This window comes from Conger conger, chromosome 9 (genome assembly GCF_963514075.1).
Source record: "Conger conger chromosome 9, fConCon1.1, whole genome shotgun sequence".
In the NCBI taxonomy this organism is placed as follows: Eukaryota; Metazoa; Chordata; class Actinopteri; order Anguilliformes; family Congridae; genus Conger; species Conger conger.
In genome coordinates, this window is record NC_083768.1 from 20801848 (window position 1) to 21090205 (window position 288358).

At 42.9% G+C, this 288358-nt stretch overlaps 1 protein-coding gene across 1 annotated transcript; it reads right to left on the bottom strand.

Moving 5' to 3' along the window:
• Positions 1-16068: 16068 nt before the first annotated feature.
• adgrb2 (adhesion G protein-coupled receptor B2) lies at positions 16069-215017 on the bottom strand. Its single transcript, XM_061255343.1, has 32 exons — positions 214249-215017; positions 158349-158429; positions 156671-156856; positions 147831-147998; positions 137333-137497; positions 135786-135950; positions 134059-134160; positions 133322-133428; positions 130298-130492; positions 129557-129625; positions 127493-127601; positions 126351-126497; positions 117404-117482; positions 112499-112601; positions 105089-105132; positions 78121-78247; positions 65997-66100; positions 63473-63575; positions 60867-61017; positions 57283-57352; positions 56683-56749; positions 52590-52675; positions 49541-49639; positions 47384-47555; positions 43325-43417; positions 38769-38808; positions 38175-38189; positions 35922-36628; positions 32614-32649; positions 31342-31455; positions 21699-21752; positions 16069-19836 (listed from the first exon to the last, which is right to left on the bottom strand). The coding sequence occupies exons 1-32, from the start codon at positions 215006-215008 to the stop codon at positions 19660-19662; spliced, it is 4695 nt and encodes a 1564-aa protein (XP_061111327.1). The 5' UTR covers positions 215009-215017; the 3' UTR covers positions 16069-19659.
• Between the last annotated feature and the right edge of the window lie 73341 nt (positions 215018-288358).

Below are 288358 nucleotides of genomic sequence, written 5' to 3' on the forward strand. Positions count from 1 at the left end.
GTTAGTGTTAATTTCCTGTGTTTTCAGGTTTTCGGCAAATGCAAACATTTCACTTAAAACTGTTCTTTTGAGATTAATAGTTATGGAGGTAGGAAGGACTCTCTCTGCATATACCTAGTTCATTTTAATTGCATTGGTCAGGTAGGAGGGTGGAACATTCCAGTTCTAACCGATATTGATTTGCTTCTCTTTCGTTCATTTTCTGCAGCCCATACCACTCTTTCTGTGATGCGGGTTAATAGAAAAATACTGCAGAAATGTGCAAAAGCTGCTTCCACTATGAAATGACATCTCTCTCTCCATTTCAAATGAGCTTTCTTGACACGACACACACATCAGCATAGTATTGCTGAAGTGAATTTTTAAAGGTACAATAGGTAAGATTTTTGTTAAAACATTGGTACAAGACCATTGCAAATCCCTTCCTATCACCCTCTGCCTGTGTTTATAGGCCTAAAATTGGGGTTTCAAAATATACAGTTGGTGGCCTGACACTGTACAACTGTAGAATAATTCAAGTTCATTGGTTTAAAATAGGTTGTAATTGCCACAGCAAATGTCGTTTCAACATCAGAGAACAGGGAGGGATAAACACTGTTGTGGTTTGAAGGGATTTGTTGCTGCTATTTCTCTCTTGACCGTTAGAAGTCTGAAATTACCTATTGTACCTTTAAGTAAAACAACAATAGCAGCAGCAACTACACAAGCAATAACTCTCTCTCTCCCTCTCTAACACTCTCCCATCTCTCTCTCTCATAATGAACTGCTCTCCGTTCTATCTTCAACATTCTCATCTTTTTCTCTCTGTCCTTTCACTTCCCCAGTCCCTGACCCATGGTGTAGAGTAATAAACTGATTAAAGGTTTCCCCTTGTCCACAGTGGCCTCTCCAGCCCCCGCGTGATGAATGACCCATGTCAGGAATCAAATCAATGGGACGCTCATTGTTTTAATTTAACTTGGAGGCACTGACACTGATTTCCAGAGCCTGAGAAGAAGGATCGCTTTGGCCTTTTGCTATTTGTTTTTACTTTCCATCTCTGTTTCTGATGTTCATAAACTCTCAGTGGGAATGGTTAGCACATATGAGATGTACTGCACAGAGTGCTAGGCCAGGTTCATACTTGGGGAAGGTCTAATCCATTAGCTCCTGTGCATGAAGTGGGTCTGATGCTATGATATAGATAGAAGAGAGGGGGTTTCAACCTTAGCTCACGCCTTCTATTTTAGCATAATTAATAATTTTATGTGAGTGCTACTATTCTGCTCTCTACATTCTCCAGCTGATATGATATTAATGTCAATCATAAATTCTGTGATTCTTCACTGGCTCTAGAACCCACCTTGTTTCTGATGGGAAAATCATGACTGCAATAAAATTCAGAGAAGGCTACAAAGAACAAAAAGAAGGAGCAAAGCAAAATGCAATATATCATTATTACCCAATCACCATAAAACCAATGTGTTAAAGAATGATCACCTCTGCCAGTTCCATTTAAAGCCCATAGCCTGAAAGGAACTTTCTCAAGAACTTGCTCAGAGTTCACATCGTGGTTACAAACATAAAATGCAGTCTAGGAGCACAATATCAGGGCTGGTGTCAGATCCTCTCTAACAAATCAGAGCACTGTATGTCACTTATGTAAAGTGCAGTCTGATGGCAGATCATATTGAAATGCATTTATATGGTTGTTGGACTCTTGGAACCCCTGTGAGGTTCCATTAGTCAGGAGATGGTTGGAGAAAAGTGTCTTGAGAGAACTAACAGCCCAAGGACATGAAGCTGAGAGGTTAAGACAGGAGAGATTGTAGGGTGACCCCCTCCCTCACATATGCACAGGCACGCACATACATCTTTTGCTGCTTTCTGCAGGCTGCTAACTGATCACTGCTGTTTCAAGCTGTCAGAAGAGATCTTGCTTGCATAGAGCCAACAGTGACATTTCTGTAGAACAAAGAGAGAGATAAAGACAGAGAGGATCATGCACCCCATTCCTTTAATTTATCGCTCCCCTTATCATTGAACTTGACTGAAGGCAGGAATTGCATATTTGCTCATGAACATATGGCAACTTATGGCAACTACTGGAGTACTTAATGAAAACATGTTGTCTAGGTTGATGTTGTAGGGGAAATGTTTCTACTAAAATAGAGAGGGTAGATCATTGAAACGTGTCTGTCTCAACAGTCTTCACGTGGGGCATTGATTATGTAGGGGGTATACACACCTCTGCAGGGCAACATTTCATGTAGGAGATATGGTTAAACCATCCTTCTACAAATGGTGGCATAATTTAAGAAGGACATCTGTTCAAAGAGTAGAAAGAAACTAAAATGGAGGGTGGTTTGAAGCAAACAAAGAATAACTGTGTGGTAATCGGTGTATCTCAATATCTGTGTTATGGCCACGTATAAATTAAGATAGATCACATGCAAGATATTTTTTGTTTATAATGTATATTAATAACTAACGCAGCTCAGAAACAATGAAAGTGGAAAGTGAAAGCTTTTTTTCTCACTGAAAAGATTTTCTGTTTTTGACTGGATACAAATTATTATAGCTGTGTCTGGTACACTTAGAAAAACAATAAAGTCACAGCACTGGATAAATCACACTTCAAATTTGAGGACAATATCACAAAAAATGAGTGTTGTGCATTTTTCTAATCTATGTCAAGGCAGTTTTCCAAAAATGATATTTTGAGACTCCTAAAGGACACATGGAAGCTAAATGATATGTCTGATGACTTGTAAAATACCAAATTCTGCTTACTTTTTATCCTGAAAAAAAGTGTTTGTCACCCTCCCCTACTTCTCTGTCCCAAATTCTCTCTCCTTCCAGTAATCTTCAGACAGCAAGAGGTCAAGAAGATCATAAAAAAATAAGTGCATTAATAACAATAATACCATCTTATATACTAATATATTGATTGACGTCCATTGATTTAAGTTTTTGTCCAATATCCAACAACTCAAACACATTCCATAATTTCACATGCAATTAATTATTCATAAGAATACTGAATAATAATACAATATTTTGAGAATGTATTTAGATGGGATCATGTCATTGAAAATGCCCTCGATTGTGTTGTCAACAGTGAGTTCACTGTCTTCCTCAGAAATATTTTCTCATACGAGAGATTCATTGGAACTCAGTCCACTATTTAGATATATGCATCGTAAAATATATTTTTTGTGGTAAAACATCAACATTTTTTAATAACAAGCCTAACAAATTATACACCATTAATTCATTAGCTAAAATGCTTTTTAGTCGTCACTTGAATAACATGCCCATTGTTGGTTCTTTGGTGAGTTGAAGTTATACTGAATTTTCTTACATACGGACAGGGGTAACTAATTTTCTCTGCAACTGTGTTGGAAAAACTGATCAGACATGGATGTACTCATCGTGTTTGAGAGAGCCTATACAAAAAGTTGATAGTAGCAATTCTATGTATAAGTACTTTTGTATAAGCATACAATGGCGAAATGGATAACAATGATAATTCCTCCACAGAAATTTGAAGTAAACATTCTATCAATCTATGTCCAAGTTTCATTTGTAGAATGAGAACACTCAACTTGACTGGATACTTATCATGAAAAGGACACTGACATTACCTAATTTTTGTAGCATGTGGATTCCCGTAATGAAGTGAAGGTGAGGTCCCGCCATACTTGTTTTACCATGCACATGTTACTAAATAAGGAACTGTTGTTGCAAAAGCATCTTAAAAAAGGTTATAAAGATCGAACCGTATGTTTTAAATGGTATATGATTTTACCATAGTTTTTGAAAATAGCACCCTGAAAAAATGAATGAATGTAAAAAAATCTGGGTCAGTGAGACTTAAGGGGTTAAGCCTGTTTGGATTTCACAATCAATTTATTTCTCTATTAACATGCTCATACATTTAGTACTAAAACATATACACTCATCGAACACTTCATTAGGAACATTTTTACTTTATTACACCTCCTTATTCATGCGATTATCTAATCAGTCAATTGTGTGGCAGTAGTGCAATGCATACAGATCTAAGTGACTTTGACCATGGAATGATTGTTGGTGGCAGACAAGGTGGTTTCAGTATCTTAGAAACTGCTGATAAACTAGTCTCTAGAGTTTGCAAATGATAGTGCCAAAAAAAATCCAGTGAGCAGCAGTTCTGCAGACAGAAACACCTTGTTAATGAGAGATGTTAGAGAAAAATGACCAGACTGGTCATAGCTGACAGGAACGTGACAGTAACGCAAATTACCACACATTACAACAGTGGTATGCAGAAGAGCACCTCTGAACACACAACACATCAAAACTCTAAGTGGATAGGCTACAGCAGTAGAAGACTAAGAAAATAAGTCTAATAGTCCCAATATCGTGCTCAGTGATATTGTATATGTTTAATAGAAGGAGAAGTAATAGCTGAATGTTCAAAAATATTAAAAGAAACATAAAATGCGATATGTGTATATGAATTAGTTCTATTATGAATGATTGACACTGTAGGCCTATCTCTCTCCCCTTTCCCAGTAAATATCCACATAGTTTAAAACTCAAAAACTAATGTTTCTACTTAGAGGAATGTAATGTATTTTTTATAAGATTAAACTAACATTCATTTAATGGTGAAGGTTCCCACACCCCCTTAGTTTACTTAGTGCTGGCATGCCCTATTCAATTTATTGCCAGTGTGTTAGTTCTTGCCAGGTTGTTTTAACACCTCACCATTTTAATCTCTCTCTCTCCCTCCCTCTCCTTGTTTCAGCCTCAGGTGTGTCCTAAAGTGGAGAGAACTGGATGAGTCAGGACTAATTTTGTTGATAAAAGATTAAGCAGACAGGCCATTGACCCTAAATTGATTATACATATATAAATACTGTGCAGCGTCCATTTAGTTGTTTCAAAGAACAGAACCACTACAAAATCGGCTGAGGGTGACTTAGATACTTTTCTCCCTGGCACAGGTGACTAATGCCTCAGATTTTGTAGACCATGCACTTATTTTGGGAGTGGGGGTGGGGTGCCAGCCATCTCCATATGTGATAAGTATAGGAAGTATACAAATGGACAAAAATGTAAAAGAGACCATTGATGAATTTACTGGGTGTGGACCATCCTGTACGGTTGAACCTTTTCCATTCCTACGGTCCCTGAAGTCATAAAATGAGCGTAATTGTGTGGGCTTTCATTTTGTCATCCATCCATCCATCCATCATCTTAACCCGCTTATCCTGAACAGGGTCACAGGGGGGCTGGAGCCTATCCCAGCATACATTGGGCGAAAGGCAGGAATACACCCTGGACAGGTCGCCAGTCCATCGCAGGGCACACACACCATTCACTCACACACTCATACCTACGGGCAATTTAGACTCTCCAATCAGCCTGACCTGCATGTCTTTGGACTGTGGGAGGAAACCGGAGTACCCGGAGGAAACCCACGCAGACACGAGGAGAACATGCAAACTCCACACAGAGAGGCCCCCGGCCGACGGGGATTCGAACCCAGGACCTCCTTGCTGTGAGGCGGCAGTGCTAACCACTGCACCATCCGTGCCGCCCATTTTGTCATTATTTGTTTTATTTTTGTTATTAATTTATAGCTATAGCCATACTCTGTATTTTTCCTAAGAACCGGCCTCATTTCATCTGAACATGATGTGACTGTTGTAATTCATTGCATTTCTAATCCTATTAGTATGAATCACCAGTAATATACATGTAATGGCACTGCAACCAAGTACAATTAATGTGTTGTACAGACTATTATTTTCATACATTATAATTCCATTGAATTCTTCTGCTTTTTGATAAAACATTCCCGTTCAGCATCAGATCGACAATGCAACAACTGCCCTCTACCGGGTTGCATTGCCAGCTGTGACCAACAGGTGGCGGTGTGTAAACATGCCTTTGACTGAATCTTTGGATGTACATTGTTGAATGGAGACTCAAGAGATTAACTAAGCCAGAAGAAAAAAAAAATCACATCTTGCCATTAGGAAAAAATGTCATTTTCTTAGCCAGAGGTATTTGTCAAAATCATCTTGAGCTTTTCTTGCAGAGTCGTTTTAGTATTATTTGTGTCCATGCGCATGCACATCTCTCTCTCTCTCTCTCTCTCTCTCTCTCTCTCTCTCTCTCTCTCTCTCTCTCACTGATGTGTGTGCACGTGTTTGTCTCTGTGTTGTACATGCCAGTGTGTAAGCTTCTCCCTGCGTATGCTTTCTCTTTGTATGTGTGTGTGTTTATACATCATTTTGTATATTTATGTTTATACATTGTCCTCCCATTTCAAGGGACCAAAAATAATTGGACAGCTGTTACTAATTAGTCAAGTGTATTCAATTGCTTGCTTGGTGCTAGTAAAAGAAAGTGTACAGTATTAAGTCTTGTTTTGAGGATTGTGATTTGATTTTGAGTCTGAATTTGGCAATTATCTGCATGAGGACCAGTGTTGTGCCAATGACAGTCAAGGAAGCCGTTATGAGGCTGAGGAACGATCAGAAAAACAGTTAGAGATGTAGGCAAAAATAAAGGCCTACAAAAATAGGCTTACCAAAATCAACTGTTTGGAACCTCATTAAAACATTAGGCGAACAACATTAGGACACCCATCCAAACATACATACAGTACCAACAGGTCAAAACCAATCCGCAAGTGCAGTTATTTCCACAGCATGCTTTCCTCATTATTACTATATTTACATTGTAAGACTGTTTACACTTTAAATGACATATTTGTGTTTAAATGTAACAATCAGAAGTAGATCAAGCTGTCTTGTATAGTATGTTTGCATGAAGGAAGAAATGGGACAACACTGTTGAACTCCACACATCCTGCAGTCTTTTTCACAACAGAATGATGTTTATGTCCTCCAAGACTCACCATATTTTTCCCTCGGCTCCCTGTGGTGCAAAGATTACAGAGCCATTGAATATTGCATTCACCACCTGACATTAATACGACACAATTGTACTGCAGAGGATCCATCGCTCCTTCTCCTAAAGCTCCTTTTTTAATAATAATAATAATAATTTGCTATTTAGCTGATGCTTTTATCCAAAGCGACTCACATTTATGCCATACCACATGTGTCAGGGCTTGTGGCCGAATTCCAAAACCCCGGATAAGCTGTTGTCTCACCGTCTTGCAATTTGGAGATGCTCCCTGAGTTCAGTCATGCAGAGTGTCCCCAATCTGAACCGATTCTCCAAGCCTCACAGGTAATTAGATATCTGCCCGGAGGTTGTTCCTGTCATACCACTCCTTGTCCTCCCCAACCCCACCCAGCTCCCAGCTCTCCTGCCATCCTCCCCTGTCCCCCTAACCCCAATCTCTGACACCACTCCGCTGCTGTTAAATCTCAATAAAACTTTCAGGAGGAGGGTATCTGTGGTAGGTGTGGAGACATGGCGATACCACACTCTTCAATTTATTCTCTTCACCCGTAGGTCTGCGGACACTGAGAGGAGCGGTAACAGGATTTAAGGGCTTGCAACAGATAGAATTAGGTACAGCTCTTTTGGAATATCCTGCGCCTGCATGCAAGAGATCCGGGGACTGTACAGTTTCATTGGAAAGCTTGAAACTGAGTGGTGATTCTCACCCTCAATATTTTAAAAAATGTATCTGCAGCTCTGCAGAAAGTGGAGGTGACATTAAAGGCTCAAAGTAATGGAAGTAAGAATCAAGAAAGAAAGGGAGACAGAAAGAGAGAGAATTATGGAAATCTAACATGGAGGGGATTTCCATATATGGTATATATGGATAAAATACGGAATGCCGTATATGTCCATTTTACATCCCCATATATGAAGGAAATTAAACATCGGAACATTTTCACATATGGCCGTATATGTCTGGCATATATTACACATATAAGCAAGCCATTGAAAAAATATATAATTGTGAGATGTCTATATCTGTCATATGTTACTCATCTATAACACATACGTACATGGATGTCGCATATATGAATTACTATATACACACAGTGAGGACTTTATCAGGTAAACCTATACACCAGCCTGTTAATGCAAATATTTAATCAGCCAATCATATGGCAGCAACTAAATGCATAAAAGCATGTCGACATGGTCTAGAGGTTCAGCAGTTTTTCAGAACAAATGGGGGAATGGGGAAGAAATGTGATATAAGTGACTTTGAACGGGGAATGATTGTTGATGATGCCAGACAGGGTGGTATGAGTATCTCTAGAGTTTGTAGAGAATCGTGCAAACAACAAAAAAACATCCAGTAAGTAGCAGTTCTGCGGGCAGAAAAAGGTGTTGTTAATGAGAGAAGTCAGAAGAGAAGGGCCAAACTGACAGGAAGGTAACAGTAACGAAAATAAACATGCATTACAACAGTGGTATGCAGAAGAGCATCTCTGAACACACCAATGCATCAAACCTCTAAGTGGATAGGCAACAGCAGCAGAAGACCAATACGTCAAAAAAAGAAGTCTAATTAGAGCCTAATATAGTGCTCAGAGAGTGTATCTGAAATATATAAAGGGTAAAGAAAGTATTGAAATTAAAAGAAAGATATATATCTTTCTGAAATCTGAATTTGAAAGGGAAGGAAAGAGAAAGAAATTGATTGAGAAAAAACTTTTTTTTTTCCATATCCATTCTTAAACTACTTCCCACTTTGGCTTCTGTTTTAATGGATAAAAATGAAATCTGGCCATATAATACAATAAATCATCAGGGGTCTACAATATTTGGAACTGTTTTGTGTGTACGTGTCAACTGTCACATTTATTCTCAGGGTAACACCAGAGGCCTCTGTGCATCTGAGTGACCCTCAGTGTGAATAGAGACCACCTGAGGGATGGAATGTGATCGTATATCAATGAGGGCAAGCCAGAGGTGAAGGGTCAAAGGTCATGATAGCACCACTACCCCAGGGGACAGATGCATGAGTTAGTGAGACAGGTGAGAGTGAAATACAATCACCAGTGACTAGACAGGAAGGCTGGGCCCAGGGTGTACTGCGAATGAGCATCTAACATTACCATTAATCAACAGCGTTACTGGCCAGACATACACATTCATATACATTTTTGCACACATACACATACATACACAAACCCTAGGGCAGTACAGCAGAGACATTACAGAGACACCCTTCTTAGAATGGCCCTGTCTGCAAATCTGTGAAGCTAAAAACAACATGATTGTGCAACAGTGCTAAAATAATTCAAGTGGCCCATTCCTGAATCACTTGAGGCAAGCCCTTAAGGCATGGTCATCACCATTCAAAATAAACTCACCAGAAATGCTACTAATTATGATCCGAACAGCCCCATGGGCTTTGTGATAAACTGAAAAAAGGCCCCTGTGCCTGGGGCATAGAGAGAGGGAAGGAGTGGGAGGTGTGGAGAGAGAGATGGAGAGATAGGGAGGGGTGGAGAGGCAGAAGAGAGGACAAATGGTCAGGGCGGCAGTAAGTCTTAAAAGGAAGCAGTCAAAAGCACAATTTCAGCTTTTGATTTTACATCACAAAGTGTCCTTGGTTATGTATTTTTTTTGGTCCATCATCGGGATATATTAGACAGTCAGCAAAATGTTGGTTCTCGTAGTCGATGTGTTGGATGCAAGAGAAATAGGCAGGTGTAAAGACCTGAACGACTTTGACAAAGGCTAAATTGTTATGGCCAGACAAATGGGTGGGGTCTGAAACGCCAAGGCTTGTGGAGTGCTCCCAGTCAGCAGTGGGTGAGTACTGACTGGCAGTAGTCTGAGGACAAACCATGAACCGGTGACAGGGTGTTGGGCACCCAAGGCTCATTGAAATGTGACAATTATCCTGTCTGGTCTGAATCGACAGAAGGGCTACAGTGGCACAATTCACAGAAAATGTAAATGATGGTTACGGGAGGAATGTGTAACAACACACAGTGCATCGCACCCTGCTGCTATGGGGCTGTGTACCCGCAGACTGATCAGAGTGCCCGTGCTGACTCCTGTCCACCGTCAAAAATGCCTACAATGGGCGTGCGAGCGTCAGAACTGCACCTTGGAGTAATGGAAGAAGGTTGCCTTGTGCGATGAGTCCCGTTTTCTTTTACATCATGTGGACTGCCAGGTACGTGTTTGCCGTTTACCTGGGGAAGAGATAGCACCAGGATGCACTGTGGGAAGAATAGCCGGTGGAGGGAGGGTGATGCTCTGGGAAATATTCTGCTCGGAAAACCTGGGTCCAGGCATTCATGTGGACATAATTTTGACATTTCAATCCGATTGAGCGTCTGTGGGATGTGCTGGAACAACAAGTCTGATCCGCGGTGACTCCACCTTGCAACTTACAGGACTTAAAGGATCTGCTGCTAACGTGCCAGATACCACAGGGCACCTTCAGAGGTCTTGTAGAGTCCATGCCTCGGTGGGTCAGACCAACAGCATATTAGGCAAAAGTGAAACCGGGTGGAACTGGGTAAACTTCCAGGAACAGGTTGCTGTGAATGTGGGTTGGTTCATTGTAAGTTCTTAACAACTGAAATAATGGTAACAGCACCTTATATGAACAGTGGTCTCCCTGGAATAAACAGTCTCTGCCCGTATCATGTGCCTGTGGTATCAGGGCCACTGTGACCAACAGATGAAACTGTCCCCTCATTATGAGACATCCTCACTGCATTAAGAATAGAGACCAACAGAAACGAAGCAGTCAATAAATCTGAGCTGAAGACGAGATAGATAATGCTGTTTATGCATTCCACCTGCAGTCTGAAGATCCCCTTCACTCTGAGCGCAGAGAGAGAGAAGGAAAGCCATATGCATCGATCGGCTCGCACACTGAGAGGCAGAGAGGCACACATTAAAATGAACAGACATGGCACATTATCAAGGGGTAATTGCAATGCAACAGCTCACTGGCTGACACAAGGCTGTGTATGTGCAAGCATGTGTGCGTGTGTGTCTGTGAGTGAGAAAGAAAGAGAGAAAATGTTAATGGGTTTTCTTTAATACTGTATGCTTTGGCGATGCAAAATGCATTTTGTCAAGCCGATAAACAAATTTAATTGAATAGAGAGAGACAGCGACCCTCAATACACCCTTTTTAACATACTAAGGGAGATAAAATTATGCCTTACACGTCGTAATTCATATGAAGATGTGCTGTATTTATTTTTTATGTTTACTCAATGGGATAGGTATTGCAGTGGTATACATGTTGGATGTTGGGCCTAAAAATGTAATGTCCAAAATGGAAAATGCTTTAATATTCTCTTGGAAACTCAATAACATTGACCAGCCCCTGCCACTTTCTTTGATTCTCTAATCTGTTGAATCTGGCAGATAGCATTTCTTTACACAAAGAGTGCAACAGGCTTCCTTGCCAACATGTTCTGAATTGTTTCGGTTTGAAGAAACAAAGGCCTCCTGCCCCGCCCTGCTCTGCCACGGATCCACAGCAGCAGGCACCTGCAATGCTGGCGAGCCCCAATCTTCACCCGGTTGGGGGGCTGACAGGCTGTCTCGTTCCTGCTGAACCAAACCAATTGAGGCATTAGTTTAGGCCCAAGCCTTTCCAGCGCACGTACCATTGGCTGAGTCATTTTCCACCCCCCCTGCTCTGGGCTACACAGGTGCGCCAGCTATCCTCATACTGCACCTTCACAGGGCTGTGAAGGTCGGCCTTCCAGTGGTATCAGAGCGTGAGAAGACAGACCTTACTAGACCCATAGGCCAGGATCTATCCCTGTGTCTAAGGGTCATTATTGGAGCCTCACAGTACTGTATCATAGAAACTAGTACAGCAGGCAACAGTCTTGTTGAGCTGAAGTAGAGGGAGGGAGAGATATGAAGGAAACGTATGTGGTTGTAAATACATTTGGTGCATTGGCACCATTTTGATGGATGTAAAGTGGGAAAAGGCCAAAAACATATTGTTTTAGTGGTGGGTGCATCTTTGTCTGGGGGGGGGGGTACTCAAGGGACCCAGGCTTGATACAAAAAGGTAATGCTGTTAAGTTGTGACTGGAATGCTGCTGTTGAGCTACAGTAACTGTTTCCTGTATTGCTCCAGTAAAATAATATCTGTATAAAGGGAAATAGTTTAAATGCATGGGATTTGTGTCACCTTGAACCTGGTCATGGCATAAATCATGCAATAACAAACTGGCACATGGGATTTTTATTTAATACATTACAGTACATGTCACTAATGCATCATAGCTGAAGTCATTAATGCTAAACATTAAAACGGACCACAGATATTGAAACATGCAATTCATCATTACAATGCCTTTTAATTGCCTTTTGTTTGAATTGCGGAGGTGAAGAACCATTAGAGGTCTTTTGGATTTCCTTTGAAGCTTATTGACTTATTTGCACCCAATTTACTTATTTTTACCTCTGAAGCAACCTGATTTGGAAGTTTTCAAAAAAACGAATGGCACTATAATTGTTAAATGTGATCCAACAGAGGTAATTTCCAGGCATTAATCATATATTTTATCTATATTGTTTGGGAATAAGATGAAGACAGTATTTGTGAAGTATTTTGACGCAATATACTGCATATATGCATATACTGGAAAGTCGCAGAGTGACCCAATTCCCACAAATTACATCCTAAATTTCACCCATTGCGACCGTTTACTAAATCCGACATAGATATTGTGACTTTATAGTGACTTATGTCTGAAAAGCAGTCGCAGTCCTTTAGTGTGTTTTTTCAAACACACTGATGATATAATCATCAATTGCGAAAATATTTCAGAACTTGTCAGAGCATGGCCAGCTGTTTTCCCGCCTGGAAAAAATAACTTGTTTTGATGGAGCACTTATAAAAAATTTACCACAAACCATTCCATTAATTTCACTTTGCACTAAATAAGGATCCAAAGGAAAGAAAATGAGAAACATGCTTTGCAGAGTGTTCATTTATTTATTTACTGGCATGTGAAACCGCTGTTTTTGCCTGCTCATGAATTATTAAGAGAAAAACAGATTCTTTGAGCTGAGAAAACTGGCAGTTTTTTCCCTTTATATAAATTCAAAATGGCCACCCCGTGTGGTGGAAGCTTTGACTACTATGAAATATTGAGTAGCATTGTTTGTTTATGCAGCTAAATCACTGGAAAAATTGAGAGTCTAGATAGTGTTATTAGTGCACATCTCAGTCTCCAAAATATGATGTTCTCAGCACCAGCTGAAAATATTTTGGCTGAACTGGATGGTCACTATGGCTGAATCCTACCGAGAGTCCAGTTTCAGTGAGCACAAACTCCTGAAGGACAGCCAGTACACTACAGAAGATCTTAACTAATCAGGTTTAATTCTCTGCCTGGCGGAAATGCACACATGCAAAATCTCAACCTCAGTATGAATTTGTATGTATTCACTCAAGTAACAAGTTCCCATTTTTGTGCATGCTAAGAATGGCTCATGGGTTTTCTTTTTCTTTCCCTGCCATCAAAACCATTTTCCCTGGTGAAAGCTTCTTGTGCATACTGAAATTAGTCTGTTCTGTCCTCGGGATTGCATTACATTTTGAGCTACATGAAATAGCAGCCTCTTGAAAATACTAAGTCCCAAACCACTGTGTCTTTTCATCGTAGTCCATCCACAGGGTAGCCAACAGCATCTAGTTAACTCCAAGATAAAATTCTGAGACATAAAAGACATGAAAATAAATCATTTTCATATGCACTAAAATTGATATTTTAAAGAAACTTTTGGACTATTAGCATATAGACAACATCAATGAAAGGTAATTTTAAGCACATTTCCTTCAATTCTGAGTATATATTTGTATTTAAAGCATTCATTTTTTAGGCTGTAACATATGACCGTATATTTCACAAGGGTACCATTTCCCATTTTTCACTTCAATATTGCCCTTGTAGACAAACATGATATGGATGGAATTTGTTTACTAGCAATGGATTTCAATTCTGTCATATGACTGAGCTGTTAAGAGTGTAATTTATCAGCTCTTTTATCGTTATTCTAAGTGTCAATGATGTAGAATTTAAAACTTGCTAATTCAGTCACTCAGCACCAATAAAACACAACCGTTGCAGTACAAATAAGGTCTGAAACCATTTTCTATGATTACAAAAGAAACGACATGCAGTAAAATGTTCTCGGGAACCTTTGTTGCATCTCCTGGGTTTTGCATAAACGCAGCGCGTCATGTAAACTAATTTTTGCCGCTCGGATCGACAGAGGTCAAACTCTTCTAACTGAAGGGAACAACACTTTGGGCTTAAATTATGCTAAATTGGATGGTAAAAAAGGCAAAACCTCCTGAAATACACCTCGAGGAATTACAAGGTAGTTGGATATGCATACAGAAAGGCTCATTGTGAATGCTTCCGCGTGCATTATCAGACAGATGTCCGGGAGGCACTGCAGTACATCTCATTACAACTCCTCCCCCTGGGACCTATCCCCCGCAAGCTCTCTCTTCCCACAGCCAATCGGAGCACTCGGTGTGCTGGTGCTAATGTAGGTTCTTATCAGGTCTCCCGATATCCGTGCCGCTAAACAGCTTGATGTGTATGTGCCCCAATCATTGCAGGGCAATGCCCCACAGTCCAATATATCGGAGGCCATTATCAGGGTCAAGAGAGCTCGCAAATTTCCTGGGGTCATGTGATGCTGGAATCCCAAGGCATCCGTGTTATGCAATAGCAGTGGGACCCGCTTAAGTGTTATCGTGTCACAGAACCGACCCCCTCAATGAGCACTGTTAGGGAGGACTATGCTTGCTTCATAGGTGCCCAGGACATAAAATGGCAGCCTATTATCATTGATGTAGAATTTAAAGCTTGGTAATTTAGTCACTCAGCACCAATAAAACATAACCTCTGGAGTACAAATAGGTCTGAATTACACAAGAAACGATTGCTAATCAATAAATTCATTAATCAGGCTATTACTAATGACATGAGCGACAGGTTCCTATAGCTGCCATGGCAGCTCCAGCTCAACTCACCATTGCAGCAGCAGTCAGAAGCGGGTATATTTGGTACACAAGCCAGCCGCGCCAACAACCGCATTGTGCCTGCGGTGGGACTTCAGCCGACAATGCCGAAAGACCGCGGTGAACCATTACCCCTGTAGGGGGTGCTGTTTCTTTGTACGCAGTCCGTCACCTAGAAACCATCAACATCCATCAGTCCATGTCCCCCGCCAGCCTTCTCTCCTCATACCTTCCATCACTTCCATTACCCACAGACCACTTCCAGTACAGTGTAGAAGTACAGCCTGCGGGAACAAAGCTTCTGAGCATGCCCTGGAAACATCGCACCTACATTAGCCTGATGTGTTTTCAGTGTTTACCGTCCCTTAGGCCCAATGACATTTCTTTTATCTTATCCCCAGCACTGCTGCACTTTGGCCCAGTGAGACCAATGCCTCTCACACAGACCGATATTGTCTCAGAATTACCCTGCTGCCCTTGGGAACCTGGGCTGGTTACTGAAGGATGTGGCACTAATAGATGGTGTCTCTCAAGGTTTACTCTGTAATCGGCCTGTAGTCCGCAATGCAACAAGGCAAGCTACATTGCAAATAGATTCAGATGCATGCCAAACTCTCTTGCTTTTCAGTGTTGACACATTTTTTTGCATTCAAATTGTTAATTAGAAGTATGGTGGTGATCAGTAACTGAATGTATGGTATGGGGCACAGAACAAATACAAAATACATTTATTTTGAGTAATTAGGCCAATATAGTTTTTAATGTAGGTTGGTTGACCCGTCTTGAGGTAAAACCAATGTCCCAATAGACTCTTTCCATTTCTCTTTTTATATAGCTATAGTGGTAAAAAATATATATTTAAAAACCTCTACAATAACGACAATAACTAAAATAAAAATTAATAAGGCAACATGAATAGATGTTGTGCCTGCATTTCCCAGAAGGCATTAACATGGGGTATTGATGCAGCTTTCTTTTGTCTTTTCATTGTAAAACCTCTTTCCAAAATCAGTTGACAAAACAAATTAATTTGAAGACGAAAAAGCTATCACTCATTGGTAAGATGAAGAAAATGTATTCAAAAATAACCAAAGAACCACAGGAGACAGACATTTGACTTGGTTTGAAAATGTATTTTCATATAAAAACACTATATGAAAACAGTAGAGCACTACTTTGTACAATCTTGTGTATAAAAACGCGAGATGGGTAAAATAGGATTTTTTTTTAAGGAACAAGCAGTCTTTTACACCCATTGGAAAGAGGTGGATAGTGGTGGGGACAGACCTAAAGTTTCAAACAAGACAGTTGGGTGGTTGAAAAAGTTGGGAACATCTTAAAATGAAATAGATTTTGTATTCCACAGTCTGCTATAGCCCAGTGGGTTTGGTCACATTTGCATCAAACCAAAACTCTTTATGCGTTTTTCGGAAATACACAGATCATCTCGACTTTCAACACTTGATGCGTTTACAACAAGAATCATGTTGACATGATTAAGTATTCTCTCTGGCAATTGTCCAATTGTTATATTTTGAAAGCATATTCAATAAAAACATAACTAAGGCTTCCTACAGGCTTCCCACAGGTTTCATACATTGTGGAAATGAGAAATCTGATTCAAACAACTTTATTCGAAGGGTACAAAATCGTGTTCTGTTGCCATGGTTTCTGTGTCCCGGTTTCCGAGTTGGGGTGACACCGGCATGCAAAGGTGAACTGCAGCAGAGTTCTTATTGGTCACTTGGTGCAGCGGTTAAGTCTTGGCTGTGATTTCACCCAAGGAGTCGTCTTGCATACAGTAGATGTGAGATACCTGTCCCTGGCTGGCATCACACTGCCCGACAGGCTTGCTATCCGGCGAGGAGAGACATGGACAGCGTCACTCCCCTTTTCACTGCCGCCTCTAAGCGACAGCACCATTGAGAAGTGCAACATAGGCTAAACTTAACATTGCCGTTCAGTCAGCAACACGCACAGTCAATGACACACACTGGGGTAGGGGGTAAAAGAAAGAAATAGAACGGAGGAAAATTAAAAACATACCACCAGCAAGCAATAATTGGGCAGAACAGGCACTGTGACACCACGGCAAGTTTAGTGGGGGGAAAAAAGAACAAAAGTGCCCTCAGAGATACACTTACCTTTCTCTCTGGCTCTACTCACCAGCCAACCTCCCCACCTGCCCTTTTTACCCTGACAAGCTAACGTAAACTCACACGAGGAAGCGGCCTCTTTTACCAGAAGTTAACGTCCGTTCAATGGTAGTTTTTCTCCTGAGGACTGTGGTTTATGATTGCAGTTGCTTACACTAAAATACTTGGTTTGATGTGAATTGGACCAATAATTATAGAGAAAACAACAAATAACCTCACAACATCCCTGTGTTTGGAAGACCGTATTAGCTCACGATGGTCCAAACACTGCCATATAACACTGCCATATAAGCCTGCCCAGTTTGTAGTCTCTTTAGCAACAGCTTCCCCACCACAATGTCACAGAGGAGCACTATTACCATCTATTACTATCACTGTATGCTGAAATGGATCGCATATATCACTCGTACCACATTTTTATGAAAACGGAAGGAATTATACTTTACACACACACAAAAACCAAAGCTGGAAGAATTGGAAGTAATTTTTTAGTTATTCATCATGAAAGTTACAGTGTTCGGGAAATGGTGAGCTAACTTGGTGTTCGGAACATGGTGAGTTTACGTCACGGCAGACAGCCCCGATTTGGCCTTTCTCTCAAAACGCCACTTACAAAGGAGATAACTGAGCTTGGGCGTCATGTGTGAAAACTCTGTGGTTCTGAGGCACGGTTCTACCTCTCTGCACATCGTTCTGAAAAGAAGCGTTAAAGCAACGCGCGGTGCCAGTCAGAACAGCAGGACACATTTTTTTAATGCCTGACAGACGCTGCCCTTTAAAACTAGGGTTCCAACTGCATCCATTACTCGGTGTGCTCCAATTCAGAACATCGCATTGCACTTGAGCTGGAAATGCAAATCAGACGTCTAATAGAATAATCCCACATCGAGGACGGCCTGTCCCATTCACGACGATAGTAAGACTGTGTTTCTATGAAGTGCGTGTGCATTTCTATTAAGGCGTCGTGTTTATAGAGCCGTGGACCAGTAAAGGTTTCACAGTTGAATTTCAACGATGACATCACAGCCGCAACTTAAGCGCCGGGCTGCGACGGCTCCAATAAACATCAAGACGCGTAAATAGGTTATGGAGGGTGTGAGGTTTAAAACTGCAGACAACGCAAGTCACCCTAGATAAGGGCATCTGCGAAGCAAATTAATAATGCAATGTAATGCAATTCCCACAACTGCCAAGTGTTCCCTTTGGGCAGTACTGTGGCAGTCCCTCTTCCCTGGGTCATAAATAGAGAGTGCAGCACACACAGCCTCCCACATCATTTATTCCATTCCCGTACAATGCCACATCCTGCCGGTGACACGTCAGAGGAGACAGGAGGCATTACATGGACGGATAGAGCATTTTTGATCGGCCGTAATCCCCAAACCTGAGGACGTATCTATTTTTAGTCTCAGGGCTCTGGATTGTTTGCGCAAAGACCAGAGATTGTGACACTGGCCATTCAATGCACACAAAACCCGGTGGACTTCTGTGAACAGTGCTTAGGAGGGGCTATTATTTGCACCAGCTTGTTTTGCTTGGAGATGATGTGGCTGGTTGCTCTTAGGGGCGATCGAAACACGTTTGAAAAACTGCGCATTGCCGGTGTGGGTGGCCGGTCCTATCTCACAATCTGTTGTGGACGTCCATATTGATAGAGGGCTTAAATTTAACAATGGTACAAGGCCTTAAGAATGCTTCACGCACTGAATTTTATCAAGAAACAAATATGTATTTTGAGGAAACTGTGATTCGGATTAACCATATGCATCACACATAGCTTGCGACAAATTCCTGTATTGTGTGTGGGCAGTATTGTAAACCGTATTTTTAAATGTAGCATACACGGACAACAAATATTCACAAGCTAGACCCTTGAAGAAGTAACTGTTACAAACCAGTCAAAATTAATTTCACAACATATGGACCATGACAGAAAACTGGGGTTTCGAGTTAAAAGCATTTTCTCCTTTAAAAAAATTAAAATAAAATAAAAAACCCAAAGAACAAAAAAATAAAATGAAACGCGCACGCACAAATTCCAGGACATTATCAGAGTGGACCAATATTCTCAATGACAGAAAAAGCAGTGGACGTGTTTATTAATGAGTTACCCATAAACCCTTCTCAGCATCGTTTTCATTTGTTGAGGAAACAGCTGAAATCATCCGACAAGCGAAAGGACGGGAAAATAAATCTAAAGGGCTTAATTGTGTGCGGTAATCAGTGAGAAATATATATATATTTTTTTTTTTATAAAAGAATGGTGCAGAAATACTCCTTTTTTTATATCATCAAACAGCTGAAAGAGAAACCGTTCTGGAGAAAAAAATCAAGACATTTCAGAAAGATTCTTTTTTTAAAAAATCCCCCCCCACCCCACACTCCACCTCTGTTCCTTTTAAAGTGTCTGTGTGAAAATAGAACAGTACAGTCCTTTTCTTTGTCCTCTCTGCAGAATGCAGTATGAGTACTTACACACGTGTACGTGTGAATGAGCCAGTGTGCGTGTGTGTGTGCGTGTGTGTGTGTGAGCGCGGGTGTGTGGGCTCAGACTTCGGTCTGGAAGTCTCCCTCGGAGGTGTCTGGAGTGTTAGCGGAGGAGGTGTCCCAGTTCTTGTTGTGCAGTTCCAGTTTGTCCTTCTGCTCGCCTGGGCCGGTCGAGGGGTCAGGGGTCATGGTCTTGAAGCTGTCCCAGGAGTGCTGGTCGTCTGGGGTGGACTTGTCCTGCCGGATGGGAACACACGCACAGGGGTCAGAATGTTACATGTTTTAAACAGCCACTGCCCTGCATATGGGATCGTTTGAACTGTCCTGAGAGCAGGGCTGTGCCCTGAATGGCTAGAGACACTATAAAACACCAGCTCTCTCCCTCCAGTCCAAAACCTCAAGCACTTATTTAAAATTCAGATTGTGAAGCGGGATTTGATGCTAAGTGCAATAGTACCTACACTGCGTGAACAATGAATTGACTTTCTTTTCGCAGAACACTGCTTTACATTGTACTTAATTTCACGGAATCTAAATTCAGCTTAAGTGCTTTTTTGGCCAGACAAAACACTGACACTATCTTGCATGGAATCTAATTGGTTTGTCACACTCAAATTACCTGGACGGGCAAAGCCAAGCAACAATCCACCTGTGAGCGATATTCCTGCAATGATTTTTTTATTGCTGACAGTGAGCAGGTAACTGCTTTAGTTTAAAGTAAGAACAAAATGCTTTCTATACATCAAGCATTGTTGTTGCTTCTCATCATGCTAATCTGATCTAAATCATTAAAATGGATGCGATGTTGTTACTGTTCCAAGGGGTACATTTTCAGACTTCAAATCATCAACTAAAAAAGCATCAAAACACAAAGGTATAATATACCTGGTAGGACCAAGCTGCTTTTGTAACCCTGATCAAGGTATTTAACTTCAGTTGTTCTAGTACAGTACATACACAACAAATACACAGTCATACACACACTTTTCAGAATATTCAGAATATATACATTTCCTACAGTTTAACAGAACATAATGCACTCTATTAGAAGAGTCTGAGGTTATCTCGTATTATTTCGCCTTTTCTCAAGACCAGTTTACCATCCACAGTAACCACGTCTAAACAAAGCCGCTTATTGTGAAACATGAATTTCAGAAACATGTAATATAATAATGAATTCACCCCTGGAGAATCCATCATCACTCGCACCCCCTCCCTTATCGAACGCAAGATGTATGGACCTGCGCATCGCAGTAAATTAGAAAATATCAATTACTCTGCCAATCTCTCATACTGTTGCAGACAGCGAAGCGCTGATTACTTATCTCTGGGACGGAGATTGAAAAACACCTCGCGCGGCAGACAGCCGTGCCGGCTGACGAGGCTTCCGCACTGACGGCACGCAGCTTTTGTTTTAAAGCCGCCGTCTTTTTATATTCGGCGGGGCTGTCACCGACATCCCCCCAGGCGCCGCGCGACTTTATCACTGTCACGTTATCACTGAGATTGGCCGCGTTTCGTGAAGCCGGCTGCGGGTCTTTTTACGTTTCATGGGGCATGAATCCATTGAATCATTGCTTCATGAATCAACAGTTCTGCTCTGAAACTGCACATGCGAACGTGCTTCTGGAATTGACACGCTGTGGGGCGATGGTAAATCATATATACGCGCGTCCTTGCTGTTGAACTTGCGGTTGAGATAAAAAAAAGTTTTGTATTTCAGACTTTGGCTCTTACCAGCGTAAACACTGCGACTAGGCAAACAGTAGATTTAAATCTTCAACAGCACACACAAAAACCATTGGGTTCTTTTGTGTCTTCGACCACTAGGGGGCGATACACGACTGATTGTCATTCAGTGTGCATTGCAGGCAGACAGTTGGCAAAATTAATACAAAAACCACAATCTGGGAGCCAATTTGCATGCTAAATGCCACAGAAGGAACATTTTGTAATGCAGAAGTGTTGGTAATGCAAGAGCAGGGTCCAGCTTTAATCCTGGGAGAGAATGCTAACGCGATAGCGCTGCCTCGTTTCTCCCCTCTCTCTCTCCCTCTCTCCCTCTCCCTCTCTGTCACTGTCACTTCTTTTCTACTTACACTCGAAGAGTTCTTTTCACCTCCGGCAGACGAAATGCTCCATCGCTTTTCCCTCTGTTGCGATAAAAAGGAGGAGAGAGAAAGGCGGGAATCTCAGTCACTGATGGATCTGCCGGGAAACGGATGCCGTTTGCCTCCACAGGTGACTGTGCCGTTTCCACACCCTGACATGTCATCCTCTAATGAGAGATCTCAATATGTCCCACTGGCACAAACACACACGCCCGCACATCTCCAAATTCACACTGACGCACACCTTAATAATGCACGAATCCACTCACATGCGCACGCGCGCACTCACACACACACACGCACACACATGCACACGCCCGCACATCTCCAAATTCACACTGACGTGCACCTTAATAATGCACAAATCCACTCGCACGCACGCACGCACACACACTCTCTCCCTCTCTCACACACACACACACGCACACACACACACACACAGTACTAGGCGCCCTAGTAATCAAGCCCTGGCCGCCCAACACAACTGCACATCCAGAGAGGTGAAGGGTTGTGGAATGAGAGGACACAGTCCCCATAGACTCCCCCACTGCTCAACCCTCCACCACACAGCTCCATTAGGAGGCTGAGCTGTTCTGCTCCACTGCAGAACGTAGAGCTACCCTCAGCCTGCCCGCTCTAAGAGCCCCTGTCCAGCTGGATTGGGGAGGGGGAGGGGGGGAGGGTGCTCACAGTGGAAAATACAGGTATGGCCTGTGCACTCTAACAAAAAAAGTTTGATTGCCTGTGCTTTCAATACCCCCAACCTGATTACTGAATTCCGCGGTATACTTAATATTTTTCTTTCACTCACTCTTTCTCCTTTCCCTCCTTTCTGCTTTACTCCCTTCCACCCCCTCCCTCACCTGTTCCCGTCAAAATACCCCCTTGCATCAATCACAAAAACATCCATGAGCCCCAGAACCAGCCAATCACGGGACTGATATCTAATCAATATCGCCACAATGCAAAACGTCTTGTCCCTCTGAATCAGACTCCCAATGTCTGTGAGAGTGTGTGGTAGTCACTGTGGTTTTGGGGAGGGGGGTTAGCACTTTTACTGAGGTTGTAAGTCGCTCGGTTACTGAATGACAATGAGTACTGTTCTCTCATCAGCGGCTGGGGGTGGATGGGCGGATGCGTGGTGCTGTTGGTGAATGTCGTTTTTTGGTTGTCTGCAGAGAGTAGAGGTCTGGTAAGGCTGAGGCCATGTAGCACTACTTTGGAAGCCACACATCTGCCTCAGGTCTGTCTTAATCACAAGTCATTTTCCACACTACACCTAAACTAATAGGGCTTCATGGTTGCATTGGATGGGATTGGTCTTCGCAGATGCCCCAATCAGGAAAAGGAGGAGGTGGGGTCATTAGTGACAACAGCTTGAAATGCCAAAGCACTCCACAGATTTAGCGCAGTGGTTAGCGTGGTACAGTAGGTTGGGGACTTGGGTTTGAGGCTCACCAGATCCTTCCAGTAACTCTTTATTTCACTCACTTCACTCAATTTATTTTTAAAATAACAAGCTGCTTGGCATAAAAAGCAATGAGGGATTATTCAATCAAATATTTAGTTCAGTCCAGGAGAAGGGGGTCTAGGGGAAGGCAATTTTAATTGATCATTTTTTCCCCCCATTTTTGGTCATTCATTTTAATTCCAGCAATGTCCCTAGTCTAATGTAAAAAAAATTTGTACAAACATAAAATATTTACTTCTTGACAGAAGGCCTGGCTCAGCTCCCACTGCAAATGACCTCACCTCCTGCTTTTTCTGATTGGGTGCCTGATAGAACCAATCACACCGAATGCTTCCCTCTGAAGACAATCCAATAAATAAAACTCCTACATGCAATAAAATGCTGCAGTAGTATTCAATCCTGCAAGCTGCATACAGTACATCACTACTAAGTACAAAGTTGGCCAGTCTGCTTCTGTCTGCATATGATAGGCATTATATGCTGCATTCTGTTTCTTTTCTGCATGAACCACTTGGTAAATGGGGGCTGTGCATTCGCAGTGAACGCCTGACCAATAGGACCATATGAATGTGCTGGGGGAACTGCACTTCCCGTTGTGTTGCTCATTGAGGTGGGGGTGGTGAGGGTGCAGGGGAAAGCACAGCTCCTACATCACTACCATCCGGAAAGGTCAGAGGCAAATGGTCAAAGATAAATACACTACCACTAGGCCACACTACCAGCATGTCACAGTTAGGGCGGGGAAATTTAGGAGCAACAATAGAGGCTAGATATTATGTGCTCTATATCATCAGCTTAGCTCTAATTCTACAGGATTAGCTGGATAAGTGCTAGAGCAATATCCTCTAATGTCAAATTTCATAGCGCTTTATATTTTTTGGGGGAGGGGGGGTTGGGGGGATTGTAGCTTTTACCTTTTCCATGTTTGTTGCCCTTGGGTCGGCTGACTGCCTGGCTACAGTCAAACTATGACAGAAAACATGCAATTTGAACCAAACCATCCACTGAGAACACAAAGAAATAAAGTGAGCAGTGCACATTGAAACACATTCACACAAGCCTGAACAAGAACATAAATGCTCTAAGACACCAAACTGCACACCACAAGCAAGTGAGCATACTTCAGAGATTGGCCTGGACCTTTGGAAGTACAGGACGGCTGCCAGTGGGTTATTAGGTCTGAAGGGACCGGCATGTACTGCATACATTTCCTTATATTCCTCATTTGAGCATGATAAGCACATCACAGGTATACTGCCTGATCAGTAGATCACTACAGCACCTCGTATGTCTTCGATAGTCCATTTAAACATAAATGAAACACTGGTATCCATTAAAATGCGTCATTGTTTTCCGTTAAACCCAATCAGTGCACAGGAAATAAAAAAGTGAATGGTTGGTAGTTTTAAATTTAAAACAAACGGGCGAGGTATTAAAGATAATTAAACGGACGAGGCCGGGCCCTTGGTAAACAGCCTCTCTGTGGGTGTGACCTCTCCCTTTCTCTTAATTGAGCAAAAGACATTAAATTAGCCCTGTGTTTTGGGTCTGCTGCGCCAGCTGACATCTCTCTCATTAGACCCTTGGCGGCCCTGGATTTAGCCAGCACAACAAAAGCCAGAGCGTTTAGTTTACTGTGCAATTTAAAAACAAGGAAATAAGCCCATCCTATGAAGGACGCGGATATAATTAAAAAGCTTGTAATGAGACTAATTCATTATGCACTTAAAGGCTAAATGCTGCCTTCCTCAAAGAAGAAAAAACAAAAATCTAAAAAAAAACGTAAAACAAAATGTGATACATACACTCGCTGAGCACTTTATTAGGTAGAGCTGCACACCAGCGTGTTAGCGCAACTATTTAATCAGCCAATCATGTTGCAGCAACTGGATGCATAAAAGCATGCAGACATGGTCAAGAGGTTCAGTTGTTTTTCAAATGTCAGAATCTGGAAGAAATGTGATCTAAGTGGCTTTGACCGTGGAATGATTGTTTGTGCCACACAGGGTGGCTTGAGTATCTGAGAAACTGCTGATCTCTAGGGATATTCACACACCGCAGTCTCAAGTGTTTTTAAGAGAATGATGCGAAAAGAAAAAAACATCCGCAGTAATGCGTTGTTAATGAAAGAGGTCGGAGGAGAAGGGCCCGACTGGTTGAAGCTGACAGGAGGGTGACAGTAACACAAATAACCACACATTACAACAGTGGTATGCAGGATCTCGGAAATACACAACGTTTCAAACCTCTAAGTGGATAGGCTTCTGTAGCAGAAGACTTAATATGTCTAATAAATACCTAATAAAGTGCTCACTGAGTGGAGATACAGATGTGAATATATATCAGGTGATTAGCTTTAAAAAAACAAAAGAAAAGGTTGACCTTGTGTTCTGTTCTATCAATGTGCGACACCAAACTGTCCGATTAGTGTACATCCTCCTTGAAAGCGTGTTTGGCTAGCTGCTGCTTGTTTTCAGTCAGCCAATCAGCTGAGCTGAGCAGTCGTTCCGCAGAGAGAGCACATATCCTGTGCAGTTTTCACAGGCAGACTGCAGGTCCCCGACTAACCAGATGAATTACACCTGCGTAATTAGGTAAGCACAACCCTGCTCGCCTAAACTCCCCCTAACCTGCCTGTGATTGGTCATACTACTGCCAATATTATGCACCACTCATAAGTAGCCCTGGCACCGCCAAGGATTTCATACCCGTTACATGACACGGTGCTTTAGTAGGACAAGCCAACAGCCCCCCAGGTGACATTACTGTTCTATTACACAATTGGATTTGCCTTTCTTTCAGTGCTTTAGCACTTTCAGAGCGAAGGCTAATGTAGCATTATACAGTAGATTAACATATGCTAGTGCGAGTTTACACACATTAGCTAATAGTTTTTTTTTGTTCGACACTTGCAATGAAACGAAAAAGGAAATTAAGTGCCCTGTGCGTGTTATGCTATCTCAGCACTTATTTTTGGCTCAATATTTTACACTGCCCTGTTACTTGAAATGATGCCCCTTTTCCTGCAACCCTAATGGTGTGCATTATGTTGTGCCATGATGACTTTATACTGTATGTCACTCTGAATAAGTATCTCAAAGTAGTGAGCAAAATTAACAATCACAGTTGAATCAAGGCCTTTCATCAGCTCTCCAGCATATCAGATTATTGACTACTGCCTCTCAGTACCTGCAATTATTTTCTTACTCTTTAGCATTCTTTAGCTTTGCAGCAGCCAGTGTGTGGGGACTGAATTTGGTCGTCCCCAACAGCTCACTCTCACAGTGTACCAGCAAACGTACAGCAATGCTTTCACCGGTCTCTCAACCCAAAACCGCAGAAGGTTTGCATGCATTCTATGCTGCAAAGCGCTAGCGCCTGGATTTGGGTGTTAGGGCTGAGCTAGAACAAATTCAAAAGCCAGTTTCTTCCTGCTGTGTGCATCTGTGGCATCTCAATTACTGTGAAAGCCCCAGAGCACAGGGTGTGTCGCTTCACCCTCAGTGACTGCATTCAAGGTCTCTACCATACATAGTGACATACAGCACCATCATCATTACAGAGGTTAAGTGCTTTCCAGACTGTTTCAACCCCACCACTTGCCAATGCACAGCCTACTTAGCGTGTCAAATATGTGTGTATGACCATTTCACCTTAAACGCGGCAGGTCAGCCTGATGAAAGGAGAGCTGAGAGGAAAGGGAGAGACAGAATGGAGGGATGAGGGAAGAAAAAAGAGATTAGAGGAAGGCTAAGACAGAGATGGAGCGAAAGTGATATATAGGAAGAAAGAGGGGTCGAGAGGGAAAGAGAGAGTGAGAGATTGGAACTGTGAGAGATGGATTATGTCTGAACTGGTCTGATCTCTGGGAATTTCAGGCACCCCTAAAACCCACTGTTTTCATCAGGCAGCAAATTGAGCAAAATCTGAGTCAAATGGGATAAAAGAAACGAAGGCGGGAAGAAGGTCGCTTGGCAAAATTGCAACTGATTTCTTTCCGAGATGCACTCATCTGCTCAATGGCCAACACAGTGGATGAACTCCACGCTCTGGAATTGGTCCAATTCTCTTTTAACTTGTTCATTTGTTTTTGACTTATATCTTGTGGAATGCAGCTCCCCTACTTTTGTCCAATTGCAAGCTGTCCCCACCCACGCAGATGTACTTGTGATTGGTCCATTTCAGTGCCTCTCATCACGTGTAGAGTGTTGATTGGCTATAAGATCATTTAAAGCCAATGGGCATCCCTACATTCCTGTATAGAACAAGTATGATAGTGAATGGAGCCATGCCTTCTATTCAATGGCACTCAATAAATACAGACAGGCACTGACACCAATTGTAGACCAGAATCCCACTGCCCCTCTGCGTAGGCGTTGACGGCACATCATGCAAGAGAGACTTGCTTTCATGCTCACTGGCTTGGTAGGACTCCAGTAACACAAGGCACACTCCACATTTGACAAAAAATAAACAAAAAAACAAAACAGCACGCCACCAGGCAACAGCATACCCTTTATATACAATACATTCTATACATTTATGAGAGGTTGACCGCAGGTTTATGGGGTGTTTAGCATGCTTACGCTGGCTCTCTTTGTAAACGAAGTTCATTTTCTGCGTTAAAACGGGCTTGGTTTGTCTTGGTGGCGGAGGAGGTGGGACCTGTATGGGGCGAATATCGAGCCACAGAGATGTCTTTCACAGGCTGAATGTTTAGAGGGTTTATTAGTCTATTTATTTCTGTGTGTGTTTGTGTGTGTTGTGAGGGGGTCTGGATTGGGGGTTGAGGGGGGCTTAGGTCGTGGATGGGGGAGATGGATATTTAAAGGGAAAGGGTCTTTTAATCTCTGGTAGAAAGACATTTATGTATGATTCCACAGAGGGCTACACAAACTCTGACCTGGGGGCATCTTCCATTGTGCATTGGGTTTCATTAGTAATGGTGACAAGAAGATGTGCAACCAAGTGCTTCTATGATTCTTGTATCTTTTTTGGTTTTTGAATCAGAATTTAGGACTGTAAGCTGGTAATTAGAAGGACATTGAGTTTCAAAGATTCCAAAGTGAATGGGCTCCAAACAGATACAGCTTTTACATTTTGCATTTTTTAACAGCATCTTTGCATAAAACTTCACACAAGTATTTAGTGATAACTAACTCATTTAAAAAAAATTTCAGTTAGAACCTTCCAATTCTCAGCTCACGACTTGTGGTCTCTCTCTTTGCTTCTTGCAAATCAAGCCTTTGAGAGGAATTACCACGCATCAAACATCAGTATTCATTTTCTTGGAACAGACTGTAACTTGGAAAAACATATTTACATACACTCACACAACCCGAAAAACAATCAAATTTTCAGTCCGAATGAAAACCACTACGCACAGCGGCACGGCGGCATTTCCGAGCTTGTGTAGCACTGCTTCAATGTTTGAGGTAGCCGGGCTACCTGAAGATGGGTCAGACTGAGAAAAACACATTAATGCTGAGGCTCTTCAACTCTGCTCCTACAGACTGCGTTTCATTACTGCCTGCAGAATGATGTTTCATGATCCCCGTCAAGGGTAGAGCCATGGTATTATGTGCTTTCAAGGGCTGACTTGTTTGGACCAGTAAAGAGACTACTCTCTACATCAAATCCAGTGATTAGTTCACACCAGTGAGTCACTGATAACATACAGCCTCTTTTGGTTCAGGTTGCCTCTCTCCCATCACTGGATTTTAGCATTTTTTATGAGGAGACCGAAGGTTGGCCTGTGGTCTTCCCACACTTGATACTGTGGCCCAGTGATGAGAGCCCTTTCTAAAGATAGGGATTTGAATCTGTACGTAAACATAAATTATGTATGCGCTGAAGCTTTCTTTGTGGTCAGTTATCCATTTGCAATTAGAAACCAGCACACAGCCTTATTTCATCTTCAGAACAGAACTGCAGCGCCTCAGCCCTGTTAACTTTTAAATGTGAGACCTGAAAATGGAAATTAAACCATTAATGGCCGTCGAGATCATAAATTCAGTTACCACAGTAATAACGAGTGATTAATGGTTTGTTTGTTTCCCAAATTTAATTTTCAGGTTTATAAACATTATAACCAGGGTTACTGGAGTGTTGCTGTAATGCTATAGCAGTATATTTAAAGCAAGGGAGCATGACTGTTATAAATGCGGTGCAGGCTACTGAATAGATTAACTTTGTGTGAAGCGTGTAATGCACATATCATCAGGATGATAATTTCTGCAGCACAATCTCAACTTTCTCCAAACTTATTCATTAGGGATTCCCCCAGACTTACTTTACTTGACAAACGATCTACTATTCATTATGAATTCATATTTCATATATCAGGTATTGAAACATTGTGCGGAACAAAACACATCCCAAAAGACTTACTGATCTACATATACTTAATGAGTACCGTGTAAAAGTAACATCAAGGGCCACAAAGAGGTTGCTGTGAATTTTAAAATCTCACAGAAATCCGTAACAATAAAAACATCTTCATAAAATACAGCTCTGGTACTTGTTCGCCTTTCAGATCCGACATTTCATCAGTTTTACAGAGGACCAGAAATCTGATTCTGAATCAAATCCTTCCACTGATTCCTTTTGACGTGAGCATTATTATTCTGTTCCAAATAAGCATATACAGTTTCTATTCTCCCAAAGCATGCTTTTATTACATTGTATATGGATATGTTTTTCTGCTCATAAACATTATGAAATGTGTCACTAATATAAACTAATATAGACTTTAGTTTCGCCTAATGGATGATTTGTCACTTGTCATGTTGACAACTTCCCTACTGGTAAACATGGGCGTATGTTATCTAGGCCATTTAAAAGGAGAACATTATTACATTAACAGAAGCAAGCAGATTAGGAAGAGAGAGAAAATGTAGGCGCTCAAGATGAAGTGAATAATTAGTTTAACCTATAAACTGTGAAATGTCATAAGATACAGGTACATTTGAATTACACAGTGGAAAGAAATCTACCGCAGACAGCAGTCAGCGTTCTGAATCTTAATGACATAAAATACCAGAGGGGGCCTCGTCGTCTTCTACTTATAGACTTGCATAGATAATAGTTGTCCCTTAACAGTAGGCACATTCAAAATGTCTGTTGCCGCACAACATGCTTGTGTAGCGTGGTGCTTCCAGTGATGCTAAACCCATTAAGGTTGACTGGCAATGATGAGGGTACAGTCCATGATTTTGACTTCCTGCAGGGCATGGTCACATAAGGAAAATAGCAAATGGCCGCACACACGTATGCCTGCATCGGCCAGACAGTCAGCTTCCCCTTCAACTCATCCACTTAGACTCATTTAAACCGCTAGCTCTTGGCTTTGAGGGAACGAGCGTGGGTTAACCTACAAATGTAAATACAGCCCCATCTCTGAGTCAAAGGCTGGTGGACATACTAACACTTCTGCCACTATTTCCCAGTTTTTCAAGTGATATAAGCCCATGTCTGTTAAAGCAGCACCAAGACAGTGTTTGTTCAATGCTATGAATTGTTTGGGCAGTCAGTTACAAAATTCAAGCTGCTGCAAACATCAATTTTATTCGCCAAACACCTAAAAGCGTAACAATAAGCTTATAATAAAATGCTTTACAGTTCAGAAATGCACACGTGAAGTGAAGTTGTAACACAAATCTGTGAATGGAGGGGAAAACAGTGAGCATGAATTGAATGTGTGTACGTGCCAATTACAGGAATATAAAATGGACAAAAACAATCAGTATATACTTCCTTAATACACAGGGTCACACTACTTACACAAACTGCAAAACCTCAGTTTGAACAATTATAATAAGTATGGTGCCAACACTAATATCAGGCAAAATATAATAGATTAGATCATGATCCTGGGTTTAGTTCATCTCAGATTTTTACAGGATATGGACCATGGACGTGGTATTCATGAAACGCGGTGGTGAGAAATTGCAGGACATTGGCATAATCTCCAGTAGCACAACGTATGTTAATTGTCAGTCCAATCCACACCTAGACAAATGCTGAAATGGAGCAAACCATCATCTTCAAATTCTGAGGGGTGTGGCTGAACACAGAGGGTGGGGTGTGGGTGATGGAAGCTATTTGGGTCTGGCTAACAGAGGCCTGCAGAGGCCTTGCTCCCCCACAACAGAAGCTTACCTTGAAGGCGGACAAAGCAGGGTCCCTGTTATACCTGTCTATGGTGTGGAACTTGGTGGAGTGGTTCAACTCGTGGTAAAGCTCCGAGTGCCTTTTGCGAGTGTGCATCACTTTCTGGAAGGAGGGATAGAAATAAAAGAATAAAAGGGAGCAAAAGGAGGAGTGCTCCAGGGACGATGTTCTGAGCGTGTGCTAGTGTATATGTTTTTTGCGAGGGGTGGGTTTAGTAATATCGAGCTGCTCTGTTTTCGTTGTGCAGCTTTCTGGAGCTGACCTCGACAATCCGTGAAGAGAATGAAAATCAGAGCCTGGCTCTGTGCTGGCTCCACAGTCAGCAATGTTCTGATAGAAGTGACGCTTAGTCATCGCGACTCCACTTTAATTGGGGGTGGTTTGACTCAGCCTGGTGTCTTAATTGACAGGACTGCTTGTCATGCAAGAATGATGAGGGCTGTGCTTCGACCTGGTCAAGTATCACTCTGCATACAGACGCCAATTAAACCAACCTTGCAAGGGGGGGTTTTAGTTTGTGTGTCTGTCAGCAATAGGCAAAATGTGGCAATTATTGGGGCTTTGGGTTGTTTTCCACCCCTGTCTGGCTTTGCTTGTCGAGCAGATTTTTGGCAAGTTGATGTGAGGCTGATTCTTTACGGACAAAGTCATGTGGAGTGATTGGACTGGACTGGAGGTCAAAGATCACAGCATTGATGCCTGTTAGTCATTCAAGCGAAACAGACATACCTTCTGAGATGGCGCCTCCGAAATTGGAACACAGATCTCCAGCCAATACAGGATTCAGGTGTCCTTCGTTTCAATTCAGATTTAAATAACACTTATTCCTGTTTCAAGGCCCTGTAAATGTTTGAAGGGTTCTGGGAATGGTGTGAACAAGACCGGGCCTCAAAGCTGCATTGGACTGGAGATTTGTTGGATCTTCAGGCTGGGTCATTCCATGAGATCCTTGTCCCTGGCCCTACTCATTCACAATGCCGTCAGACAATCAGCATCCATGGCATTCTAAACTATGCATGGATTTTGGGAGGGGAGGGGAAGGGAACTAAGCCTAAGTCAAAAAGCAAAATTCTGGACAAAGTCTGAAAAGGGGAGGGGGTGGTCGCCACAATGTCGTAGGCTCCCACAGTGAATCTTTAAGCCCCGCCCCCCTTGACCAGGAGCAGACAGCAACACAGACAGCAGGCTCAGCACAGAGGCATATATCTGGAGGGCAGGAAGGGGATGGGGGCGGGAGGGGTTGGGGGGGTGGATTCTTACCTCAAAGTCCAGCTCAGAGTACCGTACTCTTTTCCTCTAGAGGGAGAGAAGACATTATCAATGTCAGCAGTTCACCATTCACTGACATAATACACGTCTACGCCTCTACGCAACTGACCGACTCAGGGGGGCAAGCCCAAATATCTGCAGGTAGAACTGCCTGACCAGGCCTGACCAGGCCTTGACCTTCCCTGACCATGGATGAGTGGAGTGGGAGGGACCGGTCTAATGACCACACACAACCACTGCAGGACACACATAGCACACATTGGTTGAATGTTGTGACTTCCACATCTTCACAGTTCCCCTGGCTTTCCATGAATTTACCCAATACTTATGTTGGTGCTGTCAGAACAAAGTTATGATAGCTCAATATAAACATTTCTACAATGTTTTGCGCAAATACTATGGAAGTTTTGATGGTATTCATGATTCATACTACACGTAAGGTACAACAATGTTGAGTATTACGCTCTACTGAAGTTCCAATTTTCCAAAACGGCTTTCTGATTGAGACAAGATCTCACTAGATTTCTCCTTCACGCTCATTGAAAAGTAAACATACAGTAATTGTTCCACTCCACTTTTCTTACTTACTTTGGAAAGTCAGGTATCATAATTTGGCAATTTTTTCCCCATATAAAATTCAAATCAATAACAAAAATATCGTTTAAAAAATAAAAAACACGATTCAATGTAATGTCACTCAAATCTGCGTGTTCTGCCAAGTGAATTTACCTGTGTGGGCAAAAGCTAAACATAAACAAAGGCAAAGTCCTGCAGAAGAATTCATTTTGGCGGCATCGCCGCAAGGGATATGCCCAAGCCACCACTGCTCCAGTTCAGTTCACTGCAGGTTAATAGTTCTGTTTCAAACAACATGAAGCTTATGAGTCCCCTATTTGTGAATGTGGAGAGAAGTGCGTCTGAATACGATTGTGTTCAGCAGGTCTGTACCGTGTAAGGAGAGGCAGAGTGTTTATGAAGTGACTGACACTCGTACGCTCGCTCAATCAGTCCCCCGAGATGTCTGTGAGCTTCATCATGGCAACTCCCTAGCGACAGGATCTATGGGAATTTCTCTTCTTACCTTCAATTTTCATCTTCTGACAATAATGTACTTTACTGCATCTCTCTTTCTCTCTCTGTCTCATACACTCTCTCACACACGCATACATGCGCACACACATACATACACAAAATAAAAACAAATAAAACAAATATATTTCCACACACATAGGTATGCCCAGACATATACTGCAGATTAGGGTAGGCAATCCTGGATTTGGAGTGCTATAAATGTCTCTGGTTTTGTTCTACTCAGACTAGCTTGATTGCACACTTTGCTTAATTAGTCAGAGGCTGAGCTTGAATGATGAAAGCTTAATTCAGAGCTTGTCTGAATGCCAGGGTGAACGAGACCTTTTAAAATCCCATCTCAATATGTGAGTGGATCTTTTTACTCACACTGGAACACAGGAGAAAACATCAACATAAAACAAAAAGGACATGTAATAGTCTGGCAGACTTGGAATTTGGGACTATCAAATAAGCAGATTTTACGAGCCAACCAATCAGTGATGTTCCCTGATCTGCCCTATGGTGGCCAAGCAGAGCTTGTTTGCTTTTAGAAGTGATAAATAGAATAGATTGTAAAGTCTATGAGTGGTCTCCTCTGCACAGGAGGAAAGAGGAGGGGTCTTCGTCATTAAAAAGACTATAGGCAGTAACCCTGGAGCAAGCTGGCAGAGGTAATCATTAATGTCCCCCCCCCCCTGTAAGCCGTGCACCTGGTACGTCCCTGGACCCATCATCCTAGCCCACAGGCATGCTGGGAAAAATAAGCTAAACACTACTCAATCGCCCAGCTCACCCCTCAATACCCCCTGTAGCACATTGAACTCCTCACCTCCATGAAGGAGACCGGCCTGTACCCACCCTGTCTTACAGGATCCCCCCCCCCTCCCCTCCACTTCCCCATCTACATTTTCCAGGACAGGAGAAATAGTGTGTCCTAGATTAGCACGCTCACACCTCTGCCTTACGGGAAGCTCATTTTTAAAAGCATCTACATGGAAATCAGCTCACAGCGCCGAACAGCCAAGCCGTTGAGTGCGCGAGCGGAGTTGATTGTCTCTGCCCCTTAAGCTCAATGTCATGCAGGCTCGGAGCTACACAACAGCGGCTGTGCTCTTACCAGCATAGTCTCCTGGCAGCCTCAGCGTGTGACCAGAAAACTTATTTCTCATTGGCCGTGGCTGCCTCCCTTTGTAGCTGGGGTGCTGTACTTTGGTGACGTATGACTATATACAGTATACACTGTACATGTCTGCTGCCTTTCTCCTAATCAGCATTGTAACTATGAGAGCTGTTGTTGGAGAGAGAGAGGGAGAGGGAATGAGGGGGAGAGAGCGGCCATCTTAGCCATGTGCGTCCTTTAAACGAGACGTTTCAGACTGAAACGCCGCTGGTGCGCTAATGAAAGCGGAAACTCCTTCCCACACAGTGGCATTTGTCTGGCACACTGCGGGCAGCCCTTTCCCTTTGGGTGTGTAGTGTAATTACAGAGACGGTCACGCTGCACCGCGCTTTATATTGCAGGCGTTAAGACACGCCGGACCTTCAGTGGAGCCCTGGTGTGCCGGAAGGCCTTGAGTGGTAGTTCTGCTGCGACTGACAAAGCGGAGAGATTCGCCACGTCTTCTCCAATAACACGGGAGTGAGCAGTCAAACTGCCTTCAGTAATTACACTGAAACCTGGCTGCTGCAGGGTGAAACAGAGTTGTATACGCCTGTGTCTTAATATAGGGGCTGCAAAGTTATCTGCATTTACCTGATTTCTATTTACTCATCTCACCTTTCTCTTTATTAAATCCTCCAAAAATATATAAATTGTTACTTTAGTGCGCCATATAGTACCATGCTGTTATATTCTCGACTACTGTTTTGCCTTTTTATTTTCTTCTAGACAGCCTTGTTCTATTGTTTGTTTTTGTTATTCATGGCAAGCTTTCTATCGGTTGACCAAGGGGTCATTCAAAGCAAGCGCAAAGCAATTCCTCAGTATTTGCTGTAAAATCCTGGTAGCTGATCAAAACATAGCTTGAGCTGGTCAAACCATATCAAGCCGGGAGCTGGAGCTGGTCTGTACTTCTCAACCAGCTACCAGCTGTTTCAATACCTAGCTTGAGCTGAGGGTATTTTTCAACAGTGTTTTACAGTGCTGCTTCTGTGTGGGAGAGGCTGATACAGCCACTGGGTCTCGCATTGTACCCAGGTGGGCAGGCTTTGAGCCCCTCTGTACTTACTTCCAGTGAGCCCACAGACAGGGTGGTGCTGGTGCTGGTGCTGCCCAGGTTCCGGGGCAGAGTGCGGGTCCGCTCCACCGTCCCCGAGGCCAGGATCTGCCGGACCGAGGGCCGCTGCTTGAACTGCAGCGAGTGACCGTGGCCGTGACCGTGACCGTGGCCGAGCGCGGGCAGCTGCTTGAGCGTGCCGTAGGAGCGGTTCATGTTGGCGCCGATGTGGTCGACCGCCGAAAAGTCGGGGTAGGCCTCGCTCTCGGCCGTGTGCAGCGCGAGGGGGGAGGGCGGCGGGGGGAAGAGCGGGTCCTCCACGCTGATGTTCAGGGGTTTGTCCTCGTCCTGGGAGGCCGGGGGCTTGAGGCTGCTGGTCCGCCGGGGCAGGACCATGTAGTCCCCCTCGCCCCCTCCTCCCCCGCCCCCGGCCCAGCCCAGCCCGCTCTCGGTGCACAGGTACACCGGCGCCCCCCGCTGGTGCTGCTGCTCCACGTTCACCTCCTTCTTCAGGGGCTGCTCCCCCAGCTCGTTCAGCCCGCCCAGCGGAGGCACCTGCACCAGCAGGTTGGGCGGGGGGATGTTGCCAGGCAGGCTGCTGAAGTTCAGGCCCTCCTGGTGCGACGTCAGCTTGGGGTCGTCCTCGTCGTCCAGGGAGATCCGGGACAGGGTGCCCGTGATGGTGGCCGGGTTGCAGGTGTTCACCTCCTTAAAGATGACTGGGTCACGACAGGGAGGAGGAGAAAAGACACGGAGGACAAGGGGTGTTCCAGAGGGATGGAGGACAGGATGGAGGGAGAGGAGGAAGAGAGGATAATGGGAGGACAGATGGGGGAAGGAAGTAGAGGGAATGAAACAAGCAGGGCAGAGAAGGAAAGATGAAGCAGGTGAGAAAATGGGAGGATGTTGCAATGGTAGAAATGGAGGAGAATATAGAAACCGCAAGCACATACAAGGATGTAGTAAAAGATGGAGGGGTGGTGGAAAAGACAAGAATGAGAACGAGAGGAAGAGAGGTGGCAAACAGACATATATAAGAAGGAGGGTGTCGAAAATGTGTGGTGAGGAAGCAGAGGGGTTGTTCGAGGTAATTCACACAAGATCAGTCAGCGTTACATACAGCTCTCTTTCTGGAAACTTCATTGCTATACTGTGTGTCCTTCCTTTCTGTTAGCTTCCATTTACCACAGTATTTCCGATGCATAAGCATGAGAAAATGCATTGGTGCAGTGTGATTTTATTCAATGAAGACTTCAGACTCCTTGTTCGTGAGTGAATGAGCCTTAAGCAACACTGTTCAACAGTATCTCTTTGTTGAATAATGTATAATTATTTGAATCAAATTATGCAAAGCTCATGAAGATAAAGGCACAGGTACAGGTCTTAAAATGTTTATCTCTCACTTAAGCAGCTAACTTGACAGCTTAAATAATTATTACTGTCTGGACTGATTTGAGTCCTGAAACTAACCCCAGGCAGTATAATGATATTTAAGGCATAAAACATAGTATTTCTAGAATTAATATGCGATATTAAATAAACCCAACTAGGTTATTAAATGAACACAGTTATTGGCATAAATATTTCTGAAACTATAAGAAAAGTACTATGTTGCTGTTGCTATTCAAAACATTGAATATCACTATGTGATGTAAACAACCACAATTTTAGAGACAACTCTGTAAACACTGTCTGCCTGGTGCCCATTTGGTACTGTACATCCAAACAAACAGTTTATTTGAATTTTGTATCAGAAAACTGAACTAAAATAGTTTCAGGAGATAGAATAAATAATTCCATAACTCTTTTAACGTGTGATAACGTTTCAGAAAATGCACACAATATGAATTTAGCATTTTACACTGCAGCGCAGGAGTGCTACCACTAATTGGAGGACTGGTGTATCTCCCTCTGTTGACAAAGAGTAACCTGTGTGTGGCTGACACATTATTAGGAGAATATAATGCAGAGGTAACCTAAGGATGCCTGCTTGACCGAAACAACCCATTCCTGGCACGATGAAGGCGACTTATTCCCACCATTGAGGAGCCCTGGATGATAGCATCCATGTTTTGGGCTCAGTTGAAAGAAGCCCTTAGAAGCCAGTATGACCATAAATGAACATAAATGGAGAAATGGTGAACGGCTGAATTTTCACTACCTGTTCAACAAGAACAACATTACTTCTAAAAAATAGAAAAAAAAGAAGAAAAAAGCAAGACACAGTGACAGGAAGATATGACGTTGCCAAGGCAACTGACTTACATGGATGTCCTCTCTCTGAAAGTGTGCAGAAAATAGCAATGGTGCAGTGTTAATTTGCTCTTACACATTCTATATTCTATGAAATTATTACATTTGATTACATGCTCTGAGCATCCTCCTCGGAAAAAGAGCACGTCACAGAAATTGTTTTGGATGAAGTCAAAATTAAAGCTGAAAGCTGCTGTTATGAACTGCACATTGGAATCATATGTGAATTGCGGAATTGGTGACAGTACTAGAAAAGTAAGCAGTTGTGACAATCTTGCCGACACAGTTAAAAGTCCCTGCAAGTTCAATTATTATCCCTGATCTTTTTTTCCATTGGGAATTGATGCTTGCTCTCTCTCTCTCAAATTCAAATTCAAAGTGCTTGATTGGTATGACAAAACTAGCATTTGTATTGCCAAAGCATTTACAAAAAATAATAACAATAACACTGTAATATGATTGAATATAAAAATAATAACAGGATAATATATATATATCTATATGTATATATATATATATATATAATCCTGTTATTATTATATATATAGTCTCTCTCCCTCCATTTCTTGATTAAAACAATGCCAATAAGTCATGAAATAACTGTACCTGTTTGACACGCTAGGTCCACATCTTTTTCAAAGTCTGTCTGTATGGAGACAGGGAACACAGGAGGCTGGGTTAGAGTGGACATAGCAGCGGGGACATCTGCTGCCGGTAGCCTGGCCCTCAGTGCCCACCTGAAGGCAGTGCCAGCCTCTGCAGTGGGCTCTCATTTACCACTGAAGGGCACTGGAGCCTTGCACAGTCTGTTCAGCTCCTCCACGTCATTCAGAGAGGATTCAGACGATGGAGAGGAACTGTGTGTGTGTATGTGTGTGTGTGTGTGTGTGTGCATGTGTGTGCACATGTGCGTGTGTGTGCATGTGTGGGTGTGTATGTGTGGGTGTGGGTGTGTGCGTGTGTGTGCACGTGTGTGTGTACATATGTGTGTGTATATGTGTGTGTGTGTGTGTGTGTGTATGTGTATGCGTGTGAGTGTGCACTTGTTTGTGTGTGCGTGCGTTGTGTGTGTGTGTATATGTGTGTGTGTGTGTGTGTGTGTGTGTACATGTGGCATGTGTAGTCAAGAAAGAGAAAGAGAGAGAGAGGGATAGAGATTTGTTTTTTTATGTCCCCCATTATTTAAACATCACAAAAGGTATAGGAATAAATAACCAATGACCTTCAAACAGCAATATTTGTGAAATAAATTGAGGGCCAAACCCTCCCAAAATTATTTAAAAGTACCAAATGTAACACCCAAGAAAACGATTTGGTAGCAATGAAAGCATCAAAAATCAGGCCTCTTTTAAGACAATGATAAGACCGGTAATACTATAAATAAGTAAAAACAGAGAAAAAGACAGAGATAGAGAGAGAGGTACTGCGTGCAGGACTGACTTTGTAAAAAAATCATCCATGTTCAGAGAAAAGCAATGTAGAGAAAAATTAGGCCAATAATGACTATTAATTAAAATCCAAAAAAGGGCAGTTCAAGTTCGGATTCACTTCAATAAAAGTGACCCCCCCGCTCCTATCACAACAAGGCCCTGAAATACCAAGAGATGAGCCCAGAGGAGCCCCCTCAGCCAGCTAGTCTTGAGACTTAGTTCATTAACCCTCCCTAACACAAAGCAGCCTCAAGACAGCACTAGACAATTAATTAGAGTCGACCAAATTATAGCACACAATTAATTAGAGTCAACCAAATTATGGGAAAGCATAAACAAAATTACATCACCTATTGGGACACGTAAACAAGAGAGAGCGAGAAAAAGAGAGAGAGTGTGGAAAAGTATATTTGGGTAAACATGATTCTGTATTCTGTGTATGTGTGTGTGTGTGTGTGTGTGTGTGTGTGAGTCCTTGTGCGTGCTTGAGCAGGCAAGTGCATTCATTAAGTATTATTACGAACAACACAACACAGAACAACTGAGTGAAGGAACGAGCAACTGAACGACGACACGGGAGGGAGAGTGAAAATGAAGCTTTATCTGGAATGGGCAGATCGATGGCAGACGAGCACCCCTCGAACGAGCACAAACAGACAAACAGACACGAAACAACCCCGTAGCCGAGCACCATTTGCGCTGGATTGATGGGTACATGCAGTACTGTACACGAAAAGCAGGGCATCATAAGGCAGCCCCAGGACTGTCAGATAAAGACTGTGATTAGCATGGACAGTAAGAGAGGAAACATGGCCGTCAGCAGGAGGGGCTCAGGGGGATGGATGGACAGGGAAGAGCCCGCTTGCTCAACATGGTGACAGTGCAATACCTTCACCGGGCAGGGCCTTTGATGAGCTGCTGTTGTTTTTTATTTCCCAGCTCGGCAATAAGAATGCTTAATTGCAGGCTGGGTACGCTCAAATTATCTGCAGCTAGACTTAACGAGGTCGCCGTTTCTACTTAAGGCCATGAGAATCCGCAAGGATGGACATTTGTGAAATCCTAGAAACAGCCAGTGCTGTACCCATTGTCCTGGGGGCAGCTGTGGGGAATTTTGCTTACCGGAACTGGGGTGGCATAGACTGGCAATATTCGTTGCATATAAAAAAAATGCATACAATGATAATGACCGATGCGTGGGTGAGTGGGTAAATGTGATGCTCTGTGTATGTTGCACAATATGTGTTTAGTCTATTAGTCTACTTTACTGTATGTGTATCTGTGTTTTTGGACGCACTTGAAAACAAGATGATTAATCTCAAGGGGCTATCCTTCAATACATTTTTTTTTCAAACAGCTGGGTCATGATAGTCTTATCTAGCTTACTGTATATGGTAAAATTAAATGAAGCTTACAATAAAAAAGAAATAACAAAACAAACAAACAATATCTAGTGCAGAGACAGTGGTGACCCTCCACTAAATTCCAGCTATGGCAGTTTGATACACCTGGTCAAGCTGGTTATAAGCTGGGGTAGCTGGGTATGAGCTGGTCAACCAACCTGGCCAAGCTGCTAATAAAGCTGGTCTAGCTGGGTATGAGCTAGTCAACCAGCTAATGCTGGTAGCTTATCTGAGCACCTTGTTTGAGCTGTTTCTTGCATCTTATAGCAGAGAAATGGTCAACGTGATCGGGAGTAGAGACATGTGTTCAGCTTAGCTGAGCTCTCCTGGGAACGTAGCATAAGTGACAGCCAACGACACATGACCAACAGTTCCCTGTGAGAATCCCCTCACCGCAACACCCATCCCCTATGGGGCTCAACTTCACCCCCAATCCTCACAGTACCCCATGGGACCCGACACACCCTACACCATCCCAAACTTCTCCAGAAACCAGAAACGACTGCATACCTCCCTGAGAATCACACCCTCCCAGGGTCTCTCAATATCCCCCACTTCCTGCACACTCTGCAAAATGTCCGCTCGGAATAACACTGGGATACAGTTCAAAAGCTGCAGCGGAGATATGAGCCAGATGAAAAACTGTAGCACGCTGAGCAATGAATCTCAAGGGCCTGCCACATAAATATCGCCCCCACCCAAACAAAACAAAGAGCTGAAGACTACAGGGATCTGTTTGAGGTTTGTTATTAACATTGGGATGTTCGCTGTTACCTTCTTCTGCTATACAACAGATTAAACCACCATTTTAAGCCAAGATAAATGCAATACTGTCTCTCCTCTGATATGGGGCTTTAAAGTTATAAAACCTGATATCTTACCACCATTTCAGAATAGAGCCTTTTCTAAGCTCAGCAAACACAGGTCAAAGTCTATAGTGTGTAGGTCGCACTGTGTCTCGTGCCACAATTTGCGTGAGTTAAATGCTTGAAAAAGCTGCTCTTTCTTCTCCAGAATGCAAAGACCACACTAGGTTTAAAATCTCTACGGCCATTTCTGTGCTTCTGTTTCTATCACTTAAAAAAAACAAAAAACAAAATAGAGCTAACAGTGATGGGAGCAAAAGTTACATTGATTTCTGCTCAGAACAGTCACTGCTGACAACTGATCCAAGTGAGGCGTTAGAATTAAAGCGCCATTACGTTCACCTTGCGTCCAAATTGCCAGACATGACAGGAAGAGACAGATAAGCACTAATTTAGCAGATTGCTCACTCTGCTAGACCCACTGGCTTGTGGTTGTTTGGCGCCATGGTCGGGTGACCCGCCGGTGGGTATCTAATTGCCCCACACGGCTGGCTGTGGATGTTGACATGAGGATATTTCTGCCAGGAAATAAACGCACAGAGGAGCAAAAAAACAAAACAAATAATGATGCACAGTGATAAAACCAAAGGGAAAATATAAGATTGAGGCAGGGAGATACCGAGTCTTTCTGCACCCGTAACATGAAGAGCTTTCACATTCTGTCAATGCCATTAGCTGGGTCCACACAAGTCACTGCTTTACTGAGAACTGAACTTGGAACTTATACTGTTTTATGTAACATAGTGTAACTAAGCAACCCTTAGTCTAATGTTGAAGTACATAGCAAAACTGTCAAACCCTCAGTCATGTTAAACTCTCAGTACTCTCAAACTGTCAAACCTTAATGCAGTGGTACTGAATGTAACTAAAACTAGTCTAATGATGTAACATGCTCAATGACTAACTTACACTGTAATAGTGTATGTAAGAGGATCACTGTAATTAGAACTGAGTAAACCTGTATTATATAAGAGAGTTAGTTAATGTTGAAATGTGTTACACTATAGGCCTTGGGGTGAGACAGAGTCACATTAATTATAGTGCTGATCAGAGCACTGATGCAGTGGTAATAGTCAAACAGGGCCGGGCAGGAGTATAAGAGACCTGTTATGTTAGTGGTGGGTTGGGGGCAGAGACAGACGAGGTGTGTGACCTCCCCGCAATGGTGCGACATTAGCTCAGGTGATAAGAGCGGTTATCTGGCAGTTGGAGAGCCGCCAGTTTGATCCCCCACCCCGGGTGTGTCGAAGTGTCCCTGAGCACTTGTCCCTGCTCCTGAGCTTGTTGGTTGGTGCCTGGTGGCAGCCTTTTGCCAATGGTGTGTGAATGGGAGACATTAATTCTAAAGGGCTTTGGATTGAAAAGTATGTGAATGCAGTCCATTTTTAACACTGGATATTACCAGTCATAGCTGCCTGCCATAGGATGAAGGGGAGAATGCAGTGAGATGTAATGCTATTCACCATGATCTGCACCTGGCCATTCTTGCAGGAGTCCGGAGAGTTCTCGCTGTCGTCTTTGCAGACACCCATCCGGCATCTCACTGCATCTTGGACCTGAGAGAGAGAGAGTATCCCCTTTACCCACAGTACTCTGTGACCATCTGGCATTACAATGTGGCCATATGTTCATTTGGCCTCTGGTTTATCACTGTACTGCTGGTATAAATATAGACAAACAAACCCCCTCCACAGTTCACTCACCAATGTATACCAGAGCCCTCCCACGCCCCCAAATTACATTAAGCAAAGATATGACTGTCAATGACATTAACCTGTATTGTAACTACAGTGATGTTTTTAAGATGCAGGTATTTTCAATTAACATATTATACCATTTCATTTATAGAAGTAGCTATCTTTAACCGTCAGTAAATACTGTAAATACTGAGCAGAGAAAGAGAACGAGAGAGAGAGAAAGAGAGAGATTACTTTGTTTTAATAATCTCCATCAGACCAGCTGCACAGATATCAGGCTCAGGAGAATTGTATTCATGGCTCTCATTTTGATTGCGTAGCCGTCATACAAGGGTGGCGATATGAGATTTTTAATAAAACAATGATATGAGTTTAAACTCTGGAGTGACATGCGTGCTGAACCTGCACTGTCTCTCCTCGTCTCTGTTTTCATTACAATGGTGCGCGAGGCATTTCCCACCTGCTAGTGTTGCCACAGCTCGTATATTAGAGAGTGTGACTGTAGCCTGTCAACTGTAATTAAAGCCGTCTCCCTTGCCACTGAACCCTCAGCTACACGCAACTCAAACATGTACCGACATTGAAAGACAAATAAAGCTGAAGACGCCAAGACAGGCTTCCCAAATATATTATACATGTTTTTTAAAGACCTGTGCATTAAAACTATGTGATTTTATTTTAACAGTTGCACAATACATAATATTTAAAGAGTATTACATCTGTGGTATTAAGTCAATTTTCTCAGTTGAAATGTTGTGATTTTTTTATTTTACCACTTAAACAGGGCGGCCTGTAGCGTAGTGGTTAAGGTAAATGACTGGCATACACAAAGTCGGTGGTTCTAATCCCGGTGTAGCCACAATCAGATCTGCACAGCCGTTGGGCCCTTAAGCAAGGCCCTTAACCTGCATTGCACCAGGGGTGGATTGTATCCTGCTTAGTCTAATCAACTGTATGTCGCTCTGGATAAGAGTGTCTGCCAAATGGCAATAATGTAATGTAATGTAATGAAACTTTTTCCACTGCCTATTGCAAGTAGATTCAGTGTTGGCTATTTGGAGACCAAGTTTAATCAGCTATCAATATGACAACTCCATTTTAGTGGATCAGTTTTGCGATGTTTATGGAGCTGCAGAGGAAGTGAATATCCATACAGAACAGACACGGTGCGTCAGACCGCCAATGTGTGTGCTTAGAAATGACGCACTTTACATCAAAAGGGAAGTGCGTTATTTCCCTAGTCATGCACTCCAAGTACACATATTTATCTTGAAGCTTAATGAACACTTCAAATCCAATTTCACAAGGTCTTTAAATCTTGAAGCTCATCTTTCAAAAGAAATACTTCTCTTTCAACACGGTAATTTTGGTTGGCTAGAACATGCATTTGCTGTGATTACATATTTTTAAAACTAATCTTCCGCAACCATTTGGAAAGACTGATAAAAAATGTGTTCAATCTAGCAACAATGGCTATGCTATGGGAGCATTTCACTCAAAGCTGTTTATTTAAACACTTAAGTGAATTTAATTCACACAGGTATAGGACTGTACTTTCCACTATGAAGCATCATGCATAACAATGCTGAAATAAGGCATGGCTTTCTTGATATGCTAAAGCCATTGGGGATTACATCGAGTCCTTTGGAAGGATTTCCATATATTTACTAAAACAATTCAGGGATGTATTTTATTCTGATCCCTGGTGATATTGATTTAATATAGATGGCTTAGCATGGTTTAAGCATTTTTCCATCCTGTATTATTTTCATGGGATGTGAAAGTTAGTCCACTGTGCACATGGTGGAGAATGCGAGCAATGCACTTCTGGGTTATGGGTAAGCCAGAGGTAAGGAGTACTGCAACTCTGAATAATATACATCAGTTCCTATGAAAAGACTCCTTATTAAAAATTCACCTTGCATGTTGTGATTACCAGTTTCCAAGTATGTTAAAATGGATTGTCACAGGCAGCAAGGCTTGCTGGATTTGCAGTTTGTATTAAAAAAAACCCCAGAAAGAATAGTAGAAGCCTTAATCTATGAGGCAATAAACTCTGCTTTAAAAGCACACTGAGCCCTTTGGAAATATTAACACACCACTGCGTTCACTATTGGCTGGAGGTCCTTCAGGGTTCGCCCCACTGTTGCAACGGCAACATTAAATATAAATGATAAAATATCAAATTTCATCAAATAAATAAAACAAAAGTAGATATGTATAACCACATTTGTGGACTGGAGAACATTTCAGTTCTTCCTACTTAAAAGTAGTCTGCTTGTTTACAGTTGTTCACACTTGCAAGCAACAAATACAAAGTTTGCATTGTGAAAAATACAGTGTAAACAGTGTGCATATCTGGGTTGTTACTAGCTATGTGTACTTTATATTATGCTACTTATTTTCCTTCCCAGAATGTAGTTTTTATCCACTGAATTTAAAAGCTATTAAAAGAACAAGATATTCTGCAACTCCCAAGTGTAAACAGCAAGCTATTACTTTTCATGAGCAGACTGAAAATGTGTCTCTCATTTAAATTTTAACAAGTTAGCTGCTTTTCTCAAAGGATACATAGAGAGACCATACAGGCATACAAGCTAACCACCAAATGTAGACATATAGTAGTATCTACTAAAGCTGACTGAGTACCTGATTGACACATATTTTTTGTGTCCCAAGACACTGCATTTACTGCCTGAGGTGGCAGTCAACATCAAGCTGTTGAAGTTAAACTAGACAGAAATGAGCAAGCAGTGATACGCCAATGATAGCGAGCTTGCTAAGTAACAAAGACAACATTATCTGCACCATTACAGAACTGAAGAAATGTGTGAGGCCTCTGCCTCAAGCTGGTTTGATTCATTTTTACTGAAACATAATTACAGGATATTGAAGTTTAACCCCATCCACGCTGCCCCCTTTTGGTTGAGTCGTCAACGACCCAAATTATTGTTGCATTCATATTTCTTAGATAATAAAAACTGTGACGTAATAAAACCGCAAGATGGTGATGCCCGGTTGTCTTTACTTTAAGTCTTCAACCATGTGTGTGCAGAAAATAGTTTTTGAGATAATTTACACTTTTATAGGACTTGCCTTCTAGGGGGCCAAAGTGGAAAGGGTTAATCTAAGGTGGACGTGGATCAGTGGAATTTCACACATTTTTACTTGCGTAGTTCAGGCACTGCGTAGCGAGAAATTCAGTTTCCTTGGTGATTTCACACTGCTTTTCCAACATGAAAAATTTAATAAATAAAAAATGAAATAGTTGCGTGTCCTTTTTAAAGTTAGTTTGCCTTCAGCAGAGGGCCCAGCCAAGATCCTGTGGGGCTGGACCTTCCGTGCACTTTAAATCACAGAAACGTCTAGAAAGAAAAATTAAAATGGTTCAGCCAAATCCAGGGTTAGCGCTCAGATGGAGCAGCGCCCTGCAGGAAATTAGCCCTGCCAGAGCCAGGGCAGTGTGGGATATGCCCCTGCCTTAAAAGGCACCTTGGCTGTTTCTTCAGCAGAATAAAACCCATGGAAAGTAATGGTGGACATACCGCACAGCCTTTAAAATGCATCCTTTCACGTCGGGGTGTGAATGGTATGTCCGCGCGCTTTCCCTCGGGTGTATTTGAAAATTATTGTCAACTTTTCACTGGGCAAATCCAAAATAAATTCCACATTTCAATTACGAGACACACTTGTAAAATGATAACTCCAGGGATAAACTGCCAGTACGGTAATAGCCGGTGAGCTACCTGAGACGCCCTTTAAATGAAAGTATGCGCTGTGAAAAGAAAAGTAGAATATTTTATAGAATATTGCCACGGCGCTCACCTCCCGCCGCATGATGCAGTGCACGGTGATGATGACGAAGCCCTGGACCGAGTCGAAGACGGCAAAGAGCACCTGGAAAAGCGTGGAGCGGCGGTCCGTGATGGCCAGCACGGCCGACATCCAGGTGAGAGCCAGCAGGGGGAGCACCACGCAGGAGCTCCACAGCGACGCCCTGGGCAAACAGCACAGCCAACTTCAGCCGCTCTCTTACGCTGAGGACTCTGGGAGTGCTTTACAGAGGGCTACAGCACTGCATGCTAAGCCTTAAAGTGACAGTGCTGACTTTAATATTCGGCGAGAGTTAGGGCAGTGCTAATATACAGGTGTAAGCATCCAGTCCTGGAGGGACACGGCGTCTGCTGGTCTTCAGTGTGTTTGAAGGCCTTCATTAACTGCTGATTGGAAGGGAACCACAGACTAAGCATACCCTCCAGGACTTGACGTTGACACTCCTGCATTAATGCAATGACAGTTAAAATGACTCCCATGCCCCCAATGACATGACATACATTTAAACCACCTCTCTCTTTCTCTCTCGCTCTCTCTCTCTCACACACACACACACACAGGCACTGATGCATACGCACACAAACGCACACCGCTCAAAGCATATTTGGCTAGGTTCTGATGCCTCAGAAAGCCACTGGAATCTTTCAAAGGGCTTGCGCATTAACATGGGCTCTAGAGTCCAGGGACACTGGCAGTATATTAAATGAATGCAGCAAACAAAAATGGCATTTAAATTCACACTGCCAAAGCCAATAGCACAAACTTTACAGTGTGTGGTATTTCAAACACAGAGGATGTGTCTGCAATACACATTGCTCTGCTTGGCTATAGAACATGTCTTATGTGGCTCTAGAGAGTGTGTGTAAAAGAAGCAGCCCTGTGCCCAGAATACAGGAGGACATCTTGGGTGGGGAGGGGGTGGCTGGCTCACACCAATTTACTGTGTTCACGGTGCACTGAACTCCTATTGCAGGTGTTAATATGCCTGATTGACAGGGGACTGACAGGCAGGAGACCTGTTCATTACCAGAGGCAGTGGGTGGTTGCCGGGAGACAAGGAACTGTGCCTCGCTACTGTACTGGAAATGACAGTGTCACAACCAAACACAGTCAAACGTGAGAGAGGGAGAGAAAGACGGAGAGGTATAGGTAGAGGTAGAGAAAGAGAGAAAGGAAGTAGAGGGCAAGGTAGAGAGTGGCAGTGAAAGAAAAAAGGAAACTTCAAGGCAGTTCATGTTTTCATTCCATTTTCACATCTAAAAACACTGCCCACCAGGGACTTCAAGACAGACTTAAGTTTTTCCACCAAACAAAAGAACAAGAGGTTACCATACGGGCTTGCCCTCATTCTTTTTCTCTTCAAAGAGCCAGCCCTCCTGAACATCCCAGCTCATAACTATGTATTGCTTTTGTCTCAAGTATGGATCTGCATATGCAGTGGGTGTGTATTTGTGTGTCCTTATGTGTGTATGTGTGCTTTTGTGTGTGTGCGTTTGTGAGTGTGTGTGTGGAAGGGGGTAAACTTCAGGAATTTTCTTTTATCCTTAGGAATTGAGAGGGCAGAACACTCAGATGACTGAAATGTCCTCACAAATCCATGTGAAATAAGAAACAGATCACATTTTGACACTTTTGGGTTTTTCAGTGAGTTTGTAAAGCAGTGGAAAAAGTTGCTTTGGAGGGAGTTTGCAGAGAGCGGGTGAGGGGGGGAGGGAGGGCTGGTCCCTCTGAAGAGTCCCTGTTCCTTACGGTAGGGCGAGGCGTGAGTGGAGGCGAGAGAGAGGGAGAGAGAGAGAGAGAGCGACAGAGCAAGCGAGGGAGAGATAGAGCGAGGGAGAGAGATAGAGTGGGAGAGAGAGTGAGGGAGGGAGACAGAGAGTGAGAGGGAGCGAGAGAGAGAGCGAGGGAGGGATATATATATAGAGAGATAGAGAGAGAAAGGTAGAGAGATATAGAGAGGAAGCGAGGGAGAGAGATAGAGAGTGGAAGGGAGCGAGGGGGAGAGAGAGGGAGAGAGAGAGAAGGAGAGAGAGTGAGGGGGAGAGAGCGAGCGAGGGAGAGAGAGAAAGGGAGATAGAGAGAGCGAGTGAGGGAGAGAGATAGAGAGAGAGCGAGCGAGGGAGAGTGAGGACATGGAATGAGACTAACATGGCGCTGCTGGCGGTGGAGCTGGACAGAGCGGTGCGTGAGATCACCCCACACTTGGAGCATTTGAGGAGCAGTCTGCTGCGCGGCTCCAGCGCCTGACTTCAGGATGGAACAAACCAAATACACACGGGAGGGGGGGGGGGGTGTCAACACATACCAAACAATGCAAGGAGAGGGGGAGAACAAAGTATGCACAGAAACACATACGTACACGTGTCCACAAAAATATAGAAACATACACACACACACACACATACACCCAAACACACGCACACACACACACACACACACACACACACACAAGCACACACACACCGACACACACGTGTAAAGATTCAAACATAAATAACAAATAAAACAACAACAGAGGGCGCAGAACAGATTAAAATCAACAAAGACAATTGAAAGAGAGGGAGAGGGACATCGAAAAGGAAAGGAAAAAAGAAAGAAAGAAAAATTTAAGGAAAACCCAAAGCAGCCATATGGACAACAGCAACAGCAGAGACGGCAGCAGCATGAGGGAATGAGAGATGAGCACGTCAGTAAAACCAAAAACCAGACAGAGAGAGGGGAGCTGCAAGGCCTAACCACGCATTGTCTGCGGCCTGGCTGACACTGCGGAAAAAAACTCCCATGCGGACAGGAGGCGGTACACAGGTGAAATTCTCGGCGACTGCCAAATATTGTCACACGCCCGCGAACACCTGTCAGCAAAGACACGGGGCTTTGCGGTGTTACAGTCTGTCTAGACAGTCTGTTCTCACTCCTGGCTGTTAACAACTCTCAGCTCAAACACGCGGGCGCTTCGAGGTTTCTGAGATATTTCGGTAATAGCAGTTCTATGTAATTGCATCTATCTAGGCGAGCGTATAATAGTGCTGGCTTTCCAAATAAGCGAGAATGAATGCACGGTACTGAGAGAACATGTGGGAGGTTAGCATGTACGGTGCTGTGTCAAGTACTGCTTCAGTACCTCGTTGACTTACTGTTCTTTTCTGGGGGCAAATATACAGCTGCCAAATTTTGTTAAAGGATTAGCAACATTCGGGATAATCTGCACAGTAATACCAGTCAGAATAGAAACCGCCTGGCTGGCTCATTAAAGGAGATTGTCAAATATGAACCGATCTACCTGCTAATTAATGACCATCGAGGGTGAGAGAGCAGCAAAGCAGTTTCTTGGCGGTTGCCTCCGAAACCACACCTTTGCCAGGCTGCGGGTTATAACACTGCGGACCCCAGAGATAAATTCATAAATAAATAAAATATGCTACAGCGAGAACTACTCCTTGCCTGTTATTCCTGGGAACGACTTTTTAGTACGGCTCCTAATTCCGGCTCATTTAATTAAAACGTCCATCACATGCAGTTATGACTTATAACATACCCGGGAGTGCGACTGGAGCCATTTAGCACGGGCCTAAATTAATCGGAGGTGGCGCAATATGGAATATTAGCATGTTTCACACCTCATTTAATGTCAAGGTCTGCTGCGTGATGTTTCATGAATAAATACATAAGCAGTGAGGACGACTTTCTTATTAACATGATAAGTATGGGCTGTCTGTTGCACGGTACCCCTGAGTGACTCCTAAGGCTTTATCAATAATTAGGCTATAATCCTTCTGGAAAAAACTGCTTTGGTCTACTTTGGATCGCACAATACCACATTATTTCAGAGGCCTCTAAGCATAAGCATATTTATTTGCTGCAAGAAATATTGGGCAGTTAACCTTTGCAGCTCCCCGATACAGTGACTACATTCCACATACCGAATTACCAACAATAGGGCAAAAAAGAGGGGGAAAAACAAGAAATCAATTCCCAGGAAATTAAAACATAGATCTTGTCTGGCGGATCAGTGTACCCAGGCGTTTGATTATCATAGATCACTGATTTAGAGCAAATGTAATTACGGGGGACAAGCTAAAATCATACTTTGTTATTGGATTCATGTCACCACTGCTATCTATCATCTGAGGCACTGACCCTAAGAAAATGTAAGATAGTTTGTTTTCAGCGGCAGTGAGTGATCTATATGACATTTATTTTTTATCGGAATAATAACAATGAATGCAAATGTGATGGGAATAATAATAATAGCGCCATGATCTCACAGCCATGAAGATGTAGGTCAGAGAAGTTAAAGAAGAAAAAAAAGGCCAGATTAAATTGCATTTGCTCAAGTGCTCGATGGAGAATACAGTTAGTATTGCTTGTTCAGGCCTCTAAATCTTTAACACTGTTTGCTAGAGGTATCCATAAAGTAGGACTGCTGGGAGTTCCAAGTTTTTTGAATTTTTTGACAAATTCAGTTGAACAGTTGTAGGACAGTTTTATGCTAAAATTGAGCAATGCAACCGGGTAAACAGTCCGCTTTAGGCCTTCATATTCAATAACGCGTGATTGTGTTTGAAGGGTACTAGAGTACATAATGGTTTCAGATAGTTTTGAGGATTACTAGGAACTACTGAACTAATATTTCAGGATCTCTAATAGCACCACATAAATAGCAAAAACCTTGAAGCTTTACCAGGTCCTGGGTACGTCATTAGAAGAGCTAAAGGAGCCCAGGCAGATCAAAGCGATGTTGCACACATTTATTGACCAGATCAATGTAAAGTGGGTGCTAGCTAGGCCTCCCCTCAAAGAATTTCCGCAGTAATGATCCTTCAGTACGAGGACTGTTTCCAGTTCCAGGTAAGCACGCTGGCGGATCGATAAACGTTATTAACTCTGTCATAACAGCTCAGGACCAGTCAAGGAAGGATGTGTCACTTTGGGTCAAGTGCATCAGTTCTGTTTATTCCAGGTGGCTGGGCTCGGACGATTGATATGCTTACCCTGTGGCCGGGTTTTTCATCTATGTAAAAATTACGTGTATGGTGTGCAAATCAGTCACAATGCCTGAAGAGAGTTTGGATGAACCTGTCACATTTTTGTACATGTCAGGTGGAGATGAATCATCGCTGTGATCATGAGGGCGTTGATTTTGCGGTTCACTGACACGTATCTATGAGGGGGCACTTTTTCGGCCCGTTCCACCTACCCGGCTCTCTGCTTTTTCGACTTGTCGGAGATCCCGTCTCTTGACATCAGCTTATTGAATACCACGATTCCAATCAGCATGTTCACCTGGATGAGGGATGATGGAAATAAACACTTGTCATTTACTGCAGTCGTACAGGGGGCGTTGGGAATGAGTGGTCAGAAGCAGTTCTGGGCTCTCCACCAAATTTCTGCGTGTTTGAATACTGTCACTACTCTTAACCTCCTGAGGTTAAACTTTGGCTTCGAAGAGCTCTATATAATATTTCACGTAAAGGACATTAAATGAAAATTTAAAACAATATACATTTTGAAAATATTTTCACTGACTGCAACATGCTTGTCATCCAAGACACATTCCAAAAACTAAAAAACTTTATTTGACTTTTTTCCCCTGGTTCTCAGGAGGTTAACACCATCATCCCCAGAAATGTTGACATTTTCAGTAATAATGCATACAAATCCCACCTGCGCATGCACACACTGAAGGATCTGCTGGAAACCATCCAAGGAAAAAGTGTAGCGCTAATGTTGAATAACATTGAATTATTTCCAAAATAAGTTGGTGGTGGTAACACTACAGTAAGGTTACATGAATTGGCATTAACTGAGAAGTTAATATTTACAGCTTTGTGTATGTATTTGTTCACCATTAATTCATGTTAACGACATTAGTTAATGCCAATTCAAAATGGAAAGAATAAAATAGTAAATGTAGCGCAATTGTTAATTTTTATCCTATGGTTTGCTAATGTATGTTGTGAAGGTTGCAACGACTGTCATTGGAACTAATAAATCAGTCACTGTAGTAAACAAATACTGTAAATTAACTCATGAGAAGTACATTTCCTGCCTAATTAATGTATTTGCACATCAATTAATTAATGTTAGCTACTATATTAGTTAATGGCAATTCATGTACCTTTATTTAAAAGTGTGACCTGGCATGTTTACTTATTACAAATACCAATTAATAGTAGCAAATTGCATGCCATACCTACTGTAATTTCAGATAAAGACATTCAGATTCCACACTTTCCTACTGTAGCTGTGTTTGTTTGCCAGTAGCTAGTGAGTTGGAAACAATTTGAGTAACTGAATTTAAACAGCTATGCATAAGAATTTGTCATTTATGATATGCCTTCCTTTTCTCTGCTTGGCATTGGCCCCTTAAGTTCTGAAAAACAAAAGTCTTCTGCAACAGCTTACTGCATAACAAGTGCTTTCAGACCTCAGCCATATGTTAGAATAAAAAGCTTAAAGGGAAACACAGCCTCCATGTTGGATTCAAGACAGTAATTCGAGCTCAGCTTGCATACGTGAGTTTTTAGGTGATGCTGTGTGTGATATGTACTCATTTTACTCGGGTACGTGGCCTCGGGTTTGGCCAGAGGTTTTGGATATATGGTACACAAGTTTGTGGCAGCCATGTTTTCTCATAGAAGCAAATGTATGTAAACCCTCAGTGGATACTGCTCTCATCAGTAATTAGAGTCAGGGCCTTTCAGATAAACACAAGCAAGTCACAAGCAAAATGGGTGGCACTCTGTCCTGAAACACACCACTCATATTTGCAAAGCTGTCACATGATTCCCCTGTGACCTGCTGGTGCACTTCTTTGTTCCACAAGTGCACCTGCTTTCCCTGGCATCGGGTCGACCAGGGGGATGTTCTACATGGGTGACCCTGCGCGTGAACCAAACAGCCTTACTGACTGGGGTATTTACTTATGTACCTGGCAGGGTCAGTGTACAATTTTCCACATGGTAGTCAGTTAGGATAATAGGTAGGTTTTTGAAAATAAGACAGAAATTGGCAGTTCAACTGTTCCCACTTTGAATTTAAATGGTTGAACTATGAGACTGGAGAGAGAGAGAGAGAGAGAGAGAGAGAGAGACACCCAGATGAAAGGTACAGTGTGTTACCTGTTCAACTTCTACATATAATTACAGTTAATAATTACTGTCTATTTCATGCCAATTTAGGAGATTCAATCGAATCAAACTGAATTGAACTGAGAGACAGCTAGAGACCAAGAGAGAGTGTGATTGCATATGAGAAGCATTGTCCTTAGTCCCCCTAAGCCACATGGGAACTGCGTCCAGGGTATACAGCCGTCAGCAATAGAGTATTCCCGAGAGAGAACAACACTCTCAGTCCCTGGCGATAAGACGTGGTCTCAAGACTCCGGGCACACTTACAACACTGTACAATTTCAGTTCAGTACCTCAATGCCACAACACAGCACTAGTAATAGTTATTGACTGAGGACTTAAACCCAAATAAATACGAAGCGTGATCAACCAAATCAAAATGGGGGGCATGGCATCTTCCACTGACCCGCTAATCTGTTTGACTGAAGCCTTGTGTGCTGTATTTACAGATGTATAATATCTGTAAATGTGAATAGCTTGGTGTTTTGTTATGTTATGCACAATGCTTTGAAGTAATATATTTTGTATATTTTGACTGTGAATGTAAATATACTTATGAATATCTTAAGTGTAAGATATGAGATTCGTGGTATTATGTGATTTTCATTATGTATACAGTATGTATGAGATGTTTGGACACACCTTGCCTAATAAATAAAAGCTGAGAATCTGCACTTTTACCATATATGAGTTGTATGATTACAAACAGTGGAAATAAAACATTAATCAATAAAGCCAGAAAAGGGCAAGGTGTGTCTAAAGCTTTGACTGGTAATATATGTGCATATGAAATGGTTGTCTTCTTGCTCTGTTCAGACACAGCCCAGGCTGAAGACAATCGGTTACAATTCAACTTTCTTGCCGTGGGCGAGATTAATTAATTTCCCATTAATTAGATTACGAGTGCTGCGTGTGCCTCCAGATGCCCTGAGCTCATTACTGACTTTGTGTGCTTGTGTGTGTGTGTGTGTGTGTGTGCATGCATGTGTGTGCCTGTGTGTGTGTGCATACATGCATGTCTGATGTGCATGTGTTTGTATGTGCGTGTGCCTGTGTGCATGCATGTGTGGTGTGCCTGTGTGTGTGTGTGTGGGTGTCTGTGTGTGCGTGTGTGTGCATGCATGTGTTTGCCTGTGTGTGTGTGTGTGCGCGCATGCATGCTTGTCTGATGTGTGTGTATGTGTACATGCATGTGTGTGTGTGTGCATGCATGTCTGACGTGCATGTGTGAGTATGTGTATGTGCCTGTGTGCACGCATGTGTGGTGTGTCTGTGGGTGTGTGTGTGTGTGTGTGTTTGTGTATGTGTGCGTGTGCATGTGTGCATAAGTATAAAATGTAGTTTTACCTCAACTTGGACCTGGAGATTGGTCTGTATATTTGTCTGCCTGTTCATGTTATAATGTAGCATCACACACACACACACACACACACACATGTGTGCATACACAGACACACACACACACACACACACATGTGCGCACACACATACACACACACATGTGCACACACACATACACACACACACACACACACACCCAGACTGTACTGTATATCAGTCTTATTTACAGGTAGCTGCCAACATTAATTGCATCTCTGTCTATAGAGAAAAAAAAATGGTCTTGAAGAAGCATAAACACCATTACCAACAGCAGCATCATTTATATTCAACATAAATTATTAATTTTGAAACCTTATACTTGCACATGTAATAAATTATTCTGTTCCATTTGTTGAACAACATGACCTGGAAAATGTACAGTGTATAAGAGATTTATTATGATACGACTTGGTCGGTGGTTGTCCATCAAACAGCTCACCATGGAGAACAGAGCACTAATTACCCTGGAGAAAAGAAAACCAGGGCCAGGGTTCACCATCCATGGTCTAGAGCAGGGGTGTCCAATCTTATCCAGAAAGGGCTGGTGTGGGTGCAAATGTTTGTATTAGGCCAGCACTAAGACATCTCAATCTACTTATCACGGTCTTGATTGAAGATCACAATTAATTAATTTGTTCAATCAGGTGTAATAGCACTGGGATACAGTAAAAACACAGTGGCCGTTTTTGGATACGATTGACACCTGTGGTCTAGATGCACAACTTTCAGAAACAGACAGCAATATTGACCAATGGGGAGTGGATTTGGAGTGGGACTCACCAGTACGATAACAGCTGCCGGGCCGACGAAGGCGTAGAGCAAGCCCCCTTCCAGGGACAGCCAGCAGCTGGGGACAGAACGGAGAGTACTGAGTCTGATAGCGATCAAACGCACAGAGATACAGATCTATTCCTCAACAGTTCCCAAAGGGTCAGGCATTAACACGATTAATGAGCTTGTTTACACAGACCCTGCTTGCAAGTGATATGTTCACAGTAATATCCAGCAACCGGGCGTGTGTGTGTGTCTGTGGTGATGAGTTGAGGTCTCGGTCTTTAAAGCCGCAAGAAAGTCAAACAGCTCATAAATAAAGATAAAAGCATTTTGTTCTCGGGTCCAAGTCTCCGAGTCGTACCTGAATTACCGTTTAATCTAATACAACTGATGCACAATCCTGTGGAATCAGTAGCATCTACGGGTACAACGGTAATGGTTTCAGCCACAACAGGCTGGCAGGGGGCTGATAAACTCAGAGGATGTGTTATTGGTTGTTCTCAGAGAATACCTCCCCCCCGCCCCGAACACACATACACACACACACACACAGACAAAACCCCACATATATGCTATAAGGTCACCGGGTGGGAGGAAGAGACTCACTAGCTTGCCGTGCCGTAGCCCCTGGCCCTGGTGAACCCCACTGACACCGCAACCACGAGAGCTGGGAGGCCTGTGTACACCGGGGGCGAGAGAGAGAGAGAGAGAGAGAGAGAGAGAGGGAGGGAGAGAGGGAGGGAGAGGGAGAGGGAGAGAGGGAGGGAGGAAGAGAGAGGGAGGGAGGGAGGGAGAGAGAGATAGAGGGAGGGGGGAGGGGAGGGAAGGGAAGGGAAGGAGAGAGAGATTGACAGAGAGAGTGAGAGAGGAAAAAATGGAGGCTTGCATTCCTTTCATTTCTACTACCTCTTCAAGGCCAGAGCCGGCCACAAAGGAAGCCCCGGCGCCCATCCCCAATGTAAATACAGATCCCTCAAACAGACTAAAAAAGCCATTATGTATAAATCCACCCCATTACTGCTATTATGAACAGTGATGGGAAAATGCAGATCTCTAAGATTCCGTGCTGAGGTGGTCGTAAAATAAAGGTAAAAAAAACATGGCTGCAGACAGAAGACAGAACTTATTGTTCCATTTTCTAGGCTCTGCTGAACTTCCTTATCAATCTATAAATGAATTCAACCCCCCTCGCCCTCTCCCCATTGAAAAACAGCCTGAGGCAGGAGAGAGAAATAAAAGTCGATAGCATTCACATGACTGATTATGCAGGCCTTCAGACAGAAAGTGCAATCACATAAAATCACTGTGCATGTCATTATTTTCAATGGGAGAGGGAGAGCACAAAGGCTGTAGCCTAAGTCACACGGCACCTGATGTCGCACCGGGCGTGCTAGAATTTGGATTATTTGAACCTCTACGGTCGTGCCAGGTGACACAGGTGCATTTGACAAATCTCCGCTGAACAGACAGCGTCATTATTTCTCATTTTTGACAAAATGGTGGATAATTTACCTGTTGAGAAATCAGAAAGGAAGTCCTTGGGGCACCGCCTGCTCTATAGGGCTGCTCTCTGACTGCTAAACCAATCATAAGCTTGGCTGGTGTGGCATAAAACATTGCAAAATGCATTGTGCGTTTTCATTGTGGTGAGTTTCACTTTCTGTCACCATACGGTAAACTATTAGACATACAATGGCTTCAGCATTCACAACACAATTCTCTATTTTTAAAGAATAAAATTGCACCAATTTTGCCAATCAATCTGCAATCAATAATACATAATGACAAAGTGAAAAAATGTTTTTAGACATTTTTGCAAATGTATTACAAATCAAAGACTTAAATCTCAAATGTACTCTAATTTAAGTACTCAGACCCTTTGCTGTGGAAATTGTGGTAAGGTGCATTCTCTTTGCTTCAATTATCCTTGAGATGTGTCTAGAACATGATTGGAGTCCATCTGTGGCCAATTGATTTGATAGGACATGGTTTAGAAAGGCACACACCTGTGTGTATATGGTCCCACAATTCACACTGCATGTCAGGACAAAAAACAAGCCATGAAGTCCAAGGAACTCTCATGATAAAATTGTGGCAAGGCATAGATCGGTGCAAGGGTCAAGAAACATTTCTAAAGCTTTGAGTGTCCCCAGGTGCACAGTGGCTTCAATAATTGTGAAATGGAAGAAGTAACCAGGGCAATCAGGGCCTTGGTCAGGGAGGTGACCAAGAACCCAACGGTCACGCAAACAGAGCTTTGAAAGTCCTCTGCAGGGATGGGAGAACCTGTCGGAAAGACGATCTCAGCAGCACTACATCAATCAGGCTTTTATGGTACAGTGGCTAAACAGAAGCCACTCTTGAGAAAAAGGCATATGACAGCCCGCTTGGTATTTGCCAGACAGCATTTAATGGACTCTGAGAGCATGAGCAAAGATTATCTGGTCTGATCAGAAATAAAACTTAACTCTTTGGGCAGAACTCAAAGCACTATGTCTGGTGAACACCAGGCACTGCTCATCACCTGGCTAATACCATCCATATGGTGAAGCACGGGGGTGCTTCTCAGCAGCAGGGACATTATATCCATTCAAAATTAAATCTACAACACAACACAGGGGCAGCCTGTAGCGTAGTGGTTAAGGTAAATGACTGGAACACCCAAGGTCGGTGGTTCTAATCCTGGTGTAGCCACAATAAGATCTGCATAGCTGCTAGGCCCTTAACCCTGCATTGCTCCAGGGGAGGATTGTCTCCTGCTTAGTCAAATCAACTGTACGTCACTCTGGATAAGAGTGTCTGCCAAATGCCAATAATGTAATGTACAGTGTGAAAAAATGAAGGGGTCTGAATACTTTCTGAATGTCAATTTCTTTGGACAGTGTTGTAAATAAGAATCTGTTCTCGATCACCTTTACCTTGTTAAATAAACTGTAGATTCATATCTGGAGTAAAGCAGAGTGGCACTCTCTCATGTCTATGGTACGGTAGGGCTCCACACTGGAGTCAAAGACTTAATGTGACTGGGGCTGGACCCAATAGCTGCTCACATGAGGGTTTATGAGGGGGGTCACTTAGTTATGTGTTAATTAGGCACATCAATTACACTTGCTCAGTCTGTGTGCAATGTGGGCACTTAATGAGCTTTCCCGTGAAATATTCATGTAATTAACAATGCACTGATTAACTCAGCAAATTAAATGCAATTAGAAAAAAAACTTGCATTAATGAAAGAGGAGGGAGGGGAGAAACTTGTGAGAAATGACAAGAATCAAACAGGAAAGCTAGATGCTTTTTCAGATTGGTACACGCCTCAGGGGTGTATTCCCCACTAGCGGACGCGTGTGTGTGTGCGTGTGTGCTTGCGTGTGTGCCTTTTAAACTTTTTCCAATTAAGATCTGAATCTAGAAGCATTACGTTATTGATTCTGTGCATTTTTAAAAAGCTATGCGGCTGCTACATCCATTACCATGTATTTCCATAGACAATTGAAAAGCCTGAATGCAGTCACGTTTTTTCTTTACAACAGCCAATTAATTTCACTAAACCTCAGACATAGAGCAGCGGTTTTATTTGTCGTACTGTTCTTCCGAGGGTATTTTTGGCTTAGCAGATCTGATTGCTGGATCGATAAGGCTTTGAATGGAGTGAACACACTGATTGCCCTAGCATCTCCCTGATCCTTCCGTGTCACAAACATCATCTGCATTTCCATCGCCCCGATGAAACCTGTCTTACAAACCAATTTCAGCATGTAGCACAAAAACACGGGTGTGATTCTGTGAGTGTCACTGTGCCACAATGAGCTGTCTGCTGGGGTTGAAACTTGATGCTTGCTACTGTGATCTATTCAATCAATACAGGTTCATTTACTTTGCTGACTTATGTCATCTGTTTGAGAAGATAGATCAATGCTTACAGTGTTTAGCATTGCAGTCCTTTCCCATTTCGGTAAAGTAAGACAGTGTGTGTGTGTGTGTTTGTGTGTGTATCTACATGTGTGGGCACTGTGATGCTTACTAGTATGTATGGTGGCTTGTGTGTGTATATGTGACATATATACAGGTCTGTATACAAGTATATGAGACACATACAGGTGCACACGTGTGTGCATATTTACACGTACCTGCATACACGTGTGATCAGGAGTGTGCAGGCGTGTGAGAAGTATGCGGGGAAAGTGTCTTACCCCAGCCCAGGCACAGGAAACGTTTGCGAATGAGGCGTGATCTCATCTTGCCGATTACGGCCAGGTAAGACTGCCAAGCCTCGGTTAGCACCCAGCAGAAAGAGGCAAGGAAAAAGAAGTGCAGGAAGGCAGCAGTCATAGTGCAGAGAGCCTAGTGACAGAGAGAGAGAGAGGGGGGAGGGAGGGGAGGGAGAGAGAGGGGGGAGAAAGAGAGAGAGGGTTAGAGAGAGAGAGGGGAGGGAGAGAGGGTTAGCTCAGTCAGCCAGAGACACAGAGACATCAACTCTGTTTTTCCTACTTTATGGAAACAATGAGGAATTCATTTTGATATAAACACTGCATATTTAAATATGCCCATTTGAAGAATCAAGTGATAAAGCCAATAATTTGTGGTATTGGCAGCCTGGCATGTAACAATATGGACAGAGGGTCACCTAGGGTGTCTTGCATGCATTAACCACCATTGTTGGCACTATCCTTTTTGGCACCAACATTATTACTACACTGTTGCTTTTACAATTCAACATTTTTATCTTAGTTTCATCCTATTGTTTGCATCTTCATTTGCTCTGCTTTGCCAGTTTGCTTGCCAGTGCCACCGGATAAAATTAGAATTCCAACTTTATTTCGAGAGAGCAAGAAAAGCATGCAGAGAAGTAGCATTAAGAGAGAGGCAGCGTTGGTGTTTGAGAGTGTGTGAGAACCAGCTCATAGGGAGAGGGTGCTGGGTTCAGCGGATGATACAGCACAGTCAACACAGGGCAAACACACAGCAGCTGGCAGCTGACAGGCTTATAACAGCTTCATTTTTTAATGGCTGACATTCTGCACACCACTTACTGACTTTCTAAACACGCGCTTTAAAATGGATTCGGAAAGAGCGGGATAGGTAGCCAAATGAGAGGCGGCGTACTGATATGAAGCTCATAATGTGCGCCCTTGGCAGGAGCCCACGCTAAATGGCTGGCCCGGACTGCCCCCTGCAGACCCGTGTCATCAGCAGCATGTTCAGGTGGGTCACGTGCGCCGGTGCTCTCACGCAAACTACGGGGCATTCAGAGAAAGAGACAGTTTGCATGCAGGAGCGGCGCCCAGCCAGAAGAACGGAGGAGCTCCGGTCTGTTAATTATTAATGCCTGGTCTGAGCCGCGGCCAAGTCGTATTACCATCGCCATGGTGATGCGCCGCCGGTACCGCCGGCTCAGCAAAGAGCACGGAAAAGGCGGTTGCGCACGCTCGAGAGATCGAGCGAGGAGAGGTTCGTCGAGCGCACACAATGTCTTTCCTGGAAAATGGCTCTGTCCCAAGAAGAGGACAAAGCCCCCGGAAATAGACCTGGTCTTGAAGGATCTCCCTGGTTGGGCCTGCAGGAGGCAGTGCAAAGCTAAGGCTAAGGCCCAGGCCTGCGGGGACTGTGCCATTCCAGGCTAACACCGGCTGCCTGGGAATGTCACGAGTGTCCGACGTCGTGCTTTCTCTACTGTCAGCAGCTGTTTTCTTAAGGGCTCATGTATCGAGTTTTACTGCATATTTTTGCATGAGATTAGCCTGTGGGACAGCATTATCGTTCCTTTTCCAGGTTACTGTCAAAAGAAAAACCTCGCAGTGGAAGCCAAATGTTTAGAAAAAATTGTTTACTCTCGGTGCATATGAAAGGTATAACCAGGCCTGTAATTGGTCAGTAGCCCCTAACCATCTGTCACAATGCAGGGGAACTAGGGATAATGGCCTGCCAATGACAACTGCCCATGGGCCAGGAGTGAAGCTATCATAGGCCAGTAGTTCTCAATCCTGGTCCTGGGGGACCCATGTGTATGCTGGTTTTTGTTGCAGCCAATCTCTTGCTCAGTTAAGGTTGCTGAACATGTGTTTAATTTCTTTTCATCGTCGTATTAACACAATATAGGTTTGGCTTGCAATCAATTGCTTTCTATTCAAATTTTTCATTATCTAACAAATGGTTAGGTTTAGTGGTCATGTGTCCACACTCTATGGATTTGCCTTGGTCTTTAATTAGATCAATTAAAAATGTGCCTCTCTAGGCAATTGTTCACAATATAGCACAATGAGAATACGGGGACGATGGGATTCTTCATGACATGCACAGCTATTTCTGATATAATGTGACTTAAGAGGGTGAAATTTCACTCAAAACACAAAAATAAGAAAAAAAATGACAGCTTGCCAGCATACACAGGGGTCCCCCAGGAGTGAGTTTGAGAACCACTGTCCAGGGCTGTTAAAGCTCACTCCAGGCATCACTCTGGCTCAACAGTGCAATACAATATTCTATCTTTATTTGATACAACTGGAAAATGAAAAGGCAGTTTCAAACAATTCCCAGCTTGTTAGCAAATAAACTTAAACCCAGAACAAACGTCATCTTCTTCTTTTTCAATAGAAACTTTTGGTTTTGAAATATGGACCTGGTGAGGCTAGCGGTTTATTTTTGGAAATATAATGTAAAACCTGGCTAGATTTCCCAGGACCCCTCCATAAGTTCCTTTTGAAATGGTTAAGTGAAGCGTGTGATTTGGACATGAGCACACGGTCCCTGCAGGAGGAAAATGGAGGATCTGCAGTGTGTCCGCTCCTCAGCCTCTCACCTTGCTGAGTGTCTGTGACTGTCCCACAAGGATGAGCACATTGGAGGCCAGGATAGAGAGGCAGAAGTTCACCAGGATTATGGACCTCTCAGAGCGAATATACCTGGAATAGGGAGAGATTATATCATTATTATCTGTATTATTATTACTACTATATTATTATTACTAATACTTCTACTACTACTACTACTACTACTACTAATAACAATAACAATAACAATAATAATAATAATAAAAGTAGTAGTAGTAGTTGTAGTCGTAGTAGTACTATTGTGTGGTGGCTGCAATATCACTGTTTGCTTTCATGTTAATGTTGTGTTAATTGTGTATTCATGAACAGAAATGTTCAAACACATTTCTCTTTTCCGACATTTGGCGAAATGCTTATATTTACTTAAAGTGTGTTTGCATTTAAATGTGAAAGAGAGGCTTAAGCAGAGACACGCGCGGTGGGCCAAGCGGTAGCTGCAGAGGGAGATGATGTAAGGTTAGTGCAGAGTTAAATAGGGCCTCGGGGAGGGGCTGATGGGTAATGCTAACTAGGACATTGTACAGATGCGTTTGCCTCGCCCTTCATTCAGCGCTCGTGCTGACAGGCTGAGCTGACAAAGTCAGCGAGGTCATTGGCCACAAATCTGCCCAGCTAATGCCTAGACCCGGAGGCAATATATGATTTATCAATAATACATTAAACAAGGCTGAATAGAATGCCTCTTAATTTTGTGCTTGGCCAACATATATAACTCCTTTATAAATGGTTTATAACGATGTACTTAACCATTAATAACAGTTTGAAATAAAAATAAGAACTGGCAGAAGCACAAATGTAATGTACTGTACTATAATGGGATGGATCTAGCCATCAGTCATTGTGCTTGAAGTGTAATCAACCCGAACCCCCTTCAATCGACACTGACTTTCTCCTGCAGATCAATCGCTTCTTTCCCTGCAGTTGCTCTAAGTACTGGGAGGTGAACTACTTTCTCTCCAGATTGATAGACCTCTGATGGTGTGCCAGGTCCAAATGCCTATGGAGAGCTCTGCCCCGCAGAATGTACGGTCTTTGCGCTGTGTCCAGATGTGTGGCATGTACCTTTGCCAACACAAACACACACATGCATATGCACACACGCACACGCACACACACACACACACACATACATACACACATGCATATGCACACACGCACGCACACACACACATACACACACACATGCATATGCACACACGCACGCACGCACACACGCAAACACGCATACTCACATAGACAAAACACACACTACACACATGTACATTTACACTCACACACATGCACATATACACATGCATGCACACATACACAAATACTCGCACGTGCACACAGCACACGCAAAAACAGAGCAAAAAAAAAAAAGCAAGCATGTATGTAAACGCTCACATACACACAAACACGCACACACACAAAAACGGACACATGTACGTATGCACACACACACACATGCACACACACATACACACACACACACACACACACACACACACCGCCATCTGCCATGGAGTGCCCCGACCCACAGATGCGCCTGGGGGTTGGATCAGAGCTGGTGTTGTCACACTGGAAGTAATCCCACTCGTCAGAGAGAGCAATCCGCCATCGCTCATTTATTCACAATTAGAGATAATTGCAAGATTGGCGCTGTGAACGTGTTTCCCATGCCAACACTCTCTTTTTGAAAATCTCCTGGAAAATTTTGGAAAATGCTACTGTTCTTTATTTATTTACTTATGTGTTTCTTTTTATACTTCCCATTCCTCCCGATGTGGAATGCCCGGTCGTATTGGACACGAGGATATACCCCACTCTGAAGCAATTCTGAGCAGCGCTGCGTATCAGACAGCAGTCTGCTCACGGAGCTCACGGTCGGGGGGAAGGTACACCATGCGTGGCTCAACGTGTGGCCGTGCGGGTGTCCCACTAATTACTAGAGCCACTAGAGAGCGACGAGACGTTCCTTTTCTGGTTTAAAGTAAAGCATTCATCACACCTTATCTGAAGGCTCCCATTCTTAGCCACTTATGAATGCTTATGTAGTGCATATGTCAATAACTGACAAGAATCTTGTCTCAGTTCAGTTGGTATGTCGTGGTAATGTCACTTGCTACATCAATGTTGACATAACACACCATATGCCTATTTGTGCTCATGAATGCCTATTTAGTGCCTATGAATGTGCTATGTAGCGGTTATGAAGGAGTTATATACCTCAAGTCGGAGCCTCCAAATAGAGCGATAACAAGTATTCTCCCTGTGAAAGCGGAGAGGCTGTTCTCCAATGTCTCTGACACTTCCTGTGTGACACCCTGTGATGGAGCACTTAGGCAGAAGCAGTCCAGCCGCTCCACGTGGGTCCAGACTGGGGCAGCGAGAGACAGATGTGGCCGAGCGGAAGGGATGGGCAGGATGGAGATGGAGAACGAAGGGTGTGATAGCTGGAGAGAGGGAGAGATGGAAAGGGCGGACGACACATGGTTGTGGGGCAGGACGTACCTCCAGAAGGCAGCGTAGACGAGCAGCAGGATGAACAGAGCTGTACAGGACACCCCACAGCCCACCATGAGGGGCACCGACGGCATGCTGGAGGGGCCCATGTCCTAGAGAGAGAGAGAGAGAGAGAGAGAGAGAGAGAGAGAAAGAGACAGACAGAGAGAGACAGAGAGATGGAGGGAGGGAGGGAGACAGAGACATACAGAGAGAGAGAGAAAGAGAGAAAGAGCGAGGGAGGGAAGGAGAGAGAGGTAGAGAGAGAGGGAGGGAGAGAGAGGCAGGGAGGGAGGGAGAGAGAAAGGGAGGGAGAGAGTGAGGGAGTCATTATCACGGTGTGTGCATTGTGGTTATTCGTACAATGTTGTTTGTATTCCATGTTGTATGTATTCATATTCCCATTACTGTTTCTGTGTGTACACTTTCACAATGCCCATGAATGCATTTTTTTTCAAGAAGCATTTTGGAAGGGGGGGGGGGGGGGGTAATATAGTGTTATATTACACTATAACAAAACATCACAAGGAACAGGAAATCGTCAAACCCCCCAACTCCATAAAACACAAGGAGAGAGAAAAATAGGGACAGAAAGAGAATCAGAGAGAAATAGAAGGATAGATAGAAATAAATAAAAATCCGATGTAAAAAAGGTACTCCCCATATAATTCTTACGAGCCATTAAAGCGCAGATTAATTTCTCTTAAACACATCCAATAAACCACAACAATCACATTACATTTCAACGCTGAGCAGACGCTCTGCTCTGCGAGGCGACCGACGCAGATTACATTCAGCATACAACTCATTTATACATCTGGATATTTTTACTGAAGCAATTCAGGTTAAGTACGTCGCTCGAGGGGACTGCCGCAGAGCCACAGCTGCAAACCGAAGCCACAACCTCGGTTACGAGCACAGCTCCCTAACCGGTGGGCTACGGCACTGCCCTCGCCGACTACTAATGTTGGTAAGCATTATACAGTACATGCTAATTAGGGCAGCCATGGTTACTCAGCACACACAGTCCCTGCTTCCCCTGGCAAAACAGCACTCCTTTAAAATCAATTAGTGCGCTTATGACGTTACTGTAGAAAGAACTGTCCATGCTGAGGCCTCTCTGTCTCTGCTTATTGAGAAAGCAAATGCTTATCCAGGACACACTGCTCCCCTGTTGAGATGCAGAACCAGACGAGTTGTGCCTTATAAAGGATCCCCTTTTTGGCAGTGTTGTGGATTCGCTTGCCTCCAGCAAAAGGCGGGAGGAGTTTTCTGGGTTGCTGTGGGAGGCAGGGATCCTCATTTGAGCCCCAAACAAAGCAGCGTCACCCCACCGCACCGAGCACCCTGGAATCTGTATGGTCCTCCGCTCTCTCTATTTCTTCTGTCCTGCCATGACTCTTATTTCCTCCTTTCTTCCTTACTGGAGCCTTGCTCCATTTGTCATACACATCAGCCCCCACCCCTGCCCAGTCTCCTGCCCTACCTTACAGAGGTAATCCACATTCTTCCATGGAGCAAAAACATATGCAGTTTTAGGATAGAAATGCAGTTACAGATGGCAACCCCCCAATACTTGCTGCGGATATGAACTTGGCTACTTCATACAAACGAAATGCCATGAAATTAAATGTTTGCAGAGAAAACAAAGCTCTGCATTGATTTCAGCTACCGCAGTGCGCGCATCCCTACTGGCCGAACTAGCTGAGATGTTTCAATTCGAAGATCCCTTGAAATTGGTATAAAATACCACATGGGTGGCTACACTGGCTGCGTCCCATCTCCTCCTCTGTTTGGGCATATGAACATACCATCTTCTCTCTGTTCTTTTCTTTTTTTTTTTCAAGTGCCATATAAACTAAAAGGACTTTTAAATAATCAATGTCCTTCTGTAGGAGTTTCTGCACCTTGCCTGGAGCCAATTTTCTTTATTCTTTTTTGAAATGCACAATATGCATAGCAGAATATATCTATAAATTAAGCATTGAAAGTGACACAAAACAAAAGTTTGTTGCCGAGTTTACGCACATTTGTATGTGGTACTGTGTTCAGCTGCAGTTCGATTTCGAGTTTGAGTTCAACTTGATGTATTCACTTTAGAAAGAGCAGGGCAACACGGCATTCTGGGTAAATACCACATATCTAATATATTTTACATGGATTTCTCAACAGAGTTCTCTTTCTTAATGAGATTTGAGTGTGGTTTAATTGAGGGATCCAGTACTTAAATAGTCATAATTTTAGTTAATTAGACTGGCAGTCACACGATAACCTCTGTTTAAAGAGAACAGCAGTAGCCCCTGGGTTTATGGGTGAGCTGGGGTGAACGTACATAACCGGGCATGAGGAGATGGCTGCTTCTCTTTGTTTTCGGCGTGTTTGTTTGAACACAGTTAATGTGAAACTAGCACCTGTGCCTCGTGGCACTCGGGATTAACGAAACCGTAATCTTCTGCATCGATATCACCGGCACCCGTAACTCCCCTTAAATTTAATCAAGGGCTTTTTGTTCGGTGCTAAGACAGAATTGTGAATTAGGGAGATTCATCTCAGAGCAACCCTTTGAAAGCTTCACCCCACCGAAATGGATGAATTTATCCTGCCTCATGGCCCAGAGCCGGTTAAACAAACAAGTGTGTAACAAATCTGACGGCACCCGCAGTAGCAGCCCGTTTTCCCGCTGCGTGCTTCACCGCACGCTTCCAGTCCAGCCTGCCTCTCCACCCAGCTGGCCCTCCCCACACACAGTCCCACCACTTTTCGGCTCCCCTGATCGATGGGGCTGAGAGCGAGGGTTTTTGGGGCCATACCGCCCCGGGGGACCTTGTGTTCGTTCAGCCGGGACCTCCTATGGCGGCCGGGCAGAGAGGATGCACTTGACGGACGCTGGTTTCGGGAAGAGAAGTGGAAAAAAACAGAAGGAAAGCAGGCCGCAGGCCCCTCGAGTCAGAGCTTTATTTTTGCTCGCAGAATCATCTTATCAGTGGAGAGCCGCTGATCCAGAATGAATGAATCGCTACATCACGCCGATGATACCGGGGTTAATGATACGCTAAGACTATTCCCCAATCTTTTCACCACATTACATTGATTATTTCTTACGATACATTGCCTCTTCCTCCTTATTTTTTACCCATTATTTAATTACACAGCTGCGTATTTATGGAAACAGTTCTGTGCTCAAGGGTATAAAAGGATTTCTCTACCTGAGAAATAAACCTGCAAGCTGGTTATAAATCCACTTACTTTACCGCTGTGCCCTGCTGCCTCCCACAGTCTGCCAATGACTGACTGAGCTGGGAAGCTTGATTGGCAAGCCGTGAAGGAGCGACAGACACAAGCCACGTTTTTCCCCTTTCCTGTAAGATGAAATACCCTCTGACTCCCTCCCTCCGGAGGTAAAGCATTGTGCTGTCTTTGTCCTTCGCAGTTGTAGCGGGGAAGACATTTTCTTTGGACACTGACATCGCTTGAAGTCTAGCCTGTGGTTGATACAAGCCTACAACCTGGTCATGGTACAGTGCGTCCCTGTCACTACGGAACAAAAGCCGGTTTTGAGTGGGAAACGATGGCGCCAGATAGAAAGAGAGAGAGAGAAACAGAGAACAGGGGGTAAGAGGATATGAAAAATTAAGGGAAGGAGGAATATAAGGCCAAACAAAACCCCACTTCAATCAGCGGGCAGAAATGGAGGTCCTTTTTCATCAAGTGCATGCTGGTGGGGAGCGGGAGGGGCAGTCGCTTTTCTGTGTTCTGATCTCCTATTCAAAACCACTCCATCAAATGTATCTGTGCAAGCAGGCTGCCAAGAGGCTGACCACTGTGGAATATTAATAATCAAAATTAATAAAAACGGGAAAAAGAAAAGAACACACAAAAGAGGGATGGAGCCAGGCTTTGAGCTGCAGCATTTACCGGTGAGAAAGAGAGTGTGAGGGGGTACACGGCTCATATCATAAGGGAGGTTTGGGGAAATTTGCGCTATAAACCACAAACACTGCCACAGGTAGCTGTACTGGGCGAGCCAAGAGCATAACTGGATGAATCATGTACCTGCAGGAAGCACACAGGCACACTGGGACATTGTGCCTCTGTATGGATCCACAGATCTCGGGCATCGAATATAACAATATGTACGGCGCTCTTTATTTTTTTGGAAAATTGTCTCATGGGTAGAAAGAGTATTCTTCCTGAAGAACATTTACATCCTACGCAAAAAAACAAAAGGCAAAGAGGGGGAATGAAAAGGCATTTGCTAGCGAAACACTGTGGGGGACTCTGGCTTTTAACCCTGGCCAGGTGTGTTTTACTTCGGGTGGATCATCAGCAGTTACTTGGATATGTTGGCTGCCAGGGCACAATTGCTGTATGCCAGTTGCTTTGGTACCATTTCTTCTGTGCATAATTTTCAACAGCCTTCACCCCATGTTACTGTATTGCTATACACACAGAAGTATTTCTCGGAACAAGTTCTCTTAATGCTCTCCTATGGGATGCAGGCTAAACAGTGTTCTGTTTCTGTTCAAACAGGCTGAGGCGTCATAGTGATGAGGAATACAGTATGTCATTCCTTGGATTTATATAATGCAATTCTCACCAGTCGGCAACTGAAAGCACTTTACAGTGATGAAGGGGAAACTCGCTTCAACCACCACCAATGTGTAGCACCCACGTGGGTGATGCAACGGCAGCCATTTTGCGCCAGAATGCTCACCACACACCAGGTGAGTAGGAGAGGGAGATAACAATTTTTTTGCCAATTAAATCAGGGGATGATTAGGTGGCAGGTTTGGAATTTAGTTAGGACATCGGGATGTGACTACAGACTTTTCTCCGCCACTTTTATTGAGACAGTATACAACATGGCAGCTCCTACACCGAGATGCACACAACGCCTTTCAACCAAATCCAGCTTTGGCATCACAGGGGGGTGGGGGGCTTGGGGTGGGGGGCGCTTACATTTCATTTTTGATGGATGACAGCGAACATTTTGGAATATGGCAGGCGAACAGCTACCCATGGGCCATCAAGTGTCAGAAACGTGGAACAGGTTGGTGCTGAGACAGTGCAGTGAGCACACTGTGCTGTGCTACATCTTTCCATACCTAAAATTTTGCATAACTTTCTCTGCAGCAAAACTAATTTGGCACATAATACTACGGATGCGGTCTTCTCATAAAGCAGGACTTCTTGCTGTGCTCGCTCATTCATTCCTCACCCACTTGGAATATGTTGTAACAACTGCTTCTGGATGTGCACTAAAATGTTTTCTCTTAATTGGCTCCAACTGTTCCTTGCCTATGTGTGGCTGGCAGATTTGGCACGACGAGTCAGTAATCACGTAGTCGTCCCATATTCGGCATGTTTCTTTGGATTTTCTTTTGCAGAGTGGTCTCTGAACACGCCGGTGCGTATGGCTCAGACTCACCAGTGGACAAGCTTGAATCACCTTGCAGTTTCCCCAAACCTCTCGGTTGTTAAATATATTTGCAGGAAGCGCGCCAGAGCCAAAATGAGGGAGAGTGAGCCCCGGTTGGATTTCAGCTCGTTCCAATTCAAGCCCCCGGTCCTTGTCCCCCAAACACCGAGGTGTTCCCTAAATAGGCACAGCAGATGTGGGAAGCAGGTCTCCTGAAGAAGAACAGTGAATAATCTGAAGGGCAAATCACAGGCTATATATTTCCTCAGCCCACATAGGAAACATAACCTACTTATTCCAAAAGCGTACTTAAACAGTCATTCTGCTGCACACAACAAAATCATCTCGTCAGAACCACAATTTGCCTCAAAGGAGAAAAGGAAATGGCTTCCGTATTAGCAATATGTGTTTAGCTGGCGGCTGAATTGGAGAAGAAGTGCTACATCAAGTAAACAGTTACTACTTTATAACGCCATATCTTTTGGAGCTCAACGAGTACATTTGTCATTTGGTCTGGCTGACGATCCAGCTGTACAGTTCTGGTTTTGATCGTATCACAAAGTAAATGACGAGTGTACTACATCTAAGTTCTTATCCCAGTGCTATAACATTTTATTCACAGCATACTTTTATGTGCCAACTTACAGAAACATTAGTGACTGCTTAATATAGGAACGGTGTAAAGTACATTTTTGCAGCCCATTGTTTTTTAAAAATTCATGCCTATTCCCCCAAACTTGGAATAGCTAATCGTATTTAATAGTGCTCATGCAGACTCCATACGTGCTCTCTCTGACACGTTCAAGTTATTGACCGCAAGGTGTTGTTCCCGTTGCATCAAAACACCGGCCATCCATTCACATAGTATATAATCCTTTACCATAGCAGCCACATTACAACAGCATCATGAACTCAAGGAACATCATAAACACTAAAGAACTGCGGTAGACAAAGACATTGATGCCGCATCCATCACACTCCATAATGAAACATGGCCGTACGGTTAATAAGATCGACCACTGTCACTGAATAACGAATTTAATCGCCCCAGTTCATCTGAGAGAGGCCATTTCAGATGTTGGAAGAGGACAGGAAGGACCAGGACACTGTCCCCGTTAGTGAAATCTCTCTGGTCATTAATATTTACTGCTCTGGTTCTGATTAAAGCTTGAGCTCACATCGATCAGGGACGCCCGCGTCGATGCTCAGAAGGTGGTCGCCAGACTTTCATTAGCGCTGTCGCATCCCTGTGAAGGCCTCGCCCCTCCCTCAGAAAGAAATGCCATTCAGATAAACCCCCCGCTCGGCCCGTCGCTGTTTCCCTCTGTGTGTCAGATCGATCCCCCCTGCTTGATTTCGGATTTTCGGGCCCGTCTGTAATTTATGTCGAAGGGGGGACGAGGGGGAGCTTCCCGGCCGTGGCGCGCGGCAACGTCTTTAATTGCATTTTTCGGATCAATAAGGCGGAGTAAATCCTCCAAGAGAAAGAGGGATGAAACGGGCGGATAATGGCCGCGGATCTCGGCGGGGTGGGGGGTGGGGAAAGCAGACAGCGGTTGCATGATAGAGTGGCGGACGGAGGAAAAGGGAGTGGGGCAGAATGAAAAACCGCTGGGGCTGTGACGGGCTGCGAGATGAAACATCTGCGGTGTCCCCCAGGGCTCCGTCCCCGGATTAACGGACAATGCAGATCCTGAGATACCCTCCCCTCTGAAAGGGCACTGCCACCGGGCTTTTTAACACGCAAAATGGTGCTGTCTCTGAACCATGCTACTACGCCTTTGTGTGTTTCTGTGGCTCTTCATAGATGATACTCAGATTGATATATATTTACATGCCTGTGCTGGAATAGGTCATACTGTTGCACCACAAATGCATTTGTTTGAGCCAGCACATATGAATATGGTCACTAGAAGCACCAGTGCGGTCATCAAGTTTAGTACTTCATAAAGCCTTCAGAATCCTGCAGCTGGCCATCAGGCCACAGCCACTCGTTCCAGAGTACTGCTGCCAACTTGGGCTTTCACCCACCTAAAGTCACACCTGCTACTCCAGCTTTGATCACCCATGGCTGGCGTCTGCTCCGATTCAAATCACTAACACAGACATAGCAAGCTGCTAATGGCGCTGCCCCTTCCTGTTTTCAGCCAATGATTACCCCATTCACACCAATCAGACATCTCCGTTCAGCATCCCGGGGGAAAGGGTTAGCTGCGGTAACCTTACAGCAAATTCACGACAATGCAATTACCGCCGTGACAGAGGCAAAGCTGCAGGTGCTAAACAGCGGTGGGAGGTGACTCCACGTTAGCGCACAAAGATGGCTGCTGCCAACTCACTGCCGGCACAAAGTCTCTCGCTCGGGCCGTGTCTGTGACCGGCGGCAGGAAATAGACAGGATTAGAGTACGGTACACGGCGGGGTGTAATGACAGCAGTGGCTTATACTTCACCCTGCTATTAAACATGGAGGTTAATCCCCCGCTGCTGCCCCCGCCCTCCTGCCCTGGGATAAGCTGTGAGCGGTGGGCTGGCGAATCGGCCGCCTACACCGAGTCAAACACGCCGTCTGCTCCCCTCAGGGCCAGATGTTACCCCCTGCTGTCTGCTATGAGGCAGAGCCATCAGGCTGCCATTTTGTGAATGAGAGCTCTAAGCTCGAAGGCAAAGGAGTACCGGGTCTTTCAGCTCTTTACGCGATATGGGCTGGGGATAGAACCAACAACCTTCTGCACCCTGTGGAAAAACTACAGATCAAGCTATGTTTTGAAACAGCTGGTAGCTGGTTAACCAGTTCAGACCAGCTCCCGGCTCGGCATGGTTTACCAGGTTGACCAGTTTAGACCAGCATCCAGTTTGACATGGATTTAACCAGCTCAAACTATGTTTTGACCAGCTACCAGCTCAGACAAGCTACCAGCACTAGCTGGTTGACAAGCTCATACCCAACTAGACCAGCTTATAACAAGCTTGACTAGCTGAATTTTCAAGCTGGTCAAGCCAGCATAGCTGGATTTCACAACGGGGGGAGTCAAGGAAACAGAACTAGTGAAGGAACAGAGTGTCTTCATGACAGAAAAGCTATCTCAAACTATGATTAATCTGTAACTGGTTATCAGTGAGTCATTCACACCCATTTTGAGGATCAAGTAGCCGTAGCCCTCTCATTGCTAATGGAAACCCCCTGCGGTAACTGGAGGTATGGCTGAGTTCTGCTTCCATGCATTACTCCATCGAGCCCTTATCATCTAGCATCGGTGAATAACCGCCTCAGCAAGCGATACCACAGCCGCCTCGTCGCGCTCAGAATTTAATCCACATCCGACCTGCCGTCTCGCATAGCGCCGAAAACGAAACACCGATAAAACAGGAGGCGGCGCATGCTCGCAGAGACTCGCTACTAATGTTCGCCGAGCTCGGCCGTTAATAGAAAGATCTGCTGTGGGCTTCCATAATTCTCGGTCTTCATACCTCGACGACTGCATCTCTGATCAGAAGGACGGAAATGAATGCAGCCCACTCCGCTGGAGTTTGCTCTATAAGTGGCCGCTAACTTTTAGCGGCGCTTCTGCAGAATAAGTAATGCAGAAGCTGCTAATGAGGAGGCACCGACCTGCATCCAGCCAGCCATGGCTAATGGCTAATGGGAGAAATATTACAGGCTGCTAATGGCCGTGTTTACTGCACATCTCCAAATGCCATCAGCCAGTTTTTTCAGCGACGCCCTACATCATCGGCAGCGCGTCGGGAATATCGATGCACTTTCACACAGCCATTTCGGTAAGTGGCTTTAAGGCCACTCGTGTGCGTGTGCGTCCTGTATTCAGTAATCTGTCCTTAACTTTACCTTCCATGTACAGTAAATGCAAGTGTCAGGCTTTTCCTTCATAAAAGTTTTAATAATTTCTGTAGCCGCATGATCTATGAATGGAAAAAATTCTTATTTGTACCCAACATTGTGCGTGATAGAGACAGAATATGAGAAAGTGTATGAGTGTGCTTGTGTGTGTGTGTGTGTGTGTGTGTGAGAGAGAGAGAGAGGGAGCAAGGGTGTTCAGACACACTATTATTCTCAGACTGTCTGGTGGAATTTATTTTTAAGTGTGCTGAACTTTGGTGAGATAGTCCTACTTTCAGAAAGCGACCTCATTTACAGTATGAATCAAGAAATAAATAAATAAATGTGTTGTGCGTGTTTTGAAGGTGATTGCAGTTTCCACAGTGATAGCCCTGAATATTTTTTTATATTATATCATTACATTATAACAGTTTTGACTGAGCTATTGAACTAAATAAGAGCCAACAGCAGCCATGAATGGAATCAATCTAATGACCTAGAGAGCATGCCATCTAATGACTTCAAGATTAATAATAGGACCAGGCTTATGGTACCAAATCAGCAAGGTAATGGCCAGGAAGTAAGTAAAATAAATAAATAAATGCATTTTGGTGTGGCAAGAGAATGAAACTGCACATGGAACTATTTGAAAATGTCACTATTTGAATCTGGTAAGGTATCCAGGATTCTCTGTGTTTTGAAGATTGATTGTCCCATTGATGTCAGAAACACAATTTAACCTGTGTAATTTCAAACATCCATTCTTGCCATCCTCCTTCTCTGTCTAGATATATTTTATTTTATTTTTTACTTAGTTTTTCCATTTGGGGGATGGACTTTTATTTTTATGCACGTGGGGCATTCATGGGCATTGTGGTTTTCATTCTGCTAGTGTCCTTCCAATTTTTATATTCTTTTATGTTTTATGGTAACAATAATAATTGTATGTCTCTCTCTCTCTCTCCATATTTCATTTAGTCTCTCAATTAAATTTAAATCAATAATGCTTTATTGGCATGACTATATATAACAATATTGCCAAACCAATTCACAATTAAACAATTTACAATAAAAGACATGATTAATACAGTATCTCTCTCTCTCTCTCTCTCTCTCTCTCTCTCTCTCTCTCTCTCTCTCTCTCTCTCTCTCTCTCTCTCTCTCTCTCTCTCTCTCTCTCTCTCTCTCTCTCTCTCTCTCTCTCTCTCTCTCTCTCTCTCTCTCTCTCTCTCTCTCTCTCTCTCTCTCTCTCTCTCTCTCTCTCTCTCTCTCTCTGACAGCAGCACTCAGGTTTCAGGTCCGGTGTAAACAGCACCACCAGGTGCCAGCTGTGACCAGGCCAGGACCTCTGATTGGCTGTAGGTAACAGCTCCCCGCCCCATACTGCTCATTTCTCAGGGCCATTTTCCATCTCCCAGCATCCCGCTCACCCGACATGCATATCAATCACCCTAATGGGGGAGCTTTCAGGAAGAGAGGGAAAACTGGGTCATGATAACTCCATTGGTGACTTGTGAAGGAGGAGGAGGAGGAGGGCTGTTTATGCGGGAGTGCTTGTGTGTGCACCGTCAAAGAGCAGTCCTACCAACGAGTGATCACGGGTCAGGTCCTCACTCCCCATTACCAGAGAAGAAAGGGGAGTTCAGTACAATAAGCAGCATTAACTAGGAAGGATAAAAGCCATGCCACTTACATTAGGAACTATTTATAGTGACAGAAGAAGTGCGTTGACGCGCACACACTCACACACACACACACACACACACACACACTAAATTGGCTGATAAATGAATGTGGATAAGTCGCTTTTGTCTGAATGAAAAATTACCCAAGCATTAATGCATTGCGTGCAGGAACACACACGTGGAACATAATGGCGTGATTCACATTTTTTTTTTTCAGGAGCTGCCTTGAATAACTGAAACAACCATGCGTTTGGATAAGTACCTCTGAATCTACCTGAAACATTGAGCGTTGTTTCTGCATAGTTTCTTCCTGATGGGAATTTCAAGAATGACCGATCGTAACATTTTTACAGTAACTGCACATGAATTCACATAACACCTCTTCTTAAAAAAAAAACGAGTAACCTTCTAAGCATCCTTCCGTTCATCATCCCAGCAATGGCAGGGGGGCATTGGGTCTTTCCCTCACTCTCCGAGAGATGTGCCCTGGGTCTCACCCCCTGGGGGATGCCTAATTTGGCCTCATTCAGAGCTGGCTGCTCTCTGCCTGTACAGGACCCCTCTCACACACCGCGGGTCCACACCCACCCCAGGGGCTACACTCTCTACCCAAGCAACTGCCTCATCCATCATGGTAAAGTAACGCAAACAACCTGCTTCAGTAACACAGTACCCCGATACACACACACACACACACACACACACTAGCTCAGTCACACACACATTCTCACACTCACACACACACACACACACACACACACACGCACACACACTAGCTCAGTCACACACACATTCTCACACTCACACACACACACACACACACATGCACGCACGCACACAGACACACACACGCATGCACACAAACACACGCACGGGCATACAGACATACACACACATGCAAGTACATGCAAACTTACACATGGACACACAAACATACATACACACACACAGGCACATACACACACTAGTTTCGCAGCAGAGTCAGTAAACTCAACTTATTGCTTACTATTGCACAAGTCTAACTCTCCTCTGTCACTGCTTGAATCCGGAGAGAAGAAGCAACGATTTCAGTTGTACAGTTCTGCCAGATTGAAAAACAATTACAGCACAAGCTGAAGACTCCTGCCATCCCGGTCCAGCATGGTTCTCCCCACATGCTCGCAGGCTAAGATGAAAAGAGGGCAGGACTCACCTGGTCTTTAGGTTGCTGCGCTAACACTGCGAAGGTGGATATCTTGCTGCAGAGACATTTGGTGTGGACTGCCGGAGATGGGAGTGTTTGGCAGCCCTCTGTGTCCCAGTTTTCTGTGCCAGCTTCTCTGGTGGAGGACACACAGATACGCGCACACACACACATACACACACACACACAGGGAGACACGCAGTCAATCAATACCACACACACACAGACCCACATATTGGTTGGAGGAAAAAATGAGAGGGAAGAGGGGGAGAGGGGGAGAGGGAGAGAAAGAGACAGGGAGAGATAGAGAGAGAGAAAGAGTATTTAGAAATTCACTCGTGGCTTATGTGAAAGGACATGAAACCTCAGCTCTCAGTATTGACTGCATCGTGCTGTGGCGGCCAAACAGGCATTAGCACAGCCAAGCTGACCTTACGACTGCCTTTTTCTTTCTTCTTCCCCCCCTTTCTTTCTTTCTTTCTTTCTTTCTTTCCATGTCTCCAAGCACCACCTTCACCCGCTCACCCCTTCTCCACCATTTTGCATCTGACATGCTTCTCCTCTCTCTCCACCCCACACACTCACATCTTTGCGGTCGCTCTGCGCGACACACGCACACACACTCTCACCGCCTCGCACTCTTCCCTTCTCACTCTCCCATTGGCTCGTCCCCGACTTGCCTCCGTCTCAATAATGGGCTCGCGGTGTCATTCCCACAGTGCCCCGGCGAAAAGGTTTTGACGTTAGGAGCAATCGATGCAAACGTTCAGAGCCACTAATTGACCCAATTAAAAGTTCCATCAGCGAGTGTGCGCAGCATGAGCAAGGGCAAACCTGAACTGTGGCAAGCAACAACATAAGACTAATCACGGGGCAATTACAATCAGCGGCCCCGGCAAGTCTCATCACAATCGACAGGAGGAGTAAGGTCGTAGGAAACACGCACATATCACGCCAGAGAGTCTTTAACACTGCCACACTTAGCTATAAACACATTCATTGAGACTCACGCGATGCTACAGGAAACTACTGACCAACCAATGCTCAAATTTGTATTTATTAAGTTCAACATTTTATTTCGTTTATTTAGTTCTCGCCACAATTACCCTACAGAATTTGAGGGCAACATTGACCTTTTATGAGAATCGAAACAAAGGACTATTTTAGAATCAAACCAGCACTGGTTCACTAATCAGCTCCCTTGTGAGTCCCAGCTACATCCCCAGACCGTCCTCCATTTTAGTCTCAGTGGTACTTATTTATTCATGTGCTTATTTACATGCTTTATCCTCCCTTTTATATTGTTATTTTCTTCTAAATTGGAATAACCCGCCATCGTTTCTCGAGGTCTGTAAAGTCATTGGTGATCATGCATGTCCTCCGAAACGTGTGTGGCCAGCCGCCATTTTGAAGTTGCGCCTGATCGACCAGAGCGGTAGCACGTCCGCAAGCACCCTGCCGCATATTGGCGCAAGCAGGGTTTGATTTTGGGCTGCGTTGCACATCGCTACATTGAAAATCGGTTACAACCGGATAACCCTCAGTGGAACTAATTTATAAACATGCAGCATCTCTCTTTAGTTAAAACACCCCCCGCCACCTCCCTTCTCTCTATGAAAAATAGCTCTCCACCATTCAGCCTTCATCTCATCCTCTCTCATCTGTCATACTCACCCCCTCTCTTTCCCTTTCTCTCTTGTAATTTGGCTTGGGGGACATTTAAACACTCTATATTATTTAGACACTAGAGAAAAATAAAATAACCACAAAGACAAATAAATATGTAATCAATTCTGATAAATTCACAGATACTGATGTTATATATGCAGACCTTGGTCAAATATGTAATTCTTTTGGATTTAGTTATGTTATATTATGTTATGTTAAGATGACCATAAAACGGGATTTGCACTTTTTAAGAATATTCCATAGCTTCCAATACACCAGACAAGCTCAGTAAAGCGTAGACAAGTATTTGAATCCAAAGCAATTACATATTTGAGCCAGGTCTGGATATATGTATATTTTACATAACATTGAATCATAAAAATTTTTATCTTGTAGTACCCGTGTAATGAACATGGCACTGTAAAGGACTACGAGGTACCTCTGTTAATGTTACTAATTTTCTTTTTCCTCTCAACGTCCCTTTACAATCTCAGGGGCTGTTCCCTTAAAGCCATTCATTATCCCGCAGTTAACAAGGGGTGGAGAGAAGAGAGAAGGAGACAATCTGCACTAATTGCATTTCCCTTCCCCTGCAAGGCAAGGTTCTGAGTCCTCGGAGGGTCAGTTTGAGCTGACAGAAACTCACCTGCTGATCTGTCCATAACCGGTGGGGTTTTAAACTGTGTTTCCCACAGTCCGTGACCACAACACAACACTAGGCAGATACGAGAATGGCTCTCCTCCCAGACACAGTTGGGCCGTTTATGTTAATTGCCTGATTCAGTAGCATTAACCATTATTACGCCATTTAACTTAATTGCTTAGCAGATTTCAAGGCTTGTAACACTATCTCCCACATAGATTAATACAACTGGTCAGAACAACCGCGAATGTCATGTTACAATGTTCAGTCACTCTTGATAAGAGTTGTCTGTTTATTGCACAATGATAATTTTGAAATATAAACTTATTAAATTACGAGAAAACTTTTTTCAGGGGGTTTAAACACACAGTTTCAGGGCTTAATGCATTCATTCCAGAGCTGCAGTTAAAGGACTACTTTGCCGATCATATCCCAAGAATATGAAATAAAGTTGTTTTAACAGTATGATTAACTCTGGGGATTGCTTATGGTTGGTCACTTGGTATGAACAGGAACTGCCTTTTCCTGATTAAAGTGCTGTTGGGGTTAAATGCAGCACAGGAAGATCATTTATTGAAAAAGTATTTAAGAATTTTGTCCCATTCATTAATTTCTATTTATTGATGTTTCATCAATTGCATTTTATTGTGTTAAAAATTCCAGCAGGACATAGTAAGCTCCATGTGTTCATTACAAATTTAGCCAAATTTAGCACATTTAAGGCTTAAATCTGCCATGGCATAAAACGCAAAGCTTTCATTGCCACACATTTCTCAATTTGGATTTAATTGCTAGGCTTTCATTTATTTCCAGTTACTTTGCTAATGGCAGTTTTGGAGTTGTATAAAATTGCACCCTAGATTATATCAATAATCGTATGTCCTGTAAATGGTCAGACATCAGCCCTCCATGGGTACCAGATACTTTGGTTGCATGTTTTCACAATTATAGCTTTAGCTGTCAAAATGTTTTGAATGATTTGTAATCTTAAAATAAATCCTAGATGAATCCACAAAAAGCTTAGTGTTCTGTTTTATTTCTACAAAGTTAATTTGGCAGGAAAAAAAAAGCATCTTGAGGGTGTCCTAACAGTAAATTACATATCAACATTACAGTAATTGCCTGCCCTGGGTCATTGATTTATGGCTTTATGTTTTAATGCTGTATAAAAATGAGGCGAGCTACTTGTATCAGTGAAGGGGTAGAAAGTTTATTACTATGCAGCGCCACAAGGCACGACAGACTGCTGGAGCCGGAATGAATGCTTGAGCCAGAACAAAGCGACTTTCACCCAGCGTGGTACAGTGACCTACGTGGCAATGTGGACCGTTCCGTCTTCTTCAAAAAGCAGTTAGATGAAGCAAGATGAAGTAAACAGTAAAATGACCAGTGTTGACCAATTCAACTCTAGCAGAGTACATATGAGTCCAATAGAGAATGTTGAGTATCCATTCTGTAAGAGTTGATTTAACACTGAACAGTTTACTGCGTACATGTATGTGTGATATCTGATAAAATGTTAAGCTCCTTAACCATCATTCAGTACAGCCAAATACAGGAGGTCACAAAAACCGTGTGCAATATGCTAACACAATGACATTTTAATGGGAACTTATACGGTTAACAGTTTAAGTAGTTCTTCCTCTAAAAAACAAACATAACTTACCCTTTTCATTATAACATAACTGTTATGCATACCATATGCCGAAAGCAAAAATATCAAATAACTTAATGATTCTTCCTTTGATTATGCTATATTCTATTAAATGTATAAAAACAGTGAAGTTTGTAAAGTTGAATAAATGCAAACATTCTTTGCAAGGGGTAGGCTTTAAATAACTCCCACGTCCATTCGGAAACCACAACTTTCTGGTTACATATTTTCCATTTCTTGAATTCTCAGTCTTTATCACTGTTTGATTTTTTTTTTTGAAGTCGACTGAATATGACCTTATACTGGCTCAGTGTATTTAAGTGAGTCTTCCTTTGATCACACTCTTCCAATGGCATGAAAAGCCTCTTGAGTTGAGTACAAAGAGAGGGTTTGTGAGGATCATAACTAAAACGGCATATTAAACCATATCTACGTTTTATTTTTCGCAATTAGCCATTAAATACACTGCCTCTTATAAAATTCAGACAGTACTAAGGTGAGGTGTCCTAGCACTTATACCGTACTGTATGTACTTTTGTACACTTTAGATCCCAGAATTTCCACTCACAGGGTATCACTACTGCTTTTACACCACCATTATCTGTAGAAAATGAAGTTTAACTAACTACAACAGAATGGTATTTTCTTCTCCCCATTTGAGCATTCTGCCACGTTGTGAAACAAATCCGTTGCGTGGCCCCCTGGGGGCTGGAGACCGTAATAGCGCCGTTACCACGCTGATCTTACACGCGGGAGGACAAAAGCCATTCATTTGAATGCTGATTAACAAGCTACTGGAATCAATCTTTTGAGACCTCACTTCCGAGCGCGGTTCCCTGCCAAAAAAATAACTAAAAACGACAAGGAATTATCTGGAAACAGAGGCAAAGCCAACGGTATGAGAGCTCTCAGAGGCACAATCCACCATTCCTTCTTCATGCAGACTCAATCCAAATAAATCTTACGGGTCAGCAGAACTAGAGAGCACAGGTCTCCAAGGGGAGCCAGCCTGTGCCCTAAGAGGGGCAGAGTTCAGTACATCAATTGGCCTCAGATACATCCTGCACTTGAGTTGCTATGGAGCAGGCACCAGGAGGTCAGCTGCAAATGGCTCCAGCATCAGCTAAGTATAGGAGGAAATAACCTGTCTGTTATCCATGGTGGGAAAGAGCATATTCCAAATAGATAGGAGCACTCCTTTGGGTGAGATACTGTAACTGAAAGATGAGTTAAAGAGGGTGATTAATGAGCTCCCGTCTGCTTTCTGTTCCACACATACAACTATTTCTACACATTTCTGAGCACATTCACACACACTCACACTCACACACACGCACACAATCACATGCTATCACCAACACACATGAAAACATGCTCGCTCACGCACACACACACTCCTGCACGCACTCACACACACATAGACACAGATGGGCGCGCACACACACACACACACACACTTTTCCCCAGATACACTAACAACCTGCTATTCCAGCATACAGTACAGACATGCATCCTGCCTTGGCTTACTCACACAAACCTCTGAACCTCTCTCCTTTAGTACTGAACACACAGGAAACGTCAAAGGCTTGTTCATGTAGACATGAAAGAGACACCCTTGGTTCTTGGAGAAAAAAAAGGATTCAGAAATCTGAGAGAACCCAGCACAAGTGTGGGTCTCAGATGATCCGGTCTGTGAGCGTGTAACTGTGTTCAGACTCTGTGGAGCACCACTCTGAGAACACGGCCTGCAACCAGGAAGCTTCAGCTTTTAACATCCAAGAGGGAGCGCAATGAACTGCTTCAGTAAATACCCAACTGTGCAAAAGCATGATGTGTAAAATAAAAGCCATCTGTGAAACGTTGCCATGGGACCCGACAGGCTAAGAGAACATGTGCACATAACGACCAATGAGAACCGTTTAGTACGTTTGTTATTTACCATTCCTGCTCGATACGGCGAGGCCCATTAAAATGGCTGCCCGGGTGTGGTCTGGCTGACCCGTCCCACACTGGATAATAACACCCAGGCTCTGGAGTGTGCTGGGCTCTGAAATGCCTCCCCCGTAAAGCACACCGATGTTCAGCTAATACCGAACGGCTGATACATGTGCAGCTGAGGACGGATAGCAGGCCCAGGGTTGCAGAAAGAACCTCGGGGTCCAATAATCTCGCGGAGAGATGAATAAATCTTTGATAGAGTTACATCAGTGCCAGGCAGAGCAGGTTTAGACATTCCCAAAGCACGGGTACACAAGCAGACTGATTAATCGAACACAGATCACGCATCTAGGCATATTATTCAAGCGCGGCACGCTCACAAAGGCCGATTTATCAAAGGAAATGACAACATGGAGGCAGAGCGTTCAATCACAATCACAGTTTACACACCGGCTGATTCATCTGCGGGGATAATGCTGCAGGGTCATGCACACAGGTGAACAAACAAACACGTAAACATACACACATGCACACACACACGCGCGCACACACACACACATGAACACACACACATGCATGCACATCCACAAACATGCATATACACATACACATGCACTCACCCACATGCATGCACATACACACATACACACATGCATACAAACACATGCACACACATGCATTCACATACACATACACACATGCACACACACATACGCATGTACATACACAAACATGCACACATACACATGCAATTACACACCTTCAAATTAACATACTCTCATTCACACACAAAAGTACACTCACATACATAGACTCACAGAGCATGATTAACACTGTTTGAGTATACATTATGGTAAGCTTATGCCAGTGATAGACAATCAGATGCACATAATCAAACTACTCATTCAGTACAGTGATGTATGTTCAGAAGTCAAATGTTGAGGTGTACAGTTAATCTCACATACAGAATGCACTTCCATTGATCTATAGCTCCCCTCCTGAGTACTTTCTAACTTCCAACAGAGGTGTCTGCACACACACACACACACACACGCACACAACATGGTTTTATCTCGACAGTGGAAATCTATACAGCTTAGCAAAAGCCTTGGTGTGTATCGCGCTCACCACATTGCTCACACAGTGAAAATCATCAGCAGAAATGCAAGTTAAAAGCCCTCCATTTGTTTTTTTTAAGTCTATCTGCAAACCGATAATAGGAGAGGATGGCAGAGAGCACAATTCATTGACTCTGGCCTCCCTCTGCATATACTATATTATTTCTTTCTGCTGTAAATACTAGAAGTTGTGACTCCTGGGTGGCAATCCAGTTGAAACACCAGTCGTGACAGAGTTAACTCCTCAACATACCAGTGCTAACCATGGCCAAAAGACTAATGCCATGGACAACTGTGCCTCACCCAAAGCCGACACAGCTTAGTCTCATGCAGGCCTGCGTCAACCTTTTATGGCCAACGTGTGGTCATGTGACACAATAGCAGCCGGTGGATTGCAGAGCAAAAAGGAAGGCACAGCTGGTAACGCATACTGAAGTCCGTAAGTATTTGGACAGTGACACAATTTTAAAGGGCTGTAATTCCTACACGGTTCCTTGCATATGGATGCATATACTATCAAATTAAGGCTTTATTTACAAGGCATTTAGACCCATATGGAGCGAACCGTGTAGGAATTACAGCCCTTTAAAATCTTGTCACCATCCAAATGGCTACCGGCCTCGTTGTACGCTAAATATTTTTTGCCTGCGCTCGCTCTTGTTGACAGAGGACGCTGAGGGGATGCACAAACACGACCTGGCGTCCGTTCTGTGAAAAGTTAAACAAAAAAAATAAACGGAAAACAGAGGATAAAACATTTTATTTATGTTCACACGCCGTCGCGCCTGGTCGGTTGATGCCTCCCTGGCGGTGCTGAACAACGCGGATGATTCAGCCCCCCATCGAGAGGCCGAAGCCGATTAAACGCTGTCCTTCTGACCGCCGCACCTGTGTGTGAACCGCCACGGTCCGTCCCCCGGAGGAGCTCCGTAACAAAGGTATAAATCAACAACCGCGCCCTTAGTCCCAGCACACCTGCTTTCCGTGGAAGCAATTAACTTTCAATCTGGTTAAAGCAACGGCTCTGGGCGCTAAATACGGCCGCACGCTTTCCAGAGGAAGGGAACAGTGGCACCCAAAGGAAGTGAGAGAGGGAGGAGACGACAGATCGGAAGCCAAGTGCTCCATAAAATAAAGAGGGGCCACAGCTCAGGAGGTAAGAAAGGTCGTCGGGCAGTCGGAAGGTAGCCGGTTTGATCCCCCACCCGAGGTGGGCTGAAGTGTACCTGAGCAAGACACCCAACACCCAATTACTCCCAATGAGCTGGTTGGTGACCTGCCGTGTGTGTGTGTGTTTGTGTGTGTGTGTGTGTGCATGAATAAGAGGCATTCATTGTAAAGCGCTTTGGATAAAAGCCTTATATTAAAATGCTTCAGCCTGTCTATGCGTGTGTCTTTCCTTTCGTTTTTTTCCCCCCAGAAAACTGAAAGCAGAAACACATGGATTGCCGCCCATAGTTCCGTGCCCAGTTGTGCAAGGGGGGGGGGTTTGACGGGATTTAGCCGATGGCTAAATCAGAGATTGACACAAATCACCTGGAGGCTCAGATGTCACGTGCAGAATGCAGAAAGGGAAACGCTCCATGCCTTCCGTGTGTGGTTTCCATGGCACCCCCCGGGCGGGGGTGTCACTCACTCACTGAGCGTGCCCAGACTTCCAAATCCCTCCACTGATACAAACTCTTGCCTGTATTCTGCATATGTCCAGTTGCATACCAACAGTTCAGTACCCTGGGTTTTTTTTGGGTTACCATTAGAGTACTATATAACAATAAATGTAATTTATCGATCGGTATCCTTACTCATTCTGCTGCATTGGTCGCTTACTGTTCCACTGAAGGAGAGCATAGAATCTATATCCTCTCACACTTGCTGTAGTGACATTATACTGCAAGCTCCTTTACGTGATTAACTATGGCTGTTTCAGAGGATGTGCCTCGGATGCAACCTATGCATTCCTGCACCCGAGTGTCTGAACATAATGCAGTTCTGATACGCTGCACAGACAACCCTCTCAGAGTGGCTCTTACACGGAAACGCAGGCTTGTGGGTAATTCGTACACCGGTGTTCAATGCATGCTGCTTAGCACCTCAAACCCAATGCAGCCTGGAGATAATTCTTAGCAGATAATTCACTCCTAATTTCAACCTCCAATGAATGGTGAGTAGCAATTCAATATCAAGCTATTCAAATACAAGTTATGGAAAGGAAACAAAGGTTTGTATTTTCGCTGCGCAGAACAAAGGCTGACCTCCCATTTTTAAAAGCCTCAAATCAACAGGATCTTGAGAAGTTCCTGCTCAACCACGGCAGCACTTAAAACGGTTTGCTTTTGACCCTCACAGACATACATTCAGTAACTATCTGAACTCACTGAACTGCCACTGTTCTGACAGCTTTCCTTGGTAGTATGGAGGATTGGGATGGAGAGAGAGGTTTGAAAGTTTGTACTCACCGCTACACCCGACAAAGCCCGACCCAAGCCAGGGGAGTGCAGAGGGAGAACAGAGACCCGTCCCGGAGGTTCTCAGAGGAAACGAGGCATTCCCCCTCGACCCCTCCGCCCCCCCGCTGCATCTACGCCCCTGCCCCCTCCGACCACTTCCACTCCCAACATCCCAGCAAGGACGTTACTTCTGCTTCAGGTGATACCAGCTATGGACTAAGGATAGCTTAGCTTTATGAAGAACTCTCCCCTCACAATGCATACAGTAGAGAAGATACCGCATTGTGGCGACTAGGATAGCACATGGAATGAGGGATAACAGAGAGGGATTGCGAGAGAGAGAGATATCACTACACAGCACGCTCTAGAGGATAATACCTCATGAGGATGCTTTTGCAACAGGAGGGATTCCGCATTATCCCAATTCAGCTCATTCAGCCCAACTTAAGATGCTTACAGCTTAATGTCTCTCTTCATTAAAAGGGCTTGGGAGAGGGGCTGACATGGTTTGCCAGTTAACATGGAAATGTGAAACGACAACACCAGGACGCTGAAAAACCAGCCACATATCGACAGAAATAAACGCTGCATTGCTCCAGGAATATTCTAGAGAGTTATTGAAATAATAACCATCTTCAGCAGGTTTTTATTACAACTCTCTTCAGTGACTTAGAGGTGGAATTCCTCATTTCCTGTTTCAATGACTTTTGCCCTCATTTTTCAATGACAAATGAGAAGTGGCATATTCTCTTTGAACTGACAATTTTCAATTCAGACCTTTGCTCCTAAGCTTCTTCAAAACTCAACTTAAATCCAACAGAAGCCATCTACTGTTGCCATGGGAATGATTAACAGATGATAATATGATAGCCCTGGCTGTTAGAAGGTATAAGGTTTTATCAGGTCAGATGACTCACTTATGTGAAATCTGGTGCAGACATTTGGGATGAATGCTTTATGGTGGTTAAGTGGCTCCTTGTTAGCATGCCACCTAGTACATATCTCTAAAAATGTATCAACACCACCCTCCCCCCCATTGTACTACCGCTGAGTCATTGCTCAGTCTGTATCTATTTTAATTAAAACCCGGCGTTGAAATATATAGCTATTTTAATTAAACCCTGGCATGGATCCCACATGTGCTCCGTGCGGGAAGAAAGCCCAGGATTTCCTGATACGATTACAATCCCTAAATGGAGCGCACAGAAATAGCCTTGGAAAATAAGGAATCAGAAAGCGATTGCACAGAAGTGGAGCAGTCAGACAGGGGAGAAGTCAGAAAATGAGTGGTCAAAAAAAGAAAAAGAAATTGAAAGGGAGCAATCAGAAAGCAAGCAGTCGACGAGTGAAGAAATTGACTGGTCATAAATAGAGTGGTCAGAGAGAGTGGCCAGAAGACAAGCGCTAGCCAGCAGTAAACTGCAAAAATGAGATCTCACTGGGTATTATAAACTTCTATTGATACTATAACTCTTGCTGTTCTAGTCGTAAAGGGGAATTCCGCCGTAAAATGAACTTTTACTTGTTGAAGAGTAGCTGTCCTCCGGATTAAAACGAGCTCTCAGCCAGCTCTCTACCTGAAGCGAGATATTGTCCCAGCCAGTTGTGCATGCTCCAGCTACCTGCTTTAGAAAGACTACAATGGCTGGATAGGCTTCCATATGCTTCAATGAACTGCTTCATGTGACGTGTTGTCCGACCACATCAGACAGTGTTACTGCACACACTTTTCTGAAGTTGCTAAACTTCCTCAGAACGGACTGTGAATACAAATTGCTAGGCCAAATGTATTTCTTCAAAAATGAGGATGGGTAGAGGTGTACGTCATTGGGATGTGTACCCCTACCAAAATTGATACTTTCATTGTAATGCTTCTGTACAGAGACAGCCTCGGCCAGCCACACAGACACAATAAATCAGTTAAACTTCTGTCTGTAAAATGAGCTAAAGGAAAATCCCGCTCAGGATCAGTTGTATTGTTATCAAGATAATATTGTACTTAATTTAATATTTCATAGCTTGTTTAAAGAGATCTTTATTGGCAGACAATTTGACCTTTATTTGAATGATTCTGTCCAGTGCGTTCGAGTGTGACTCTGTGAGCATAGGAGAGCGAGGGAGAAACATGGCCGCCTCTCTCTCACAGGCTTATGGGGTAGCACTCACTGCTCCGCGGGATGATCAGGGATTAGTAGAGAAATCACAGACATCCCCCCCGCCCACGTCTGAAACCTCCCGGAGAGGGGGAAACCATTAACTAAGACCCTGGTGACTTCAGGCAGAACATTTCCACATCCCTGCTTCAGGGCCCAACCCCCTCGCCCTATGCCAGAGTGCAGTGATCCGAGAGAGAGAGAGAGAGAGAGAGAGAAACCACGGTCAAGTACAAAAACACTGTAGCTCATTTCAAGTCTGCACTTAGATACTACCATCCCAAATGGACATATGTAAAATCCTTAATATCTCACCATCCACTGTGTCAAGACGTCTGTCCATCAGGAGAGTGAAAACAGAAGTTTGATAACAGGATAAACTCTAGACGACCTTCCCTTATGCACTTGAACTATGCTGTAATCTCTTGCACTGCTGGACAAAGATGGAGAGGTGGTTGGGCCAGAGGCAGCTGTGTATCTAGAGTTTCTGTGGTAGGAGGGTCACAGAGTCCCCACCCTTGGAGAATGAGAGGTTGTGTAAAATGCATAAAAACGTGTGTATGACTATATATTTTTGGGTTCAACATTTTATTTATCATCAAAAATATGGGGGTACACAAAATATTAAATTATCTAAGTGCTTGATTGAGTACAGTACTTGTACGATTGTATAACTATGTGTTTTCTCCTCAATTTGGTAAAGGGTTTCACAAAATGAAATGAAATGATTCACCAACCTCTGTCCAGGACTTTGTTTCATGGGACAATCTGACCAAAGTTAATACAGAGATGTGGGGTAATGCCATAATGAGACTTCCACAATTGAGATTTTTGATGGATTCATCTCTATCTCTGAAGCTCCTCAGATCACATCACTTGCTCACCCCTATTATGAGCATGCTGTTATCGAGAGTGAAGGTGTACAACTTAGAGACAAGCTTCAATATCACAAGCTAAATATCCTACACAGACATTGCAGTTTCAAACCCAGGCAATTTAATCAAGCTGAGGTTCTTTGGGTCACTGCTGCTTAAGATGCACCAGGTTCCAACAGGCAACTGATCACCATCTGCTCTGGGCTAGCTCTCCTGTAGTACAGCGTGAAAACATTAACTGTTTATTGGAGTGAACTGGGGATAGCTGGCACAGTAATGCATTCATAATAAGGCACAATTATCATTATCAGGTCATTAACAATATAGTTACCTTACCAAAAACTATTTTTTAAATGCTACTTCATTGTACCTTCATTTTAATTATATGGGGAAGAAACCTAAGGAAAACTAATATTTGAAAATTACACTCTGGGAAGACATTTGTTTGGACATGCTAAGCCCATACCAGGTCAATTCTCCTTATGGGAATTCTGTAAATTGATTGATATTGTACGCATGTCCAACCATGTATTCCAGTGTGGTGTTCCCCATCACCATATCCCAGGAATGACAGCAATATGGCTTAATTTGCAGAGAGGGAACCTATTGGAGTCTTTATTAAATCTTGAACAGAGACAGTGGATTGTAGGAAGCAGATGGCAGGCACATATGGGCAAAGTAAAATAAATAAATAAAATAAACTGTAAATAAAAAAATCCCGGTCATCATCAAATGTCAAAGCATCTACGTGTACGGGTATTTTTAAATTTATGGAGGGGAGGGGCATAGAATATCTGTGCAATGACACATTTTGCAATTTGAAATGGAGCTTGTACTCCATACACCACACGCGCACACACACACACACACACACTCTTGCGTGATCCCTCTCTCACTGTCTCTCCCCCTCCCTATCACACACACACACACGCAAAATGCAATGCAGTGTAATGCTCAAAATAATGACTGGATCCTGCCATCTTGCTATCATACCAATATGCAAGTGACTTCCGCTAAATTACTTTAGTAAGAGTCCAGCTGTGTAAATTGGTTTCAGAATGTGATTGTGCATCTTTATGTTGTCCGATCACTGCTGCGCTTTAAAATTATAATGGTGTTTACTGAAATGGATACAGTTAGGCTGCACATTGTCTGCTAGTGAGGGAATGTTTACCAATTATTTATAATGCTTTAATTTCACTCTTAAAAATTCATTGACCATCCATAGACAATCAGTCAACTGTGACCAGTGCTTTTCACATGTCAATCGACCTGGATAACACATAAATAAGTGCATCAAAACAAGCTTCAGTTCTCAGATGTTTCCCTCATGTAGAATTAAATAACATACCCATTCATTGTGTATAGTGCTGGTTTCTTCTCATTGGATGAAAGCACTAACAAAGAAACTCCCTTAATTTAACACTGCTCAAGGAATATGGCTCGAGTCAGGGCAGGAGTGGGCTTCCACCTCTCGCTAAGGGATTATTTTACACAGAAAACAACACTACATTCACACTCCATTACATCATCATAGGGAATGGAATAAAGAAAAGAAATCACAGGTCTTTTCCTCTCGGTGGAAATGCAGGGCTGGGCAGAAATAATGCTCAAGTGTTTCCGTCTCCTGCATTCTGGGAGGAAGTCTTGAGGGAGATCATACAGGCTATTTAATCTATTTGTAACCCAGAGAGAGGGATGAAATGGGGCTCCAATTCAGGGAGGATGGAGAGAAATATATAGAGCATGGTGTACATAGCTAGTATTTGCTTGCTGATGTCTTGATGGCTTACATTTTGTTCGCCTAACATTTGACAGCCTGAAAGCCTGTGTCTGGTGAGAGAGAGAGAGAAACACAGAGAAAGAGAGAGAGAGGGGTGGGGGTTGGTAACATTCAGATGAAATGGAGAAATGGAAATAGGAAGAGCCAGGAGGAAAAACAACACTTACAGAACAGAACAGACTGTTTATGAGTTCAGGCCCTCCGTGACAACATAGACATAAGTTCAAGTTCCAAATTGAAAACCCCAATGCAACAGATTCACAGGCAAAGTTGGGCTTATTAAGTCCAGGCATGGATGTAAACTCGAAAATGAAATGGAGTGACAGTGTAGTTCCATAAAGTTTGGTTCCATAAAGTAACAATGGACATTTTACTAGAATGTGTTTCTCAAATAATAGTGAAGAATCAATCAAAGTATGTAAAGATATATAGGACGAAGGCTGCAATGGATAGTTTTCTACATGGTGAGAGAACTTGAAGAGTTTCAAGGTAAATCGCTGTGGCAAATGAAATATGTATGCAATTCTAGTAGTTCTGCAGATGTAAAAGGCTTAGTGAAATAACACAGTCAAATTGTAGCTAGGAATACAGCAGCACATACAGTACCATTTATTTGGAGTGTTATAGGCAGTGAATTATCATATGTCAAAGCATCCAGGAATAATCTACAATCAAATACACAGGGTTTGTAGCCATGACAACAAACCAACTGAACACTACTGATCTACATGGGTATATGCTGTTTGTCTGGTAGCAAAAATTGAAGGGTAAGGGGCGAGATAAGTGATATTTGTGGGTTGGGGTAAAACAATATTTGTCGTTCATTCCAAAAGAAGATAGCTCAGTTAGCTGCTTGGCATTTGCAAGGTCATACTCGTGGGGGAGGTCATAACTTTTGGATGGGGGAGGTCAATGGTAGGATGGTTGTTCAGAGAGGCCACTGTTTGTATTTGCTTCTGAATTTGTTGATACAGCAAAATTATGTTTTTAATGGAAGTTGGTGTGGTTTGAACCAGAAGTGAGGATACAATCCTGATGTTATTTTCTTTTTTTGTCATTGACAATCCTATTTTTTCATATTAAAGCATTAAAATAATTGTTCTACAACTACCTATTATAATAATGAAGTATAACAACAGACTAGCATGTTATACAAAAACAAAATTGGACTATTCATGGAGTAAAACAATTTTATTAGGTATTATTAGGTATTATTCTGATTGTTTCAGTGCGACTGGTGCAATGGTTTCATTTCTGCAACAGCAAACCTTGGACATCATAACCAACCAGGAACCAAGGAGAAACTGTGCGGAGCTCTGCCCCAGTGAAAGCCATGTGCCTCAACCCCCCTGATCAAATCTTGTTTCCTGGGGAGGCCTGGCTCCAAATTCCAAATGGTTATAAAACGCAAGATGGTTCATTGGTTCATTGCAGAACCATTTGTGTGGTCAACATCAAAGGCCTGATTTTGGATTTAAGGAGACCAAACCAAGCAATCGGGGAGGATGCAATCAGACTCCCATGCACACCGTGCACGTCTCTTCTATGTACAGGGTGTCTGTAGCCAGACCCCCGTATGTAGCTTTTATTACCAGGTATGACTTTAAAGACTCCGTAATTTGGTTTCCTTTGTAATACTTTTATATATATTTTACTTGGGACGAGAGTGTAATTATGCATGTAACCTGCCTGGTAAAATAAATAGTTAAAACTTGATCTGTGTGGTTTCGCTTACTGAACACTCACTGTTACACAGGGAATGCTTGGTTACCCCCTCGAGTTGGTCTAGGGAGGATGTAAATTTACGCTTAATGTATCACGGCGTATAGCACCCGTAGACCTCTGATGGTAAATCACTCGCCTCCGCGTGGTAATTAATTCATGTCGAGAACAGCCGTAGCTTGTTGGTCTTCTTGGGTCCTTAGGCTGTAAACAGATATACCCAAAAGTAGCTATTCCTGCGACCTCTGGAATGACTGCAGATATCTAGTCAGCTCGTGAGACGTGCACATAACGCGCGATGTGACATGCGGCGGTACCAGCAGAGGATTGTTCAGGGAGCCTGTTACGGTACAGGATTCCTGTAGCGATCAAGTCCAAATTATAGACAAGACATCCACCAAATGTGGATAACTAATCTAAATTATTATTTTAAATGGAGTCAGATAAACAAAGGCCCCATTGTGGAGATTCTTGATCCGGACCAGTAAAGAGCGGAAGGCAGAGTGGTACTACTGTCTTTGTATCGTGGTTTATTTATTGGCTGATCTAGACTCTCCGCATAGGGGCCACTAATATTTAACCCTACTGATATTCTTTCAGAAACACCAGAAGGACAAGCATGCTGATACCTTCGGCCCTGGCTAAATTCCGTCGTTGGGTTAGCGCGGGGTTTTACAATATTAAACAGTCTTTTTAGAGACTCTTTTGTTGTCTTTTTCTCCATGGCAGAGAACATTCTGCTGTGATGGACTGACAGTAAAGCGTTGTATCCTTTGGAAATTGGTTTGCAACAATGTAATGTAAATTGTAATAAGGCTTTATCCAAAATAGACCAGAACTCTCCAAATAGAAATTAATTATAGGCTAAATTAATGTCATTAGTCAAAATGTGATATTCACGTAGCAATACACAGTGTGTCCAGCGAGTGATAAGCCAACCTCAAAACTGGCTCATGAGCACAAATTAATGCTGCCTCCTCCCATCTGAAGCAATTTTAAAAAAGCAAATTAAGCAAATTATGATATTTTTAGTAGACTCTGCACCAGTTTCACAGACACAGATTAAGCCTAGTCCTAGACTAAATGTAAAAACAAATTGAGATTCTCCATCTAAAACACAATTTAGTCCAGGACTAAGCTGAATCTAAAACCGGCCCTCTATGTGTGTTTCCCTCATGATCACAGCTACATGGATAAGATTCCGAAAACAAACATTTGTATAAAACACATTATTTGCGCTTAGCCGAATATCGTATTGGATTCAGGAACACCCCGATCCAGGCTTTGGATAAGACAGCAGTGTCTTGATAGCAATCACAGACATGATGAATGGGGAGTATAGGCTGGATTTACATGTGCCTGACTGGAAAGATAAAAACTTGTATGACCCCTTTAAGAAAATGCATTATGCAGTTTGTCAGACGTAACCAGAAGACACACCATACAGAAAGCTAATGCTGGTCAAGTGCCAAAACACAGATCAGGTTCCTCAGTAAATCAACATTTAATGTATCTTTATACAACTAATCTGTGTTAAAAAGGAATGCTGATATTATTAGCAAATAATATGCAAATATGATATTATGCATATTTGTGCAGTTGATTGTGTCCTATTCATTAACGATGTTGGCGGATGGCATGCCATATCGAGATAAGCTTAGCGCGCAATCGATCTGTCATTAGCCATGAGAAACACAAGGTTTGCGCAGGATTGACAGTTTCAATGCAAGAGGTGGTTTTACTCATAGAAATAGGATAAATACATTATTATTGTCGTTTCTCGGGAAGAACAGAGATTTCTTTAAGTCTATAGCCTAATATTTGGGGAACAGAATGTAAGTTCTGTTCAACTGTTGATATGCGTGTATCGTTGCTATGTACATCATGTTGAAAAGAGGTAATAACGTGTACCCTGTGTGCATTTCTCAGAGGCCGCTGCCATTGGATTTCACTTGACAATGTTATGTAACTCAAACAGAGATTAATTTTTTTGCCAATTTATTTCGAAAGCTTCTTCAGGTTGAGAGTTTTGAGATAGTCACTTCCTGTTCTCATACAAATACTGGCCAGTAGGGGAGAGCAGGTGTAAGGGTAATTTTCTTAATTGATTCTTAATTGACAATGTGCGTTAACATGAAGACAATCACGTGGTTAAAACCTTTTATTTTTAATCCTTACTACTATGAGACCACTTTCTGAATTAAGTGCTTACTAGGAGTCTGTCTCTGTCTCTCTCTCCCAGCAGACAGACAGCCTTTGACCTTAATGTCTCTGCTTAAACTCAAGTATAGCTATCGTTGTTTTTACTGGGATCTGTTTCATCAGACGATGCTCACCTGTGAAATGTTAAAAAGGGCATTTTTCCCTAACACAGGTCAAAATGTAAAATGGACTTTTCAGGAGGTTTGTCTCTAATGAATGACGGGAGATCTCAATAAATATTTGGGGAGATATTGGCAAAAGTATTTTTCGGTGTGTGTGTGCCAAGGAATTAAAATGCATGTAATGGTAAACAGTCTTTTAGTGACTAAGACATTGCACAGTTTTGATGTAGCAAACTAGGTTTCTGGGATTGCTAGCAGTCAAAAGTGCAGACACCACCCAAGCGGGTTAAACCGAACAGGGGTGTATGCTGCCAGTGATAGAAAGAAGCAATGTGTTGCTACCTACAGTACACTTTACCACCAATGACAGCAGGCGTAAGCGAGAATGTAATAGACTCCATTATGAGATTTCTTAAGGCTACACATATGAAAGAGGGGTAAAGCAAAGATTTCCCGAACAGGAAATCAATACAGTAAAGAATAGGAAAAACTATTGAATGCTGAAGAAGAAGGACCTAGATTTATTAGGCTTAAACTGTACAAGGCAAATAAACAGCTGTAGGAGCAATTACTGACTGTGGGCCTGCATCAGGTGATGTAGAACAGCTTATATTGCGTATTTTAACTGTTTTGGATTGAATCTATTCAACTCCACCAGATTTTCGTAAATAGCCGATATGTACCTCGATTTAACATCAATGAGAAATAGCTTAGCCTATCTTTACATGGTGTCATCGACTGAGAACTGGAGACTAATGTAGGCTACAGTCTTGTAGTCTTAATGTACAGATTTTCACTGATATAGGTAAGCTATAAAAACATATAAATTAATCAATTAATACATTAAAGACTGTGTTTCTGTCCTATACCATCAAATTGTATTGAATTACATGACTTTGTGTGAACATTTAAAGCTATTAAAACTGTAAGGCGGAAACGATTAAAATCTGGCATTAAAAGCTGGCTTCTTCTGGTACGGTGGCAATATGTGGCTGTAAAGTAATTTAACCCCAGGAGCATACACCGTTAGCCCCCATCTTCTCTGCACCCATACGGGCGGGAGACTGTGGGGGAAAACCTCATGCATTGTTCCCAAAACAGCTGTCTTACTGAACCCCCTGCAAATCCCCCTCCTATCAGGGTGCAACATCCTTTACGGCACAGGAAGGTTTCAGGAAGCACGGCCTGTTGGGCCCAGACATTATTCTCTTGGACCCCCTTCCTTACTCCCTCCCTCTCACATCTCCCTCATTCCTCAGTTTCCCTGAAAGTATGCATAAAGCATCGGATGTTTCATGACAAATTCAGTTTAGATAATATTCATATTTAGTATTATTCTGATTGTTTCAGTGCGACTGGTGCAATGGTTTCATTTCTGCAACAGCAAACCTTGGATATCATAACCAACCAGGAACCAAGGAGAAACTGTGTGGAGCTCTGCTCCAGTGAAAGCCATGTGCCTCAACCCCCCTGATCAAATCTCGTTTCCTGGGGAGGCCTGGCTCCAAATTCCAAATGGTTATAAAACGCCAGATGGTTCATTGGTTCATTGCGGACCCATTTGAGTGGTCAACATCAAAGGCCTGATTTTGGATTTAAGGAGACCAAACCAAGCAATCGGGGAGGATGCAATCAGACTCCCGTGCACACCGTGCACGTCTCTTCTATGTACTTCTGTAGCCAGACCCCCGTATGTAGATTTTATTACCAGGTATGACTTTTAAGATTCCATAATTTGGTTTCCCTTGTAATACTTTTATGCATATTTTATTTGGAACAAGAGTGTAATTATGCAATAAATAAAAACCTGAACGTTTTCTTAAATGAAAAAGTACATTGCTTTTAAGCATGCTACTGCATGCTGTGAGTTTAACCTTGAACCTCCCCCATGCTTGTTCTCTCAAAAAAGCCTCACAGTCGTCATGGGTGAAGCTACCATGTCCATTTAAGACTTCAGAAGGAACTCAAGTGAGGTCTCACACACAAATATGAAATAACGCAAGGGAAGGGATGGAGGGAGAGAGAGAGAGCGAGAGAGAGAAAGACGCAACACTCTTGCTCAATATGTCCACCAAAAGAAAAAAGACAGAATGTTTGCTCTTATTTTGCAGATTTTCAAAAGGCATTGAACACCACAATATTATATTATTAAATTATACAATCAGGTTTATGGGGTAAAATGGATGACATTATGACATTATTAATTAAAAGAAAATGGATCTCAAAAGAACAGAATGCTCCACTGAAGGGTGCTGTAGGCTGCAGGGCTACTTTGGTTAGTATTTACAACAATGAGCTTGCGGTGCTTCTGGAAGAATCTACAGATCCTGGCCTCACCCTAAAGATCTATGAAGTCAAGTGTCTACTCTGTGCCGATGGCCCGGTGCTGCTGTCACCCACAGAGGGTTGCATCAGCACCTGGATCTGCTGAGGCAATACTGCCAGAACTGGGCCCTGACAGGAAATTCAGCAAAAACAAAAAGTGTCATCTTCCAAGAGAAAGCCAGATGTCAGGAAACCATACTTTGTTTGACTATAGGAAACACTGCCCTAGAGCATTCTCTATCTTACGACTACATAGGACTGAGAATTAGTGCCTCGGGAAACTTTTATTCAGCAGTGAATGCATTAAAATAAAAACCAGGAAGAGCAATTAAAAGACTAAATACACATTTTAATTTCAATTTAAATTCCAATAAAAATTTGGTCCGGGATTTTTGAAAGTGTGATCCTGCCTATTATGCTACACTCAGTGAGCAATGTATTTTAGAAATTATTTGTGTTGCTGACACCTTCCTGTCAGCTTTGACCAGTCTGATGCTTCTCTACTGACCTCCCTCGTTAACAAGGTGTTTTAGCTGCTCATTGGATGTTTGTCGCACCATTCTCTACAAAATCTAGAGACTGTTGTGCATGAAAATCCCAGGAGATCAGCAGTTTCTGAGACATTCAAACCACCTTTTCTGGCACCAACAATCATTCCATGGTCAAAGTCACGTAGATCACATTTCTTCCCTCCTTCCAACAGCAGAATCTCTTGACCATGTCGGCAAGCTTTTATGCATTTAGTTGCTGCCACACGACTGGCTGATACAATATGTATAGCAGGTCTACTTAATAAAGTGCTCAGTCAGTGTATATGGGTGAGAGATATAGGGTCCACCCAGTAAACTGATATATTGAAAATTCAAAGGAAAACACCAATAGAAGAAAGTAGGGCAGAATTAGGCCAATCCAAAATCATACCAGTTTCCATAAATTGTACCAGTTCAACCCCTACAATTTTGGCTACATCTCCATTCAAGTCCACATAGCTCTCTCCAGTTCGAGGCACCAAAAAAAACCCCTGTCAGCTGGTCTTGAAATAAGCACACTGGTTTTGTAAGGAGCAATTTTGACTTTTCTCCTCAACTCCTTTGACTCCTCATCCTGGAACTAATAATTATATTGAATGCAGGCTGGTGGAGTTGTAAATACCACAGGCTGTAAATGACACCTGGGAAAGACAACATAACTATACAGGCTCATGACCCTTTTACCCTTACTGGCCTGGAGGAAGAAAACTGTGGACATAGAATAAACAGATGGCCAGGACATGGGCTATTCTCATGTCTTAAAAATCTCCCAATGGCATTTCTGGGTCAGACGGCAACCTGCATAAACTACAACTATAAAACCTGCATACACTGTGGACTGAAAGAAAACATTATATGCATTTGCATGTAAATAACTGGGTATGATATGATAAATGTGGTGGACTGTGAATAACATCAAATGAAATGCAGGAGATGCTGTATGTTATACATAGACAAGTGCACTGAGTGGTTATGAGATGGTAAAAGTGGTTAGGATCATAAGTATGTATGGAGGGGAAAGTAGATTTATAAATATGCATGCCTTCATAAGTTTCTGGATTACACAGGCACCACCATATAGGACCACATAGGGAATGATAGTTACAATCATAAGATCACACACTCATATAAAGTGTCTTATTACTGCCACTAGGTGATGGGGGAGTTTATTCTTCCATATTTTTCTTTCTGAAGGTGAAAAAAAAGGAAACTGGGTGTGGAAAGCTTGCTCAGGATTGCATTTAAGGGAAGTCTGAGAAACGGTTCTCCTGGTAACATAGTCAGTTCCGTACGGAATCATTTAGTTATGGACAGTGTTCGTTAAGCAAGCAATCTTGTGTTTCGCTATGGGTATTAAGTGTGTTCATATTTACTCTTACTGACTTAACTGGTGATTAGGTTATTAATAAGCCATTATTTCAACTTATGCCAATGCTTCTTGATAACCCAACTCTGTCCACAGTACCATGACCCATCACAGCCCATTTGAACAGAAACCCACTAGAACTGCTGCATATGGTCTGAGGTTCAATGTCCCAGGCACTGTGGTACAGCATGCATGCTTTGGTCTTGGGATTTGAACCCCCGGCTCATTTAGAGCTCAGTGCAAGTTCCGAGACCCCTGAGTGCTGTCCAAGTCCACCGACCACTGAGTACCAAGTCAGATAACAGATGTCCCAAAACCTCTGAGTTTCCTTTAGAAGAATGTAGAAGTGATTTAACCTCTGAGTACAGAGACAGATGCATAACCATAGACCTTGCAGCAACAGAAGCGTAAGTCTGATGACCACTGGTATTGCGTTTCACGGCAGGAACAAGGCTCAAGTCCCCTGAGAGTGCAGACACAGGCTGCAACAAGTCTGGAATGGACCACATGTGGAGCCCATGGCAAGACCTCTGGGATTGCTGGAAAAGGTAAGTCACAGGATTTGTTTGTGTTCTGTTCATACATACAGTATGTTCATTCTATATTAGCTGTGTTTTATCATGCTTTGGCAACATGTTGTGCCAATAAATCCCACTTGAATTTAATTGAAATTGAATTGAGAGGGAAAGGGAGAGGGAAAGAGGGAGAGAGAGAGAGAGAGAGAGAGAGATGTATAAAGAGCAATGCAAAAAAATGGTTGGCATTCAGATGAAAGAGAAGAAACAGATTTGCAATTTGTTTCAGAGGAAGGTCAAGATGTAGATATAAATAAGTTAAGAATAGTCTAAAAGCAAACCAATTAAAATACACACAGGCAGAAATGTACTGTTAAAGAGTTACTGGCAATGGTCTTGCTTGTGCAGATATTGTGTAGAGATAATAAGGGACAAAAGCAAATTGAAGAAAGACAGTGCATACAGCTACCGCCCTGTGGGTTAGAACCCCTCACAGTGAGGGAAACAATACATGAGACTAGACTCATATACTGTTCACCTCAAAATGCTCTTATGCAGGCTCCACGGGTTTATAAAATCTCTGTGTTTGTGCATGTGCATCTGTCTATGTGTGTGCACGTGTGTGTGCATCTGACTATGTGTGTACATATGTGTGTGTGTGTGTGTGTGTGTGCATATGTGTGTGTGTGTGTGCGCATGTGTGTGTGCATGTGTTTGTGTGTCTGTGTGCATGCGTGCATGTGCGCATCAGACTATGTGTGTGCATTTGTGTGTGTGTGAGTGCATGTGCGTGCGTGTGTGTGTGTGTGTGTGTGTGTGCAAGTGTGTGTGTGCGTGCGTGCATGTGTGTGTGCGTGAGTGTGCGTGTCCATCTACCTGTCTGTGTCTATGCACAATACATGCTCAGGTCAGCCCATGGCCACGGCATTTGAGAAAGCATTAGAGGTGACAGCACGTTGGTTAAGCTGGCATTTCTGTCTTCTTTCATCAACAGTACTTTATTGCTGCCTTGATCAATACACGGCTTAATAACTCAAACTACAAGAAACAGCAAGCCCACAGCAAACAAGCAGCTTGGAAGGCACTGTACAAAGAGCTGACCACTTATAAAATCCCAATTGGCATGTGGATGTAATTAGAACCACCCTGGATTGTAATAATGTTCTCTTCTCTTTGTAGAAAAGATTACAGAGCCCCGAGCAACAGTAAGCAAATACTATCACCTAACCCATATGGGCATTCCTCTAATTACCCATGATGTTCTGCCCTCAGACAGTGATTACAGAATTGTTGTTCTAGAGCATTTATCAATAATCCCTTTTTATGTTATGTCTATTTAGATTTTCTAAACTTGAAGTCACACAGGATAAATTCATCTCATCACCATTGCAGTCAGTCACAATAGCAAAATAAATGTAGATGGGGAATGTTAACTGTTCGAACATTTTGATCAGATTCACAAAACAGAGAGAAAGCGAGAGGAAGGGACAGGAGATGGAGGTGAAAGGTCATACTGGTTCAGCGGGTGAGCTCCCAGCTACCAGCACTGGCCTATGATCACAAACTCACATTCCTACCATTTCTGACCCCATCTTGCCAGGTCGTGTTTTATGCTTACCAATTATTTCAGCGAATGAGATTCAGAATGTGAGAGCTGAATGTCAGAAACTCGTCATATGAGCCTTTAAAGCCACACTACTCAACTATTCACCTGGAGGCTGCAGTGTCTGCAGGTATTTGCTCCAACCATGCACTACACCATCTGATTTAACTAATTATCTCTCTTCCTGAACCAAGCAGGTAAAATAATTTGTGAATTCAGGTGGTGTAGTGCACGGTTGGAGCAAATACCTGCAATGCATAGAGTACAAATGCGCAGAACCGACAGACTGAAAATAGTCCCCATCTTAATGAACAATTTGCTCCATATTGAAGTAAAATTAGTAAAAACTAAACTCTGAAAATGGAATTCTGTCTTCCTGAGCTGTATTTAATGACTTTGACAAACAACCAGAAATGAATGGCTTCATGGATGCGCATTAAACGTGGCAGGAAAATGTAATGAGAGTTGGACAGAAACATTAATACACAGATGATAAAAAAGCAGATTTGCCTAAATGAACAAGCCAAGTAAAAACGCAAGTAGTCCCTAGATTGAATTCCCCCATGTGTTCCAATTAATATTCCAAAGTCGACCAGTTGCCTTCATGCAGAGAGTGCGTCAGATCCTGGGAGAGTCGCAGCACCCTGCCAGTTTTTAAAAGTACAGCCACGGCTCTGGTTCATGTGTCCAACCAGCTTAGTGTAAAGAGGCAGAACAGCGTGGCAGAATAAATTATAAAAGCAATAGCTTGTATTGTTTGCTATAATTAAGCCTACAGAAGCACAACAACTACTGTGTGAGTTAGTGTGTGCGGACACCAATTAAGTTCAGCAGAGGTCGGTTGACACAGTGTGTTGAAAAAAATAAAGTAAATGAAAGTGTTGCAACATACAAAGGAGAAAAAACAGCTCAGGCAACTGGAATATCAATTACCGGATTTACACAATGCCTGATATTAATGCATGGAGTTTCAATACATACTGCAGAGAAGGACATTCATAAGGTAAATATTTATTACAGTTTTTCTGCTGCATCTCCAGTTTTAGCCACAGAAAAATAACCCTGTGAAAAAAAGGTATTGGAAAGCATTTCTGTTATATGAACTGATACCAGGTTTTGTGAAATACGTACATTTACGCAAGGGCTGAGCTATTTTGCCCTAGTTTTTACTTCGTTTGCCGATGAATCTAATTCTTTCATATCTAACAGCATTCTAATCATCCTTTCACATCCGGCGTTTTAATTATTCCGAATTTAATTTGGTCTGAGTGGTAATCTGTTATTCCATTAATTGACTCTGTGGGTTTTAAATAGGTTTTCGGTCTGAGTAATTAAAGGCTGTTATTTTCATTCAAATCGCGGTTTTGCTTGTGGTGGTTGTGATATGCACGGCTGGGTCTGGCACAGAAGAGAGCCCCACACTGGTCTGCACAATGTTGGGGAATGGTGCTGCACTCTGCTCTCTTTCTGACCCATAATTCAGTTCATCCAAATGCATTCCCTTCTGGAGGATGGGGCCACTTACACTCATTCCACACACCATCAGCACATCACACCACCAGCACAGAATCAGACCTCAGAACTGGGTCTCTCTCTCTCTCTCTCTCTCTCTCTCTCACTTCCTCTCTCCCTCTCCCTCCATACATCCCTCTCTCCCTCCCACTCTCTATCTCTCACTCCATCTCCTGCAATGTCTCCCTCTCTCTCAGTCCCTCTCTCCCTCTCCCTCTACCTCTCTTCCCCAAGCCTCACTCTGTTGAACGCTACAATCTCTCCCCCATATGCTGCTTCACTCTCTCTCCTTCCTGCCCTTCTCTCTAAAAATGTGCACACAGAAAATCAGCCTACCCGCCCACCCTCACGCCCGGGTGATCAATGGCTTAGGATGCCATTGGTCCAATCAGGCATCTCTATCAGGTATAGAGATGCCATGCACCTCCAGTACCACAGGGCACATTAGCCACCTGGGCTCCACAAGAAATGGAAGCCCAGCCATCCCAACACCTGTGCTTAGCATCACAGCACTATGCAGCCCTGAGCCAATGTCCAATTATCAAATGTACTTGCAACAAACATGTAGAAAACAGAAAAACAGAAATACAACACAGATCAACATAATTTTGACATGCACTGTGTACAAGTGTGTGCACATATGATGTGGTATGTGTGTGTTCCTTGTGTCTGTTTGCATGTGTGTGTGTGTGTGTGTGTGTGTGTGTATGAGAGTGTGTGTGAGTGTGTATTTGCATATGTGCGTGTGTATTAGGGTGCGATTGTACCATCGTTATGCACGGTGGGTGCATTCAGACTTACGGGTTTCCATAATCCCAGACGACACAGTGGGGGTCTGACGTGCCCTGTGGAAGAAAGGAGAAACAGTTACAGCCCGGAGAGCAGTGGAGAGAGGGAGAGAGGGAAACAGAGGCAGAGTGTGGCAGAGAACTGTCGTTGTTTGTCATCTCTAGACGTTTCTCCCTGGGGCTGTTGCGGCGAGTTCTTAATTCGGAAACCGAGCTAATTACTCAGGTAATGTCCCCACGGGGTAGTGTGTTGCCAGCCTCCACCGTACGCAGGGCGGGGGAAGGGCCCTCTTCCCCTACCCTCCCAGCATGCATCAGGCTCATCTCCGCTTTCCCCAAGGGGCGAAACACTGACAAAAACCAGGCCTAACGTCTGTCACTGAAGTATACGCTAATGTTCTATAGCTTGAGCTGTATATACTGACACTATACGACTAACTGGGGGCCTGTTAGTTTGCCTAATGTTGCTATTGTATTTTTATTGCACAATTAGTTCAATATTTATTTCACTGATGGATATTTTATTTGTAATTATGCCGGTAATGTGCTGTACATTACCTTGCATAAGTGCAATAATAATAATAATAATAATAATAATAATAATGATAATAATAATAATGATGATGATGATGATGATGATGATGTCACTCTTATAGGTCATTACGGAAGTTAACAACATGATAGCCGAGGAGACTCCCTGCTGGTTGATTTATTATTGATTCATTCCTAACAAATCATTGATTCACTCACTCCAAAGCCCATTCTGCCCATCAAACAGGCAAGTCACTATTGTCACACTGGGGCAGGACTCGCCGGTTTGTACTCTATCGATTAACCAGAGGATTGACAGGTGCAAATGACTCATCCAGGCCGATCGAGAAAGCCAATGGTCTGTGATGTGGTGTGTTGTGGTTAAGGGCCTGGTTTTCAACCAAAAGCTTGCAGGTTACAGCCTCAGGTGATTTTTATTTTTTAGCACTCTGGTAAGGTAGGTCACTGAATACAATTAAACAACAAATATGATTCCCGCAGATATTGCTACTACGGTAACTCATAATAATTATTATAGTCATAATAATTGAAACAATGATAGCACTGCGCAGCGGAAATTCACTGAACTCACAGCAGTTCATGTGAATTATGCGTACCATCGTTACTGCATTATAATGCCCCATTATCCAGGCCTCAGTTTCCCCTTAATTAATAAGCCGTGGAATACATGTCATCATGGGGTATATGCGCGCGTGCGAGCGTGTGTGTATGTGTGTGCGTGAGCGTATATGTGCGTGTGTGCATGCGCTTGTGTGTGCGTACGTGTGAAAGGCGGAATAAGAAAAAAGAAGAAAGGGGAGTTCAGTGGAGAGATAGAGGACCCACAGGGTCTGGGAGGAGGGATGGAGGTGGGCTTAAAGAGGGAACGAGCCAGTGGTGGCACACTTTCAGATATAAAAAAGGCAGAGAACACACACATCTTTCTATGCACAAACTAACCTGAACACACACACAAATCCTTGTCTGAACATCCACACGCAACTTTTATCACAAGTACTTATGGATACTACACCTACATCAGGTCTGCGAGTCAACAATTGAGTAAACTGCTTTAAAATGTGCTGCATAAATAGGCAGGTGTGGAGAAATTGTTTGCTGAATGAAAATGGCTGTTTTGCATTCTCAGTCAGCGGTGGTCTAACACTCAATTGCTGCATTAACAGAGAAATAAAGAGACAGAGGACAAAGCGTAGTACCGTGCGGCTCCCTGTTAGAGCCCCCACCCGGTCGGCTCTGTAAATGAAGGAAATACCCCCCCTGGTGGTGGTCTATGGACAAGCAACACATTTGGTTTCATACTGACATGACAAGTGATTTACATACAGTGGACAGATGGGCAATCATTGTATGTGCGAGAATGTGCTTATCAATCAACACATCAGCCCGGGTCGCAATTACCTTCCCTTATACATTGACAAATCTGTTCACTCTTAGTCCTCTGTCAATCCAGCATATGGCAAACAGTGACATATTTCACTGTCATTGAATTTGATGGCAAATCACATGTTATCTCACACTGCCAGATGACAAATTGCCAATGTTGAGGTTTAGCTCAATCTGCCCTGGTGGGCGAGGGACGGGTTTCAAGATGAGGGGTCATTCAGAATTCAGATTTGGGGTAAACAGCGGGATGCGGGATGAAGGTATAAAAAGCACATACGCAGCGCAAGTCCTCAACTCAAGAGGCAGCCATGCACGGACAGTGACACCTGATCCCACCTCCATGCAAAGAGTCACACTGCAGTGACACTGTTTGTTACCCTCAAGACAGCCCGGCCAACATTAACCATATCCTCAGTTTAGTACAAAGGTGCGGCACTCTGTAACACCGTTGGCAATAAATTTGCTGAATAAATACGACAGCAAAAATGAAACCGCGCATCGTTTGATCTCTCTGCAGGAGATGAATTATCCTTCCCTGGTACCCTCTGTTTCCAAGTGGGGCCCAGTATGACTGTTTCAGCTGGAATGATGATAGAAAAATTATGTGCAAAGAGCTTCCAAAAATCTGCCAGAAGTAATGATTACATGTGGAGTGACGATGCGCAGTCAGGAAAGGAAAGGAAAGGTGGAAATCTTGCCTTTGTGAAAAGGGCCATTGTCACAAGTCATACTTCCAGCAAATCTGTCTGAGAGTTAAGTAGTGCGGCTGCATTGTGACTCATTTTACTGCGTCTAAGGATAGCATCTCCACATTGTGACTGCTGCTCGGTCCCAACACGACTTGGCTTTTGAACCCTACGATAACATACAGTATATGTGATATATGGTATTGTTGTAGCTATACATCAGAAATAGTGGATAGTGTAATGAGTAATATCATCACTCTCTGCTTCCTAAAGATTATGAATATATGATTTCTAGCTGACACATCCTTCTTTCTACATTTTCACAATAATTGTTTTGTAATGCGTGAAGTGCCTTGTCAACAACTATGCAGCCCAGACGAATAACTACATAAGTAAGCAATACAACTGTGACATTGATGTACATGGGATATTTTACCCAATTCATTGTAAGGCATTCAGTAGAGCATAGATAACATTGTATATGGATCATGTATTCATCAATCTAATGGATGTGCTCGGTAAGGACACTAAATGCATATTTAATACATTTATATTGCAATTAATTACAACATTTGTAATATTAATGTGCTAATACAGAATATAAAGTGCAGTAATTCTATATTTTGCCGATTAATTTGACTGTTCAATCGAGGCCCTTGTTCAAGGAAGCTTGTGTAAATGGCTTTCATGTTAAGTCCCCATAAAAGTGCGAGATAATTCACTGGTCGATAATTGCTGGTAGCAGGGTGTGTATGAACAGGAAACGTAAATCTAATTGTGTGAATGTGTCTCTTGGTATGCCTGGAGAAGGAAAGGAATAGGGGAAAATTACAGTAAGACCTGGAGGAAACCAAATCTTTGGTATAAGTGTCTATGGGCCAGTTTTTCAGACACAGATTAAGCCTAGTCCTAGACTCATTTCAATGTTCGATGGAGATTCACCATAAAAACTCAATTTAGCCCAGGACTAAGCTTAATCTTTGTGGCCCTATGTGTCGCAATTTTCCCTTCACAATTCACATACCAACTCGGTAGTGTTTTTTTTCATCATGCTTGAAATATTGCCAGAGACCTTGAACCTGGTACTGCGGTTACTGTTTATTACATAACAAATGCTGAATGCTAAACAGAGATACATACACTGACCAAGCACTTTATTAGGAACATTTTTACTTTATTACACCTACTTATTCATGCGATTATCTAATCAGCCAATTGTGTGGCAGCAGTGCAATGCATACAATCATGCAGATACGGGTCACGCGCTTCATTTATTGTTCACATCAACCATCAGAATTAACGATTAAGGTGCACATTGAGTTAAAACAATTGCTTTTTCGATACAAGGAAAGTAGTTGCATTTCAGGCGGACTGACAGAAAGGAAGGCAGTGCACATGCTTGGGAAATGCATGCAGTTGTATGTATTAAAGTGCATATTTTTCAGTTACACAAGCATCCAAAAACACAGCTTGTGACTGTACTGCATATACACTCAGTGATATTTAACACAACTGCATGTGGCAGCAACTAAATACATAATACAAATACAAAATACATAAAATACATAAAAGAGTTTGCAAAGAATGGTGCAAAAAGCAAAAAAAGAAATCCAGTGAGCAGTAGTTCTGCAGACAGAAACACATGTTAATGAGAGACGTCAGAGGAGAATGGCCAGACTGGTCAAAGCTGACAGGAAGGTGACAGTAACGCAAATAACCACACATTACACCAGTGGTATGCAGAAGAGCACCTCTGAACACACAATGCATCATAACTTTAAGTGGATAGGCTACAGCAGTAGAAGTCTAAAAAATAAGTCTAATAAATAGCTAATAAAGTGCTCACTGAGTGTATAAAGATAGTGCTTGCTAGTCCCTATAACATTCTTTTCAGTGGGCCAGTGTCATTTTACTTTAAATATCTTAACTTTTATGAACTGAAATGTGTTCTTGGTAGCTTGAAGCGAGGCCTCACCCAAACTTTTTTTCTGCTTGAAGAGCGTACTTAATTCGTCAAATACATTCAAAATGACTTCCTGTCATATTCTAAAGCCTAGAAGAAACCAGAAATTATTATTTTAGAGGATTTCCATGCTTAAGTACTACTTCCCACACTAGGAATTTTGATAACAACAAGCCTGGAGCCATTTGCCCTCAGGCTAATCACTTGAGTGGATAAAGTATCTGCATCTACATCTCAAGACATGGCATTCATTTTCACCGTCTGCCGTCAATCATGATGGAAGGGCAATCACTGCGCTCACAGCGACTACCTCAAAACAGGCTGTTTGTACTCTGACATGGATCACAATGGCTGTCAGCGTTCGGCAGACATGACTGACACAGCGAGGGGAACGCGATTGCCCACCCAGCTGACACGTCGCATTATGGCGACGTTCTGATACCTGATAAGCGTGGCACTCCAGTGTTTCAGAAGCGTTTCAGAAATGTCACGTTGTAGCAGTCTATCGCTAAACCAAGCGGAATGGCAAATACTGGATGTTAACACTCACACTTGACTGTGTTGGGCTACGTGGGGTAAGGCAGTGACTCATAACCCCATATTAGCAGGTTCCTGCTGAGGCAACACAGTTTTACCCTTGAGTGAGGTATGTAACTTGAGGGAAGTTGTTTGAGGAAACATCAAACCACATAAATAGATAAAATGCTAATCGTGAGCTACACAACTCACACTGGAAAAGGGCTTCTGCTTAGTAAATAATTTATGGGATATAAAAGGGAAGATTTACAATTTACAAGAACAAATCTCACATGAGATATCTCAAATGATACTGCACATCTGAAGAAAAAAAGAAAGAAATCTGTGCCAGTCTGTTTTTGCAGGGTTTTTTTTTCTTCTTCTTCTCAGATAGAGAAGGTGTCACGTGAGGAGTTTGCCCCACCTAGGTGCCACTTTCTGACCTGCGCCCTGGCATACCTCACCATGGGACTGGGGTGGGGTAGGGGGGAGCAGGTACAGGCGGTCCTAACCAGCTGTCGAAACACGGAGGGCGTTCTGGGCTCTAGAGGCACCCCTCAACATCTGTCGCCACGGTGATGCACTGGCATCTGGTCACCGGCTTGCCAGCCAAGGTTGCGACCCCACAGCTGGCAGACTGCAATTACCCATGGACCCCTGCTGCAATGGAATGACCCCCCCCCCCCACACCTATATTAGAGATTGGGGGTGTCTGCAGCATGTATAAATAAAGCATACATGCTGATGTGAGCTGCATTCCCTATGCTATGCACACCGCTGGTTCTTTACGTCTCTCTTTAACACTCAAGGTTGGTGGGACACATCAATATGCCAGTGAGGTGGGTGCCTGTGTGTGTAAAAGGCGAGGAAGCCATTCAGGAGATGTAAAACAACACTTTCGCACTCCTCATTCTCCACCCCTGTCCTGGCTTCATTAAAGGTCATGTCACATCTACCTCAGGAACCAACCATAAATTATGAGTTTTGTTAGTGACCTTGTTAGTGACCCATTGCAATTCCATGTCCATCTGTCTGCCCATCCATCCATCCATCCATCATTTACAGGATCTATTTACCCATTCAGGGCAAGAGAGCCAAGAAACCTATGTCTGAGGTCAAGCATTTTACCAGAATTTTCCAGTTTGAACTAAAGCTTGTCGACTTCTGCCAGCACAGAAATGATTACACACAAATAACTGCACTCCGAAATCTCTAACAAAGTAGAAGAGAGATGAATCAAAGCTGAAGCACCTTTGTTGGGAAATGTGGGCGGCCTGTAGTGTAGTGGTTAAGGTAAATGACTAGGACACGCAAGGTCGGTGGTTCTAATCCCGGTGTAGCCACAATAAGATCCGCACAGCCATTGGGCCTTTGAGCAAGGCCCTTAACCCTGCATTGCTAATCAACTGTACGTCGCTCTGGATAAGAGCGTCCGCCAAATGCCAATAATGTAATGTTATGAGAGGGAGAGAGAGAGTGAGAGAGAAGGAAAGAGTAATAGATGGGATTAGGATAGAGGCGAGAGAACAGGACAGAGAGAAAACAGACACAGGGTGGAGAGATGGAGGTATCACAAAGGCAGGGGCTAAAGAGGAAGGACGAAGGTGATCTTGAAGAATGCCGAGAGGACTTCCCGGGAACAGGCGTGCGCTAGATTTACTCGTTACCGCCGGATATTTAATTTCTGGAAATGACAGCGGTGGCAGGCAAACGGCCGAGATTTGGGGGTGGAGGGAAACGAGGACTCGGACTGCCCGAGATTCTCTCTCTCCGCTGTATCCATCATCCCCTCAATAAATCCCGTCTCTTCCCATTAGACTGCAGGGTCCTAATGGCCTGGCAGAGTGAATCTCCCAATCGCTGTGCAATTCCACACTCATTTTCTTAGCCTGGCAATTGATCACGGTAATTGTTTCAGGGGCTACAGCTAATTGTATTTGTGACTCTTTGATATGGCCATAATTTTAAAGAAAAGTTTTAATTACAACTGACCCTGAGTCTGTGAAGGGACATACCAGTTATTTCAGTCCATGCTGTTCAGTAGTCTCTGTGTGGTCCAGATCTATGTAGGCTAACGTGCTATTCCCACGCTAGCAGCGGCATGGGAATATACAGTACACACAAATTGTGCTGTGTCTGGATCCTCTCCATGGTTGTAGCCTGCTTGTGTTCTCGTGGGTATACTCGCATTAACCTTGTTTTACCTGGCTCAAGCTGAATGTGTGTCACATGGGGATATTGTTAGAAGTCTAGGTGGTGTGTGAGAGAGAGAGAGAGAGAGCAGGGGGAGAGAGAGAGGGAAGGACGAGAGAGAGAGACTCACATTCAGAAGAGGGTACAGCTCCACCACCACCATGGGCTCAGAGAGCTTGGGTAGGGGCCGCACCGTCACCGTCAGGATCTTGGAGCTGATGACCAGTGGACTTCTGAGGAGGGAGGACAGACAACAGGGAGTCAGTGGCCCGCACTCTCATTCTCTGTGTGTGGCTGGGGGCAGGTGGTGCTGGGGCAAACCATTCCGGTTGAAACCGGGTTATGACAACAAGCTTCGCCCCAGATGTGGAGTGCTTCATTTAGCGTTCTCTCATAATTAACAGGACATAATTCCAAACTGCACAGCAAACAAATACGCAACATAGAAATCCCATAAATATTCAACAACAGAGGCTGCAATCAAGCTTGTTCAAGTGCAGTGACCTGAATAAGAGACCCAGGGTGGAAACAACATATGGAGACCAAGAGATGGCATAGAAGCAAGCAAAATGCTACTGTATTGCAGCTTTTGAGCTCTGATTAGACTGACACATTTATTCAGATTGGTCTACAGACAAAAGCGGCTATCACATGCCCTTAAGTTGAACAGCTAATTAGCTGTTTTTGTATGCAAGGCATGAACCCCCCTAGGACCAGTTATAAAAGAGAAAATAAGGCAATGAACAAACACAAAAACGGTACGCTTTTTCTGTTTGTTACAATGTTTGTTACTAGAGAATCCCCTGGTCATCTTAAGGGGTCCGAGAACCGACTTATTCTACAAATGACCATTACTGTCCTGCTTTGAAATGTTCTCCAGTATCTCTGTGATACTTCCAACATCACATCTCATGGAAGAGTCAGCAAGGAATTATGGGAAGTATTGAAATGGCTGGGGGGTTCTGTGATCTTGGATTGTATACATTATAAACATCTCAGGGGAAGTAGTGTCTTAAATTGGAGTATTATGCTGGATTATGGCTGTGTGTACAAACAGCAGGGGCCTGCCAATTTTAATTGCTTAGATGTGTGGTCATGGAACATCATGACCAAATACAGCTTATATTGTACATGAACCGATTGATGGAGAGGAGTAATAATGGCACACTGGCTTAGCACAGCAGATCTGATACATACTGAATATACTTTATTTTTCTGAAACACCACATTCATAATCAAACAATTAACATGTGGATAAAGTGTAGTTTCTTATATTGTATTACATTTATTATTTGAGTAAACTAATACATGCAATAAAATGTTTTAGACATACGTAGTCCCCAAATTCAGGCACCAGAACGTTTGGGACATAATAATGTTATGTAATGAAAGTAGCCATGCTTTGTATTTCATCATATGTCCTATGCAAGCAATGACTGTGATGATGACCCATAGACATCAGCAGGGGCTGAATATCTTCTCAGGTGATGCTTTGTGCCATCTTCAGCTTCAGCTTGTTTCGGGGGCTAGTTGCTTTAGGTTCTCTCTTCAGCATGAGCATGTTCAATTACATTCAGATCGGGTGAACGACTTAATAATTCACCAAATCTGAATTATTAATTTAATAATTTTCTAGTTTTTGGCTTTGAAAAACTATCCTGCTTTAGCAGTATGTTTGGGATCCTTGGGCCTCATTTATCAAACCTGAGCTGAACAAAACTGACCGCAAATCCTCGGGGAATGCAGCTACACAAGTAATGTGGAATTCATCAAAGTTTTTGGATGTAAGTTTTTTAATAGGATCCAAAAAACACTTCACGAGTGGTCTGCGGAAATGAAAGCGCACGGTTGCGTTTATTATTCCATTAATTAATATTTTATTTTGATTTAGAGTGGCAAAATGATCTTAATAAGCCAATTGAATATTATAATTAGTCATATAATGTAAAAATGCAACAGGATTCAACATTAAAATGGGTGATGTTTCATTCTGATTAAACATTAATGAATGAAGTTTGCTATGAATAGGGTGGACAAGTCCAACTTAGACCTTTGTTTCTATGGCTGGCTATTACATTTACATGCATTTCTTCATTAGAAGATTTGGACATGTTGTAGCCTAGTTTAGAAAGAGCGCATCCTTAAAGGCCGATTTCTTTGGTGAGGCTCACGAGTCTGTTCCGACCATAGACCTTATAAAAATTATTCTGACTGCCCAGACACCTCCTTCTGAGTCTGTGCAGTGAAGCCTTCACTGAGGGAAGGAAAGTACCACCTTTTTTTCCTCCCGTTTAATGTCAAATCATTTTCTTTTTACCTGTTGCATAGTGCATGGAACTTGAGGAAGGGTTTACCACAGCTAGGCTAAATCTTGCCAGGCTTTAGTCTTCCCCAGCTCCATAACACTGCTTACAGTATGAAATAAAATGTGTTTTTTGGCTTGTACTTCCATTAACGGAACTTCAATCTCCATTTCAGACAAGATTTTTTCTTTAGTCTTTTTCAGCTATCTCTTTAAATAGCCATAATTCCAAGCTCCTTATATGGTATTTTAGGGGCGTGAATTTATGGTGATCACAGATTTATTGAACACACTTTTGGTGTATGATTACTTTGTATTTATAAACGTACACACATGGATACGGGGGGAAAAAGCTGTGTCTACGTGTGTTTGATTAATCCGGCTGAATTTGTTAGTTCAGTTCTGATCACACATAAAGGATTTCTGAAAATATTGATAAATGAGGCCAAAAGTCTTGTTGTAGGATGAAGCACCATCTCATGAGTTTGGAAGCATGTGGCTGAACTTTAGCTGAGAAGATGCTTCTGTACTGTGCTGTTGCTGCCAGGAGTTACATAATCAATTAAGTGAGCTTCGCTCTTTAACATATCTCTTTTAGTCTTGCCTAGTTTTCTTGCTTCCTAGCTTCGCTCTTCCCATCACTCAGACAAGTGATTTCAGCTTTTCACAAGACCTTTTTCCAGAAGCCTGCAGGCTCTTTTAGGTACTTCTGAGCAAATTGTAACCTGGCCATCACATTTTGGCAGATGGCTAGTGGTTTGCATCTTGCAATGTAGCCTTTTCTGTTCTGTTTGTGCAGACAGTAATTACTGACACATGATCCACTCCGGCCTCCTCAAAAGTGTTTCTGATTTGCCAAACAGGTGTTTTTCTTCACTATGACGAGGTCTTCCTAGGCCCAAAAGTCAATTTGCAATTACTGAGCTAACAACGGCTCTCTTTATTCTTAATGATGTTCCATCCAAACAGTATATCTTGGTAAGCCTATTGTTTGTTTGTTTTATTTCTGTCTCATGATAGCTTCATTGACTTTCATTCATTGTCAACTCATGTTGCCAAACACCAAAAACTCTAAAGGCAACCAAAAACCGACAACCATGACTAGATACTGAAAACACTCTTAAACCTGCACTATTCAACACACCAAACTTCTTCTAGTTCTTATATGATGTTTTTACTGTGTCTTGTAAGGTGTCCTTGAGTGCTCTGAAAGGCGCCCACAAATAAAATCTATTATTATTATTATTAAACTGGGAGGGGGGGTGCTATGTCTAAAATGTTGTGTAATTTCTACTTGGAGAAACCAAATATAGAAATACCCAACAAATCACATTTTCAAAAAAGCTTAGCTGTTAAGTACCCCACACCTCTACCCCAGAGCTCTAACTTGACACTGCTGTTTCATGTGCCAGAAATATATGTCAGCCAATTGTCACAAGGGACATTTCAATCATACTCAAATCGAGCATCGTGTCTGCTTTTCATTTTGTCCTTCTATTTTCAGCAATTACATCGGGTTTGCATGCAGGTGTTGTCAGGAGGCTAAAGGGTACATATATAACTGTCAGAAACTGGAGGCACAAACCATCTTTTATAAATCAGCACTGTACAATCTAGTCATTGTGTAGTACTGCATCTGTACCTAGTATTTATTGTTCTAATCGCAAATCATCCTGTAAAGCAATTAGCTGTGTATGAATTTTCACATTCGTTTTAATGTTTAATGTGAAAATCCCTATGCTGTGATCCCTAGGAGTTGATGAGTGTGAATGCAGAAGGCTAATGAACAACACTAGATAGCTAATAAGCTAGGACCCCACTATGTTGACATTTCAATAATTCAGCCGTGCCTCACACTGAACAAACAATGTTAAACAACTTTAGCTTGCTACCTTTTGTGCTGTATTGCATATAATGGGTTTTCCAGTTGCTACATTCACACATTCTATGTGATGGAAAGCCATATTTTTTACATGAAACTAGCTGCCACAGCACATAGCAAGGTGCCCACCAGCGGCAATCTTGCAAAGCGGCAATGTCTCAGACCCACCGATGTTGAACATCTCATCAAAATCGAACAGTGCATTTACATACACATTGCATACCCTCGGCCTGTGGAAATCCAGGAGATGATGTACAGTGTTGCAAACGTGGGTGAGCACACATCGCATTGATCAATACATGTATAAAGGGGCATACAGGTCAGTGTCACTACACTTTCTCACAGGGGAACAGTATTTACAGCTTCTAATAAAATCCATGAAGAGAACAAGGATGACACATTGCTACCGGCTATGTTCTAAAATTAGCAAAGCGGTTACAGTATAGTATTATGTCCTTAAAAGATACACGTGTAGCTTAAGGCATACACTTCCTCTTCAAATCCAATTTCCTACCCCTGGTTGGGGTTACAGCCCCCAGGTAAGGTATGTCTGTACAATTACTTCAAGGCATTTTCAAATTGAAGCAGAATTAAAATACATATTTTATGAATCCAAGATTACCATGAAATTCAAAGTAGCCAGTACTGTGCAGTTTTATGGGAACCAGTCGAAGAGACAACTGTATTTTGGATGACTGGTGTATGCAGGATTGTCCGAAGATTGGAGCTTCAAGTACAGCAATTGTACTGAAGCCTGCACAGACAGACGGACTGACAGACAGGCATGCACACACACACACACACACACACACACACACACACACACACACACACACACACATTTGACTTACTCAGGCGCAGGCAGAATGAACCCCAGGGTTCGGTAAAGGATCGTTCCAATCACAAAGTAGGTGGTGTCATCCGATGATTCTGAGCAAAGGGCAGAAAAACAAAGGCATTATAATTACTCCCGTCTGGAAAGCGTTGCACACCAGCTGTGTTATAGAGCACATTACAAGTGCACCGCTTGTAGTCGGATAGAGATACGCAACCTTGCGCTGGCCCGCTCCTGCAAAGCCCAGAACGTTGGAGCAACGTTTGACACAACATTGGCCATGACAGAGAGGTTTCTGGCCCGCACTGGCTAGTTTATCGCGTCCTGCGTGACTCATTCTTTCCGCTCTCCGGCTTGGATGACAACAACTTCCTCCTGGCGGACCTCGTCGCCAAAGCTGTTCGCCCCCCCCTCCCCTCTAAATTATCCAGATTGGTCTTGTCCCTGCCAACCGACTCCCGTGCCACCCCTGTCCTTAGCCCAATCCATTCTATGCGCATTGGCACACAGGCCGGCGTACGATGCAGCCCCAACTGCACAGCTGCTCCGTATCTACAGGCTTCCCCAAACTCTCCTCCTGCTTCTACTCTCTCTCTGTGACTGGTCACCTGTCTGTCCGTCCTCTCTGGTGGCCCCAGAAGACCTTCTGGCCAAATGGACGCTCGAGTGAGGTCCTCGAAAGCACAGCAGTGCCTTTGCGAACTTGCGACTCTCTGTCCTCTTCTGAAGATGACCCCTTTTGAAACTAGACCTGCGTGTCTCTGTACTTCAGTCTGACCTGGAATGGCACAGAGAAGGCTCAGATCATATATTGCACTTTATCAGCACTTGTCTGAAGTGACCACTAGACGGAGAAGGAATGAATTGTATTATTGGGAGAACAGAAAGGAAAACAGTAGTTCAGACTTATTCCACACAGTAGGAGATTCGCTAGATATGACTTTCTTGAAGTCAACTGTAAATTGCCCATTTTTTATTATCTATTTTCTTTTAGCTCAAATGCGGTATTTTTCATGAAACCTTTTTAGGATATTTTACTTCAGTAATTAAGAACGGAGATAAAAATGAAAGGGATTTCAAATTAATCGTGCTGAACACAACGAGGGAAAAAAGAGACGCGACGACAAAGCCAAAAAAGCAACAAGCATTCCACATTTCAGATAACGAGATAACGTGGAATTCAATTGTAGACAGAACCAAACCTTTGGGTGCAATACCATTACCAACAGTCGAGGCAGCAGAAAGACGAGACGATTCCAGAACGTGAAAGGGGGGGGGGAACAGGTCTAGCCATGTTAGTGCAGCTAGAACAGAATCACAAATGGTGACAGCATCGCTCGCAGGGCGATGGCTATCGCACAACAAGGTCACGGACCGCTGCGGGCGGGGCAGGTGACGGGAGTGGATGGCACAGAAACACTCAGCCGGTAACATTTCATCATCCGGTTTGCAGTCAGCTGGAAAAGCGAAAACTATTTCCACAAATATCCTCCTGCGGTCCGATTAGTTGATGTCTCTACTCCGCTGTGGCGACTGCACCTGACATAGCCAGTGCGCTTCAGCCCAGGGGTTTCCCGAATAGGGGTATGTGGGTAATTACGAGGAGACATGTGAATTACTTTGCTGTGGCAGATCTAACTTGAGTTGAACTCATCTTAACTCTTCTGAGAGTGTCCACCATCCATAATAGATTGTATTGTTTTACCACTAATGTACCCATTTAATGTAGAGGCAATTATTTTGTTCCAGGAAGCAGTGAGTGGCTTCGTGTAGCTGGGTGAAGTCGGTGGATAAGTGAAGCAAAATTGGCAAATGGATGACAGCTTAAAGTTGGGTACGGCAAACAAGTTGCACCGATGAAATTAATCTAAAAGAGATTACAAGCAAGTAGGCAGCTGCTACCAAAGCATCAAGCACTGATTGTAATGTGAGCTGCAAAGCCAGTAATAATTGCTTTAGATGATATGGTTTTGAATATAGTTACTGTAAGTGTTGCCAGGATACAGCGGAGAGAGGCCGCGGCAAACGTGGCCCTACCATCTTGAAACGCAGGACTGTGTCTTTCTGACTATGAGTCTACAATGGCAGATTACAATAGGCTTTGTTTTGGAGAATCCTAAACTTTCTCTTTCATAACGGGTTAGGGGCTGTCATCGGCACAACCACTGCAGCTACCTGCGTCTACACTGCACGGCGAGTGCATCGCAAGCTGCAGGTTTCCCTGCGTATGTGCTGTTTGCACAGTGCTCACACCAGTGTGTAGTGCACCTGCTGGTTTCACATGGGGGAAGGGGTAAAAGGCATGTGTCCATTAGCCTGCTCTGGCTTGATCTGAATCCATAAAGCAGAGTCACCTCTATGACCTGCATTCAATCAACATTTTCTGTGATTATTAGTCAAAGTTTCAAGATTTTTTTTTGTCTTCAGTTTGGTTCAACGATCACTAAAATTGATGAACCAAAAACTGTTTCCAATAAAAGGTTTAACTCTTGCACTTGCATTTAAATGAAAGTTAAGGACAAACATTGATTAAATGAAGGCCTATACAGTATAGCCATGTGAAGGGGTGGGAGGGAGGGAGGGAGGGAGAGGGGGAGAGAGAGGGAGAGAGAGTAATTAAAGTTGGAGTGAAATTCAGGGCAGACATCCAAAGTCAGCATGATAAAGATTTCTGCAATGGGGGATGCGAATATGGATCTGGTCTTGCTTATTCAGTTGGCACATTTTAGTCACAATGTTTTTTATGATATCACATTTGCCATTTCATTTGCAGCATTGTTTTGGCAGTAATGCATATTGTAAAGTCAATAAAGTCAATAAAGAACAATCCTTTTTTGGATGAGAGACAGGAGACAGTGATGGAGACAGAGATAGTGTGAGTAAGTGAAAGAGTGAGAGCAAGAGAGCATTAAAGAAAGACAGAGATACGTACATGTTATATATAGCTAAATGCATCATAGTTACATAGTTTTAATATCATTACTGTATTTTTATTCATATGTAAGCTTTGGCAATTAGTACATGAGTATTTCCAGCCAATAAAGCAGTTTGAATTTGAGAGAGGGAGAGCAGTCTAAAGGGAAAGGTATAAAAGAGATTCAAGGGCAGGGGGAATGCGAGGCTCTGTTTGGAAGCAGAGATATGAGGGCGCAGGGGAGAGTCCCCATGGAGGGAGCGGCTGGCAGAGACGTAGCGGCGGGCCACCCTGGCACTGCCTCCGCCCGCTGGCTTACTCCAGGGCCTGCAGCCACTGCCTCCCTCCGTCTCTCCATCACTCTCTTTTTACTGTTAGAGCTGTGTTGGGTCTCTCTTCTGCTCTTTATTGCTCCTTCTTTCATAATGTTTTCTCTGACAACACCAGCCTCTTTTTCCCTCTATTTTTCTCATCCCTATCGTACCTTCTCTCTCTCTCTTACACACACACTAGCTCTCTCCCTGTCTCTCACACAAATATATATCCCCGCTCTCTCTCTCTCTCACACACACACACATACACACAATCTCTCTCACACACACACAATCTCTCTCTCACACACACACACACACACAATCTCTCTCTCGCTCTTACAAACACTCACAAAATATATCTCCCCTCTCTCGCTCTCACATACACACAGAACATATGTCCCCTCTCTCTCTCTCTCTCTCACTCTCACACACACACACACACAAAATCTATCTTTATCACTCATCCACACACACAAAATCTCCTACACACACATGGAAACTCCCTTTCCCTCTCTCTCTCACACACACACACGAAATGTCTATCTCTCTCCCTCTCCCTCTCTCACACAAACACACTCTCTCTCTTCGTGCACACCAGTATATCACCCCTTTCTCTATCTCTCCCTTCCGCTCCACCGGTTCCCACAGGGAAGAATGTCCTTGCATAAATGTCAGCCTGCCTCGGAGGGGGTCTACTCCGCACAGCCGGGAGGAGGAGCAGGACTAACCCTGAGGACTAAGAGCAGGGTACATCCCCGCCCGCTCGCCGGTGATGACTAAACCTCCTCTCTGACAATGATTACCGCTGGCACTGAGACGACAACCCAACATGTCTGCCATGGAGTTACTCATAAAATGGGAGGGGGGGGTGGAGGGGCAGATGCTGTTCCCCTTCAAACCCCGATGTGCAGGCATTCCTCTCGACTGCCATGTAAATGCCAGCGCAGTTGCATTATGGATAAGGCTAGTGAAAAGTTTAAACCCCGAGACTGAGGAAATAATGGCAGAGATTGTAGAAACTGAATGGCTGTCCAAGACCTGCTCATTAGGGGACACGCGTTGAATAGGCTGGGTGGGTCCAAATTAATACCCTCGGCACGGCTGTCTCCAACAGCCTTTAAACAATTGAAGCGATTGCTGGGTAACTAAATTGCATAATGTATGGCCTGTCTGTTCCAATCTAACGTAATGCATTGGACTGATGTATGTCTAATAGGTTGTGACAAGATTTTTGTATATTCATCATGGAAAGGTGAAGGTTACTTGAAGTCAACTGTGTAAAACAATGGGCAGGAAAGCTAATCAAGGAAAGCTGGTCTAAGCCAATCACAGCTCAGGGCAGTCACTAAGGTCTATAATGATATGAGTCTAACTTTATTTGAGATAGCATCACACGTTACTAAAGGAGGAACGCAAGAAACAGGCTTATCTCCAAGTCTCTTGCTTGAATGTACTGTGTATCACTGTGATGTTATGGACACTGTAATTTACACATCAAATGGTGCATTTACAATACAGTGGCCACTAGAGGCTTTCCATCACCACATTCACTGTCGGCATTAAAACCATAGCTTAAAGCTATTAGTATCATAGAATACATTTGTTTTCATCATATAACAAAACTTATTACTGGTGCTGTTTTTTAATATTCATTCTGGGTGATATAAATAAGTTAATTCTGGGTTTAGTCAACAACAAAAACATGCACTGTACAGCATAGAAATCCAAAGTGGGTTTAAGGGTAAATGTACTTTTCTGAAATCACTTGGTAAATAAGTCTTTATTCACAGACCAGAGTGATGAGCCAATCAGATAGCCGTCAGTTAGAGAGAAGTGCAGAATGTGGGGTAAATGAAGCAGAAAAACTGATAAAAAAAAACCTCACACTGCATCTCTGGGACCAACTAAATTCTGAATAGAACCTGACCTTCTCCCTTTCCAATTCTCTTCCTGTCAGTCTCACAAAGGGGACGGAGGGCAGGGAAGGGGAGGCAGAGTGAGATAGAGAGAGGGCGAGAGAGAGAGAGAGACAGACAGGGTGATTGAGCGAGAACACTGGATCCTATAACCCTTTCTTACATGTCTGGCCTAAGACAGGAGGGCACTGTCATCTCCTATTACAACTGCATAGGGAGGCACAGACACACAGGAAGTCAGCTTTTTAATTTCCTGCGAGGTAGAGTGGCAGCCTATTAACAGACGAGTACTGCTGATGGGACTGGATTTGCTACAGAGTGACAAGTCAATACCTGCCCTCTCATGCTCTCATTGATCATGCCATCTCCGAGGCTCTCAGTGCATTACAGTAGAATAATGGGGCCTCTGCAGTACTCATAATGAGTGGTGACTCACATGAGAAAGTTCTAGAACAAATGGTCTCAGATTCTGATGATTTGTTTAGCACTTTGATTTATTGGTTCTGCACTCTCTCTCTCTCCCACTCCCTCCCTCCCTTCATCTATTCATTGTCCTTTCCCCCATTTTCCAACAAAGGTGTTTCAGCTGTGAATCATCTCTGTTCTCCTTTGTTAGAAATTTTGGAGTGCAGCTCTTTGTGGTCTAATGGGATCATTTCAGAGCTGTTTATAATATTAGGTAGAAGTCTACACAGATTTTGTTCAAACTGGAAAGGTTCAGGTTAAAGTGTTAGGCTCCAGATATAGGTCTGTTGACTCTGTCCTGAGTGGGCAGATAGAGACAGAATAAGTGTAATGAGAAATACAGGCATATATAAGACATTTTTGAAATATCTGTTTCCTAGCTTACTGATAACACTTGCAGTCCATCAGAGTGCAGGATGAGGTTAATCACAGCACCGTCCTAAGAGGCTTCAGGGACGGACAGACTGCCTCACTTCCGTCCAAACGCAAAGGACCATCTTCACACAACCGTCTTAACCTATCCGTCTCCCAGCACTGCCCGTTCCTGTAAGCTACCACCTTTGTCTCCTTCCCAATGAAATCCATTTCTTGTTTGAAATTACTCTTCTGTTACAGGTGCAGGAGTTTTTAAGTTATGGACAGTTGAGCAAGACAGCAGCACAGCAATTAAATAGTAAAACAGATGACAATGGAACCAATTAGACTACTAAAAATCTTCTACATTTGCTTTGTGTTCTTTTTATTTCGTTGTTCTCTCTCGCTTTCTTTCCCTCTCTCTCTGTCTCTCTCTTCCCAGCTTCTGGGTGTCTCTGCCAGCTGTCAGTACCTCCATCAAATGGCTGCCTGGTGAAGAAAATCGATCTGAGCTCTCAGGGTTCTTGGAAAGGGAGAAAGAGAACCACTGTGAGGACTGCAAATTACAATTACGGCCCACGGACAGCCTCCACCTCTCCCCTCCCGAATCCTTTCATTCCCTTCTTTACTTTTTTATTTCCTGCCCTGGCTGAGCAAAATGAGTATCAATTTGATAAAAACAGGAAGTGCAGGGTTTCTCCACACACTGGCTTTGTCTGTGAATGCCAGACTGGGCTTTGTAGCCAGAACCATGGAACAAAGTCCGTGTGAGCCTGGACATACAATCCTCACCCATTACTGACCTGCAGGAGATGGAACTGAAACTTTACCAGACAGCCTGCAGTCTCCAATAAATATCATTACGAAGACATCCAACACCCCAATTTAACACATACAGTGTAGAGAAACAGATACTGTAACATGCATACACATACAGTGGGGTCTAATAGTCAGAGACCACGAGTGAAAATGCTTCAATTCTAACTCAAATTTCTTTTCTAATTTTATACAGCAGTTTTTATTACTGAATTCTTGCCTTTTGTCAGTCTTGAAGTGCCACCATAACTGTTCAATTGGGTTGAGGTCAGGTGACTGTAGATTGTGCAGCACTCCTTGCTCTTCTTTGGTGTAGCAAAGCCTTTAAGTAATTTTTCAAAATCCTAAAACTGTTTATTGACAGGATTGACATGAAGAAATCCCTGATATTCAATATTGGACTCAACTTTTGGACCCCACTGTATATTCAGTGCGCATACAAACAGTAAAAGGTGGTCAAGCAAGGCCTTACTATCCATTAAAGAAAAACCCTGCACCCCTATTAACTGCCACAACATAAAATTAGAAGGAGAGAGTCATCTAAGGTTATCCCTTAGCTTCTAGCCATACGAGAGCCGGCACTCCTGTAGCATCTAGAATGAGGGAGATTATGATGTTGATATTTCCAAGAAAAGATGAAGACATTTTCAGTTTCGTGTACACAAGCTTCAGATCTACCATACTGGTATTCAGAGTGGTTTGGATGACTGAGGCTTGTGTGCAAGTAAACCTCAAACATTCCAAAAGGGAGCTGCTGTCCCATATTCCCAAGATATCATTTATCAATGAGATGATCCTCATCGGTTCACATGCCTGTAGTCCCAGTCATGCTAATTCAAGCTAAACTAATCCAGGTTAAGCTCTTTCTGGAGAAACACCTCTAAACCATGGATTTCACCATCAGCAAAATGTGCACCGTCGCGGAAACCGCGGACCAGAAAGCTGAATGTCAACAATTAAATTCATGCAATATCCAAGCTGGTACAGTAACAATGTTATAATATACTACCAACAACAGCAATAATGATGTATCTGCAACAACAGCAATAATCACGATAATAATCACCATATCTATTACAATAAAAAGACTCTCCATTTGCTCTGTGGCTAAGCATCAGCGGAGACAGATCAATGGTGCATCGAGCAGGCTGAACATACAGACGCGAGCGCCTGGCTCTTTCTGCAGGCCTCAGCAACATCAGAGGAGTGCAGACACTCCAGACGGGAGGAGGAGGAGGAGAAGGAGGAGGAGGAGGAGGAGGTGAGCTCTCGATGAAAGGAAAGGGAGAGAAAATGATAGAGACAGTGGTCACGCCGACGTTAAGTGCACAGTCGTGTCGGTCGGCGGCTGACAGTGATGCAGCGAGATTCGCGGAGACGATAACAACTCGGGAAATTTCACTGTCAGCTGTCGTAAATATTCCTCGTAAAGGTCTTTCAGGTTTAAGTCACAGTGCACTGCGTTGTACACTGAGACAGTTTGTAAGCCAAACGGAGACGAAGGATGCCCAAACTGATGCCGAGATTGCTCAATACTGAATTTGAGGCAAGCCTTTTTCAACCTGGTGGCTCCTACTGGGTTGAACGTCCATGGAAAAAACTTGACAATCCAAATCAGACCAGGGAGATGAGGTGTGATGTCATCTGCTCAGTATTCAAATGAAGATATCAGGATATTCCAGGATCAGGAACTTCCAACCGATAAAAACTCTGAATGGGCCGACCATGAAAATAACTAAAGCCTTGTATTCATCTATTCAATCAACACTTGGCTCTAAAACACAACAGTTCATCTTTTTCTTCACAAATGCAGAAGAGGTGCCAGTGATCACACATCTTGCCAAATTCTGTCCCAGAAGAAAAATAAACACCTCGCCTTTAATTGCAAAATGGCTGTGATTGTTATCCAAAGTTAAGGACAAACATCGATTGAATCCCATCCTAAAACATCGTGGGCCAGTGTCACAGACACAGATTAAGCCTAGTCCAAGACTAAATGCAGTTTTGAATGGAGATTGTCCACAGAAAACTCAATTTAGTCCAGGACTAAGCTCAATCTGGTCCCATGTATGTCGTGCTCAGCTGAAGCTGTTGCAGAAGAGGTGGTGAAAGAGCCCTGTAATACAGACTGCTGTACGAGACAGCTGACTGCAGCCCGCAGCTCTGGCCATAACCCAGACTGACCTTCGGAGGACAGGGTGAAGACCTCCTTAGGGATGAAGAGCTTGTCCTCGGACGACCGCGCCCAGTCCTTCATGCCCCTCCGCCCCTTCATGGGGAAGTTGATGTCACTGGAGACCGCCGAAACGGGCTCACGCTGGATAGTGACAACTGGAGAAAGAGGAGGGGAAGAGTGAGAGAAAGAGAGAGAGAGGGGGAGAGAGAGAGAGAGGGGGAAGGAGAAAGAGAGGGGGAGAGAGAGGGGGAGGGAAGGAGAGAGGGAGAGAGAGGAAGAGTGAGGGAGGGGGAGAGAGAGAGAGGGGGGAGAGAGAGATAGAGGGAGAGAGAGGGGGGAGGGAGAGTGAGGGAGAGAAAGAGAGAGAGAGAGGGAGAGAGGGGGGAGGGGGAGAGAGTGAGGGAGGGAGGGAGAAAGAGAGAGGGAGAGAGAGGGGGGAGGGAGAGAGAGAGTGAGTGAGGGTAGAAGAGAGAGGGGGAGAGAGGGAGGGAGAGAGATGGACAGCATTCAAATGAAAGTTGAAAAAAGCATGCACACTCGTTCATTAACACAAATGGTAAATGGTTGGCATTTATATAGCACCTTTATCCAAAGCGCTGTATGAATTCATACACACACTCACACACCGACGGCCATTGGCTGCCATGCAAGGCACCGACCAGCTTGTCAGGAGCCTTTGGGGGTTAGGTGTATTGTTCAGGGACACTTCGACATAGCCCGGGCGGGGGATCGAACCGGCAACCCTCCGACTGCCAGACGACTGCTCTTACTGCCTGAGCCATGTCGCCCCTACCCCGTAACACAAGGCCTCCCACACTCGCATCATACTGAACAATTCAGATGGCACATAAGCATAATTAATTTAATCATGCAATCTCGCGTTCTCTCCCTCACATGCTCAGACAAGCATCTACCAGGCTAGCCACAAACACACATAAACACACACTCACGTCCACACAAACACGCCACCCACACACACACAAATGCGCAACCATACAATAGACAAATTCATAAGGTGTTTGTTTTGCCGCTGGGCTCAGAAAGGCCCCAAACAGCGGCAGTGTTTGTGAGAGTGTGGGAAACGACGGTGGTTGAGGTGTTGGGCTATGGGATATGGAGAGCTGGAGAGGTGTGGGGTTTCGACACTCACTGAGGTTGTTGGTGAAGAAGAGAGAATTCTGGAAGGCCTTCTGAGCCTCCCCGATGAGATGGATGAAGTCTTCCACCACACGCATCAGCAACATAGACCCGGGAGAGACCTGAGACAGAGAGAAAGAGTTAAACTGACATACATACACGCCCGCACAGAGGCAAATGTACACACACACATGCACACAAATACACACACACACACACGGACACATACACACAAAGAAGTAAAATCCTGCCAATAATTTCCAATTTACATTTTACAGGGCCATACTTTAGCTTGTTTTGTACTATTTTACACTTACACTACTTTAAGTGTCTACAATAGTAATGAATGACATTGTGATCCTCATGGTCATGCAGTTCTCTACCTTTTTATTCATCATCATAAGTTACTTTTGCCTTATTTATGTTTTCAAAATGATCAGGCTACAAGATAACATCAACTGTCGGCATCACTCCTTTGTCTCATCGGAATCATTTTCATGCACTACTCCACCTTTATCATAACCGTCATTACCATAATTATGATAATTATCACTGTTGTCATTTATGCCAGACATGCCTATACACTCCAATCAAGTGCATAAATGAATATCTAATTGCCTTGGCAGTCTTTCTCAGGGACAGGCTAGAATGTTCTAGCAATTCACACTGACAAAATATCTCATCATGGATCTGTTAACCTTGACTGCCATTCTGCAAACAAGAAGCAAAAAGGACAGATACCTGTGCTGGCTGACCATCGTAACGCTAACCTGAATTTACCTTCTCCGACCGTGCCAATATTACTCATATTTACTGTAAATCACATCAAGCCATCGGGCCAGATTAGTGATCAGAGGTCCAGATGGTATACAGCAAACTTCTGTGACACAGGGGTAAGAAAGGTGGTGGGGCAGGCTGTTGCTAAGTCAAAGTAAGAAGCGTCATGTACTCCAGAGCACAGACATGAATACACAGACACACACATTCAAGCACAGACATGCACGCACCCACGCCCATGCACGCAGATGTGCACACAGACACACACACACATGCAGACACACACACGCGCGCACATCCACACATGTATACAATATCTCTCACCTCTGTCTGACAAGCACATTTAAGCTATTTGAAACATCTCTCCTTCAAGCAAGTTTACATGCAGACGGAACATCATTTCTCTAACGGACATTTTCTTCTCCCTCCTTTATTCTATAAAAGATTTTCTTCTAAGAGGGTAATTATTCAGATAATGAGAACAATTAATCAAATCTGAAGCCCAGTACCCCGTAAATGCTAAAGTTCGTCTGGCTGGCACCTAAAAGCCAGGGAGGAAAAAAAAAACACTGCAGAGATTGGAACAATAAACCCTTGGCATCCAGGTCACCATGCTACCCAGCTACCCTTGAAACAGGAACTCTCAGCAGAGGTGAGAGAGGCCCAATTTGCTCCGCTAAGATGGCGATTACAGCCTCAGCTGCAAGGTTAGGGTCCTAATTACAGGGTCATCACAAATCCACTGTTGGCTCGTACGCAGCGACAGACTGTTATGTTTTGAACACAGTAATGGAAGTAATCAAAGGCTGCTTAAAGAGGAAAGATGTCACATGGAAAGCAAGTTGGGTGTCTGGCTTTCATCCAAGTCATATATCTGGTAAGAAATCATCCATGAACAGGCTGATGCCGTTTTTACCCATTGCCCCATTTATGTGCACGATCGGAGGATTCACGGGAGGTTTTAAACTGACTGCTGCGTTGCCGTGGCAACGACATCACAAAGCTGCAGGTGTTTCTGGCTGTGGAGTGAATGATCCTGTTTTAAATATAACGTGTGAGCTGGTCTGATCACTCCCCCTGACTGAATCTGCTCCTTCGTTTGTCGCAGAAAATAATGGCAGTTACAGGCTTATAGGGGACCTGGGAAGACCCTTTATCACAGCCAAGTCCTCTACCCTATGCTGTGCCTGGACTCCATTCACCCCAATTACACTCTCTCACTCTTTCTATCGTACACACACAGGCACACACACACACGCACACGCAGACTCACGTGCGCACAGCAGGAAGACTTCCCTACCTGGTGAGCATCTTCCCACTTCTCACGGTTTTCCATGTCCAACATAAAGCTAACTACCTGGAAGAATTTCTGCACGGGGGGAGGAGAAAGAGGGAATAATGTTAATGAATGAGTAGAGCGAGAATGAGTAGGCGACAGTGGGAGCCGAGGAAGAGCACAGGAGGAAGCAGAGCAGAAGGGGAAGGTAAAAGAGACAACATGAAATGAAACAGTGGAGGAAACGGAGGGGAAAATAAACAAGCCGATTAAACACGGAAAGTCAAGTGAAAGAATTAAATACGAGTTTAGCTCATTTCTTAAAACAAAATGGCAGCCTTACAGGAGGTGGGATAATGGAGGCCGGGGTGAATAATTTACCTCCGGCGCATTGTTTTATCTGGTAATGAAAGCAAATGAGTCAGTCAGGCATGACCGAGCTAGGCTCAGCGTCACAGCCCCTGTCACACCGCCGTCCTTCGGAGGGAAGCTCCGGTGTCACTGCGCTCAGCGCTGCCAGGAGGCATAGGTCATTTCCCTCTCTGAGTTAAGAGACTGACAGTATGAACCCTCTGTAATCACACCGCAGGATGAGTTTGACCTCAACAGACCCTGGACACACAGACACAGTGACACCGGGCTTAGGGGAATGAGCCCAGGCCTGGGTGTGTGTGTGTGTGTGAGTGTGTGTATGTGTGTGTGTCTTTGTGTGCATGTGTGTGTCTGTATGTGCATGTATATGCGCGTGTGCGTGCGTCTGCTGACCTGCACGTCGTCGGGAGCTGGAATGTAGGTTGCTCGCTTGAAGGTGTCCGTCACATTTCGGAGAATCTCCACAGAGAATAAGAGGTCGCCGCTGTAATAGCTTTTCCGGGACATTAACTCGTGAAGACTCCTCACGATCTGAGACATGCCCTCCCCTGCTAGGGTCCTCTGACCCTTCGCAAGATGCTCTCGGAGCTGTAGAGGGGAGAGAGCCGAGCAGAGCGCAACCCCGGTTACACTGGGAGAGACAACCCTGGAGACACCAGCTGTGTGGCACCACTGGGTGAGACTATCCTGGAGAAACCAGCAGGGCCACACCACTGGGAGAGACTATCCTGGAGAATCCAGCAGGGTCACACCACTGGGAGAGACTATCCTGGAGAATCCAGCAGGGTCACACTACTGGGAGAGACTATCCTGGAGAATCCAGCAGGGTCACACCACTGGGAGAGACTATCCTGGAGAAACCAGCAGGGTCACACCACTGGGAGAGACTATCCTGGAGAAACCAGGAGGGTCACACCACTGGGAGAGACTGTACTGGAGAAACCAGCAGGGTCACACCACTGGGAGAGACTATCCTAGAGAATCCAGCAGGGTCACACCACTGGGAGAGACTACCCTGGAGAAACCAGCAGGGTCACACCACTGGGAGAGACTGTACTGGAGAAACCAGCAGGGTCACACCACTGGGAGAGACTATCCTAGAGAATTCAGCAGGGTCACACCACTGGGAGAGACTATCCTGGAGAGACCAGCAGGGTCACACCACTGGGAGAGACTGCACTGGAGAAACCAGCAGGGTCACACCACTGGGAGAGACTATCCTGGAGATACCAGCAGGGTCACACCACTGGGAGAGACTGGACAGGAGAAACCAACAGGGTCACACCACTGGGAGAGACTGTACTGGAGAAACCAGCAGGGTCACATCACTGGGAGAGGCTGTACTGGAGAAACCGACAGGGTCACACCACTGGGAGAGACTATCCTGGAGATACCAGCAGGGTCACACCACTGGGAGAGACTGTACTGGAGAAACCAGCAGGGTCACACCACTGGGAGAGACCAGACAGTCCTCCTGGAGGAACCAGCTGTGTGACACCACTGGGAGAAACTATCCTGGAAAAACCAGCTGGGTGACAAATTGTGAGCACCCTTTGTGATTGGTACATACAAATAATTTCCCTGGGTCTGTTATCAAATAGTTATTTTTCACTTCCTGCTGACAACTTCTCAAAGATAATCTCATATTCCAGTTATACTTGTATAATACACAACCAGGCATGGGCTGATATGGTATGATGAGCTTATTGCACACCTATTCTAACATTAGAATATTCAGAACATTAGTACACATTGTATGTTAACATATAGAACATAACTGAATTGAGGTATACCACGAAACTAGAAACTGGCACATGCCTATACACAACACTTCTGTTTCCATGCAAATAATGTGCCACACTCATGCCTTTGCAGTGATTACAATGGCTTTAAAAATGTATATATTTTTTTATGTTTTATATTTAGTTTAGATCCCAACCCACTCATTTACCCCCCTGAGTGACACCAGTAATTGGGTGGACACAGAGACAATGCATCACCAAAGAGACTGCACACAGGACGCAGCGTTACATAAAAAAAATGACAGGGGTAGAAATTGTAATGTAAAGTATATCTCGTCCGCCATCTCATCATCGACTATTTTTAGGGTATCTTTGGAACAAGTTCGCCGAGTTCTCTGTCAGTCAGGCAGTCTCCCAATGGACCGCCCGGGGTTATCGCAGTTTTCGCTCAGACTCAGCCTACGCCTTCGCTAAGGACGCTTCCCTCGTTCCCTCGAGCAGAGATGCGGCTGCTCGACACGTCATGGCGAGCGTCGTCTTGCCCGCCTGCCCGGTCCGCAAAACGTGCCTCTTCCGGCTGTCCAATCTCAACACCATTCAAATGAAATATCGGGCAATTCTGAGGCAGCGTGCAGCAAGCCTGAGATTAAATTTCTTAAAATATTTTGTGCGAGACAAAAGAGGAGCTGAGTCATCTCTGGGGGCTTGCGGAAGGGGGGGGGGCGGTGACGGACAGCTGAACCGAGGGGTGATTAATTCGATGTTGGGAGAGTATCTGTGATGGTGAAAGCACCCTCGCTCCGGCTCCTCACTCTCAACCCCCTCGGCCATCCCACGGGGCCCCGTGACATCTCCACAGGCTTCTCTGCCCCAAAGGCAAACAGGAAGTCAGGGCCCCCAGCGGGAGGATACTGTATAAAAATAGCCAGTGTGTCGAGACAAGGAGTCGCCATCCCGTTGACGGGGGATTGAGGTGGACATGCTGTAAGATATTTCTGTGAAAATTATTTTTACTTTACAGCTATTTAGCTGATACTTTTATCCAAAGCAACTCACAGTTGATAAGAATAAGCAGGGGGAAATCCCCCCCTGGAGCAATGTGGGGTTAAGGGCCTTGCTCAAGGGCCCAACTGATCTTATTGTGGCTACACTGGGGCTTGAACCACCAACCTTCCAGGTCAAAGTCAACCAACTTAGTTGGTAGGCTAGAGGCAGCCACCGTGTTGATCAGACAAAGCAGGGGATAACCCCCCTAGAGCAATGTGGGGTTAAGGGCCTTGCCTGAGGCCCCAACCATTCTTACTGTGGCTACACTGGGAAGTGAACCATCAACCTTCCAGGGCCTAGTCAACCAGGCTATAGGCAGCCCCTTTGTTTAAAAGTGAAAGCATTCCGTACGGGCGTCTGGGGAGGAGGCTCAGACTCTGGTCTGATGAAGGCTTTGTGTACGGCTGACTCTGTCGCTTGATCCATTGATTCAAAAATGTTTTCCACAGTCAGTTCTACAACCGACAAATTCCCCAGCCAACGACTTTGCAGAATGAATGCAGTTACAAGAAGAACGATGACGCAAGGGCAAGTGCTCTTTGCACAAAGGCAGCCGTTTCCCTCCATTGTAAGCATGAAAGTGTCGCACGGTGTACGATGCAAGAGCATAAGCAGAACTGGCACTTACTGATAGATGTAAATATCTGAAGTCAGTTGAGATGCATCGGGCGAAGCTCGGAGGACCCCAGTAAGCAACTCCTTTAGAGTCCAGCAAACAACGACGACTAGCAGATCCTGTGCAAATAGAAAAAGACATAAATGCAGGGTCGCAGACAGACACTATCACAAAAAAGAAGACCATGAACCGCTGACTGACAAAGAAGGTTAAATGGTCAGTTCAGCAGATTTGCAGAGAAAAGCAGTACATAGCTGACAAACAGTACTGCACATAGGACAATACATAATATAATAGCATACTACAGTACTCACATAATGTTTAAAATGCACACAGAAATTAATCTGAACCTACGAGGCCAACAGCACTGAAACCCTGCACTCGAACCTCCTTGCAGAAGCACGCTGAAACACCTTCTACACGGCTGTACTTTAAGAACATATATTACTGTCACAAGTTGACCTTATTCTACGTGTAGTCCTGCGGTTTACTTCAAAGGAATCATTTATTAGCCGTTTCTGCTTTTATTACTTATAAATCAACGCCTGCCCTGGGTGTGTTCCTGCAATCATTTCTAGATATACGACTGTGGCATTTCTGAAAGAGTAAACTAAAAAATACAACATAAATCTTTTAAAGGCTCAGCACGGCGTTGCTTCAGTCTCAATTGCTGTCAAAGTGGAAAATAGAGGTAATTTTTTATTAATTTTGGGACACAATATGAGCATGAGGAGTGGGTGGAGACTGACCAGTTGCATTTGATGGACACTTGTTGTAGACGGTTTCTCCGGCCGAAGCTCTTTTCCAGGTCATGGAGGCGAGCTGCTCGTCGCGACAAAGTTCATGGGGCGCTGAGGGGTGAAAAAGATACACACGGTCCTTTTCAAAGCCCGCCGCTGCCCAAAACATTCATACTCACAGCCATGCATGTTGTGCTCTTGTTCTCTCTGTCGGGAGATGTAACTGTTCTTCCCCATTCCCCAAATGCTCGCACGCGCACCCCATCTTACTCCCTCCCTCTCTCCTGCCCGTTTTCTCTGTTCGTGTCACATACCCGCACGCAAATACAAAGTCTTTATTTCGCCAAAGTTTGTCATATGCTCGGTGCACAGCGGGGACAAAAACATAAAACAAAAATACTCTAACCGCTCACCAACACACACCCACTACCTTCTTACTCACTCTCCAAATAAACACTTTATTTCTCTTCTTCCTCTCTCTCCATCTCTCTCAAACAGCCATGTTTAGTGCCCCCCCCCCCCAGCTCATAGGCAATTTCAGAACGTGCTCCCTCTCTTGTTCATTCTCTCTCTCTCTCTCACACTCCCGCTCTCTTTCTCTCTGAGAGTGGGAGAGATGCATTGTACCGATACACAGAGAGAGAGAGGTGGGGCAGGAGAGGGAAAGGGAGACGTGTAAAGCAGCTTCTCTTTCATCTAAATATATGTTCCAACCAAATTATTAGACAGATCTTTGTCTTTAATATCAGAGCACAAAGCTATCAAAGACCGATGCTGTATACCAGCTCTGCGGCAGAGGCTGACATTTATTTAATCTATTGCCTCCCAAAGCAACAGTCAAAGGTACGCTTATTAAAATCTGCTGCCTACTGCAGTGCCTGACACCCTGACAAATCGCACACAGCAGCACTTTGAAAAAAATCCCCCTCAGCCAGTGAGAATCTTCCTATGGAGGAGGAGGAGGAGGAGGAGAAGGAGAGAGAGAAGGCGAGCGTGTAGATGAGAGCAGAGTTGGGGATGTGAATACACCTGCGGTCGGGAGAGGTAACAGGTGAGAGATGATGAGAGGTTATTACTGAGCTGATGGCTGATTTGAGCCTGAGGGAGATGGGTAAATGATGTGGGTGGGGGTATAGATAGGGGGAGGGAGGGGGTGATGAGAACGTGGGCTACATGTGGATGATGTCGATAATACTATAGGCTGCCAGAGCCCCAGTTTTAAAAGTGTGCAGCGAAGGCGCATGATGCAAATAATCCCATGCGTATGTTACACCAAATTATTTAAACAATGCACATGTGGTTCACTTGAGCATGCAATCTGTCTTTCTGTCGGATACACAGACATGCATGCCAGCCTTCACAGTATAGAAAAATGGAAAGACACACATGCACGCACACACGCACATACACAAACATGAACATACACACACACACATACAAAAACACGCACACACACCTGCACACACATACCCACACACACTCATGTGCATGCACACACACACACACGCATGCGCGCGCACTCACACACACATGCACACACACTTGTGTGCATGCACACACACACACATACCCACACTCGTGTGCATGCACACACACATATACACCCACACACAAACACACGCACGCACACACATATGCACGCACACGCACACGCACACACACATCCACATCCATATACATACCCACACTCATTCATGCGCATGCACAAACACACACACACACCCACACACACTCACCTGGGCACTTCTTGTCATTGCAGGCGCGCACCTCCTCTCCGGAACCATCGCAGGGGTACCCCTGCACTCCGGTGGCCTGGCACATTCGGACCCTGCGCTGCCACCCCGAATCGCACGTCTTAGAGCACTGGTTCCAGTGGTTCCAGGGGCCCCACTTCCCATCGCCTGGAGAGAGGGAAACACGAGGAAAAGAAAAGAGAAGAGGTGAGCAAAAGAGGAATGAGAGGAGGAAAACAGGTGATGGTGAGTAGCGTGATGGGTATTGATTGAACCAGAGGAGAGGGGAATGGAAGAGCGAGGGTATTGGGCAAACATGGTGTGAAAGAACGGAAATAACAAATGAGTAAGTAGGAACAAAGGCAAAAGGAAAATAGTGAGAACTCACAGAGCAGAACTCACATGCCTGGCTGAAAAAGCTGGAAAATGCATTAATAAAGATTTTCTCAACAGCTAACTGATCACTAATTAACAAAAGGTCATGTTTCTTTTCAGGAACATTGTGGTTCATCACATGAATGCAGAGTGAAACCACTCAAGTCACATGATATGCCAACGTTTTCCTCATAGCTTTGTGGACATCAGTACAGACATCAGTGTTGATGTGATACAATGCTTTTGAATAACCATACTTTCGAATACCATAAGCGCATTAAATCTATGCAGGAACTCATCCATGCCTTTTAAAATCCGGACTCAGACACAGAAATACATGTGCACACACACACACACACACACACACACAGTATTCACATTTGCACACAAAATAACAATTCCAATTTCACACTGCTGCACTAGAATACTCTCAAGCTACGCTCTAATCAGACAATCCTCACCATGATTTTATAGTTTCACATTAATTTTGCATCCCATCTATTATAGAGCCATAGTTAATTCAAGCACATATTTTGACTCACTGAACAGGGCAGAAATGGCTATATCTTCTTGCCTGCAAGGACTCTTCTAGAGGTTCTAAATTGATCCTTTAGCATAAAGAGCACGATAAGCGTCAGCCTCCCTGGATCCAAACCCCTATCAGCTGAAGGGTAAATGTGCCGGTATCTAAGCGCCCAGCTCTGTGAATGTGTTTTAATGGGTTATGCTTCAATGACCAGCTGTCAGGAATGAGCAGTCACAGGTCCAATTAAGCCCAGAGGAGAACTGCACCGTGTCCAAAGTTTGTGTTGAAATATACAAAACAGGCTGCCTTCAAAAATCTCACCGCACCACTTCAAGCAACATCAAATAGCACATGCAAAACTGTGAAATATGCTATGAACCAGCAAAACGCACTGTGGGTGTGTGTTTGCGCAAATGTGCCTGGGTGTGCCCGCATGTATGTGTGTGTGTGCGCGCGCACAAGTGTGCCTGTATGTTTGCGTGTGCGCGTGTGTGTGCGTGTGTGCGTATGAGGAAGTAGGATGGCTTTCAAAATGCACATCACATTCACATATAGTCATTACTAATACACTTAAAATACTATGTTTCAACATGGCTTGTTTGGTATGTGTGAGAGCGTGGCAGGGCTGGACCCGGGTTCTGCTGCTTACCGCTGCAGTCCTGGGTCTCGCATTCGCGTGTCTCTGAGTGAGACCCCTTACACTCTGCCCAGCCGTGGACCGATACACTGCACCGCCGCTGACGCTCCTGCGTCCCCCTGGAGCACGTCACCGAACACGGAGACCAAGCGGACCAGTCCAGCCACTGCCCCTCCACTGAGAGACAGGGAGAGGAGGAGGGAGTGAAAGAGAGCAAAACGGAGAAGAGACAGAGATAATTAGCCAGAGAGAAAACGGGGGGAAGGTGAGGTAGAGGCTAAGTGGAGATAGGGAGGTAAAGAAGGAGACCCGCATGCTTGCGCTCACACACACGCACACACACACACGTATATGCGTACGCACGCGCGAACCTTCACCTACCATTAGCGCCAGGTGACATTCGTGGGGGCGTCGGCGGCGCCAGTAATCAGCTGGAGCGTCTTTATTAAAGGTCGCGTTCGCGTGAAAATGAGTCTGACAGCGACGTGGCGTGTCAGGTGCTCGTCGCCGTGCCCGTTGCCGCGGGCCTAATGAGACCACCGGAGTGATTGATTGAGGCTGATAAACGGGACGGGGTCCTGAGAACCGGTGGGGCGGGGGCACCTCAGAAGGAACAGAGCTATCCTCTTTCTGGCCTCCCCACATACCGAAGCCACTCCACCGAAAAGCCACTGATAATGTACCCTGCTGAAAAAAACTAGATTTTGAAACGCCTGGTAGCTGGTTGACCAGTTCATACGAGCTCCCAGCTTCATATGGCTTAGCTGGTTGACCAGGTCATACCTAGCTATACCAGAATATGACCAGCTCAATTTTAAATCTGGCATGAAAAGGCCAGAGCAGGGTAGAGCACTGCGGTTAGGTTATTACTCTCCAAGTCTAAGACATATCATATGTGGCAGGACAGGTGCTAACGCTAGATTAGCATCGGACGGCTGCTGTGGCTTTTATGTCACTGCATGGACACTGCAGTCTTCTATATATTCTCCAGCCAGCGTGCAGACACCATTATCCCAGCACTGAATTCCGCCCAGGCCAGAATGGTCTGTGTGGAACTAACGAGGGCCCGACAGAGTTTGATAAACCAAGGGAGATTACGAGGATTTGTTTTTTTGCCCCTGCGATACCGCGCATCAAAAACACAGCCAGGGAGCGAATCAAAGCTGCGTAAACTACAAAACTTCATGCTCCCATGTGTGTGACGTGTCAGCTCCATCTCGGGGAAGTGAGTACATGAGCATTTTCATTATAATTCATCTATAATTCCTTTTTTTAATGTCAACCGTTATTTTTCATCCTGGTTTGCCGCTGCTAATCGTGCCTCTAGAGTAACCCGTAGCACATGCTAGGAGCACCGCAGCTGAAGCATACAATTTGATGCACTCGTTTCAGATACAACAATTTTTTCCCCCCAATACTACAGGCCACACATTGGTACAGCACAGCCAGTTATGATTACAAGAGAGGGACATCATTCATAGGTGTCAACTGGTAGCCTGTGGATCATGTTGAATTGCTGGACTGAGCTAATTTCGCAGAGACCAGAGCAACCACGGACAATTTAAAGCTAACGTTGAATCCCTGGCAAGATGAAGGCTGTTGTGTTAATTGGGTAAGGCAGGATCGCCAACTTTGGTTAGCTGGCTGGACTGAGATTGCAACTGTGGACCGGGGGAAGGGGGCGGATTCTGGGAAGCCCTGTAATTGGGCAAAAAGCTTTGGGTGGAGATACAGTGAGATCACATTGAAAATCTGGGACTTATTTTTCATGTAATCATGGAAATAAACAGAAAGGTTGAGGATTTTGAACATTTCAAAACAAATAAAAGTTACTTCAAAGCTATGCAAGAACTGACAAAGCCAAGCATTCAGTAACATAACAGGATGCTCTTTGGAACATTGTCAAATAGTGCTGGGATAACATGGATCATCAGGATTTGCGCCAATTTCTGGAGGCCATGCCAGCTCAAGTGCATGTTGCCATTAAATCAAAAGGGGAAATATCAAATACTAAGAAATTCATGTATTTTTTTCACAGATATTTTCACAATTTTTCACTGAAATTGTTATGCTCATAATATAATTTGTCATTAGAAAATGTGTTGTAAATTACCAAAAAATGCAAAATATAAGCATTTTCACAAGTGGTCTCAGACTTTTGGACCTCACTGTACTTACTGACCTGTCTGACAATCACTTTGTTCTTTCTTGCTTAACCACGATGTAACCGATTGGTGCAATGTAGGTAGCCAATCAACAGTAATGTTGTATGATGATGTATGACCCAATCACAGCTTGTCATGCTGAAAAATATTAACTTTGTCCAGTAAACTAATAGATCATTGAAACGGGGAGTGGCTTTGTTTATAGTAGTCTTTTTATTTGGGATGAGATGTGTTTGGATTTGTCAGACGTGGGTTGAGAGCATGAGACATAGCCTGAAAGTCCAAAGCCTGAAATTTGGCATCTTTGGGCTAAGGAAGTAACATGGTCATGTGATGTGTAGGCTGCAGTCTATTCTTTTGGCAAGCTCAATAGCACTCTGACCATTCTATTCTCCAAAAGAATATCAGTAACTATGGATAGATATGGAGCAATATTTTCATTATAGGATCAAGACACTGGTTGACTGTTCAATGGACATCAAAAAGTAATTAAAACCCAGACAACACAGCCTGACTTAGCAGTATGGTTATCATCTCATGATTACCTGTTTCTTTTAAATCTCCAAAGGCTTTTGTGAGAAGAAATTCTTGTGGAGCGTATCGGCTTCTGAAATACTCTGACACAGTTTGCTGTTTACAAGAGTGTGTGGGTTGAGGGTCATAAGCCTGTTTGTGTCTGAGCCCCCAGCACACACCACCCCCTCACCCAGGGTTCGACACTCCACAGTGCCCAATAGACCACTAATGAAAAGCCTGCAGTTACCTGGCAGCTCGTGTTAAACATGCCAATAAAAAGGTTTATGAGCAGACCTTAGTTCATTAGCTAAATAACATACCAGGGGATAACAAAACACACAAAAAAACTCAGAAGCAAACATATGAAATAGGCTTTTGAATCTGTAAGTGTTTCTGGCTTCTACACTCTAGAAGCCTGAAAAAGAGCCAATCTCTGCATGAATCCCATAGAGACCAGTTTGTATTGTTGTAACCACCTGGGCAGAAGCAGTACTTTTGGGCATTGGCAAATGTTTTTTCTCCCTCTCTCTCCCGCTCCCTGAAAGTGGAGAATCAGCCTTCGGAATGGGTCCTCCTGGGCCCTTATCAGCCGGTTCTGATGGGCTGGGGTATTCATTAGAGCCTTGCAAAGGTTCATAACAGGCCAAATCAGTATTCTGCCGGATAAGCAGAACCGCAAACCACCATGCATCCATCATGGATCCCTGACCTGGTTTTTAAACTCTCAATAAAATAGACTTTTGCTTCCTGTTGCTTGCGAAGAGGAAGTACAGGCTCGAACATCCTGTTTGAGGTAGGTCGAGATCCAGTTGTGAGAATTTTGAGTTTCATCAGACCCATAATCATTCTGGCTAGCATTGTTGTTATTTATGCTTTGCTTGTAATACTTTCTGGTGGTCTCTTCAAAGTTGAGGCCATCTGAAAATGCATGCAAGAGAAATGAATCAAAGCAGACATTTAATTTTATAGGGGAAAAAATAAAAGGGAAACTTTGGGAATACCCTCAGTACATCTGAACTCATCAATAAAGTAAAGCAAGAAAGAACGCCTTCTTGGCACAGCACAAGCATCATTTACAAAATATGGCAGCCAATATTCCAAATGTGATTCAGGAGGAGGCAAACGTATGACCCTGCCATGATGCCACTGTGTGCGATATATGAAATGTCCGTCTTACTTATTGCATTGTGCGCTCACTGTATCAGCCACATGAAGCTTATGCTGTAAATACTATCATTAACCACCATTAGAAGACATATGGGGCTGTGATTATAAAGAGCCTTGCATACAAGTTATTTGAACAGGAAGTTTCTAATGGTCTGATAATTGACATTGCACTTTTTATGTGATGCTCGTAAGACAGGATTTTATAAGTGTCCTAATGTCCTAAGATTGTCCTAAAATCTTCGGATCTGAGTACTTTTATTCAATGGGGTGGCAGAGGGGATAAGTTGCAATGCGTCTTCAATATCAACAGGCTTTGGTGCATCTGTAGGACTTATGTGAAAGTAGAGTGGGTGAATTTCACTTCTATTCAAACCCATGGATGGGCCCCAAATCTGGAACGGTATGTGCTGTCAGGAACCCTGAAGAATGCACATGATTGGCTGCAATGTTGCTCAGGAAGGGAGGGGCTTTAACCAAACAGGAAGTCAGTGACTCATCCATTGGCCAATCAGGCATCCACAGCCAGCACAATCTGCAAATGTGTCCTCCCCCTTCCAGTATATACAGTACAGCTTATATTTGTAAGCTTAACTGGTGGATGAGAGTAGAAGAAAAAAAAACAGCTCACAAGGGATATCTGGGATCTCCTGAAGAAAAGAGGGAATACACAAAGAAGTGAGCAATCCACGTTGAGAGCAGAGCAATTATCACTGAGTAACATACATGAAACATATGGAAAATGTAAATGGGGAAATATGATTTAAGTAGTGGCTAAATAAAGCTTCTCTAATTATTTCATGAAGACGAGGTTATCGACTGTAACAGAAGCAGCTCTATTCTGCTGACTGGCTAAGTCCTAGATTCCAGAGGCGCCATCTGAGAGTTAGTCTCTTCCTCATGTGTGTCCCGTTGACCTTAGCTGTGCTTGTCACACTGGACACCCACAGCTGATGAGAAGCAGGGCTGAAATCTCCAGCTTCCGGGCAAGAGTCCAACTGGCAGATGACATTTCTTTATCTGGCAGGAATATGACAAAAATGTAACCCTTTTTATATTTGTCAGCATGGATGTACATGGCAGGCTCTTAAAAATTTGCGTGACAGGCTGGCCAAATAAATAAATATTCATTGGCAATAACTTGTTTAGAAAAGGCCAGGTTTTATGCATTTTTTAAGGGACATACCATAGCCCTTCATTGAGTGTGTGTGTGTTTGTGTGTATGCATACTGTATGAGTGTGTAGCAGCTGCTGTATAGATTCTGTTGAAGCGTGATTCAACCCAGCTGACTTCTTAATATGAAGTAATAAACCCTGTCGTCTATTTTGAAATAAATTGCACGCATGCATGCACACACACACACACATACACAGACACACATACACACGCAATGAAATACAGGAGCGATATCACAAAGTACAAAAGCTATCTCAAAAGCATAGCAAAACAACTGTTTTCCCCGCTTGGGAAATAGGCCATCATGCACCATACATATTTCTACATGATTTACATTCAGTAGATAGATAGTAGTCATTTCATCATATCTATGATATATATGCAATTGTGTATTATTACACACTATAACACAATTACCCTCAGCCTAACCATTGAAGCTAAAATAACAGTAACAATGCAGTCAATAGAGTACAGTCTATGCATTGTATTCAGGCTTGATTGCACAATAACCTGCAGTACAATACCAGTGCATTGCAAATTCTACCCATGCCATGTATTGTGTGACATATAACAACTACATAAAATTAAGATAAAAATCATTTTAAAGCAATACATACATTAAATGCATATACACTCAGTGAGCAATTTATTAGGTAGACCATCTTGTTAATACAAATATTACATTTTTGTCATTTACTGCCAAATATGTGGCAGTAAATGCATAAAAGCATGCAGGTGGTCATGAGGTTCAGTTGTTGTTCAGACCAAATATCAGAATGGAGAAGATCTAAGTGATCAGGGTGGTTTCAGTATCTCAGAAACTGCTGATATCCTGGGATTTTCACACACAACAGTCTCTAGCATTTGCAAAACATCCAGTGAGCAGCAGTTAATGAAGAGAAGCCAGAGGAGAAGGACCAGACTGGTTAAAGCTAACATTGCGCTGAACAATGTCAAACCTGGATAGGCTACTGCAGAAGAAAGACTTAATGAGTCTAAAGAAATAAGTGTAATAAATACCTAATAGTGCACTTGTAAGTCGCTTTGGATTAAAAGCGTCTGCCAAATGACTAAAATGTAAATGTAAAAATGCTCACTGAGTGTATGTATTTGCAGTGGCATTTGGCGTTTTATGTACTGTGGTGTAAACATGCTGGGCAGTTGGAATGCATCATGTGTTTTGTTTTCTTGTCAGTTTGTATGGGTCAGTGAAACTATGTTTAAAGACTTTGGGTGTGGAGGGTTGAAGGCAGCATGCTGAAATAGTTTTTGTACTGTATCTCACCCCCCGCCTTCACTAAAGTCATTCAGAGTTGCTTTTGGACCAACAAAAAATTCTGCACACATCTGCGAAAAGCACTCATGAGGATAGCCGACAAGAGGAAAACACGGTCATTTAACACAAACGGAAAAGTACAACGGCTGCAGAGTGACACATCTGGGTCATGTGATTCTCACATTGGGGAAACAAAGCAAGAGCGAATCGGAATCTAAACCTGCGTTACAGGAAAACACACAAATTCTGCTGCGCTCAGATATAAACACACCACAGAGGCACAAAAGACATGACCACACAGACACAACCACAGACAGAAGCTACATCTCAGAGGCATGTATGTATACGCACGTGCACACACACATACGTTAGCACAGACAAAAGTACACACTAAAGAAAATGCATGACCCTGTGCAAGACCCATCTGCCATACACAATCTGGAGAGCAGGGCCTGACCAAGTTAAAGGTTTGGACAAACTGCTTTGTTCCCCTCTACCTATCTGTTCACCTAACCCTTCAGCTTCTTAGTCTCCACTTGGTACTTCCCACTCTGAGTAAAGTACCCAGCATGCACCATCTGTAAAATACGCCATCAGCTGGCAGATACATGCCAGGAGGCAGGCAGTCAGTTTCTGCTGAATAGAAAATAAAATGCAGCACCGCTGACAGTGTAACACTTCTGCAAATGTTGCTCTGACTCCAGATTGTCAGGTTCCTCCACCACGTGGTTCTACCCTTTTGGTGCACCACATTCCAACAGAGATGTGTAACGCATGTCAAGCAGAACACTGCAACCATCAAATGTTTCTATATTCTGTGCCTGGAAGGAAAACCTGAAAAGGAGTGAGAGAGATACCGAGTGAGAGAGAGGTAGAGAGAGGGAGAGAGAGAGGGGATCCCTATAGATGTCCTATTGATTGCCTCCTCTGGAAAATCCCCAGACAACTACACCACAGTTTTCCCTGCAGATTCTATCCCCTTTAGGCATCGCAGTCAATCATAATCTGGCCGTGTTCTTCCCGCACCTCAAAAGCTCTCCCGAGTGTGACAGTTCGGCCGCAGACCGGGGCGCCGATGAGCTTCGGCGGGCCGGAGGGCGCTCACCGGCTGACTGACGCCCTCGCTGAACTGAGGGCAGATAGCAGACGGACACGCTCGGTTTGAGGCGGGGGAGGGAGGGGCGCATTCGCAGAGCCAAGGACTTCTCCCTACCTGCTGCCCCGGTGCCACCGAAGAGCAATTATGTTGTGAGATACTGCTGCAATGACTAAAAATAGTACGTTAAGAAAAATGATTAACAATGGCCGCAGAGGTCATTGTGTTTGGTGTAGAAAGGTGACATTTTGAAAGAGTATCCTAAAGGCATGCAAGTGCATGTATAAAGTATAACTTTTACAAACATTTCTGTTTATTGTGTCTTAAATGTAACTTGCCAAATTGCTAATATTGCTAAATTGGTAAGGACAATGGGTTCCTTCTTCGGTTGTTCTTAACTCTTTCTACTCTTTCCATAGTCTGTGTGATCTGCTACCTGGCAGATCCTCAATTTATCACAATTATAATGATTTCCAATTATGACTATATGTTTTTTTTTTTTTACAGTTATAGCATTAATATTCAGTAGCACAACTAGCCTCAACTATTGCAGTAAGTCTCCGATGACCAGTGCAAGTGTTCCATTTCATTTATGTTGTTTTATTAATATTTCTTTGCGATACAGCGCACTATGACTAACTTTACAATAGTATTAAAATGTTTAATGACACAACATAAAGGAATGCTAATTTAGCAGTAGTTCCATTACTGGTTTTATTATTATTACAGCAATGTGTCTCTAACACTAGAAGGTATTTTGCATTTTGTTTTTCCCTCAAATGCAATTTCAAAAACATGTTTTTTTTGCTGCCAGTACAAATCAAAGGGAAACAATGAGGGGGAAAAATAAACGATAATTAGCCAAACTAAATGCCGATTTTAATCAGTGTCAAGCCATGATGTGCCATCATCTCTCCCCCATTCATTTCACAATAACCTCTTTTCACCAACACATCAGGCAGGTCCTTTGCAGGTCCTTTGTCATGACAAAGCAATGAGTTATTATTTTCCACATAAAACCAGTGGTTCCAATATTAAGTGGATTCAAAGTGTCTACACCTGCTATGGTGCAGTTCTAACACAGTAGTCTGGAGTCCATGACACGGGGTCTTCTTAAGTGGAGAGCAGATTAGACGAGACTTATCATTCCGGTATGAGGTTCTTTGGGACTCTCTCTTATTTTTTCACCCTCCATTCTCAACCATTCCGTCTAAAAATACATATAATGATAGCTGAACAGCAGAGCAAGAAAACCTCACTCTCAAATGTTTTCCCTGCCAGGAGTCATATAATCAAAATCTGCTTTGTGTTATCTGCAAGGTGAGCGCATCTTACCCTCTTTCATTCCATCTCTCTCTTCCCTTCCATCTTAACCTCTCTTTTTCTTTTTGGCTCCTTATCTTTTGAAGCAGCCAATGGCAGAGGCCAGGCCCACTTTCCCTGGGGTCTAATGCTATGCCAGCACATCGCTGCAAATCAGTCACGATGTTCGTGCGATGTGGAGAGATTTTCATTTTTGATGAGGTCCGATGCAACTCAACATCGGGCAGGCAGTCAAGGCAAGTTTTTTTTAGCTAACTCATGAAGTGCTTTTCATTTTGTAGTTTTGTATTATTTAATTATTCACCCCCCCCCAGCCTTTTTTTTAAACACCACTTTTGTACAAAATATTAATTATTTCTGGAGCCAAGATGATGAGTCATTGATGTGGGTCTGTGATTAATTATTAAACGCATATACCAGGGAGATGGAGATAAGATAAGCCCCTGAGCAGGCAGAGCAAGAGACCAAGGGAAGGGTAGTTACAAGCAGTTAGAGCCATAGATACGGTCAATAAACACAGAAATAAAAGAGTACACACACACACACACACACACACACAGACACACACAGTTGAGCCCAGGTCACAGTATAGTAAATACAGAGGCACTGAAGAAAACCCTTAAGAATAGAGCCTCTATTCACCACCTGGCCTATACAGTCTCTCAACAGGCATGTTCCCTAGCCTTTCTGCTGCACTGCCAATGTCAAGTGACAAGGCCTCCCCAGCTGGAATCTAGCATTTACAAAATCAATAAGCGCGATCAATGCGAAACAAACTTTAACAAGGCTTCAAGGTTCCCTGCTTTTCCACTGCGGCACTAGATTTCATTTCCTTGCCATTCTATAAAACAATGCACAGCGCATCCGTCATTACTAAAAAGAGTTTAATGAGAATTTGTCGGCTGCCACTAAAGACCAGGCAGGTGATGTTATAATTGAGCTGCTTGAAGTACAATGGACCATCTGCTCAACAGAAACATCTCAACAACAGCGGGGAAACGGGAATAACCAATATTTCCACATCCATGCCCAACAAAGTATATAATTATTTTCCCTTTTCGTTTGCCTGTAGGGAGGCTTACAGTATCCCCAAAATAAAATGAAACCATACACTTTATTAAGTGAAGAACTGATTCCACAGCAGTCTGGGTAATATGGCCATTTTTGTGTACACCTCAACTGGGTTAAATTCTTTCTCTTCATTCATCCACAACGTGATTCCAAGCTGTAAGATTTCACGAGGCTGAATTACGTTTCATTCACGTGTCGGTTTTAAACGCTCAGAGCCGGGGCAAGTTCTGGTTGAAGCGGCAGATTTGAACATTTTGGGGATAGTTTAATTATTTTTTGACTGTATGGCAGTGCTGCGCTTTGGCAGGGTGTAATCACAGTCCATCAAGCCTGCTGTTGCACACTTTCCAAGCTGTTCATCTGCACCGCAAGTAAAAATAACAGTGATTCGCAGTCCTGCCTTTAACAGAATGACAGCCTATTAACGCTTTTCAAGAGGTAGAGTGTTCCAATTGATAAAAAGATTGAAACGGGGCAGATAAATGATTTATTGTGCGTCCTAGTGGGGTAATAACTAAACCCGGCAATGCGAGAAATGCCAAAATATCACTGAATAGAGAAAGAAAAATGATATCTCCAATCTAAATTGAGTAAAAAATAACAAAGGGCGCGGGGCAGACAGAAAGAGGCTCAGGAGCGGAAGACAGACTGACAGAGACGGCGAGTGAAAGAGAGTGAAAAGGAGGGAGCGTGACCGTGGGAAAGCGAGAGATGGTACTAACCGGGGCAGACTGCGATATTGCAGAGTTTGGACAGCACCTCTGGGCCAGAGCAGGCCTCGCTCCCGCGCTGAGACGGTGCGCAGCTCCGGGTCCGGGTTCGAGAGCCCCTGCCGCACGTGGCTGAGCACAGGCTCCACGGAGACCACTCCTCCCACTGCCCATCATGCACTGCAAACAATATCACAGCACAGAGAGCCAATGGGGATGAGGTGTGATGGGGTGGGAGGGGGAAGGGGCCGGGCCATGCACACGCATTACCTCCATTCACTTCTACTGCACTAATCACAATACTGACAGTAACTGGAGGCAATACACGGCCAGGGTGGGGATCACAGTTGCAGTGGTGCCAGGTATAGTCATAATGGCCTCCATCTCCATCCATATGCTACAACAGTGCAGTATATGGACCAAGTGTGAAGGGGTTGTTTATAACCACTCCTTGTGCCACTTCCAAATGTGCATAGCCCCCATCTTCAATAGACTGGCCCCGCCCGTTATGTCCCCGACCCTTATCTGAGATGTTAATGGCATGGTTTCTACTTGAACTGGAAGGAAATAATGCATGATGATTGATTGATTATGCTGGGAGCTGGTCATATTGGCAGACCATTAATTGCTGAAATCAATTTTCACAGTAAATATTTGGAATAACGCAGCCCCAAATGGATGAGATATCACTGTGTTTCCACTCCTCTCAGCTGTGAGTCGACGGGATGGCTGCACAGTGAACACGATACTAAAAATGCATGGTCGGAGATGCACTGAGAGAGAAGAATGCAGGTAACTCTGTTAGCTGTGGAAAGCTCTGAATGTCCGTGTCAAAAATCTACCATTTTCTGCTTTTTGGAATCAAACTTATGCATTAATATACTGTGCATCCTGTTCACCTGGGAATTCAAAAATATACATTATTCAGCTTGAGTTTTAAGAAGCTAGAAAGAAAGAAAACTTCATGGACTTTTCTCTTGGCTGTTGCCTACACTGTCTTTCAGGACGCATGCAGCACGTCCATTTAGCAAGTACCGGCCAAACAAAACACCGTACGCCAAGACTTCAGGCAGACGCACAGGCTTTTAACATCAGCTATGGCAAAGAGTGTTCCCTCTGTACTGCGTCGATGAATGATCAAGAGGTGGTGGAGAAATGGAGCCTGGGGAGAGAGCTTTTTTGTTCTTTTCTGCTCCTCTCTCCGGGGCTGGCTGAGATGACACTAATGGTTGGAGGCGCTGTGATATGGTCGTGGGAGATGAAGAGCGGCTCCAGGAGGAGTCTCGAGGAGCCTGAAAGACGCGGTGGGAGCGCTAAAGCACGGCGCAGCGGCGGACAGCAGGGTAAACAAAAGGTGCCGATGCCCGCCGTCGCTGTCGTCCGTCAAAAACCGGAGACTGCCGTTCTCCGCGCCCGCTCGGAAAACGCCGGAAACACGCAGAGAGCCGCCAGAGCGCTGGTTTGCTTTGACTTGCTGCTCGTGGATGAAAAGGCTGTGATTTTCACAATTATGGGTGTATAGAATTAACATGGAGAAAGATAGAGGGAGAGTGAGAGAGAGAGAAGAGAGAGAGAGAGAGAGGGAGAGAGATTTGCTGGCCCTTCCCATGTACAGCAATGCTGTAGTCTGCATAATGCATGCCGATAAATAATTGATCCGAGTGGGGCTCAGCTGAACAACAGACAATGTAGCACTCCAGAGAGAGAGAGGGAGATAGAGAGAATGAGAGAGAGAGAGAGACAGAGAGGGAGAGAGAGGGGGGTGGGAGAGAAGGAATAGAAGAGATAAAAGAAAAAAACACACTTTTAAAAAGCCCCTTTGTGTTACCAGTTGATTAAAAGAAAAAAACAAAAACAAAGAATATACTTAATTATTATTTCTTTTTTTCTGTTGTTAGGACAAAAACATTCAGGCATCATTGATTTCATTTTCCTTGCCAACTGAAGCTTAATTGTCTCTCTCCAACTCACTAAAGCAGAACCTTTTTATGTCAGAACCTTTTCCAGTCAAAGTTTATAAGGTGACCTTGCATATTGCTCCGTGGAAACTTCAATTCCTGAAGACGGTAAAAATCAATTGGGCCGGTTATAAGCTCACCCTTTGATCTCAGTTACAGATGTACATTGTAACTGTTGGCCAGAAGTTTGTGAGGCTTGAAGTAGTTTGTGATTATAAGAAAAAATCCAGCAATCCATAAACTGTGAGGATACCCTGGAATGACCTTGTAGTAATATGAGCTTGGATTCAGTAATCATTGCATATTTACTTCAAAGGCATTACACTGAATCATAAATGGGTATTCAAAATATATTTGTAAGCCTTTCGTAAACAATAGGATTATGCTGATGGTTTGCAAAAAGTACTAAGTAAAGCTCTGTTTACCGCTCATCTAATTAAAGTAAAAAAAACTACATGCATGTAAAGGCCTGGGCCAGACATACACAACAATTTAGCAACAGATTAATATCTGTTTAGTTAAGGGATAAGAAGCTGTCCTGATAATCCTCACAGGTGGTATATGTTCTGATTCAGAATGCAGGGGTGAGAGAGAGAGAGGGGGTTTATAATGGAGAGAAGAATCAGATACTTCTTCTAATTTCTGTTGTTAACTTGTTCACTGGGAAACATGGTGCGTGTAAGCTCATCAGTCTTGAGAGCTGAAGGAAGAGCCTGGAGATCATGATGGAAGAATCAACAGACTGCCAACAGACTGGTATACAGTGGAGAGAATGACTGACAGGTTATATCCAGTGGCAGACATGTCAGACTCACATGCACTCAAATACAGATATGAGAGACAGACTGTATCTTAATTAGGTGGGGCCATTACTCCCAACTATGCCCATGGCAGAAAGCACACCTGCTAGGGCTACAGGCCAAATGGGAGTTTCCACAGACATCACAAATTATACAGGTAAACCCTACAATTCCCGGTCTTGCGAAGAATACTGATGATGTTGAGATGTTTCAGCCTCTTCTGGACGGCACCATGTTCCATGGGCAACGTCTCAGAGAATCGCAAATGGTCTACTGGATGGAGACTGAACTGGCCCAGTCAAAATGGATAGTTCAGTCAGGTATTCCACAGCCAGGGCTGATAAACTGGAATACCTGATAACTGGAAGACCCTTTGCTCTCCAGGGAGTATAAGGCTCCCATGTAAGTCATCTAATGTTCAGTGCATGCCTCTGGCATTGGTTGTGGGGGTTAAGCTGATGTGTAGCACCACCTTTTGGCTGAATAATTTAACTACCGCCAGAACTTTCTCTCTTGGGAGGTAAACACCTCAGGCAGGTGTGCCCAGGTAATATAGGAAAGGAGACATTTATATTTTATTCTGGTTGAGGACCAACAGCGACCATCCGATAAATGACTGGGATTCAGCCAGTGGGAGAGAAAGTGAAACAAAATGAGAATGCTATTGTATATTTAAAGGATGGATAAAACATTGGAAAAATTGAGCAAAGCAAATCATACTCAAGATAGCCTGGTAACGTTTGTGTGGCTGTAGGGCTAACCTGTAGGAGAAGATCTGGAACAGTGTGCCATGTCAAATTCTACGGCGACTGAAGGTTTACAAGTGAGAGCGCATGGATCACGTGGCTGGCATAACGGCGCACGGTCCAGAGGAATTCAGAGAAACGTCAGAAAACGCTGACCACGCCGGCAAATTGGATTAATAGCCAGCTTTAACATGATCTGCCAGGATAGCGGTCCTTCGTTACAATTACAGGGCTAATTCCGTTTCACACCACTCCGGACTGGCTAATTTAATAAATCAAACCGTCCCGCCGTGCATTCTGTAATGTATCAAAATTTAATTTTAAAACTACTTTGACCTTTCGTCAGATTTCTTTATTGGAAATCGCATTAAGTCTTGTTTATTCATTATCTGCTTTCTTTTGAACCAACGTCAGCTGTAAACAGGAGACCTCTGTCGTGACAGGTCCTGGTCAAACATCCAGGCTTTGCGAGGAGATGTAATGAGTAAAAATGTTCTGGGTAAATGTGTCACTGGGGCCTCGCGGGGGGCATATTCAAAGAATTAGGGCTACAATTCCCCGCTTTCTTGTTCCCAAAAAAAGAGAAACCGTGGCAGATGGCTGGCTGTATAACCCTCATTTACGCCAGATAAAGTTTACAAAGCGTTCATTTGTGGAGTTAATTTCCAGGAAAATGGCTATTGATGAACCGGTTGGCGAGATGGGGGCGGTGCCGAGCGGGTTAAAGGGAGGTGTCATTTAAGACAGAAAGCCAATTGACTGTAACTAGATTTTTTAAAGCGCCGCAGCTCCTTAATTCAGCCTGCACAGATGATCAATTTTGAATAATAAGCCAACTCTTTGCAAAATAAACTTGAGCACAATTGCTTGGACTAATCAATTCTGTTTGAGCTTGAGCCAAGTTACAGAGCAGAAATCAAGGGAGAAGGGACCACTTAGCGGGCGTATCCCCAGTCACCAGCCCCCTCCGATGGGCTCCCTCTGGAGCTGGAGGTCACAACCGTAAGGTTTCACACCATAAAGTAGCTAAAGGTTGCCACTGAATTATGAATAAACCGGAGGAGATGGTGCAAATTGCTTGTGAGCTGGGTCATACATATTAAAACAATAGGGATATGCACATGCAGGCCTCTGTTCTGTATCTGCTGAAGAAACCCAGAACAAAGACCTTATCCGAATCAATGAACTACACGCACGTCTTTCTAATCATATTTTCATGTACCATACTGACTGCGGGGCTTCAACAAAGCGAGCTGCAACTGAGATACTCGCTCACTACGGTGAGCAGATCGGCGAATGTTCACCAGGTACGACATTGTCAAGTGCAAACTTTATTTCAGACAGCACAAATCCCCCAAGTTCTGAAATGTTCTGGAGTTCTGATGTTTAATTAACACACTAAAGGTCATTACTTTTTTTTGCACTTTGAGAGAAACCAGGTGAATGTAAGCGGTCCTGACCCACCACCGCTCCGTGGTGTGTTGACTCCGTTACAATCCGACAGACTGTTCCTCTCAGCTAGTCCAAACAAGTTCATGAACGTAAAGAGATGAATAAATAATATGAACCACAGCCAGTTCTCTCGTTCTCCCTCAAGTGGACTGCGGTGAAGGAGTCCGTGGAAATTGAGCGGATGAGCGTTTGAGATGCCTGTGGAAACAGTCCGCTTTGATTTTCCTATCATCTCACACACAGTTCAGAACAACAGCTTTAGCCCTGAAGCCAAGGCAAACAGAACATGTGAGTGAGTGAAAGATAGCAAAAGCAAGAGGGAGAGAGCAAAAAAGAAAGAGAGATACAGAGAGAGAGAAAGACCTTAGCAACCACTATTCCATCAAAGAAACGATGCAGGAAATTAATAATGACACTGAAGGGGAAATGATGAGACATTTGCACAAACAAACTGAAGTAAACGATTTGCATAAATACAGCATCTGCATAAACACTGACAAATAAAGACAGGACGAGTCTCTGTTTGACTAAAACCATCCATAATGTCCAGCAAATCAAATAAGTAAATGCAATTTTAAATGCATTTTCCCAGTTAATAGAGCACTAAATACAGAGAAGTCCATTCTTCTCTGACCTCGATCCTTTTAGTACACAAATCCGGCTTTTGCAAGTATGATAAGCTACGGTTCGAATGAATCCAACGTGCAGAAAAATAATAATGGTCGAAAGAAGCAAATTGCCTGTGAGAATTTCCATCTGTGATGCTCGCCTATCCCTGCAGACTGCTCTCAAGTCCCACATATTTCAAATACTGTAGAGCTGCAATTTAGGACACCAACAATTTCCATTCAAATATTTCCAGCAATACGCGCCGTACTGGAAGCACAAGAGATTTTGTTGACAATGCTGTTAGGAGTGGAGTGCCCTTGTAAATCTCAATTCGAAAAGACATTTACTATTTTGGTCACTGCCTGGAAACAGAATGGCAGACTCTGATTGGTTGAAACTGTTGCGTACGCGGGAATCCTCGGAGGATCCGATTCTGTCACAGAGGACACAACCTGTTATCGTCACTGAATTTCAGCCAGTGCAGATGCGTATGTTGGCAAAGCCTCTGTTCATTTGCGATTGGAAACAACAAGCCAGGGTTAGGCCAAAGACTCGGCATTGTGCACTGTGGATTAGGAAGATTTTATGGGGGCTTTTCATTAAAAAAGAAAGCATGCTGCCATTTACCCATTTGTGTTGCAAGTTTAAGAAAACCAGAGTGGTGATATCTGCAGTGGGAGATGCGGCGTTAGTGTGGCATAGTGTGGTGCTCCAGAACGGACCAGCTGTAACTGAGTCACGGCTGTCCTGTATGTCGATAAGTGCTGTGTCCCTGCATTATCTCTGCTATGTGCTAGCTTATGTGCTGCCGTTGTTGCACCTGTGCTGGTTCTTTGCACTGCACAGGTCAGTGACTGCTCATTATCTGTGCCTGTATATGTCCTGTAGGTGTGTGCTTTATCTGTACAGTGTGTATGCGCTTTAGGTCTGAAGTTTGTATGTGCTGTGTGTATGTAATGTGTGCCAGTGTTGTGTGTCTATGCTCACTTCTTGGCAATTAGCATAGATTCTTCTATTGATCGGAGTACTGCTGTGTCACACTTTTTTATCTTGCTAATGTTAGAGCAATGGCATGGATTTCTAAAATTTTTATAAACATCTTCTGCACTTTGTTTTATTCTCAACACAAGCTGAGGAAAGGACAGTGAATTCAAACTTTTGTGTTTATATAAAATATGTTCCTCACTTTGTTTTAATGAATGAAAGGCTGATTAATGAACTACATCTACACGCAGTGAGCATTTTATTAGGTATTCATTAGATGTATGTTTCAGACTTATTAAGTCTTCTGCTGCTGCAGCCTATCTACTAAGAGGTTTGACGTGTTGTGTGTTCAGACATGCTCTTCTGCATACCACTGTGGTAATGCGTGGTTATTTGCATTACTGTCACCTTCATGTCAGCTTCAACCGGTCTGGCCCTTCTCCTCTGACCTCTCTCATTAGCAACACGGTTTTTTGTATTTCACACCATTCTCTGCAAAACCCAGAGATGCACATAAAAATCCTAGGAGATCAGCAGTTTCTGAGATACTCAAACCACCCTGTCTGGCACCAACAATCATTCCACAGTCAAATAGATCACATTTCTGCCCCTTCTGACATTTGGTCTGAAAAACAGCTGAACCTCTTGACCATGTCTGTATGCCTTTATGCATTTAGTTGCTGCCACATGATTGGCTGATTAAATATTTGCATTAACAAGCTGGGGTACAGGTCTACCTAATAAACTGCTCAGTGTATATCCTTATAAAATCATCTAGATAACAATGCCTGACACTTAAAGCCAGATGAAGAATATCAATGACTGAACCACAAAAGAGCTGCTTTCTAAACTCACTTAATGAACGAGACCTTGATTCCCCATTGGCCCTGCTATTATTTATGTTGGAGAAGGTGCATCACAAAACTGCTTTCTTGGTCTACCTAATGAAATGCTCACTGAGTGTATATCATGTTCTTTTGGTTAATGGTAGACCTCCCTCATAATTCAGCCTAGCAATTGTAATTATGAAAAGGCTTACATTTGTTTGAATGGACATGGACATACATACAAAAAAATAAATTTCAACCCTTCTGTTACGTTGACAGATTTATTTCAAACCGTTTGTTACCTTGATGGAGAATAATGACAAATTAGCTGTGTAACGATCTGTGTAGCGTGTATGTGGTTTATCTGTGCTGTGTCTATGCTTTATCTGTGCTGTGTGTCTGTGCTTTATCTGTGCTGTGTCTGTGCTTTATCTGTACAGCTTGTCTGTGCTTTAGCTGTGTAGCGTGTCTGTGCTTTATCTGTGCTTTAGCTGTGATGTGTGTCTGTGCTTTATCTGTGCAGCGTGTCTGCGCTTTATCTGTGCTGTGTGTCTGTGCTTTATCTGGGCTGTGTGTCTGTGCTTTATCTGTACAGCTTGTCTGTGCTTTAGCTGTGTAGCGTGTCTGTGCTTTATCTGTGCTTTAGCTGTGATGTGTGTCTGTGCTTTATCTGTGCAGCGTGTCTGCGCTTTATCTGTGCTGTGTGTCTGTGCTTTATCTGTGTAGCGTGTCTGTGCTTTATGTGTGCTGTGTGTCTGCTTTATCTGTGTATCGTGTCTTTGCTTTATCTGTGTAGTGTGTTGGTGCTTTATCTGTGTAGCGTGTCTGTGCTGTATCTGTGCAGCGTGTCTGTGCTTTATCTGTGCAGTGTGTCTGTGCTTTATCTGTGCTTTATCTGTGCAGCGTGTCTGTGCTTTATCTGTGTAGCGTGTCTGTGCTTTATCTGTGCAGCGTGTCTGTGCTTTATCTGTGCTGTATCTGTGCTTTATCTGTGTAGCGTGTCTGTGCTGTATCTGTGCTGTATCTGTGCTTTATCTGTGTAGCGTGTCTGTGCTTTATCTGTGCTGTATCTGTGCTTTATCTGTGCAGCGTGTCTGTGCTTTATCTGTGCAGCGTGTCTGTGCTTTATCTGTGTAGCGTGTCTGTGCTTTATCTGTGTAGCGTGTCTGTGCTTTATCTGTGCTGTATCTGTGCTTTATCTGTGTAGCGTGTCTGTGCTTTATCTGTGCTGTGTCTGTGCTTTATCTGTGCAGCGTGTCTGTGCTTTATCTGTGCTGTGTGTCTGTGCTTTATCTGTGTATCGTGTCTTTGCTTTATCTGTGTAGTGTGTTGGTGCTTTATCTGTGCAGCGTGTCTGTGCTTTATCTGTGTAGCGTGTCTGTGCTTTATCTGTGCTGTGTCTGTGCATTATATGTGTAGCGTTTCTGTGCTTTGTCTGTGCTGTGTCTGTGCTTTATCTGTGTAGCGTGTCCGTACCTGCTCTGCGCTGCAGCTCACCTGGGCAGGTGGCGGTGTTGTTGCAGAGGCGCGTCTCCCTCAGAGGACCGCTGCAGAGGGTGCCGTAGGGGGAGGAGACGCATGAGCGCGTGCGGACCTGCAGGCCCTGCCCGCACGTCAGGGAGCACACGCTCCACTGCGACCACTCCTCCGCCGCAGGGTCACCTGGTCCAGGACGGAGCGAGAGTGAGACAGAGGGAGGGGCGGAGAGGGAGGCGCGAGGGAAATGACTCAGCCGGCCAGGGAGGTGAAGGAGATGAGAGCTATTTGGAAAGCGCAGAGGCTGGACAGAGGGGGAGAAGGTGGTAAACGTGCAGACTAGAGGGGTAGACTGGCAAGCGGCATCCAAAAACAGAGACAACAAAATTCTGCGTAGTCTAATCAACTGTAAGTCGCTTCAGATAAATGACAAAAAAAGGAGCTCAGGCACCCCAAATGAAAAGTAAACTTGTGTAATAGCACAAATGCAGACTCAATCAACATTTGTCCTTAATTGTGACTTACAAAGTGCAACATTTTGGAAGTAAATTTAGTGATTTTTATTTATATATATATATATATATATATATATATATATATATATATATATATATATATATATATATATATATATACATACACACACACACACACACACACATATATATATATATATATATAGCAATCAAGATAGAGTATAGCAATTAAATGGGATTGTGTGTCAAGGTAAAGGACAAATGACAACTGAATACAGACAATAAATGAAATATGACAGAAATATGAAAGGCCTCAACAGAGGAGAGAATGGGCAACAAGGACAAAATGGACTCACCAAAAAATACCAGCTGGGTCCAGCCTATGCAATCAGGGGCAAGACTGACATACTGCACAGGTAGGCACAAGTGTACTGTATGTGTTTGTAAGTTATTTTTTACTCAACTGTGGTTAAAAAAAGCCTTGAGTGTTACCGTCTACCCACAGAATTTAAGTTGTTGCGTTCCGCTCTGGTTGTTGGCAGCAACTCTCACCCGTCTCCCTATATAACATGACAGCGTTGGAAACAGTCTGTATGTTCACCCTCATTTACATCTATAGGTTAATGTGAGAAAAGGAGTATGTCACAAGGTTGTGCTCGGTCCAATGTGTCCGTCAGACGGGCGATATTCATGAGCGCCTTGTCGATTTATGCTGGAGAATGGATTTAATTAACATGAGACGTGCAGCGCAAAGCCTTTTTTTTTTGACGGGCGGGGTGCGGGGCGGAGGGGATCGTAACTGAAGATGACGGCTGTCTCTGAAGGCGTATGCTTTTTCGACGTCTGCCCTTGGCAAGGGCCGCGATTATGCATTCGCGCAGGTCGGCCGCAGAACGGCTTGTCAGCTGACTGAAGCATTTGGGAGGTCACGCAAGGTCCAAGACGTAGAGAAGACCCCAAAAGCATAGGAATCTGGGTTGAAGGATTTCTGTAGCGCACTTTCACAATTAGTATTTTGTACTATGTTTTCCTTAATACAAAGACCGCAACACGAAGCACAACAGTTTTAGAGCTCACCCAGGCTCTGCATACACAGAAGAGAGCATGATGAACCCGGACCAGAGCTGGGGATGATCGATGCTTTCCCAGAGGCTCCTCAGCAGCCTGAGGAGTGTATGGGAGGAGAGAGATCAGAAGCTCACCTGTCTGGGCCTGAAAGACCCCCGGCTGGTCTGCGGACCTCGGCCTCTGCGTTTTCACCTTCTGTTCATCATCTTCCGGGTCTGCCAATGACAGAGGGAGAAGATGCACAGAGGAACACAAATCACCACTAACCGCGGAGACGTATGATACAGTGCTAAACAACAGTTTATTGTCCAGTGACAGAGTGTCGCTGAAACCAACTACAGTGAGCATCATAATTCATTGAACAGAGACACATTTCTTTATTATTTTTGGTTCTGTACTCTAGCGCTTCTGAGTTTGAAAGGATACAATGACAATGAGGTTGAATTGCAGACTGTCAGCTATAACTTGAGCGTATTTTCATACATATTAGATTAACTGTTTGCAGCACCTTTCGTACATGGTCCCCCCATTTTAAGGTACTGCAAGTATTTGTTGAATTGGCTTCACAGATGTGTTTGTTACGCAGGTATTTATTTCTGTTGTTAGTGAATGCAGAAGAGAGCTGTTGATGTCTAGTCTTGATTCTAGACTTTGCAATTGCCTTTGGGGATTGTTGTTGGGGTATGACAACACGATGAAGACAGGAATGCCAATGCAAATTAAGCTGGCTGTCATAAGGCTGAGAAATAAAAATCAATCAATCAGGAACATTGCAAAAATCCTGGGCATGCCCAAGTCAACAGTTTGGTTTATTATTAATAAGAAAAAAACAAGTGGTGAACTCAAAACCCAGTTGGCCGAGGAAGACCACTGTAGTGCATGACCGGAGAATAACCTCTAAGGTGAAAAAAAAAACCCTGACAATGACCCAACAGATCAAAAACATTCTCCTGGATGCAGGTGTAGATGCGTTAAAGTCTACCTATAGAGTTCTGGAAGAAAGTCTTCTGGACATACGAGACAAAGATTAACATGTAACAGAGTGATGGAAAGAGGAATGCGAGGAAAAAAAGGAAATGCCCATGATCCAAAGCATACCACCTAATCCATGAAACAAGGTGGAGTGGATGTTATGGCTTGTTATGGCCTGTATGGCAGTCAGTGGAATGGCCTCACTTGCCTTCATCGATGATGTGACTACAGACACAAGTAGAACAATTAATTCTGAAGTCTACAGACATATTTTATCTGCTCAGATAAAACCAAATTCCTCCAAATTTGTCACGCCCTCTGCCCCCATATCCTAGCTATTTCCTGATTTCCAGGTTTTATGTAGTTTCTGAGTTCCATGTTGCATTCCATGTTTTGAATTTAACCAATTCCTGACCACACCCTCTCGTTCCTGCCTGCCCATTCAGACTGTCTTCCTGGTATTGACCCTTGCTAGCTCTGGACCTCGTATTGCCTGCCCTGCACTGCCCTGTCTGCCTGGCTTCTGACCATAGCCTGCCCTATCACTACTCTCTGTTGTTACTGTTTGCTGGCTCTGTACTTGGACTGTCCGACCCAAAAATTAAAGTTCCCTTTCGCTCAGTTTCTCAGTCTGTGCATGGTTCCAGTGTTCTGTACCGTGACACAAACTTATTGGATGGCACTTCATCATGAAACAAGACAATGGCCCAAAACAGACTGCTAGGTTCAAACTCAAAGTACAGAACGGAAATAACTAAAAATGTGTCACTGTCCAATGAATTATGGTGCTTAGGACAATGGATATCACTGGTCGCAGCGTCATTTGGATTATACTTTGGCCGAGTGCGTTCATACTTTTCGCTATGGACAATGGGCATAGTCTACACTGGGTGAAAATAGAACATTCATGAACATTCTGCGATTTATATAAAATGGCATTAATATGACCAGCCTTTTCTCCAATGATATGTGGTCGGAGTGGATCAGGGCCTGGTTCCACCCTCAGTCCCATATTCATTAAACATAATCAATGACCATCCTGCCTTTTAGCTCATAATGGACCAGAAGGTCAGGACAGGCTAGGGGAAACCAGCATTGCTACTCATAAACACTTAACGATTACAGACCCCGGTCTTGATTACTTTGCTGAATCCCAGGAGGACGGGTTGTGATGTCACATGAAATAGCTCCACTGCAAACCTAAGGCCATGCAATGTATTGCAAAGAAATGCTGTCTCCTGCTGATTTAGATCTACTTATTCATGAGATTATTTAATCAGCCAATCGTGTGGCAACAGTGCAATGCATACAATCATGCAGATACGGGTCAGGAGCTTCAGTTAATGTTCACATCAACCATCAGAATGGGGAAAAAATGTTATCTATGTGACTTTGACTGTGGAATGATTGTTGGTGGCTGACAGGGTGGTTTGAGTATCTCAGAAACTACTGATCTCCTTGGATTTTCACACACATTTTTTTTCATTCTAGAGTTTACAGAGAATGGTGAAAAAACAAAAAAACATCGAATGAGCAGCAGTTCTGCATACACCTTGTTAATGAGATAGGTCCAAGTACAATGGCCAGACTGGTCAAAGCTGACAGGAAGGTGACAGTAACACAAATAACCACACATTACAACAGCGGTATGCAGAAGAGCATCTCTGAACACAAAACACATCAAACCTCTGCGAAAAGGCTACAGCAGCAGAAGTCTAATGAATACCTAATAAAGTGCTCACTGAGTTTAGTTGAGTGTAGTCTGGCACAGATTGTGAAGATGTCATAACAGAGAGAATAAACAAACCATGCATATTACCAGGAAAGGCCAGCTGTGGCTACTTTATCTACGATTGTTCAATTTAAATGCAGGTGCCATTAAAGTTTAATAAGCCCACGGTAGAACAAAGAAAAAAGTACTTTTTTTCAACATTAAAGGGCATGAAAAGAAAAAGAATGTGACTTCAGAAAGATGCGACTTCAAATGGACAAACAGTGAGAAAATAACTAGAATAAATAGAAAAAAATACTTTCAAGCACACAACACGTAAGTGTTGAAAATTACAATGCTTTTTACTGTTAATGGATGTTCAGAATGGTAACAACCCTCTGCCACACAAGAATTTAGCATAAGAGAAAGAATTTACTGCTGCAGTGTGCTTTCTCATTCGCTGTAGGTGAGGTTGGGAGATCCCAGACACTGGGAAATTAGAGATGGCTTCACCCTAACCCTTGTGACCTTTCCATTTTACAAGATTAGTCCCAAAGCAGTTTGGTACATCAAAGCACAGGCTGTACTGAATTGTAATTGATGGATGATATTCCTTCTGATCATATAAAAAGTAATGTTTTCATATAATTATTTCATAGCCCTTTGAAGCCCATCCTACAGCTTAGAAGGAGACTGTTACACAGCTGTACATTTTGGGGGAACGAACAAAGATCGATACAGAGCAGCAAATAAATATAACACTCATCAAAAAATTTTAAAGCATGTGACCATTCAAATTTTTGGAGCCGTATTCCAGAGTGATGGGCCACATGATTCCTCCTGCGTGGTGGTGGGTTTCTTATTCTCCCCACTGGGTTACAGCTTCACTTATTCATACCATATTTATATCACATTTATCGAAGATAGTACTTATGCTTTGAACAGAATTAGTAGATTGATGTACTAACGCATTGATTTAGTTACCATAGAGATTTGAGGGTAATTGATTTGCATACATATTTGCAACAATAATAGGTTTCTATAGAATATGGCCATTAATACATTTTTAAAAAGCATTGTTAATTGGTAACAGTAGCTTTGTTGGGTTGCATAATTTCATAACCAACAGCATCTGCATGTTGACTGTTTAGTGAGAAGTGTAGGTGACAAGTCACGGAAGCTAGAAGAAGTAATGACGACAATAGCAAGTGGCTTCTAATGCTATATTACCCTCAGGCAAAAGCACAGTCAGGAGGGATTACTGATGCAACTCGTACCCTTAAACCCAAAACAATTTTAGAAGGGCTGTTTGAATGCAGAGAGTGATTGCACGCTGCACACTGAATTCCCCAAGATGAAGAAAACGAACGGAGAAAGAGGGACCGGAGAAAAAAAAACAACAAAAAAGAAATCTATGCCTTTGCTCTGAACAGCGCATCCAATCAAACTCCAGAGAGTCCCTGCATTCGGTCTGTCAAACGGGCCTGATTACGCCCGGTCCCCGAGGGCCCTCTCTAATACGATTATGTTAGCTGAAACACGCGTCGAGACGATTCTCGCTAATATGCGCTGTCACGGAAAAGACAACAGCGGTGTTAGGAAAGACTCGTCTCTCCCATCCCCCAGACGCCTTGACGCTTTCACTTGCACCTTGTTTGAGGCGGAGCGGCCGTGCCGGGGTGAGCGTTCATCTTAATTCCGGACCCTGTGTCAGCGCAGGGTGACGGCATCGCTCCCCTGGGGCTCGTGAAGCAAGCGAACGCGCCTCATTTGCCAACGAGGTGCCGCTCGGGTAACAAACAACTGTGAGCGTCTTTGCCAATGGCGAATATGACAAAGAGCCTTGCAGTGCAATAGCTTTGACTGATAGTTTGAATACCCAGATAGTGTGATGATAGTCGGAATATCCACACCTTCCCCTGAAATAAATGAATTATTCTTCTCACCCTCTGAAAAGCATAAAGGTCACCTGGCAACTGCAAAGAGTAAAGTAAAGCAGTGTATGCTTGTCATAACAGAAGCCTTCCAAATAGCTCTGGCATATAAAATCCCGACATGATCATGCTGTATTTAAAGGTTCTGTTCCACTGAAAAAAGAAAATTTTCAGTCAAATGTACCTGTCACAGACTGAGCTGTGACGCACAGGCAGCATTTCCACTTCCATTATCAATACTGTCTTCACACTGTTTTGCATTACTGGTTTACCGTCATTAAGCACCATTACCGTCACTTTAACTTACATCAAACAAATAACCTTGTTTTAGAATGCGGGGAAAGGCCTACTGGCATTTCGTAAGCAACGAATGTTTGAAAATCCCCAAATGCAAAATATTCCGTTCATGTGCTTTGTCATGTTCATCCCTCATCTGTATAAGTTTTGTCTGGAATCAACAAATGCAAACATTCACTCGGGCAGTAAAAATATTCTCAATTACTGGTTTAAACTTCATTATAGTTTCACTCACCACCGTTCAACTATGCATATACTTCCTGGTTCTCTTGGGAAATTGGGCGGCTGTACTACTAGATGGAAATAGGGGAGTTTCGTGGGCTACCGGTGGACTAGAACACATAGATAGGGGTGTTTTAATGGAAATGACAAACACTGCAATTTTATCTACACCGAGTGGTCTGCGTGAGAGAAAAATGTTCAATATGTCTGTTTGTTTTGAGTTTGCTTATTTGGTTAATTTATTTGGTAAGAAATATGTTGTCTTTTAGTTTCTTGAATAGTGCTAGAGTTGGGGTTACCCAGTGGGAGGGGCTACAGCTAGCCCCAAGGCCTGAGTGTGGGAGGGGGTGGTTGAGAGAGAAGGTACGGTGCAATGGTAAAGTGTGTCAAGGGTCTTCAGACATAGCCTGGCAACTTATGCCTATTTCATTAGCTTTTTTTTTTTGTTGTAGTTTTGATTTGCTTATTTTTGATGTGTCTTCATTTTTCCTGCACTTAAATAAAAAGAAGAAAAAAAACACTTCTCTTTAAAAATTATCTGGCCTCGTCTGTCGACTCTGCCGCTGGCTATCCTGTCACATTTGGTGTCAGAAGTGGGATTCAGGAGTCAGGCGCAGAGGAGGCGAAGACACCTGGCTAGGAAATGGCCACCAGAAAAGATAGAAAAGAAGGCTGGGGAAGAAGATGGAGCCATAGGGGGCGCCCCAGAATCTACTGGATCAGCTCCCCAACCCAACCCGGGTGATGCAGCAATGACTCATTTGGCAAGGATGTCTGAGATGTTTATGGATGTGCAACAGGCCAGGGACGAGCGACAGGAGGAGCCTGCCAGGCAAGCCCACTAGTTCCAAGTCCTGCAGTTCCAAGTCCTCACGCATCAGGTGACTCAGCTACAGCTGGATGTGGAGACTGCGTGAGAGAGGGGAAACACGCCTGTTCCTCCAGTTTTCCGACATACTACACCTGAACCACCGTCAGTCACCCCCTGAGGGGGGAGAGGCTATAAACCAAAGATGACCAAGCTGGACATTAGCTGACCACCTTTGAAAGACTGGCGATTACCTTTGAGTGGCCAAAGGAGGACTGGGCTATACATTTAATTCCACTGTTGGCTAGAAAGGCCTGGAGCGCATTTGTAGCTACGGACTCAGAAAGCACTTAGGACTATGATCTCTTGAAAGAGGCAGTGCTGAAAAAATGTGAAATCAATGCACAGACCTTCTGTCTGGAGTTTAGGTCCTTTGAAACAAGCCCAGCTGGGACCCCACAAGAACTCTATGTCCGGCTAAAGGACCTCTTTCTTAAGTGGGTCAAATATGAAAGGAGCAGCATCATGGAGACGATGGTGCTGGAACAGTATCTGTGAGTTCTATACACAGAGGTGAAGACCTGGGTCAAGGAACACAACCCTGCAACTGCAGCAGAGGCAGCCACACTGGTGGAGAACTCTGTGGCAGCACATGATGGTCCCAGGTACTACCGCTATGCTGGAGTGCTGGACAGACAAGCCAAGGGTAAGTCTGATGGTGCTGGTAGAGGAGCTGGTTCTGAAGCTGCCCCTAGCTATAACAGGAACACTCTGCCCATTCCCCCAGATAGTGCCAGGCCAACATAGTTTTAACTGTGGTAGGGAAGAACACAAGCCCTGTTAGGAAGTCCAAGTATACCCACCAAGTATACCCACTAATGCTGCAAATCATCCCTCAACTTATGCTTTCAGGATAATACCACCCTTTGAATGATTACGCCATGTGGATGGTGAAATTAGTGTAATTATTTTCCATTTCTATCTTTGGAGTCGATTTTCTCAAAACCTGATTTTGGATTATATTACAGGACTCATGTGTCTCTCTAATCATCCTATCATCATGAAACTTTGCAAGCCTTTACCCCATATCCATTATTATAAGCTTTAGGGGTGGGTACAACATCACAAATGTCATTGTTAGATCATGAAATTTCATGAAATTCTTTTCAAAATGTCTACAGAAATGACTATTGGTACTGGTGATAAAGAAATGGCTCAAAAACATCAGAAAAAAATATTACAATATCTTACTTAGACTGCTAAAAAATATTATTTCCAACAAAATATCGAAATTATCTTAATAATTAAAGTATGTACCTCTGAAATGATCTGGAAGACCAAAGATTCGTTTTCAGAGGAAAATAACTGAACTGGCAGTTGAAAGAGCATGACTTTCATACTCTGAGCATCCTCGAGCGGGCAGGGAGTGGTTCTCATAAAGCGTTTTCTGCTGTAACAGAAGGCGTGAGCAATCGACTTTCCCTCCCTTCCTTTCTCCCCCTCGTTCTTTTACAGAAAATTAATTAAAGCTGTTCGCTAAAATTCAAGAGATTTAATTGGTCTGGCTTGGCAGTGTCTTTAGTATTCACTGGGCCTCAACCAAGTGCATGTCTGGGCATCTATTCCATCGTCCTCTCTGATCAATAGAGTGCCTCTGTTATTTTAAGGGCCGGGGCTTCGTCTTTCACTGATAACCTGGATCACGGGGAAAGGGTCGGGGGATTGGCTTTGTTTGAAAGGGTCAAAAGAGACAGGACAGCCTGGTTCCGTTATCTGTGTTTTATCTCTGCAATACAATATTTGTACAGATTGCGTTATCAGTATGCCGGTGGCAGTGTGTGCACATTATTATATGGATGTTTGCTGGTCGTTGATCAGAATTCAAGCAGGGAGCTGCTGTCGTCCCTCTGTCCGGTGTTCTGATCTGTAGCCGCTGTCTGATGCTGCGGAGATCGTCCTCTCCCAGGGGACTTGTACAAAATGCGCCTGCTTTTGCGTCAGCGCCAGCGTATCGCGACAGCCTGCGGAAGCCATCTTATGCGAGCGCTCTTCCTCTGGCAGAACGCTCTTCCAGTCAATGGCAGCGCGGGCCCAGTAAGAACAGCCCAGAGGCAGGGTAAACACCTCCAAACGGTGCCCAGGAAAGAACACGGCGTGAAATCGCCGTGCAAATTTATTATCGTAAGCACCCTCCAGACTGGAGAGCTGCCGTAATTCCGGCTGAATGTGGAATGGATCTTTAAGTAGGGAACAGTAAAGTAAAAAACCTTTATGATTCCCAGAAAGAAAGAGACTGAGAAAGAGGATTTGGTGGGTTGTCAGTTGAGCCAAATTCTCTCTTTGTTGAGCAGAGCCTGGATTTAGCTCAGCGACGGTGCGGCGGAGCAGGCACCGGCCTGGATCACGGGGATTATCACGTTTTCACATTTTCCATGTGATGCACACACCAGATAACTCCTCCAGGGAGCTTGTGGCAAAGGACATGGCCCGCCGCATGCACCTGTGCATAAACAGGTAAGACCTGCACCCTGAGAACTGGAGAGCGACGTAACCCTTCAACACACTTTCAATTAACACCAAGGCGCTGTGAGTTATTCAACACTGATCGAGTATTACAAAAATGAGGAGATATATTCCTTCCTTGCCAAATGCATTGGCAAGGAAGTAAATCCAACTATCCAACTATCACTATTACAGAATCCATTTATTTTGTATGGGGGGATTGTGTATGATTCTGGAATCTATCAGATTCTGCTCGAAACCATTAAAATGCTAAATTGGGAGAGGATCTCAAATGGTCTAGCCAGATGCTGAGGGAAGTAACTTCAAGCTTTTGGCACTGCTGAATTGCTGTGGCCTTCATAGACCATGGCTCAATACGTTCTTGGCCCAAAGTGAAGTCACAAAATAGAAAACATGCATACTTACTTTCAGCTAAAGAATATTCTATATGCTAATGTGCTAGCTTTTGTTTTGTTCAACACAGACACAAGTTCCAAGCAAGCCAAAGCTGTTGCTGGCGAGCTAACATTTATAGAGTAAAATAAACATGAACACTGCAGTGAATATTCAATACACTGAATCTGAATGTTGTGGAGTTTGCTTATTCTAGTTGTGAAAATAATCCATGCATAGAGCCTATTGTGCATAAAATGGAATAAGGTATTGACAGCTGCCTAATTTTAATATAAATTTAACTTATGAAATTGCATGGGTATATGACATGAAATTGAAATCCATTTCTCAATTTATTTTTCAATGCATTTGTTAAACAAGCTCAATGCAAGTTAAGGTAGGCAATAGCTTGCTTTTCGTCTGTCCTCCATAGGTAGCTTCTGCCTCAACCAAAACTAAGGGCCAGATTTACTAAGCCAAGCACGATGTAGACTCAGGTATGGGCATCGAAGGTGCACAAGAGAATTCTCGCAGCAATAATCACAATATTTAACTCCCTGAGCGAGAAATCATAAAACAGTACAGATTAAACAGCCAGGCAATAATAAGTGAATGTAATGGAAAATAATGACAAAGGGTCACGGAGCAGTCACGGTAATGTCAAAAATGTTTTTTTATAAATAAAATGATTTGTTAAATTAACCAATTGACATCATGCAGAGCAGGGGAAATTATTGACTTAACATGTGGAACTGTTGCAACAGTAACAACTGCTTGAGGTCTCAAAGAATCAGTAATACAATAAATAGTAATACATTGATAGGATGGTGCATTTAATTGTTTTTTTCATGAAAGAAAGAATATGCTTTTTGGCTTTAACAGAATATTGTTATGGCAGGGTTGCTGTGTGTTTGTTTTAATTTCTCTAAAATGAGATGAGTTACATATTGTAGCCTGTGAGGTTTGAGTCTTTGGAGTGCCTGTTGTCACAAACTGCAGGCTGCTATACCATCCAAAACTGTGGATAAATCACACAAAGCACTAAAAAATAGGAAAAGACATGGACCATGGATCAGGGAAATCTGTGACCTTTGCGACAAATAAATAATTACTCTTCAGAGAGAAATAAAAGATGGCCTCGAACCTTCCTGTTCCATCAATAGTCAAGCCTTGCATCATAAATATGTAAATCTGGCCCTAAATATAATTCTCATTTTTGATTACACATACATGCACACAGGCACGCAAGTATGCAGGCACCCAAGCGCACACACAGTTGCTGGTATATTAACATATTTTATATGTATTGCATTGAAGTTGCAATTGTACCACATTACATTGTAGGCTACAATTTATTTCATATCTGTCTATTTGATTTATTTATGGAAGTAAACAAATGTGTTTAATGAATCCCTGACAAGCTTATTCATTTTGCTGAAGCACTGCAATGCCTTCATGTGAATTATGATAATTAATTATATCTTCTGACAATTCTGACTAAGTCACAATCATCATATACGCTTAAACAGAAGATATTTGACAGAAGGCCTAAATTGCATGTATTTATCACCAGGCAGTCAGATGAAATCTCTCATGAAACATTATGTGATGCTGTTTTACAACATGCCTAATCATTACCGATGTGAGACTAATGCGTGTAATTGTATCTAGGCTTGCCAAAAAAGAATATGAATGTGAATATGAAGGGATTCTTCTTTGGTTGTGTTCACCATTTCTTCTGCATTCTCATTTCTCTCTGTTTTTCCCTTCCCTACACACGCACGTGTGCATGCAAGCATGCACACACACCCCCGCACACACACACACACACACTCACACCACACCAATGCACTCACACTCACACACACGCACACACCACACAAATACACACACACACACACACAAATCAAATGAGCAGACCCAGAACAATAACACACAATAGAGTTCAATTAAATGAATACTGGCAGCTCACACAATAACCTGCCTTCGACTATTCATTAGGCTTTTCACAAGCGTACCTCACAAGTGATAGATTAAGGATATTGCCTATTATTTTAAAATGCAGAAATAAATTAATATCACACACTGTAATGAATGAATGGTGCCCACATTGCCCTGCTTTCTTCGCAGCTAAATGCTCTTTACAGTAGCAAGTACGATACTTTAATTAATCGGTTGATTAATCTGTGGTATAGCCTTCAAGCTTCACACAGGCATGAAACATTTGGAGAAAAAGTTGTACATAATAATAAGTGAATAAGCAATTCAGATAAAATTTGCAAGATGTTAGCTAGCTAGCTCATGTATTAAGGCAACTATACTTCAATGCCCATTTACTGCAACTGTTTCAGGAATCATACTGCACCAGGATCTCTCATGAGGCTTTTGGAGTATTTTATATGCCTTCACCTTTTCAGTTACCTAAATCTAATCTAAAATAATGAGGTACTCATAGAAATAAAAATAAAAAATAAAATAAAAAACTTTTAATTTGTTTTTCAATATCAGAAAAACTGTTTAACCTCTGCAAACAGGAATATGTATGCACTTTATGGTCTCACATTAAGAATTTACATCACTATAGTAACATCACAAAGGCCAGAACCATTTAAAATATTATGTTCAACGCAATTATGTAAAATACCTTAACAATTGCATGTGTTGCTTATTTAAATGTTTAGCAGGCAAAAATAGAAACACTGTAATTGTATTTTGTTTAATTGAATAAGCAATCATTTTTCATTCAATGTGCCTTATTAAAATAAGCTTTTTCAAATGTGCTTGATTGCATGTACCTATTCATGCTGGGTGTTGGCCACTTTAGCATGGCACTTTGGTTTTGCTGGTGGGAGGTGCATGCTGGAGGGTAACTAGCACATTATTTACCCCTGTGGGGAGTGTGAACACTCGTGTGTATCATTTTTCCCCTTTATTTAACCAGGAAATCTCTTGAGATATTATATATCTTTTACAAGAGACCTGACCAAGACAACAGCAACAGTAAGTAACTATTATAGTGAATAAAACAAATAAAACAATAAAGAACAACAATACCAAAGGCTTGGGCATAAGATACAATCAGTATTTCACACAGGGAGTTGCAGCCTTGACTAATAAAACCATTTCCTGTAAATTATTCCAAGTCTATGGTGCAAAGTGAGAAAATCAAACTTAACCCTAGGCACATGACACCTGTGTGGTTGCATGTAAGTGACTTTGTGTATGCATGTGTCTTCTGTCTGTACATGTGTGTCTATGTGCGTGTGTAGACCGTATGCGTGCTTGCGTGTCTGTATGTGTTCATGACTGCTGTCTACTCAGCCAGAGACAGCATTTCTTGTCTTCCTGTCCTGTCACAATGTGGCTACTTCCTCAAGCCGACAAACATGTGCCAAAAATGTGTGAGCGCGGCAGAGCAAGAGTGTTTTTGTGTGTAAGGGCACAGCAGTGTGACTACTGCAGTGATGCTCTGTGTGTGTGTCAGCCTCAGCTATAAAGGAAAGAGCCACTGCATGCGTCACTAAGACATTAGCATGAGACCCAGTCCTGGTGACTTTCACTGGTAATGAGCAGTGGAGCATGTGTGTGAGAGAGAGAGAGAGAGAGAGAGAGAGAGAGAGAGAGAGATTTTCCTAAATTGTGAAACATCTGAAAACATCAGACTTAATTACTTTAACAAATTCAAATCAAATATTCCCATTTCTGAAATTGGTATATCACATCGGGCTCTTTGTAGCTGAGTGCCACAGCCAAAGGGACAGTGGGTGGGACACACCAACACTGTCATTATAATCAAATGTATTACTATTTATTTTCCCTCTGTTATTCTTCTTGTTACTTCCCTTCCCGTTTGTAACTACCGAGATGTTATTGCTACCTGCTTTGGCAATATTGTCATGATTACAGTCATGCCAATAAAGCATTCTTGAATTGAGAGAGAGAACGAGAGAGAAAGTGAGAGAGAGAGAGACTGAAAGAGAGGGAGGGATAGAGAGAGAGATGCATGCGCGTGTGTGTGAGTGCCATAGCCGTGTCACCGGAGGTCGTTACCCCTTGACAACAGGGCGACCGGACAGAAATATCCTCCTCCAATTCCCTTCATGTTTCAGTTAATAAATGTATAAGGGGAAGCTATTTGGACTGCTCTGCCGGGCTGTGTAATAGGACCCTGGGAGATTGGAGAGCAGAGGAGAGGAAGGAGCCCTCATCCTCTCCATCTGCCTGTCCAGCGCTGGCAAGGTCAAGGCCCCGGCTGTGAGGCGATGACATCCATCTGTCTGCAGGAACCCACCCCCAGGGGCATCGTGGGTATAAAACCAAAATGGAAACATCAACTCGTCGACGGATCAAGACAATGGAGGAGCTCTCAGGAGCGGGGCCACATCGCGTTGTTATTGCTCGTAGGGGAGATTCTTATCAGAATCTACCACAAGTATGCAGGACCAGTGGTGTGCAATAAATCTGCAACCACTTTAAGAAGAACCGACCATGAGTATTACGTCATGCTGTATATTGGACTTGGAAAATTAGAAAGGTGACCAAACTCACTTGATCACCTCTTTAAAAGGCTGAAATATTTAGATGCAGACATATTTAGAGTGTTTTAACAGTCACACTTCTGATATATTCCACCTTGCCATTTGGCAGTCCAAATTTGGCACCCCTCTAAGGAACGTCATTTTGTAATGTTCTGTGTAGACATTTCCTGTACCACGGTAAATCAGGTTGCTAATGTAGAACTACTGGAATGTAACTCTACACATGTCTTTTTAGTATCCACTGGCATTAGGACATCAGCCCTTAACCTTGGACTTTGCCGTATATTCACCTCTCCTCTCCACCTATGACAGGCCAAACCCGTCAAGTGTTTTTGCAGACATGGTGTTATGCGATTATGCAGTTTGGGGATAAATCAGCCCATGTCAGAGAAAGTGTTGCTGTTTTTCTTTTTCCCCCTCCCTTCCCTGAAGGCTCGTTCCTGGAGAAAGCGCGGAGGTTATCCGGTTGGTCTGTACCACGCTGGTGCTCGTTGATCGATCGGACATCCAATTAACTTCCTCCTCTGTCTCAGCCAGGGAGGGGCGAAGACAGGGCGCTGTCACTCTGAGGGGCACGAGGATGAGGACGGGGTGGGGGTGTAGGGGTTGGGGTTAGGGCGTTCGGGGTTGCGGTTCGGCGACGGGAGGCATGTGGGGTGTCGGTGATCTGCCGCTGTGGCGCTGCTATGGCAACGCTGTCACGGAGACACTGCCTCGGAGACGGGAGAGGAGGAAGGCAATCACACCTCGCGGAGGGTAATAAATCATAAGGGCCACGGCGGCTTAAAACTGGTTAACAGTCCTTTGCACCCTGTCAGCAGCGGGCACAGCAGGTAAGGAGGGGAGAAAAGGGATCTGACATGGGGCTGAGGAGCCCACGGGGCCAGCTGCCTCTTACACTCAGTGTACAGGGACTGTGTGTGTGTGTGGGTGTGTGTGTGTGTCCGTTTGTGTGCATATGTGTGTGTCCGCTTGTGTGCATATGTGCGTGTGTGTGTTTGTGTGTGTGTGTGTGTGTGTGTGCGTGTGTTTGTGTACATATGTGTGTATGGGTGTGTGTGTGTATGTGTGGGTGTGTGTGTGTTTTTCTGCATATGTCCGTGTGGGTGTGTGTGTGTGTTTGGGTGCATATGTGCGTGTGGGTTGGTGTGTGTTTGTGTGCATATGTGCGTGTGTGTGTGTTTGGCTGTATATGTGCGTGTGGGAGTGTGTGTGTGTGTGTGTTTGTGTGCATATGTGCATGTGGGTGTGTGCACATTTGTGTCTGAGTGTGTCTATGTGTGTGTGCGCATGTATGTATGTGTGCACATGCCTGTGTGTGTGTATGTGCATGTGAGGAACCAAGTTCACTTTCCTGTGGGTTAGTGTGATGAGGTGTGTGAGCACATGCGTGTAGCGTGTGAAAAGCAGTGCGTATCTGTAGCCGCTGGGGTGCGTTCAACTGACATGCGTGCGTGGCTAGTCGACACTCGAGTGACTGCAGTGCCTGTGCATTCGTATCTATCATGACTGACCATGGACTGGATTAAGAAAATAACACTAATGTACTGTAATGTAAGTGACTCTCCTTGAGCCTGTTAGGGTCTTGTTGCCTTCCCTTCAGAAATATCGCCCTGCCTATATCCATTTGGCTGATACCCATCGTGCATGGCCTATATCTAAACCTGCTTATTATCTGTCCTTCCTATATCACCTGCATATCCCGTACGGCCTGTACCTCCTGTTATCACTTGGCCCTGCTGTGTTATCATCCACTTTCCAAAAAGTCAATTATACTATGTGAATTGTGAGTTGCCATGTTGGCAGTGTTTGTGCCTTCACACTGCTTACTGTGGCAGCTTTCCAGCAAGGCATAACAGGCCCATATTTCCTAGCACTGAAATGCATTTCCTTGTAAACACGATATTCTATACGGCTAAAGTAACTGGATGATGTTTCAGTTATATTAGCGTTTTGATGACGGCCATGCAAAACAGGGTGCAGTGTTGCGAAACTCTGTTTGTTCGAGGTTGCAAATCACAGGTAGGTCTCTGTCAATATACCGTTGGGGAAGACATTTAACGTGAGTTGCTTGGTAAAAATAAATCCGGTTGTACAGTATGTAAACGAAAATGTAAGCTGTGTAATTTCATTTGGATAAGGGCAGCTGCTAAACAAATGATAAATGTACTGTTTGCTGTAGAGGTGGCTGTATCAATGGGTTGGCATTTTGATAAAAAATAAACGAATAAATAAAATTTCAAAATCTACCGACACAGCAGAGAAAACAGATGAGCATCTTTTTATCAGGTAAAAGCAAGGAAATGGGAGAACCATCAATCTTAATAATGCCTTTGCTGTTAGCCAATTGTTACCCAGTAACAGACTAGCTTGTATATCTTTGACGAGGTTTGCTGAGGTTGGATGGACCGAAGGATATGTTATTATACCTGTGTGCTGATATGTATGAGCTTGGACATATTCCATATATCATCATTAGAATCCCTCATTTATTTCAGGTTCATTGTTTGTCTCTGCCACTGGTTTCCAGGAGCATTCATAATCTCTTTAGCTGAAGTCAATGTATCATTATTTTTTTATCCTTACTGGTTCTGGATGTTCACAGTTTTTTTTTCTTTTCTCTCTGATAAAGACACTTTTGTCAGCCCAGTCGTGACAATTTCATTGCAAGAATTCACCATAAGAAATTAATTATCATTTGATTGATTGCAGTTGGCCAGCTAGTTTTTGTGATATTTTTTTACTTCCTTGCTTGTTAATGAGCTGGCTGACTAATGAAAATCTAAGATGAACTATCTCAAAGTTCAACCTTTTGCATCTATTCTATTCACTTGCTCTCACTTTTCCGACCATGTTAAATGTAGACTGTTGCCATGGCATTGGGACTATTGTAGGCCTCTCATCTTTCTGTTGCCTTTGATAGAAGGTACCTTTGAAAGGTTTTGCATAAACTTTTTCTGTGTAACAACTTATCACACAGTGAAGAGACCATTTGAACATTTCTATTATAAGATCCAAAAATTGCAATTGCATTGTGCAGTTGTATCTCTCATGAATGACTGTAGCGCAGAAATGACAAACACTTTTTAAATGTACTGTAACATTAGGGACTATACTTTAGCTTGCCTTCCCTTCAGAAATATCTTCCCACCTAAATATATTTGCCACCGGAAAGACCTGCTTATATCTACGTACTATCAGTGCTCTTATCCAAAGTGGCTTATAGTTGATTAGACTAAGCAGAAGACAATCCCCCTGGAGCAATGAGGGGTCAAGAGCCCAACAGTTGTATGGCTCTTATTGTGGCTACACCGGGGATCGAACCACCAACCTTGTGGGTCTCAGTCATGTGCCTTAACCACTACACATCTACAATCTCATATATAGTATTCCTATATTGCTGGCCATTAAGATTTAAATGGCTGCATAATAAAACAACAAATAATCAGTACAAGAAATGTCTTTTGCATTTTACATTTACATTTTACATTTTACATTTTAGTCATTTGGCAGACGCTTTTAATCCAAAGCGACTTACAAGTGCATAGGTTCTACCATAAGTCAGAGCATCACATCCAGAAACTAGCAAAAACTTTTGGATATAGTTTTACTCCATGAATGCTTATGTGTGTACACATGGTGATAGATAGACGTGTACACAGCAAGACTGTTTGCCAAATTGCTAAAGAAACCAATACATCTGGACCAATACACATTGTGGGTGTAAGATAGAACTGATAGGAAACATCCAGCACCAAAATATCCCCAGAAAAGAAGATGCTATCCTTCTTTGAAGAATTCCAAGGCTTGCCAATGTCAGTAGTGCCTGAAATTGTACACATCCTCTCTGGAAAGTTCAGGGCCGTGGAACAAGAAGAAAAGAACGAAAGAGAAGGAGAAAGAAAGAAACAGAAGAAGGGAATAAAGGTTGGGAGAGAATGATCAAAAAGACTGTTGAGGTTCGTGGAAGGCTGGGACTGACAGAGAAATGGAGGAGGAGTCGGATCAAAGCCGGGTGATGCTGCCCTAGATTCGATGACATCGTCTTCACGGACTCCGCGGTAACCTGCCTGGAGTGGCGGGATCCGCGGGGCTCTGCCTGACAGCTGTAAAAATAACGTGCGGCCTAGCGCCCACTGCGAGGCTGCAGTCCTCTCTCTCGGTTCACTCTGATCCCAGCAGAACCCCCTCTGAGACCCGAGCCCAGAGCGAGCAGGCCGGGGATAATCAGCACCTCCACAGCCACGAGAGCCAACGGAGATACGCCGTACATAATAATTACGAACGACTAACACGCGACTGCGTTCACCACCATCTCCACAGAGGACGCACGCGGAGACCGAGATTGGTTTACCCATTTAAAATGAATAAAGATTGTTAATGTTATAAGATAATAACTATAAACTAACCGAGTAATCAAAGTTGATGTGAAAACTAAACACATTTCTCACCAGTGGTAGCTATAATGAAACAGTGATTTGAAGATTGTCTTATGAACAGTAATGATTCTGTAAGGAATAGTGATGATATACTTATATGCTAAATAGAGAGCTTAATTTACAGGCAAGTTAAAAAAAGGACAAAAAGAAATTAAAAAACATAAAATAATAGAACAGTAAATATAATCCCAGTCAGTGGATGTATTTTTTCGACTTACTGATCTTCTGCTGCTGTAGCCTATACCCTTAAGAGGTTTGATGTGTTGTCTGTTCAGAGATGCTCTTCTGCATACCACTGTTGTAATGTGTGGTTATTTGCGTTACTGGCACCTTCCTGTCAGTTTTGACCAGTCTGGCCATTCTCCTCTGTCCTCTCTCATTAACAAAGCATTTTTGCCTGCAGAGCTGCTGCTCACTGGATGTTTTTGTTTTTCACACCATTCTCTGCAAACTCTGGGGAGTGTTCCAGGATAAAATCCCAGGAGATCCCAGTTTCTGAAATATTCAAACCACCCTGTCTGGCACCAACAATCATTCCATGGTCAAAGTCACTCAGATCGCATTTCTTCCCCATTTTAACATTTGGTCTGAAAAACAGCTGAACCTCTTGACCATGTCTGCATGCTTTTATGCCTTTAGTTGCTGCCAGATGATTGTTCGATTCAATATTTGCATTAACAAGCTGGTGTACATGTCTACCTAATAGTGCTCAGTGTATATCCGTATAAAATCATCTAGATAACAATGCCTGACACTAATAGCCATTCTGGAGCTGTGTGAAGCATATTAATGACTGAACCACGAAAGAGCTGCCTTCTAAACTCACTTAATGAACGATACCTCGATTCCCCATTGGCCTTGCTATTATTTACGTTGGAGAAGTTGCATCACAAAACTGTTTTCTTGTGAGGCTTCTCTGTCCTTCAACCTGTTCTCTAAACCACTGCAGATAGAAAAGCAGTAAACATATTGTGAACAAACACCTTTATCGGTATTGTAGCTACCTTTCCTTTATTTCAGAGATTCTCACGTTGACTCACTGTTGGCAGCCAGGTGTAGCAGGCTGTTCACTGAGAGACTGACAGTGGAGATGTTTCACAGGCATGCTGTTCCAGGAATACTGATATTGCCTCTTTCTTAGTTTCCGTGTTGCGTTGAAAAGCCGCGTGCATGGACTTTCCACCAATTGAGCGAGTAAATATAGATTTTTTTCGCATTCTGCTCATAATGACACGCATGATTTTAACAGAAACCCATTACTACGCCGTTTTCCAGGCTGGCTCAAGGAGTGATTTTTCCTTGTCACTGTTGCCTTCGGCTCTTTGGTTTTGATTGCATCACACTGCTTGTTAAACAAATGTGGCTACCTAAAAACAATGCATGTAGATTACATCAGTGTCACTGCCCGATAGGTGGTGTGTCCAATGTTGTGATTTCAGATAGGAAGATTTATTATTTTATTTCGGGTCATTACAGTTTTCCAAAAGCATTAAACCTCTGTTCTTGAGCCACAGTACAACTCATACCTCATTTTTTTTGTTGGGGTTTTTATGGAAATAAGGGGAAAAAAAGTTATTTTTCCGCAAACTTTCTTCTTGTTCGTTGGCTTTAACGTCAAGGAGTCCGCGACTGGGCTGAGTGATAGTGGTTATGTCACTGTGGACTTGTTGCTCTTGGAAATGGTGTCAGCTTGCTCTCTGCAGGTATAAAAATAATTTCAATTGATAGGTGTGGCAGCCAAGGCTGTCTCTGGCGTTGCTCTCTTCCTCTTGCTTACAGGGGAAATGTTGTACAGGCTGCATTAATTTGTCTGATAGCTGATTGCCCATTGGCTGAAATACCGGCAGCTTTTGCTCCATTTTTACCTGACGTTACATTGACAATCACTTTATTTTATCTCAAATTACTGATATGATTGATTTTCTTTGAAACTCTTAATTTTGTTAATAGCCTCTTTGGTTATCTTCGTCTCCGCTTCATGTTGCAGTACTGTGAGCCCAACATTCGTAACAAAGGACACATAAAGTTACAGTGCTCTTCGTTAGCTTGTTGCATAGTACAGTACTTATCACTGTAATCAAAATGGTTACCTAATAATTACACATGAGTACCTGGTATTTACCCAGTAAACACATGCTAATTAACAGGTGGTAAAATAAAGTGTTATCATTTTATTTTGCTACGTTTGTTAGAACAGAGAGTCACTCTGGTTGAAATAAATATTGTATACTGTGCAAACGTTTTAGGCACATGTAAACAGTGTAAGATGAAGATTCTGTCAAAAATAATTGAATGACATGTTGGTAACACTTTACTTCTAAATAAAACTGCTATACTTGTATGGAAAAGGAATGTTTGAAAATCTCACCAAATTTACATTAAAACAATCTAAGGAGCCTGCCTTTTGCATAGTACATAATTATGAGAAAAGAACAAAGCAGAATACAGTGAAAAAAACAAGCCAAACTTCTCCAGAAGCAATATATTTACAGATGATCAATAAAACAGTCACTTCAAAGCAATTCCATGTTGCGAGTAATACAAACTGAAACTCAATAAAGGTAATCACCATTGCTTTATGCATCTGTTTCATACATTACAGTAAATTACATAATGCTCTGCAGATGTATAACTGTGGACATAATTCTGGTCTATTAACCATTTTCTGCACCTGCCACACAATAGAAAAATCAGATAAAAGCATTTCACAACTGCTTTAAAGCAAGGGAGTGGGTTATTTGCATGCGGAAGGGAGGAATTTGAGGTCAGCCAGATGTTTAGGTGAACACAAGTCCATGATGTCTCTTCTCTAGCCACTGCACAGTCAGGCAGGCAACTTAACTGACAATGGCCACCGCAGCCTCATGTCATATTCATAGTGCAAGGCTGGCCCATCTGATCATAATTGTGGCATTAAAATGTGCTGGAATAAAAAATGGTCTTGCTGTACTCCCAGCCAGCCATTTCCTGTCCTTAAACTGCTTTCCCTTTTGTATACCCCCCGAGTGCCACGCACTGTGTGATGCAAATAATGAAAACATTCCACCAAGCGTAATTGGGTTCCTGCAAAGACAAACTTTTTTCATCTTCAAGAAAGTGGATTTTTAAGTGGATTGTGCAACTGATTCCTTTTTTTCAAACACAAATATGAGTATTCATGCTGACTCATGCATTAACGGATCATGGTACAGTCTAAATGGAGACACAACGTCCTACCTCGCTAAAACAACTCTTAGATTACAGTAATTGCCGTACTTGTCAATTCCCTGAACATGAAGTTCCTTTTAAATGGCTGGCTTCTGGGCTGGTTATACGTATTCAAAACGACCTACCTACCCTGCTAATTATACAGCACTATCCACTAAGAAGCATCATGCTCTGCAGATGCATTGATATTTTCTGCATATGAAAGGCTTCATACTCCACATAAATCATTCCACTGGGGAGCCGCGGTGGCGCAACAGGCTAAGACGCAGCAGACTTGCGGTTGCAGTTTGCTGCAGTTGCACACCGGGGTTCGATTCTCGGTCCTGCCAAAAGCCAAGTTTGGCCGGCTCACGTGGGGCAGCAATAATTGGCTCGCTGCTCCAGAGGGAGGGACTTGGCAGGGTTATTAGATCGCCGCACAATAAGCACCTCGGGCGCCTCGGAATCACGGCAACGGGCACGAGACGAGACGGCTTGAAGAAGGCGTGTCGCTCTCATTCGGGCCAACGAGGGACGGGTACGGGCGGTACATCTAATACGACTACCTCCAATTGAATCAGACGAGGTACAATTGGCTACCAAATTGGGAGAAAAAGGGAAAAATCTGGAAAAAATAAAATTAAAAATAAAAATAAATAATTCCACTGATGACATGAGGAATTTTGCAGCATAGTCTACTCCAAAAATATCTTCTGCACCATGATAATTCAACATAGGTTAACCCAGCTAGCTAGCAACTAGTGATTATAATAATTTAGCATTCTTTGTTCCTCAGATGAAAGCACTGTAAAAAGCAGTGCATGTTATTTTCACTACCATGAAAAACAGGAAAAGCAGCTTCTTTAACCACTGTTAACCACTGTTTTCTGAGTTTTCTTCCCTGTGTCGTGCAGTCTACAAGAATTCCTATCAGTATATAGGCACCTTCACCAGGTTCTCCATTTACTCTCCTCTCATGTTGCCAAACTATACTGTATTATTGAGAAAAGGGTGGTGTATGGATATGCTTTAAACAGAGCAACATCTGGAAGTACACCAATCCTGTGTATACCAACTAACTTTCTCCATAAACACACAAAATGTATATATTGAATGAACTGCATATATTGTGATTGCATTTTGGTTAGGGATTCCCAAACTTTTTTGCGACCCCAAATTAATGTACAGAAATGTACGTGACCCCAACATCCCAACCACTCACACGCCTTGTGCCTAACAACACCCTTTACCTGTGACTGCATTGGCCGTGACTATACCATGGCCTCTCATGCATTACACTTTGTTAGAGTTCAGTCATTGGGATGTTCAGCATGTAGCAGTCTATTATATTTTTTTTCCCCTGGGTCCCGACCCACAGTTTGGTAACCGCTGATTTAGGATGATGGGGCCATCTGTTGATTGATTTTACAACAGACAAAAATTATAATTGAAAGCCACAAAAAAAATATACAGGCTTTAATTTCTAAATCAAACGCAGCTTCAGAGAAGTAACTGCAAAACTCCATTTTCTTCTGTCCCTGGGGGGGAAAAGGCCATTCAATCTTAAGAGAGCAAAAAGAGAGAGAAATTATATCCAAACAGGTCTGACATTGTACATTTTCCCCTCCCCATAAAAGCTTAAAGTACAGCAATATGAAGGGAAGTCTGCCAATGTTCTCTCCCTATCATTCTTTCCCGGGCAATAAATCGACTGTGAAAAGAAGACACCACACAGACTTCTGCTCCGTACTAACTGGATGTAAGATGATGCAAGGTAAGTAAAAAGCGCAGTGAGAAAAGAGCGGTGGTGAGGATGAGAGGGAGAAACGATGTGGCGAGGACCACACACTAGGGGGCAGGAAAAAGGTCTTACCAGTTATTTTTTTCATTTCCCTCCCTCAGAGTCAGATGGTTTATTTTTTAATACTGACCGTTTTTCCTGTTTTCTCCTCACCGTTTATATCCCTCTGATCCTTTTTAACAACAGTACTGTCTAGCAAATTTGGAATGTCTGTTTAGCAGATCGGTATATTTGCACATAGCATATGCAAACTCACGTGTCCTCTGAAACCCAAGAGAACGCATACAGGTTTGTAGCTGGTGCAGATCACTGCCATCTGATTGGCTAGAGGAGTTACTAAGGCACAATGAAGAGAGGAATATTATTCTCACTAAAGCACTCCCTCTCCCTCACATAGCCAATTGGATATTGTCCTTCGGTTCGCCCAGCCAGTCTCAAAAGGATGACCATGATTGGCTTCCGGAACGTAAGCCACATCTCTGCACTGTTGGAGATGCCATTTGAAAGCCTACACTTTTCACTTTAGCTGAATAGTAGCCAGAAATTGGGTGAGGAAAGCATATTGTTGACCACATAACAGCAACAAAAAAGTGCAATAATGCTAAATTAGTTCATTCAATTTGATTTGAAGCAGGGCAGAACTTGAACTTATCCATGCGCAGAGACAGCAGGTGGGGGTAGCAAGAGGGAAGGGGGCTCTGACAGCGGCCATTTTGATTTTGCTCCAGCTTTGACGACATGCTTGTTTGCGCACGGCGTTCTTAATCAGAGCTGCAGTTAACCTCATTAAGGCGAGCGCTCTTTGAACCCGGGCCACGCGCGGCACTCGGTACAAAGCCCTTTTCCTGCCCGACAGGCCTCTCTCTGCTGGAGAATGCAGACATCATACGCCTCTTTAACCGCCGCAAACCGAAGGGGGGAGAGAGACAAGAAAGTTGAAAGCAGCAGGGCCCCCTTTGAATTTTTCCATCTTCATGAAACTTGCATCTTCGTTTGATATTCGTCCGCGACTTCAGAAACGCATTAGCACTCTTCTTGATAACGAGGCAGCCTGCATCTGGGCTCTCGTCGCCGTTTTTGAACTCGCAGGCCCGGCACCCCCTCTTCCCCGCTCTCGAGAGACAACGCCGTTATTGATGTCACGTATTTTCTGTTGTTGTATTTTGGCCGTTTTTTAAAGTGTGAAGTGCCTAATAATGCCGTGTTTGCTCTCTGAGGGGGACAATAACAAGCGCAGCACGCTAGCGTTCCTGTCCTCAACGGCGGTCTCTGGATTTAAAAATGTGTTTTAATAATTCATGTCCAATGACTCGGCACTTTTTGGTGCTGCTTTTTGTGGGGCTGTGCGGGGGAGGGCTGAGATGCAAGTGGTCAAGCACTGGAGGATTGGCTGTATGATAACTGCTGAAGAAGAACTTGAGCACGGCAAATGACCCAGAATGCCCTTCTGCATCGCTGGGTGAGGACAATGAAAACTCGGGAGTGCTCACAGAGAGTTTGGCTCAGAATTTTCTTCCCTCATTGAAAATAAAAAATGGATAGGTGTATTAGTTACAGTAATGCAAGCGACAAATGGTCACAGGCTGTCAATTGAGCACAGTTGTCACTGCAATCTGTTGACAATAGCTCGCTAGTCATTCTCAAATCAAGTCTGAAAATATTGACTGAAGTCGAAGCGCAGTCTTGGCAAAGTTGTTGAAAATCTTGGAAAACAGGAATAAAAACTGAAGAAATTCCAGATTTGAAAAAAAACAAAACAACAACATTTATTTCTTAAATTAATAGATCTCATACGCAGCAGAGAGAAATGATTGAAATCACATGTACACAAGTGCAGCAACAGGAACTAATGGTTGATGTTTCAGAAAATCTATATGAAGTGACCAGCTGCTAGGAACAACGAGTTAAATACATTGATAGACCTAGGTGCATTTAATAGCTTAATTCGGTCAATCGTGGAATGAAAGAGCATGCAGTTTTGCCTTTCATTTAACAGATTGTTGTTAGAAATAGAGCATGCTCAAATTGCTTTAATAATAATAATAAAAAGATAGTTACTGTTATTTCTTTAAAGTTTGGTTTGGTATACAACATGCTGTAGCCTACATTGTTTGGACTGATGGAGCGCCTGTTCTCACTGAATGTTACCATAACACAGGAAGGTGTGCTGGGAATCAACATTGTTAATAGGAACCATCAAACATCTGATTGCAACAACTGACAAGGACGGAAATCTTGATACCCGCGTGTTCCTGATACATTGGATACGTTGTTGCACTTGGCAATATTTGGCAATATTGTTAAAATTTGTATGCCTATAAAAATGGCACTGCAGGGTACGTTAAGGTTGAGTTATCATCCAAAACTTTCACAAAATGATGGAAAGCACTAGAAACAGCGGAAATCGTGGAAATGCCAAAATGTTCCATAAAGTCTTTCTCATCTTTATTAGCCTCATTCAGCATCTCAAGATTCAAGTTTCAATGATTCATTACCATTTGAAAGAAACATTGATTGGAATTTGTCTCAGTGTGTGCTTGGGTAGACAAAAACAACAGCAACAGTAAAAGACACAATATCAGATACATAATAAGTTGCTCAACATTATTAATTATGATTATGAATCATACTTCAAGTGAAATGCCCCTGCAGGTGCCTAATTGTTCAATTAAAATCCAATTCAAACTTGGGCCATCCCAACTGATCTTGGGAAAAACATATCAAATACATTATGATCCATAAGCATGAAAAATAGACTAACTAGACTAACTAACTACTACCTAGTTTATCATAATCGTTCAGTTTCACTTATATGTTGCAGAAGCGGCGTTAATGATTTATTAATTATAGGCTAATGCCTTTAGCTGTTAGCCACAGGCATCTTGGCAACTAAATAAAAAATGCAAATCTAAACCTTTTCTAAAACTGTTTTCTGTGGGGTAAGCCTTACAGCAGCTTTCCGATATTTCAAAAACCGCTATGATTTTAATGTATGACCGCATGTTGTGCTCATTTAAAGACTTGTAACTGACCCCTTCGTTCATTTCCTGCGGACTCTGGTTGAGCCTGGAGATTATGAGGTGTTTGTGAGCATGCCCGCAATTGCCGACTGGATCTATCGCTGCTTATTTTAAGAGAACAGCCTAAGGATACATCACTCAGAGTGATGTCTATCTCATGCAGTATTAATGACCAGCGGTGGCTGCCACTCCCCACTGCATGCCTACAATCGGGCCTCATTGAGCATGTACGGGAGACTACATTATCAACCATGATAAATCAAGGGAAGGCAGGTATCCATGGAAACGCAGTTACACATCATGGAAATAGTCTTTGCCTTGGTTTCCCTTTCAAGCACAGCTTTGGAACTTTGTGACGAAGACTTTGATTGAACTGCTTAATTCCTCATTTTAGATATGTGTCCAAATAAAGAACCGTTTCTTTATTTACTGAAATTTGCTGCCTTAAGTGGCTCACCCGAAAATCAATAGACTTTGCAATTTCATGATACTGTAGGAAAGCTTCTGTTCACTGACTGCGGAGTCCTACAAATCCTCAAATGTGCTCCAGATGAGGTCACGCGGCAACAGAGGTATTCAACGCCACCATAACCAGTTGTGAAAAATAGATCATTTTGGCTTTTTTTCACAGCAGGTGCAGAATTGCATATTCATTTATTTATTGATTGATTATTCATTTTGTTTGAAGTCGCTGGCAAAGCGAGTGATCTGCAAAGCAAAGGGCTGCTTATTTATTTATTCTATTTACTCTTAAAAATTAAAATGCAGTGCGGGAAAATGGAACGGTTGCGGACGGGTGCCATCAATTATGCAGAAGACTGTAATTGTGTGTGAGAATCTGCTGTTCTGGTCACTGAGGGCAAAGATTCCCAGTCCTGATGAAATGCGGCGATTTATTTATTTATTTTCCTTTATCTCATTTTATTTTATTTTTTTCTATTTTCCATGGGATGTGGAATAGCTTTAATGAAAAGGTGAGTAAATGAATGGGGCACACATTTTGGGTATGTTATAAATTCCTGTGAGAACGCTCGGGTGAGCGCGACCAAACTGCTTCTGACACCCCTGAAAATGTGCTTCTAATGCTTTCAAATGGCCGCGCTCATTGTGGGTGAAAGCCACAGCTGGGAATTCACTCTGGTTCCATCTGTCAGGTAGGCTGCACTCCAACGGCTAACGTGCTAACCTGTTCCCAACCGCACATTCCTGGGATTTCCACATGGAAAAGCTGGAGATCATACGCTGGAGATATTTTTTTATTGTTATTTAGGCTGGGAGGGGCAGGGGGGTGTTGATATTTCTTGGCTGCAACGTGCACGGTACATTCCCGTTTCAACATCTCGCTGTAATTTCAGAACGATGTTAGACAACACCATTAAAGGCCCAGACTGGCATATTGACAAGGACATGAAAACTGGCACGGTGACAATTTCGGATTAAAGTGAACGTTAGAGAATAAAAAATAAAGAATAAAAAATAAATAAATACTATAGTAGGCCAAGAAAGTGTCTTTTTTCCATCCCATTTTTTATATGATGGAGCTTCTTCCCACACAGATAATTTGAGAGAGGTCCCCTAGTTTGCATCGTATGCAAATTTGTCATGAGCGGGCAATGCATCAAATTGACTCCGTGACAAATGTGTGGAGTTATACATAGTAAGCGACGACAAAAAAAGGGAAATAAATGATCTTGGTTGAGCTGCGGTTTGGGATCCGGAGGCCACCGCTAGCAAACAAATGCTTTCACATCAGAACATTGCTCCAAAGTCACTCGTCATTAGTAATTACGCTCACACTCGTTCACTGCTTACAGGTTTATGTGTCGCCCAAAAAGTACTGGAATAAACTAAGGCAACAGGTGTTCCAGCAATGTCCCGCTAGAAACAATCTCTTTCTGTTGATCTTGCCAGCCTGTAGCCTAGCAGCTAAGGTACGTGACAGGGACCCAGAAAGTTGGTGGTTCAACCCCCGGTCTAGCCATGATAAGATCCGTGCAGCTGTTGGGCCCATGAGCAAGGCCCTTAACCCCGCACCGCTCCAGGGGGGATAGTCCCATCAGCTAAATAACTGTAACGAGTTCATTGACAGCGCAATGAAAAAACGTAATCTGCCTCTCTCACTTTGGTTAAATGCGATTGAATGACGGCTAGTGTTTCTGGCTAAGGAGGAATGATGAATGCCTACAAGAAAGTCATCTGACGACCGTGCTCCCTACAACCCTCCCCTGCCAGCCGCTCGGCCCTGCCCCGCCTGCAGAGAGGGACATCTGGTCCTTCGCGGTCCTTCGCGGGAGAGCGCACGGAAAAAGGGCGCTCAACGGACACGTCAAACTGGGCTCGTTACGGACGGGCGCGGCGCGGCGAATCCCCTCAAAGACGCCGTCCCCTCTTTGAAGTGGCCGCTGCCCATCGATTTCCACGGCCCGACAATCTTTGTTTCTACAGGCTGACCGGGACGGCTTAAATACTTCCACTCCGGGGCGGCGTGGGCCGGGCTGCCTGTCTCCCGGGGTCTCCCTCCAGCCTTTATTGACCGCCGCAGAGTGCCAATTAATCTGAGGAAGCTTAAGAGTGTGTCACCTCTAACAGAGTTTGCCAGCGCGCTTCGCCTCTTCGTGGTGGAGAGACGGATCGCGCTTCCCTCACGTTGTAATCCGGCACGTGCCCACACAAACACGCGCCCACGCTTCCTTGTATGCAGGCAAATGCGCACACTCTCTCACAAAGACATGCAATTGCATGCATGAAAAAATATGTACTTCTGTACTGTACAGTACACAGACACAGACACTCTCACAAACTGTCCTCTTTCTCTGATTGCCTAAGGTAGCGTACAGCTTTGATGCTGACCTGCCACTTATAGACCATTTGGGAATACAAGACAAGATATCCTAAGTCAATATCATGACTAGTCTCTGTACAGAGTTGACGTCAACCACCATCAACAATCCCTTGGCCTTGACTGCAGAGCATCACATGCGGTTCGATACTGGGATAGTGAATGGGTGCATTCCAACAACAACAAATAACACAGACGTGAAATAAACCCACACAGCACAGACACACAAACGCGGGTAGATACTGAAGACACCACACACAGCACAGACACACAAACGCGGGTAGACTCCGCAGATACCACACACGGTACAGACACACACACGCGGGTAGATACTGTAGACACCACACACGGCACAGACACACAAACGCGGGTAGACTCCGCAGATACCACACACGGTACAGACACACACACGCGGGTAGATACTGTAGACACCACACACGGCACAGACACACAAACGCGGGTAGATACTGTAGACACCACACAAGGCACAGACACACAAACGCGGGTAGATACTGTAGACACCACACACGGCACAGACACACAAACGCGGGTAGATACTGTAGACACCACACACGGCACAGACACACAAATGCGGGTAGACTCCGCAGATGCCACACACGGCACAGAGACACAAACGCGGGTAGACTCCGCAGATGCCACATGGCATAGACACACAAACACGGGGAGACTCCGCAGATACCACACACGGCACAGACACACAAACGCGGGTAGACTCCGCAGATACCACACACGGCACAGACACCACACAAACGCAGGTAGACTCCGCAGATACCACACACGGCACAGACACCACACAAACGCAGGTAGACTCCGCAGATACCACACACGGCACAGACACAGAAACGCGGGTAGAATCCACAGCGCTGATGTGCTGCTCAGTATTCTGGCCGGCGTCTCTGAGAGCGGAGCCCGGGCCGTTTGTCCTCAGCCAGGCTACGGGGCTCGGCTCTGGCTGGCCTCCCTGCTAGTGAGGCCTGGCTAAACGATACCCAGCGGTCCTCATTACGCCGTCGCGAGCTCCCGGATCCCGCGCCCCTGCGCCGATCGGTGGGCGGAGAGGGCCCCGGGGCCGCCGCGGTCGCCCGGACAGCACCTCCCCAGCGACGCCGCGGTCGTTACCGTGGCGATACGGGGCTAATGATGCTCTCGTCGCCCAGGGATAGCCGAGCCCCTGCGAATGGAGAGGGGCGCTATAACCCAGGGCCAGACCGCCGGAGGAACGCACAACTCCGCAGTCCGTCCCTCATTACGACCGCGCGTGAGACCACTCGCGAACCCACAAGTCATTATCCTGTAAATGTCTTTCCTCGGGACTCACTTTGTATGCCAGCTCGTCCTATTGGGCCCAAATTTATTCCGTTTGAGCGAGAATTTTGTTAGATAACAATGTATATTTTAAAAACTCTTGACAGTTTTCGAACTTCTCGGCGGCCAGCAACCCTATGTAAAATACATGCGCTGTGTGAGGATTGTTTGTGCCGAGCCAAAAAACGCTAAATAAATGTTGCATTGCGTCTGATTTACATTAACATCCAGCCCTTGAACAAAACTTGGGCGGCTGATTTTGTGGATTAAAATGAGTTATCCCGCAGTTTTAGACAATCGAAAAGCAACATAATTGCTTGGCATGTTTGCTGAATACCAACATCAGCAGAAAATTTCGATTCTCGTAGTCATGCAGTTTTATAAGATACAGTTTCTGACAAGCTTTTTCTTTCTAAAATGACCAAAGCCATGAAGTCAGCTGAAAACCCAAGCTCAGTCAAATCTGATCCTGTTACTGCAGCTGAACTTAAACACATTTCTATAGGTTCTCAGGGCCAAGTGAAACACAGCAACAGGCAATAATGTGAATAATGCAATAGCATGCGTGCGTGTGCGTGTGTGCGTGTGTGAGTGTGTGAGTTTGTGTTTGTGTGTGAGTGTGTGTGTGTGTATGAGTGTGTGTGCCTGTGGGAGTGTGTGTGTGTGCATGTGTGCCTTTGCCCCAGCCTGGCTCCAAACTCTGTGAAGGTGCTACTGGTGGCACTGCGCTGGGCTGTGATCAGTCACCCAGCAGGGGGGAGAGGTGAGTGACAGAGAGCGATGGGGCCGCCGATGGTGCCTGAAAAGGAGGGGAACACAGACACCGCCACAGCTGCTGAGCACATTCACTCACTACAACGTGTGGATTAAATAATTATGTATCCAGAAATTCTCCTTTGTGTATGAGGTGGAAGACAGAGATTATATATTGAAATACTGGTATTGGTAGACTGAGACAATGGGATTGGTAGGTCTTGATCCTGACACTGAAAGTTGAGTTTTAGGAGACGAGAATGTCAGTAGCACATTTTTTAGCTATGTAGACCCTTGCGAGGCAGAATGATCAGTTAATTTCACACAGAGAGCTGCTGGATTACAATACATCTTTACATAAATACTCAAACACACAAACACTCACATACACACACACGCACACACACGCATACACACTCATACACACACACTCTCACACTCACGTACCCCACACACACGCGTGCACACACACAGTCAAGACAGGCTCATACAAACACGCACACAAACACACACACACACACACACACACACACACAAGCAGCTGAGCAGCACCTGAGGTCCAGTTCACGGCGTTTTCCGAGGCAGTGTCCGTCCCTCATTATCACACCTGCAGCTCATTCAGGCAAGGCGCACAGGACCCAGATACAACAGATACGTCACCGCGGCGACCTGGACGAGCCCGGGAATCGATACGGCCTTGGACGGCTGCGGCACTCAATGGGCCTGCTGACTGTGGGGATTGTGTTCCATTTTATTTTACCTTTTTTTATTGCCATTTTCAGCTCAGAAAGGGGCTGTATCTTTTATCTGGAGTCGATATCCGCGGCGGAACGAGCGGCAGCAGGTTTCCAACGCCGTCGAGCAGGACGCGCTCTCCATTCACCGCCCCCCGATGTGACGGGAGCCGGGCGCTTAATCGAAAGACCGCACGGGTAACCTTCCTTCGCCAGAGATCTGCATGCGTAACCACAGGCGACAGCTGCTTTCAAACGTATTCATAATATCCCATCAGTTATCTGTCATGTGTTAAGGGGCTGATCAAACACCGTACAGTCCAAAGTCATCCGAATCACCCAGCCCGCAAAGAAAAAGGACAAGTGACGGAATTGAGATACTTGAGGTTTATGAGGGGATTATATGGACATCTCCAACGTCAGAAACCTCTATGAATTCTTTACCATCATATAAACTGTGCAAATTGAATAGACACAATGGCAGACTTTGAGTCCCAGAGGGGCCTAGAGACAATGCACCTTTGCCGAACCCACAAATCACACAGTGACTAACTGATCAAGTGTGACAGTCGTTTTATAATTGCTGGAATATCAATAAATCCTCTCGCCCTTCATTTCCTCAGGGGAGCAGGAGTCCCTGGTCCAGGCAGGAGAGAACCAGAGTCGTTCTTTAATTTATCTATTTGAGTTTGCCTCACAAACTTTTATTGCGGTCCCTCCGTAGCCGTCGGGCAGAAGGGTCTGAATGTGTATGCACATTTCCACCGGTCTGTTTCTCTCTCTCTCTCTCCCCCTCTATCTCACCCTCCCTCCGTCATTTATCTATGGAGACACGCTCTTTTCCTATTTCCCTCATTCTCTCTGTTATGCCATCTTTCATTCCCCTTCACTTTGTCTTCTTATCCCTTAGCTCTCTCTATCATCTTTCTTTTTTCTCCCTGCCTTCTCACTAGCTTTGTCTTTCACTCACATGTACATCCATGCGCACACATGCACATGCACACGCACACACGCACACACCGTTAATACATATTACCAATGCCACACTAATGGCATGCACTAGTGGAATCTAATTGTCCCTCTGCAATATAAATGTAGCAGCAGTCACATTACCAGGGCCTGGGATTCCGAGCCTGTCAGAGGAAATTACTGGAGTGAGGTCATGTGACCCTAAAACAGCAGCAGGCATTGCACTCTGTGTGGTCATCCAAACACTCCCAGTTAAGAGCAGCCATTGATGCTGACACCGCCACCAACCAAGTCTGCCTCTTCAACAAAGCACACCTGGCAAAGAACAGCTTCTGGTGACATTTTCACCTTGGGTCACAGAGAATATTATTTTTACACTTATTGTTTGTTTAATTTATTAAATTACTTTTTTGGAAGGTCTTGGTAGGAGACAACATTCCTTATTACTTAGTTTCTCTGGAAGAAAACTTTATTTTCTTATTTCCCTGAGCTTTGTTTCTTGAATTATACAGTTCTAACTGACATTTTTGAAGAAAAAAAAAGAGTTGTTTATCCTCCTAAGACCTGGCGTACACATGAGTGGACTCCACATTTTGGGCTGTACAACCATAATACTTCATTCTTAAGACCGAGAGTCCACATATGTGGACATCATTTTTCTCAAAAACTACATCATGTCAAAAGATGAAGCTTAGTTTTTATACTTATCAGGTCCCAATAAGCCCAAATAGCAAAGAGAAATTAAAAATGCATACCAAAAAAGAGTGCGGGTCTTAGGAGGTTATAGGGCACTAAATACATGTGTGAAGTTTTACACAAAAATACGGTTTAAAAGTATGAAAAAATTTCTACTGGGAGCCCATTCATTTAGAATTTTTGAAGTTCACTATCTCAAAACTCTCACAACGCAGATAGAGCCTTCTAATTCTCAGCTCATGTCTTGCTGTTACTTTGTTTCTAATTTGCTGTTTTCATGTTGCCATTCTTTCTATTTTTATTGCTGAGCTATGGGATGACATATTCTTAGCACCCACAGTGACACACACACACACAGACACACACACACACATACACTCCTGTCCACTCCCACCCCCCTCTCCTAGCTGTAGGTGCTGTGCTGAACCTGGACCTGAGAGTGGTGTCTCTGTGACCTCTTCCCACAACTACATACACACACACACACACACTCCTGTCCACTCCCACCCTCTCCCAGCTGTAGGTGCTGTGCTGGACCTGGGCCTGAGAGTGGTGTCTCTGTGACATCTTCTCAGCTCCACTAATCTGAGCAGGGGATGCGTGGAGGCGACTGGCCCTCCGTCACAGTAAACTGCCGTGGCTCTGGGCCAGTGCTGCACTCTCATCTCCTGCTGCAGGTAGCATCAGCCCTCACACATTCCGCTCACGTCCACTGCCACTCACAAACACCCAACATCTGGCCACACGCCCTCCTCCTCCCTCAGAGGGGTACCGCACGCGCGTGAGCAAGCACGCACACACAGACACGCAAGCACGCACATACGCGTACAAGCAGACATGTACACAGGCACGCATACACAGACATGCATGCATGCACGCACACAGGCACAAACATACACGTGAACAGGCACGCACACACACAGACACATGCATGCAAGCACAAACTTACGTGCACACACAGACACACGTACACAGACAAGCGCACACACACGCAAACACACATGCATGGATGCACACACGTATGCACACAAACACTTGGAAGCGCATGCATGTACACAGGTGCACACACACACGGAACAGGGCATGAATTTGTCCAAAAATAAAGTCAGTACATAGGAGAGAGCAATATACACACAAACACAGATTTCACACAATCCCCTGGTAACACCAGCAAACCTGCAGGCTTGTTTCCTTGTCTCATAATTAATTCCAAATAAAGTCACATCGCCCACAGCCACAGTTAACTCCCGCACATCGGCTAGTGATGCTGATGCACTCTGGCTTTAACACGCACACACAGACACACACACGCGCACACAAACACACACGAAGGCACACACACATGCGCACACACACACACACACAGCCACACACACGCAGACACACAAACACGTTAGCATTACAAACGCCGTGAGGCTACATCCCATGATTACGTGTCCACCCACATTACATATCACATCTATCTCCTGTCACTCATGACAGAAACATCAATCACAACATGTAATACTGCATCAGACTCCAGCACCAATGACACATGTCAACGGAAAGTAAACAGAGTATCCGCACAGAAAAAGATGTCTTAATGGCTTCTCTCCAGTATAAAATTATTGCCAACGAATATATACTAAAATAAAAAAAAAAGGTTATTCAACATTAAATTTTTTCGTCTTGAAAGCCATATGAGAATATATGCCAAATGGGAATTTGCTGATATCAATGCAAAACCACACTGTGTTAAAGACAGCTTAGCTTTTTTACACAATGAGGCCAACAAAGTAACTTTTACAACTAAATTAATCAAATTAAGCAAAAAAGGTTACATTTATGAGAAATTATGCCAGAAACTCAACTCAACTCCTATATCCATCCATATTAGTTCAGTGAGAACAGAGATGTACTGTAAAACATAACCAGAGCTGTTGGTCTGCAGTGACAGAACTCAGAACTGCACATGGGTTTGTTTCCCATCACAACTAAAACTCAAATGTTGTGGGTTCACTTCTCACCTGGAGTACTTGAGCAAAGCACTTAACCTGCATGTAAATATGCAGCTGTTCAAATGGATTGTATGTTTATCCAAGTTTTTCTAGGGGGGATATTATTACAACCAATGTGAAGTGCAATTATCATTATTATTGTTCTTATTATTTAGACCTTCTGACGCTCCTCACAGTTCACACTGAAGAACATCCATTAAAAACAACTGTCTGAAGAGAGGGACATTTTCAATGTCATGTCTAGGGGATAGTTACAGGGTCCTGATGCCTCTCAGTCGGGGAGGCCAGCGTGCTATCTGTCACACAGCGCACGTCCCCATATGCCATCCCCCAATCCCCACGCCAGGCTTTTAGGGTGCCCTCTGCCGCGTCTGTCTGCGTCCCTGCCCTCTCCTCCCTGCTATCGGAGTGCCATCTTCTCCCTGTCTAACATGGCCGCATTCTGTCAGACACAAGGCCGTATATCACCGCCGGCTGCACCAACCTTTCACCACGCCCTCAATTGTCAAGTCTGGAGGCTGCCCTGACTGTGATTGACAACCACGAGCGGGCACAATACCCTCTCCGTTGTAATCGGAGCGCGTTCTCGCCCCCGCTCTCCGCGGCGAGGCCGAGCGATACGGGGCGGCCGTTAAAGTGAGAAACGACCCTCCGCCCCGGGATCGCCGCCGTCTCCGTCCGTCGGCGGGCCGGTCCCAGTGCCAGGATGCAGCGGTTTCTCCACCGTGGACTCTCCCGCCGTGCCGCGTGTGGCCCGGCCGTCTCGCGCCCCTCGCGCGTGTCACGCCGTCCGCGCTCCGGGTCCACGCCCGCTGCGGCAGACGCTGCCCCTCCGCCTCCCTCCTCAGACCCTCGGCCATCTGCGCCGCCCTCAAATGCGTCCCTTCTCCATGTGTGTGCGTGCCAAAGCTCGCCACCTCTCTGGCCCGCTCCGTGTCAACGACACCGGACCCCACCTACCCGGGTGCAGGTGGCACATGCTGCCCTGCTGTCTGCCCCACCAGGCATGGGGAGGAAGACTGTGTCTCATGAAATGGGCTCGCTCACAGGCATGACTGCTCAGGTGCTGCCTGAACCGGCCAGGTGCTTCACCCTTTGCCCCGATCCTTGGAATCCGTCCACCCTGACACAGAGTTAATTGCTTCAAATGCCGTTTTGTACACCGCTACATCACCCCAAATACCGTCAAATGTCATTGCTGTCAAGAGCAAGTGAGTATTACGGTCCGCAATACAACAAAGTAGACATGTTACTTCCTATCTATATTACACTATGTACATTCGGTGTAATTCTTCCCGTCACAGTCAGATTAGATGAGCCAAATGTGTTTGACACTTCGTATGGCCAAATGTAAATCGTAAAATCTACTCACTGAGCACTTTATTAGGAACGCGAATTATCTAATCAGCCAATTGTGTGGCAGCAGTGCAATGATGAACAATCAGGTAGCTATGGGTCAGGAGCTTCAGTTAATGTTCACATCAACCATCAGAATGTGGAAAAAAAAAGATGTAAGTGACTTTGACCGTGGAATGATTGTTGATGCCAGACAGGGTGGTTTGAGTATCTCAGAAACTGCTGATCTCCTGGGATTTTCACTAGTCTCTAGAGTTTGCAAAGAACAGTGCAAAAGACTAAAAACATCCAGTGTGCAGCAGTCCTGCGGGCAAAAACACTGACTGGTCAAAGCTGACAGGAAGATGACGCCAATTACCACACATTACAACAGTGGCATGCAGAAGAGCATCTCTGAACACACAACACGTCAAACCTCATAGTGGATAGGCTACAGCAGCAGAAGACTTAATACGTTTAAAAAATAATTACATTAAATAACTAATAAAGCGCTCCCAGTGTGTATACTTGAAAACAGGTCAAGACCAAAGAGTTTAAAGATACGTTTTCTGACCTGTCTCCTTCCAGCTCGACAACTGCCACTGGCCAAACTTATTTTGGGACATGTCGAAACATAGTCATGGCACCAGAATCGAAAACGGAGCCAACATTTCCAAATATTTCACGATGTGTCATCAGTTCTGACAAAAAAAATCAAAGAACCCTCAGACTTCCTTCCACCACAATATTATTCATCCTCTACACAGATTCTCGAGATCGACCTAAATTCAGCGTTGTGTGGGTGGACAAGCAGAGTGTGCTTTTTCTCTAAAAGAATGACTATACAGTGCTTCTATCACAAATCAATCAATTATGAAAATGCCTTCTAGGAAATTGGCTGCTGAGCTGTGAACACATACTCACAACTCACAAATACATACAGTCGCATATCCTCACCATCCCGATTTCTCATTTACATTTCAAAAATGCAATTAAAATGCTCTTAGTTTTCCACTCACTCTGAGCCAGAGTGACTCAAATTGCCATATGCCAGTGTTTACCAGTACATAGTCTGTGGAGACCCTCTCGCATTTCTCCCTCTATAAAAGGACAGATGAGGGCTTGCTGTTATTAGCGCACTTTGTCGCGCTAAGACTAACAAAAAGGAACAAGCTACAATTTCCCCGGCTCCTGCGAGTCCCCCTCGCCCTCCTCGAAGTCAGAGTTCCCACCTGGAAGAGGCGGCAGTTGGGATCGTGGGCGTTCTGGGGGAACCTGAGCTGCTCCGCGCTCTTAATAACGGAATGAGAGAGGAAGTGAGCTCAGAGCGCTCCTCTGTTCATCAGAGCTGGCTCTTTCGCCTGCCTATTCGGCACAAGGAGCGCCAGTGTTTTCCTGTATTTATCAATGACTGGCAGAGCAGGATTTGGCCCCGGCCTCTCTCCATGTCTGGTAATGGCGGGCGCTGCAGAATTTCTGCTCCCCTGTCTCTCTGTATATATTAATGACCTGAGGGCCAGAGCCGAGCCGGTGTTTTCCCTTTGATTAATGTCAGCCGCCCAGGAAATGAGCATTGGACTTTGACTGGACTCGACCGCGGACAGATGTTGCGGAGCTCGCCGCAGAAAGGAATTGGAGTGGACCTGAGGGGCTTGGGGGGGGGGGGCTGAGCTGGGTATGGGGCACGTGGAGTTCAGGCGAATGGTGGAATTAACCCTTCGGAAATTGCGACCCCTTTTGTTGGGCGTGCGAGGACCACTCGTTTAAATACATGGAGGTGCCATTGCCAGATGCGGTTGATACGTAGCTGTTAGGACCCCGTCCATCCCCCTGAAATGAGCTGGCCACTTAAGTCCTTGGCTGACGGCTGCGGAGGCAGTTTCGGATTGTTTTGCTTTCCAATTTAAAAAAGAGGAAAAATGTAAATAGGTTTTATGTGAATTCATTTCCCTCAATAAACGCATGCAGACCAGCTTCTGTTCGCTGGCTTTTATCTCATTTGTCGGGAAAAAAAGGGGCTGGGAAATCACACACGCATGCACACACAGGCACACACATGCACACACACACACAAAATGGATCAGATCCCAATATAACAAAATGCATGAAATTAAACTGAACGTTTCCCGAAAATCTCAAACACAAGCAGCTGCTGTCTGCCCCTCCTCGCTTATTATTTCCCAGCAGGGCTGTCTGCCGGGAGGCTCCAGCCCTGCCCAGCCACGGTGCGGAGGCCATTCCCCGACTTTTCGAGCTCCGCCGTCAGTATTATGATAAATAGCACTGCCAGTCAGCGGGGGCTCTAGGTAGCAAACAGATTGGGAAAAATCCACTTAATGTCAGGATAAATGAACACAAATGAGGACCTGAATGGAGAAAACCCAGGCAGACGCGCTGAAGGACATCGCCTGCCCTGCCAGGTCACCCAAGTGATGCCGGAGACAGGGGCGCCAAACATGATCGATTACTACAAGAAACTGGCACAAGACACGAGCTGGGAGGGGCGCAACATTTCCAAGAAGGCGATGCCAGTCTTCAGACAGACCGGGATGATGGATGGTCCGGGATGATATGGCTTTATTAATGCGCGATGCGAGGTCGAAGAGGGCAATATCATCACTGCTTACTTTTACTTCAGCGCTGAGACTTCCAGGAACGTGAGGCTGGGGAATCAATAATGCAATCAATGCTAATGCAGGGTTTTGATGACACAGTTTGAAGTAGCTCTTGAACAATATGTTTAAGAAACTGAAAAACAAATGTTTATCTGGAACAAAACTATTACAATATTACACTTACAATTCTGCAACAGTTAGCAGATTGAATAACTAAATTGTAATTGTTATTATATCTTTAACACAGACAGTTCCGAAAATGATTCAGGTCAAATGCATTGTGGGCTCAACAGACAACCTTCTCATTACCAACGTTTCACCCCGCCTCAACTGTCACACTTCATGCCTGCTGCAAAAAAGTTTTTTTCTGGTCGCAACACCGATGGAGATGTGAGGAACATCTCATTAAGAAATCTTCACCTTTAATTTGCGCACCAAGAACAGAATGGAATATGTTCCCGACGTGACTCGGTGAAACGCACCATAACGAGACCGCTCAACAACATCAGGATAACGTCACATCAGCACCTCGTTTAGACTTGACAAATCACTTCATGCTCCACTTAAGCTGCGCCAGCTTTTCACACGCTGCGAATGGGTCACAGGTTTCTGTGTGGGAGGGTGTTGTTTCTATTTACATTCTTCTTCACAAAAACCTTTTGAGTATCGTGATGCCAATTTACAGCAATGAGAAAAAAGACATAATTTAATAAAAATATCCACGTCCGAAGTGCTGTCGCAAACTTTTTTTGCTGGGTTTTAGTTCATAGTACACAATATGGAGTGGCTGCTCTATTATCCATAGTCTATTATTAATTAATCCACCTTATCAGGTTGCCTTTGAAAAATAACCCACGGGAATAAGTGAAAGATTCACAATAAATACCATACATGTATTCAAATATTAGACCATTTAAATTACTCCTTATTAAAAAATTGAAAGCTATAAAAGTATAAATAACAGACCAAAAGTTTGTTAATTTTCTTTGAACTAAATTAATATTTTCCAAATGGATTCATTGCAATGGCCAACTTTTAAGAACAAACATTATTGTAGAAAGTAATTAAGCTCAACTATTGAATACTTCCAACTCCACTGGAATCCCAGTTCTGAGCAAAGAATATCACACTACCATGTTACACGGTCGCACAACGCTGAGCTCCACGTTGATCTAAAAAAATATAACTTCCAAATTGGGAGGCCCCAACAACCTTCACAACTCATTTTTTATACATTTTGGCTTCACCATGTAGAAATTGCAGTCATTTCACAGCCCAATAACGTTTGGGACAATGGCTTCATTTCAGATCAGTCAGGCGTGTTCAATTGTTTCCTTAGAATAGGTGAGTATCTAGGGAGCTTTCAGGATCTAGCTCAAGGCTTTTGGTTGACTTTGGAGCCTGTTGTTGGCATTTGTCAAAGTGAGGACCAGAGTGGTCTGAAAGTCAAGAAAGCCATTATTAGGCTGAGAAATAAGTGAAAAAGACACATAGTGTCCGATTTACATACATGAAGCTTGCAGCGCATAATGCTGCCTGACGAGTGTGCATTGGTGCGGTCGCAGTTTGCCTGAAATTAAGGTCTTATTTACGAAGGCTACAGCTCATTACGCAATCAGCAAATGAAACTGCCTACCAACCACATTTTGCGAAGAGACAGATCTGAAACAGCGCAGTTAAAAAGGTGTTTAGTGTATATCTTCACTGCGTGTGGCATATCCAGTGCAGGACAAAATGTGTACATATTCTAGCTTTGATGGCTATTTTACATATTCTAGCTGTGTCTGCTAAATGCGTGTTATAGAGGCGGAGAAATTTCACACACAATTCGACCCTCGTTAATTGCGTGAACTTTAGTAAATTCAACCAAATATATAATCAGCCATACTCACAATATCTCAGCCCTTTATTTGCACAATCCACCCTTAATTGCATATGCATTAAGGACAGAAGCGTATCTTGCAATGACTCAGATAGATCACACGGTCCGTGCACCATGATACATACAATGCAGGTTTCCTGGGCAGAAGGTGTCACATGTGCGCCTGAAAATCATCGCAAAAGGCTTACTACATCTGGCCCACAGAACTTTAGGCTTACAAAAATCAACCGTTTGGAACATCATTAAGAAGAAAGAGAGCACTGGTGAGTTCAATAATCATAAAAGACCTGGTAGGCCAATAAACACAATGAATAACCAAAGAATTCTCACCATAATAAAGAAAAAACCCAAAACACCAGGTGCTGTCCAACAGATCAGAAATGTCAATGTTTAAGTGACTACTGTAGAAGACTTCACGACTAGTAGCTACAAAAACATGATGGCCAGGATACAGTTTGCTAGTACCACCAAAAAGTGTTCTGGAAAAAGGACAGATGAAACCAAAACTGAATTATGTCAGGGTGATGGCAAGAGAATAATTGGGAGGCTAAAAGTGCCAAAGAACCAAAGTACCATGAAAGACTATACTTTTTAGCTTTAAAACAGGACATTCAAGCTTAAAATCCAAAAGGCTCTAATAATGACTCTGAAATGTCCTATTTTGTATGAAAATGACCATTCCCCATCTTAACTAAAATGGGCCACTCGAAACACAATTTGTTTCTTAATGTGTCGCTGGGATGTTTTCCTCCATTCATATCAGTAAAAGTCTGTGGTTGTAAGTTGATATTGCATTTCTATATCTCTGCTACGGTGTACAGTACTTTATTCTACGTTGTGCTTTTACTTCTCTTACACTTTTCTATATTTTATATGGAAATGTGCAATGAGAAACCATCTCTAGCACAGCATGCAAGATTTATCAGCTTAACAACTGAATGAATTTGAAATAACCACCCAATTCAACCATTACACTCAGAAGTAAAATGAGCCTTCACATTGAAAAGATTCACAATGAAAAATACCTCGGGAAAATATCTCAAGAAATAGTAATTGTTCAACTCAAGCACAGCAGAGAAACTTTTTTATTCCCCAGTTAACACAAATTGTCTGAGATAGCATACAAGTGACTGATTTAAGTAATAACATCTAGGAAATATCAAGCACATTTCAATAAAGTTCTTGTAAAATATGACTGTATTCACCCTCAAAACAGATGTGCTGAAAATAACAGATAATGTGTAATTTGTTACCACCTCCAAGTCTGGTTAGGAAAAACACATTTTGTGTTACTTACAACACAGTCTGAGTTTAAAAAAATTCTCCCTTTATAACACATAAAAGTTTACACAAAACATAACGATTATTTACACATTTGAAACGCAAAAGAAGTAAGACACAACTTGTTGAAAGAAATACAAAAAGTGTGTGTGATATTTGCACATTATTTAGAGTGTGCAATTTGTTCATTCGTCAGGATATTACATATTATTCCAGTTGTTCAACTTTAGATTATCCAATCACCATGCAGGTTGACTTTCAGCAAGTTTCACTGCAACCATTTTGGCATCGTTCACATAGACCAGCATTTTCTCAAGCTGTTAAAGTAAAGAAACTGACTGTTTGAACTTATGACCTCCAAAGGTAGAAGTCAGCTGAAATCCCCACACTGCTGCTCATGGTAAGCGCAGATAGAGAGAGGAATGCAGAATGAGATATGCATCACCGTACTCTGGGAACAGACCCCAGTGGCACAATGCATCACGTGACCGAAAACGCACGCGCTCTTTGTCGCGCACTTTACCGCTCCTCAGTAAATCATCGCCGCGCGCGCGTCGGGGGGGTGAAGCATGCCGCCAGGGGAGCTGGGATTTTAGGCGGAGTCTCGGGAGGTTTGGCGAACCATCCGAACCGCAGTAGTCCATATGTCTTTTTTATACCCAGACTCCCTTTTACCTTGTTAATACATTCTCTCCCGTCGCACTCAGTCAGGAAAACATAGAAAAGAAAACAAATACAGGCATAGTTAAACGCTTCCCCCGGTTTCTAGGGATTCCAGGATTTTTTCCGTTAAAGACTACACTGGGGACCGCTGACCGCTGTCTGGCCCTCCTCGGTTTATGCAACACACTGTCGTATTTGTTTTTCCCCGGTCTTGCTGACCCAAACCTTGCAGGGCGATCGATGTGTTTATGATTCCCTGCTGGTCTCTGAATAGACAACATGAAGTCATAATTATCGATCTAGCCCAGTGGGCTTCCGCTGCAAATGTGTGGTAACAAGCCCGCTGACCACCTGTTTCCTGCCTGCAGTTCGACATCAACCTGTGCCGTAACTAGCGTGGTGGAAATCTGCCGGGAGCGGAAAGAGGGCATTCATTTTTCAAAGCCTGCCATTAAAACTGGAAAACTGGAACTAAAGTCAATACACCAGAGTAGCTCGCTGGAAAATATTTGCCTTATAACCCGTGCACTTCATCTTTCAATTGAGAGGATTAGACCTTAACCGTGCAGTAATATAATCATGAACGCTAGTGCCATCACTGCTAGAGTGGCAGTAATATCTTCTTTTAGGGCAGTGCTAATATACTTAGGATCAGTCCTAGTTTCCAAATAATTACTTTAATAAGACTGCTTCCATCCTCTGCCTTTGCCTGCAGTGTCATGTGCAATTTAACCAGTTAAACCTGCTTTCCGGTTTCAGGCTCATTTGAGCCCGCATCAAAGTACTACATGAGGGGGATGTCCCTAATACCAAAGCTATTGCATTTTAACGCTCCTGTTCCCGCAGTGCATGATGGGATGGATAAGTGGTGCCTTTCGGAGCTCAGGGCAAGGGCCAATGCGATTGTGGCGGGCTGCCAGACGGCCTGGTCACTGAGCCTTTAAGCTGGGCCGGTCCACACAAGCGGAGAGTGGATTCCAGCGAAAGGAAGAGCTTGTAAGAACTAAAGCAGCACATAAAAGCTTTCAGTGCTTAGCGGGGGGAAAAAAAGGACGGAGGGATGGATCCGATGGTCTCGGAATACTAATCCTGTTACCACGGCAATCAAAAACAGCGTTTGCTTACTTCTGGGCTCCGCTCTTTTCCCCTGGATGGAATTGAAATCCCCAAACCCCTCAAGTATTGTCATGCTTCAACTTCAGCTCCCCCTGAGATACACAAGCACACGTAAACACAAACAAACACATACAAGCACACGCAGCGCATCTGGTGACAGGGTAATGAATAGACTGACAAACACAAAGAGATAATATGGAGGATAAAACGGTAGCAAGGTTGCTCTGATCAGAAGGTTCTTCTCAAAGATCACAGATGTTAGTACTTCATGGATGCCTGGTACCAGAAGATCAAAATGAGATGTGTGCACACAGTGAAAAAAGAAATATCAAAAAATCTAAGTAGCATTCATTCACTTCATGTATTTGTTTGTTCTGAAAATTAAATCAAAGAGGCAGTTGTGAAATGACTGACATCTTAATGTGTTGTCATTTTGTTCGAAGTCACAACCCTTGCAGAGTCATCTTGGGACATACGGTATAAAAGGAAAATGTCACAGCTGAAAGTCATGGCATTTACTGTCATGACATTTTCTTCTACCATTACTCTTTCCACTCATACGTTTACTAGAGCACAGTTATTACAAAGATTATCCGTCCTGCTATTACTTAACCTATCACTGTGATTGTTTATACAACTGCTTAAAATTATTGCTGCTGCTTGAATGTGAAATGAAAAAGTAGCAGTCGTTGTGACAATGGTAGCCACTGTGACAATGGAAATACGTTCTACCATAGTCGTTGTGACAATGGTAGAACGTATTTCATCCAGTGTGGTATCAGGACAGTACCAGATGCTATAACAACCTCTAATATCTGTCTGCTTTTGATATATCACCATAAACAACACAGTAAAGTCATATGCAACATTTTCTAAAATAATTAAATTGCCCTCCACCTCTTCCCCATACAGCACACCATCATAGCCTGCTGAGAATCTTTTACCCCACTACCAATCTTGCCATAGTTTTCATGATAAACCATTCATTTTTTTGGACCTACAACACATACTAACTCCCCAATCCCCTTGTCTCTACCCCACCTCCACCTCCACTCCTGTCCAATTCAAATGAACCAGAATGCCTTTAACAGACTCTCATACTACATTAAATCTTAGACTCTTCCCACTGCATATTCAGTCAACCCCTCCGCCTACCCCGACCGATTTCACAAATGCGGTTATCTGCCCAGCCCCCTCGCCCCCCGAATCCCCTGATTGAAACCGTTATGAAGCCAGAGGTGGAGCGGATTTGTTTGCCAGTGAGTACTCAATCTCCAATTGCCTCATTTCGAGGTGCAGTGACCTAGAGAGCGACACCATATAATGTGCGCAGCACATTGAGTCCAACCTCAACAGCAGCTCAGTATATTAAAACTAGCAAACCTTCTGCTAAATTCATACCTGTCAGCAGTATTAAATGGAAAAAATATCACCAGTAATTTCCCCCTCCGGCCTTGTGCAGAGACACTGCAGATGCCGTCTGCGATGCACACAGAGTCACAGACGCATGCGGGCATTTGGGAAATTACCGAAACCGTTGGCACCGTGGCGCAGTGGTTAGTGAACTTGATTTGTAATAAGATTTCCGCTGGTCCAAATCCCAGGGGGAAAGACCTTGAACAAGGTACTTAACCCGAGGTTTCGGTAGGTTCCCCACTGCTTAAATGGATCATATATAAAATAAACCCAAAACAAGTCACACAAGACAATGTAATAATGACACTGCGGTGGAATAAGAGGAGTGGCAAGACAAATGGAAATACTGACCGCAGACTGATTCGGAAATGGGCATTGGAGATTACATGTTTGCTGCCTCTTTCTCCGCCCGCCTGTGTTTTCCCCCATTCTGCACTCCATCTGTCGTATTATTAGGTAGCCACGGCCCCAGGTGTTACAGTGACACCTGATAGTGACCCAGATAATTGCGTCCTCATCACCTTGTGCACGTCCCGCGAGACTGTGACTAGGGCTGAGGTGGCGGGGGGTGGGTAAATAACACACACAGCATCTGTTATATACAGACTTTTTTTTACATTCAGTTGGCAAAGGCAATAAGGTACGAGACTATAAATGTGACCACAGAGACAGAGAGAGAGAGAGAGAGAGAGAGGTAGTGGAGTGTGAGAGAGAGACACAGGGAGAGAGTAGAGAGTGTGAGCGAGAGAGAGTAGAGAGTGTGAGAGAGAGTGAGAGAGAGAGAGAGAGAGAGAGATTAGGTATGAATAGAGTGATTAAAGTGCAATGAAATGGGAAAACAGTAAAGAAAGAGGCTTTGGAAAGTCGGTTTGCTTCTAGGTCTATGACCTCCCCATCCCTTTCTGTTTTTATTTATTCCTAATTTTTGCAAAGCAATGCGCAGTAGCACCAGAAGCGCAGGTGGGGTCACGCTCAACGGCCTTTTTGAGTAATTATTCTGAGCAGCAGTCTGTGTGGACGTGAACAGAGCAAACTTGGAGGCTGGGAAGTCCCAGGAGCCGGACCTGATTTCACACACTAATGAGAATTCCCACTGAAGCACACTCCTGCGGTAATCAGCATCTTCTGGGACGTGTGCACGGTCCCGGACTCTCACCGTGGCCAACTGCCGTGTGTCAAACTGAGTCTGGGAATGGCAAGCCCCAACCCCAGATGTGTGTTCAAGGCGGCGAACCTTAGCAACGTATTCAAACTTTTTTTCTGTTCGGCACAAATGTTAGGTAACGTTACCAACAGTTTAAAAGGTAGTGCATGGTGAACAAAATTGGCTGGCGAGAGAAAAGAAGAGAAGTTCACAATCATTTGGCTGTTATGATGCACTTTAATCAATGTAATATTGACGCATGTGTATGTGTGTATGTTTGTGTGTGTACCTTTGTGTGTGAACTTACGTTAACCTGCTTGTATATGTGTACACACCCATGTTTATGTGTGCTGAATTCTGGGTGCATCTATGCAGGGGAAATGTGTGTGTGTGTGTTTGTGTGTGTGCGTGTGTGCGTGTGTGTGTGTGTGTGCGAGTGCATGCATGTGAGCATACACATATGTGTGTGAGCGAGCGCAGGGCATCCATGTGCCAGCGCAGATAAAGTTAATCCTGCTGTCAGGGGCAATGATGCGAAGGTCGTCGGAGTTCTGGAACAATGTCCCCTTTTTCCAGGGGCGTTTCTTCTCTCGCCAAGACTGGGAGTCCCCGGGAGGGCACCAGCGGATGTCTCCAGAACGGGAGATCCCTCCCAAAGCTTTCCCAATGCGCCAGGAGCACCGGGAGACTCAGTATCTAACTCACACAGAAAATTCCGGAACAACCGAAAGAGAGCAGTGTCGCTGATTTCAGCACTTAAATGCAGCAAATACATGCATAAATAAATAAAACAAATAGAACGAAAACCCTGAGTCAAGAGTTTCTTCAAAAAACATCTGCCCCTGAAAATGACTCCAAAGCACCATTCACAACACAGTTCTCTTCAAGAGCATGGCCTGTGGAAGAATCATCCACAACTTTAATTACTTGACAGAAAAAGGTTACAGCGTATCATATGCACAGACGATGTATGACATCAATGCCCCATCTGCTGTGTGAAACAACTGCAACCTTCTGCCAAGAAGACAAGATCTATGCTGAAGAAAGACCGCAATCTTCAATGTAAAAGCAAAGAATAAAACAAATAACATTTCAGAGAGCGGCTGAAGGATGAGGGTGGAGAAATACATTTTACCAAAACACACAGATTCTTAAGATTACATACTTTCAGCCACCGAACAGGGGTTTCACAGTATATTCCACTTTGCAGACATAAAGGGAATTCCAAACACATTACACAGCATACAATAGCAACAATCCACTTCCCCATCATGCCACACTGCTGCAAATAAAAAAAGACCCAATCAATAAATAACATTTGACCACCTGCTTACAATAAAATTCACAATGGAGAGATGCTCTAAAATATTCCATGGTTGCCAACTATGACATTTTCGGTGTAAGACACAAGCTTTCAGACTCTGCCAATCTCACATGAGATAGAACAGCAATTTCAATAGCGCTCAATAGTTCTCATTGCCCCCCCCCCCCTCACCCCGCTCTCACAAACAGAATAACTCTTGCGCCAGCCAGTTCACATAACTTGGTAACACTGCAATTATATTTACTGGAATAGGTATATTCTTGTGTATCCTTCCAGAACACGTTCTCTACCCGGCCTACGCAGTTGTTGACAATAAACGGCCGCATTGGTTTTCAGTCCTTCAAAGGCCAGGTTTGTTTTGCGTGTGTCGATGACATGATAAACAAGATAAACTTGACCGGATAGACATCGGCGAAAGGAAAGGTGGAGTCTCGCGCGGTCGTGCTAACGTGTCGAAAGCGCACCGCGTCATCTGCTGTCTGCCGCGTTGACTCACGGAGCGTGGAAAGAGTGTCGTTCCCTGGCTCATTACCCTCACACGAGAGAGAGGCACACAGAGAGAGAGATTCCCATGGGTGTGTCAACCGTTGCGCACGTTGTCCCAGAAAACACATGCGCAGACACACAAAATGGCACCTCAAGAAATACATGCAGGCCCTCATTCCCCAAGAGAACAATCTTCACGTAGAGTAGCGGGGCTGTCACCTGCCACGGCAAAGAAGCGGGTCAAACTCGTTATTAAACTTCCCTCAGTGGCACTGTGCATGACAATCAATTACAAACCCAGAGGGGAAAAAACGTAAAGCAAACATAGTATTCAGTCCCAATTCTATAAATCAGGGCAGAATAGAGTTGTGAAGCGAGCTTTAATCCTTCTGTGGGTTGTTGCCTGGGTGTCTATATTCCTGCTATCGGGTTCTGGGCTGCTCCACTTGTGTTTGGAGGATATTTTGAGGCTACAGTTGTTAGGTCTGACACACTGCCTCTGTACACCTGCCTTAGCAGCCAGTAAGCCCCAGGGAAATGCACCTCCAGCAGCACTCTAAACTATAATGCTGGCTTTTCAGTTACAGTTATTTGGCTGGCTTCGGTTACAGTTATTTGGCTGATGCTTTTATCCAAAGCGACTTATAGTTGATTAGACTAAGCAGGGGCCAACCCCCCTGGGTTAAGAGCCCAACAGAAATGGCTACACCACCAACCTTCTGCCTTCTGGGTCCCAGTCAAGCAACTTAGCCGCTAGGCTATAGGCTGCCCCTATCATGCACCCAAGTCTCCACTGATTAGCTTTATTATTAGTCTGGGAGAGGGACAGCAAATCTACTTTTGGGAAAAAAAGATGTCTGGGCCCTAGCTTGAGTCCCATATATACAATACTTCAAATGAGCATCTATTTATAAATCACATAACGATTGTGTGAGTGTGTGTGTGTGCGTGTGAAAAAAAGCTGTTCATTCTGAACAAATCTTCAAAGGATATTTTAGGTTACTCTGCTGCCACTTTCGTTGACTGTGCAGAAGAAAACCATATAACTCATTTAGAGAGAAACCCTGGCCCTGACATCCAGGGCCACGGATGGAAGTTAGAGACGACACGCCTGAGAAAGCCCAGAAAACACTGCTGGCTGCCCGAGTTCACGGCATCGGACCTCGACCACCAACAGAACTAGCGCGGCAGACATCCACCATCCATCACGGCGACATGTTCTTTGCTCCTTGCAGCATAAACAACAAAGCCCCATTGAGCAGTTTTTATTCTTCAGAGCCCCATACTAAAATGCAGGGGTAGCACTGCAGTCATATCCGCTACACTCCCTATACAGGTGGAGGTTTGACTGAATTCAAAAGGTACATTTGCCAGATAAGTGACAAAGCCAGCTGAGCAACAGCTTACGTGGGCGAATGCAAGTCCATGATAACGTCTTGTGAGGATAAGAGGCTAAACCGACCAGCGTGGCTGATCATTGGCCTGTAATGTACGGCAAACATTTTACTGAGTTAAGCTTTGTGTTAAAGGTTCTCAGCATCTTTGGCTCCATTATAAGTCCCAGAAAGTTATCCCATGCATGGATCGCTCAATTTCTGAAGCAATGTTCCCTGGTCATAGTGTGAAATTGAATTCAAGCCTATTTCCACCTGTGCCCTCAGATGTTATTGGCAGAACTTTGCACGAAAGATCCCGTTTAAAGGTTTGATTCTGTGGGAAAAAAATATTTAGAGGCTATTTAGAATCACAGCACCTGCACTGAGAAGTTAATGTATGAATATGGCAATGTTCTTAACCTTGTAAGAGACCTGAAAAACTGACAAAGGGAGCCCTTGGGGAGCTCTTGAGCCCTACAATAGACTGGACAAGAAACATCCAGGAAAAATATATTCTACCTCTACAGAAAGGCTGAAGCTTTAATCCAACGCTTCTGACTCATAAAATATGTTTTTTTTTTAACTTTTTTGTGGTCCTGTAGTCATTTATAGGACAGAACACTGTACTGCTGCATATGTATGGAAAGGCACACCATTAGAACATCTCCCTGAGCACAGAACAGCAGGAGAGTTCAGACTGAGCACAACTCACAGCTCTCAGTACTATAACTCCAGGGAGATGACATCTCTGCTGGAACAGCATTATTGCCCTTTCTCTCGCATAAAAATCGACTATAACTCTCAGTGTTTCCAAGCAACGCGATCATGACGCTCCCTTTACACATTACATGCTACAGTAAGTAAACTGATTCACTTGGCTGGTCGAGTGAAAAGGTAGGAAATAGCCCTGTAGCCCCAGATCGAATCCCGACCATGCCAGTGCCAACGGTGGCAAGTAGCTCCACAGAGCACATGCAATTGATGACTGCGTAGCTCAGAGCAAAGGTTCGGTCGGTTAGCGTCCCCAACGTGATGTATATGCGAGTGAAACAAATCATTTGGGGGATCTTTTTGAAAGGCGGGGAGTCGATTTGACTGACGTGAAATGAGGGAGGGGAAGAATATGTGCTGCTATATGAAAGGATATTGACATTGGCAGACACCCACTAATACATAATGACGTAAAATCTAAATTCAAATTATTTTCCAGGAAGGATGGCAAAAAGCTTTGGTGTGAAAATACAGAAGTGTCGGAGTTGTATTAATTTTATTGAATATATACTTTTATTGAGGACACATTTGTACGGTTATGAAGAACTGACTAAATTGAGGAGAAAGTGAATTTTGATTTCAGCTCGTCTTTATAGCTGAATATGGAAGGTCTTCCTTGGACATGCTCAGCTCAGTTGGGCTCCAAATCTATTTATAAAAAAGAAATAGTCAGAAAACGTATCACTGCGGCGCTCTGATTAATTTAATGCCTCTGTAAATTTCCTGTGATAAGTGAAATCCACTCTTACACAGTGAGAAAGAAGAGTGCTAGCAGGGGAATGGCTGATACAGGTGCACAAGTTGTTGAAATCCTTATTCAAGTGATGAGAGCTGCATTGATTACATAATTAAATCCTCAGGGTGAGAAGGTGTGCGGTTGAAAGTGTTAGCCCAAGTGTCACATTGGGCCTTAATGTCTCTAACTCAAAGTTATAATGGGTTATCAGCATCTCCTCAAGGAGGCCTCATTAAATAGAGACAGATCGTCTGATTAGCGAGGAATTTCAGAAAAGATAGCCTTTTCAAAATACATATCCTAAAGACTGGGTAATACTGCATAAGTGGGACTCTCCTGTTCTTTCTGCAGGGCAGACTCAGTGCCTGAGTCCAGACGCTATTGCAGGTGAAAAATGTGGATAAATTATATATTTGCCGACTCGGTGTCTCCTCAGAGAGCCAAGGCATTTTAAACATAATTGTTTTCATTGGCCTTCTCTTTTTATTTACTTATTTTTCTGTTATTATGAGCCAGGGATGGTCTGCTCTGCCAAGGTCTAGGATGACCTAAGCTGGCCAGACACTGTACGCCGACTCCATTAAGAGCAAACATTCTGCCAAACTAAAATATCTTAACCTTTTAGCAATGAGGAGCTATTATTTCATACATTACTTGCTCATTTCCCTTCCACTAAATACTGGCTATATAACCCGAACTGTACATTTTCTGCATGTACATTTCAGATATCACATCAGAGTACTCATTTGGTTGTGGAGCACTAAAGATAAAAGTTTGAATTCCTGGCCTTAGATGCTGTAGATGCTTAGAAAGAATACTTTTTCCACTTTTGCAGTTGCAATTTTTGGGTTTTTTTCAGCATTTGGGCTTGGTTTAATTGGGATCTTGACAATGTGGTGTGTCCATATAAATCCCTTCATTGTTCACTGGGAAATCCAATCTCTGACCCAATTGTCTGCAGACCCACAATTCAACTTGGTTGACAAAATAAAGCACTGAATACATCACAATTGTGTATTTGCGGTCTTCACTCTTTTTTAGTGCCATAAAGAAAGCTATCAGGTCATATGGATCTGGGTAAGCCTGGCTCTCCGATTCTCACCTGGCTCTTCTGGGAGAAGAGGGGGTGCAGGAACCATTAAGGCACACAGAAACAGACATAATCAGCCTGGGCTCTGACACATCCCAAATTAATGAGAGCTTCCAGGTTAAGGGGCTTCGAGGAGGCGGTGAGAAGGATCTGCTTGAGCACCGTGCTCTGCCAAGAGTGAAGGAGAGGTTCTTCTGTAATAAGGGGGAGGAACTCCAGGCCCGCTTGCAGGAGGACTCTTACAGCGCAACAAAGGAGACGAAGCCAAAAACGCCTCCGAAGTTAGGCCAGCGAGCCGGCTCCCTCAAACTGGATGCATTTTAATGAAACCGGATGATTATCCTGAAAAATGACGGAACCTCGGGGCAAGCGGGATACGAATGTAAATCCTCTCTCCCGCTGAAATGATGTATATGTCTACAACTGCACCCACTTCCCTTCCCCATGTGCGGACTGATTTTACAAGCTAATACATGGGCGACTTCAGGGTAAACCGTAGTGAAATATCTCATTCCCTCCACGCCCTCCTGGCCCATTTTCATTCCCTCTCATCTCCCCTCCAGAGTAGACAAATGGATCCCGGAAAAACACCAAAGAGCTACCGAGGATGATAATTGAATTAATCAAAGCTTGATTATGTCAACATTGACTAATGCTTACAGTACCTCAGTATGCCTCAGCCAGTGACTCATTTCTCACTAGGTAAACAGCACTGGATGGTTGCGTGGATAACTCGGTCCAGTCTCAATATGAAATATGGTAATACGTCCGCAACCTAAATGTTTGAATAAATCTACGTGTTATGAACGGCACAGTGCAGACCTACCTTATTTACATGTATTTTAATTGTTGTGATAATTAAAGATGGTTTTTCTGAAGAGGGAATGCCTCGCTGTGTGTTGCAGTCATGTCCTCTGTTGTCAGTTTGTGAGAGCGGAGATGAGCATGTGTTGTCCTTCGAAGCGTGCCGTGTCAGCTGCCACTTCTTATTACACTGCAGTTCACAAGCAGGGCCCTTGCAGATGCTTCAACAGACAAACTTGCAAACAACGAGTGGGGGTCAGTGATGCGCAAGGAGATGCTGACATCCTGCCCGACTGAAGACATTCTGTTCCCGAGTGAGAACTGTATTACCCTGCGGGGTACTGTCCAGATTTCATACTCTCCCCAATTAATTACCGAAATGGATGCCATCTTTGGATAAGCTGCAAAGAACAGCATCCTATATCTTTAGGAGGTCTGTCTTTGCCTGCTTTCAATTAGCTTTCTTTTGCTATTCTATGCAAAGGTCCGCACAGTAAAATGTTCAGCGTTAAATAAACTCTTCAGAGTTTGTACTCTCTTAGGGGTTGAATTAACCCGGGAGGTTTTACTGTCTATGAAATCGTGATTAGATGTGACTTTTTAGTTTGCCTGCAATAACGTTTCAATATCTCACTGTCTATGTTAGAAAGCAAAACAAATGTTCTTGAAGTGGGGTCAAACATCAATTTAGCAAACAGACAATGGGCAATTTCCACTAAATTACAGTACCATACAACACTATAATTTATTGATGGTCTTCATAACTAGTATTTTTCTCTTTGTATACACTGTGTTTTTCTCCATTAAAAGTATCAACACTTCATACTGCATATTTTTATTCTGTATCTCTGCCACTCAGTGATCACTTTATTAGATAGACCTGTTCACCAACTTGTTAATGCAAATATTTAATCAGCCAATCATGTGGCAGCAACTAAATGCATAAAAACATACAGACATGGTCGAGAAGTTCAGCTGTTTTTCAGACCAAATGTCAGAATGGGGAAGGAATGTGATCTAAGCGACTTTTACCATGGAATGATTATTGGTGCCACACAGGGTGGTTTGAGTGTCTCGGAAACTGCTGATTTCCTGGAATTTCCACGCACAGCAGTCTCTAGAGTTTGCAGAAAATGGTACGAAAGACAGAAAACACCCAGTGAGCAGCAGTTCTGCAGGCAAAAATGCCTTGTTAATGAGAGAGGTCAGTGGGAAAGGGCCGGACTGGTCAAAGCTGACAGGAAGGTGACAGCAAATAACCATCCATTACAACAGTGGTATGCAGAAGACCATCTCTGAACACACAACATGTCAAACCTTTAAAGTGGATAGGCTACAGCAGCAGTCTAAAAAGGTCTAATAAATACCTAATAAAGTGCTTACTGAGTGTATACTTCATTTATTCGGAGCGTGTTGCATATTCCCTCTCAAACCTAATATTTATCTTTAGTGTCATAACATAAGCTGATTTGTATGTTCCGGTTTTCAGAGATCTTTAATAATTTTTTAAACACTAGGTATGGATCAAGGCTTTCACAGAGAAAAACAGTGTGGTGTAACAGCCACTGACCATGTGGGATCAACATCCTTTCGATGCAATCTTAAAAACTGGCACAATACCAGATATATATTTTATTGCCTGACACGATTAAATATTACATCATTTAAGCCACGGAAATTCTATAAACCAAACTGGACCTTGGTGGCTCTCCTGCTCATACGAATACACATTCATTCAACTGACTATGTGAAGTGTTTACTACTCTTTGGCTACTGAAGGGGATACATTGTGATTAATCTCTCGGTGCTTTACAAACTGTGGACAGCTTTACGAACGGACAGTATGCATCCACCCAACAGATTCAGGACCTTCGGATCAATTTACCAACAACAATGAGCAATAGTTTGAATAGCAGTGCATACTGGCTATCGTTCCAAAACAATTACTCACAGTGGATTACACAGCTGGATTTTCCAAACTAGGGCTGCATATTCGGACACATTAATATAAAGTATTTCAGTTTCAAACTAACACAATGTCGCTGTTTCTCAGGACTAGAGGTGTCCTCACATACAGGTAGGCAAAGCTTCACGCATCAACCGGACAGCTACTCGGTCCCCATCATCCCCACACGTTGACCCTGTTGTGTCTTGCATACACATGTGCATGTGAGCGTGGCGATTAGATGATGGGCTTAATCAATCCCTGCAATCGCCTGTGCCTGGCGATAACCTTCCCATCGGCTCCACCGAGAGGGCTGGCCAGATGCAGGGGAGATAAGGGAGGGGAATATACAGGGGGGTGAAGGGGGGGTTTGAAAATGTGACTTGAATGTCTGATTCCGGTCAGAAGAGGCACAGAACCCCAGAGGGATGGGGCCGTCAGGAGTGGGGGGCTTTGATCCCAGTCAGAGCAATGGATGTTTGTCCCTTATCGCCAGAACAACCTTGCTGTCACTTCTCCAGACGCAGCCTACAACAAAGATCCCCCAACCTGGGGGAAGGTTCGGAGGCTGGCTTCTCCCCAGCCAGCCATTTAAATAACACTTTCAGCTAAAGGCCTTGGTCTTGCCTCAACAAATTTCAGCTCTCGAGAGGCTGGTAGCTGTTGAACCTGCCGGATTGTGGCTCACAAAGGCTCTTCGCATTGAGAAACAATGACTGACAGCATAAACCCCGAGTTTATATATTTTTTAAACTTTTGTATATTAATACCAGACATTTACTGAACACACTATCCAAGCCAATACTAAATACCTACTGTAGGTCAGGTCCAGCTCTGCTGAAGACCACCCGACTGAATATCCAATGAGAATGCTGCAGTGTGCCAGTGAGAGCCAATGACAGAACAGCCTTACCTTGTCTGACGTCCCTGGGCGCTATGGCGATGGCATTCTTGGAGTGCAGCTGGGTGACGCAGCAGTCTTCGGCGGGGGACAGGATGACATTGGAGATGGAGTAGGGGGATGAGTCGTTGTGGGGCGTGGCGGGGAACAGCGTGATGGCGGGGGCTGACTCGGGGCAGATGCAGCCCGTCTGGGTGATTCCGCAGTGTTCCCCCCGCCGGCCGAAACGCAGGCACTCCTCGAACCAGCGGCACAGCACCCCGCACGTCAGCTGACTGGAGTTCTCGTTGTTGATGAGCAGGGTCTCCACCAGCTGGAAGTCCAGCGTCTCCGCCGCCACGGGCTCGCCCCCCGGCAAGGGCTGGGCGGTCAGGCACAGCTGCACAAAGTTCTTGTCAAACTGCAAAAAGGTGTGGGGCCCGTCAGACGAGCAGAGGTCCGCCGCCTCCGGGTCGCGGGCTTCCGAGGGGGCGCAGGTACGGTTGGCGAGGTAGTGGTCCAGCGGCTGGACCATGGGCGAGAAGGCCTGGCAGGCCGCCGCGTGGTGGTTGAAGCGGAAGTAGAGGGAGTACTTCGTGGGGTCGGGGTTCTCCAGGGTCCAGGAGCAGCCAGAGGCCAGCGTGGGGAAGACGTCCCGCAGCGAGAAGGAGCCGTACAGCACCCCCGCCACCAGAGAGGAGCAGGGGCGGCCCTGGTCCAGCAGCTCCACACCCCAGACCAGAGCGAGAAGGGACGACAGCACAGACAGACAGAGCTGACCAGCAGTGTTCATCCTATGTCATTTGTCCTGTAGTGGGGAGAGAGGGAGAGAGAGACAGAGAGAGACAGAGATAGGGAGAAAGAGAACAAGAGAGTGGGAGTCAGCACTTTGACATCGCTACTGGCCAGCTGTCTGAAACATGCACCGGTACAGGATACTTCACTGTTCTCTAACCAACTTCTTAATCACAATTTTTCTTTATTGCCTGGTCCAGAATGCTCAATCATAATTGCATGCATGAGCAATCGAGCAGCTGAAACAGCTACTGTGGTAGGTGGCAGAGAAGATTTCTTAAAATGTACATACAGCACAGGAAGGAAATTAGGGTAGGAGCAGCTGTTGCCTTATGAGGTTGGGAATATCCTTCCTCCCTGTGTGATACCATGGTAAATGTTGCATCGCCACTGCACTGGATGCACCACTAAGGAAGCCTGCCTGTTCATTCTTAATTCAAGCCCAAACCCTGACCTCAAATACAGGCCCTTTACAATCACTATGTCCTACTTAATGTGAAATTACCTCAGATGCCCATGCCTAACACATAGCCAAATTACAATGATTAGGGCCCTTCTCCCGATAACGGTGTCTCTTAGCGTTTTACGAAGACTCGTATAGCTTACTAAAGTAGTTTACTTTTCTAGGTGGGTTTCCCGAACTATCCCTTACGAGGCTGCTTAAGAGATAGCTTCTACATGCAACATTACTAGGCCCATCGACTGCTCCAAGATTGATTATTCATTCCATGCAGCAACTGCTTGACTGCGTTATGAGAGAAAGTAGTGTTCTTTTTAAATAAAACACTGCAGGAATACTTACAAATATTGAATTTTCACAAGTGGTGGGGACTTCAAAACGTACAAACTAAATTATCCAACCGTATATATATCATTTTTGCCAAATGGGTGCAAGAACCTGGCACCTCAGATTGTGGTATCACACCTCATCCCGCTACGCCACCTGGCAATACACCTTCTTTGGCATGTCATGTTTTATTTACGTTATTTTAATATCTTTGTCATTGCGCCTAAAATGACTTTGCAATCAGGGTTGATTTGCTAGAAGCCCCATCACATTACTGGTGTAATTCACTATTTTCTCTGATTGGCTGTCATTTTCAGTAAAAAGGCAGCAACACACAAAATGCACCAACATGAAAAGAACATTAGCTATGGTGAAAAAAGAAAAAAAACAAAGAAAGAAACGGTCCCCCAGCTTCACAGAGAATAAAATGGAGACATTTTTAGAGGTTGTAGCGCTGTATAAATAAACATTATTTTACAGTTTTAGGACTATAGTGTCCAACAAAACTGACTTTGGGAAATATAATTTAAAAGGCAATTAGGCTACATGTTCAATAAAGTGCAACAAGCATCCATCATAATGTACTTTTATTCTTTGCATGAAAACACTCCCATTAATGTGGTATTTTAGTAACATTATTAGCCAACGACAATTGTATAATTATTAGTGTACATATTGCTTAACAGATTGAGATGAAACTACAAGCAACAGCTGGTTTCAGAGGCTTGCGGTCGGAACAGTGGCGGCCACTAGCAGAGTGAGCTGACAACATCAATAAAGTATAGCTAAGAGTGGTCCAGAACAACCTTACAAAAGTATCACTTACAGAAGGTATACTTAGCTAAGAACGTTTGGGGAAACACCCTGAAACATTAAGGTATCACTTGCAAACGACGTAGCATTAAGAAGGCCTCGGGAAACGCAGCCCAGAGCAATAACAATAAAAGTATTGGTAACACTTATAACGATGATCAGTTATAAGTCATGTATAAGCCATTAGTTAATGATTAACTAATCATTAACAGATCATTTAAAGAGATTTGAAAATGATTCATAAATATCTTTTTATATAATGTTGTAATTCATGTATTCATATATTCATGAACAAAACATTATTGTAAATGAAAGTAAAAAACATGCAAATTAATTATTTAATATGTCTGAATAAACCATGAACAAAGCATTAACAAATTAATCAACAAACAATTTGCAAATGATATAAAATGACATTAGTTATACTTGTTAAACCTTCACAAATGGTGTGCAGATTATTTATAACACATTATCAATATTTGTAGATCTTTTTTTTCAGTATTAAATAATGTAAGTTAGAAACCCATTCATAAATGCTTTTAAGAATGTACAATTATTTCAAAACATTCAACACTGTGAATGTTTACTTGTTTTACTTTGTTTTTATGATAGTTATGTTACTATCATCATTAACGAACAAGACTCATTAATGTATTAATGGACAATCTAGTCTTTGTTTCATTTTTGTTTAACAAATTATTTTTTAACATTCATTAAATGCATAATAATAATAATTGTTCGAGGTTTTTGCAGCCCATAAACTACCCTTCACCTACAATCATTTTATAAACTATTTGTGGACTACCTTCTACAGTGCTTCTAATTTGTTACATGTGATCTGTAAATGTATTATTGAATAATTTACTAGTCATTTACAAAGCTTTTTATAGCCCATGTGCAAATGTATGGACTTTGTTATTTGTGGTCTACCATTTCAGATTGTTTCTCACCTGTTACACATAATCTGTAAGTGATTATGTGTAAATATAAATATAAATCATTATATGCAAAAAATGTACTTCAGTCTATTCAGTCTGGTAGACAGCTTCTTTCTAAACAGGACCACAGAATGAGCAAGCAACCTGAATTATGACTAATTTATTGCATGAAATTGCTTTTTTGTACCAAAGTTTTGATAAAGTTGTAAGCACCACACCTCCCAATGGTAAGCATTTAAAATTGAGATTGTCCTAAAAACAACACAAATTACATATTTCCAATCATGTGATGCCCACCCCACCAAACCACTCAACAGTTCAGCTAAACAAGGGATTCACTTCAACATAATAACCATGCATCACCTGTTACCAAATAATCCCCAAGTGCCAACAATTTTGTCAGCAGGAATAGAGGTAGTATCTGTAGTTTTGTACTATCATGAATGCAGTGGGTAGCACTGCCGCCTCACAGCAAGGAGGTCCTGGGTTCGAATCCCCGTCGGCCGGGGCCTCTCTGTGCGTAGTTTGCATGTTCTCCCCGTGTCTGCGTGGGTTTCCTCCGGGTACTCCGGTTTCCTCCCACAGTCCAAAGACATGCACGTTAGGCTGATTGGAGAGTCTAAATTGCCCATAGGTATGAGTGTGTGAGTGAATGGTGTGTGAGTGAATGGTGTGTGTGCCCTGTGATGGACTGGCGACCCGTCCAGGGTGTATTCCTGCCTTTCGCCCAATGTATGCTGGGATAGGCTCCAGCCCCCTGCGACCCTGTTCAGGATAAGCGGGTTCAGATAATGGATGGATGGATGGATGAATGAGTTGCCCCAAGTGCTCATTAGGATGATTTGCAAGCCATAGATGCCATTACATTACTGCCTGGTCTGAAAAGAATGCAGATATCTCAAAGCCTTTTTTTGAAGATAAACAGGCAATGACCGAAATATGAAAAACAGAAAAATAATTACTCCTGTTTCTTTGCGGTCTGACATCTTTGCTGTCTGACATTTGTATTATTTATAGATCAATATTTACATGGCCTTTGACATCATTGCACGATTCAAAGAGAAAACACTTAATTTTAATGGGAAGTCGAAATGTGCGCACAACTTGTTTTCCTTTTTGGAAACAATAAGACAATAGAAATCCATTGATAAAATAAAGGTTAATATATATGTGTATATATATTCTTTGTAATACTTTGTATAAAACGAACTAAAATCATTGGTGTTTTGCTGCCAGTGGTCCAAGGGCACCATTTATGATCAATGGCACAATTAATTCAACAAAGTACCCAGAAATTTTGACAAAAAAAGCTGGGTGTCTCCGCTAGGAAGCTGATACTTAGTCATACTGTAGCTAGATTGTTCAGCAGGACAGTGACTCCATACATCAAAATCCATTCATGTTCTACAATGGCCATCTCAGTCTCCAGACTGTACAAAACCTGTACAACAGAAGAGGGCCGTTCATAAGTGTAAGCCCAAGGATATCAATGATTCTGAAAAGTTCTGTATGGAAGAACGGTCAAAAATCCCACCAAATGTATTCTCTTACCTTATCACATCATTGGAAAAGACTCATGGCTGTCATCTTTGCCAAGGGTGTTTGCACAGTATTAAACCGGGGCTGCCAATAATTGTGACAAAAACTATTTTTTGGGGAATATACTGTACTGTGCAAAAGTCCTAGGCACCTGTATAACATTCTGTATAGATAAGATTCTTTCAAAAATAATTCTAAATAATACTATACATTTTACATCACATTTGAGTAATTTGGCAGAATAGTTAAAAACTGAATCAAATCAATATTTTTTGTGACCACCAAAACTGAATCACTTCTATCAGTTCTATAAGACAATCAGCAGAGAGGTTGTTCCAAGCATGTTGGAGAACTTGCCACAGTTCTTCTGTAGACTTTGGTTGGCTCCTTGCTTCTGATCTCAGACAGCCTGGATCAAGTTTTTATGTAAAAAGTAGTCAATTGCTTACAGTAACAAGTTACTTTTTAAAATTAAATGCAAAATGAATATTTGGAAATCTCAAATGTGTTCTTTTATACTAAGACACACAAAAAAGTAAACATATATATAATAAAGACTTCTGCACAGCACTGCATATATATATATATACATATATATTCATGGATCTAAAGAATCCACACAACCGACTTATACATATTCACACACTTTGTAAAACTAACAGCATGCATGAAAACAGCACATGCAGTACAGTATATCATGTAGGGGCAGTACAACTACATTCATTATACAGTTGCACAGCAGTCCTTTTAATATAACTTTTAATATAACTTTTAATAGATATTTAATATTTGTTATATTGTAATATTTTGGTTGAGAGACTTTAGAGAACATTACTGACAGAAGAAATGAATGGCTAAATCTTACAGTTGAACATTTTGGCAAGATGCTAAATGAGTTTTGCTCTACATTAGGAAATAATGGGGGTGGAGTGGCCTTGTCATTTGGGCTTTTACAATTATTCAGCATTTCCTAGTATTTCCTACATGAAGGCCTAAATGGCATACTGTATAGTGAATCCAGACTAAAATTACAGGCTCAAATGATCAAATTATCCAGGCTCTAATTACTCTGAAATCATTATTTCAAACAGCTTTTGACTTTTCCTTAGTGGAAAAGTTTTTCATAAAGACAGCATACCATAGAGAGTGCAAGAACAGAACATACGGTTTCTCCCTGATCTCCACTCTGGCCCCTCTCTGTCCTACCTCCTCTATATCTCCTTCTCCATCCATCGATTTTCTCCCTTCACCTCAACTCCTTCACTCTCACACTATTCCTCTCTATGCCACAGTCTAGCCATCCGCAGTCTCGTAAAATGTTTAAATCATTCATGCTCTATTTGAGGACCCTCAGATGTGGGTGAACCTCAGATGTATTCTGAACATGCGGTTTACCCGCAAACAAACATAATATTGCATTCATAGTTCCTGTTTGTAGATCAACAGAATATTCTGAATTGTTATTCTGAATATGTTTACCTACAAACAAACATGTCATTCCATTTATAGTCCCTGTTTGCATGAGCAAATGCATACACAAATGAAAAAAAAAATACTGCAGTTTTGACACACGTCGTGTCAATCCACCACAACATAGAGGTACAATACATATTTTGCAATATTCTTGACAATTGTTCTTTTGAAAACCAGACAACCAGACTTCTTAAAAAAACAGAAGAATGGGCTTGAATCTTCTGCTACTCTGAAAAAATACATTTTTAAATCTCTCCATTCAACACCACCACCATCTCGAATTACAGAAATTAAAGGATGAATGATGTACCAGATTAGTGGGTGAAAGATGTACTTTTAGAATGTACTGAATATTTTTCTCCAGACACGCTTCAAAATCAAAATCACGTGCAAAATCCAGTCAAGTATTACAAATGGGTATTAAAATGAGTATTTAATATGACCTTCATCAGAATATGAATGGAGCATTCACCTCTTCATTTCAGAATTTCTGCATTAATATTATCTTATTATGGATAATGAATTCTGAATAAGTGTAATAATGGGGTATTACGGCATAACTGTAGTGACTGCCGGAATGTAACCCAACTAAACTGCACCTCTGACAAATGATTATGCTACACTAAACACAGTGACTGCAATGCCGCCCCACAGACAAGTCATTTATGACAGCCAAGATTGTCACCTTGTGGTCTCATGCAGTTCAATGGTTTGGGGGCCAGGGGCTGATCTGCTGAAACAGCTGAATGTATTCATAAGAAGTATTCTGCTTGTTAGTAGAATAGTTTGTCTTTAGTAAACCTCTGAAAATTGTCCATTGGTGTAAAACAGTGACGATAATCCCCATGCTGACAGTTCTTGGTACAGATGAATGATTGACGCTAACTGCCTGTCAAGAAAGGATAACCAAACGTCCCCATTGACCCCCCAGAAAAAAAGAATAAATACAGTAAATAAATAAATAAATAAATAAGCAAAACATCAGGTGCTCTTATATCCCGGGCCAACCCGTTAGCATATGTTTTCTATAACGCTGAGTGTTCCGGTGACTGGCTGTCACACTCTAATTCTCAGGCACAGACAGACACAGCCACACACGAGGTGCTGTACCCCACCGCCTTTCCATCGACCGCACAGACATACACAAACGCATATATACTGTTTCAGCGGACGGAGAGCCAATTGTAACCTACCTACGCGCGGAGGACATCAGAGATAATACAGGCGATAAATCAATGCGGGGGAGGAGCGGGGGCTGCGGAGGCTTTGCATGCAGCCAATTGTGCTTTTAAAAGGGATATCATGGGATTCGCCGCGCAGCCGCTATCCGCAAATGAAAGGTTACGAGCTGAAGTGCGTCTGCTCCCCAGGGCTGGTGGAAATTAATTGATGACAAAAATAAGCTTTGAAGAGCGCTTTTTGAAAAGCAAAATAATGGAATAACGGGCCAGAATGTGCTCTGCCCTTTTCACTGTCAGCCTGTTAGCGCTCTCTTGCTGTTGTGTCTTTGCGTTTCCAGCTTGGAGCGTCGACGCGCCAATAATTTCGGAGCAATTTATGTTTCGAGCTCAGTTCAATTCTCAACAGTCTCCCAATTTCGAATGATATCAAAACATAAGAAATAAATGCACACGGATGATTAATGTCTATATTCACTACAACTTATCTGCTCAGTACATTTTTAGATGCTCAAAGCATCACAAAAATGAATTGCACTTGGCAAACCCAAATATCTCAAAAAGCCATTTCAGTATAGATTTCCTTTAGCATTTTATCCCTAACAATAACAAAACCCCACTTGCCGGCATATAAAATTGGAACGGCCGTGAACATCACAGTTGCACTGCCTCTTCCCAATATCAGTAAGAAATTCAATTACTCTCGGCCTATGAAAGTATTGTGATATATAAAAGGCTGGCGTTAATAACTGAAGCACAGCAGTTTTGATTTATCTGGCAGGATAATCAAAGATAGGGTGGCGGTGAATAGAGAGATCTGCAATGCCGCTGGTTATTGAAGGCATTACCATTTCTGAACAATTGCCTTCACTTTTCTCAGTTAATTGGATCAGGTGATTCGGAGAGGCATTTGTACCAGGGGGTAGGGTAACTGGGCTTAGGGCGGTGTCTATTGTCACTAATGGTTGAAGCGCAATAGAACCTCTGCTGGGTCAGTCAACAGAGTCAGCCCCTGAGTGTGAGTGGAAGGATTCACTTGAACAGACTTTGACCTTGAGCATGTCTGTAGCACCAGCATGTTATTTTATAGTTTAATGCTGTTCAGTAACAGGGCTGAATAAAGCTTGAGGAGTTTTGCACTCTTACCGTAAGCAAGTGGGATAACATTCCAGTCTATTTGTTTCCCATTAAAACAAAAAATGCAACAAAACAGCATGCTGCCATTTTAAGCTCAATTTATTAAACCTCAATGTTCTGAAGATAATTAATTTTGTTCAGCTGATGTGCCCAGCAGACACAGTTAAATCGAGTGAATTGGAAAATTCTTGAGACTTATTATGCAGCTGAATCATGAATACCTATATCAAGCTTTCAAACACCACTTCAAGCCAGCAGGGATGATGTTTTGTAGCTGGACTTTTTTTTCCATACCAGACTGAATGTGCCACACAGCAATCTATTTTTGCCACGATAGCAAAATTTGTTTAGAAGCTTTATCTCCACATAACATCAACCTTGTCAACAGTATAGTAATTCCTCTATGCAATGCTTACGGGCGCACATAGGCCTGTAAGTCTTTCTAGAAAAAGAAAGTGCAGGTTCCATATCATGAAAAGATCAGAAAATGAGATAGTGTGGAGAACAACCTCATAGTTAGCACTGATCAGTCTGAATCACCACTCACAGGTCGCAACCATGTGTCAAAAATGACATACTATACATAACACATACTGTACGTTTCACAGTCAAGCAAATCTGATGCTGTGGTTGGACGATTGAACTTAATCTTCTCCAGATTTGTCATCATAACACCTTCCGGAATCAGCAGCCCTGACATGCTATTGAACACACACAGGAAAACACATATACAGTGGCATATACAGTGGCTGTGGGAACTAGGGGTGCAGCAACCCCAGGTGAGTAAATACTACAGCTAATGCACGCCATAAGCTATGTAGGATATGTTGACTACACTTCACATTTCCTGTTAATTCAGAGAAGATCAGATGGCATCACAATGGCAAGTATGGTATGGATGGATGGATGGATGGTATGACAATGGCGTAGAAACTTATTTCATTTTTTTGGGGAAAACCAATCAATCCTAAAAGGAGCAGATGACCCAGGAAAGCAGCTTGACTCTCTCTTTTTCATCTGCCGCCGAGATCGCCAACAATGCACACAGTTGCCCTCCCAAGGTTATTGAGGAGTCCAAAGTTACCAATGTTGCTCCAGCTCTAGCAGCCAGTGCGGGTGAAAAAGCTAGCAATAACCTAGCTGGTGCCATTTGAGAAACATTTCCAGCCACCCAACTTTTCCAGGCCGACATTTTGCAACAGAAATGTTCAATTGTGCATTCAAACCAGCTTGGTTCAGTAAATGGAAGTGGCTACATTACATGTCAGAGTAATCACATTGTGTGCTTTTCTTGCATGAAAGCAGTGTATTTGAATAAATGTGACATGTTTCATTAATTAGTCAAATGTTGATATGAATAATTTGTGTATGAATTGTGTACGTCAATTTTTATTATTACCTGCACAAGCCAGTATCAGTATGGAGACAACCATACACATTTCACTAAATAATTTAGATCAAACCCATTCAAAGTCATTAAATAACAATCCCCAGATGCACAGTGTATGAAATATATTGATATATACATATCCGTATACATACAGTGGCTGCATGAAATAAACAACATGGATAATGATCTATATTTTATGTTCAAACAAACAGGAAAACTATATAATTTCATTTCAATATATTTACTGTCATGTTTACATTTTTCTTTTATTGAGTAATCTCATTTCTTTCCAGAAAACCACAGCTGCAAAAATGATTGGCACCCCTAACAATTATTTTAGATAAAATCAAACAAAGTGAAAGAAAATTTCACTTCCGATTTAGTTAAACTCAGTCTAAAGGAACTACATTGTGTCATTCCATCACTTCCTGTTTCACTATATTATCAATAATATCATACATATGTACATATGTACACATTGGCCAATAAGATTTCCTTTGACTAATAGGTTGCAACCTTGAAAATAAAATTAAAAAAATGTCAATATGTCCCATCTACCCGGGTAGTGTGATTTTGGTTCAATTTGCTTATCTGTCTCCTATACGTTGCTGCAGCCTGGGCACAAACGGTGATGCTGTTCCTGGCGCGCCCAGCGTGCCGAGTTGAGAACATGCAGAGTGAGGCGCGTGCATGCAGTTGAGCTAGGGCGCTCGTGCTCGGGGGTCCTGGCTCGCCGATCAACTTTCTCAAAGTCTCAAAAAAACCAACCTGCACGCAGCAGCGGCTTCAATTAGAGTTCAAACCTAAATATGAATCTTGACTGTACAGTGCTTAATCTATATCAAAGTTACATCAATTAGCGTCAACTCACGTTAAATCGCACACACATGAACCAAATGCACAAATGAACTGAATGCCTTGTTCATTATTTAGCTAGTTCAGCTATCAGCATCGTGAGCTATAACTTACTTACTTCTTTCAGAGACTAATATTAATTATACAACTTTGTCTCCGATTGTTTTTTTAAATATCTACATGAAATATGAACTCATATCATCAAAATTAAATGTACATCATGAAATCACGAAAAGAAAACCATAACGGTACTGCCGTTTCATAGGCTAACATTAGCTACACGAAATGCACCCAATACAAGCATGACTCATGAACTGAAACTCACCGGAGCTTTTGCTCGATTAAACTAGAATATTAAACAATGAAAGGTGAACTTTTCACCGTCGGACACTTGGTCTTTGTTAATACAAAAGGTTTTACTAAACCAACTCAAACTAAAAGGGGTTATTTTTAATCTGTTTGCTGCTCATTTCTAGACTGACGTGCCACAGTCCACTGGGCCCTCTAGTGGAACTAGGGGGATTTACGTGAAAACACATAAATCATAGAAAACATTATTAACCCTTTCTATATAGGGGGAAAATACATGGGTTACACATCCAAGGATAAGCACCTCATACCTACTGTCAAATATGGTGGTGGGTCATCGATGCTTTGAAGATGTTTTATTGTATCCAGCCTTTTTTCTAAATTTGTATTAATGGCACCAATAATTCTGGAGCCCACTGTACATGTATTGATGTACAGGCACATTAATTAAGAATTCAAGTTTTTATAAGCTCATGGTCTTTGTTAAAAAAAAGAAAATAAAGTAAATAACAGCACCTGACATTGAGAGGAATGAATGAGCCCTCAATTGGAGTGCTTTTCATTTAGATTCAAAAGGTTCTTTTTTGCACTCACTCATCCAATCCTTTCCTGGGCAACAGCAATACAGATGGTGCCACAATGAAGGAGGCTGAATTAGGGCATGGATTTACAACCAGGGGAAGAGGAAGGTTTTCGATGGCAAAAAAGACCTTGACGCAAGGCATGAAGTGCATGTCACAATGAAGGTTGACGATTGGATTTTTACCTTTGTTCTTTAGACAGCTTTATTGCTAAATACTTACTGTGGTGACCTCAGCACATTAAGACTACAGTCAGTCTCCTTTGAAATAGATCAAAGACCTGACTGCAGTTGAATTTGGTTTTGGCTGAGAGTGAATGCATTCAATAGTACTCCCAAATAGTGTTCTGGTACGGTGTGTGTGCGTGTGAGCGTGCGTGTATGTATGGAGGGTGCCAAAATGAGTACCTCCCCTGGAATACCAAAAACTCTCCTGCCTGCACAAAATGCAAGCTGAAGATGAAAGACTGACCAGATTGATGGGATGTTCTTCAAACTGCCAGCTATTCTGATGCATCACACGCTCTCTATGTCATCCCCAGTGAAGGGATTACAAATGTGTGCATGGTACTCACACGCGGGCTTGGTTCTAGCATTGAGAGACCTTATCCTTTGGGATCAGAGGTGAAGGTGTTGCTTTGTGAAGCAGAGCTAAGAAACTAGGAGACAAAATGAAGGCATTTGCAAGTAATTGCTGGAGAAACACACCCACAGCCGAGTGTGTTATGCCTCCTCCCAGTATCACAGCTAGGCAGGGAAGTGTTGCAATTGCGATATCTAATAACTAAAAATTCCAAGTTTCAACTGTGATTGTGGTGCTCCACTGGTAGTGGTTTAAAGCACTATTTAATCACAATATGAAACAGTTTCAATTTCAGACTAATTATTATATTTATCTCAAATTTATTTTGATATCTAATTGAATCCAATTTGCATTAATTAAACTAAAATATTATTCCTATTTTACATATATTTCTATTTTAGATTATTCAATACTCAATCATACACCTTCAGTCATATGAATTTACTTTTTAACCATTACGTTAAAGGCATTTGGCTGACACTCTTATCCAGAGCTACAGTTGATTAGACAAAGCAGGACAATCCCTCCCTGGAGCAATTCAGGGTTTAGGGCCTTGCTCAAGGGCCCAACAGCTGTGCGGATCGTATTGTGGCTACACCAGGGATCGAACCACTGACCTTGCATATCCCTGTCATGTATCTTAATTTCAGTCTTTCAATTTTCTTAGTCCCTTTCAATAAGTCAGATCCTTCAAAGATGCTAGATTTCCAGTGTGAAAATCCACTGATCGCATTGCACACGAATTGCTGAATGTTCTTCTCATGGGAGGCTCGCCATCTTGTTTTCCTTCAGTGAAACGTGGTCGTTGAATCTACACAATGAACTTCAATAAATAAAATCGCAATTTAAGCTTGTGTTATTCCTTGTTAAATTAGAAGGGAAAATAGTTTGTTCACTCTTCAGATTCACTGCTGAGCGTGAAGCTACTTAGCTAGTTAGCTCCATAGGTAGATTCGTTTTTTATCACGAATATCAAAGTTCAGTTTTTCTTTCTAGGTTATTTTTGTCACCAACCGGTAGTAATACTGTATGTTTTGGTTATAATTTGTTGATAATATGACCCTAATTGTCATTGATTCAGCAATCGTATTTTGTTTTATGACATTTATTATTTTAAGAACGATTATCTTTATTTATATTTATTGTATATTTATTATATTTTATCTCATTTTGACATATGTTATTAGATATTTAGATAAAACCTAATAAGTTGGTTATCCCTGTAGTTCTACAGGTTAATGCATTGGAAACCTGGGTTACACCTGCATGGATGAGTCCTCCTCAGGTCCTTAAATGCCATCAATACAACAGCGTCACGGTGACAATTTTACAAAATGTACAGTAGTATCCGAACATGTCAAACATGTGAAGAGAATGTAGGCCACTTTCTTCAGTATTGTCGTCTTTTCTGATTTGCCTGTGTATGTTTTCATCCAATGTCAAGTGTATAATTTTTCATAAGTAATGATGCAGGTGATGTAATTCAGCATGATGAGGCCAGCTAGTTAGGGAGGAAGATAGCTAAATCAGAAAAAGAATCATTAACTAATGTTACAGCAGGTTACAGCTGTATATTAATATATATCAATAACTTCTATGCTCAACTGCTGTCAACTGCATTCAATTGTTCAAACACCTCAGTCTAAGAACATGCAAAGATGTTTATAATGGAACTTATGAAAATGTGGTGTGGAACTTCACTGCAATAACTGGACACTGGCTCTCACATTTCCACATTGAGGGCATGAAATGAGTAAGTTAAACAGCGCTTTTCAAGGTGTTTGTGCACCCTTGTGCCAGCCTGTAACATTATAGCATAATATATCCTATATCAGTGGTCCTCACTCCTGATACTGGAGGGACGCAGAGTGTGCTGGTTTTTGTTTTCCTTAATATCACCAACTAATTCAGACCAAATAAACCAGGTGAGGTGCGTTATCTGCCTAATTAACTGCTATAATTGGTCAATTAAATGCGGAGTAACAACAAAAGCCGGCACACCCAGTGGCTCTCCAGGACCAGGAGTGAGGACCACTAGCCTAGATAATACTTTTTTTTTATCTTGGCCCACTAACACTGTCACGATAAGCCCAGTCCAAGAAATTCTGAAGCTAGCTAACCTAATCCACAATGCACAATGCTAATCCACGATGCTTCTAAAAGTGAAAGAATCATATAATGTTTCAGCACCAAAACTATCCTATAAATACGGTGGGTGAGGATATGTTCAGTAACGCAAATCTTTCTGATCTTGAAAAGGTCTTATTAGTATCCCATGGTAAAACTTTGTGCAGATTGTTATAGCTAGCTGGCTAGCGAACTCATCGCTCAGTGGTCCAGTCTGGAAATCTGTAACATGAAATTATGCACATTGTATGAACCTAATCAGTTGCTTTCCCATAAGTTATTGCTTTGTTTACTTCTAATAAATCACCATAATGGTGTTGCATCTGAAACCCATTCTCTTGCAAAGACTTGCATGGTGGATTCGCTAATGTTATTCCCTAACAATCCCTGACATACGTTTATTTTACAAATAGCCTAAAATAAACGTTGAAATGCCGAGCCGGAACACCCATTACAGTGTAAATAGCTTAAAATCAGAACTAAAAGTATGCAATGTTATATTCATTGGTTTGTTTAAAATCCAATGGGCTGGAATACAGAACGAAAACCCGCAATAAGAGCAGTCTAGAACCGGAACTGAGCTAAATTCAGAACTATCATTGACAAATAGCCACGTATCCATCCACTGGGCACAGTAATCTGTTGCTGTGCAGCACCACTTGAAGCATTTGAGGTTTTCTAGGTATGCATTATTGGCTGGAGCAGATGTGGCAGTGGGAGCACAAGTGTGCAATCAGTGACACCCATACTGGCAACCCCCAACTCACAATTTTTGTTCTGTCACTTCATTTAGCAGAGTTTATGTTTTTGTATTGGGTGGTCTGTAGCGTAGTGGTTAAGGTACATTCTCAGTGTAGCCACAATAAGAACCACACAGCCATTGGGCCCTTGAGCAAGGCCCTTAACCCTGCATTGCTCCAGGGGAGGACTGTCTCCTGCTTAGTCAACTGTACGTCACTCTGGATAAGAGTGTCTGCAAAATGGCAATAATGTAATGTAATATATTGGACACACAGGGATCTCAGTGCTATCAATCTTATCGTCTCCTTGCTGTAAAATCCAGCTATGACCATCTTGAAATTACCTCCTACCAGCTGTTCAAAAACCTAGCTTGAGATGTTGGATCTATGGGTAAGAGAGCCAAAAAGTGAATTTCTTAAAAAGTTGGATCACGGATACTACAACAGTGCCTGACCTGGGAATTGCTCCTACAACCTTGCAATCACAAGCCCAGCTCACTAACCATTGTGCTCCAGTCCCATGTGAGGGTCAAGCATTAATAATACACTCGTGTGGGAACTCAAACAATACACTGTGGCAAGGACAGAAAAGAATCATTCACCTTTTGTCAAAGGAATCTTCAAATATTCAAGTGTAGGGGTCTAATAACACTGGAGAAAAAAATGAATGACATATAATTGTGCTGATATGAAGGAAACATCAGTGCAGCTTTAGGCGTGAAAGATAAGGATGAATGTGGCATTAGAGCCAGCAGTGCACAGCTATTAACTGAGCATGGCTGGGCCTGGAGCTCGACCAAGGATTGTCTCTTCTCTTGACTAAATACTTAGAGCCCAATTTTTTCTCTCTGTAAAGCCTATAGCATCCCATGGAAATAGTTTTTGCCCCTTTGTTCTCCTGGGGAAAGGTGTTGGCTTAACTGGTTTCCTGACTGGGAGCCATTGAATCTGTCCATTCAAAAGAGACAATATCAGTCAGAAAGCCTGCCTCTCTTGATGTTTGAATGGATAATACAAAATGGATGCCAGAGCTTGGTTCCAGCTTGGTGTGAATTCACACCATTGCAAAAGTGGTGAAATTCTAAAAATTTCAAAGACAACATAGAACAGGCATGCACTCAATGATTCTTGCAATTGTGAAGGGTGCAAAAGACCTGAGACAAGAGTTGAAGAAAGAAGGCAGGAAACCTTGACACTTAACCTGAAAGTGGGGTGGCCAATCAGTTATACAACTGAGATTTTAGCAAAACCACATATGCAGAAACATAGGTAGTAAAATAAGATTTTTTATTTAACCATGTAAAAGACCAGAGTCAAATCATCATTCAGAAAAAAACTTTACTATCCACCCATGTGGACATTTGCTTCTGGATACACATGCCGTATTTCAAAACATATTACAAGCATAATACACATTATAGTAATACAGCACATATATGCCATGTACTCATAGATAATCATGCAGTTTATTGCATTCCAAGTTTAGGAACAAAGGACCTCTTATAGAGATTCTTAGTGACTCTTGGCATCTCCTACCAAGAGTTGCACAAACTGCGAAAAAGGGGGATGTGATTTGTCATCAATAATCTTTCTTGCTTTCCTCTGGATCGAGCTGGAGCTATGTCTGAGTTTTCCCCACACGCTTAGTGTCAATATTCTTAATGAGTTTACACAAACTTTTGAGATGTCCAAACCAAACAGTTGAATTGCAGCACAAGACACTTCCAAGAAGGCTCATATATCTCAACAATATTTTGGCTAACCTCAAAATCATGCAGTTCGCTTGTCAGGTGTAGCCTGTGGAGACACTGCTTGTATATAAATGGAGTTTTTGTCACAACATAGACAATTGTCTAGAATTACTAACAACTGGTTACCCAATTGACAGTTTCCTAATTTATTACGGCTTAACTGTGCTGAAAAGAAAACTCAGGCTAGGTTTCGAAACAGGGAGGGATGCAGGCGATATAAAACATGCCTTGTTTTATATCAGCTTTTATATAAGCTCCTGCAGGCTACTGAAAAATGAAAAACAGTCACATTCAACAACATTCAGAGATTGTAAACTCTTTAGCAACATGTTTAATTGAAAATTCTCAAGGATTCATTTTATATTTGAATGGCATCTGCATTGAAAGAATTTAAAAAGGGATTTTACTCATAACTGAAATTTTGAACTAACAGCAGTCTGTTGACCATCATACAAGTGTGAATAATCCATTCTGAAATGTGTTACATGACAAGTGCCAAGGTCTCATCAGTGAAATTAAGGGTAGAAATCCATATCAGGCCTGCAGTTAAAATATGTCATGACCCTGCTACCTCTGAAGCAGAATTTCTACACCCAACACAATGCCTGCATAAGAATGGGGAAATTGTTACATTTTTACCAATACTAACATTTTACATCAAGACCCTGAATCATTGAGTAAAGTAACCATGGCAACTCCTGAAGTCTTCAATTCACCACAACTATTTACTCATTCTCCGAGAATCAAAATCCTGGGACAATTACTGGGCATTAAATTCTTAAAACGTTTGACATTGTTTTATATAATAAGTCCTAGTATTTATAGTATTTGAAAATAAATTATAACCAAATTAATTACACTCGAGCCTGAATTGCCACAGCTGGTAGGGCAAAGAAGTTACACCTTCCCAAGGAAAGTAATTCTTCCTAAGGAAAATGTCAGGCTTCCCACATCTCTTTGTACGAGCACATTGTATGCTTCCTCCGTAGCCATGACCTCCCTTTCAACATTTGCGAAAGTGCTCTTTGACTCGGGAGAGGTAGTAATTTAATGGATGAATGGGAGTGCGTCTCCATGTAAGTAGTTTATATAAGGGTTGGGGGAACAAGGCACGAACACACTGTCTGATTTCCGCTCCACCCCACAGCTGTCTCCACAGCTGTGGCATCGGTGGAACCTTTGCAGCTCTCGTAGGCTGCCCTCTCCTAAATTGATGTGTGCCACCTTTTGTTCTTGGCAAATTTGGGTAAGGACTGCAAGTGAAGAACTGGATTTTACTGAGATGCTAGGACACTGCAGTATGAATGCATGCACAGGTATAGGCACACTCACAACTGCACATACACCGATACCGACATACATGAACTTACGTCCGTCACGCAAAAGTTTACAAAAGGAGGCAGGGACACACCGGTGGACATACAGAGGACATTTGCAGTGAATGATTTTGCAGAGGCACAGATTCCTTTCACCAGGGCAGCCTGGCTGGTGACAATGCTTAATGATGTTGTGGAACGAGGGACATGCTGAATAAGTAAATGCGTCCACAATGTGATGATTCATAATCATAGTGCTGCATAAGGCAGATCTGGATACAATCTGTTTCTCCTCAGAAAGGTGAGCCTTGAAACCATGGGGGTGCACGACACATATTTTGAGGGGGCGTCTCACACCAGGGGACGGTGCTGAAGCACAGAGCAACGAGGGGGAACAGTCAATCGATTGGATGACTAACAAGTGTAAGATAATGCAATGCACACTATAGGCATACTACAGGATTTTGAAAATCAACAATGTGCAGTTATTACTATGATGCACTGGCAACCTGTGTGTGTTCACTTCTCCCCAATACCTTGCTTTTCTGCCTGTATTTGTTTTTCAAAAAATTGTTTGGGGTGTTTCTGAGGGTGGCTGTGTACTGTATCTGAAAAGCATTTGGCCAACAGAAGGGGGTAGGAGGAGATGCACAAGATTAAAAGCCTGGATGGATTGGCTGTACAGCTGTGTTGGGTTAGTGAAAGAAGGAAGAGACATGTTGGCTAACTGCTAACCAAATAACTGACATTCAGTAACATTCAGTAACATAGCTGCCATCATTAGCAAACTAAATTCTGTTATGTTTGGTAATATTAGCAGGCTGGCCAAGATTGCATGAGAATTTTCCGAGGGTCCAATATTTTACAAAGTATCAACTTATGGCTTGAGTAAAAGATCTCACTTCACTTATGTGTGCTCATATGAGCTAGCTAATAGCTACTATCTAGTAACAGTGAGCTACTATCCTGTATAATTGATTATTTTTTTAGCCTAGCCTACTGCCAATCTGCTGAAGGAGGTAGACAGCCACCCATGTAGCTACACAGTGGCAGAGACATTTGCTGCAATAGACACAAAAGCTAGACTATGTAAAGCTGCAAAAAATAATTCCGACAATGAATAGATGTGTTCCTGAGTATGCCTGCTTATGTTATATAATGTTACTGCGCATTAGACTGAAACACATGGGAGCAGTATCTTTGAAAGAGATGTCATTGCAATAGTTACAAAGCTACCGACAGACTAGCCGGAATAATAATTGTTTGATAGGTGACTGAGCTTCGCCTTGGAGGTGTAGGTGGGGTTGAAAGTGTGGGCGTAGATGTTTTTTGATGGTAAACACAGGAGGAAAGCAAGGAAATAAATCCTGCATAGTATGCCTTTATATGCTGTCTGCCATTTAACTGCCACCTTTGGACCTCCACAGTCCAGGTTTACTTAGGTCTTGCTGAGCTATATATTGAATTTAATTTTTTCTAATATGACAAGCAAGTCCAAATCGGCAAGAAATATGAGCCTATATGTCCCATTCTTTATAAAAATGACTGCTTTTTGCAAAAATAAAAAAGTACAGCCATTATGTCACACCTCACAGTTCATGAGCTATCATGAAAAATGCATCTGCACTCATCTTCATTTGTCCCATTGCATTGGTTTTGTTTGCATCCCACTGTCCCCAAGCAAACTGTCCAAAATCTACAAGAGACACACGCCCTATCGCCCAACGCCCCCAAACTGCCATCCTGGCAGAAATGGCCCCAAATGTCACCATCTGTTTAGGCAGAGCTTGTGCGGTGCTTGGGGGGGGAGCAAACTCCTCTCGAATGCGAAGCTAAAGCAACAGCTGAAAAAAGGTCTCTATTCCCCTTCAGCAAAGCCTGAATATTCATCCCTCTGGCTTATTCTCTTCTCAGTGTTACTGTGGATGAAGTAAAAGCCCCGCTCATCTGGGGAATAACGTTGTCCTCAGTCTAAGAAGAAAATGTTGAAAAACCGCAATGCTATCATGTGGTGTCAGGTGGTGCTTTGCAAAATTAATTTGTTGCCATTGCTTTGCAATCATCATTTTCTGCTTCGTAATTATTATTGTACTGGGAGAGAAGGCAACGGACAAAGAAGTGAAAAGCTAGTTAATGCTTCAGGATGCAACTAGAGGACTGTCTATCCAAAACGGTCCTTAATCATCTGTCGTGATAATCCAGCAGTGTAAATGATCAGCTCTTTGACCAAAGGGAAAACATATACACGCTCAGCTACACGCACGCACACACACACACACACGCATACGCACGCATACGCACACACAAACTGAACATTAGTGTAGGTTTGGCATTGGCTGGGTTGTTCCACCATAGGACTGTTCCAGCCAAAACACTTCATTAAAACCAATCTATTCTGACTGATGAATAAAATAATTGCTTCCAAATTGCACAGGGGAGCTTTTGAGTCCAGATAAACATGGAACCCTATCTCATTCGCGAGCTGATGCACAAAACATCATAAAATCTCAGTGCACAGTACCCTAAAATATCAGATCCTGCAGAAAATCCATTAAAGAAAATGAAAATTGTCACTGAGGGTGTAATCCACACAAACAGCCGTAGACAGAAGATGGAAAAGATTGCCTGCACAGTGCAATCTTTGGACTGGAATCCAAGGCTGAAGTGAAAGTTGACATCGTACAGGCCTTTTATTGAAAGGGGAACAATGGCTGGACTTGACATGACACGGGGAGGTCAGAAATGTTTAACCCTATCCACTTTTCCCCCTTGTGGTTGAGTCGTCGACATCTGAAATTATTGTAGCATTCATATTTATATCGTACAAAAAACTGTGAAGTAATAAAACCACAAAAGAGCGATGCCAGATTGTTAAACAGACTCTCCGCTAGTGAGAACAGCAGTTTAGATGCTCATCAACAAGGCAATAAAACTCTGGCTACCCCCTAGCCACACTCTTGGTTAACAATCCTCACCTCACCACAGACTCAGAGAATGAAAAAATAATTGAAGCCTTTTCTCTACATTTTATTGAAATGTGTTTTATACAGACATATTTATGGAACCAAATATCCCACCTGGTTATGAAGCTACAAGTGTTCTCTGACTCACATTAAAGTTTATTTCGTAATCAATTTTTCAGAAAACTCTATTTGCTGCTACTTCTTATTGTTGCAGAAATGCATTGCTAAGTAATTTCAGTACTGATCTAATGTAAAACATAGTAAGCTCCTTGTACGGGGTTTCCTACCCTTTCCAACAAGGTATAATGTGTGATATTCAGGAGACAGACAATTTAGGAATATAGCTGCATTGGCATAGCAGAATAAATAAGCAGGCGTGTGTAATTACAGGATTTGGACTTGATATAGATAAACCTGTAATTGTGCTGGCTAACAGGGCTCTGGTTAACATAATTTTGAAATACATTTTAAATGTGACGCAGGTAGGTTAGAAAGCATTTTGGGTGAGTAATCCCTTTTGGAGAGCTTTTTGGACACTGGGCACTCGCTTTCATGTATGTGAATAAAACACACATGAAGGTTCATTTTCTATACATTTTGTATAAAATAATCTGTTTTAATTGAAACATATATTGATCATTCATATGTCTGATGTTTTGTATTTGGACAGGTCTGGGGACACTTGAGGATATGTGGGTGCAGTTTTAGGAAAATTCATGTGGAATTTGAATGCCTGTCGATAACTTAACCAAACATTATACAGAAGTTCACATCAAGTTTGTGCACAGATATGTAGTAGGTCTGGTTGACCCATGACTTAGAAATTGAGATAGTCAGTGCTAAACTGATGTATGATGGTTTGGTATTTTAGTGTACCTTTGTGTACATCTGTTCAGTCTCATATTTCTGAATGGTACAAGCCTCTTCTTTAATTTTAGTCTTCAAACATGCATGTGCAGTAAATAGTTTTTAAGATATTGACACTTTTATAGGACTAGTACTAAATAGGTGGAAATTGCCCGGCGGCAAAGTGGAAAAGGTTAAGAAATGGGATCACCCATGTTACATTTGATGAAATGATCAATATAAAATCATTAAAATCCTTCTAATCCTCCATCAAATTCAATATTTGTATTTCATTTTGAAATGCTTATTTTATCATCTCTGGGCTTGAATGTACTGAATGTGAATTTTATGAACCTATAATTACAATCTATAATGACAATTCCACTTCTTGCCTACAATGCATTGAGCTGGATTGATTTATGCCTTTCATTTGGGAGGCATCATCTCCCTCAGTGTAATGGAGGCCATGCTAGTCTACAGGTTGCAGAAATTCATATCCAAAGGGTGTGGCAAAGCAGGCAGATCCGGGCATAGCTGATAACAATTCAGTGAGAAATAAGCGAATGTGATGTAAAACAACATCTTTACGGTCCGGAACAATGACTTCTCTGCTGTTCAGAACAGTGACATCTTTAATGTCTTTCTGCACATTGACAAGGGAATGTATAAATGTGGCCAGGTGTGATAGATTATGGCAGGGCCTGGTTTCCTCTCCAACCCTAAGGAAGACCATGTATGTAAATTTAATGCAAATTGGATGTCCATCATATGGAATATGTATTTTGCGGGATGAGGAACCTCTCCCCTCCCAATCAATTTCCCAGCAATCATAATTCTAACCTTCAGAGGACATTAAGAATATTTCAGTCAGTAATTCAATGTTTTCGCGACTCCCCTGGCCTCGACTGCTGTAGCAGTTGTTATCTTCTGAGCGAGCAGATAGAAGATTACCGGTGTCCATTTTATTCCACCAAATAAAATAACTGCCTGCCGGTTGCCATATATTGGATCACATATTTCCATGCAGACAGAATAGGCATAAATGTGTGTGTGTATGTGTGTGAGTGTGTGTATCAGAGTGCTTGTTAGTGTATATGCAGTGCGTTGAGGTAGGATAAAAATGCGTTGGGAGTGGCATGGGGTGGGATTGGGTTGGGTCAGCCCACGGAAAGGTTCTGGGCAGTCCATATCAAAGCAGATTAGAATGACAACAAACAAGCACACACAATCAGACACACACAGACTGCTGGAGCCAAACTCCATGGAGGACAAAAGCAGAGGATCCTCAGAGAACTGTTCCTTGGATCAACCCCCCACTCCCGTCCTCCCCGTTCCCCCCATCCTAGCCCTGTTGTCGCCCCACCACTGCAAGACCTTCATTACCACCCATCTCCAGGAACACTTTGTCCTCTGCCCTCTGTCCTCTGTCCTCTCTTCCTCCATCTTCAACCTCCTATTTTCCTGCAGACAAATTACCCGTGGGGCATGCTCAGAGCAGCTGGAGAAAGAGGACTGCGAGACGCAGTTTAGCTGCTTACATTAAGAGCTAAATTAAAACGCCAAATTAGTGCCCAGGCATCTAGGAGAAAAGAAAAAATTCAATCAAATGTAAAAGGACCTTCTTTGTGAAGTTATTAAGGGCTTTTTGTAGTAATTCTCCATTATGCCTGTGAGACAGAAGAAAGGACCCCACTAATGACCTGCACTTCGTTCGGCGAGTCAACTAGCCCTTTGACCATCCTGCAGGGCATGTTCCGCTAATGGGATTTCCACACCACATACTGTCAACTCCATGTAATTACACTGGCACATAAAACCACTGTCAGGCACAGTAGTTAAGGCCAATGACTTGGTTAAGGAACTGGGCTGGTAACCCAAATGTTAGTTTGTAAGTTAATTGTGAGTTACTGCCATCATACCCATTAAGTCATCCGTTTCAGTAGATATCTCTGATATGATTTTTACAGACCCTATACAGGATCTACTAGGTTGTCTAATCAGCCAATCGTGTGGCTGCAGCGCAATGCATGAAATCATGCAGATATGTGTCAGGAGCTTCAGTTAATGATCAACCATCAGAATGGGTAAACAATGTGATCTCAGTGATTTTGACCATGGCATGATTGTTGGTGCCAGACATTTCAGTTGGTTTGAGTATTTCTGAAATCACCTGGGATTTTCACACACAACAGTCTCTAGAGTTTACCCAGAATGGTGCGAAAAACAAAAAACATCCAGTGTGCAGCAGTTCTGTGGGCCAAAACCACTTTATTGATGTGAGAGATCAGAGGAGAAGAGCCAGACTGGTCACAGCTGATAGGAAGGTGACAGTAATGCAGATAAACACACATTACAACAGTGGTATGCAGAAGAGCATCTCTGAACACACAATGCATCAAACCCCTTACAGGGATAGGCTACAGCAGCAGAAGACTAATAAGTCTAAAAAATTGTCTTAAAAATACCTAATAAAGTGCTCACTGAGTGTATTATAATGTTTAAAACAGTGAAAATTTAGTCTGATAAAATGTATACTATTTGTATACTATTATTGGATTGTTAGAAGTTCTGAATTACATTATATGATTAATTGACTAAAGCAGACGGCAAGCAGACTAAATAGCCTTGTGGACCTCATTTGTGTATTTAAATAATATTATTTAAACTGTAATCTTTTTCATATAATGAGAACTGCCACTATGCAGCACAGTCAAAGAAAATATGCAATTATCCACCATACAATTATCAGGATCAGACTGCATGTTTATATACTGAAGGCCGTCTGATTACATAAATGACAACGCTCTTAACCTATACTTGAGAGATGAAAAAACACAACGAAAAAATAAAAACAACACGTTTTGTCAGATTAGAATCGGAGGGGAAGTGACTCGTTAACATGGCAAATGGAGCGAAAGATCGCAGCAGAGTAGAAACGTGTCACCTGTCACCTCGAGCGCTTCCTGTGTTCTTTCCCTGTGAGTATCTGCCTGACCTCAGCCGCGGTGGCCCCTAAGGACTGGCAGCCTCATTCAGGACGGAGGGGAAATGCATAAAAAAAGAGGGGTTTGTAATACCGTGCTGAAGCGTCGTGCTAGCGCATCCTGTTCATCCCTCCACACCTCCATCCCTTTACAGCCTAATTTTACCTCCCCAAATGTGTGCTTCGCCTCTCTTTCAACTCCTTGCTCTGTCCTCAGCACTGCAGCGGAGGGAAAGCTTTGATCTGCTGCCAGGATTTTTATTTCCTTATTAGCTTATTGCCATTTCTCTCCTCTGTCCTTTTTCCCCCTCCTTTTCTTTGTTACAGTGGGGCCATCAAGCTGTTGGAAGAGCATGATGGATCTTGGGCTTCTGGTCTCTTCTTGGGTAGTGTGGGCACAAGTGTTTGATGTGTTCCCAGGGACCAGCGACCAAGCCACCATGTGCCCGTATTTTAAGGTGCATGTGTTTTGCGTGTGCGCGTGAGTGTGGGCATGTGTGTGAGAGTGTGTGTGTGTGTGCCTGTGTGTGTGCATGTGCAGGCAAGCACACAATGGTGCGTAACAGCTTGTGAGTATGCATGCTGGCATGTGACCTTCACGTCACTTTGAATCACGAGAATGCGGGGATCTTCCCCTCAAGAGGCTCGGAGCGGGTCAAGGTCTTGCGTTTTTCTTGTTTGCTGATGAACTGACATGCCCGTGGGGTGTAGAAATCCACACTTCCTGCCAGGATCGGGATTGACAAGGAGTGACAGGACTTCAATGACACCACAGGACATTCCCATCACCCCCGCCATCTCCCTGTTACTCCTGATGCCTTCACAGTTCAGCTATGTCATAAGGTCACAGATTTCTCCACCCCCATTCTCCCATCATTGCAGCCGTCCACCCACTTTCCGAGCCCCCCACCTGCCCCTCCACACACGATCCCTCCTCTCCTTGACTCCCTGATGTTCTCACCTGCTGCTGCAAAGCACCATGTCAGTCACGTAATGTCCCCTCTTGTCTCTTTGAAACAATCCCTTCTGATCTTCTCCACTTCATCTTTTCAGTTTTTAATACGGTGCTTGTCACTCGCCTGTTTACTGCTGCTATCTAATACTCACTCACGGCTCTCCGTAATAGGAAATAAACCAAAAATAATAGTGCTAGAGGAAATATCCATCCTAATGCAGCAAGCAAATGTCCTTCTTTTTTTTACAAGATGTGTGTGTGCTGCATATGAAGTTGAATGAAGGTAGTCAATTTTCTTACATAAACACTTAAACATGGACAGATATCTCAAGTTATGGCAGAATTTCAAAAGACAAATTCATCAACCTTGAGTGCAATAAAGGAGGATTCGGTGACTATGACCTCCCATTGGTCATTTAAAATACCCAGTATTCTGAAATGTATTCATTGCAACAATTGCGATCACATCCCTCCGAGTACAAAATGGCACCTGCCAACAGGAATCAGTTCTGTACAAGAGGATTAGTCACCAGGGGAAGTAAAAATATGTATTAGTAAAATACAGCTTCAGTATATTTTCCACAAAGCAATATATTGTTTAGTAGAATTATGTGACCACTAATGTCTTCTCTCTCCTCCCATTACCCTGCCAAATGCTTGAGTGAGCTATAAAAAAAAGAATCAGACTGACCATCTGATCAGACCTTGCCATTAATTCTTGATCTGGATTCTGGCACTGCAATATCTACAACAGCAGAGATGGGACTAGCATTCCCAGGTCACAGCTGTTTGAGCCACCCTTGTCTCAGTAGATTCAGGTGAGCCCACTAAATGGTAATTATGTGTTTATGGTAAACTGATCTGCTTCTGGAATGGCTCAAATGACTCTGCATTAAGAGTACCATTTTCATTCCTGCATAAGGCAATGCAGTCTCCATATCAACAGCACCAGGCCTCTTCAGCTCGTGTGAGAGTGTGTTTTTGTTTTTAATTCATTAACCCTTGTGTGCTGTGCGGGTCAAATTAACCCTTTTAAAATTTTCACTAAAAAGAAAAGGAATACTGGAAATTACTTTTTTAACCTGAAACTCCATGGCCTTGGCTTATTTTCTGTGAAGAACATGTAAAGTAAAATAAAATAAAATCACTGAGTGCCCATGCTACACTCCCCCTACAGATGTATGTCCCTGATCCGATGTTCAGGTCAAGTTGACCCGGGAATAAACTGTAGGTGAAAAGCAACAGATCATGGTAAATACGAACCAAAAAGGGGTCTTCACTTCTTGTCACACTACCTTCATCTCTAATTTGCTCTCACACCTCTGCACATACAGTGACATTCACTGTACTCTAGCACTTTGAGTTTGAAAGAATACAATAACAAAGAATGGCAAAGAGGTTGAAGTGCAGCTTTAATTTGAGGGTATTTTCATCCATGTCAGATGAACCGTTCATATTATAGAACCTTTTGTACATAGCACACAGTCTGCACTTCAACCAAATAGTCTCTTTATTTGACAATTGTTTCTTTATTATTGTGGATTTCTTCCATAAATTACAAATTCTTCACCAAAACGAATGGCAATTTTTATTGTATTTACGTATTGCTTATAATCCCAATAATGTCCGGGTCAATTTGACTCAGCGAACAGTACTAATGGGTCCAAAAGGTGAAGTAAAATGTTTTTGCACTAAAATGTGGTTTATCCAACCTTATTGAATGTATACAAACCTGCAACTTTCTATGGCCATTCCATGACTATCATCTTCATCATCAGCATCATCCCGTCATTATCAAAAGCTCATTTCCTTGTACAATCCTACACCACAGAGGCATTCATATTCCACCCTTCCTCAACCTGCTTTGCTTCCAGATACAGCCCCAGATGGCGGTAACATGCAAATGAAAAACTGCCAGATTTCCTCCACCCCAAACGTTCTCAAAGTGACAGTTCTCCGGAAATGACTCCTCCTCCTCTTTCAACCTGTACAAGGCTTTTTGTTTCACACAGAGTGGTTCACGGGCCTTCTGACTGACAGATGTTTGCACACAATAACAAGACATGCTCAAAATCATGGATATGTTTGCAATTTGTGAAAGTTCTTGCCTGCCAAAATCGGGCAAGTGAAAATGTCTTAAATAGCTCAATTCAAGAACTCAGGAAAAGGTTTATACAAAACAATGGATTGGGCAGATGAAGTGACTTAATGAATTTAAATGAAGTTTCCATTCCTGAGTCTAACCATTAAATTATAGTCCTTAAGACTCATACACATCCCACACGGTGACAAAAGTCTGCATGTCTGGTTTGGTACTGACTTTCATGGTCTTTGAAATCTCTTCTCTGGGTCCTTTCCGCTGCTGAATTACTCCAGGGAGGGAGCGCTTATCAATTTAAGCACCGACATCCAAGCTCTCAAAATCATAAAGTCTCTGACTTTCACAACAGCTCATCAATTCTTATTGGCTTACTTCCCACATGCAGGACATTTTGGCAGCGAGTCAGTACCATTAGTGCACAGTCAGTCTGAGGAAAGCACACTTGCAATCAGTGTATTTTCAATAAGATCACAGACTTTTATTCAAAGCCCCCTACCATTTCTCAATTTGTTTTCCACAAGTACAACAACTTGATCTCAACAGCCTCTCACCTTGGACATTATTATCAAGCATCACAACCACTGTGAGATTGAACCAGGTCGCTGTGTATGGCAGCTTTTGTCTGTGTGTGTGAGGCGAGGATCCGGAAACTGTTGTCCTCCGTGAATATAACACAAGCCAACCGCCAGCCGCTCCACTCCGTTGACATTCAATCTCTCAACATCTAATTCCAAGACCTCACAAGAGTAAACATCCGACATGTGATGAAACAGTGCAGAAAGGAAGGTTGAATAACTTCTTCCTCAAAACATTCTGTATTTCAAAAGACAAAAGGCTTTTAACAGCATCGTAAATTAAGGTAGACATCAGGCCTGTGGCAACCCTGCCTTGCAAGACAGGAGACAATAACCTGTTGAGGAGGCATCGTTTTGGGATAAGACACGTGAACTGTGAATACATGTGCACACACATGCATGCCAACCCACGGACATACACATACACACACACATTTACATGTACACACACACACATATTAACAGCTGCCTTGTGGAGCTGTGCCAAGGCTATTTTATTGAAAAAGAATAGCTGGGATTCTTGACATTGTGCACAAAATGGCAGCCATGGTAATCTATCAAAACATAAAAGGTACAAAGGTGACAGATATTTGGAAGCAGAGGAGGTGTTCCACAAACCACAAGCACGTCCCTTCCCCTCCACCATTTTTATCTCTTGCACCAGACCCTCCTACTGCCACCAGCTATGCAGGTGACCCCGGTTTTAATATACACCCCATTCCAATCCATAAATGCAGCCATATATACCCCACAGGTAACGGCAGGGAGCAATGCTGTATTTCTCGTAGCCTGTGTGTTGCCAGGATTGTGTCAATATTCTGGCTGAAGAATCCTTTCACTGGCATGAGAGTGCCCCTTATTTAAACTGACAGTCAGCCTTTGATGTTTGACGCTGGTCGTAGAGTTGCCAGATCTGCCACCCTCTGAATAATAATACTGGTGTTAATCAGGGGCGTTAATAAAAAGGAAAATAAAAAGGGAAAAGATCACAGCTCGGCTTATCTGAAAAAAAATCTTTAAATCCAACCCCGAGAGGCACAGAACCCCCCATATATCTCTCCTTCACGCTCATTTTTTCTCCACCCCTTTCTCCCTGTGCATTCCAAATTGGACTTGTGTGTTTTCTTTTATTTTTAATGAGTCTTCCTTCTCAGACAAAGCTTACAGGTTCTGTGCCTCTGGGTGTCACGCAGGTACCGAGAGAATCTCAGAGCTTCCTGAGACTGGGGACGGGACTGCGGACTCACGCGGTTCTCCAGCAAAGGGGATCTGCAGTGTTTGCTGTCATGGCTACCTGAGGGCACATAAACACAGCATGGCAATTAGCAAAGAAATGAGCGGCATAAGGAGCCATTTGCTGCGATTAAATCTGTTCTTCGCTGCGATTAAATCTGTTAAATAGAATAGAGGAACAGGGGTTGTGGCAGGCTTGCTGTGTATGCAGTTCTGTGAGACCTACCACTCACACGTCAGTGTCTCAGGTAAAGACGTACACCCCTATGCTGTTGAATGGAGCACAGTCAGGAGAGAGAGAGAGCGAGAGAGAGAGAGGGAGAGTGTGCATGTAAGAGAAAGACAGACTGAGAGAGAAGACTTCTTCCCGAGACTACATGAGTCACTGTGTATCCCCCATCTCAACCCAGCCCGTCCACCGCCTTGCCAAAATTTCACCATCACCTCCCACCGCCTGTCTTCTATGGTATCTGGTCACCATGACAACAGCAGCTTTGGTCCTAGCATATCCATGGCAAAGTCACTATGACAACAAACTTAACTGACCAGATGGAATTCTCCACTACATCGGCACAACATTGATTTATCCTACCCATTACACCAGTCACGTAACCGTGACTACGTGTTTGACTTCCCGGCCTTCTCCACTGCTTTCACTGTTTAATGCCCTCACCAAATCTGTTGATCCTTCTAGCCTGCCGATCTCGCGGACCCTTATTCCTGACCCAGTCAACCCTACTGATGACTCACCCCTTCAACCAATCCCACCATTCACCCCTCCCTCCTGGGACATGCCAGCAGATAGAATGTCTGCACTGCTATCTCTAAAGCTGTGTAACTGTGATCCAGTCCTTTAGTTGCAGCACTTGACATTACATTTAAGTGCTTAGCAGACGCTGCTATTCAGAGTGGCTTACAAAAGTGGATATACTGTAAATATCACATATTTTTTGTAATCCAGTAAAACAAGCCCTTCACCACAAAAACTGAGAGAAGACATCAACCTTTATTCAGGAATCGTAACAATAGCTTTGTAACCTGGAACCTGGCTTGATATCCAAAATGTACTGGTTACTCCCCATTAATGCTGTCAAATTCCCTCAGTAAATATCGTAAAGATACAGCTGTATACATGGATAATATTTGCATTAAATATACTTGTGGTTTTTAATTCCGTGAATCATTTACATACAGTAACTGAAGAGTCAAAACTCCTTGTTTACATGGCCTAAATTGCCCGCATATTGAAAGTTTGAAGTCCCTACTTTACAACACCATGCTAAATCTTATAATATATATTTTCCGCACTCAACCCACCCACCTCCCACAGTCCTTGCCAGACAGTTTTGTTGATTTGAAAATTAAATGATCATTTCTCAGCAAATGTGTGAGAGATTGTCTCATGTAGTCATCACCTATGAAGAGTGGAATTCTGCCAAAGGCACAGAGTTATGCTCCATGAAGGCTCACCTCTGTAAAACAAGTCTTTTTTTTCCACCAACTCCCTAATATTTCTACCGTACATGCCTCATTTGATGCCTTCAATTTACCTTACTCTTGACCTCTCTAATGAGCCAGTGATCGGCCCTGTCAAATTCCTATGAATTCTTAATTTCTTTTATCTGAGGTTTCTAATTCCTCAAGACTGCTTATTCCTTTACCTCAGGCACTTCATTCCCTCAATTAATTGCTGTCACTCTTGCTGTATCTCTTGCTTATAGTTGTTCTACTTCTTTCTCTGTAAGAAATTGTAAACATATATTTAAATCAGAACTTTGAAGTTGGTATAACATGGTTGGGACAAGAAAATCCATGCTTTTTATTGTACATCTCAAGGGACGTGTTTTGAGAACATATTGTTCCATCTTTTTATTTAGTTCACCGGTTATGTTACCAAATGTTCATATTTGCTCACATGGTCTATCTATTTGCATACTGTTACAAATTCTGCAGTCTATGGTTGCGTTCATTGAAGACTGGCTGGGATGGGCTGGGCTTTATTTTAATGATACCAGTTTTAGAGAGGTCAGAGTTGTATAGGGAGTGATATTTCTGTCAGTCTACTGCTGTGATGCACTGTATTGTATTTTAAATATATTTTCTTTCATTTCTTGTTTATTTTTATTTTGTTTATTCAAATGTGCTTTGCCTGCCTTCCCTCTCCTGTCCCAATGTCTCTAACTTTTGTTGTGAAGATTCACATTTGTATTATAATGAGCAACAAAAATAAAAATAAAATAATAAAAAGCTCTTTGATGCATTTTCCCCTAAAACATGCAGTGTTCTTTTTCCCTGACCTATTTCTTCTGATAGAGAAATGATTGACATGTGAAATTCCTCCACAGGATGATCACAACAAAACAAACAAGCAAAACAGCACAACAAGACATTGAATTAACTATTGAGCCCACTGTCAGAGCTTAAACAACCCACAACCACATGGAAATGAATAAAGGCTAGTATTGGAAATTTGACAAATAAATGTTATTCTGTTTCTATCCAAATTTACTATTGTACCATAGAGGTCCATATTTCATTTTTCTTTAAGTCATTGAGGTTTAGAGACCAATATAAATTTCTAATCACAGATTAATGGCAGCTCTGTTCACCAGAAACTTGTGTAGCAGGTTTACAGCACTGTTTATGTTTCTGTGAAACTGACACTTTAACCGTTTCTCCAGTATTTCCTCAGCGAAGCGAAGTTTAAATCATAGTACCAGCTTTTATGTGTTTTCCAAAATCATTATTTAGGGCAATTTGAAGATTGAAGTTTTTTCCTCCACAAAATTAAACTCAAAATCATTCTGCAGGCTATTTACTAAAGCTATCCAGGCTAAGAACCTCATTCTCACAAGACTAAAACTGCAGTGCTCCAAATGCAATGCAATGACATTACAGTTATTTTATCCAAAGCATCTTACAGTTCATTAGAGTAAGCAGGGGACAATCCCCCCTTGGAGCAATGTGGGGTTAAGGGCTTTGATCAAGGGCTCGACAGCTGCAATCCTATCATGGCTACACCAGGGCTTGAACCACCAACCTTCTAAGTACCAGTCATGTACAAGGCTACAGGCTGCACGTAGTGAGCACTCATCTTGTGTGTTAGTCCTTTATTCCTTTGCTCAGTCCTAATTGCCTCAATCCTAATGCAGAACTCTCTCTCTCGCCACACTACTTGGATGTACAGTAATTGACTCCCTCAGTCCATTTCCCTAACAAACAATCTAACCAACCCGCCAGACCAGAGAATTTCTCAGTGTCATAATCAATGGCGCGCTCTCCCTTTGCCGGGTCATCCTTAACGATCCGAGCAACGCCGGCGGACGTGACCCTGAGTGACCTGGGGGAGAACCGCTCGCTAGCATCACTAGCTCTCGCTCGTTAGCATCGCTAGCTCTCGCCGCAGGCTGATGGAGGAACCTGAGCAGCAGTTCTCTCCCACTAGCAGGTGAGCGGGGCTTGGGAGAGAGCTGTACCTAGCGTCCGCTCGTAATGAATTCCAGCACAAAGCACAACCTGCGAAGCGCTCTGTATGGCGTCCGCAAGCCGCTCACGAGCGCTCATGAATATGCATGCTCTCTTGTGACGTCTGACTCCATTTTTGCCTCGTGTTAAAATTAGTTCAAGAGCTGCATCGATGATTAATGTGAGGAAACCGGTGAACACAGAATAAAATCTAATTAGGTGCGTGATCAAGCACGGCAGGCAGGGGCGAGCAGCCTTCCCCTATCGAGTCAGAGCAACAACAGTCGGCTGATTGCGATGGCTGTGCTTCAAACACTCGCACGTCCCCGCGGATGCCTGTTAACACTTTCTGGTAATTGGGAAGTTATTTGTAAAATTACAAATGGGGTTGTGGGTGCAACTGTGCACAATCAATTGGCATTTCTCCATCCCACAACAAAGAAGAAGTTCTGACATAAACACAGGGGTACGGATTATAAGTTTTAAATCAAAAGGGAGAAGCAGCGTGTGAACAATACTAGAGAACAATAACTCAGATATGACTTGTAGAAAAAATAACATAACTGCGTGAGACTAAATGCACTGATTTTCTACTTGAAGCAGGGCTTCAACAAACTGCGCTATGTTTTCTTACAACCTCTTTGAGGGATGAGAGAAGACCAGGGATTTTGTTGCTTCATAAAGACATTAACCATGGATGTGTGTGTTTGTGTGTGTGTGTCTACAGTACAGTCTGTAAGTATTTGGACAGTGGTACAATTTCTGTTATTTTGGCTCTGTACTCGAACGTATTACAGCATTGCACAGCCAAAAGAACAGAAATTGAACCACTGTCGAAATACTTACAGACTGTACTGTAGACACACACACACACAAACACACACATCCATGGTTAATGTCTTTATGAAGCAACAAAATCCCTGGTCTTCTCTCATCCCTCAAAGAGCTGCATTAGAATGGGTGGAGCGGACACTGAGGCCGCGCACTCAGCAGTAAAGCTCCTTTCACCTCTGTTCCACTCAGGCTACCAGCACATGTGACCCTGATGTCTGCAGGGTTTCCTACCTGGGTCTAAGTGATAACTCCCCTCTCTATCCCTTACACACTCTCAACTGAGGCCAGCAAGCCCGTATGAAAACAGCGGGCCATGCTATCTTTCAGACTTTCGGTTTTTACTGCACCACAGGTGGCGCGCTTCAGACCGGAGATGGGCGAAGCCTGCTAATCCTGGCAAGTGTCAGCTTGCAATGGCTTCCGGAAACCTGAGGCTTTGCGTTACCTGGGCCAATTACAAAGGCACTTCTGAAACTCTGGGTTAAGCTACGCTCGTCCCCAGTGTGATCGTAAGGCGAGATCAAATGCGGCTGCTTTCTTGTTTCGACTTAAGCGACACTGTGTCCAAAAGTTTCTCTGCTGCTGCGGCCTGGTTTTGAGGAAGCGGTGAAGAACAAAGGAATAGCAAATAGGATATGGATCACGCGGCCACACACTATATGAATAACCCAAAGGTAAAGCAGATTTGAAAGGAGGGAGATCTGTTTGAAAGGGAGGCAAAGGGGAGGATTGATAAAAAAGAAATGTTCCCATGGGCTCGGAGTGAGAAGGAGAGGAATGAAACACTCCATTCATTATTCATGGGGATATTCTGAAGGTAAGGACAGGGGAGTGACAGGTATGCTCCACCCGGCTCCCTGGAGAATTCAAAAGGTTTCCTCTAGTTCTGAAGAGGAAGAACAGAAAGAACAGTCTCAGGGAAAGTACAAAAGTACTTATGCTCAAGGTCAGATTCAAAACTAAAGGAAGAGAGTTCTTTAAAAGAAAAACCTCACATCCCCAAAACACACACACACACACACACACACACAAACACAACTCCCACGGAACACAACCACCGTCCTTGCCCCCGCAAGCTAACTCCGATGCAGTATCACCTCAGATAGCACGTTCCTGCTTATTAGATGAAAACCAAAGCCGTCTACCTTTTTTCTGTTTCGCGCTGAGGTCCCTGGGGGTGCTCGTTGAGAGAACAAGGGGGAAAAGAATCGGGATCTCTCTAGGTTTTTTTTTACTCTCTTTCCTACTCTCTTTTAAATGGCTCATCAAGTAAATGTACTCCCACTGTGAGAAGAAGGTCACTCAGACTTCTATGCAATGTGTTCTTTATTAAGGCTCAATGTACTTATTTAATTATTTCCTTTTAATAATGAAAAAAGCAGCAAACAGCCAGCCGGGGCTTCATCGTAAAGTGTTCTTTTTTTATGCTCGCAATTCAAATTTAGCCCTTAGAAAATCAGAAACTGTATTCTTTATCAAGAGGCTTAACATTAAGTGAATTGGGGCGCTATGTCATTTAAAAACTGCTTCAAAGTGAAAGCCGGAGAATTCTACTGAATTCATGAATAACTACAGTAAAGTCTTTAATGTGGGACACCAAAGTACTTTGGTACTTTCTTTGAAACAGTGCGTAAAAGTTTGAATCAGCAGTATTCAGAAAGCTGCCAGGATGTTGTAGGTTAAAATATTACATTGGGTACTGCCAACCTGGCATATTGCATACCTATCATCAATATCAATATCCTTGAGGAAGGAATTGACTGGAACGTTTCAGTGACTGTCCAACTATGAATGGATTCATTGTCAAATATCAGATATGGAAGCAACCCTGGAAAATAACAAACTTAAAAACGGGCATTTACAAACTAATATGAAATACACTATCCTCCAAAAGTATTAGCAATCATGATTATTGTGCATGAGCAAAAAATGGGAAATTAGACCTAAATTATTTTATACAAATGTATTGTACTGCCAATCAGAAGATGCAATCATGGCATCTTCCCGTGAAGTGTCCAATCACTGAGACCTGTAATTTATGCTTTGGGTTCTGCTGATAAACAATAATGTGCGAATGGGTAAGGCACCATTCACACACCTTTTCTGTTCATACGAGGCCAGATATTCCCACCGGCATAATGTGCTGCTTTCTGTGTTCTATTTTATTTAAAATACATTTTTACAGACTCAATAGATGCCGTTATCCAGGCTAACTTTCCCATTTTACTGCGCATTATACGAAATGTATATTTATACAGATGTCTGTTAGCTGAAGTAATCCGTATTCACCGCCTCAACTCGATTATAATGAGGAACCTTCATATGTTACATTTGGGAATTATTACGGTTCGGGCTTGCGAAACTAGGACTGAAAAGAAAATTTGTTATTTAGTGGCAGTGACTATTTTCCACATTGCAGCGCAAGAGTGGGTGCTGATTGGGGAAGGTTGGGGAAGGTTTCCTGTGAAGCATTTGTCTGATATAAAACCACCCGAGTCTGTCAGTCTTTTGAGCACAGCCTGCACTGGTATCGGGTCCATTTTATCACACAAACCGCTCTGGGCTCATAACAGATAACCCAATACCATGATTTGTGAAAATTGCATTGCTCAGATTAGGTTTGGCTGAAATACTGCAACAATAAATATAGAATGCAATAACGATCATTTCCACCTTGTGATGTATTTTTGTACTTTTCTTTTAGTATTTATTTATTTAAATGTCCCTGACAGGGTTGTCATGAACCAAATTTCTGAGGCTGCGTGAAATGCTTACTGGGAAGAAAAGTCTGTTATCTATTGGGTGTTGATGAGACAACCAATCAGCAGCAAGGTGATTCTAAGCGATTGGCTCACATCAAAAACTCATCACACAATCACATGGAAGGTGTAGGACCTTGGTTGATTGGATTGTCTCTGCCATTTCAGTTATAACCAAAAAAAAGAAGAAAAAAGGTAATAAATCACAAGGCGGTGATAAATGTCATTGCATTTAATAATTATCATTGCAGTATATCACCCAGCCTCAGATCTTTCCAGCCAAAAGAACTAGGGCCGTTATTTGTAAAGTGTCTTTGAACAAGAGCATGTATCTAGTAAAGGCTTTGCCTTTGAACTTCTTATAAATAAGGCTGGGGCATGGATGACTTAAACCTGATTCATGATCAGGATTTGGACATGTTTTATGGCTCCAGGGTCCACAGATCTCACTCCAACACTCTCAGAAATAAAGGGACAAAAATTGCCAATAAGGTACAAATGCTTGCCGTTGGGATGGTAATCTATGGGTACATAGAAGTGTGCCCCTAGCCAGCAATATATAATTCATTTGTACCTTAATTTGTACCCAAAGAGAACATTACTGTACTTTCAGGGTACACTTCGGAAATGTGATTCTTGAAGAACAAAAATGTACATCCACTGTCACTTTACGGCATTTACGAGAGTGAAAAGTGACAGTTCTGCCTGTCATGATACCACTTCCTTGGGTTCTCTACAACCCCCTCGTCATTTCAGTCGTCACATCACGCCTATGCAACCACTTCACAGCACAGTGTTGCTGAGGTCTTCCAGTTCCACCCTTCGCCAGCTCTTCCTGTTCCTCTCAGTGGTGCCACAGTCTACATCCCAGCACATAAGCTGAGAGTCTGTTACAGCTCTGCCCAAGACCCAGCAGTGCTCCTCTGGCAGAAGGCCGAGACCGGCTCTGGCTATCTCCTCAAACAGTGCTGAGGGTACAGCCATAATCAGAGTCGCTCAGACGCAATTACCACAGAGCCAGATGGAGAAAAATCCCGAAGTCGCTGCGAATATGTTAAACAAAGCACCACGGCAAAACTTTCCTAAAGGTCACACGTCACGCGTCTGCCCGTTAAGTTACCCCGACTGTCCAATAAAACTGATTCATGCTGGGCTGGCGGTGAAATATTTGACCGGCTTTGCCTCTGCTGCAGAAACAAAGTGGGAGAAATGGACGGGAATGGCCCGTTCGGCGTATCCGCCTGGCTCCGTGCCTCGTCTCAGACCGCCGCGGCTTTCCCGCGTGCTCCCGCGCTCCCTCCGGGCGCCGGCTGAGCTGAGCGCGGTGATGTATGGGGTTGACACTCGGCCGCCGTAGCCGCGTGCTATACTGGAGCAGCCTGCCGTTCAATGGGGAGAGCGATTACTCACGGCCGGCTTTGATTTATGTGCGGATGCGGAGAGCGTGGACTCATTTCCTTAAACACAGCAGAGCAGTCGCAGCCGCCCCCTTTAAAGCTCCGCAGCTATTAGCGCTGCTGCGAGACCTTGAATGTGTGCCCCTGAAACACTGCAGGGAGCCCAGCCGTGCACAGGCACAGACTCAGCACAGTGGTGGAAGAGTGCAGCAAAGTATTTTTAACCTACGGTGCAAGAAACCGCTTTCATTCTGTGCAATAGACAGTGTGTCTGCTGAGGATACAGTTTTCCCCTGTATTATATCACAGGAGAAAACAAAAAAAAAAACATCTTCAGTATGTTTCTTCAAACAAATTTCATGGAAGTCAGCTTGAATGTAACTATTGTTTTCTACTTGATCCTACTACAAGTGCAGCTTGTAGCTACGTGACTGGGACCCGCAAGGAAAATGGTGTTGATCCCCGGTGTAGCCACCATAAGATCCGCACAGCAGTTGGGCCCTTGGGCAAGGACCTTAACCCCCCATTGGTCCAGGGGGGATTGTGTCCTGCTTAGTCTAATCATGTTTAAGTCGCTTTGGATAAAAATGTAATGTAATGATCCAGTGTTTTATTGTTTTAAGCGAAAGATAATTTAAACATGCAAACAGCAAACAGCACTGCTCACGGTCTATCCTACCACTGCTAGGATACCCAACTCTTCATCTCATTCCCACCATCTGACACACAGGTTTCAGCCCATATCTCTGCTTGAGTGACATCCAGAGCTGGATAGACAACCACCATCTAAGGTAAGACTGAAATGATATTCATTCCTGCTATTACCTCTCCCCATCTGGATATCTCCATTTCCCTAGGGGATACCTCACTGATGCCGTCACCCTGTGCAAGGAACCTCGGCGTGGTGATGGACAGCAGACTGTCCCTCTCCAAGAACATTGCGGTGGTGACCCGGTCATGCAGGTTCTTCCTATACCATATCCAGAGGATCCGTCCCTTTCTCACCCCCTACTTGACCCAGCCCCTGGTCCAAGTGATGGTTTTGTCCCGCCTAGACTACTGCAACTCTATCTTGGCTGGCCTCCCAGCATCCGCCATCAGACCCCTCCAACTTATCCAGAATGCAGCAGCTCATCTGGTCGCATGTCACCCCCCGCTTACTTCCCTCCACTGGCTGCCTGTCATGGCTTGCATCAAATTCAAAACATTGGTGCTAGCCTTCCAAGCAGTTAAGGGTCAGCCCCAGATCACCTCCAAAAAATCATCAGACTCTACACACCTGCCAGACCTCTTCGTTCTGCTACCACAGGCCACCTGGCGCCTCCCCCTCTACGAACTTCCACCGCCTGCTCACAACTACTGTCTGTTCTTCCACAATGGTGGAACGAACTCCCCGTGGAGGTCAGAAGGCCCTGTGCCATCTTCAAGCGCAGACTGAAGACACACCTCTTCAAGCTGCACCTCTCCCTGTCCCACCTTACCTCCCTGTAAACCTTAATTGTTGTCTTTACCAGTGATATTTACATTACATTACATTAATGGCATTTGGCAGACACTCTTATCCACAGCAACGTACAGTTGATTGGACTAAGCAGGAGACAATCCCCCCCTGGAGCAATACAAGGTTAAGGGCCTTGCTCAGGGGCCCAGCGGCTATGCGGAGTCCCAGTCATTCACCTTAACCACTACGCTACAGGCCACCTACATATTTACTTGTGTATTAGGATGTTTTGTTCGGCTAGGTAAGCAGTGTTTGGCTAGGTAAGCGGTTTGTTCATACAATTGCATGTTGCGGTATTACGATTTGCTGTACAGGCAGCAAAATTGAAAAATGAAAATTGAAATTGTACTTCCCTCTAGGATCTTTCAGCGCACTTATCCCTGGTTATAGGTATGCACTTTGCACTTTCTTGTACGGTGCTCTGGATAAGAGCATCTGCCAAATGCCATTAATGTAATGTAATGTAATGCAAGAGGGACATCAATTTAGTATAATGGGGCAGCCTGTAGCCTAGCGGCTAAGGTACATGACTGGGACCTGGAAGGTTGGTGGGTCATGCCCTGTGAGCAAGGTCCTTCACCCCACATTGCTCCAGTCTAAGTCTAAGTCCTGCATAAGTCTAATCACCTGTAAGTTGCTTTGGATAAAAGTGTCAGCTAAATAACAAAATTAATAAAAATGGGCCTACACCTACAGTACAATATAATATAATTCATAGCTAAACTGCGCTAAGCAGCTACATGTATATATTCCATTAAAATAACATTTTTCTTTTTTCCACATAGAAAGAGTGTGAAGGCAGCCTTTAATGGCATAAAAATGGCATACATTACATTATCCTGAAAGTAGAAATGCCACAGAAATCAGTATTTAGGCAGTTCATGAATAGTCAATGATGCGGTTTCCCTTTTCTGCGCTGTAAAGCATGCCACATCTAGATATCCTTCTATTACTGGGTGAACAGTTGCTTGAGGCAACCAGAAAACTTTCGTCAGACCAGCTGAACACTCTGACAGTGGTGACTCATACTGAAAATATATAAATAATCAATCATGCACATTGTCTGCATGAAGATACATTTTTTCCACCCCAGGATAATTAAATTTCCTTCTATGGAAAGTGTCTTTCTTTCCCACACTTTATTATGGTTCAAGAAGAGTTCAAAAAAGCAAATAAATAAATGAATAAATAAAGGTAGCATAATTATCCATATTCTTACATTTTATTTAGAAAGTAATGATGCCTTCTGAGCATACTATGTCTCTCTTGACAACAGTAATTAACACGCACACACACATGCACATGCACGCACACACACACACACACACACACACACACACACACACACACACTCCAATTGTCAATTACACAATAATACAGCCATTGGTTGTATTATTCAGACATTTCATGGGAATTATGTCAGTTTTAGGATCAGCATTTCTATGTAAGAAACTCTGAATCTATAATACATAAAACAAAAAAATCACACAACCGTCTTCATTTTCATCATCCACTGCAGGCTTTTCACATTCGTCTTCTGTGTACTAAAAAACCTGCTACATGGTTGCTTTGAATGATCAAAATACATTCCTACCAGAGCCTTGATATTGACGTACGGAAACAAAAAAGCAACATCGCTGTGAATAATGCAAAGATATTCGGTCATTTGTTTCCTTGTGTGATTCAATAACTGTGACATTATGCTGTGAAAGCAGAACAAACGCAGGCCAGTAAATGATAACAGGGTTGAATCGCTCACGCTAATCCACGCTGGCCCCTGCCATGCATCAAACGGAGACGCGACTGTCCTTGAATAGGAATGTGCGGTTTAAAGGCTTCTTTCTGTTCCCAGAGCGGGCTCAGTGGGTGGCAGAATGATCTCAAGATTGTGCGGTGGAAGTACAAGGGGAATGATTTATTAAAGGGTGATGCGTCATTAAAAGATGCCATGTTACATGCGAAATTGTGTACAGTATATGCATCTGTACTGTACGTGTGTGTGCATAAAATATATGCAATTAACTCAATTCAAAGAAAAAATGTCATCCCCAGGGGGGCAATTAAGAAAAAAACTAATCAAATGTGATACAGTAAAAACAACAGAATGTGAGAAGACAATGAATTGAGGTACTCTAGTGTGTTGCATCCGGGAAGGGAGAGGTTACGGGAGAGATAAGATCTAAAAATGAAAATTGCAATTCCCAAGGAACACTGCATTTTTGTTTTTTCTTCGGCTTTCAGAAGAAAACCGTGCCAACTAGGGTGAGATCTATGGGTTCTGGTCATGTGACTGCAGCATACCACAGCGCCAAGCTGGGCTTGAATCCCTGTAGTCAGTGTGTGGTAACGGGGTGGGGGTTGGGTGGGAGCGAGGGGGGTGGGGGGTGGGGGGGTGCTTCGCTGCACGCCGCCAAGGTTTACACAACGTCAGCTCGAGGAGGCACAAGAGGCCACCCACACAAACAGGAAGCCCGTCGTTAATTATGAATGGCTGCTCCAGCTGCCTGTCCAAGCGTGAAAAGCAATCAAAATCCGAGATAATGCAAACGCGGTCCCCGGCGACACCGTGCGCGTCACCATTCGCAGGGCGCCCAATCCCTCCCGCCCGCATCACCTCCCCCGCCCCGCGGCGCGGTGCTTTCGGGTGTGACGGATCCGTGAGAGATGCTTCGGCTGGGCCGCGGCTAACCAGCGTTCGTCGGTCCTGGTTCCTCACCTCCTCGGGGCTGAGGCAGGAGCAGCTGGCCGGCTTGGAGAGGGAGGGAGGTGTGCTTCCTGCCTGAGCGGATGGGCGGGGGTGGGGGGGGGGGGGTCGGCCGGTCGGAGACAGCGTGAGCCCCCTGCCTGAAGAACGCCTGCACCGTGCGCCCTTTCGCACACGCCGCCCGTAATCGGGTTTGAAAGGAACCCTCAGGGCGAACGCATCAGAGAGAGCCTAGATTAAAGCACAGGGCTTTATGGAGGAGTATGTTTTATATTTCTGCTTTATGGAATTTTACGAACTCTCCCGCTCTACTGCCTCTCCTTCTCCCAGCACATCCTAAATGTACTTGGGGCTTCTGTGTTTTTTGGGGGGGGACTTCCTGTACACGAATCCTGACAGACAACACACACTTATCTGCGTTATATCCATTTCCCACCCCAGGGCCAAACGGAAGCAAATCTGATTTGGCAGCACTTGAAATGTTAATCTGTTGCACAAATTCATTCTGCCAGATCTGCTCCTCCTGCTCTTAATACTTGACAGGAATCTCCCCCACCCCCTATTTAGCGGCATAACACATGCACGCATGCACACACACACTTACTCTATGTCTGATGTACAATGTTTTCATAATTGTTTGTTTGCATTTGCAATTTTTGCCATCTGACCTAAAATTTGATTCATGCAAGTAAACAACGACTCGGAGCCACTGTCATGTCCTCAGCTTTTGGCATTCAAATGCTTTTCAGATCAACACTCACACCCAGGCCTGAACAAAACAGCCTGTCGTCTCTGACTGGCATCCTTGGATCTGGCTGCCAGAGAGGAACGCAGCCCTGAAAGTGAAGGCTTGCCAACAGAGACGGACGGACATCCATCTTCCTAGCAGCATTACTGAGCCGGAAAGTCGGGCTTCCTAGCGCGTGCGGCGTTAGCTTACTCTGCCTATGCCATAGGAGAGGCATTATAGTATCTGCAGTCCTGGCTATAGCACTCCCGCTGGATAATCACGCGGCGTCAGGCTCTCTGCGCTACGGGGGTGCGGTAAGCGCCGCGCGCTGGATTTCCATGACGGTTAAGCGGAGCATTAAAGTCCGCGCCTCTGAAGATCCGCAGACGCTAAACGAAGCCTCCCGCTGAGCTGAACCGGGCCTGTGATGCTCGGCGAGACGGGTGCAGGAGTGGGGACGAGGACAGCTCGCTGAGGCTCACTCTGACAGATATCCACATCGTACAGTTTGAGGGGCAGCTCTGAAACTTAACGGCTTTTCCGTATCTGGTAGCGGACAGACACCTGGGAACTGCGTTACCGTAATTGGTTATCTTTGCCCTTTGTGTGGGAGGGTTGTAGGTTTGTGACCCCTGTCCAAGTCCTACAAGTTTAGACAAGAGAGGCATGATATAACTGTATCCATCGCCTTCGCTCTGGTGAGGACGATGCGATTCAATGTGAAGGGCGGTGGGGGAATTCAATTGGATTCGCCTTGAAAAATCTAATGGTTTCTTTCTGGGTCTTTTTCATCAAGAAAGTATTTTTTTCTTCCTGTTGTAAAATTAAGCTACAACAGCTAATAAAAGGCAGAAGACAAGATCAATATCATGACTCACTTTCATTGAAAATCAGAGATGGGCTATGCATGAATCCAGTAGATTTTGGCAGCCCGTCGGCAATTATCGTGCAGATATATAGTGAAAAACGCTGGAATCAATAGACCCATGGTCTATGACATTCATGGACTGGAATCAGCTGTTTAACTAGATCTAAACTGTCTCAAATAGGTTAAAGCAATCTGTAAGCAACTGATTAGCTCTGGTTAAAGTACCCATTTTGAAATTAACTTGACATTTAAATTTAAATTTAAATTATCTTTATATTCTTTACTCTTTTGAGAAATACTTTGATCAGTAGTTGAATTGTAAAATGAACAGACATATAGGCCAGCAGATACAGTACATGCCAGCCATTTAATGAAAAATAAAGTGAATATTCTAAACTCACACCATCTCTCTCTTGCTCTCAGTAACTTTTAATGATCTAACACTTGACAGAGCACACTTTGTCTTCCAGAGCCAATTTCCTCAGTGCCAGGTATCATGTTTTCATGAGCTTTTATTATATATTGATCACAAATTGGTATCTCCAGTAGAGGAGTGTGATAAATAATTCATGCAGTGCCACATTGTGACAGCACCTGTCTCGGTAACCTTGCTCGTGAGCATTTGTGTGGCATTGGTGCTTGTTCGCCTACATCAATTTTCAGCATGCGCACAGCAGGCCCGTGTTCACTTATAATGGGAACAAGAACCCGAAATGGGATCTTTGGTCTCGGGCAGCAAGGCAATTTAAAACATAATAGGCGACGGCAGAGAATTGGTGACAAATTTGATGTTTATTTTTCGATAGATACAGACAGACCTGCGATCGTATCAGCATACATCTAGCAAACCCAAATTGAATCACGTGTTGTTTCCTTAAGAGCTTACAAAAATGCTGCTGAGGGCCATAAACTATGAAGATACATTGGACGCATTGACAGCCTTGGCGGTGATGATTGCCAGCATTGTGAGCTCTCGCTCATCCAGCTCCAGAAGAACTATTTCAATCCCGCTCGCACATCTGTGAACAAAGAAACATAATGTGCATCTGCTGGCGGGGAGCGGGGTCTCCTGAATTCTTTAGCAGGATCAATGCACACAGCTTGGAGTCACCTTGTGCAAAGCTATCCGAATGCTACTTGTGGGTTGCAAAGCATGTGGGTTGGTTTACCTTAAAGGTAGGAACCTTGAAGCCATATCCACCCACTGATTCTTTTCAATACACCAGTACTTCCTCTGGCACTCAAGGCTTAGATTTCTAAAAGGTTGTTGCCTTGAAGGACTCGTGAACGTGACCCCTTTTCATCGTCCTAACAGATAAGGACCCCCATCAGTTCGCATTGCATGTGAGGCAGGGCATGTTTACAATGGTGCAGTCCACTCTAACTCCTCATAAGTGTACTTAACTGTCTAACAGGGGCATAGCTAGGATTTGAGGTTAGGGGAGGCTAAACCCCCTAAGAGGAAAACATTTGAGCTTGGCTTTGTTTTTGTTAGTGTTTTGGCTGGTGTCAGCGATTGTCAGGGAATAGCGAAGACACCGCACTTAATGGGTTTTACATGCAACAGCATTAGCGTTATACCAGCCAAGTAACTTCATCATATGGCAACTTATTAGGTTTATATAATGCATTTTGTTCTCCAGCTGTAGTTTATTATCAGCAGGTGTGCAAGTCCAGACAGTTGGAAACAATATGTTTGCATGCACCTAACTTGACATAGTAAGCTATCAATAATGGATCGCTTCAAGCATTCCATTATCTTCCCACAACAGGAGGCTCCAACACTTACATCGGAAAACAACATACGCATGTATGTTTCCCAGAAACCTTTGCATCTCAGAAAAGAGGACAATACGCGACTGCTTTCAAAGTATAATAGCCTACATGCTACTAGGCAGTATAAGTTGGATATTAAATTCTTACTTTTCTTGCACATTTGGTTGTGAAAGTGACCAGTATGCCTTTAATATTTCTGTATTTTGGGGGAGAAGGGGCAGGGCACTGCACTTCTGGCCCAGTTTAAATGTAGGGACATAAACACAGCGGGAACAAATAAGGCTTTCTCAGATATGTGTCCCCCATGAAAATGACGCTTATTCTAATGTTATTGATTCTCAGATGCATATAAGTTGGGGAGGCGACAAAAAAAGACAAAAATCACTTGGACATCTTGGGGGGTTTATTTGTAGGTCTAAACAGGCTCTATGTGGCGGCTAAAGCCTCTAAATTCACCACTGTTGTCTAATACACCTACAATTTAAAAAGATCATATACAATTCAGCAGCTGTTATATTTCTGGATGTTCAGTATACCATGAGAGTAATTATGTAAATCATCAGTAAAATTAAGGCTCATGTTTGTCTTGATAATTAGGCATATCTTTTCAGTTCAGTTATTGACTCTAGGTCTCATTCAGAAGCATACTTGAGCTGGCATTGAAGAAAAACTTCCATACATGATTTCAACAATAATTTGATCAAAATCAAATGTTGTTTGTCATGTAGATTATTTCTGGGAGAATTTTGTAGATCTGATTTGTAACTGTAGCAAGAGTGTATATTTGTACATTTTTAACAAGGAAAATATGTCATCCTATATAATATTAGCATTGCCAAGGTGTCAGTATTTTGGTGCAGTTTTAATCCATTATAAAGAAATTAAACAGGGACTCTAAACTTCTCTAATTTGTTTTTCAGTACTTGCTACAGCAAATGCATACCTATTTTTCAGACTTTTTTTGTAATTAAATGAGGAAAATCCAGCTTTAACAAAGAAATCCTCCAATTCAAGGTTGTTTTCAGAGAAATTCAGCTTTACCTAGACTCTAAACTCCACTAAACTCACACAGAACCCATATTAAAACTTTAATTATTATCATCATTATTTTGGTTTTGGTTTTGTTATTATGATTAGTCTGAAATAAAAGTTAACATTTAGTTTGAAATAAATGCAGTGAGATGGAATGCAGCTTTCTGCCACAGGAGTAGAGGGGGAACTCACCATGTACTGCCTGTACAAGTGTGCTACAAACTGTGTGAGGTGACAAACATAAAATCAGGACTATAATTGAATCTCCAATCTTAATAACATTGGGTAAATTGCAGTGCGCAGGTGTAACTGCAGGTTTAAAACTCTAGACTACACATCTGCATACCACCTGGATCAGATATCCAAAGCTGTGGACTAAGATTTAGCTATTTGAAATGCAGATCTGTGGTTTAAACCAGCTAAGCACACTGCAATTGACCCAACATCTTTTTGTAATGATAACAGAAACATCACCAGGGGAGGCACATTACGCCCTCCCACTTCCTTCCCAATTATTCCACTTTCCCACTGAAATGCTCCCAAATCCTGTTAAATCAAACCAAACGTAATAAAGAGTGGAGCTAAGCCTGGCCTGACAGGCGTTAGCAGTGAATCGCGGGTGGAGAATTGACTTCTGCTAAGCTTGGAGAGCTTTGCACCACAAAGCACCCTAATCACGAGGATGACTGGTCTGGACAGGCACTAAGGAAAAGCGCAGAAAAAAAAGAAAAAAAGCAATCTCAGTTTAGACAACACAGTTTGTTCACAATTATAGGCCTAATCACTTAATGCAGAGTATCACTTGTATTTGCTCTGTCCCTGGTTATCCTCAAAAAGCCCTTCAAATTTAGCTGTCCCTGGGAACAGGTTGTCAGTTATTGATAAATTGTTAAATAGTCAATGCTGTGTCAAGAAAACAACACATTTTCACTAAGAGTGTGAAAGTCTGAGGTATTTTAGCAACAAAATGATTCTGGACTAATTATGGATTATTAGCGCACATATCTCTGAAGTCTACTCTAGAGTTTTAGACCAATGTTGGGATTTGCAATTTAAATGCCTGCAATAAAATTCATTGTAGCAGTGTCACGCAACATCTCTCTGGCAATGATCAGCATTACAGCATTCGGTTTGCCATAATTCAGCATGATATAATTACCCAGACAGGTAAGAGTGAAGAATTGGCTTAGGAATAAAAGGAAGAAGAAAACACCAACTGCCAGAGTGACTAATGAGGAGTTAGTATTTCATATTTTAAATATGCCAGCGATTCTCATATGTTGTCAGGGGTTAATTGTTGCGCTGACCTTTATGGATGAGGATATGGACCAAGTGCAAAGCAAACTCACTCATTATACTCCAGCACAGGGACCACCTACTGTATACACTAATAATGATAAGGCTAATTGTAGTTCACATGCATTTTAAACTTCAAATTGCAACTCAAATATATTTGATAATTGCTATGTAAATTCTCATAGCTTTTAGTGAAATGACACTTGTCAACATTAAGTAACCTGGCTCACCTTTTACATTATTTATGAATAGGCCTACTGGGAACAACTACATGATTATTTATTGAATATACAAAATAGCCATTTATCTTGTACTCACACCCCTGCGCTAACCAACTGCATGCTATACAAGCCAATATCAATCCATGAGCTCTGCTATAACACTTTGATATGGGAGACAATCTCTGTTAACTGAGAACAATTCAGTGCAGTTTCACACTGCAATTCAAAAATACAATCAATGCAGAAACTTATGCAGAATATGATCAACTATTAACCAAAATGGTCCATACAAAGAAGGCAATTGGAATAACTGTCAATGTTGTACCTGATAAACCCATGTACAGTCCGGCATAACATGATTTTAATTTAGATTATTCAACCTTACTTCACCCATGAGTCCACCACAATTTCTGAACTCTTACACATCATAATAATCAACCACATTCATATGGCACACGCCTTTCATTGCTCTTCCTCGTGATTTAACAATCTCGAGTCACAGCAGTTAATCATACTCTATGTTCACATCCTTGTCCTGCCATGATTTTGTAATTCCAGAGTCTGGACGGGAAACTAGGAAATTCATTCCTGGAAAAAAAAAAATGTTATCTCCTCATGTCAGTCTGCCAAGTTCTTGTTCCTCAATGTTCCAATCCTTTTTCAGATTTTACCAAGCTGACACAATGTCTGGCACACCTTATCCAGGTACGGAAATGGAATATGTTGAGCCCCTGCCAACTTCAATTTCCAAACAAAGTGGCAATGGTAATGTTTTAGCTTGAGAACGCCATATTCCTTTTACTGGCCAAGATCATTTTCAAAACATTTTTTTTAAAAGATGGCAAGATGGCAACATGTTCAGATTAGTATCATTTTGAAAGAAGCTTGATTACAGGAATATAAAGCAGATTTATTTTGATTACATGCCACTCCATATCCTAAAATGAACACATACCCATCTCAGGATTAATCCAGTAAAAAGGGATTATCACAGATGACCTTGTTGACATCTGACATTAATATTCATTAATAACTGTACACAGCAATGTCAATCCTTAGAATATGCTACTAGATATTACGGGATGTGATTTCTCCTTAACTATTTAAATACCACATTTGGGCACAGTATGGTATGCTAAAAGAGATGCTTGTGGTCAAGTCACGTTTGTCCATAGCCTCACATCAGTTTAGTCATAATGCACATTGTGATGACCTTAATTTTCACTTTCAACTGATTTAAATACTGGTGACTGGCAGACATTCTAAATTTGTTTAGCCGTCAGACCACTGTGTGCTGTTCTGGGGACCGCAATACAAGAGAGATATAGAGGCGCTGGAAAAGGTTGAAAGAAGGGCAACCAGATTGATTCCATGTATAAAAGAGAAAAGTTATGAGGAATGACTTAACAGGTTTAATCTCTTTAAGTTTAGTAAAAGGAGACTTAGGGGTGATTTGACTGAGGCTTTTAAATTCACTAAAGGCATTAACAAAGCATTAACAAATTACAGGCGATTCTTCAGGGTGAGTTTGATTAGCAGAATGAGGGGGCATAAATGGAAGCTGACAAAGGATAAATTCCGCACAGACATTAGGGAGTCTTTTTTCACACAGAGAGTGGTCACTGTGTGGAATAGCTTGCCATGACATGTAGTAGAGGCAGAAACACTGGGGGTTTTCAAGACCCAGCTAGATACGGTGATAGATACTATTTAGCTTTTAGGCAAATACGCTGTTGGTACATGCAAGCAATGCTGGGCTGAATGGCCTGTGCTCGTCATTATGTTATGTCATTTTATGTTATACTATCCATGATAGCTTTCACATTGAAATGATATACATCTGGATGTGTACTAATGCAAACTTACTGAGAAAAAACAAACTTATATATTGTTTCTTCTTCTTCTTCATGAGTGAATGTTCAAATCTAACCACATTGGGGAAAGAGGAGAGGGGTCAAACACAGAATCTGATAATCAGGAGCTAATCAGAATCTTGGTGGCACTTTTGCATCTCACTAATTGCCTGAAGATGAAAATAAATAAATTACATTTGTGAAATTCTAATTTACTTGAAAGAAAACGGCACACATAAACAAAACAATGTACGGCTAATTTGACTTAATGCAGGAATTAAATTATTTTTCAGCATTATTGTGTGTATGTGTGTGTGTGTGTGTGTGTGCGTGTATGCTTGTGTGTGTGTTTGTGCACACGTGTGTCTCTGTATGTACACATAGAAAATCTGGGTCTTGATTTTCTTTTGCAATAAAAGCTGGGAATCTGCTACTTTTTTCAAATTAAGAAAAAAATGATTATGGAGCTCACTGAATATGCATGCATTTCCTGATTTCCACTATTATTGCATATTTGTCACTAAATGGTTTCAGATCTTTCAATAAAATATTACAGAAAGTGAACCTGTGTAAACAAAACACATTATTAAAAATTATTTCATTTATTGAATGAAAAAAGTTCTGAAACCAAATATCACCCGTGTGAAACTAATTGGCTGCTCAAACTTAATAAATGGTTGCACCACCTTTAGCAGAAATGCAACCAAATGCTTCCAATAATTTGTTATCAGTCATTCACATCACTGTGGAGGAATTTTAGCCTACTCTTCTTTGCATAACTGCAACAATTCAGACAAATGTGCCACAGTTTTCACTGCATCTATGAAAATATGAGTAGCATCACTGTAAACTTAGCTTTTTTCTCAGGGCAATCAGAAAACAAGTATCCATATTTTCAGCATCTGTGGTTTTTAATTTCTTCTCAAGGTCCAGGTCCCAAAACAGGCAATGCTCCTTTCCCATCATGCTCCGATATAACTGGAACCCTGACAGAGAGAGAGCCATCTGGAGCACATCCAGTCCATTATTATATTACAAAGCATATTAGTTTGTTTTTCTCCCAAAAGAAGAAGGAAATTCTGGTCTGGAGCCACCAAAGACATTATTGGACAAATTTATCACGTCCCAGGCCAAGTCTGACATTCTGCCATTCCAGTGCCAAAGAGCAAGAAATGCAGCACAAATAGTTTGGGGTTGCATCCAAGACTAGATGGGCAACTTCAAGGAAAAGCAGCTGTGTATCTCTATGAAAAGTACTTAGTTATTAATTAAACATGCCTAAGAGCAGAATTCCACAGGATCTAATGCCCTTCATTTGCCAGTGTTAACCCTGTTCTTCCCTGAGCTCCAGGAGCTAGTTTCACCAACTTGACATGTGCGTGGTCTTAAAGTTACGTCCGATGTAGAATGGGCGCAAAGTCAGACGTGAAAAATATACCTGTTGCCCACCTGGATGTAGCGCTACATCTGGGTGTGAATTTTAGCTGTGCCTAGTCATTTTTAGATGGTGCAACAGGAATAAATATTGAACACAATGCCAGACATAGCCACGACTAACTTAGCAGTTAAGACCAGCCTTTTTACGTCCAGCTGGTGCAACCCTGCAAATCCCAATTCTAAAAGTGCTCCAGTGATTGATTTATTGTACAGGTTTTTCAACAGAAAATTCCAGTACGAGTGTTCAAAATGCATTAAAAGGCCGTGTTACTTCGGTAAGAAGAATTATCCTTACACTGGAAGTACAGGGCAGCCAAAGACTTTACTCAAACAATGCGAGAATGCTCTTTCCTCAGAATTACCTCCACTCCCAAAGAGAATCCAGTTTCCCTTCTGGCATCAATGGGAAATTCATTAGCTTCACACTCAAGCTAACTCAAAGGCCTGTTTGTTTGTTTGACTGCACTGGGCCTGAACTGTGGGGCTATGCTAGAAAATGCCACTCTGGACCCACAATTTACACTTGTTTCACAGACCAATTTTGCTCAGTTTGTGGAATGGTGGAGCTTATTAACATGGAAGTCCTCAGAGAGATTGGCCAAATTCCTTGAACAGAAAATAAATGAAACATTGAATTGAACTTCAGTATTCAAGGTAGGCAGCTATGTCTGATGGCAGGCTTTGGCTCAGATCTCGCTCTCCCCATCCCTCACTCTCTCCCCTTTCTTCCCATCTTTTACCCTACCCTTCTTACTCCCTCGCTCGCTCCCTCTTCCTCTCCCCTTGTGTGTAAAGGGATTAATCCAATGCGGTTTGACTTTTATTTTAGGAGGTCCACAGTAAAAGGAACCCCTAATAAAAATCAATATCTCGCAGAGGTTGTGAAACTAGCATCTGACATTTTCAATGTCACTGAGACAAGGGATGCATTTCCTGTGCTGGCAGGCTTGCTGAAAACACAGGCCCCAGGAGGAAACTTCACATGTTTCTCAGATTTTTCATATTTATGGATACAAGGCTAGTCATTAGGATGACAATAAGAAGGCGACACACAAAGTGTCACATTTTTTATTTAGCAAAAATCTCTCATTTATTTAAACTGTTGGGGTTAATTTGACCCCAAACATAAAAACGGTCAAAAACTCTTAACATAATAGGAGGGTTACATTGATTTTATTGGAACCATTTGTGATGAGAACCACATGGCTTTGGTGCTTGGTATAAGTCCCTCCCTGCCGACAAAATTTGGTGAGTTTTTTTTAAATCAGTGCAGGCAATAGCAATAGGAGACTGTACAATATTAATTCCCTTTCTAAGACTTTGTAATAATACAATCAGCCTTGAGCTGTACGCAAGACTCAGTCATGCTGGCAAACAGGAGAGGATCCCCATCCAAATGCATTAAGCACTAAATCCAGCAATGGTGGATTAAACTCGGGAAACCAGCTCCCAATGCAAAAAAGAGCAGGGACAAATCAGCATAGTTTCTCAATGATTATGACCACTACAGTAGGTGGTTTCTCGTAGTTAGCCATTAGATACCATAACATCCTGGCATGGCCTACAATGTGTATGGTTAATGGATACAGCCCTCTGAAAAGTCATTTGTGGGCCATTGTGATCTTATCAGCCACTATTATATTGAATTCTGCTCCATTAATTATTTTCCTGATAAATACTCAAAGTTGTCTTTACATACTTCCAATTCATACTACTGCATACTTAGTGAAGCAGTTTGGTGCCTTGTGGTCTTCATTCTGCCACCCATTTCTGTGGATTCAGATGTAATGCATCAACTAACGTCTTATATGACCCCGAGCAAGTGCTACTTTACCTATAGTACAGGAGTTTGGCCCATTAGCACACTTCTGATGAAGAACTTTTATCCAATTTGTCCAATATTTATCCTTTCATTACATGACATTATCCATATTTACTCTGGCCCATTTAGAGGAATATCAGTGCTACTCAACTCCAGGACCTGCGGGCCACAGTGTTTGCTCAAACCAGGGAACACACCACCAAATTTTACTAATGAGCTTACTTTCTGACAGTGGCAGTTACTGCTCTGAAAACATACAGGAAACCTTCACTAAACTCATCGTCATCGGGTCCAACTTATTTTCATTCATTTACATTACATTACATTATAATATACATTACATAATTTAGATTGATTTGTGTCTAACACCTTGAATAATCCATTGGCAGGTAAACATGGATAGTCGAAGGTCTATCCAGAACATCAATGTTTCCTTTGTATTGGCAAGTGGATTTCAGGTTTTTAAATAACTGGCTTCCAACTGGAACTTAGTGTAAAATATACCACCCAGGTGGGACAACAATGTAGAGACGGTGTTCACGTGGCCGACGGATTGTGGCACAGCACTGTCGCTGCAGTCGCAGGGGGAACCCCTTGTCACTCATGAACTATTACAGACGACACGGTGGGGGGGTACACAGTAGGCAGGAGTCCCGTGCTGATCTTGCTCTCTCCCTCCCCACCCGGCTGATCTTATGGATTGACACGGTGCACTCGATGCATCAACGCTGACGATCCTTCCTCCCCACCGGGGCACAGAAGGAGGATGTGAACACGTGCGTCAACGATGTTTCACGCCGAACGAAGCTTCTCCCATCCCTGGAGGCAGGGGATGAGTCGCTTTAGCAGCTTGATTAAAGATCAGAGATTCGCTCGTCAGGAAGCAACAGGAGAAGACAGCTGCCTGTCTTTGGTTAGTCTGCATCTGCAGTTAAAAGAGAGTCATTTTGTTTCAATAAGGAAGAGGGAACCCTTCTATCCGCAAGGCGCCATTGCCAGAATTGAACTCTCTCATATAAATAACTGCGGGGTGAAGGCACAACAGCGAGTTTGCAAGCTCTCCGAAGGCGAGGTTCCACAGAATGCTGATGGGCTCATGAGAAGGAGACACATGCGCTGAGAAGAACCCGTGCTAGAAGCACCGCCTAATGAGGAACTTAGTCCAATTAATTATGCCTGCACTACTGATGCATAATGAAATGGCCTTGAACCATTTGTTTCTTTGGACACTGATGTTGCAGACATTTCATGACGTGATGCCTCTGGTCTGACCTTTCCTCAAATCAAGCAGCACTACCCAGGACCACACCACATGCACCTATTGTTAGGGTAAAAAGTGTGCATGTAAATAGGCAGCAAGAGGACTGACAAAGGGACAGTGCTTTGTTAGTGCTTTGTTATTGCACAGTCTCCTTTGTTTCATCCGTGTTGTGCTACACTGGTTTTAAAATTGGGACAGTGTCTGTGTCTGTTAGTCTACAGAGGACCAGTACAGCACTCCCACCTTCAGCTTGTGTTGTAGTATGGGATGACCCATGCAATCTTCCGTCTCTCATAAGAAGTAAGGGTTTCATTTAAATCCTTTTTTAATATGTTTTACTGTATCTTTATAGCGAATTCATATAGAAGTTATTTCAGTTATTTCTTTTCCAATTTTCTTATTTTTTATTGCATATTGGATTTAAAAATGGATGTTGGCAGAAACTATTGCTGTGTTTGAAAAGCAATTGATTCATTTCTCAAGGTTTGCACAGGACAGCATATCACATAAAAATTGTCCATTTATGCTCCTGAGTATGCTGTTTATATATGGACATACTCCAATAATGATAACAAATCTCTCTGTTGATGTAATATGCGTGTATATTTATATGCATATACGCACACGCACACACACACAGTCTACTCCACAACATTCTGCGGAACATACTCGCTTGTCTCTTAGCATTATAGATCCGGCCAATCTTTGGAACAAGCCTCCCATGTCTAATCGCTTTTACTCAAGTCTCGATTACCACTTTACAGCCATTGATAAAAGAGCTGTGGGATGTGTGGGTGAAGGCTGTGCCCTCCATGGTGGCTCGTGAGCTCTAACTAACCACGCCGGCAGATAGATCCAGCGCTCGCCTGATTGCATCTTCTCCTGCTAAGTGTTCCATCTCTTGAGCTTGATGGATCGGCCTCATTTGGCCGGGAAAATCATCCGATCATTTCTGAATGCGGAAGAGCAGAGAGCGCGAAAGCATCCATTTCACACGTAGATGGCTGCTTTTCCGTATTAGAAGAGTATGTCAACTGTGCCACTTCGGGACAATATTGAAACAATTGTTGGAGAGTGGGAGAAAGATATGAGGGGGATTCCAAAAGATATTTTTAGACTACACAGGTCAAATTTCCAGTGGGCTGCATGGATAAATGTAATTATTCATCAGCTTTCAGGCAGAGGGAAGGAAAGAGTGGTAGCACCTTCTCCTTCTGTGGGCTGTCATTATATTACTGCATTATTACATTTCACATTTTGCCTGTTTTAACATAGAAATCTTACTGGGATTGTTTGGTTAACAGACTTGCTTTAAGGTGCCACAGCACACCATCAGCCAAAAATTGTATCATCAACCAACTCATTGAGCATTTAAAACAGGTTGTGAATGGTTAAACATTTAAACGGTTAACCAAAACAGAACTGAACTGGTAAACTTTTATTATTTATGTATTTTTATTAATTACATAAATGCACTTTCACCACCAGTGACAAAATGCACAAATGGGTTGGACAATTGAAAGAAAGATTCTGTCTTTGCACTAACTTCCATCATTCTAGTCCGAGCAAGCAGTCTTTGGCTATTTCAGGGGTTTAAAAATGAATTGAATGCTGCAGTATTATAGTTCTCAAATAGTTCCTGTGTGTTTTAAAGCTGTAGCTGTCGGATCACTTAACGGCATATTGTATGGCGTTTCCTTAGGTTTACAGTATTCATTGCCATGCAAATTCAAACTACCAGCAAACTGAACATAGCTTTTCACTATGCCGTATATATAAAAACAAATAAAGCAATACATCATTCGATAATGTTGCATGCAACATTACTAAGGAGGGAAGTTGAAAAATAAAGGCTATAATTACGTGTAACCACTGTTCATAATTTAATTAAATCCAATTTTTATTTTTTTAAATTTATTTATTGAGTCTAACTTATAGTGCAATCACTACCCAATGTTTCTTTAAAGTGCTGTGTTCTATACTAATGTTGGCTCGAGCTAGCTTACCAACATTTTCCAGTAGCGTGTATTTTAACCGTCCCACTATGTTAAGAGTTTATGACCGCTTATATGTTTGGGGTCAAATTGACCCCAACAGTTCAAATAAACTCGAAAGTATTGCAAAAGAAACATTTTGATACTTTGTGTGTCGCCTTGCCCTAACCCTAACTCTAACCCTAACACCTTATTGTCTCCAAAATGACAAGCCTTTTAACCATAAATATTCAAAATGTGTGACTGTGACAAGTGAAAAGCAGTAATACACTAATAATTTGTGAAGTTTGAAAATAATTAATTCATGGTCTGGAATGTGATAAGGTTAAAAGTTAAGACGATCTTATTCTGCTAACCTGATATTGATTACTCATGTCTGCCTTTGTGCAGTAGGGGGAGAACTCACACAATTTCTCCATTCGTGATAAAGCCATTAGTGGAGAAACTCTGTTGAGTCACAATTATTATTTCGTCCCCCTAACGCCGATGAATCGGTTTAATACCTTGAATTAAATTGTGTGTTGGAGAATATGATGTAAGATCCCTATCTAGGTGATTGCAGAGAAATGGGTCTCATATAAAGTACGGTATATAGCTAGCTACGATAGCTAAAGCCACCAGTTTGCTATATCGATGGCTAGTAATTTCGAACTTCCCAAACGGATGGACATTAGTTCACGGTTTTTCTGCATATGTTGCTCGTTAACTACGTTTGTATTGGTATTGTTTCTAGCACGCAATAACTTTCAGTTTAATTTAGAGTGGCATTTCTAAAATAATGTATTTTGCAAGTAAAATAATAATCTGTAAAATAAGAGTAAAATGATTAATTAGACAATTGTTTTATTTTATACTGGAACAAAATGTTATTTGAATTAGAAATAGAATTTCTGAATTTCCTCTCTGAAAGGGCTCCAGCTAATTCGAAATGTAGCAGCTCGTATTCCTACAAGAACAAGGAGATTTGAGCACATCAGCCCAGTGTTAGCTTCACTTCACTGGCTGCCTGTTGAATTCCGAATAGATTACAAAATACAACTTCTGACTTTTAAAGCCTTACATGGGCTTGCCCCTCTGTATTTAAACAATTTACTTCATCCTTATACTCCCTCACGAATACTCCGTTCGCAGAGTGCAGGCCTCCTTGTTATTCCTAGAAAGGTTGCTAAAAGTTCCATAGGTGGCAGAGCTTTTCCTATTGTGCTCCTTTCCTGTGGAACAAATTGCCTGCTCATATTCGGGGTGCAGACACTATCACCTTATTTAATGCTAGGCTAAAAACGTATCTTTTTAGTCTGTCCTATAGTTGAGGGGCAGGAGTGGGAGAGTGGGAGAAAGATATAAGCTATAGAGTCTCTGGTGAACTTGGCGGTCAGTGCTGTCAGTGGATCATTGTTGGTAGTGCTGTGTTAAGCATAACCAATCATGGTCTGGTGGTGACCGTCTCAAGCCTGCCCTCATGGCTGTGTTGGCCACTGCCTCTGTTTCTTTAAAATAAATAAAAAATAGAAAAAAGAAAATTAAAAAATAATACAGTATCAAGATGATAAACAAAATTAACTGGTTTTTAAGAGATGTCAAACACAGAATGGGGTCAAATTAACCCCAAACATAATAGGAGGGTTAACTATTTCTAAAATCAAGTAGAATTGTTGGCATAAAATAAAAATCCTTAGACCAGTAGCCTATGATATCCATTGGATATTGAAAGAAAAAATTCCCTGTTCACAGTAACCCTGTCACCACTAAGAGTGCCCAGAAAAGGCATTGGCAAAGTTTACTGTTATATAAAAATAAAAAATATAAGCCAAATTGTATGGAAACTATTGGCATAAAAGTAAAATCATGAGACCAGTTGACTATGGTATAAATCCTATTTACACTGTTTCCGTAGGATTCCCTGCCTAAAATAGACCAGATTTATTATGTCGCCACCACAACATGTTATCATGTTACTGCATATCACGCTAATTTTGGACATTAACGTGACCATGGAATTGTGAGTGCACAACCCTGTCTGTAACAAAGTTCCAGCAGATTGGGCGCATTCCATGTGAATCAAGTCTGTCAGGCAGAAGCCATGGGGAAGACAGATGAAAACAAACAAAAAAAAGATCATTTTAATCGATGCATTTTTAAAAATGACAACCGATCAACCAGCAACCAATCAACCTGGATGTAGCCTATATGGCTTTAACCACAGAATGCTGGACATCTGTGAGCACAGTGTCAATGTAAATCCTTAATTTTGGTAATTAGGCTACTTATCTGGCTTACAATGTTGACATTTATATGAAACAATTTTAAGATGGCCCAAAATATTTTGAAAATGCAATGACATTTTTGTCGGTACTGGCTACTGCAGTTCTTTTAGTTTCTTAAATACACAACATTGTTTCTCTCTCCACACTGTTGCCCTTAGCAATAATACACACTGCCAGTGTGTAACACTGCTGTGGTTTCAATATTAATGCTGTTCGGTGTGTATGCTGCCGTTGTGAGCCAATAAAATTGGCTCAACAATGGCAGAACTTATGCAAGCACAGCAAGCTTCCCTGCTGATATGCTAATGACTCTGACCCAGGCCTTGCCCTGACATGAAGAGGAGGTGGTGAACAGCCACAGGGATGCCACTCTCTGAAACCAGCTCAATAAACACAACAGTCCCTTTACCACAGTATGGGAAGATAACAGTTGCAGGCTGCACATGTTGTACCCCTAAAAAAGGGGAGAAGGATCACATAATTTTCCAATATCAAAAGTCCACACAGGAAAAAAAACTTGAAACGTTACGTAAATGTTCTTTATATACTCAATAAAGAACATCCAAAACATTTGTCATTGAATTTGTCATTCTAGAGATATTAGCTCTTAAAATTGGGGAGTATTTGATTTCAGACATCAAATACTGAAATCTATCAATTTCAGTATTTGATGGCTTACTACAGCAGCACCACTTGGTATATGACAACGGCTAGATAATGACCAAAAACTGTTGCATATTCAACCAAATAGTTGGTAAGGTGGAAGGTTTTCTAAAATTAAACTTTATGTAGTTAAAAGGTATAATAGGCCTACTTATGTACACAACATTGAGTTGTTACTGATATGTCTTGGCATGTTTTAATCATTTCAAAGAGCTTAATTCACAATAAAACATATTTTGGCTTCCTATAGCAGCGTCACATCAATGTTTGGTATCCAAACTTAAACACTAGTAAATATCTTGGTTAACCCTTTCTCGGTGCCAGCTTTTTAAGAATAAATCACATTGTAGGGCCTTTGATAATACACTAATTATAACAATTCACTGTTTAATAAATATATGTGATGTTATCAACATAAAGCTTTGAAAAAAAAGTATTATCAGTCATTTATTACTCATTTAAAAAAATTATGAATGAATTATGCCAATTCAACACACCATATTAGGAACAATCAAAGTAAAATATGATTTCTAACAGGAATCACAAACAAAAACCTGAATTTACTTCTATGACTATTCTTTGTTCCCCTTTTTTTAATTTTAATTTTTAATGTCCACTAGTCCCTTTAAATTTAAGAGACACAAATGACGCTTATGACTAGAAAAATGTAATATTCAGTAGGATGACGTCAAGAGCGCAGAATAGCCATGCTTGACAGGTTAAGGGTTACGAACAGCCACAAGCAAAATTAAGTCAAGTAGATACTTTATTGTAAAAATGTACAAAGTTGACAAAGTTGTGTTTGGTTAGACAGTGACCAAAAAGTGTTAGATATTCAACCAAGTAGATGGTAAGGTAGAACATTTCCCATCAAAATTAAACTTTAATAACAATTGTTACCTTAAAGTATACTGTCACTAGTAGATAGCATCACGATAGTTTAAATAATTCCCAACTATCAATTTCAATTTGTAAGCTTTTTAAATTTGTTTCACTGTTTAAATGTGGGCGGCACGGATGGTGCAGTGGGTAGCACTGCCGCCTCACAGCAAGGAGGTCCTGGGTTCGAATCCCCCTCGGCCGGGGCCTCTCTGTGCGGAGTATGCGTGTTCTCCCCGTGTCTGCGTGGGTTTCCTCCGGGTACTCCGGTTTCCTCCCACAGTCTAAAGACATGCACGTTAGGCTGATTGGAGAGTCTAAATTGCCCGTAGGTATGAGTGTGTGAGTGAATGGTGTGTGTGCCCTGCGATAGACTGGCGACCTGTCCAGGGTGTATTCCTGCCTTTCGCCCAATGTATGCTGGGATAGGCTCCAGCCCCCCTGTGACCCTGATCAGGATAAGCGGGTTCAGATAATGGATGTTTAAATGTGAGTTATTTAACAGGCTGCTCTTTTATATTCCACGTCAGTTTGATTCAATTAATTAATAATTTCATACAGCTACATGTCTTTTCCGCCAAAAATATTTACATTTTTAAATCTCAGGTGAGCTACAATGCATATGAATACAGCGATAAAACTGAATAATTATGGTTAATTTATGCACAATTCATGGTTGCGCAAATAAAGCTGATCGGGAGAGAGAAAAGTCATTATTTTGTTTGCCAAAAATTATTACCCAGCACCACAGAGAAGAAATGCAAAGGTTGTCAACAGAAAGACAAGCAAGGTGGATTTGCAAAATAAGTAGGGAAGATCTTACAGCAGAAAAAAATTAATATATATATATGAGTTTATTCGGCTCACTTTCCCACTGGTAAGTTTACTTTGAATGTGTTCTATTATATAACTTCCTCATATTGAAACTAGCATGAGCCAGTGAGCTGAAAAATCCCAAGGAACAGTTTTATCAAGTATGAAGTCCAAACTAGAGAGCTACGAGTTGACAAAATCTGCTAATAAATGTTACCATAATTACTTTGTGAAAGTTACCAAAATTTGTGAAAGTTATTGACACCGTGATTCTTCGGCAATGAAAGTGCAATGGAATACAGGTCCCTTTGTATTGAGTGGGATCAAATATAATGAGGCAAATATCTGGAGATATAGGTGGGATTTACCAGCACTCCAAGCCTCTCAGTCATCACATACATGTAAGGTACTCCTGGGACTTCCATTAGATAACACCATAAGGCAGAAGGTGGTCATTTGGTAAATTGATCTGTCCCATAGGGGATCACAATAAAGACAAAGGGTTTTGAAGCAAACCTTTTCACTTTAACCGTGATGTGCTTATGGAAATCACAACTGAAGCTTTTTCTTTCCACATTGCTGCTTAGGAAGCCCAGAAACACTGCTTTTAGTGACAATCCCTTTTTAGCATACATACACTGGCAAACCAATGGGTCTCTAGTGTGTTTGGTCTGAAGGCTGCAGATTTGAAGTAAAGCGGTACATTCATGTGACACCCTTTAAACTTGGTAATGTATACCAAAGAAAGAGCGGATAGATAAGCAAAGTGGTAAGTCAAAACAGTGCTAATCAGCTTGGATCCTATCGCGTCCCCTGAGCAAATGCAAATGTTATAATTTAGTGTGATGCTAGCCACCCACTTGTGCAGCTTTAGTGGCAGGCAATGTACACTTACAGTTGGAATGACAGCTACCCAGGGTATTTAACGCCTTGCATTCACTGCTAACAATGACCCTGCCATGGCTGTTATAAAAAATAAGAAAAGAAAAAAAACCTAGGGATTACAAGTATTAGAAGCTTTGTGGTGACAGCAAAGCCTTGACAGATCACCAGAAATGTATAAAGACATTCAAAACATTATGTCCCTTTGGAAGTTTCTTTGTGGACAATGCCACTGTGTACTTTTTCTGCACACAGCCTCACAATATCCAAAGGCAAGGTTATTATCATGCTTTTCCCTCAGGATCACATACAGTATGAAAGAAGAAAACTCATTATCAATGCTATACATTGTGTCATCTTGTGGTGAAACCCTTATAATTGAATAGCAGATAGCACCACAATGTTTTCTCTAAGCAGCCATCTGTAAGCCTGACTGCAGCAGTGGGAAATCAAGTGCACCCAGAGATTGCCAAACAACTTGTTGAAACGGAGCATTCGGTTAGCCAGTGTTGTTTTTGTAGCATCCCATGGACATTTCTTTTACCGTGTGAGCAGCAACGTACCACAAACAGCCACACAATACCACCAGTGAACTCCCTCCTCATGGAGCGTTATTGGGACGCAATATCCCGATTATGAGGCACCTATCAGAGGGCCTTATGATGAAAAGTGCGAACGAAAAGAATTATGAATATCCAGATATCACAGTTGAAGCCAATTTAGGAGCAATGCCGCAATTCTACTCCCCCTGGTTTAATTAGGGACTTGTTCGTTTAAATGCCTGATTTCATTTGACTGTATAATTGTTTAAAAGGTGGCGAGAGTGGCAAATTAAAAGGTGCCCCCTGGCCTCACAGTTATGCTGTGATACATTAATGCTCACATCTGCACGGGGAGAATATTCAAGCACAATCAACAGCCTCTGTCTCTACCTGCTGCTTAACAGTGCCTGAAATGGCTTCAGTACAATATGAGCACAATTGCATTGACTTCCTCCGAAGATTAGCCGTGGTGCACTAAACCCAGTACTAGTGGTAGTAGTACACTGGAGGCAAAGGGAAAATGCACCACTCTAAAACTTGCTTTCCAAAATGGACCTCAGATTCTACACTGCAATGTGATGTAGAGTGGGGAAATTAATTGTTATTCATTAACCTGATCCTCCTTAAGGGATTTATTGTTCAGTACTGCTTAGCAGTTGCTACAATTAAATATTTATCGGGCAAAAAAAACAAAACATTTGCAGATTAAACAAGGATACAGTTGTAGATTATGTCACAGTTGACATGGACTGTGATGAAGCTGTGACATGTAGAACAGCGCTGAAATTCAGTACGTTAGTGTCACGCAACACTGAAAAGTAGTACATGAACATTCAGTGAGCACCATAATTAATTGGACAGTGACACATTTTTTTTGGTTATTTTGGTTCTGTTTGAGTTTAAAAAGGATACAATGACAAAGATGTTGAAGTGCAAATTGTCAGCTTTAATTTTAGGGTGTTAATGACAGCACCTTTTGTTCATGGAGCCCCCATTTTAAGGTACTGCAAGTATTTGTTGAATTGGTTTCACAGATGTGTTTTGTTAGGTAGTTGTATTCATTTGTATCGTTGGTTAATGTAGAACAGACGTTGATGTCGAGTCCTGATTCTAGACTTTGCAATTGCCTTTGGAGATTGCTGTTGGCGTGTGACAACATGAGGAAGGCAGCAGTGTCGATGCAAATTAAGCTGGCTGTCATTAAGCTCAGAAATGAAAATCAATCAATCAGGAACATTGGAAAAATCCTGGGCATGCCCAAGTCAACAGCTTGGTTCATTATTAACAAGAACTCAATTATGTTAAACCAAGGTAAACCTAGGAAGACCACTGTTGTGCATGACTGGAGAATACTCTCTATGGTGAAGTAAATCCCCATGACAATGGCCCAACAGATCAAAAATCCTCTCCTGGATGCAGGTGTAGATGTGCCAAGGTGACTACAGAGGGTACACTACAAGATGAAAAGCACTGATAAGCCTGAGGAACAGAAAGGCAAGATTACAGTTTGCTAAAAAGCACCTTAAAGAGCCCCTAGAGTTCTTGTGGACAGATGAGATAAAGATTAACGTGCCAGAGTGATGGAAAGAGGAAAGTGTGGAGAAAAAAAGGAAATGCCCATGATCCAAAGCAAACCACCTCCTCCGTGAAACATGGTGGAGGGGGTGTTATGGCTTGGGCCTGTATGGCTGCCAGTGGAATGGGCTCATTTGTCTTCATCGATGATGTGACTACAGACAGAAGTAGAACAATGAATTCTGAATTCAACAGAAATGTATTATCTGCTCAGATAAAACAAAATGTCTCCAAACTTATTGGACAGCACTTCATCATGCAATGAGACAATGACCGAAAACATACTCCTAGAGCAATGAAGGGGTTTTTGAAGGCCAAAAAGTGGAAAATTCTTGACTGGCCAAGTAAATCACCGAATCTGAATCCAATTGAACATGCATTTTTAATGCTGAAGAGGAGACTAAAGGCAAGTCTACGAAACAAGCAGGAACTGAAGACAGCTGCAGTACAGGCCTGGCAGAGCATCACCAGGGAAGATACCTAATGTCTGGTGAGGTCTATGCATTAATGTCTTCAAGTAGTCATTGTATGCAAAGGATATGCAACAACATATGAAAAATGATTACTTTATTCTACATTCTGTTAAACTGTCCACTATCTTTGATGCCCAAAAATTGCATAATTTATACATTTATGGATGAAAATACCCTCAAATTAAAGCTGACAGTCATTAAAAGCAGCTCAACCCCATTGTGATTGTATCATTTCAAAGTCAGTACTAGCGTACAGAACCAAAATAAGGTTGTCATATACAGTATGTTACATATATAGTCATATGTGAACCAAACATATATACCCCCTCTGGATATATGGATATGTAATGTATGTATACCCCATATATGCTAGAACATATATGAAAACATCTATTGTCATTTTTATATATGGCAATATATGCAACATACATGCAACATGTATTTGGGATAGTAACACCATGACAGGTATAGATATGCTATGTACCATTTTTAGATGGCTTGCATGTATACAGAATGTGTATGTCATGTACATGGGTGGCACGGTGGTGCAGTGTTTAGCACTGTCGCCTCACAGCAAGTGTTTGAATCCCCTGTGTTTGAGCCTAATTGGAGAGCCTAAATTGCCTTAGTGTGTGAGTGAATGGTATGTGTGCCCTGCGATGGATTGGCGACCTGTCCAGAGTGTATTCCTGCCTCTCGCCCCAATGCCTACTGGGATAGTCTCCAGAACTAACATTAAGTATAATCAGTCTAAACAATGACAGTTCATTTTTTTGAAGTTAGCTAGCATTTACTTAGAACCTTCTCCATTTCACTCTTTGTTGTTGATGTGAATTTAATGACTATTTTCTTCTCTAGGCAACAAGTGACACATTGGGCAGCCCACACATTTGGACATTGAGTCGTGGAGGATTAATGAGATGTTAAGACTTTTTATGTCTGACTGCCTTGCAATGTTGAGAACTGTGATGTTTATGTCAGCAGAAGGCCTAATGCTATTAACATTATGTAAAAACATTCTATTTTACCGCAATATATTGTGATTATGAAGGCCGGGTGACCAAGCAGCATCTACAAGTAGAAATATCGGTTTCATTATAAGTAACAAATGAGAAAAAAAAACCCACAATAATGGTTAAAGCTAGAGATAGGGTAATGCTGCTGTACCTTTGAGCAAGGCAATTGACCCGAGCTGCCTCAGTAAATAACAAGCTGTGAATGGAAAATGTCAAATCCAGCTACGCATGTTACAGTGTCCAGAAAAACTAAATAAATAATTGTAATAGCCTAATTATAATGAGGCTGCAGAACTGCACTATCATCCAACAGCTGCTCACTACTACCAGCAGTTTTATAGAGAATAAATGATTTAATATATTCATGCCTTCCCTCAGCTGGCTATTTACATGGTACTGCAAATCCCATTCAAGTCCGACTATGAATTTGGAAATCTTTTAAAAAACAAAAACGGGATTTCAGTTTGCTGTCTGCTCAATATTCAGACTTTCCAGGACCATGTTAATAAGCTCAGTGTTTCATGCCTTTCTACATACAATCATTATATTCATACTATAAATTAAAAATTCAAATTTACATAAATGTCTAATTAATTCAACAAAACCCTTTGCCAAATGGCTTGGGAAACCGCTTTTTCCTAACAAAGTTCTAACTGAGACCAGGCCTTGGAATCAAGGCAACTAAGGTTTTCCGGACTATAAGATGAAATCTTTACTTTGTTTGAGACTCTGAAGGTCCAGATACAAATTTGACAGTTTTCAAAATAGTATTCAATGAATGGCTGATGTCAAATGATATTACAGCCACCCCCTGTTTTCACAGTAATACAGAGTATAACTAGGTCTACTGCAGCCAACTTTGTAAGAATATCTGAATGAAGTCACTGAAATGCCATGCTTCTAGTCTAACTCTCCATGTTCATCCAGGAAATTTCACATGAACCCTCTCTATTCAATGTATGCACTGCTATAAATTCAGAGAGGCCTTCTTTACCATGAAGCCAAGGCTGAAGAAAGAATCAATACAATCCTTGAGGTTTTATTTTCGTTCTTCACTGAACATAATGAAAGATATTAGGCGAAAACAAATACAGCCAGTATACTGAGATGAAACTAGAGGCAGCTGATACATAGCCTATAGGTTCAGATGGCACAGTAAAAATGAATTAAGTGGTAGAAGGATTTTAATGAAGATGCAAAATGGAGACCAAAACCCTTACCTGTATGAGTTAAGAGTTATGTGTTCTTGGCTCACCCTACCAGGGGTCAAAAATATCCTATCTGTTCATTCATGTGGAATGTACTTCTCACCAATTTGTTTGCGGCACTTTTATCCTCCTGCGATCAATTTTAATCAAATTGTGCATTATCTGAGTAATGCAGGGTAATTTGTGCCACACCTCCCACCCCCTCACCCCCAATTCCCAGTGGTTTAGAATTTGTTTCCAAAATATTTCATTAATTTGTGTACATTTCAAGTTTGGTGATCTGGGACGGCTGCTTATTACTTAGGTGTTTTGCATAATCCACTTTCCACCACAAGGCATGATCATACCCTGGATACACACTGAGGAAACATTCACCCCCCCCCTCCCGCCAAAGCTATTTAAAATGCACAACTCCCGTGTCAAACAGCATCATACTGATTACAAGATCCTTAAACAAACACTGAATCGCTAGCTAGCCAGAAACTGATTCAGAAAGCCATGGAATGATTCATGCTGGGAGAAATAATTGAAATCCAACCACATATGTGTGATCTGATAAGAAGACTGCTGACAGAGAAGCCTGGAGAAGCATGTTGAGGGTTTAATGCTCGTTTGTCAGCAAGTATTACATACGGTTTTGCCAGCCTGCAACATGTAAGCCGACAGTATGTGCTGGAAATAAAATATCATGCCTTTACTCTATGTTCGAATAGGACACGTCTTAGGCCTATTTACCACAAAATGCCACAATCAATGAGTTCAAATGCATTTGAGTTTTTTTTGCTTTATTGTTTCAAGTAATGAAATCACACTGGACTGCTCAACCACAGAATGCCAAGCTGTTGCCTGGCTCCTAGTCCATATGTCTCTCCACTGCCCACCACATGCATGCCAGTGTGAGGGGAAATTCCCTCCTGAAGATCTTTACAGCATGTTATGTTCCAGAGATATCGCGTGAGAACTCATTTTGAAATAATAACACGACATGTCCGTTGTCCAGAAAACAATGATATGGATAGCGTTCGGTTCCAAGCTTTCATTATTATCCATTTTACGCGCTATGTGGTGTTCAGAATGTGACACACGAGTATTGGCAATAGCCTAATTATTCAGGATTCTCTCCCCCGTAGCAATGCCTTAGGACTGACACGTTTCTCGAATCAGACGCTGCAAATTGCATTTTGGTGTCCGGACTTGCGGTCTGATTAAACAGATTCCTCACCCCCATTACGCAATGAACGCGCCAATCCATGGCGCAATCCTGGCGAAAGAGGGAACATCACGCGCTCCACGACAGTGTAGGATAACGGGCATTTAATACTTTTTTTTATATACAGCCATGCTACTGTACCTTCTTTCAAAAGAAATTATATATATATATTATATATAATAGCTTTATATAATTTAAAAACAAAAACACTTATCACACGACTTAGGCGTAATGGCGTCATAGAGGGCAAAATATTGAGCAGTTGTTGGGCTCAACAGCTGTCTTCGAAGATTATATAGTGACGTGTGTCAAGATTCACTAATGCCCCCTACCTGTTATTACAATACATGGAAGTCCACTTACATCGGATATCAATAAGTGCATCGCGGGAACAATAGGTAATACAAACATAAATACTAAATAAAGAAAGAAATAAAAACTTGAGCCAACCATCATCACATCGCCAACTATTGTCTAGAATGACTACAGCGGGCGCCAAAGCACACTTGTTTTTAAACCTTCCTAAGATTCTGTATGCACTTTGAACGGTGTGGGAGATTCACACAATATTATTTTCTGAATGCAATATTATGAGTATATTAGATGTAAACGCATGACAGCGCTTAGAGGACGGGCTGTTCATGCAGTTTTTGAATTAAAACGTTTGCGTTCGCATCTTTTCATATGATCTGCATTGATGACAGAAATCATTGTCACAAAAAAACATTATCAGATTAAATCGTATGTTTTAACCGCAAAGACAATAGGAGACCTTCGTCTTATTTATTCATGTAGGAATCACAGTATTTCTCTCCGTTAAAGACAGCGATTCCGATAGCATGCTATTCACTGCGCACAGCTACAGCTTGGGGGGAGGAGAGGGGTTAAACGGGATTCGGCAAGCGTCAAGACGTTCACTGCCAATAAAGGATGAAAAGAAACCCGACTCATGGTCCACTCACGGCAAGAAATGCGCAGTTGTGCAGAATGTAAATGCATACTTTACTTTTCACTGTGTGCCTGATTTGGAGCGCTGCAAACCTGTCGCTTGAATTGACTACAGATAATCATCTACCAAGAGATTTTCTGAAATAATGTTCCGCATCTCCATTCGTTTGACTTAAACGCTACCCAACTTTAAACCCTTTTAGTAAATTTGAGGGACGCCGTTTGTTCACGCGATTGAATCGACCAGGTGCTCAGCAGCAGTGCCCAGCCAATTCTCTTTTGCGTATTTCCACCTCAGTAACCAAGCACTATAATCACTGTGCCGAAAGTGTCGACACAATGCATAATTTAGCCTGCGACCATGGGATGATTATACTTCAGCATTTTCATCCAAGCATTAGGCTACATCGTAAAATCAATATTGCTTTCCGTAGCCTACCTGATCACTGTTAGCAGTAGTTATTAGATATTCCCCGATCTGTTCCGTTGGTCCACATGAAGTTTTCCATCCCTGGCGTGTCTCAGTTTAAGAGAATATGATTTACCGGTGCAGCGCGACCTACGATCTCGCACCCGCTGAAGCGCCCCTGCTTTCCTCCGACAAGCGCATGAGAATAAGAATTTAAATTAGAGGCAGACAAATAAAAACATGAAATAAAAATAAATGGAAACGAAACTAAAAAAACATATACAATGTAATAAAATAGGCTAAATAATACAGAAGCGCTCGACGGAAAGGGCGCCAGTTTTGTTCACGAACTGGAGTCAGGATGGGTAATTCCACGATGCGTCTCCATCATCTGGTACACTGTATTCCAAATGTGTTCAAGAATGCGCTCATTCTCAAACTCTGCAACATTGGGAACATGAGAAGGAGCTGCTCTGCTGTCCGTTAATTCCGAGTCTGTTCATTTTCCAGGGCTTAAAGCTAGACGCATAGGCTGCACACAGTGGTCGTGACTCTGTCTTTTACACCTCTTCTCTGTCACCTCGCTCCCAGACTCTTCTACCCTGGCATTCGAGATATCCACAGGCAACCGCACACAGTCGGGAATCTAGCTGCCCGCATTCGCTTATGCATGGAGAAGAAGAGCGCGCTCCCGCAATCCGCGCACCAGAGCGCGTGCACCGTTTACCTGACGTCAGCACGCGCAGGATCCAGACGGAGCGAGCTGCAAATTCAATGAGACTGGGGAGCGGGACCGCGCCTTACCTGTTCGAAGTCAGATACCATACATTTTCTTGTCTTCCCTTTTGCTCATACAAATAATTTCCATATTTTACAAATATTTTTATATTGTTCAAATGGGTTGTTATATTTTGTTGTAGTTACAATTTGTTGTTACATGTCGCAGGGTTTGCATGCAATCATCACAGACGGACATATGAGTAGGGCCAATAAATGCAGTTGCTGTGTGCAAACCAGGGAATCATGATAAAGCAGCATGGGCAAATTGGAAGCGGTGAAATTTTACACATTTAGAAATAATGTTGTGTCTCCATTGACCAAGTGAAGACATGAGGCCAAATTTAGGCAAACTCCAACAAATAAAACAAACAAGGAGAGACACAAAATATCCCGGCCTGCGACTCTTCATTTTTTGATTATTTTGTAACATTCGAGAAGTTTCAGCCTGATGTATGTTAAGTACTGAGCATTTTAGCATTGACACTTTAGCATGTGTGTGTGTGTCCAATTTCACATGCAGTCGAGCAACCCAGGAACATGTTGTACTGACTTGAAATTTAGTTTGCTTGTTAAGACAACTCAGCCCTTGCTCTTTACTGGGCTTGCAAGTTCATAAGTTTGATTCCAAGGTGAGGAAATGCGGTGGTTCTATTGAAAAATGTACTTAACCTGTTTTGTTTAAGTAATATATTGAGCTCTGAACATTGATTGTATGCAGTAATAAAATAATGTGTAAGTCATTCTGGATATGTGTGTTAAATGCTGACATGTAGCCTTGTGAGATGTGTCAACACAATAATTGTATGATTGTATTGTACACTTAAAATATAATTTTTTAAATGTTATTTTATCAAAGGAAGTGTGCCCCTTTGATATAAACACAATGGAAGCTCTGAAATGAATCTGTTGGTGAAGATCTGTCACTGAGGAGTTGTTGTTTTTATAGAAACAGCATCAGTTACAATTTACAATCACTACAGAATTAAAATAAACACAATGTCCTGTAGTTAACCAGCAATTCATAATGAGTAGCTTGATAAAACTGATTGCAAAACAGGCTGAAACAGAAGCAAGTGAAAATTTTGAGTTGGATCAATATTAAGTAGTGGTGTCAAATCATATTTACAACATCAACATCAATAAACAAGTCACACTGGGTACCCTGATGCTTGATTTTTATGCTTGTGTTTGCATTGTAATTTGCTGTGGATAATAATGTCGGCTAGTGTTAAAGTATTCAGTGCCATATTACTGTGAACACAACTGATAGCCCACTACTCATTACCCAGTTTTTCAAATGGCAGCATTACAGTATGTTATATTTATCAGTATGCCAACTCTGTGCTAGCTCATCACTGGCAGTCTAAAATGCCAACACACATACCAATGCTGGACACAAGTTTGCCATTAGTTTGCATTTTGGCAACAACATGTGGCTAATTGTTGTTCTGTTCTGTGCAATACTTATCCAAAGCTGCCCACTGATTGTTGCATTTTTGCTGATATTTTATATGCCCAGCTATATCTCAATGTTGTCACTTTAAATCTGGTGAACGTGACCCTACAATAGATTGGCTTCAGATAAATAAAAAAATAAAAATGAAACATCTGCTGTGACCTTTAGAATGCCAACTTTGGCTGTTGAGGAAATAGGGTTGTTTAATGTAGCTGTAGTAGCATGCTGCATCACACTGTGTTGCTTCATGACATTGAAACTGCTTTATGTCTGCTGGACGTGAGCCGTGTTGGAGCTTTGCCATTAAAACAGGTGCATGGTTTCTTTTTAAACTGACTGTTGAGTTTTTCTTCATTCTTAATAGCCAACTGTAGGGAAAAGAAAATAAGCATTGTAAGTGGCACTGAATAAGAGCATTTGCTTGATTTCAAATATGTAAATGCCAAATGGATGTTCACAATTGATGAACCCTTGGGGATACGTTCTCCATGGCTACTGTGCTTTTGTTGGATTTGCCATGTTCTTAGCCAACAAAATGAATGCCGTTCTATGACAATGCAGTAATTTTGTGAGCTGAAAACATATTGCTCAATCGGATCTTTTGTTGACAACAGGAGCATATGATGAAATATGAAATGAAAATAAATAAAAATACGTTTATCCACATTGCAACAATGTTTTTTCATGCAGCAAATGCTATAGACGGCGCAATGAGCAGCCACACAGATTGCATGGGGTCAAGAGTATGATGTGAAATGTGGACAGTTTTGGTAGGAATCTGATTTTGAAACGGACAGGGGGAAAATATGTGATGTGAAAAATGTCAGAGAGACAGTGCCATTCTCGCTCTGAAATATTTACGAGTCGGATTCCATTATTTTGTGGGGGCTCAGGCTGGGCATTAATCAAGTGTCAGCACTTCCGTTCCAGGGGAGAAGGTTTTTGTGGAGAAGCTCAAAGCCTCACCAGAGAGAGACAAAAGTAGAAACAGTCTCTGAGACAGATTCATGAGCGGCTCACGGTATTACTACGCTTTAAATGGTGTGCCAGTGGCTAGTCCACCGCCGGTGATACCAGTGATGTATCACAATCATTAGAGCAAAATCCCCAAGTACTTTAAAGTGCTTTTTCACTCCAAACATAAGCTCACCAACATGCTGGCAAATTATATTTACAGCAAGTGGCAGCAATACTTAACAAAGCCATATTAACATATTAAAGTGCCCATTCTTATTAAATCCTTTTTGTTTTACAGTAGGTCAGAATATGAATGGTCTGGAAACAGTATTAGCAGCTACACAATGATGTTAATAATTGTGTGTTGGTTCTGACATAAAGCAACATGAATCTTACACTGTGATTATTTCATATAGTGGACAATTATCTTTGTTAACATTTTATACATGGGGCCCACCTGGTGTCATTAAATAAAAGATTTAGTACTGCAGTGCGATTATTTTTCAGGAAAGAAAGGATTATATAATGTGTGATTAACACAGTAATTTATGAATCCAGCAGTTTTAACTGTCAACACCCTTGTTCAAATGTCCAGCACTAAGGGAGAGCGAGGGGCCAATTTAACCAAGTACAGTTTAGCCTCCAATGCCTTCAACACATGACAGAAATATGCAGTCTCTATTTTTGTCACATCATTATGTGTTTGTTTGCTCTCTGTTCTGTCGGTCTTCTAATTATGTTCTGTGAGTCTTCAAGATATTAAACTAATGGCAACAAAAAAAACATTAATACAAAAATACAGACTTTATGAAGTCTATTCAGCACCAGCCCCTTGAAATAAGTAAATAAATACTATATATAGCATCAAAGTGCATGCAGGGATTTGTACTGAAGCATTTAAACCACTTATTTTTCACAAAAATAATAATACTTCACTGAAATGTTGACTGTACCCTGCCTTTTGTTCCCACCTGCTCCGAGTACCCAACATGCCCTGAAAATGGGGGGCCTTCTGCTTGTATGTCTTCAGTGCATTAAAATGGGTATAAATTAAAACATGCACATCATTCCATTTTACTCACCGTTCAGATAGTGACCATTGGGGGCGACATTAGCTTAGGAGGGAAGAACGGTTGTCTGACCCTCCACCC

Coding starts and splice junctions, on each gene's coding strand:
- adgrb2 (XM_061255343.1), bottom strand. CDS start 215,008: ATGAACACTGCTGGTCAGCTCTGTCTGTCTGTGCTGTCGTCCCTTCTC. Junction 156,857..158,348: donor GGTCTTTCAGGCCCAGACAG/GTGAGCTTCTGA, acceptor GTCCTGGACCAG/GTGACCCTGCGGCGGAGGAG. Junction 127,602..129,556: donor AGTGGGAAGATGCTCACCAG/GTAGGGAAGTCT, acceptor TCTCTGTCTCAG/GTCTCTCCCGGGTCTATGTT.